This window comes from Sciurus carolinensis, chromosome 11, assembly GCF_902686445.1.
Source record: "Sciurus carolinensis chromosome 11, mSciCar1.2, whole genome shotgun sequence".
In the NCBI taxonomy this organism is placed as follows: Eukaryota; Metazoa; Chordata; class Mammalia; order Rodentia; family Sciuridae; genus Sciurus; species Sciurus carolinensis.
Window position 1 is genome coordinate 118,261,230 of NC_062223.1, and position 278,982 is coordinate 118,540,211.

Genomic DNA, 278,982 nt, shown 5'->3' on the forward strand with positions numbered 1-278,982 from the left:
AAGATATTGGAGAATGAAACCAGGGGCTACCACTGGGCCACTTTTTTTTTTTTTTTTTTTTTTTTTTTTTTTTTTAAACACAAGGTCTTGCTAAATTGCCCAGGCAGAACTCAAACTTGCTATCTTCCTGCCTTTGTCTTCCAAGTCACTGGAAGTAGCTGAAATTACAGGCTTGTACCACCATGCCTCACCTCTGGGAATTTTATTTTGTTTTGTTTTGTTATCAGGGATTGAACTCAGGGGCACTTAACCCCTGAGCCACATCCCCAGCCCTTTTTTGTATTTTATTTAGAGATAGGGTCTCACTAAGTTGCTGAGGGTCTCACTAAGTTGCTGAGGCTGGCTTTGAACTCATGATCCTCCTGCCTCAGCCTCCAGGCAGCTGGGATTACAGGTATGCACCACTGTGCCTGGCTACCTCTGGGAATTTTGAGTCGTTTTCAACATTTGTTCAGGAATGTGGGACAGTTTGGGGGAATTATGTCTTGTTTTGTCCTGAAACTTTTGAACTGTTGACTGATTAACTTGTCTTATCTCTCCTCTCGATCTTCCTACCTTTGTAGTGAAATTTAGGACATCTCACTTTTTCTGTTATCACACCAAGATCACAGAAGAATGGCTGAAGGAATTGTGTTTCAAAATTGAAAGCAAAGATCTTTTAGACTAGGGCAGGTGGTCAGGGATGGCAGGAGGGGGAGATAAGATAGAATGGGAAAGAATGTTGCTGGATTTCATTACTTCATTATGTATCACACATATTGAGTGGGAGCCTAGTATATTCTAGGCACTCTGTTGTGAGTGAGGTACAGGAAGGAACAGGAACTGTTTCTTCTAAGTAAAAAAGAGGGCTGGGGAGCTAGCTCAGTGTTAGAGATATACTTAATATGCTCAAGACTTGAGACTGAACCCCAGTGCACACACAAATTAGAAAAGCAACATGGTATGAAGAATCCCTACTTTACTTACCAAATGTGGGAGCCATTGAACTTTTCTTCCTTTCTACCTTTTAAGGTTTAACATACACACAATAAAGTGTAAAAAGTGTATGACTCTTAAGTGTAACTGCTCAGTGAGTTTTTTGTTGTTTTTCGGTGCGAGGCATGGAGCCCACGGCCTTGCGCATGCTGCAAGCACACTGAGCTACACTTCCAGCCCCTATTTTTTTAAAACATAGGTTAATACCCCTGTAATTACCACCCAGATCAAATTAACAGTCCTGTCGTTTTATTTTGGAAATTTTCAAACCCACAGAAAAATTGCAAAAATACTCTTCAAATTTCCAAAAATTTAATGTTTTGTCAAGTTTACCAAATCTCTCTATATGTATGTATGTATGTGTGTGTGTGTGTGTGTGTGTATACATATATGTATTTGTTGTTGAACTATATTACGCTCAATAAAATCTATTCATTAACATGTAGTCCATATTTAAATGTTTCTAATTTTCACAAAGATGCCTTTTTAGAACCTCTTTTTTTTTTTTGTACCAGGGATTGAGCCCAGGGATGCTTAACCACTGAGCCACATCCCCAGCCCTTTTTATTTTTCATTTTGAGACAGGGTCTCACTAAGTTGCTTAAGGCCTCTAAGTTGCTGAGGCTGGCCTCAAACTTTCAATCCTCCATGTCAGCCTCCAGAATCACTGGGATTACTGGCATGCACCACCATGTCTGGACCCTTTTAGAGCTTTTTTAAAATCCAGAATCTGTGCTTGCTTTGGCAGCACATATACTGAAATTGGAATGAGACAGAAAAGAGTAGCATTGCCTCTGTGCAAGGACGATATACAAATTTGTGAAGCATTCCATATTTTTCTGATGATGGTAAACTTTTAATAATCTGGATAACTTTGGCTGACTGGCACCATTTTGGCCATCAGTACTGCAGCTAAAATGGAAGAAGATGGCCCCAGTGTTCCTTGTCTGGAGATTGTTCCCCTATGAATTCCTGGGCTCTGTCTTCTAGTTTACATTTGCTTGAAATTATATTAAAACAGTTTAATGAAAAAATTAAAATTTTGGTTTCAAATCACAACAAATTAATTAAATAAATAAAATCCAGAATCTAACCAGGCACAGGTGCACATGTGTGTAATTCCAGTGACTTGGGAGGCTGAGGCAGGAGGATCTCAAATTTAAGGTCAGTTTCAGCAACTTAGCAAGACTTTGCCTCAAAGCTACTTGGATGTAGCTCAGTGATAAAGCACCCAGGGTTCAATCTCTAGTCCTAAAAAAATAAAAAGACCTGGGGCTATGGCTCTGTGGTAAAGCACTCCAGGTTCAATCCCTAGTACCAAATAAAAAGATAAATATAAAGATTAGTATTATTGTAGATTCATGCATTTTTAAATTCAATATATTATGCCTATCACTACCTATACTAATGTTCAAATTATCCCATATTTGACCATTAGGATTCCTGTGTATGTTTAGCTTTTAAGTGTTTTCCATTGTCAAAATTATACATTATCATATAGAGTAAATTTGGAAAAGACAAAAAAAATTAAGTACCAGATAGAGGTTGCCACTTAATATTGAGTATTGGTGTTTTTACCTTTTTTTTTGACTACATTTGTGTGCATATACATGTAGATATATTGCTTATGTGTATGTTAGAATATATATATTCTGTAATTTTTCCATTAAGTTGAAACTATCCATTTAAAACTTGTCAGCCTCCAAAGTTCAATCCCTGGTTACCCGCCCTCCAAAAAAAAATGCAGATTGTAGCTTGTTGAAGGGCTACTACATACAATTAGATTTTAAAGCTTCTAATGTTGAATGTTCCTAAATATTCAATGGTTTCTTTAAGTTCTTGTGTGGTAGCACAGCAAACTGGTAGGAATTAGTATCAGTAGTAGATTTGGGGTTTTTGAGGATGTTGCATTTTGTTTTCTTTTAATTTTATAATAAAATTTTTTAAGAATTGCAAAACTTAAAAAAAAAAAAAAAACTTGTCAGCCTCCTCCCTAAGAAAGGGCCGAGTATGAGCTAGGTATGGTGGCACACAAGCATAATCTGGAGGCTGAGGCAGGAGGATCACATATTCAAGGCCAACCTGGGAAACTTAGTGAGACTGTCTTAAAAAAGAAACCAAAACACAAACAAATGAGAAAGACACAAACAAGAACCAGCTACTGTTTGGTATAGAACAAATGCTCTGTAGTTACAGAACAAACATTCACACCATCTCCACAGTTTTTTTTTTTTTCTTCTTCTTTTGTAGTGCTGGGAATTGAACCTGGGGCCTCATGCTTGCTAGGCAAGTTCATACCACCAAGCTACACCCCCAGCCCTAAACACTTTTGTATTTTGATTTTTTTTTCCATTGTAGCATAAACCTTTTTTTTTTTTTTTTTTTTCCTTTTGGCAGTAGTGTGTATCAAACTCAGTGCCTTATGCATTTTAGGAAAGGACTTTACCAATAAACTACACCCCCTTCTGCTAGCACAGATTTATTTATTTTTTCTGTTACTGGGGATTGAACCCAGGGGTGCTCTTACCACTGAGCTATATCCCCAGCTTTCTAAGTTCTTATTTTGAGGCAGAGTCTGAGTTGGCCAGGCCGGCCTTGAATTTACGATCCTTCTTCTTCAGCCTCCCAAGTGGCTGGGATTACAGGTGTGTGCCATTGTGTCTGACCCTAATGTAAACATTTTTTAGAGTTAAGGACTTTGAGCTCAGGGGAGTGAAATACTCAAAATACTGTTTGCTAAGTGTTTGCTGTTGAGCAATAGACAGAAGGGGCAGAACCTGGGCACAGCTGTGGTTCCGATGTGAAGGGCTTAGAGTTCCATCTAGAGGGAGAGGAAGGGAGTGCACTGACCGGGGTAGGTCCTGCCTCCATCACTATTGAAGTAAGTAGCTGGGTGAGGGGGAAGGGATAGAGTTTCACCTCAGCTGGAACTCGAAAGTCTGGAGGTGGAGGTTCGCTGGCCACATGTGAGAGGGCAGAGACACTGCCATAGCTCTGAACACATGCCAGAAATACAGTTTAACAAGGCTTCAACTCATGCAGCATCAATTTAGGTACAATCCTCAACCTCCTTTCAGTTGCAAGTCATGCTGAGTTACTTTCCTTGTTTCCTCAAGTAAAATACGGACTATATGACATGAGTATGTTTGGCTGAGGGAATTAAATGAGAAAACATTCCAAACTACATTATGGTTAGGACTTAGAAGAAACTTAAATGTTAGTTTGCTCCTTTTTTTTTTTTTTTTTTGTACCAGAGTACCCAGAGGTACTTAACCACTAAGCCACATACCAAACCCTTTTTACTTTTTATTTTGAGGCAGGGGTCTCGTTAAGTTACTTAAAGCCTCCCTAAGTTGCTGAGGCTGGCTTTGAATTTGCAGTCCTCATGCCTTACAAGCTGCTGGGATTACAGGCATATGCCACCATACCCAGCTACTACTTTGCTCATTCTTTTTTCCCCCAGAAAGTTAAGGAAAAGAAATGATAGATGACATTCCAAAGAAGTAAGGTCAACTTTAAAAAAGGATAATAAAAGTTAGTGTATGAGCAAGCACCTGTTTGTAGTCTCCACTATTCCAGAAACTGAGGCAGGAGGATCACTTGAGCCCAGGAGTTGAAGACGAGCCTGGGCAACACAGTCAGATTTCACCAAAACAACAACAAAAAAAAGGAGCGAGCTAATATGAATAAATGTAGTTCATGTTGCATACCTGAAAAAAAAAAAGCTATCATTTTGGTACTTATTTTCTTAATAGAAAAGTTTTAATATTAACCTTCAGTAAAATAATGAAACTGGGAATTATACCAATAATATTTTAAAATATACCTACGTCTCAGCTACACTCTGCCATATATTGTAAAATAATTTTCACACTATAATAATCCCAAGTGGTGGCATTTATGTTTAAGAAAAAAGCACAAAGATAGCTTTTAGAAGAAAACATCTCAAACAAAAATATCTGAAGTTGTGTCACAATGTCGAGTTACCATATGCACTTTGCAAACATATACTCATTATTAACTCAAAGCCAGTTATTACTACAAGTAGATATAGTAAGAAAAATTTTCAGTGTAAAAATACATACCAATTTGTAATCAACTGATTTAAGACTATTTTAATAACAGTCAATTTGGGGCTGGGATCGTGGCTCAGTGGTAGAGTGCTTGCCTCGCACATGTGAGGGACTGAGTTTGATCCTCAGCACCACATAAAATGAATAAATAAAGTAAAGGTATTGTGTCCATCTACAAATAAAAGTTTTTTTTAAAAAATAAGAGTCATAATTTGAATCCCATAATATAAAACGGTCCTACAAAGACATTAAATTAATTTCAAATAGAAAGTTCTACAACAGTAACCAAATTTTCCTTTGGCTCCTATTCTCTAGTAATTGTTTTCTTTTGCTTAGCTTTTACAGTGTCATCAGGAGATACTGATTTGAAGTCAAATGGTGTTATTGCTACAAGAAGACTTTTTCTTTGTCCTTTACATCTTGAACTTGTCTATTATAAAGAAAAGTCATGTAAAGGTCAAGGATGCGACTCTGCAGCTTTTAAATGGATAATGAAGACACAGGTTTGAAACAAAAACTGAAGGTCTAAGGATATTTTCGTGGCAGGATGTCTTTGGGTATTACTTCTATAATTAAAAGGATCAAAGAAATTCTTTCTCCTGAGCAAAGAGCTCATTTCTGCACTCATGAGCAAGAGTATCAGTAAAATATCCTCAGACCAGGAAGCACTGGGCACCACGAAGAAATGCAGGTAACAGAAACGGCTCACATGGCTTGATTCCCTCTTGGTGAATGTATCAGTTAGAAATAGATTCAGCTGCCGGTGACAGGAAGCCAAATGACAGAGCCCTCCCTAGCAGAGATTTATTTTCCTCCCATGTCAACAAGTCCAGAGCGAGGCAGGAAAGGACTGGTGTAGCTGTTCCATTGCCATGGAGAACGCAAATGCCTTTTGTCTTTCGGTTTCATCACCACACATGAAGCACATGGCTTCTATGCTTCCATATTTGTCTCATGGTTCAAGATGGCCCCTGCAGCTCTGGCTATCACATCTAAGTTCCAGGTAGGAAGAAGTGAGATGGATACAGTAAAGAAAAAAAGCACAGCTGAGTCAGCCCCCTGTACGGAACTTCCCTGGAAGCCCCACCTACGGCTTCTGTTCTCTCTCACTGGTCATCCTTAGCTGCAAGGGAAGCTGAGAAATGCAGTGTCTTCAAGGAACACTTGTCCCCAAAAATGGAGGCATCCTATTCTAAAGGAGAAAGAAGGAAGGGGTGAAACTGAGTCGCAGCTTCAGCTACTGTGAGAGGAAAATGCATGTAAAACAGAAACTCAGGGGGCAACTGAGGCGGCCACCCATGGAGGCCTCTGGGCAGTCACTCGGCCTGAGTCCACCTGTCACATCCTCACTGAACGTTCTGAGAACCATCACCATCCCCTCGTCACAGGCAGGGAAACGAGGCCCAGCCAGACACATTCACTTGCCCAGATTACACAGCCAGGAGGTGGTGGGTTTGCACCCGGAACACAGATGGCCTCTTCCAGCATGTGTGTCTTACAAGTGGTGACGATGGCAGCTGCCGCGTGCCCTGCACCAGCACTGGTTTAGGCACATCATATAGATGAACTCACTCAGTCCTCACCGCCACCCAATGAGGCAGGTGCTGTAATTGTCCAGAGAGGTGGAGTGACCTACCTAAGGCTGCAGAGCAAGTCTGCAGGTTTCTTTGTGGGCGTTGGATCAATGGGTGCTCTTTACTTCCTTCTGGTGATCCTCCACATTCTCTGACCCTCCCACCACAACCCTGCGTTACTTGGGAACTTAAATAAAAAGACAACACCCCTGGAAAAAAAAAAAAAAAAACTGATGGTCTAATAGCAAAGGCCTTTTGCTGTCTCTCCTATAGATGTGGCTCTCCCACTTTTGTCCTTCAAATTCTGCATGGTATCTTGTTCCAGAACCACTAACAAAACCTTCTGTACATCACACTTGTTCTTCAGAATTGCTTCAATCAATATTTTACCTGGCACAGCATCTCTAAGTACCTCTCTCATGATCAAGGCATGAATAAAGACAAGCTTGATCAATTCCACTTGATAGATGGTTCAAAAGGGAATTGGAAGAATCTTTCAGGTCTTCATGATCATACTGTTCTATAGGCTCAACAACTGAAGTCTTGTCATGTCGTGAGTAAACGAAGTTCTTGATAAAATAATCATCCTCTACAGAGGATCATCATCTTTAAAATCTCCATAATAGTTATAACCTCAGACATTCCCCTGCCAGGCTATGGCCGCAAGTACGGTATTAGCCACACCTTCCAAAACACCCCACTCAGATATTGATAAGGTACGAACTGCAACCTGAAGACCACTTATGTGCCACCGTGGCTTCCACCAGGCCTCTGCACCTGATTTGGTACTTGTTGATAGAGTCAAAATGCCAATCTCTTCCAAGTTCATCTGGAGTCTTAGAATAATTCCAGTCAAAATCCCAACCTAGGGGCCTGGGGAGATAGTTCAATTGGTAGATGGCTTGCCTCGCAAGCACAAGGCCCTGGGTTCAATCCCCAGCACCGCAAAAAAAAAAAAAAAAAGAAAGAAATCCCAACCTAGGCAGGCTCAGTGGCACACTCCTGTAATCCCAGTGACTCAGGAGACTGAGGCAGAAGGATAGCAAGTTTGAGGCCAGCTTCAGCAACTTAGTGAGGTGCTAAGCAACTCAGCGAGACCCTGCCTCAAAATAAAAAATGTAAAGGACTGGGGATGTGGCTCAGGGGTTAAGTGCCCCTAGGTTCAATCCCCAGTACCAAAAAATAAATAAGAATTAAAAAACACCAGCCTAATTTCTTGGAAACTGAACTTTAAACATCATCTGGAGGAATAAAAATAAGCATCCAAGCAAGAAACTTGACCAAAATAAGAAAAGCATAAAGAAGAGAATTTCCACTATCAAACGTTAACAGTTCTGGGGCTGGGGTTGTAGCTCAGTGGTAGAGCACTTGCCTAGCATGTGTGAGGCACTGGGTTTAATTCTCAGCACCACATATAAAGAAATAAAGGTCCTTTGACAACTAAAAAAATATTTTAAAAAATTTTACAGTTCTAAGGTTTTATAATTATAACTGATTTGGAGCACAGGTAGGTATGTAAAAGGAACAAATGTACTAGAAACAGACCGTTACACACATCTGATGTTATGATAAAGTAGATATCCCAAATCGAACAGGTAAATGAATTCATTAATAAGTGGTATAAATTGTCTAGCTATTTAGAAAAAATTCAAGTTGGATCTCCACTGTGCATCCCACACAGAAAAAATCAGAGAAATTAAAGAGTACCATTTAGCCGAGTGTGGTAGTGCACTCCTGTAATCCCAGTGACCCAGGAGACTGAAGCAGGAGGATCACAAGTTCAAAGCCAGCCTCAGCAATTTAGCAAGGCTGTAAGTAACCCAGTGAGACCCTGTTTCAAAAAAATAAAAATAAAAAGGACTGTGGATGTGGCTCAGTGGTAAGCACTCATGGGTTCAATCCCTGGTACCAAGGGGGGGAAAAAAAGTACTATTTTAAAAAAATAAGTTATTGGGCTGGGAAGATAGCTCAGTCGGTAAAGTGCTTGCCTTGCAAGCACAAGGCCATGGGTTCGATTCCCAGCACCACCAAAAAAAAAAAAAATCATCCAAATGAGTCATGAGTCTCTGGATGAGAAGATACTTTCCAATCCTAAAAACAACTGAAGAGCTAAGCATGGTGGCACACGCTTACGATCCCAACTGGATGACTTGCTGAGGCAGGAGGATTGTGAGTTCAAGTCTAACCTAGGCGATTTAACACAAACTTCTCTCAAAATAAATAAGGGTTGGGCTGCAGCTCAGTGATAGAGCACTCCTGGGTGCAGTCCCCAGTACCACATAAAAGACAAAATAAATATACAACATCCACCAAAAGCCCTAAAGAAATCACTGGGGAATTAGGGATATAGCTCAATGGAAGAGTGCATGCTTAGTATGCGTGATGGTCTGGATTCGATCATCAATCCTGAAAAAAAAAAACTAAGAAAAATAAAAAATTGCCACCCAAGAAAAGAACATTAGCTTCAACCATTAAAAGAGAATAGTAATAGTGAGTGAAGATATTTTTGATAAGATGTAAATAGCATGGGCTGCTGGCTTCTAGTCCCAGCCCAAACCCTATGTCAGAAGAAGGGCAGGCTGGGGTTGTGACTCAGTGGTAGAACACTAGCCTAGCACAAGTGAGGCACTGAGTTCGAGCCTCAGCACCACATAAAAATAATTAAGTAAAATAAAGACATTTTTAAAAAAGGTAGGGCTGGAGTTGTGACTCAGTGGTAGAGTGCTTGTCTGGCATGTGTGAGGCCCTGGGTTCAATAACAGCACCACATATAAACAAATAAACAAAAGATACATTGACAATTAAAAAAAAAAGTAGAAGAGAGAGCTGGACCTGGACGTGGTGGTGCATATCTGTAGTCTTAGCTATTGAAGACAGACACAGAGGGACCAGTTAAGTCCAAGAATTTGAGACCAGCCTGGGCAATTTAGTAAGAGCTTGTCTTTAAAATAATTAAACAATAGGAGGAAAGATGGTGCACCTGTCATATTAACATCAAAACGTGGAGGCATTCCTGGAAAATGGGCAATAGGTTTCTGTTTGTGGGGTGGAGGGCAGTGGGGGACAGCCCAGAGTGACAGGGATGAGATAGGGTAGGCTAGGAGACCAGGTAGGAAAGAGTGTTTAGGTCTTCAGCCCTCTCTGCTCATGACCTTGGGCACTCCATTGTTTCCCCTTGTTGCCATTTAAGGACAGAAAACAGCAGCCACTGAATGTCAACAGGTAGGTGGCTTCTAAGCTTTCAACCAGGTACTGGCTGACTGGCTAGATCCTCGAATTTTTTCCACTAACACCTGAAAGGCAAACCTGACAGGAAAAGTGATTCTAAATGTGAAAGACAGCTCTCCAAGTGGGAGCTGGGATACCTTAGAGGATTTTAATATCAGAAGAATCTCTGCCTTAATCTCATATCCCTCATCCAAAAGCAAACCTAATTCACAAGGAACCCATATGCTAGGACCTGGGTTTTAGCCCTTCTTCACAGGTCCACCAGCCAAGGTGGAGAATATCCAGGGGGATATGACATCAAAGGGTAAAGTCTAGACATCTTGGGAAAGGAATCAATATGAAATTAAAATCAAATTGAACTGTTTATAATGGACAAGGTAGATTAGTGGGCCAAGAAGTTAAAATTCAACCAATTCATATTCTCAGGTAAAAGAAGATTCATAAAAATATGAGGAAAGTTATTAAGGACACTTTCTTTTCTTTCTTTTCTTTCTTTTTTTTTTTAATACCAGGGATTGAACCCAGGGATACTTTGCAAATGAGCTATATCCCCAGCTCTTTTTAATTTTTGTTTTGAGACAGGTCCTTGCTGGGGCTGGCCTCAAACTTGCAATCCTCTTGTGTCAGCCTCCCATGTCACTGGGATTACAGGCATATGCTATTCCGCCTAGCAAGGATAATTTTTAAGGAGGAAAATGGTCCTGAGATAGCTGGAGATGGTCTTCCTCCACTCTAACTGCCTACTATGAGAGCAAAAGTCTTTTTTTTTTTTTTGCGCAGTACTAGGGATTAAACCCAGGACCTCGTGCTTGCTAGGCAAGCACTCTACCAACTGAGCTATATCCCCAGCCCAAAAGTCATTTCTTTCTGAAGGAAGTTAACATGATCCAAAACCTCAAATTATTTCAACTTTTTACATATTGTGCTTGGCATTCAAAAATAAATAAACCAACATGGATTGAAGAAGACAAGAAGTAAGTGAACATCAAGGAAAAAGTACCAATTGAAGCATAACTAATGAGGGTCCAGAAAATGGAGCTATCATACACAATGTTAAATATGAATTATAACTAGGGTGGGGATGTAATTCAGTGGTAGAATACTTCCCTAAAATGCACAAAGCTCTAGGTTCCATCCTCAGCACTACAAAAAATAAAATGGCAAAAAATAAAATAGCAATTATGATTAAAATGCCCCCCAAAATCAAATGTCCAGCAGAGTAGAACTATAAAAGAGACTATCTTTGTCCATTCTCTGTTGCAGATAACTCAGTACTACAGACTGGCTAAGTTATAAAGAAAAGAAATTTATTTTGGCTTATGATTCTAAAAACCCAAGGTCAACGGACCACATGTGGATGAGTTTCTTCAATATAGGGAAAGACAGGCATGTGTATATCTTTTTGTCTTTCTCCTTTTTCTAAAGTCACCAGTATTCAAACATAGGACTCTACCCTGATGACTTTATCTAATCCCAATCAACTCCGAAGTCCCCACCTAATAGGTCATAATTATAATGACAGTAAAAGTAAATGGGTTACACACATCTATGATCATTGAATCCTTGACAAAGGTGCCAAAAACATACACTGGAAAAAATACAGGTTTTTTTATTGTTTAATTTTTTTTTTTTTGTACTGGGGATTGAACTCAGGCAATTTACCACTGAGCTATATCCCCAGTCCTCTTTTATTTTTACTCTTTATAGGATTGGGGATCAAAGCCAGGGCCTTGTGCATGCAAGGCAAGCACCCTACCAGCTGAGCTATATACCCAGCCCTAATTTTTATTTTGAGACAGGATCTCACTAAGGTGGCCTCACTAAGTTGCTGAGACTGGTTTCAAACTGTGATCCTCCTGTCTTAGCCTCCTGAGTAGTTGGGATTACAAGTATGTGCTTTTCACTGCTCCCAGTGAAAAAGACAGCTTTTTTAACAATTGGTGCTGGGACAACGAGTTATCCATATGTAGAAGAATGAAACTAGACCCTTATCTCTCACCCTGCGCAAAAATCAACTCAAAATGGATCAAAGGCCTAAAAATTAGACCGGAAATTATGCAACTCCTACAAGAAGACATAGGGTCAATACCCCAGTATATAGGCATAGGCAATGACTTTCTCAGCAGGATCCCTAAAGCTCAGAAATAATACCAAGAGTTAATAAATGGGATGACATTAGATTTAAAAGCTGCACAGCAAAGGAAACAGTTTGGAATGTGAAGACAGGACCTAGAGAATGGGGGAAAATCTTTGCTAGCTATTCTGACAGATGATTAATAATGAGAATATATAAAGCATTTGAAAAACTTTACATCAAAAAAATCAAATAACACAATTGACAAATGGGCAAGTAAATTAAGCAGATACTTATCAAAAGACGAAATACAAATAACCAACAAATATGTGAAAAAAGGTTCAACATCATTAGCAATTAGGGAAATGCAGATCAAAACTACACAGATTTCATCTCACACCAGTCAGAATGGCAGCCATGAAGAATACAAAAAAGGGCTGGGGATATAGCTTAGTTGGTAGAGTGCTTGCTTCGCATGCACAAGACCCTAGGTTCAAGACCCAGTGACACACATACACAAAAGAATACAAATAATATTAATTAGAACAAGTAAAAATATATATAAAAAATACAAATAATAAATGCTGGAGAGGATGTGGAGAAAAAGGAACAATTTTACACTGTTGGTGAGATTGTAAATTAGTATGACAACTATGGAAATCAATATGGAAGTTAGGCATGGAACCATCATAGGACTCTTACCACTCTTCAGTATTTATCCTGGAGAATTAAAGTCATCTTACTATGGTGATACATGCATACTCATATTTATAGCAACACAATTCACAATAGCCAAAGTATAAAACCAGCATAGGGGTCTGTCAACAGATGAATGAATAAAGAAAATGTGGTGTATATACACAATGGAGTTTTATTCAGCCATACAGAAAAATAAAATGGCATTTGCAGGAAAATGAACGGAGCTAGAGACCATTATGTTAAGCAAAATAAGTTAGACTCAGAAGGTTAATGGTTGTATGTTTTCTCTCATATGTGGAAGCAAGAGAGAAAAAGTAAAAGATGAGTGCTGATTTCCTGAAAATCGAAGGGAGATCAGTAGAGGAAAGGGACCAGAGAGTGGGAGGTGAGGAGGGAGTTCGGAAGTGCTGGGAAGTGATATTGGTCAAATTATGCTGTTATATTTTGTATTATGTGCATGTACAAATATGTAACAACAAATCTCATCAGTATATACTACTACAATGCACCAATAAAAATGTGGGGAAGATGAGGGAAAAAAAGCAAATGGGTTAAATTTACTTATGAAAAACAAGTTTCTCAGAATAATTAACAAAGGGGAAATGCAGTCTCTTGACATTCAAGAAGAAAACTGCTGCTAATACTATTAATCCAGAGAAAGACAATTTTTTCTAACAGAGTTAGTGTAGTATATTCTTGGTTATCAGGTTTCCTTTTATGGCTAAATATTGTATGCATATACTATATTTTGTTTATCAAGTGTTGATGGACACTAGGGTTCTTACCTTTTGACTCATGTGAATAATGCTGCTAATATTTATATGCCTCAAGGATCTGTGTTGAGTTCGTTTTCAGTTTTTTGGGGTATATATCAGAGTGGAATTTCAGGGTCCTATGATAATTCTGTAACTTTTTGAGGAACGCTTTTCCACAGCGACTTCCCATTTTACCTTCCCCCCCACCAGTATGTAAGAATTTTAATTTCTCTTACCAACATCAGTTTTCCATGCACAATCTTCCCCCAGGAACATCCCACACCAGTTAGTACGTCTGTTACACTCAATTAACCTACCTGGCAATCATTAATGCCCAGTTTGCAGTTTACGTTAGTGTTTTGTCTTAGTGGTGGACAGTCAATGAATTTTGACAAATATATGACATTACCCAGTGTTCCAGTATAATACAGAACTCTGGGTGACAAAAAAGTATAGGTTCATGTTGGAGCTAATGTAGCAGCACTTGGGGGCGGGGGGGAGGCCAAGACATAGAGGGTAAGAAATAGCTCTTTGCTATCAATCTAAAACTCTTCTAATACATATCTATATACATATGACATATGACTTCCAGGTTCAAAACTGGACCTGCTCAACCTTCAGAGAAAAAAACAATTCAGCAGGGTGTGGTGGCACACGTAATTTCAGCGACTTGGGAGGCAGAGGCAAGGAGGATCATGAGTTCAAAGCCAGCCTCAGCATCTTAGCAAGACCCTAAGCAACTTAGTGATACCCTGTCTCTGAATAAAATATAAAAAGGGCTGGGGACGTGGCTCAGTGGCTAAGCGCCCTGGGTTAAATCCAGTACCAAATAATTCAACTGCTTAGACATATGATTAAAAATAGTAAGAGCCATTTCCCTTTGGGTAAATGACTATCTCAACTAATGAACAACCAATTCAGCTGTGCTACAATTAATAAACCTAATCAGCACATTCTTGTGGCAGAGTAAAAAGAGCAAGGACTTACGGGTCAGAATTTCAAGTCCTTGATGAAGTCCTTAACAGATTGCTTGGACCAATTATTGAACCTCTATAACTGTAGTTTGTTTTTTTTTTCTTTTGTAAAATGGGGTTCCTATCTTCAAAATGGATGTTACAGGGCAGGTACAATGGTGTACACCTGTAGTCCCAGCTACTTGGGAAGTTGAGGCAGGCAGCTCACTTGTGCCCAGGAGTTTGGGGCCAACCTGGGCAGCATAGTGACCCCCTACCGTAAATAACCAAAAAAAAAAAAGGTTACATAAAAATAAAAATGGATGAAATATAGGGATCTAAAGAATGTTATGGTAAAAGCCAAATTTTGTTTCCATGAAAGAAAAATTAGATATACAAATTTCAGTTAAGTTCAAAGTGTTAATCTTTGGTGATAGTACTACAGGTAATTTTATTATACAAACTTCTATCTTAGTTTTCTGTACTAAACATGCATTATTTATGCTCAGGAAATAAACATTTTTAAAAAGCAAAGCACAAAAACTGTAGAAAAGAATATTTTATTGAAACAATTTCTCAATTAACAATGGAGCAAAGTACGATTTGATTCAAACCTGTCCAACCAGCCTCAACTGCTAATGAAAGAACTCAAACATACAGAAGAGGAAGGGATGGGGGTGGGGATGGGACCCTTAGGCCCCTCTCTGCCAATGTGGCAAAAAAAAAAAAAAAAAAAAAAAAGTGGAGAGGAAAAATAAAATGAGAGACAAAACGACTGACACAACCAGGTTTGCCCTTGACCTGGAGCTGGGGTGGCAGCCCTCACTCCTGCTACAGACAGAATACTGGAGGACAGGCTCCCTAAGCCTCAGCATAGTGGGGAAAGGGCCCCCATCCTAGCAGAGCAACGTGTACAAGGCAGGTCAGTCCTGTTCTTCCTTTACCCACAAAGCCCTCCTCAAAGACTGAGGTGGCATTTTTACATTCACACCATGTTCTCTCCATCCCCCAGGGTCTTGGGATAGGGGCTCACAGTAGAAAGCACATTTTGGTCAGCCCAGAGGGGCAGGGGTAGAGGGAAGGCTCTGTCTGGAAGAGGCAGAATAGTAGGAGAGATGGGGGCAGGTAGTCATAAGAACCTGTAGCACTAGGCTATTGGGAAGGTAAGGATTTTGAGTGCCTGCATGATGGTGGTATCCATGCCAGCTACTCCACATGGCTTTCCTGGGCCCAAGAGCTGGAAGGTAGGGGCTTCAGCACTTTTGTACATCTCACTCCCTGGAGAGCAGCTGATTTCCTTCTTACACACTCCCTGCCAACTCTGGCCACTAGGGACCAAACGTGCTGGTGGTAATACTTCAGATTTACTCCAGCCAATTCAGATGGAAGGCTTTGGGCAAGGGGCAGAGAACTGCCCAACTTGTACCACGAAGCCAAGGAAAAGAATGAAAAGAGGAGCCAGATGGGAACTGGGGGGAGGAGTTATGGGAAGAGAAGACCTTGGAAGAAGAGGAGCATAGATAGGCACTTGGAAACCAAACCTGGTGACCAAGGCTCTGTAGACACTGGCCCAAATGGGACATTGATTTCATGGTAGAAGGGGAAAGGAGGGAAAGATGCTCAGAGAGCACTGTCCCAGGACATCCTTCCCACTACACTCCTGACTGTTCTCTCACCTACCCACAGGCAAATAATTAAGACATAATAGTGATTTTTCCCAAATGCAGGGCCAAATGGGTAGGGAACCAGGGGTGGGGCTGGGGAATCAGAATTAAGTTCAGGTTTTAACCGCAGAGCTAACCCCAGAAGGAACTGGTGAGTGGCCCATCCTGCCCCTTCTCCACACTCCCATCCATGAGAGAGAAGGAATTTGAGCCCCTGAGGGCAGGACCAGCCCCTCCCCCCACCCCGATGTGTAATAAATAGAGGTGGTAGGAGAAGGGGCTGGAGATGAGTGGGGAGACTGAAAGTGGGGGTTATAGCTCATCGTTCTTCCAAGGCCTCTTCTGTCCCGCCGGCTGCTTCTGTTCAGAGTCTGCTGGGAGTTGGGAAGAGCAAGGAAAGGATGACAAGTGAAACTGAGGTAAGTGGGCCCCAATTCTTTGCAGGTATTTTCCCTCCAAGCTCACCATGCTACCCAGCATATCCCAGTTCCATCCTTACCTACTCCAGGACCTCCTAACTCCAGAGGCTCAGTGTCTTCTGGTTCAGATCCTGTGTTTTGGAAGGAATAGATTAGTGTCTACAGAAAAGAGGGAGAAGCTAATGGAGAGACTACAATTTCTGCAAAGAGCCAGTTAGGCCAGGTATGGTGTCGCACACCTGTAATCCCAGCAGCCTGGGAGGCTGAGGCAGGAGGATCATGAGATCTAAGTCAACCTCAGCAATTAGGGAGGCCCTAAGCAATTTATTGAGACCCTGTCTCTAAATAAAATACAAAAAAGGCTGGGGACGTGGCTCAGTGGTTAAGTGGCCCTGGGTTCAATCCCCAGTACCAAAACCAAAAACAACCAGTTAGTAAATATTTTAGAGTATGTAAGCCACATTTGATCTCTATGCCTTCTTTTTTTAAAAACAATACTTCAAGTATGAGTTTGTTGGGATGAACACAACTACTATGTAAAACTATAAAGCTTTAATAAAAATAAAGAAAACAAAATACTTCAAAAGAGTAAAGGCCATCCACAGTTCACAGGCTGTCCAGAAACAGGCTGTGCTTTTCATTTTCCCTACTTCTAGTCTAATGCAACATTCCCGTTCCCAACCATGGTTTTCCCAACTCACGAGTCTCTACTTTCTCAGGTTCTGAAATGGGCTTTGCATCCTCAGTGTGGCCTAGAGGAAAACCAGCAGTAAGACGTAGGGAGAGGAGGGCTTTTCCCTTCCCACCAGGACCTGGAGCCAGGTACCCTGCCCTCACCTGCTGGTGGGATTACTTTCTCCCCCTGGTCACTGGCACTGGCATTGAGGGGAGGCTCTGTTCGGGTGCCATTCTTGTCCCTGGGCCGGGGCCGGGGCTTAGCAAACTTGGCCTTATTGAGCAGATATTGCACCTCACGGTCTAGGGCCATCATCTTAGCCTCGATGTCTTTTGAGAGCAACACCGGCTTCTCTGTGGCAGGAAGCTTGGCTTGCTCGGCCATAGTTGCATTCTTCCAGGCCTGTGGGTGAGGTCAAAACAGGCTCAGAGCCACACATGGAGAGAGCAGGTGCTTCTGTCCCAGATGAAATCATAGCCCTACCCAGCCTCAGGCTCTTCCCACAGTCTGAAAGTCACTCTGCCACCAGTGGCCACCAGCCCCACACACCAGCTAAGTATCCAGTTATGTATTCACTCAGTGATTACCCAGGTCTCATTGATGACTTTCTCTAAAGTTGTCATCTCCACTTCAGTAAAGATCTGGTCCATTTCTGGGATGAGTCGGGCGCCCCTGGAGCCAGAGAAGAGAAAATCAGACCTGGGACATGGGGATTGGTGTGAGGGGAATATAAAGTGGATGGGAATAAGCCATGGCCATGGCAGAATTGAACCATCAAGAAAGGGCACAAGGGTCACTCACTTGAGAAACATGCTGGAATGGTTGAGGAGATTGTCGAGGGCAGAGAGCCGTTCAGGCCACTTCCTACGTTCTTCCACTCGGAAAAATAGCCCTTGGCACAACTTCCTCAGTTCGGCCAGCTTCTCCTTCAACATCTGAGGGAAATGGGATGGGTAGAGGGGATGACAGGAGAGCTCTAGAATCAGCCCTGGGTCCTTGTTTTGGTTGGTACTGGGGACTGAACCCAAGGACTCATGCATGTGGGGCAGGTGCACTATCACTGAGCCCCCCTTATTTGCCTAGGCGGACCCCAAACTCCTGGACTCAAATGATCCTCTTGCTTCAGCCTCCCAATTAGCTAGGACTTCAGGTGTGCACCACTGTGCCCAGCCTACATCCCCGCTTACAGCCTTGCACCCCAGCTCTTCTCATTCTCTCTGACCCTGGGAGAGGAAATTTCATCCTGCCCACCACTTCATGGGAGGCCCCTTACCACAGTGGTGGCCCCAAAGCCCTCATCCTCCAGCCAGGTAGATGCAGCACTGAGTTTCCCAGAGATCTCCTCACGCTGTTCCTCAGTGGACACTTCCTGGTACTCAGGCTGGTACAGCTTGTCCTAGCAAGGGACACAAATGCATTCATGCAGTGAGTCCAAGGGCAAGACTCAGAGACAGGTGCCTCCAATCTAATGCCAGGGGGAAGGGGATGCTGCCCTGGCCTGCCAACCTGGGTCTCAAAGATGAAAGCTTCCAAGCTGTTGGCCACTTTCTCCCTTTCCTGCTTCTCTAGGTCTCGGAGAGTCAAGTCCTCAAGTCTGTGGGTCAAAGAACCAGGGATGAGGGAGAGGTAGGTTAGAACTCAGACCCTGCCCAGTACACATTCCACACCCTGCCTCCCTTACACATGCACACGCAGTCTTTACTTACTTCTGCACTGAACGAGCCAGCTCATCCTCAGGCAAGTCAGGCAGGTCCAAAACTACCAACTCCACCCCGATCTCCTCTACCATCCTCTGCTTCCGGGCAGGCTTTTGCTTCTTCTCCTCAGGGGCTGGAGGGCCACCCTCAGGTCCTGCTTCCGCCTTCTCACTGGACTTCTGGGTGGGAAGAGTTGGGGATATCAGAAAAGGCCTCTGCCTTCTCCACAAGGTAAGGAATAAAGAGGAGTTTATCCACTCCCTTTGTTCCTGGGTCCACTGGCCTTCCGCAACCTGCAGTTCACCTGGGCTTCAGACTTGTCCCCACGTTCTTTTTCAGGAGGCTTTTCTCCCTCAGGGGTGTCCTCTTTAGGCTCAGGAGGTGGAGTCTGAGAGGTATCCTCCACTGGGGGCTCAGCTTCCTCCTTGAGCTCCGCCTGCTCCCCAGGCTCATCCTTGCTCCCCTCGGCAGGGCTCTCCTCTTCTTCCTGGGAAATAATCACAGGCACCTCACATTAAAATCACTAGAAGAGCCTGTGGACCAGGCCTGGTCAAGTCACAGCAGCTCCTCTGCTTTAAAAGGGATCATCACGGGCTGGGGAGATAGCTCAACTGGTAGAGTGCTTGCCTCGCAAGCACAAGGCCTTGAGTTCGATCCCCACAGGACACAGCTTGGGGGCAGACAGATGACAATCACAGGGAAAGAGTCTGGACTCTAGTCAGTAGCAGTCTAGATGGACAAAGGGAGAGCATCTGGGCATGAAAGAAATGAGTTTTGGGTTCTGGTACAGAGAATGGCTCCCAGTTCAGAAGAACAAGAGGAGGAAATGGTAAACTGGCACAGGCTGACAGGGAAGATGAGGTCCTCTGAATCCCACCCAGGTAGCTGGGATGTCCACCTGACTCCCTGCCTCTGCTGCTACTACCTGCCCCCACACTGCTCTCCAGGCTCCCCTTGGCTCCATCCTGATCTTACCTGGACAGCATCAGTTGCATTCTCTTTGGTGTCTGGTGTAGTACTACCCCCAAAGAGGCTAGAAATGGTGTTTCCAAGTTCTAGGGGAAAGGAAGCCCAAAAGATCAAAGGGGAACCACACAGTGACTTGATCCCTGACCCAAGGACAATGCCCTGTCCCCCTCCCCAAGCTGCACATGAATATGTTCCCATTTGTGCATGCACACACGCATATACAGACATGCTCATTCTTACTGGTAAGAGTAGATTCCTCCTCTGGGCTGTCCTCCACCAGGGTCTCAAACACAGACTCCACCTAAAGACGGGTTCAAAATAAATTCACATACCAAACCATATTTCTCCACAAACACCCTGCCATGATGGGTACCTGCTTATGCACGCTCTGGGCCTGGCAGCTGTGCTGACCTAGTCTCTCATCTACCTTTTCTAAGGACTCCTGGGTGGTTACCCTACCCCCTTTTGATTATGAGCTCTCTGAGGACAGGATCATAGTTCCCCTCAGAGCCTCCATGTCTCCATGGGTCATCATTTCCCAAAGTTATCTGCTAGAAGATATTAAGCCCAGAACTGATCTTCAAAAATAGGTTTCTTAGGCCAGGGTGTAGCTCAGTAGCAGAGCCCTTACCCAGTACATGCAAGGTTTACGGGCTGGGTTCCCATCATCACAAAAAAAAAAAAAAAAAAGTTTTTTAACCATGCTTTAATTCCCTCTAAGCAAGTTAAAATGTCCATAAGCATGTGTAGGTCATGAAAAAGGCCACAAAAGAGGGCGTCAGAGTTTGCTAGCCCTGAAGAGGTTAGTTTTTGTCTATAGCCAAGAGTGTCCTATTTATCCTGTAAACCCGCTTTTGGAAAGGCAGACAGAGCCAGGCCCCAGCCCTGCACACAGGGTCTCCTTTTGCTCTCACCCTATCTAGACTGAGCACACCACTCTCATCCAGGTTGAAGTGTGCCTTGATGCCCTTGGACTCGTAGTCAGGATACTTTTTGAAGCTCTCACCCACACCTTTTAGCTTCACTGTGGTCAGATTTTGGGAGCCAAATACCCTGGTTGAGAGGGAAAAAAAAAAAGAGTTTGAGGAGAGCCACCCATCTCACCTTCAATACCAGGTTACAGAGCCTCAGGGTCCGAGAGGTCATGGGCCCGACCCTAGGATGAGCCGAGGATGGAAGCACTCCTAGGAGAGGCTGCTTACAACCTCACCCTAACCCAACTACCTGCTTCCCACTTCAGCCTGCAGGACCCACATCCTCCTCCCCCAAATCCTCAGGTCATCTGGCAGCCACACCACCCTTCCCTGGAACTCCCATCCTGTCCCACCGCCCCTCACCGAAGATCCTCAGGCCCCAGGAAGCCCAGGTCACCGTAGTTGATGTGGAAGTTGAAATCATGGCTGTAGCGGTTAAAGGTGATGACTTTGCGTTGAGGGTAAGGCCCCATTCTAGAGAAGAGCACACGCTTATTGTGCTTCAGGCTGCGAACCCCGGGTTCATCCTCGACCTCCCTTGTGAACTCCACCTACACAGCAGGCAGAGAAGGCACGCTGGAGAACTAGAACAGGTTCTGGGGTGGGGATGGTGGGTCTCTCTCAAGGTAGGGAACAGAGGGGGTCTCTCAGTTGAACAACAACGGGACAGGCTAGTGTAGGCAAGTGAGACTGCACTTGGAGAGGCAAAGGGAACTCATCTCCTGATAAGAACGGTTCACTCACCAGGATGGGGTAGACCACTGCATCACGGACAACAAATGGCTTCACCTTGAAGGCTTTGCTCAGCGCAGCTGCCTGATACACAGCCCCCATGGCAGCAGCTTCATCTGCGTTGATGTTCTTGCCCAGCTCCTCCCTAAGAGAGTCCCAAGCTTCAGTGCCACCCACCCAGGAGCCTGGATTTCCTCTCCTCCTCCCTCTAGCTGCCCAGTCCTGCAGAAATGCCTGCCCCCACACTCACTTGCCCACAGCCTTCAGCAGCACCTCCTGAACCTTGGGAACTCGAGTGGCCCCACCCACCAGGATCACCTGTTCAATCTCATCCTACAGTGAGGAAAGAAGAGGAGGTGTGACTGTAAGTAGTTAATGCTCTTCTTTAGCACTGACCCTCCCCACTTGATATCCACCTGTCCTGCCCCACCTCCCCCTGCGTCCTCACCAAGCTCATTTCGGCACTCTGTAGGGCCTGCTGGACAGGTCCAGGCACCCGCTCAAACAAGTCTGCACATAGCTCCTCAAATTCCACTCGGGTCACTTTTGCCTTGAAATCCACATCGTCCATCAGGCCCTCGATCTAGGGGAGATGAGAGGGTTCTTGCCCAGGTCCTGCTATCTGGGTGGGCAGGGCAGAATCCATAGGAATAGGATTTTGGGAGAATGGCAGGACCCTCCATTCTCTGGGTGGGGCAAGTTTGTCCCCAGGCAGACCCAGGTGGGCACCTGGGCCATGTGGTCAGCGTTGGCACTCAGGACAGTTTTGAGTCGATTGGCCTCCCGCAGCAGCTTGGCCATGGCACGTGGGTTCTCCCGCACATCCGTGGCTCTCTGACCCTTGCGCTGTTCATTAAAGAGTCCAGCTAGGTGCTCACGTAGCCGGAGCTCCATCTCCAGGCCCCCCAGGGTACGGTCAAACCTATTAAGGAGCAGAGATGATGTGAGGAACACAATGTCTCTTCATTGGTTCAGGAGCCTGAATCTCAGCCTCGGGTGGTACCCTGTCCTTGTTTCAGGGACCCTATTCACCCTCAGTGGCTCAAGTGTGGACACATACTCCATCTTCAATTCTCCACAGCACACTTCACACCTTACAGTGGCAGTTCATCCACCCACTCATTCAACAGCATTCACTGAGCATCAACTATGTACTTGTTTCTGGAAGTACAAATGTGAGAGGAGGAACTGGGGGAGAAACATGGTCCCTGCTGTCAAGAAGTTTCTGATCTAGCATTTGAATGGCCGGCTAATATGAAATCATAATCACTCATGTGCTATAAAGGAGAAGCAGACAAGGCTAGTGGAACATGCATGAGGAGATCTGTGCTATTCCAGGATGTCAGCTGTCCTGAAGAACTGAATTTAACACTGCATATGTCCTGTAGCCTCATGAATTTTCTTAAGTTCAGGAACCTCCCTGTGTTTAGTATCCCCAAATTGTCCCCTTACTCTTTGGGACAGCTCCCCTACCATGACTGATGCTTTACCCAGGAGAGGATTCCTGACCTGAGGATCTTAAGTTCTCCCAGCTCCCACTTACCCTACCCCCCGGATCTGTAGCTGTGGTTGCATCCCAGCTTCCTTGGTTTTCACAGTCTGGTAGGTCACGATGGTGCACACCGTGCTGCCTGAGCCCATGTCATAGAACATGATATTCTATGGAAACAGCAAGGAAACTGTCATAAGAACCTTATCAAAAGCCAGGGGCATCCAAGAAGCTGCCCAACTCTCAAAAAAATCCTGAGTAGTGTCAGTGGTGACTGAGAGGAGGCTGCTGTATGGACCAACCATGCAAACAAGATGCAAAATGAGCCAAGTGGCTTCCATCCTCAAAGTCAGTCACCTTGCACATGGTCAAGAGGCCTCCCTGGCTCACCTGCGCAGTGGTGTTGATATCCTTCCGACGGAAGACACCATAGCTGAGGGCAGTGGCAGTGTTGTCATTAATCAGCTGCAGTACTTTAAGGCCAGCCATTTGGGCAGCTTGCAGCACAGCTCGACGCTCAGCCTGGTTGAAGAAGGCTGGCACAGTGATGACGGCATCCTTGATGGGCTGCTCTACAGAGGACAACAGAACAGGGTCCCAGCTGCTACATACCTTACATAAGGTGTGACATTTGGGGTCAGATAATTCTCTGATGTTGGAGGCTGTACTGTGCAGGCAGCATCTTCCACCCACTAGAGGCCCTTGTACCATATCCCTTATTTTGACAACCGAGTATGTCTTCAGACACTGACAAATGTTCCCTGGGAGGCAAAAGTGGCCCTGTTTGAGAATCAAAGTTTTAGATCCTAGGGAGCCCAACTCCTGCTGTCTCTACCTTGACACTCACCTGCAAAATCTTCAGCCAGGGAACGGGAGTAATTGAGAACCATGCCCAGAACCTCCTCAGGTGAGAACTGCAGCTGCCTAAGAGGAGGGTAGTTGGAGGAAAGGATAGTCAAACACTAAGGCATGACAATCAAGAATGATGCCATTATGGAGCCCAGTAGGGCTGCTGAGCCCGCCTTTTGCAACAGAACACTCACGGGCTGATCTGGAAGTACACAGTCTGCCTCTGTGGGTCAAAGCTTAGCTCATGCTCTGGAAAACGGGCCCGATACAGGGCAACATGGGGATTATCTGCCTGTTTCCCTAGAAGGTGCTGGAAGTATCGTAATGTAGCCTTTGGGTTCTTGATGGCCTGGGAGGAGGTAAAGAAGGAGCAAAGTGTTAGGTGCCCAGGCTTAGCATGGTTGCCTCTTATATCACAGAGATCAATAAGTAAACATTTGAGTCCATCATTCTGAGAAGGGGGCTGCTGACTCACCATGGCTGCTGCACTGTCTCCAAAGAATCTTTCATTTTCTTTTAGGGTCACAGTTACTGGGGTTTTCCTCCGAGATTCCCTGAGGAAAAGAGACATTAGGCCTTGGTACCTGATGCAGGGTGGGAACCCAGGAGTCTCACTACTCCACACTCATTCACTAACTCAGACCCTAAAGTCTATTGTGAGCACCATGAGGAACATACACCCACTTGGGAGCCCAGACTCCATTGCCCACCCTTGACAGTGGGGCTTCCCTCACTTGTTCAAGACAATCTCCATGGGCACTCCAGGTTTGACGATGGCCACCTTCATGGACTCGCTGCCCAGGTCCACAGACATCACTGCCAGCGTGTCTGACAGGAAAACAGTTTGTCAGTTAGCCCCCTTATTCCCACCTTCCTTTGGGCCTTCTAATAAAAGCATTCCACTTTCCATGGAGAAAGATAGCAAAAAACAAAGGAAAAAAAGACTGGGTCCAGCAACTGTAGAAACTTCTGACCAGGAGCCTCATGCTCCTTGCACCAACCATTTTTTCTGTTCATCCCTCGGCAGGGTACATACCACTCAATGCCAATAGGTCTGCCAAGAGGACCGCCATCAAGACCCAACAGGCTAGCCTCCTTGGCCTCTGCCTTCTGACTGTGGTTGCCATTATGCCCCTGGAGGAGGAAAAAAAACACTTGCAACTGGATGCCCTCAGCAGAACTGACATCCCAGAACAGAGCAGTCTAGAATCCCCTCCTTCTTGATGAGTTCCAACTGTTCTAATGATCCCAGAAGTGTCCACTGAATGGTCCAAAGAGCATAAATTTTGGCTCCACCACATCTCTAAACAGAGAAGGTAACAGGACAAGAGGAAGGAGATCAGGGCCTTAGGTCCACTGCACAAGCAGTCACTGGTGCACCACAGCGCTGTGCCTGCTGTCAGGCTCTCGGGGTGGGGCCAGGAATCCTTGCGCCCGGCTTAACTACCTCCTCACACCTGGAGCTCCCGGTGGTGGGGAAAACCAGGCTGGGCCAGGGCAGGAACTGAGAGGTGATGACGTTGGAGGTGGCTGGGATAGACGGGCCCGTCGAGTTGTCCTGCCCGCTCCTCTTTCCCATTCCACCCCACTGCCCACACAGACGCTGTGCCCGGAGCCCGGGTGGATGTCGAGTACCCGGTGTTCGCCTAAGTCTCACCTGACGAAGGCGGCCGCTCTTACTCCCTGAAACGCATCCCGGCCCACCCCTAGCGCGTGGGGGCGACCCAGGGCCCGAACTGCTGGGCCCAACGCACCTGCGGCCCTCACTCCCGCTACCGACCCGCCCCCGGAGGCAGCACGCTACCTCCCCTAAGAGCGGTGGCCGGGCCCCCTCTCCATCCCCACCCCAGCTACCTCTGGCTTCCGCTCCTGTGGCCCCGACTCTGGGACAAACGCAGCACGGACGTACCCACGAGGCCGGCTGCGCGCCCCCCGCCCGCGCCCTTCACAACTCCCCTCGGTTTGCAAACTGTTACATTAGCCACCAACCTCTCCGCGGCGTCTCGCGCACCAGCCGGCCCCGGACGCGGCGCGCGCTCATTGGCGCCGCCGCCTCCAGGCCCCGCCCCCACCGCCCCGGCGCGCGCCTCCATTGGGCCACGTCCTGGACCCGCCCCCGTCTCCGTCTCCCGTACTGCCCCTGAGGCGGCGGAGAGGCCAGTCCACCAGTGTGGGCGAAACTGCCGGCGTCCGCCACGGATTGGACCACGTCACGGGCCGGCGCGTTTCGCTCTCTCTTCCCCAACACCGGCCCCGAGGTGCCCACGGGACTTTCTCAGGCCTCGGAACTGGGTGCCTCACTGCGGGTACCCTGAAGTGACCTGAGTCTCGAGAGAATCGGGCGCACGATTCCTGTGGCACTCGGACCTCTTTTTCTGGTCACCTGGGGAACCCGGACCGAGCAGTGGGAATGCCTGGCCTCCCCTTCGCAGCCAGGAGGAAGAGGCGCTTGCTTGTGAGTTGGTACTGAACTGCCCTAGGCTTTGGCTAAACATCAGAGAATGGCTGCGCTTCAGGCTTAGTCATCCCAACCGTCCTCGCTTTCTTGAGGAAACTTAAGCCACAAAAAAGGATGTTCACTGATGGATCGAAGATAAGCAGTGTACTAGTGGCAGAGCTTGGCCTGGACTTTGAGCTCCATTTGTATGAGAATGAATATTCCAAACTGTAAAGCGCTACACACAAAAAGACACTTATCTGTGAGGCAATAATTGGTTAAGCGTAAATGCACTACCTTCTGTACATTTGTTTTCCATTAAATCTTGTGCACTTTCCCTTCTCTTTAATTTTTTTGTCACAGTATTAAAACTCACTCTCTTCTGCTATTTGGCACTTCTCAATCTTCTCTTGCTGCTTTAACCCAATAGAAAGGCTCAGTTCTTGGAGAGACCATTTGTCTTAAATTGACTGCCTGTGCTTCTTCCCCTAAGTTAATGCCTGGCTTCACTTTACAGAAGACTCTCTTGAAAGCCCTGGCTGTCACTGCCAGGACTTTGTCAAGCCCGAGATTGTTTAAGGAACTCATCTAGTCCTTTCTCTTCCTTTTTTCATGATGCTTAGGTGGGAAGAGTGATCAGATGTCTATTCTTAGAAAGGAAACCTACCAGCAGTACCGCAGAGAGGCCTGTTGTGCTTCCTTTTAGGATAGTTCAGTGTTAAGGTAGTAGGGAAACTGGTAGAAAAAAGAGAAGTTTGCTTAAAATCTTAGTACAATTTAATTACATAAACTACACACAAGTGTAATCTTGGAAAAAATTCATTCTAGATAAAGCTTAAATCCCTTTGACACCCCACAATCTCCTGTTCAGTACTCTGGAGGTAACTGCTGATAACAGTGTGGTACTTAATCTTCTAGGCCTTTTCCTCTGAATTTGGGGTTGGGGATGTAGATCAGTAGAGTGCTAACCTAGCACATGCAAGGCCTAGGGTTTGATCCTTTGCATCAGAAAAGAGAAAAACCTGAAACATGTAGTTATCTTCCTTAAACAATAAAACATTATGCAATTATATTGTTTGCAATTTTTTTAAACTAATAATGCCACGGAGTGACTGACTTCCATGTCAGTGTGTGATTCACCCCATTGTTTTTGCTGTAGAACATTCCATAGCATGGGGTTTAACTATAATGATGGACATATAAGTTGTCAATTCAGTCCCACAGAGAAGATTGCTTCTCAATAATTGACTTTACTTTTGGCCAACTATCTGGTATATTCTTTCCATTCATCTCAAACAGGGAGCATGCATTTTAACATTTATTGGGCCTCTGTAATATGCAGTCTCTGTGTAAGGTGCAGATAGATGGGTATGAGAAGTCACAATCTTCCAGGAAACAAACATGTTCATAGATTCATACACCTATTAAAAACCTATTGGATGACTGCATTTTGAGAGACTCAAGAGTCTTCCTTGTTCCTAGAAGAGTTCCCACTCCCAGAATACCCTTGCTGGGAGCAGTTTGGCTGCAGTTACAATTCTCAGCTTGAGTACTGTCCCCCTGGGAGGTGTAGCAGGTGCAAGTGCTCTGGGGAATCACCTATTTTGTTCTCTAACCAGTAAGAAGAATAGTATTTCACAAGAACAAGTTGTGGAACAATAGGAAATTTTTTATGTAAAACTGATTTAGATTGACCTTGGCAGGTGAACTCACTCATTTTGTTTCATTTTGTTTTGGTACTGGGGATTGAACCCAGGGGTGGTTCACCACTGAGCTATATCCCCAGCCTTTTCTTTTTAAATATATATATTTTATTTAGAGACAGGGCATCACTGAGTTGCTTAGGGCCTTGCTAAGTTGCTGAGATGCTTTGAACTCCTGATTCTCCTGCCTCAGCTTCCTGAACTTCTGGGATTACAGGCATGCCCCACCATGTCCAGCTCACTCATTCTTGACTGAATAAGTTGTTAATGATATTTGAGGGCTACATCCCTTCATAACACTGCAGAACCCAAGGAAAAGTTGCTGTCTTGCAGGACACTGGCAGAAAAATAAAATGAATAGTCAGTGAAGGCATATGTATGTTATAAACCACACAAATTACATCATGAGCTGAGGGCAGTGTTGATCAGGGAGGATATCTGCATTATAAGAATTTATTTTCATCTATCTACTAATTTATTTTTGTGGCCCTGTGAATTTAACCCAGGGCACTGTATAACTGAGCTATCCCCAGTCCATTTTATTTCTTATTTTAAGACAGGGTCTCCCTCAATTGCTATGCTGGCCTCAAACTTGGAATCCTCTTGCCTCAGCCTCCCAAGTAGCTGGGATTACAAATATGGGCCCTTGTGCCAGCACGTCAGGAGAATTTATTTATTTATTTAAAAATATTTTTTAGTTGTAGATGGACACAATAGCTTTTTATTTTATTTTATTTTTATTTGGTGCTGAGGATCCCACATGTGAGAAGCAAGAACTCTACCACTGAGCTACAGTCCCAGTCCCTAGGGTCACGAGAATTTAAACAAACAAAAATAGTTGCCATTCAATAAATCTATTCTAAGATTTATATCTAACAAATGCATACTATACATGTTTACCAACAAACTGTTAGTAACAGCTTTATTGGCAACAACTGAAAACTACCCAAAAACCATCAACAATTGGATGGATAAATTGTAGAGTCAAACGTGGCAATTTTATAGAACTGAGAATGAGACCATTACATAACAGAACTTAAATGAATTCCACAAACAAAATGGAATGAAAGGGTACATACTGCATGATTTTACTTACATAAAGTTGAAAAGCAGGCAAAACTAAGTTACAGTGATAGGGAAGGTAGCATTTCAAAGAAGGCATTAGGCATGCTTCGGTGGGACTTCAGTGGGCTGTAGCATGTGTCCTCAAAGACAATAGAATATTAATTTGTTTTTAAAGTCTTGGTATTATGAAAAAAAATTTTGTGCCTGGAGGTATTGTGAATTTGAATAGGACACAGGGACAGATGAGAGACACTGAATTAGGAACATCCCCCAGCTTACAATGGGGATTGTTGTGTAAAGAGGAGAAAATAAATGGGGTCTGGTGATAAACAACTGTAATCCCAGTTGCTCAGGAGGCTGAAGCAGGAGGATCACAAGTTTGAGGCCAGACTCATCAATTTAGGGAGACCCTGTCTTAAAATAAAAATAGATAAATAAATATGAAACCCTGGGGATGTACTTCAATGGTAAGAGCCCCTGTGTTCAATTCCCAGTACCAAAACCAACAACAAACAAACAAAACAATGTTTTCAGCCAGGTGAAGTGGCATAGGCTTGTAATCCTATGAGGAAGCTGAGGCAGGAATCTTGCAAGTTCAAGGCCAGTCTGGAAAATTTAGGGGGACACTGTCTCAAATTTAAAAGGGCTGAGGATGTAGTTCAGTGGTACAGCGCTTGCCTAACAGGCAATGAGGCCCTGGAGTGCTACAAAAATAAAAGAACAAGAAATATGTCCATTAGGTGCCACACGCTCTGACAGGGGTACACAAAAACAAGATACTGGCTATGGTTTGCAAAGTCTGTTTGGTAACAGACGCAAACTTCTATTTCTTCTTTTTCTACAGCTGAAAAACTGTTTTCCCATTTGTAACCTAAAATTATACTGTGAAGTCAAAACAATTCACTTATTCATAGCGGTTTACATTTCAAATACATGACATCTCTTAAAGCCTTCGGCGCAGGGGCATTTTATGGAGCAGGAAACTGACGTTCAAAAAAAAGTGAAAGGGCTGGAGGGCTGGTGCGGTGGCGGCACGCCGGTAATCCCTGCCACTGGAGAGGAAGAGGCAAGGAGGATCGCAAATTTGAAGCTAACCTCAGCAACGCAGCGAGAACCTCGTTAACAGCGAGATCCTGTCTCAAAAAAAAAAAAAAAAAAAAAAAAAAAAAAAAAAAGGGCTGGGGTGCAGCTGACCACGTTCATTCCCATGTACCAAAAGTGAAGGGTTCAGGTCTTAAGCATTTCCAGCCGCACAATCATAAGATCCTGCAAACTCGCAAACTGCGGAGCAACTGATGCACGTGCTAGTAAACAGCTCGCAGCCACGCCCGCTCTCCCAGCAGCCGGAGACAGTCCCCTAAACTCGAAGGTATCTGTGAACTGAAGCTGCCGGAAGCAGCTGGTCACATGACCAGATGGTACCGGTCACGTGACATGGTTTCCGGAGGCGGGGGCACTCGTCCAAGATGGCGGCTTACCTGCAGTGGCGGCGCTTCGTTTTTTTCGACAAGGAACTAGTGAAGGAGCCGCTGGGCAATGATGGGGCCGCTCCCGGAACCGCGCCTGCCTCTGGATCTACGGTTTCCAAGTTCCTTTGCCTCCCTCCTGGAATCACTGTCTGCGACTCAGGCCGAGGGAGCTTGGTCTTTGGAGATATCCTTCCTCTGGAACTCTCTTCCCGATCCGGATCCCCGAAGAGATCTAGCTGGGAGAGAATCTGTCAGTCTGAGTGGTTCGTGCTTGGTTCCACTTTCCTTTAGATGGCTGCCTAGAGCTCTTCTGAGGTCTGAGAGAAGAAGGAAGGAAGTCCATTTTCTGACTTGTCAATCGAGCAATACTGGGCAAGTCATTTAACCTCTCTGGGCTTCAATTTCATCTGTGAAAGGGGTGTGAATGTCAATTTGACGAGGTTAAGATCAGTCCCTCAAAATGGATGCAAGTTGCCTTTCAAAGATGAAAATGTAAGGTGTCATCTTCCCTGACTAATATTGTGGAGGCGGCGGTAAATGAGGCCAGAAGTTAGTTGCTTTGTTCTTGGAGTGACACGTGGGAAAACACTTGAAAATTTTAAAGGTGTATATTCATGTTAGTTGTCATATGGGTTCCCACCTAAATATAAGTGTAGACCTCTAGTGGATGCCTGAAGCTCTGAATAGTACCAAATCCCATACATACTGGTTTTTTTTCTACCCAGATGTTCAACTTATGATGGGTTTATCCTTAAGTTGTAAGTGTTTTAAGTAGAAAATGTGTATAATACACCTAACCTACAGATTATTATAGCTTACCCACACAGTACACTATAGAATATCCATTCATCCTTGTGATCCTGTAACTGACAGTATCATATTGATATCATTAGCCCAGGAAAGGATTAAATTCTAAGTACAGCTGGGCCTAGTGGCCCACACCTGTAATCCCAACAGCTCTGGAGGCTGAGGCAGGAGGATGGCCAATTCAAAGCCAGCCTTAGCAACTTAGCAAGACCCTGTCTCAAAATAAAAATAAAAAGGGCTGAGAATGTGATTCAGTAGTTATGCACCCCTGGGTTCAATCCCTGGTACCAAAAAAAAAAAAAAAAAAAAAAAAATCTAAGTACAGTTTTTTCTTCTGACTGCATATCATGTTCCATACCATTGTAAATGAAAGATCATTAATTTGGGATATATCTGTGCATACATACCTACGATAAAGTTTAATTTGTAAATTAGGCACAGTAAGAGATTAGCAACCATAACTAATAAGACATACTGTAAGAAAAGTTATATGAATGTGGTTTCTCAAAATACTTAATTTCTCATTGCACTATAATAACATTTTCAGACCACAGGTAACTAAAAGCACAGAATGCAAAACTACAAACAAGTAGTTTTCTGTATCTCTCCTTGGAAAGGAGGCTCCTTGACTACCCTGTACATATGGAAGGCCAAATATGGTTCTTGCCACGTTCCTTACAGCTTACAGGTTTCCAGGCCTACAAACTACGGGTGACACACCTGTACCAATTGAAGCAGCACAATATTCTAGCATCTGTTGGTGAGGATGAAGAGGGAATCAATCCTTTGGTGAGTCTCAGAATGGAAACAGGAAAGATCCAGGATTTTTTTTTTTTTTCCCTGCTGGAGGGAGACTAGCATTCACACTTCTGAGGTCTGTCCACAGGTCAAGATCTGGAACTTGGAGAAGAGAGATGGTGGCAATCCACTCTGCACTCGAATCTTCCCTGCGATCCCAGGAACAGAGCCAACTGTTGTGTCTTGTTTGACTGTCCATGAAAATCTCAACTTTATGGCCATCGGTAAGCAGAAAGAACACTCTCAGATTCTTCGTAGATTTTCTTCAGAGTTGTTTCCACAGCTCATGTTTATTGTTTCAGTGGGATCATTTCATACTGACCTGAGGCCTTTGAGATATTAAGATTGGGAGTGGGAAGGTGTTTAGTTTTATTTGAAAATGAGTCAGTGAGTACCAACATTCAGGTTAACCATTAGAAAAGCTGGGTATGAGAAATCTTGTTTTTGCGGTGCTGGGGATCGAACCCAGGGCCTTGTGTTTGCAAGGCAAGCACTCTACCGACTGAGCTATCTCCCCAGCCCGAGAAATCTTGTTTCTAATGAGCACCTCAAAAGATCATTTTCCCTGATCTTTTCAGCCTCACTGAAATGCTGTTTCCTGCTCTCCTACAGGATTCACAGATGGCAGTGTTACATTGAACAAAGGTGACATCACTCGGGACCGACACAGCAAGACCCAGATTTTGCACAAGGGCAACTATCCTGTTACTGGACTGGCCTTTCGCCAAGCAGGAAAGACCACTCACTTGTTTGTTGTAACAACAGAGAATGTTCAGGTATGACCAAAGCCACTATTCTCAGGGATAGACAACAGGGTTTCTCCATTACGCAGAGGGCTAGGGCAAGAAGAAGTTTGTTTTCATCATATAGCCTTGAATCATTTGCCTAGCTTAATATTTTAATTCTTCCCTTGGGAGACTTGGAAGAGCTAGACTTAGAAAAAGAACTCTGCTTTTAGTGAAAAGACATGATTCTTTTCCCCCTAACTTGTTAAGTGACATGTGGTAAGCAGCTTACCTCTCTGGTTCCTGGTGGCTCCTAATTTTAATGGTCTACTCTCCCAGAAGTACTCTTGATAAAACAGTAAAATATAACTGCATTTCTCTTACTTGCTGAATTCCTGTGCTATGTAGTGATAATATGTATGGAGGAAGACAATATGAAATATGATCTCTGCTTACATATTTATTTAATAGACAGGTGATAGCTAGGTATGCACCTGCAATCTCAGTGACTGAGACAGGAGGATCACAAGTTCAAGTCCAGCCTTCAAAATTTAGTGAGACCCTGGCTCAAAATAAAAATATAAGGGGCTGGGGTTCTGACTAAGTGGTAGAGCATTTGCCTAGCACGAGTGAGGCACTGGGTTCAATTCTCAGCACCACATATAAATAAATAAAAATAAAGGTCCATTGACAACTAAAAAAAAAAAAAAAATACTAAATAAATAAATAAAAAAGATGGGATGTAACTCAGTGGTAAAGTGCCCCTGGGTTCAATCCCCAGTATTAAAAAAAAAAAGCCTGGGGATGAAGTTCAGTGGTAGAGAGCCTTTGGGTTCAATCCCTAGTACCAGAAAAAAAACAAAAACAAAAACAAAAAAAGTGAGTGATAATGGAGAAGATAGGCAGCCAAGGCAAAGTCTTAGAATGCTAAGCTGAAAAGAAGTGAGAGAGTCATTGTAGAGATAGGAATACTCTTGTGAAAGCTTTTGTGCTCTTTTATTTTAAAAAATTTTAAATTTGTTCGAATTGATTATACATGAAAATGCATTTTGACACATTGTACATAAATGGAGCATAACTTCTCATTTCTCTGGCTGTACATGGTGCTGAGTCACACCAGTAGTGTAATCATATATGTATATAGGGTAATAATGTCTGTCTCATTCTTCTGTCCTTCACATCCCTACCACCCCACCCCTCTCTTCAATCCCCTCTATATAATCCAAAGTTCCTTCATTCTTCCCCACCCACCCCCCACTATGGATCAGCATCTGCTTATCAGAGAAAACATTCAGCCTTTGGTTTTGAGGGATCAGCTTATTTCACTTAGCATGATATTCTCTGGTTCCATCCATTTACCTGCCAATGCCATAATTTCATTCTTCTTTAAGGCTGAGTAATATTCCACTGTGTATATGTACCACATTTTCTTTATCCATTCATCTGTTGGAGGGCGTCTAGGTTGGTTCCATACTTTAGCTGTTGTGAATTGAGCTGCTGTAAACATTGATGTGGCTGCATCACTGTAGTATGCTGATTTTAAGTCCTTTGAGTATACACTGAGGAATGGGATAGCTGGGTCAAATGGTGGTTCCATTCCAAGTTTTCTTAGGAATCTCCATACTGCTTTCCATAGTGGTTTGGTGCTACCTCTTTAAATGGACATTGTTAACCCTTTCTTTCTTCTGACAGTCTTACATAGTTTCTGGAAAGGACTACCCTCGTGTGGAGTTGGACACCCATGGTTGTGGCCTGCGCTGCTCAGCCCTAAGTGACCCTTCTCAGGATCTGCAGTTCATTGTGGCCGGTGATGAATGTGTCTACCTTTATCAGCCTGATGAACGTGGGCCCTGCTTTGCCTTTGAGGGCCATAAGCTCATTGCTCATTGGTTTAGAGGCTACCTTGTCATTGTCTCCCGTGACCGGAAGGTTTCTCCCAAGTAAGGATGCCAGGGAGAAGGGAAAGGGAGAGGGCTGGACTTCTTCCCCAGAATTAGCTCGAGTTTAAAATCCTAATGCTGGGATCCTGCCAATCTCCTACTTTGGTTTTATGTAGATTGCACTTCCACCTAGATTATTACACATTTTTATTGAAAAACATGTTTTTTGCACAGACATTTGCTACATACCCCTGGTATACTAGAATGCTCCAGAGTTTGGACTTGATATTGGATTTTTTATCTTTTTGTCAATATAAGGGGTTGGATGGTGGAAAATTCAAAGTGTTGCAAAGTGCAGGATACCATTTTTGTTGTCGTTTTTCAGAGCTACCAAAAGGGGGAGGTGGGGTCTTCTGCATGATGTAAGTACTCTGTTAGATGTTGGTTTGTCTTCATTTAGAACCAAGCAATTTTACATATACCGTGCACTGGATGATTATTTGTTAAATGGGTAGGCATCTAAATGTCCTGAATTTTCTACTCTGTTGGCCTGAATTAATTATAAGTTCCTGCAGGGTAAGATCAGGATTATGCGTTCTCTTCCTGTAGCTACCTGCACAGTGCCTCATGTTATAGGATGAACTATTAGAAAAGCCAAAAGTGATTTATTCTGGGTAGAATGGGTAGCACCAAAGCTGTCACAGGAAAGGAAAACAAAGGGGAACTGACAGAGGTGGTGCAAATACTTGATTCTTTTTCTTTTCTATGCAGGTCAGAGTTTACCAGCAGGGACTCACAGAGCTCTGACAAGCAAATTCTCAATATCTATGACCTGTGCAACAAGTTCATAGCCTATAGTGCTGTCTTTGAGGATATAGTGGATGTGCTTGCTGAATGGGGCTCCCTGTACGTGCTGACGAGGGATGGGCGGGTCCACGCACTGCAAGAGAAGGACACACAGACCAAACTGGAGGCAAGGCCACCAGGTTCCCAAAGTTGACATAGGCACCTAGAAGCAGCTGCAAGGACAGGTTTCCTAAGTCACCTGGACCCAGGGTGATTCTTGCTTTGGGTCACAAATGTGCTCAGTTTCCTTAGGGTATTATTATAAGGTAGATGGCCTGCTAGGTGTGGTGGCACATGTCTGTAATCCCAGTGATTTAGTAATCTGAGGCAGGAAGATTACAAGTTTGAGGCCAGTCTCAGCAATTTAGCAAGACCCTAAGAAACTTAGTGAGACTATGTATCAAATTTTTTAAAAAAGCATTGGGAATATAGCTTAGAGCGCTCAGTTTCCATCCTCAGTATGGAAACAAACAAACAAACAAACAAAAAACCCAAAGGTAGATGGCCTGGGATGAGGCTTTGGAGGGAAGAGATGTTTGAGAGCCTAAGCTAAGATATTGGGAACTCTAGGGGTTCATTTTATTTGCAGAGATCCTTATGAGTTGAGGTGATGTTGGTCTTGAGAGAATCTGAAAAGTCTTGTTCCATCTAGGATCTAGACAGATTAGGACTCTATGATTGTCTGGCTATGTGTTGTGGGCACATTTTTGAGGTGTCTTCTTAGGACTGCTTCTACCAATTTTATAATCTCCTTTCCCTTCTAGATGCTATTTAAGAAGAACTTATTTGAGATGGCTATTAACCTGGCCAAAAGCCAACATCTGGACAGCGATGGACTAGCCCAGATCTTCATGCAGTATGGAGACCATCTCTATAGCAAGGGCAACCACGATGGGGCCGTCCAGCAATATATCCGGTCAGTCTGGTGGTGCCAAGGGAATAGCTGTAAATGCAGATTCAGGCAGCCAGATAGCTGAAATCTCTGCTCAGGGGAGGAGCTTGAACTCAACCAGGAACTTTGTTTTTTCTATACAAACTGTGATGCCTCAAATGAGAGGATAAGACATCTTATTGGAAATGGAATGTTTAGGGTTAAATATAATATGACCAATATGCAGCCTAGCTGATGCTTACCTCTCATTTTAAACTTTAGGTTGGCCTTTGTAAGTAACATTCATTTTGACCTGGTTCTTTAAAGAAAAAAAGTATTCGTCTCTTGCTTCCATACTTCTTCCCATGGTTCTAATTCTTGGAATTTCTGCCCTGATAAGTTTTGGAAAACTGTCTAGCCTCTTTCCCAAACACTCTAGAATTCCTGTTGTCAACCAAGTTTAAGTGCCAGTGCTCTGGAACCTCTTGCTACTCTTTGTGGTTTGCCATCTAGTAGTACTCAAATTACCTAGGACTTTGTTAGAAATGCAAAGTCTTAGAACTCACCCAAGACCTACTGAAACAATTTGCATTTTAAAAAGATTTGCAAGTGATCCCTGTGCATGTTTCTTTGAGAAGTAAACTGATGCAGATGATGATAATGCACATCTCTCTAGAACCATTGGAAAACTGGAGCCATCATATGTAATCCGCAAGTTTCTGGATGCTCAGCGCATCCATAACCTGACGGCCTATCTGCAGACCCTGCACCGACAATCCCTGGCCAATGCTGACCATACCACCCTGCTCCTGAACTGCTATACCAAGCTCAAGGACAGCTCAAAGTTGGAGGAGTTCATCAAGGTGCATGGTGATGTTGGGGGGATGATTCCTTGAGGGCCCCACTGAGCATGAAGTGCCTCTACCAGGGCTTGCCCTTCTTCAGCAGGACACAGGGTAAGGGCAGCCCTTACCTGGGAACCAGCACGTTCTAGTCTATAAATGGGGAAGAGCTATTTGTTGCTAGTTCTCACTCATCTCCCCTCGTTTTATGATGCTAGATATTTCCATGGTATCTAAGCCCAGGGAAGTGGCTTTAGGGAAGCCCTGTGTCACCAGAGGTGTTCCTCTAATGGTAGGGACAGAGGGAGGCCTATGGCCATTAGTCAAACTCTGAGATGCTGGTAAGCATATTTTCAAAGCATGGACTTCATCAATTAAGGAATGTGTCTTATCATAAGATGCCTATTTTCTCTCCCTTCTCTAGCCACCTTTGTGCAAATGATTTTGCCTTCTGTCTTCCTGGCAGACAAAAAGCGAGAGCGAAGTCCACTTTGATGTGGAGACAGCCATCAAGGTTCTCCGGCAGGCTGGCTACTACTCCCATGCCCTCTATCTGGCTGAGAACCATGCACATCATGAGTGGTACTTGAAGATCCAGCTAGAGGACATTAAGGTGGGTGAGACTCTTGACTCAGAGTCCTGTTCTTTTTGAGGACATCCTGGAATGATGAAACTGCTTCCTGGTGGGTGAGACAGTAATGGGCACTAGTCACCCTTTACCTCTCCACAGAATTACCAGGAAGCCCTTTGCTACATCGGCAAACTGCCTTTTGAGCAGGCAGAGAGCAACATGAAGCGCTATGGCAAAATCCTCATGCACCACATACCAGAGCAGACAACCCATTTGCTAAAGGGACTTTGTACTGACTATCGACCAAGCCTAGAAGGCCGAGGAGACAGGGATGCTCCAGGCTGCAGGGTAAGGCTTCAAAGAGAACAACTCTGGATAATAGGTATTATCTTAGGGGCCTCCTGGGTACCAAGCCCACTCACTCAGTCCCCTCTCTCCTCCCTCTATGCTAGGCCAACTCTGAGGAGTTCATCCCCATCTTTGCAAACAACCCACGAGAGCTGAAAGCCTTCCTAGAGCACATGAGTGAAGTGCAGCCAGACTCGCCCCAGGGCATCTATGACACACTCCTTGAGCTACGGCTGCAGAACTGGGCCCATGAGAAGGACCCACAGGTGAGGCTTGGCTAGATCTGCAAAGTTTCTGGAGAGAAGACAGTTCTCGGGCAGGGTGGGGTGGGAGCGGTGTATGTAGCTCAGTGGTAGAGCATTTGCCTAGTATGTATGAGGCCCTGGGTTCCCCCAGCACTGAAAAATAAAAACAAAGTTAGTTCTTTTTTTTTTTTTTTTTTTTGGTAACAGGGATTGAACCCAGGGGTGCTTAATTTAATTAATTAAATGTAATAATTGTATGTGAGTGTGTGTGTATCTTGCTGGGAATTGAATCCAGGGCCTTGTGCATATGTGGCAAGCACTCTACCAACTGAGCTGTATCCCCAGTCCTTAATTAATTTTTTATTTTGAGACAGAGTCTCACTCAGTTGCTTAGGGCCTCGCTAAATTGCTGAGGCTGGCTTAGAACTTGCGATCCTCCTGCCTCAGCCTCCTGAGTGGTTGGGATTACAGGCATGCAACACCATGCCCAGCCCAAGATAGTTCTTGCTGTCTCCATTCTTCCATCCTTGTGGCTGCCTTTTGTTGCTTTCCTTATGCCAGTAGTACCCAGCCTCTGGGGCTAACTGGTTTTTAGTGAAGAGGAAACTGTACTGAGGGAAGGAGATAGTCAACTAGCCTATCAAGAGACTTTTTGGTTTTTCCTTCATGCCCAGCAGCCCTGTCCTCCTTCTTCCCTAGATCAAAGAGAAGCTTCATGCAGAGGCGATCTCCCTGCTGAAAAGTGGCCGCTTCTGTGACGTCTTTGACAAGGCGCTGGTCCTGTGCCAGATGCATGACTTCCAGGATGGAGTCCTTTACCTCTATGAACAAGGGAAACTGTAAGAGTTTGGAGACTTCCAGGGAAAGGAAAATCCAGGTAATTTTTCAGGGACAGTCAGTGAGGTGTGCCCTTGCCCCTGCCCTAGGTTTCAGCAGATTATGCACTACCACATGCAGCATGAACAGTACCGGCAGGTGATCGCCGTGTGTGAGCGCCATGGGGAGCAGGACCCCTCCTTGTGGGAACAGGCCCTCAGCTACTTTGCCCGAAAGGAAGAGGACTGCAAGGAATATGTGGCTGCTGTGCTCAAGCATATTGAGAGCAAAAACCTCATGCCACCCCTTCTAGGTACTTGGGAATACTGGATGGGTGGGCAACAGGCAACTGACAGTCAGGGGTCCTGCAGCAAGAGCCCTTGAACTCTATCTAGAGGAGACTGCTTGGTTCATTGTCTTGTTTCCTCTTGGATCCCAATCTCAGTGGTGCAGACTTTGGCACACAATTCTACAGCCACCCTGTCTGTCATCAGAGACTACCTGGTCCAAAAACTGCAGAAACAGAGCCAGCAGATTGCACAGGATGAGCTGCGGGTGCGGCGGTACCGAGAGGAGACCACTCGAATCCGCCAGGAAATCCAGGAGCTCAAGGCAAGGTACCAGCATCTGGATATATGGAGGGGTACAGGGGGTAACTGTGTCCTCACAGGGCGTCACTATGTACTTTTTACAAACCAGAGGATTATATGGAGTACTTTTATCCTTTTTTTTTTTTTGGCATGAGGCTCAAACCCAGGGTCTTGTATGTTTCAGGCATATACCATATCTACCAGTAAGCTACACCCACAACCCCTTGAAGATCTATTTTAATGGAAATTCCAAAGAATGGTTTATTATTTAAATCATTATTTATTGGGCTTTGGAGTTTATTATCTTGAGGCAGGAATTCTTCATTCTGCTTATGCCTGTTTTACCTTTTCTTTCTTTCTTTCTTTCTTTTTTTGTGATGCTGTGGATTGAAACCATGGCCTTGTGCATGTGAGGCAAGCACTCTACCAACTGAGCTACATCCCCTGCCCTCTAGTTTACCTTTTCTAAACACTTCTAAGTTGTGGTTGGAAGCCATTAAGTAAAAATCTTGACTTTAGAAAATGCAGAAAGTGCTGGACATGGTGGCACATGCCTGTAATCCCAGCAGCTGGGGAGGCTGAGACAAGAGGATCATGAGTTCAAAGCCAGCCTCAGCAATTTAGCAAGGCTCTAAGAAACTCAGCAAGACCCTGTCTCTAAATAAAACATAAAAAAGGGGTGGGGATGTCACTCAGTGGTTAAGTGCCCCTGGGTTCAGTCCCTAGTACCAAATAAGTAAATAAATGAATGAATGAAAGAAAATGCAGAAAGCAGGTAATTTAGAATTACTTATGATAGGCATTATTCCCAAGTCGTCTTATCTGCCTTTAACAATGTAAAATATTTTTAGACAACAGTTTCTTCATTCCACAAATACTGAGTCCCTATTATGTCCTAAGCCCTGTTATGAACCTTGTCTGTGTTAGATAAGAAGACCTGCCTTTACAAAGCTCACATCATAGAGGGAGAAGTAAGCAGTAAGCATCTTAAATAGGCAACCTAGTATAGTGTGTTAAATAGTGGTAAATTCTAGGAGAAAATTAACATGGGGGGGCAGGAATATATGTTTCAAGGTATTTATTTATTTATTATTTGCAGTGCTGGGGACAACGCAGAACCTTGTGCATGCTGGGCATGCACTTTATCACTGAGCTACACCTCTAGCCCCACTACCGCTTTTTTTTTTTTTTTTTTTTTTTTTTTTTTTTTAAATGTAGTTAATGTTGCAAAGATACATCACAATTTTAGATCAGGTAGGTCAGAAGGGCCTTACTGAAAGGGTCACATCTGAGTATATACCTAAAAGGGAATTTAGTGGTAGTTTTGAAAACTCAAAGGAGGGAAAACTCCCTCTGGGTTACTAGCACTTGCTGAGCCTCACTCCAAGTCTAGGACAGTTGTTCTCATTTGACTCCCTTTAAGTGATAAGAAGAGCAGGCACGGCCTATAGTACCTTCATAAGGAACTCTCCTGATCCCACTCTAGGTGCCTGCTCTCTCCAGGGACTCTTGGTCCTTACTCTGTGCCACTCATTTCTGATATTCCCTTCCCCTTAGTCCAAAGATTTTCCAGAAGACCAAGTGCAGCATCTGTAACAGTGCCTTGGAGTTGCCCTCAGTCCACTTCCTGTGTGGCCATTCCTTCCATCAACACTGCTTTGAGAGTTACTCTGAAAGTGATGCCGACTGCCCCACCTGCCTCCCTGAAAACCGGAAGGTCATGGATATGATCCGGGCCCAGGAACAGAAACGAGATCTCCATGATCAGTTCCAGCACCAGGTGGGGATGAGTGGGCCAGGTGGGCCAGGGAACTCCTACCAGCACAGAATTTGCTTGTTTCCTTTTTTTCTCCTCAGGAAATGTGCACTTTAGTTCTGATTCTTACTTCTCTGTTCTTTCCCTGCAGCTCAAGTGCTCCAATGACAGCTTCTCTGTGATTGCTGACTACTTTGGCCGAGGCGTTTTCAATAAATTGACTCTGCTGACTGACCCTCCCACAGCCAGACTGACCCCCAGCCTGGAGGCAGGGCTACAGCGGGATCTGCTGATGCACTCCAAGAGGGGCACTTAAGTAGCTCATGGGAAAGCCTGTGACAATGGGGCACAGTGGACATGGGACTGAGGAAGGCTGTGTTTGCACAGAAGGCAGGCAGACGTGCCCACAGCTCCACTCTGATTTGATGCCATTGCCCTCATGATCTGAGGGGACTTTCTTTTCATGCCCCTTCTTTTGCCAGCCTGCTGTCCCTCCTGTTGACTAGCAGAATAGATTATTCCAGACTAGTGGGGGAGGAACCTCTGAGTGTGGACAATAGCTGCTTTATTCTCTGTTCAAGAGCACCAGGCTGTGCTTGGGTCCCTGCTCTGAGTCTATAAATAAAGAATATAATAATTTGAGAGTTGAACATCTTTTTCTGGGAACTTTCTGGATTCTTATCTGTGTATAACATACTTTCCTCTGTTCTAGAGTTCAGTTCCTTTCCTACAGACTTGGAATCAGGCTGACTCAACCTCATCCCAGCAGTCAATGGGGCCTGGGGCATCTAGCACAGGTTCAATTTACTGAAGAAGTTCTTCAAAAGGCATAATGAGCTGGGCACTATGGCACATGCCTCTAATCCCAGCAACTCAGGAGCTTGAGTCAGGATTGCAAGTTCAAGGCCCTAAGCAACTTAGGGAGACCCTGTCTCAAAATAAAAAGGGCTAGAGATGTAGCTTAATGGTAAATTGCCCCTGGGTTCAACCCCTAGTACTAAAAAAGAAAAAAAGGCCTAATGACCTAAGTTTCAAGGTACCCAAAAGAGCTCTATTTTTTTTTTTTTTTTTTTGAGGGGGTGGGTACTGGGGATTAAAGCCAAGGGCACTCAACCATTGAGGCACATTCTCAGCCCATTTTTTAAATTGTGATAGGGTTTAAGTTGCTTGGGGCCTAAGTTGCTGAGGCTGGCCTTGAAATTGGATCCTCCTGCCTTAGCCTCCCAAACTGCTGGGATTACAGGTGTGCCAGCCAAAACAGCTTGGTCTTTAGTCTTGCTGGTCTTCCTGCCTCATGTTTGGACAAAATATTCAGGCAGGAGGCAGATTCAGAGGGAGCCTTAGGTTCAGCCTACCTTCATAATACAGAGGCAGGTATTTTGCTGTACTCATACTAGATGATAAACGTGTTAGATGACAAATAGCTTCCCTCCTCCCCCACTAATGGTACCAGGGATTAAACCCTGTTGAAACATTTTCCCTTTTTGAAGTGGTCAGCCAAAGTTTATGTTCGTGGGTATTCCTTTGTAATTTGGGTTACACTTCCTGGCAGACAATTCTTCCTATGGGGTTGTTTAATTGAAGGAACATGGACATTGTGATTTAGGTAGTCTTTAAAAGTATTTGAGATGAGGTCTTGCTATGTTGCTCAAGCTGGTTTCAAACTCCCAGACTCCAGTAATCCTCCTGTCAGCCTCCTGAGTAATGGGGACTACTCTCAGAACCTCAAGTTTTTTCATCTGTACATTACCTTGAACAGCTATTATGACCTACAGAGCTGGCTGTACACTTCTTTGTAAGGTGGTTGGCTTAATTCGTAACTATTAGTAGTGTTAGTGGGAAAAACATTTTTTCTAGTAAGCCCTTTTCCCACCATCACTAATGTGGTGTTGGCACTCCCATGTCACAGTTCTTTGGGCATGACCTTTAATCTCTCTGAACCTGTGTGCTCATTTTAAACAACAGAACTGCTGCCTACTTCAGGGTTATAGCAAAGCTAAGTTTGACCACAGAAAAGGAAGTGTCACCTACGCTGCGCTAATTGCTTGTGCAATTGTGCTGGGAGAGGAAACTATAGAATTCTGAATGAGTAGCCCTTTCTGGAGTAGCCCTTTTATCTGTCAATGAGAAATGCAGCCCAGCGGGCATGGTAACTTGCTTAAGTACCCTGCACTTAGTCATAGCCGACATTTTAGGGTTAACAGATCCTCCCTGTCCTCTTGGGCATGGTTAACTCCGGCTTAATTGGCTACCCTTAGGGTGGCCTTAGGAAAGGACTACAAAGACAATTTATAGGTAAAACGGAAGATTCTCTTAGACCAGATATTCCTGGTTCAGAAAGAGGTGGTAGGCCTGGGTCCCAAAACGGAAAGCCCCTGCGGCAAAAGGGAACTCACGCTCCAGGTGAGCAGGCAGAACCGGGGCTGTGAGGTCGGCTCTGTGGCAATAATTCTAATTCCCCTCCAGAGGAAGGTACCTCCCCTTCGAGGGAGGGCGCCGGACGTGACGCTGAGCCTTTCGCGGTCCCGTAGTCAGGCCGTGGGACGAGCTCAGGCCCACGTGTCCTCAGTTACCGCCAGCTCGAGTCCCCGGCTTCCACGGACCTCAGGGGACTTTAGCAGCACCACCCGCCCTACTTCCTGAGCAGAGTCATGTCCGGCAACGGCAACGCGGCTGCTACGGCGGTGAGTCCTAAGCCGGTGACCGGCACAACTTGAGGCTTCCGGGAGAGCCATGCACCGATTGGCCCGAGGTCGCCATCCTCCGTCGTCTATTGGTTGGAATGGCTTTCCGTCATTTTTTTCTCTAGTTTTTTTAAAGGGCCAGTAGCTAGGTTAGCCTTAGGAAGGAAAGGGAAAATTAGTGAGGAGTGGGGGAGGGGTTAGGAGTGGAAGGACTGTCAGCCGTGGAACCCTCATCCTTGAGTGCTTATGAATGCATCTTCCGTCTAGGCCTCGTATACCTGGCCCTAGGGTTAGTAAACCAGCCCGGGTGAAGTTCATCTACAGCGTCCTTTCATAAGATAAGGCCAGTGCGGCCACCTTGGAAGACGTTCCACTTCTGATTCAGAGGAGAGCACATTCCCAAGTCTCCGAACTGCGCACAAACGTCTTGAAAGTGGAGCCTTTTCCCTTTCTCCTTTCTAGCAGTTATCCAGCCCTAGCCTACTTTTAAAATCCCCAACTGAGACCCACCACTGAATTACTACCGTGGGAGGTGGGGGCAACCCTGGATCTTCCCGTTCTTAGCCTGCTTGCCGACCCATGACTGATGCACAGGCAAACTACAGAGCCATGGAGGCTACTGCTCGCCTGAGATAAGACAGCTGAGGCAGCTGCTTATCTCCTCCTATTCAGCCTGCTGTTGAACAGTGGGTTTCTTTGCTAGTGCAGACATGCCAGAACACTGAGCTATAAGGAAAAGTTGATTCCAGCACTAGCTCTCTTTCCAATATTAGTTGTGTGACCCTAAGCAAATCATTTCATATCTCAGTGTAACATCCTCCGATAGGTGCCCACCCTATCTACCAATTCTACCTAGTAGAATTGTTATGAAGGCAACAATATGCAAAAGCAGTAGAGCTAACTGTTCAACCCATGCTTGTCCCTAACTTCTCACCTCGAGTAGTCCTCCCACTGTAGCCTCCCAAGTGTTGGGACTACCAGTGGGAATCACTGAAACCTGCTTGGTGTGGTTTGGTACTGGGGATTGAACTCAGGGATTCTTTATCACTAAGCAATATCCCCAGTCCTCTTTTATTATTTATTTTAAGACAGGGTATCATCAAGTAGCTGAGGTGCTGAGGCTGGCCTCAAACTTTCAGTGCTCCTGCCTCAACCTCCTGAGTCTGTGGCATTGCAGGCATACTCCACTCTGCCCAGCTGCAAATACATATTTTTTAATGGAATAATTTGACTTGAATATGTTTTGCAGATTCAGTGAACTTGAGGGATTGTTTGAACCTTGCAGTTCTGGGACCTTAGATTCCTGTGTCTGGGCTTCCTATGATGTATTATTTTAGAGTCCTGTTTCAAACTCAGACAAATTTGCAAGGGGCCTTCCAGAGCTGGTTTATTGAAGGAGTGATCACAGTGGAATAGACTTGAGTTCAAGAGCATCAAGCTCTTAACCTTCTTCAACAACAGAAGCACCAGATGCATGACTGCAAAAGAACTTCATGGAATAAAGATCCCAGAACAGGGAAAGTTGAAGTTTTTACAGTGACTCCTGTTTAGTGTAGAAAGAAAGAGGACCTCTGACTCAGACTGAAGAACCTAGTTCTAACTGCTAGGCACTGAACACCTTTATCCAAGGTGACTGACAGGAAGAAGTGTGTCCCATTGAATTTTTGGCTTGAGATCTAACACCCTAACATTTACTTGGTGAGACCAGAAAGGAGCACTCTGGGTGAATGAATGTTAGGCAGTTCAGCCTCACAGTCTTATAGGACATTGAGGCAGAAGTAACATCATCATTTCATAGATGAACAAACAGGCCTGGTGGAATAATACGCCCAATGTCACCAACCAAGAGGCTGAGCAGACTGTACATCAGATCAGTTGACTCAGTCCAATAGGTGCATTCCAGCCAGATTAAGGGACCCTTAGTGTGGCAACTTCCATGTAGTTCTCAGCATCTGGGTAGCACTGAAGCTTTCTGGAGTGCCTGCACTATGCTGGATAGTAAACCTGTACTCCAGTGATGTGTGACTCCAGCTGCCCTGCCCAGCCACCTGCAGACCCCACCCTCCCTGTGGCCAGGCCGATGGGCTTATCTCTTTACCCACATGGTTGTGTGCAGCACTCCCACTGAGAATTGCCTTGGCCAGGGTTGGCTTTGAGGCTCAGTGTCCTGGTTACTGCCACAGCAGTAGTATCAGATCCTACCATTGCATTCCTCTGGCCTGTTTCTCTGGATCCTTGAAGAGGGAAGAAGGTACTGAGGAAGGTCAAGGGACTAGTTTCGACTATTTCTCCACTCTGAGGCTCAGCTGGTCACACATAGGCCAGGGGCTGATTCTTTCTTCTGAGTTAGTGATTCTGGTTCTTGGGCAAGTTATTGAGGAACACAAGGATCAGAGGGGACTGTAACCCAGGGATTTTTTTATACAGGAAGAAAACGGCTCAAAGATGAGAGTAATTCGAGTGGGTACCCGTAAGAGCCAGGTAAGTGTGGACATCAGATGGAGGAGATTTGTCAGAAGAGTTCTGGTGCTCACAGGATGACAAATTGAGGGAGCCCAGAGGGTCAGTTCCCAGCATAGAGGAAATGGGGGTGACTGGGGGTTAAATCCTGTGGGGAACAGCAGATAGCTTTCTGTGGAAGGTTACACCCTGAGCTAGGGTGCAGAGGACTCGCAGGCGAGGCTCTTCTCTTTCCCAGGTGGGAATTCCATCTCCCTGACCTTATGAGGATCTGAGCTTGGGGCAGTGGCCAGGGAAGGGCAGGACTAATCCAAATCTCTGTCCTCAGCTGGCTCGCATACAGACAGACAGTGTGGTGGCAATGCTGAAAGCCTTATACCCTGGCCTGCAGTTTGAAATCAGTAAGTTTTCTGGAGAGGACTGGAAGTTAATGGGAAGCCAGTATTAATGGAGGGGAGAGTACAGGGTTCCTGGCTTTGCCTATGACCAAAGACTGGCCCTGCCTCCAAGAACCCTTCTTGGCTTCTCCCAGTTGGAGGCCTCTCCTCTGAACACCTCTAGCTCTGACTGCCTGGGCTAATCTGGTATTTAATATCTTCTGCCTTGGATCTTCTTATGAGCGTGTCTGTTCTTCCTGCTAGATGGTACATTCCCAGAAGGCCAGGACTGGAGCTTATGTGACTCTGTTCTACCATGAATTTTAGCACAGTGCTGGGCACAGTAGGGGCTCAATAAATGCTGATTAATGACATAATTGGTTGATTCTCTTCTCAGTTGCTATGTCCACCACAGGGGACAAGATTCTTGATACTGCGCTCTCTAAGGTAACACCTACTTCCCTCCAATTCCTATGCCCCTTTGTTCTTCCTTCCCCTAAAAGATTCACTCTGAGGCTCTTCCTTGCCTGGCAGATTGGAGAGAAGAGCCTGTTTACCAAGGAGCTGGAGTACGCGTTGGAGAAGAATGAGTAAGTGGAGACAGGAGAGCATGGCACAGTTTCTTGCCGGGATCCCAGTGTGCTACAGATCCAGATGTCAGTAAAGCTACTAGCTTAGGGCAGGTAAACTGGGGGGCTCATATGTGGGGTTCAGGCTTCAGACAGTGTTCTGGTTTGGAGCCATCTGGTTGCCTGGAGTGCAAGAGTGACTGGGAAAATGGGGTAGAAGGTAAGAGGGGAAGAGAACACATCTGAAGGTCCTGAGGCCGGGGAAAGACATGTTTCCTGAACTACCCTTGGCTTCACTAACTGAAGCAGAGGCAGGGGCCAGCGGCCTCAACCTTTCTCCTCCCCTGACCCCCAATCTCTCTAGAGTTGACCTGGTTGTTCACTCCCTGAAGGACCTGCCCACCATGCTGCCTCCTGGCTTCACCATTGGAGCCATCTGCAAGTAAGAGTCCTGGAAGCAAGGGGACCTGAGCAGGGAACAAACCTCATGGGAGACTTTACTTTTCCCTCTGGGACTTAGTCCTCTGCTTTGAGTGTAGTAGAAAACTCAGAATATGCCAGTTATTGTTGGTTACTGAGAGAGAATGGAAGTGACCCGAACTGAAATTACTCCCTCATTCCATGAACTTCCCTCCTCCCCTAGGCGGGAAAACCCCTGTGATGCTGTTGTCTTTCACCCAAAATTTGTTGGGAAGACCCTAGAAACCTTGCCAGAGAAGAGGTAAGTGGGGCCTGGATGAACATCCTGGTGGGAGGAGCAGGAAAGGAACAGTGGCTGTCTAGTGTTAAATTTCATTTTAAACACTCTCTCTGAGCAGCACTGTGGGGACCAGCTCTCTGCGGAGAGCAGCTCAGCTGCAGAGAAAGTTTCCACATCTGGAGTTCAAGAGTATTGTATCCTTTTAGAAGGAGGAGTCAATGACCAAGGAAGAAGATAAGACTTAGATGACCCTGGAAGTCCTGAGAGTGGAAGGGGCTTCCAGTGCAGATGGCCCATAGAGACAAAGGACTGTGTCTTTCCATCCACCCATTCACCCATCCTTCCATCTATCCATCCATCCATCTGTAATCCTTTAATGTTTTCTTAGCCCGAAGTATGTGCCTCACATTGGGGATAATGATGAATAAGATAAACCTTGTCCTTGCTTATGTTGAATGTAAAGTTTACATTTTAGTTAGGTTGATAGGCAGGCATTGATGATACAAAGTGATACTCAATAGTGGTTATTTCTGGGGGCATAGAAAGTGCTTCCTTTTTTACTTTATATATGCTACTATATTGTTTTTATTTTTACAATAACTGTGTACTGTTTTTTGTTTGTTTGTTGTTTTGTGTGGGGATTGAACCCAGGGGTGCTTAAGTGCTTACCCACTGAGCCATATCCCCAGCCCTTTTTATTTTTTATTTTGAGACAGGGTCTCACTAAGTTGCTGAGCCTCCCAAATTGTTGAGATTACAGGTGTACACCACCATGTCTGGTGAATATGTAGTTTTATAAAACTAATTTTTAAAATGGTGTAAGCTAAGTGCTCAATGGTAAAGTTGGGAATTCTCTGGAAGCATCTAGCTGGAACATCTAAACAGACACTTAGGGGTCATGGAAGATTTCTCAGGAGTCTTATAACCTTGGGCAAGTTATTTAACTTTTCTGTATCATTGTCTTCCTCTGTACAGTTGGGATAATGATAAAACCTACGGCACAGGGTTGTCATGAAAATGAAATGAGTTGACATGGGAATGTACTTTAGAACTGCATGGTGTTGTACATGGTAGCTTTTGTTATGAAGCTGAGAGCTATTGAATGGGTAGATAGAGAAGAAAATAGATTCCAAATAGCATGTGGCTCCTGTTAGTCCTTAGCATCTCTCCACAGCGGGGAAACCTCAACACCCGGCTTCGGAAGCTGGATGAGCAGCATGAGTTCAGTGCCATCATCCTGGCTGTAGCTGGCCTGCAGCGCATGGGCTGGCAGAACCGGGTGGGACAGGTAGGGGCTTCCAATTTCTCCTCCCCAGTTCATCTGCTTCTCCCTCCTTCCTCTACTTTTTTCTTCTTTTTGTACTAGAGATTTAACACAGGGGCACTTTACCACTAAGCTACATCCCCAGCCCTATTTATTTAAAGACAGGATCTCACTAAGTTGCTGAGACTGGCCTTGAACTTACACTCCTCCTGTCTCAGCCTCCTGAACTGCTGGGATTACAGGTGTGTGCCACACTGCCATGCCTGGCTGAACCTTCTTAACTACCTGACCTCTAATGCTGCAAACAGATTCCCAGAATGGAGAGATTGGAAAGCAAAGGCTAGACTCCTGCTTGTGCCTCCCCCAGCCTTTCTAGATGATAGGCAAAGTACATCTCACTGCTGGATGCTTTTGGTGTCCCCCCTATTTCCACCTGTTCTGCCTCCACAGATCCTGCATCCAGAGGAATGCATGTATGCTGTGGGCCAGGTAAGCTTGAGTGGGGAAGCCACTTGTTGATTTGCTCCCTTCCCTTTGTTCTCAACCAGGAAGCTGATCTTACAACTTTCAATATCTGCATTCCCCAAAATAAAATCTTCAGGGAGGGGCAGGCCTTGGGCTGCTTCTGGCCCAAAAGACCCTGGGGAACAGGTGGAAGGGTGGTTACCATCCTTAGCTCCATTAGTTGGGGGAAGATCAGGCCTGAGGTTCAAGGCTGTTTTTTTATCAGGGGGCCCTGGGTGTGGAAGTCCGAGCCAAGGACCAGGACATCTTGGATCTAGTGGGTGTATTACATGATCCTGAGACTCTGCTTCGCTGCATCGCTGAAAGGGCCTTCCTGAGGCACCTGGTAGGATCTGTGCTTGCCCTGGGGGAGGGGAGTGGGCAGCCAGGAATTGTTCTGTATGTAGTGATAACTCATTCTTGTTGAATGTTGTATATGTGGAGGATGCAGGTCTTGGCCCAGCAACCTTTTCAGTTGTGTCCTCTGTATCTCTGAGGGCTGTGGTCACAGGGTTAAGGACCCTTGGAATTCATAGGAAATTTTCATTGCAGGAAGGTGGCTGCAGTGTGCCAGTAGCGGTGCATACGGTGATGAAAGATGGGCAAGTAAGCAGTGGAAAATGGGCGGGAAGACAATGAAGGACTGTGGCATTTCTCCCTATGCATCCCAGGTTTCTAAGCAGTTCCCTCTCAGAATATGCTGAAACAACTATTTTCTTTCCCAGTTGTACTTGACTGGAGGAGTCTGGAGTCTAGACGGCTCAGATAGCATGCAAGAGACAATGCAGGCTACCATCCATGTCCCCGCCCAGGTAACAAGGATGGAGGGTGACGAGAGAGTAATAAGCAAGAGTGCGTGTAATCTTGACATTCCCACCAAATCTCACCTCCTTCTTTCATCCAGTATGAAGATGGCCCAGAGGATGACCCACAGTTGGTAGGCATCACTGCCCGGAACATTCCTCGAGGAGCCCAGCTGGCTGCTGAGAACTTAGGCATCAGCCTGGCCAACTTGTTGCTGAACAAAGGAGCCAAGAGCATCCTGGATGTTGCACGGCAGCTTAATGATGTCCACTAAATGGCCTGTGGGGCAAAAATGCTTGAGTTGCCACTTTCCAGTGCCTACATCTGGCCTTCAGTACCCATGATCAATGGGAGTGATTGCCCCAGATTTAACTGCAGGGTCTGAGACTTCCAGGGACTTGCCTCACCTTGGTTCCTTGACTGCTATGCCTTCCCTGTAAGTGGGGGCTTCATCTCTTTTTAGAGAAATCCAAGACAGTCTTTGAATGTAACCAACTGTACTTTAATAAATCAGCTCTGAAAATGGTTGTTTTGGTGGACCTATGGAAAATATATCACCTCTCCCGCTTTGTTGTACTGGGGATGTAACCCAGAGGCATTTTACCACTGAGCCACATCCCCTGCCCTTTTTTATTGACAGGGTCTCACTAAATTGCTTATTGCCTTGCTAAATAAGGCTGGTCTCAAACTTGTCATCCAGGCTCAGCCTCCTGTTGGGATTACAGGCATGAGTCACAATGCCTGGCAAAACCCTTAAACCTTACTTTGGAGTCTAGGACCAACGTTTTTGCCCAATGTTCTCCTGGAACATCTTTAAAATGTTTATGCCTTGATAATTATTATTTCAAACAAATCCACTGTCTCACAGGGAACACCAAGAAAGCAAGAGAATAGCTTTAAAATCCTATGGCTTAGGGCCTAGGGTGTAGTTCAGGGGTAGAGCACTTGCCTAGGACTATGGCCCAGCACTGCCAAAAAAAAAAAAAAAAAAAAAAAAAAAAAAACCCGGAAATCTACAGTTTGTCCCTACTCCAACAGTAGTCTATTTAACATTAGTCTCTGCTACCCCACTTCAGGAAAGCATACAAAGTTATCAGTCCTACAACTCTTATAAAATGAAAAGACACTTCATTTTTTAAAAAAATCCTTTAATAAACAAAATTAGACCATCTGAAACTCCCCAATACTTAAGGTTCTAGTCGTGGATGGGTTAGCTGCAAAATTCCAGTTCAGAAACCAAGAGAGATTCAGTCCAGAGATTAACTGACATGTGCTGGTATCTAGGTGCTTGGATTGCCGAGTTGAGTGGCTGGAAGGGGAAATGGGGTTGTTAGGCCCGACAGGCCCAGTTTTCAGTCTCTTTCAGCGCAAACAACTCTACTGCTATCTACACAACCAGCTCTAAGTCCAAACTGGAGGCCTTTGCCATCTCCCAAACTTCTTCCTAGGAGTCATCTCAGGAGGAAAGATCAGATTTGTCCTGGCCACACCACATAGGCCTATGAATGAAGATGGAGATGACTGAAAATTCTGGGACTTGGCATCAAGGGGGCACCAAACCAAAACAAGTGATCGATTCTCTCAAAGCCTGGAAATCAACAGTCAACGTCTGAAGTCCTGGCAAGAACTAAGCACCACGCTGAAGAACAGACACATCCAGGCTGCAGCAACTGAGGAACTCACCTTAAGGGCTACCGGCTTCTTGGCCTTGGCTGCCCACCTCAGCCCTACGTAAAAGCGGAAAGCCAAGTCTTCCAGAAGGTGCTGCGGCCTCACCGCAACCCACCAGCAATTCTGAGAATGGGGCGGCGGCTGAGTCACCCACACCAAGGCGGACAGGTGCTGCGCCTCCAGCCCCGTCCTCCGTGGCTGAAGGGCCCCGAGCCGGAGGAAGACGCCAGCCCGCCCCTCCTCCCAGTAGCCAGGACAAGGACCGAGGCCCTCTAGCGCCGCGGCAGGCCGTGCGGGCGCGGGGGAGGGGAGGGCGAGAGGCGGCGGGGACGCGAGGGGAGGGGGCCGGGCGCCGCGGTTCGCACGCCTAGCAGCCCTACGTGGCTCAGCTCTTTCCGTGAGGGCGGTGGTGGCCCTTAAAAGGGCCTTTGTGGTAGCATGGGGAGGGCTGGACAGCCGGTCGCAGCGCGGGCACCCCTCAGTACTCCTGAGAGGCCTGGGTGGCCTTCTTGCCACCCGCTGGCGCCTTCGGCCCCACGGTGGCGCTGGTCTTCTTGGGCAGCAACACGGCCTGGATGTTGGGCAGGACGCCCCCTTGAGCGATCGTCACGCCGCCCAGAAGCTTGTTGAGCTCCTCGTCGTTGCGGATGGCCAGCTGCAGGTGGCGAGGGATGATCCGCGTCTTCTTGTTATCGCGAGCCGCGTTGCCCGCCAGCTCCAGGATCTCAGCGGTGAGGTATTCGAGCACCGCCGCCAGGTAAACCGGCGCGCCGGCGCCCACCCGCTCGGCGTAGTGGCCCTTCCTCAACAGCCGATGTACTCGGCCCACAGGGAACTGGAGACCCGCGCGCGAAGAGCGCGACTTGGCCTTAGCGCGGGCCTTGCCGCCAGTCTTGCCGCGGCCGGACATAGTGCGCGAGGTAGAACAGTGAAGAACAGCGCCTCCGAAGACCTTTCAACCGCCGCCCGCCGCAGTCCAACTGCTGCCGCGCGCGCCGCAGAGCCGCCCTTATAAGCCCCTAGGGCACACCCCCGCGCCCTTCTGATTGGTTCTTTTCTCCAATACCCGCCTCCGGTTGGTTGCGCTTAACCCTTCCGTAACGTGCCCCAGCTGGGGAAGCGCGCCTGGCGATTGGCCGAATTTGAAAACCTTTTGCCCGGGGAAAAAGAAGAGGAAGAGCGGTAGCATACAGCCGGACTACCACCTTCGGCTGTAGCCAATCCGTGTAAAGCGCGGGAGGTTTAAACCCTACAGCCGGAGACCAGAACCGGAAGACAAAAAGGGTAGTATCTGAATCCACCTGGATGGCCTCTGATTTTTTTTTTTTTTTTTTTTTTTATAGACAGACACAATACCTTTATTTTTATGTGGTACTGAGGATCGAACCGAGTGCCTCACACATGCCAGGCAAATGCTCTTACCACTGAACCACAATCCTAGCCCTGGCCTATGATTTTTAAAGGAAAGGAGTCAACTCTACAAACTATCACTATCTCCCCATCTAGGTCTGTTCACTCCTCACTCCCTCCTCTTATCTGGCAAAGGAAATGTAAAAGGAAAGAAATAAGACCTCTTGAAAGTTCCATCCTATGCAAGAACACAGATCCAGTGACCCTCCATGTCACCTGAAATGTCAGTTCCAATATTTATTCAACATGTTCTGTTTGGGCTCAGTTCTGTTTACTGCTTGCCAGAAAGTGTCAGAGAGATAGGCATCCTCTTGGAAGAAGTACCCCCACCAACTCTCCCTATCTTTCCTAATCTACTCATAGAAGAAATATACCTACAAGGAACAACAAGAAAAAAAATCAACTCTTTATTGTCACCAGTGAGAACATCTGCCCCACCTTACTAATCAGAACACTTAATTTAAAGTCAAATGTCATCGTAGTGGCCCTTCCTCAGCAGCCCATAGACTTCGCCCACAAGGAACTGGACACTGACCAATATTCTATGTGGAAGCCCAGCATATTCCTTGAGTCAGGACTCTGAATGTTGAATTATAGGTATCTGAATAAAGCTGCTGCATCCCACCTTAGGAGACTGCAAAGATCAGATGAAAAGGGAAAGTGGCAAGATGAAGAAAGTCATAGGCAAAGTTCAATTAATATCATTGGAGGGCAAGAAAGGCCCAGAATGTCACTAGTAACCTGTGAAGGGAAATGCAACAAAATCTGGAGTATAGTGAAGAGTGGGAGAGTCCTGGGTCTAGAGGCAGTCTTGGACATGAGGTTGGCCCAGATTAGGACCCTGGAGTCCACACTACAGTAAAGATCAATCTTCAGGGAACTCAGACATCATAGAAGAGTCGGACAAGCTGGTATCGAATGGAAAATGTGACAGCACTGCCCAGGATCTGCAAGGAGAAATGGACTGGAATAAGAACCACGGAGAATAGGAGACAAAGAGGTGTAAATCCCATCCCCAACCTCACCTGCAGCAGTAGCAGGAGCAATGTGAGGTTTCTCTCATGTATGGGCCCAAAGATTTTAAGTAGCAAGTTGATGAGGGTCATGTTGTTACACTCGGTAAAGTCACCATCCTCATTCTCACTCTGGCGCACCGTCACTAGCCTAAGGCTCTCTGCTACCTGGAGGGACCAGAGGTGAAGAGAAGTTCAGCTTCCATGTTTCAGGAGTGGGGATCTACTTAATGCTGCCAACCTCCCCTTGGATCTGATGTAGGCCTAGGATCCCCATTTCCTGAGTTCAGAATGGTGGCCTGGGGCCTTACCTCCTTGTTACCTTGTTACCTTTAAAATAAAGGTGCCCAAGAAAGAGAGGCTCTTGGTCTTGAACTTGGAATAGCTCATCTCCAGTTTGCCTGTTTTGGTATTGAGTCTGCAAAGGGCAAGACAGATTCACGTGACTGGGCCTCTAGTCAAAGAACTCTCTCCTCCCAGTGGTTAATTACTAGGAAAAGCACTGAATGTGGAAGCAAACAACTTAAGATCTATTTCTGGCTCTGCTATGTGAACAGAACTGCAATGAGCATTAAATGAAATGATGTACGTAAATGTGCTTTATAAATTGTAAAGGCCACCTAAATGGAAAGAGTTAGCTCTGCTCTGGGGCCTACAGAGTAAATGTATAGGCTGGCTTTAGATATCCCAAATGAAAGGCAATGATGCCCCAACGTGGCTACCTGGGTATACGATGGCGAGGGCAGGGGATGATATGCAGGAGCTGAGGCAGTGAGTAGAGGAAGTTGAACACCTGTGGCATGAAGAAGAGTAGCATGGTCTTGCTGAAGTGTCCCAAGATGCCAACTACGGCAAAGGTCATGCCAGCAAAGTAACAGAAGGTGTCTCCCACAAACACTCGTGATGGGTACCTGTGTGAGAGAAAGCATCTGAGCCAGTGGCAAGAGACATTATCAATCCTCTCTCCCACATCACACCCTCTGGGCACTGAGCTCATCCTGACCCTATGAACCCATCTATTCCTGAGGGCTCCACAGCATACATCCCCAACTACTGTTCAGCAAAGAACAATTTCAGAATACTACCAGGCTCGGTTGTAGAGTACTTGACTGGCATGTGCCAAAGTAATGGGTTTCCTAGCACCACAAGGGAAAAAGTGGCAGAATGATACCACCTGAAGACCCAGAAAATACTCAGTGAAGGTATGCATAGATTTAACCTCTCCATTAAGAGCTAGGTTGTTATCAAGACCATCTTTGCCAGGTATTCAGATAGTTGTCTCTCTTATCCACCAGGCTACTTACCAGTTATGATAGAATAATCCCAAGGTGGTGAAAAAAAAGGGTATCATGAAGTAGAGGGAAAATACATGATCATCTCGATAATCACCTTTGGAAACAAAGAAAAAGAAAAAGTTAATACCCATACTCCCTGTGTGCCTTCATCCTATTTTTGTCTGTATTCAAGTTCTGTTCCCAGCTATATTATCTACCTTACCCAAGTCACTTTTAAGAATCCACTTACCCCCCTTTTATGTCCTTTAGGCAATTTCAAATATTCCACCATTTTTATGAAGACTTCAAAAACTGGTTAATGTCTTAAATTTGGTTTAGCCATTCTGACCTTGGTTGAATACCAGCTTTACTTCCTAGCTATGTGACCTTCCATGTCACATACGTTAACTTTCCTCATCTGTAAAATAGGACTAACAATAATACCTGTTACACGGAGTGGTTTCAAGATTTAAATGACATTTTTAAAAAGTATTTAACATTAATAAGCACTTGTTGATGTGCATCTGTCAAAGACCACCAGAAACACACTGATAGTCAAAGTTGGGTTTACTGACATAAAAAGGGTGACTATGGAGAGTACACACTCTGGGGAACCCTAGAATGTTTCTGGTAGGGTACTAGGAGGGGCTTTTTATAGGATTCATTTTGGACATTCTGGGGAGATGGAAGGAAAAAGTTGTGCTTTGGCCTGAATGCTGTCAGAAAGCAGGATTAATTCTATGATTAAGCATATATATGTGTGTGTGTATTTTTTTTTTTTTTTTTTTTTTTTTTTCAATTTAAGCAGCAGGAGGAGCCATTGTTACTGGTAAGAAGCCAGGGTCTCTCATGCTGAGAGGGGTTCTTGGTCATTTTTGTGGGTTTCTCAGTGTTCTCATGGTTTTGTCTGTGATCAGACATGATTGTGAGGGAAAAGTGGTTTTTGCTGTGTTCCTTCATGGTCAGAGAGTGATCCTGATGCTGGGGTCTGTGAAACTATTTCTGTACAACAGAAGAAGATATGGCCTTGCTATTTGTGCCACTCCAGCTATAAATGACAGAGCTGCTATTTTTCTTTCTCAAATCCAATAACTCTCAATTGTTATTTGCAAAGTAAATAGCTTTCCTTATCTTTTATAATTACTCACATATTGGTTTTTTTCCTCTTGAACTCCCCTAAGCCCATACATAAGACAACTCCCTAAACAGTCAGACTTCTCTCTCTCTCCCTATCCCCAATCCCACCTACCTTCCAGCTCCACCAGGTTGAAGACAATGATGGAAGCTGAGATAACTAGAGACTGGCCAGCCTCTAGGCCATTAATCCCTGCTAGGATATTGATGGCGTTGGTACAGAACACTGCGAGCAGCCCCATGTAGACATAGTAAAGGATCCCTGGGGGGAGACATGGTATGAAAAGAAGTTAATGCCACCTAGGGAGGGAGGATTTAAGGATTTTCTTTTGAGAAAAGAAGTGAAACACAGCACAGGATTAAGAGCACCAAAAGGGATCTGAATAAACACAGGGGCAGAACAGGAACACTTAGAGAATATGGAGCACTAGGAAGTGTGCTGTATTGGATATCTCACATGGGGGAGGGCGTGAAGTAGATGCCATAGGGGCAGTATTGTTAGTGCTACTCACCTAAGTCCAGATGCAGGCCAAGAATTGGTCGTAAGGGCTTGGGTACCACAATGGTTGTGTTGCCAAAGTTGGTGAAATAGACCATGAGTAGAGGTAGTGAGGCAGCTGTGGGCAGCAGCAGCTTATGGCGCCAGCGCAGATTGAGTACATCATCAGCAAAGCCCAAGAAAATCATGCAGCAGATGGCAAGAAGGGCACCTATCAGGGCCACAAACTGGGGGAGGCTCAGGCACGTTATAATTTAATACTACTCTCATTCCTCCTTCCAAGAATTCCCGTTTTTTCAGTTCGTTACTCAGCCCCCTTCCCCAAGTTCAAATAACCCCAACTCTTTCACCTCCCAGGTTCCAGCCAATGACCCCCACTAACTCACTTACTTCATGATGGGGGAATGCCTTACATTGCTCCTCCACAAAGCAATTCAGGAAAGGGAAAGGGATGAAGCAGAAGAGGATGATAAGGAAAACTGCACCACTGATCACTCCCTGGGACTCTGGGCTGTGGTCCAGCAGCAAGGTTCAGGAAGGGGGAAGAAAAGAGGGCGTGGTCACTCACTAGTGCAGACGTTACAGAAACCCATAAAAGTCTTCCCAGTTCTTTGGCGGGGTGGGGATGAAGAGGGCACCGATGCTGGAGTTCCGGATCCACCCAAGGGTCTCCCATCCATCCTTTCCCGATGCTAACCAGTTCTTTCCATCACCTCCCAGAGTCCCAGGGCTCCTGGGTTAGCTCTCGGTCGCGCGCATAGTCGAGCACCTCAAGGCCTCGCCCCTGCCTCCCCACCCCTGACCCCTTGCCCGGGACACCGTGTGCCGCCGCTCACATCTGCTGCCGAGTGGTTTTGTTGAGGTCTTGGCCACAAAGGCGCGCGGCGATAAAGTGGCCATGGAAGGCTGGGATGAGGGTAAGTGTAGCCACAAATCCCAACAACGAGCCGATCAAATTCACCAGCAGCGGCATGGGCAAGTCCGGAAAGGCCCACATGTTAACCCGCTAGGGGCTCCGCTCCGCCGCCTACTCAGCTAACTGGCAAGCTGGGCAGCAGCCCTGAGACCTCAGCATAAGGAATGGCCGCTCCCCAAGAGCAGAGTCTTCTCAGACCGGCCGGAGGAAAACCCAACAACTCTTGATTTGACCCGCCCTCGGGATCCCCAGAAGGCTCTATAAAGCAACCTCGGCTCTGCTCTGCTCCAACTGCATACACAGAGTTTCCGCCCGGATCTTGAATGCAAAAGAACTATCAACTCCGAAGGAAGCGGCGCCATTTTTAATACGGGCACTAGCGAGGGAACAGAAGTGTTAATTTAAACTACACTTGTTCGAGAGTAGAGTCATGACAAGAATAGTGGAAAAACAATTAAAGAAAGACAAGCAAGAGCGGATAGTCTCCTAACATTATATTAAAGATGTACACCCCAGAGCGGAAATGCCTCCTGCCCGGTTCCAAGATGAACGCCTCATTGTACCACGTGCTCGACACTACTCACACTCTCTCCACGTCAGGTTTAGCTCGGTCGCCCCCGCAGGTCACGTTTAAAGGGCCAGTACCCCGCGCTTAATCTGGGATGCCTTGGAGCCAGGAAGGTGGCTACTGGAAGCCAGGGGTGAGCAGGAAGGACGAGGGTGTGGAACCTCACCTACTTCTTGTAGGAAACCTGTTGTCAGCGTAGTCGGAAGTCAAGGTAAACACAATTTCCATAAACGCAGCTGCAATTTAGAAGGATGATGTAAGTTCTAAAGCGTAGACTTTTGAAAAGCCCCTCCCACTCTGTACTTTTCCCTCAACATCCCACCCACCTTCTGCCCCCACTGTAACAGTTCGTTGCCTGGCAACCCAGGGCGGCACCTCATCACTGAAGGAAATGGAGTGCCTTTAGGTCTTGAATTTAACTCGGGACTTGAACTTGCTCTTGGATCGCTACATTGTGCCAAGCTTCCAGAACAAGCAGACAGAGGATCAGACGTGGGAAAGAGCTAAGGAGGCAGGAGAACCAGACCCACACCTAGCTTCTTGTGAGCCTGCCCATCTCCCTCCTAGACAGGCTTCTTTCTCTATCTCGCTGTGCTTTTGTTTGACACCTGTTCCCCTGCAATTAACAGTTTATCTACATTTTCATTCCCTTACACACACCACAAGCAAATTGCTTACATTCTTCAGAGAAGAAATCACCACCTGGGAGTTAAGGAGATGACTAAAATAGTCTGGCACTTTGTCCATCCTTTCCAATATGGCATACTTTAATTGTCAGGATAGGATTGGCTCTTTTTAGGCCAAAGATAGTCTTTCCTTTCCCTCCATATCAGATATAAACTGCCCCTTCTACTTGAAGGGTGACTATAATTAACAACAACAAAATGTATAAAATACATAAATACATACACACATAAGCCCTCTAATTTACTGGATAGTATTCCATCAAATTTTGTTTTTCTGTGTTTCTGTGTGTGTGTGCAAGCAAATTCTCTGGAGGCAAGTGTTTTCCTTTTCACAGGGTGTCCCCGTGGGGCTAAGGACACAAGGATATGTGTGTGCAAGGCATCATCACGTGAGTCTGCATCTGGAAGATGAATAGATGGTAATCGGTGCATACGGAGGGTGCAACAAGTTGTGAAAGTGAGAAAGTGAGAGGGCCTTGAAGAAGAGTATTTCTCAAAAGATTTCAGTAAGTGGTAAGAGTGGAAAATCCTTTCTTTCAAATGAGGAAGGAGAGTGAAAGTGAGATGCCAGGAGCAGGTGGAAAGGAGGAGCTTGCAGGATCCCCAGAGAAGGCAGCACTCAGTTATCTTGTTGATCAGGAGCAGACTGAGACTCCCTGGAGTCTGAGATACAGTCTATATCTATTTATTATTATTATTATTATTATTATTATCTTTTTTTTTGGTGGTGCTGGGGATCAAACCCAGGGCCTTGTTCATGTGAGGCAAGTACTTTACCAACTGAGCTATCTCCCCAGCCGTTATTATTATTATTATTAGAAGGCCAATCCTCATAAATTTTCCTTCCCTCCTGGCTTAAGACCTAAAATTTCCTTACTCTTTCTTCTCCAGAGATCATCAGCCTATTCATCCCTTTGAATAAGTAAGAGAACTTATTCAAAGACAAGGCATTAGGGATTCATCATCCACATATACATATTACTATCAGAAAATGGTTACCTAGATATTTGTCATATAATTTGAATAATTTTGTTCCCATAATAGTAAATGCCCAATTAATTATCAGACTAATCAGAGAGAGAAACAAACACATGATTCACTTGAAAATTTGGGTCTTTTCTAGTAAAAGTTCAAAGCAGTAACCTGAATATTGAAAAACATTCATTAAGACTCAAAAATCATCTGAGTTGTTCCTAGTCTTGGGTTGAGCAGGCAATGTCTATGATGTACATTTCCTTCTGAGCAGCCCTGAGCACCTCCAAGTAAGCAAAGTCAATCCACTTCTTTCTTTCTTTCTTTTTTTTTTGGTATGAGGGATTGAACTCAGAGGCTTTACCATTGAGCAACCCCCCTAGTCCTTTTTATTCTGTTTTATTGTTACTGGGGATTGAACCAAGGGCTCAACCACTGAGCCACATTCTCAGCTCTTTTTTATATTTTATTTTGAGATAGGATCTCACTAAGTTGCTGAGGCTGGCTTCAAACTTTCCATCCTCCTGTCTCAGCCTCCAGAGTTGCTGGGATTATAGGCATGTACCACCATGCCCAGCCCCTTTTATTTATTGAGACAGGGTCCTACTAAGTTGCTGGGACTGACCTTGAACTTGTGATCCTCCTACCTCAGCTTCCCAAGTCACTGGGATTACAGATGTTCCCCACTGTGCCCACTCCAGTCCAGATTATTTCCAGACTAAGCCTGTCCTGAAAATATTTCACAGTACTTAAAAAGACCATGAGACTGCTCTTGATAGTCCAGGACTGTAACACTTGCAGGACCCTAATTGTAGCTCTGTCTAGGCAGCTGAATTGCTCCTTTTCCCCACCCCCAACAATCTGGGAATTGAATGCAGAAGTACTCTAACACCGACCTATATCCCTCATCCTTCTTATTTTTTTATTTTGAGACAGGGTCTCACAAAGTTGCCCAGACTCATCTTGAACTTGTGATCCTCCTGCCTTAGCCTTAAGAGGCATGATTACAGGCATGTGCCACTGTATCTGGCACTGAGTCTTTTTCCTTGTCTTTTTACTTCTCCCCTAGCAGAAGTCCTTAGCTGAAAGCAAGCCCTAAGATCTCCCATTCCACTCCAAAGATGGAAACAGTACAGAAATTCTTAGTGTTCACACATATATTAGAATATTTTCTGGTAAATTTCTTCAAATTACAAGCAATTTGCAAATCCATACTTATGTGCATAGGAAACTCTTAAGTAAAATAGGGAGTACAAAGTGGTATAAATGCAGTCGCTTCCCCTTAGGAGAACTTTGGCATATTTAAAGTACCTTGATTGAATATGAGGGAAGAGAGATGAGTAAGACATGGTCCTCACTCTTAGGCAATTTCCTGATGAACAGAAAAAACAAACATGTAAACAATCAATTAGAGTATAATGCAAAATGAAATGAGGTGGAAGGAAGATTGGAGGCCTAACTAAGAAGATTCATGTAAGACTGAATTCTGAGGCAGATCTGGCAGTGTAGGACCAAGGACCTAGTGGAGGAGTTGAGGAAATAAATCCAAGAACTCAGACAACTGAGATCCTTGGGAGATCCAAAAGTTCCTAAGGAAGGATTCTTGGTAGAATAAGCCCTGCATGCGGATGTTTCCTGCAAAATCTTTTCCTCTAACCCTGGCTGCTTTGCCCATGCACCACTTCCTCTTGGGTTCTGGCTCTGAACTTCTCCGCCCTTGATTTCACATCTTCTGCTCCCCTGATATTAGAAATGGAGACTCTAGGAATCCCCCTTGTTTTCAGAGTTTGGTGATATTGTGTGAGTAGGGCCATAGCAAGGTTACCTCATCACCCACCTCTCCCCATCACTCCTTACAGTGAAATTTAAGGATATCTCAGGCTACCCCTCTGCCTTCTCTGGCTCACATGACCCTGCTGCTGACCTGCCAGATCCTTCCTAGCCCTGCAACCCATGCTTCAGAAGGCATTGTTGACTCTTTTGTGCTTATTCCTTAGACAACCAAATGAATTTGGAAAATGTTTAACACCTCCCCTTCTGGAAGGCACTATGTGCCAGAGACCTTCCCATGTGTGTGAAGAGGCTCTTGGGGCATAGAAATGTCTTTGAATTCTTCTGTATGGTTTTCCTTCCCCATTCCCAGAAAGCAAAAATGAGCCCCAAACCTATAAGGATGGAATATACTCCCTAAATCTAGAAAAAAGGTAGATCCTGAGACCAGAAATTGGGCAATATACCTACAACACCATTTTGGGGGAAATTTGTTGGGATAGCACATATTTGGGTTTGGATTTTTTTTTTTTTTTTTTTTTTTGAGGCGGGGGATTGTTTTTGAAGCCCTCACCACTGTGTTGTCCTTGAACTCCTACTTGATCTCCAACTCCTGGGTTGAAATGCTGCTCCCACCTCAGCCTCCTGAGTAGCTAGGACTGTAAGTCTGCACTACGTGATGGGTGGGATATCCCCCACACATTTGGATGGCGCGGTCAACTGGCCAAATCTATTGATAGTCCAGTGCTACATTGCCACCTCCCTTCTCATTACCACCCTCTCTGCATGTGCTCCATAGGCAGGAGCTGTTACTATGGAAATATATTATTTTTAAGAACAGATGCATCCTAGGGCTCGGGAAATATCTCCAGAACAAACCCACACGAGTGAGGAGGTTAAATGGAGGTGTTCCTGGGTCCAAGCCCCAAGGGGAAGGGGGTTGATGGGTGATGGAGGGAATTCAAGGTTCCATGTTCTATTCTCAACCTTTACCAGGTTCAGGTTCCGCTTTCTGTCATATCAGCAGGACCCCCTGCCAGGCACTTCTGTCTCAGAAGGATGCCCTGCGCCTCTTACCCCGGGCCTAGCTTCAACCAGGGAATGGGAATCTAGAAGCGGCAGAGCCTGGGGGTGTTGGGAGAAGGGGGTAGTGATTTCCACAGGGGTCACCGCCTTCTTAACCCCACAGGCGCCCAACCTGAAGAAATCTAAGATGCGTTTGGAAAGACGGAGGCGGCGTCTCAGATAAGTGAAGTTACTCTTGCCTTGAGCTGGGGTGAAGGGGTGCATCCCGACTGCAGGATGGGGCGGGGCAGCCAAAGAACCCTCCTATTTTTCAAGTCAGGAACCCTGTTTGCTCGCTGCTTATCCTCCGCCCTACTCTACCTCGGAGCGCCAGGCTGGCCGGGCCCCTCCCCGCGCGGGGTGCGTCTCCTTTAAGGGCGGGTGGGGGCGGGGCGCCGGCGGTGTTGTCAGTGTCAGCTCTGCGCACGCAGACCTCCCGGAGCCGGTGCCGGTCCGCGAGCTCCATCGTCTCCGCAGATCAGTCCCCGCCCGGGTCCGGCGGGGCCCGCGCGGTAGGAGGAGTCGGGCGCTGGCCCGCTACTAGTCCAGGTCGGACCGCTGGACCAAGCGACGAGGGACCCGGGTCTCAGAGAGAGAGCTCCTGCGTCGCGACCCCTGAGGACCTCTTCTCGATCTCTGGCACCCACTAGTCCCAGGCACTCTGCTCAGGAGAGCCCCCGAGCCCGCGCGCCCAGCCCCGGGGGAGCTCGCTCCCGCCCCGAGGCCCGCCCGGGCCATGCTCCCCCGGGGCAGCGGCTGAGCCCAAGCCCGGACCGGGACCCGAGCCCGCGCAGAGCATGGCTCTGGGCTGGGGGCAGCAGGACGTGGGCTGGGCGGCCCTGCTTTTCCTCTTCGCTGCCTCGCTGCTCACAGTATTTGGCTGGCTCCTGCAATATGCCCGGGGTTTGTGGCTGGCGCGGGCCCGGAGGGGCCGGGGCCCGGGAACCGCCTTAGCCACGGAGTCCGGGGGTTCCCTGCGTGAGCTGGGCGTGTGGCGCTCGCTGCTGCGGCTGCGGGCGACTCGAGCCGGCGCCCCTGAGGAACCAGGAGTCCGGGGCCTCCTGGCGTCGCTGTTTGCCTTCAAGTCTTTCCGGGAGAACTGGCAGCGGGCTTGGGTGCGAGCGCTGAATGAGCAGGCCTGCAGGGACGGGGTGAGTTGGACGAAACCCCTATGAGGTCTCTTTAGCTTTCCCTTCCAGTAGAGGGACTGCTTATACTAGGAGGGCGAGATGGGGGTCGGGGATCAACTGGGGAACCCATGACTTCTCTTCCCTCCCAGATCAAATGGTGCAGGTGAGGCTGGGGATTGTAGAAATCCAGTTATGTCCCAAATCTATTTTTGTGGGCTAGGTACAAACCCAGGCACAAGTTACTGTTCTCATAGCAACGCTAATCCCTGTGCCTGAGGGCACTTCCGCCTAGCCTGAGTGCTGGTTGGGCAAGGGGAGACAGGTGCACCTGCAGAGGGAATTTGCCTGGTTCTCATACCACCACACCCAGTTAACATTTCATGCCCCAAATCCTTGATGTGGCCAGGCACATCCTCAGGGACCATGAATTACCTCCATGCTCATCAGTAATTTCACTGCTACAAACATCTTTTCCTCCATGCTGGTCTGCATTGTATTTGTTGATGGGGGGGTGGGATATGCAGGCAAAGAGCAGATTGGAAATCCTGTCCTTTCCAGTAAATGAACTTGGAGTTGCTCCTTGAGGGTCAGTCACTAACCAGCCCAGCCTACTTCCTCCTATTGCACCATGGGCATCTGGCCTCCCAGGAAGTGGGGCAGGAAGCATGATCATGAGACCAAGGTTAGGTGGAAGGCAGAGGTCTCCCTCTTCTGGGCCCTTTCCCATCCTGGCCCAACAACCTCTCCTTACCTTCACAGTCTATCAGTGACTTACTCAGAGGGTTCTCCATTTCCAGACACAAGTCTAGAGGTTTTACCCTACTAGCTCCCTAAATACCTGGAAACAGAAGTGGCCACAAGTTGCTTTGTTCCCTCTTCCCAACTGGTCAGCTGAAAGCCAGATGACAACTATCAGTTTATACCTTGAACCCGCCCCTCTTCACGCACTTTGTCCCTGGGTCAGAAGCAACTCCCTGGGACAGCTGACTCAGCTGGACATTGGCCTCCCTTGCAGGGGATGGGGAGATTGAGGTTTCAAGCATCCATTTTCCTGTCTCCCTTGGCCTGGTCTTTGAAGATGGGAGCTATCAGAGCAAAAAAGTTGGCTTTCCCTGGTTTGCCAGGCATGTGAGCCCTGCGGATTTGTTTCTTCCATCTCAAGACTCAAGAAAGAGTTGCCACCCGTTCTGTGCCTTCCCATCCAGCTCTCCACAACTGTGGATGAATTAGGGAATGACTCTTTCAAGACCTAAGCCAAGGAGCTTTCTGCTCACCAATACCATCCTGTTGTCTGCTTTGAGGAATTAGCCAGAACCCTGGACACTTGAGCCCTCTGAACTTGCTTTTCCCAGTACTTTTCTTTTCCCAGTACTTCTGGTGAAGTTTCCCAAGGCCATGCTGAGCTGTTCTTCATCTTGGAGAGTCTAGATAGAGTCATACCCTTGAGCTTTCTTATTGAAGGCCTGGCCTCATTTCTCCAGCTCTTATCTTATAATAAGTGACCCTACTGTTTTCACCCTTAACTCAGTTCTGTCCCTCTCTGCCCAGCTTTTATATAATATAGTTGATAATGAATACCTTATTTTTTCCCCCTGTGTACACTTTTCTTTGGATCTGTGGTGGGGGAGAGGAGGGAGGCTCCTGGTATTCCAGGAGGGATCCAGGATCTTCAGCTTAAGACTATCTAGTCTCAGGAGTGGTCTAGCTATGCAGTTCTCACCAGCCTCTAGAAGATGCAATCCCCTGGAGAGGTAGGTCTTGAGGGAAAATACCTCTTGTCCTAAAGCCCTGAGCCAAGGAGAGGCCAGAAGCCAGCCTGCAGCTGGAGAGTCCGCAGTGCCAGGGCCCAGCCAGCAACTAAGCAGGCCAGCCATGTGGGGGGTAGCTCCAGAGAACTGATCCTGTGCCTGCATTACTTCCTCAGAGCTCCATCCAAATTGCCTTTGAGGAGGTGCCCCAACTCTCACCCAGAACCAGCATTAGTCGTGTGACCTGCGTAGACCAATCAGAGCGCACCATGGTAAGGGATGGGCAGTGCCCTCTTTGGGGCCTTAGGTGGGCTGACCCCAAGGGTTCCCTTTAATCTTGAGGGTTCTTAACCTGGAGAGTCTGTGAATGCCTTAGCACTCGAAGAATTGATCTGAGCATTCCACTAAAGTTATGGGCAAAATGTTGTGTGTATATATCTGTATTTGTCTGGGGAAAGGAGTCTGGCTTTTGTCTGATTCATTTAGGTGCGTATGGTTCCAAAAAGGTGAAGCCCCAAAGAAAAGGGGAGGGGTCTGCTGAACCATCACAGGGCAGGGTACAGCAGGGTGAGCACACTGCTTCCATGTCTGACCCTGCCTCACCGGTCCTCAGGTGCTGCGCTGCCAGCTCTTTGCTGAGGAGGTGCGGTTCCCAGTCTCTGTGACCCAGCAGTCTCCGGCTGCTGTCTCCATGGAGACCTACCACGTCACTCTGACACTGCCACCAACACAGGTGGATAGAAATGTGGGCAACTGAGTTGGGTAGGATGGGCAGTTCAGTTGGCCCAGCATTTTCTGTTTGGTTCCTCTCTGGGGTGGAATTTGTGAAGGGAGGGTCCTGGAGAATTGGGAGTGGGGCAAGTCAACCCAATCCTTTTGACTCTGTTCCCAGTTGGAAGTCAACCTTGAGGAAATCCCTGGTGAAGGGCTGCTAGTGTCCTGGGCCTTCACTGATCGCCCAGATCTCAGCCTGATGGTGCTTCCCAAGCTGCAGGCCAGGGAGGTAAGTAGGCTGGCAGAGAAGAGGCAGTACAGGAAGGCAGGCAAAGCAGGAGCTCCACCTCTTCATTCTCCTTTCTGCAGAGAGGTGAGGAGCAACTAGAGCTCTCAACAATTGAGGAACTGATCAAGGATGCCATAGTCAGCACCCAGCCAGCCATGATGGTCAACCTCAGGGCTTGTTCTGCCCCAGGAGGCCTCGTGAGTAGAAACCCAAAAGCAAAAGGTTTCCGTGCACCCTATCCCCAGGACACTGTATCAGGATTATTACTCTTTCTACCTCCTTTTAGGTACCCAGTGAGAAGCCACCCATGATGCCCCAGGCCCAGCCGTCCATCAACAGACCTACCCGGTTATTCTTACGGCAGCTTCGAGCATCTCATCTGGGAAGTGAACTAAGAGGTGAGAGGTAGAAGCAGCTGGGGGACTGCCAAGGCCGCAGTCACAGGTACTCCCTTGCCATTCTTCCCTAGCTTCCCATCTTTGATCTGAGCATCTTCTAACTTCTCATTACTCACAGGCAATGAGGAACTGTGCTGTGTAGCTGAGCTTGACAACCCCATGCAACAGAAGTGGACCAAGCCTATGAGGGCTGGTCCTGAGGTGGAATGGACAGATGACTTGGCTCTGTAAGGAATGACCCTGCCCCGAACCCCTGCTCCCATAGACTGAAGATGAAACCCTTCCAGCCTAGCCCTAGCATGAATCAGCTCTGCTTTCAGTAGACTTTGGTGTGAGACTCGATCATATGCCAGGCCCTGGCCTAGGTCCTGGGATAAAGACATGACCAAGATACAGCCCCAACCCCTGGGTTAATCACAGAGGTATGCAGAGAAGATAGTACAAGCATGCCAATGATGTTTACACACATGCCATGGAAGTGTTTAGGTGGGGGATACTAATTCTTACAGTGGAATAAGGATCAGAGTAAGCTTCATGGAGGAGGTGGCATGGAGCAACAGAATGTGAAAGTATTCTTGGCAGAGGGAACAGCTTGAGCAAAAGGAAAAGGGTGGTGTGAGACTGTGAGTGACCAGCTAGACAGGGTAGAGTGGGGTGGGGGCATTTGAATGCCTGGCTGAGGAAAGCTTTCTCCACTCAGACCCTGCCCTGTTCTCTTGGGAAGAGGGAGGAATTGAAGGTCAGGATAATCTGAATAGAGCACCAGTACCCTTTCTAATTTATGTATATTTCTCTCTGCCTCTGGCCTGTGATGGACCCAAGAGTGGGTTCAGTGTACTAATCTTCCCTTTCCTGGGTGTATCTCCTCTTGGCCCACAGGGATCTGGGCCCCCAGAGCCGGGAGCTGACCCTCAAAGTGCTAAGGAGTGGCAGCTGTGGAGACAGTGAGTGTGGGGCAGAAGGGGCACCTCTGGGTGGGTGCTGAGTGGGGCCTGGTCATGGGTCCAGCTCACAGTGCCACCCCTGTCCCCAGCTGAGCTCCTGGGCCAGGCCACACTGCCTGTGGGCTCCCCCTCCAGACCACTGTCTCGAAGACAGGTGTGCCCACTCACCCCAGGGCCAGGGAAAGCCCTGGGCCCAGCAGCCACCATAGCAGCAGAGGTGAGAAGCTGATCCCTGGGGGGGAATGGGGGGACACAGGGGCTGGGCAGTCTCTGAGGCCCTGACCCCTTGCCCTCCCACCCCTTGGCAGCTGCAGTATGAGGAAGGCTCCCCTGGGAACCTGGGCACACCCACTCCCTCCACTCCACGCCCCAGCATCACACCTACCAAGAAGATTGAGCTGGATCGGACCATCATGCCTGATGGCACCATTGTCACCACTGTTACCACTGTCCAGTCCCGGCCCCGTGTAGATGGCAAATTAGGTAAAGAGGAGGAGCCTGGGAGCCCAGCTCTAGCCAGAGGCAATATACTATAAACCCCGTGGCAGAACAGGGAAAGGGGAAACCTGTTTCTTGGCATTCTGCTCCCATCCTGCCACTTCTTCCTCATGATCTCTCAAACTTTTCCTTACATCCCTCCATTTCTCTAGCTACTCCTCTCACTCTCAATCTTTCTGAATCTACCAGCCCCTCATACAGAACTCCTGCTCTTCTACCTGCTCACATCCCTTCTGTCTTTTCATGGGTCTCTTTCCTCTGACTCTGGCCTCAACTGACAAATTGTCCTTTGCTCCATTTTCAACCTTCCAACACCCTGGGGTCTTCCAACACACCCAGTAGCCTCTGTGGCATTTCTTTCCCAGTGGCCCTCCATCATACTTCTTTCATCTACAGGAGTCCCATGGCAGTTCCCCTACTCACATGAACCCCTGTACCTCCTCTGTACACTCTCCATATTTTTATGATAACCCCTCACACCCTTAAATGGGTCCCATGGCACTTTCCCACACTTTGGTTCCTGTGGTATCTTTTTGTCCCCATGACATCTTCTTAATCACTCTTGTGATTAATCATTCCTTAATCATCCTTGCCTCTGAGTCGACCAAAGTTGCATCTTGACAAAGATAGTAGGGGGGCCACTCCAAAGCACCTCTCAGCTCACTGACACTCCCCCGCCCACCAGACTCCCCCTCCCGCTCCCCGTCCAAGGTGGAGGTGACTGAGAAGACGACAACTGTACTGAGTGAGAGCAGCGGCCCCAGCAATGCCTCCCACAGCAGTAGCCGTGAGTGGGGAGTGGGCATGTGTGACTGTTGGGCACTGGTGCCCTATAGTCAAAAACCACTTTGGGTGGGCAGGAGGAGTTTCAGCCCAAGAAGATGCCAGGGAGAAGTCAGATTATCTATTCTCTGGGCCCCCAGCAGGGGAGAGCCACCTTTCCAATGGCTTGGACCCAGTAGCAGAGACAGCAATTCGCCAGCTGACTGAGCCCAGTGGGCGGGCAGCCAAGAAGACACCCACCAAGCGCAGCACTCTCATCATCTCTGGGGTTTCCAAGGTAACAGAGCTCTGGGGAAAGGAGCTGGGATAGGGAAAAAGCCCTAACGGGTCACTTCTGCACATTAAAACTCATCCCTTCTGCCAGGTGCCCATTGCTCAGGACGAGTTGGCACTATCCCTGGGCTACGCAGCCTCCCTGGAAGCCTCAATGCAGGATGATGCAGGCACCAGCGGAGGTCCCTCTTCACCTCCCTCTGACCCACCAGCCACATCCCCAGGACCCCTAGATGCCCTCTCTAGTCCCACGAGTGTCCAGGAAGCAGATGAGACAACTCGTTCAGACATTTCTGAGAGGCCATCGGTGGATGATGTTGAGTCAGAAACAGGGTCTACTGGTGCCCTGGAGACCCGCAGCCTCAAGGATCACAAAGGTGGGAAGATATTGGAAGGACATTCCCTGCTTTTATACCCAGTATTGTGACCTGGGTCCTACTAGACAGTTAGGGACATGAGAGTCTCAGCTGACTTGACTTCTTCCTTCCCTAAGGTGCAGCTAAGCTAAAGTAGAGAAGGGAAATTGGTGCTTCTGGTCCTGGCCTGGATCTGACAGGCTTAGGTGACAGGAAGGGATGCCAAATGATTTCCCTTTACCCCCATTTTTCTTTCTTCCTAGGTCTAAAGGCCTGTGTGCCTTCCTTCTTTTTTTCTAAAAAAATTTCATCCCCTGTGCGCTGAACCTACCCATCCCCCATAAGTATGAGACATTCTACCCTGGCCAACCTTAGGATTGTACCTCTGGTGGTAACACAGGCTGTGGACAGCTCTGGGAGACCTAACGTTAACGGATGAAGGGCTTACCCCGAAACAGTCATCTGCTGACCAATGAGCTTATGAATCATGAATCCATTTATGATTTAAGCCTGTATCACTTTTTGGGATCATGAGATTCCTAAGTCCAAAGCCTGCTCTGTAAGCACCTTCTTCATCCTCTTGGTCCTGAATTTACCTCATTGACATTTCCAGATGCGCCACGTCCTATGCACACCCTGGAATGCAGTAAATAAGTTAGTGTCAACCTACGTTTTCCTTCATGATTTGGGGGTTTTGGGGAACACCATCTACATGGCCTTTGTCTCTCCATAGGAAAGAGGCCCAATTCCAGGCTGTCCTCTCAGAGCAGCTGACCTGTGACATTCCTCTTTGGGCCAGAGTCAGAGGGGCACATGGAACCCTATGAGTTCACCATTTCTTCCTCAAGATGGATAAAGCACATTCTATTTTCCTAAGAATGTCTGACTTTAGGCCAGGGGACTGGTCCTGTTCCTCATCTTCTGTCTCTCCATCCTTGGTTCTTTCTCTGTCCCTCACCTCACCCCACTCCATGCCATTTTCTCTGCCTCAGCTACACATTCTTTTCCCACAGTGAGTTTCCTGCGCAGTGGCACTAAGCTCATCTTCCGCCGGAGGCCTCGACAGAAGGAAGCTGGTCTGAGCCAATCACACGATGACCTCTCCAACACGACAGCCACACCCAGTGTCCGAAAGAAGGCTGGCAGCTTTTCTCGCCGCCTTATCAAGCGTTTTTCCTTCAAATCCAAACCCAAGGCCAATGGCAACCCCAGCCCCCAGCTCTGAGGGCCCTCCTTACCTCCTGAGCTCGGAGAGGGCACGAGTTCTCTCAGCCCATTCCCCACATCCCCTTCTGTACCCCTTCCTGGATTCCCAGTGCCAGGGCCAGGAAAGGCCTTGGGTTCCAGGAAGCCCTGTCTAGCCTGGGCTTTGGGGCCAGTTGGAAGGGTACTTGCAATGGGAAGCATTCAAGAGGTGGGCATCCATTGCTGTGGACATAGAAGAAAGTTCATGGCTGGGAGTAAGAGATGGGCTCTGTCCTGGCATGTGTGGACATTCCTCAGAAGCCTTGGCCTCCTGCTGACACTGGCCCCCAAGAGGAGTCCCAGGGTGCTCAGTTCCTCAGCAGATCCTCCCTTATTTATTCTCTTTTCTATTTATATATGTGGTCTAGGACCCTCAGCAAACAGATGACAGAAGGCATCTCTCCCAGGTGACCCTTCTTTTCTGTACCAGGAGAGTAGGTAATTCCCAGTAAGGGTTCCCACACCTCCCTCAGGTCCCTACTCAGACCAGCACCAGTGTCTGCCTCTGAGGACATTGGCAGCTCATAGGAAGCCGGGCCAGTGCCCAGGATGGGGGGCAGGTACTCCCCACCTCCCTGTCTCCCCTGCTGCTCCTCATCCCTCCCTCCCCCTTTATTACCATTTTTGTACTTGATGCTTTCTCCCTGAGCAGTGACTCAGTTTGAAGGAGGGAGCCAGGAGCTTGGGGGGAAGCCTTCCCCAGAGAGATGGCTTGAGGGGCTTTAAAGACTGTGTGATGATGGAGCAAGAGCAGGGTGCACCTCTGTATGTTGGGGGATGATGATGTCCATTGCTGTGTGATGGCTTGGGATTTAATTTATTAAATTAAAGTTAAATTGGAGTTTATAAATTGGGCAATTGTTTGTCCTTTTAAAAGCTAATAGTGAAGCCATGGATTGATACCATGGGAGGATGAGAGATAGGGATCCAGTTAGTGAGATGGGACAGATGATCCTGCAGGGGAAAAGGTACATGTAGAGAGAAGATAGAAGAGGCAAGAGGCTCGGAAGGGTGACGTTGCAGCAAAAACATCAATCAGCTAGTCCAGCATCTTCATCCTCTCTTCTTCAGTAGGCTGCTCCCTCCAGGACATAATACAATTTAGAGCATGGACTCTACAATGAGACCACCTGGATTTGAGTCCCAGCTCCACTAGTTTACCCATGTGACAGGGCAAGTTATAAAATCTCTGGGTGCCTCATTTTAAAGTTTTCTTCTCTGTAAAATGGGGACTGTGATAATAGCAGCTACCATTCAGTTATGGGTGAGATGGAAATGAGTAAAGTGCTTAGAAGTTGGTTGCACATCGCCATTGCTGAGTAAGCATTAATTATTGCCTCAGAAGAAACCCAGGAGGGGGAAGTCTTTCAAGTGTTTCATCATAATAAAAACCCTTTTATTCCTAATTGTGCGCAAGTTTTAAGGAGCTATAGATATTAGCAAATTCTGTCCCTGGTTCCTGTCTTCTGGGATCTTATACAGACCTTAAACCAGGTAAGCTGCTATAGAATGCTGGGCAGAGCTCAGGACGAAGAGGCAGGAAAACTGAGTCTGCCACAAACACACTGAGTGACCTTGAACAGGCTACTTCTCCTTTCTGGACCTCAGCTTCCTCATCTCTAACATAAAGGTGGTCTGAATAATCACTCAGGTTACTTTTAGCCTTGACATTCTATGACTTACGTGCCCCACAGAGGGTTCAGGTCATGTGCCTTTGGGTAGACAGCATGGCATTGTTAATATTCCCCATGCTCCTGTCTATTCTAGTCACAGAATATGGGATATTTAGAACAGCAAATATTTGGATATTTGGTTAATTTTTATATAGTAAAAGGTTCAAATCTAGGTCATGAAAACTCAAGAGATTTTTCAAGCTGTTTCCCCTGACCTGATAAATGTGACTTATGGTAGTTACAGAGGAGCAGTTTGTTTACCAGTAAGACAGACAGGCAAACACAATGAACTTGTAATTTCATGGGAAATTTTTGTTGATGGAGGGCAGATTTCCACTGGACCTAGGATTGAATAGATGGTAACTAGAAATTGTACTCAGCTTGTAGTGCTGAGCTGCCCAGAGATCAATGCAATCACATATTGTTATAGTGAAGATAATCCTGATCTCATTTCAAATATAGGCATTTAAAAAATTAATGCAGGGCTGAGATGGAGCTCAATGGAGTACTTGCCTAGCACCACAAAAAAAAAAAAAAAAAAAAAAAAAAAAAGGAGCAAATGAAATAAGAAACAATTTCATCAACTTTATCCATTTCACACTTTCAAAAGAGATCCACAGCTTTTATTGAGAATGAATTACGCTTTAATTTTTTTGGTAAGAGCTTTTAAAGAACAAATCTCAGGATATGTCTGGATTATCCAGCCAAAATTGTGACTTGCTTTCAACAGAAGCAGATTGAGATCGAAGTAAACTATGCTAGATAGCAAGACACTGCCTTAAATTGTAGAAACATAGAGATGGAGCCCAGAGCAATACTGAAACTTCTACTCTGAAATCTATGTTGAAGTTCACACACCTCTATAACTGAACTTTTTCTTTCATGAAAATGCTAAAATAAAGCTAATAGCCATTTTCAGTGATGAAAATGGAATTAAAATGAAGTTGGCATCTCATGAAGTACTATTATAACTATACTTCTGAATGAATAACAGTATTTTGTTATTTTGAATTATATTTTAAAAAATTTTTTAATTGTCAATGAACCTTTATTTTTTATATGTGGTGCTGAGAATTGAACCCAGTGCCTCATACTCACATTCACAGGCAAGCACTGGAACACTGAGTTACAACCCCAGCCCCTAATTTTGAATTATATTTTTAATCCTATTTTTAAATAGGAATCAGGCACCAGATGCAGTGGCACTTGCCTCTAATCCTAGAAATTCAGGAGGCTGAGGCAGTAGGATCACAAGTTTGAAGTCAGCCTTGACAGCTTAGCTTGACCCTGTCTTAAGATAAAATTAAAAACAACAACAACAAAAACAGGACTGGGGATGCAGCTCAGTGTTAAAGTGCCCCTGGGTTCAACTCCCAATACCACAACTGGGTGGAGAATAAGCCACACACTCTTGCATTGTTTTTGTTGTTGTTGTTGTTTGATACTGGAGATTGAACTCAGGGTCACTCAACCACTTAGCCACATCCCCAGCCCTTTTTTCTTTTCTTTTTTTTTTTTTTTTTTTTTTTTTTTGTGGTGCTGGGGATTTGAACCTGGGGCCTTGTGCTTGTGAGGCAAGCACTCTACCAACTGAGCTATCTCCCCAGGCCCCCCCTTTTTTTCTTTTTTTGTATTTTATTTAGAGACAAGGTCTCACTAAGTTGCCTAGGGCCTGGATAAATTGCTGAGGCTGGCTTTGAACTTGAGGTCTTCCTGCCTCAGCCTCCCAAGCAATGGGATCACACATGTGCACCACCGCACCCGGCTTCACTCTTACATTGTTAAAAACAAAACACATGCACAAACAGTAATTTTTTTTTTTTTCTCTTTCAGTCCTAGGGAACAAACCCAGGACTTCCCATACACTAGGCAAGCATTCCACCACTGAGCTACACCCCCAATCATGATCTATTTTTAATGCATCTCTAAACTTATTTATATTGAACATTTTAATGTGTTTTCTGATTATATACATTAGGTTTATTTGTAGGTTAGAAGATATAGAAAATTATAAGGCAATAAAATATTAATCTAAATGAATGTTACTAAGGTACATGATTTGACATCTTGGATTCAGTAAATTACTAAATTTCAGCCACTGGACTAAGTGATTGGGTTATAAAGGTGAAGAAACAGATACAATCCCTGACCCCCATCGCTGACTAGACTTACTAGGATGGAGCCAAGTAAACAAGCAAACAATATAATGTGATGGAGCTGTACCGGGAAATACTGGAAAGGATTGTCAAGGAAAACTTTTGGGTTTTAAAAGAAGTATCTTCACTGAGACCAGAATGAGTAGTAATCAAAAAAATAAATGTGAGACGAAGAAGGGAAAGATTATTTCAGGGAGCAAAAACAGCAGGTACAAAGCAGGAGAAGTAATAGGCGACTAGATGTGGAGAAACTTAAAAAAAAAAAAAAATTAGGGCTCTGGAGCAAGAAATGAGGTGAAGGATATGACTTCAAAGGTTTCGTTTGGTTTAGGGGCTTTGCCCTTAAGGCAACAGAAAGGCTTTGACTTGTTTAAAGTAGCGTGGTGACTTCATCAGATCCGTTTTTTTGTAAAGACCATAGTGAGTGCGTGCTCCGTGGAGGACGCTTTGAAGCGAAGCAAGAGTGCACGAGAAATCTGGGCTGGACGTCGTTTATGGACTTAGGATGAAGGCTGCAAAGATAAACGGGGGTGTATGTAAGAGATCCTGGGTTTAAGAAGATTAAATCCGCAGAACTTGGCAATGTGAAGGGTAAAGGGAAAATAAGGATGACTACAAGGTTTCTGACCCGAAAAAGTGGATGGATGGCATTGTCGTTTACTGAGCCTGCAGACAAGCGAAGCCGAGATGTGGGGGAAAGAGAAGCGGGCACAAAAATAACAATATTTAAGACATAGGGCCATCAGTTTGTGCCGAGTGGGTGGCAGCGCTGGGCTGCTAGCCTACCGCACCTCCTTAGTGCTGCCCACGCGGCCAGCTAACTAAAGCAATAAACCAGAGGGAGACCCCACAGGGCGCCAAGCTCCAGCTATGCGCATGCCCATTGGTCCCGCGCGCCGAGTCTGCGCAATAGGGGAAATTCAGGCCCCGAGGCTCCCCGCTAACCCCCGACCCCACAGCTTGCTCACAGCCTGGACCCCGCAGCTCTGACCGACTCTATCCTCACCCGCATCCGGTAGCTCCCTACTCCCGCCGCGACGCCGAGCACCACCCACGTTTCCGCCCCTTCCGTGTTTTGGTGCGCACGGGTTCCGTCAGGGGCAGCGACTATTGGCTGCCAGTCTGTCCGAGAGCGGTGATTGGCTGCCGCTGGCCGTCGCTCAAGCGCCTTCCCGGTAGATGGTGTGAGGTGGAGCACTGGAGAGCCCTGGAGCCGACGCTGGGTAAGTTTCGGCTCGGTTCTCCGCGGGTTTGGTGGCTGGGTGCGCTGTGCTGGGGCAGCAGAAGGCTAGGCTCTTCCTGAGCCTCCTAGCTGAGGCTTCCTCTTGCACTTGGTCAAGCTGTTCTGCTCTGACCTGGATCCCTCACCCCGACTCGAACCTCCCTTTCTTTTCTGGGGGCTTTGCTGCCGCCAAGACTCGGTCGCCGCCACGCTTTAGGGGGAAGGATTCCGGGAAGCCCGCAGGGCCGCGAGCTAAAGGTTTGCCCTCCTGAGCGATCTCTCCGAATTGCGCCTGTCCTTCGAGGCTCGGCTCGGGCCTCACCGCTTAGGCGAGCCTTTCCTGTTTCGTCTGCCCACGGGGATTTCTGTCTGTCTTGATCACCCCCGTTGGGCGCTTTGTTTTGGTCGCTTTTTTCTTAGGGCTAAACTGTGAATCCTTAGGAGTTTAGGACCTCTTTTTCTTTATATCATTCAGGGTTCATTCAGTGTCTTGCTATACAGCATATGCCCTCTTCAAGGTTTTGCTGATTGCTTCTTACTGGAGAAGTGGTAGGAATCCCCTGGATTGTCTTTATTGACCTTTTACCATAATTTGTGCTTAGAACATCTCACCTTCAGAAACAAACATACTAATAGCTAACACATGTTAAGTTCTCGTGGTGTGTTAGGCTAAATGTTTTAAGATCCATTGTCTAATTTAGCTTTTTTTCTTTATTTCTTTTTTTTCTCTGGTGGGAAGGGCATACCGGGAATTGAACTCAGGAGCACTCAACCACTGAGCCACATCCCCAACCCTATTTTGTATTTTATTTAGAGACAGGGTCTCACTGAGTTGCTTAGTGCCGCCCCATTACTGAGGCTGGCTTTGACATCAGGATCCTTCTGTCTCAGCCTCCGGAGTCGCTAATTTAGTTTTGAATTCAGTGAGATGCGTATAATTTTTCCTGTGCTGCACGGAAAACTGAGGCTAAAGTAACTTGCCTAAGATCATGTAGTTAGTAAATGAGCTTTATAACCAAATCTGTTGAATCCAGTACCCATGACTGAAATATTAGTAAACTGTTTTACATTTAAAGAAAGAGGTTCAGAGAAGCTAAGTGATTTGCCCAAAATAAAGTAGTAATTTATAAGCTTCCTTAAACATGGCAAAAGTGGTTGCCTAACATGCTTAACTACGAGTTTGGTTCCCAGTTCTGCAAAACATTTCAAGAACTTCTAGTAGGTATGTGCTGGCCCTAAGGGTAAAACTGAATAGGGCACAGGCCAGGCTTTCTAGAAGTCTACAGCTTAATTGGAGAAAACTGACAAATAGCTATTTAATTAAACATATTCTGGCTATTGTGTCTACAGGTATGTTTGTGTGGAGAAAGACTAGGACAGGAGGGTTAAAACAGGCAGATGTAGGGGAAACATGGAGCCAAACCCTTTAGCTTTAAATTGTTTCATCACTCCCTAGTTTTGTGACCTTGGGGTAACTACTTACTCTATCTCAGCCTATTTCCTTATCTTAAAAATGGGGTAATAAGGGCTGGAGATGTAGCTTGGTGGTAGAGCATTTGCTTGGCATGTGCAAGACCTTGGTTTGATCCCCAGGATAGTAAAATAAAATAGAGGTAAAGTAAAATAGGGTAATAGGCCGGGTGTGGCGGTAGACGCCTGAAATCCCAGCCATTCCGGAGGCTGAAGCAGGAGGATTGCGAGTTCAAAGACAGTCTCAGCAATTTAGTGAGGCTCTAAGCAACTTAGTGAGACCCCTGTCTCAAAATTAAAAAATAAAAAAAGGGCTGGGGAGGCCTGGGGTTGTGGCTCAGTGGTAGAGCACTTGCCTAGTATGTGTGAGGCACTGGGTTTGATTCTCAGCACCACATATAAATAAATAAAGATCCATTAACAACTAAAAAACATATGGAAAAAAAGGGACTGGAGTTGTGGCTCAGTAGTTACATACCCCTGGTTTCAATCCATGACACACACAAAAAAGTTGGGGTAATAATAGTACCTATTTCAGTAAGGTTGTATTAATGAGGGATTGTTGTTGTTTGTTGAACCCAGGGCCTGGCACATATGAGGCAAGTGCTCTACCACTGAACTGCATTCTCAACCCTTCTTATTTTAACATAGGGTTTGCCCAGACTTGGCCAAACTTGAGATTTTCTTGCCTTAGCTTCTTCAGTAGCTGGGATTGCTGATGTGTACCACTTCTCTTGGCTTAATGAGTTTTTGTGCTTATAAAACACCTAGGAGGGCTGGGGAGATAGCTCAGCTGGTAGAGTGCTTGCCTCGCAAACACAAGGCCCTGAGTTCAATCCCCAGTACCGCAAAAAAAAAAAAAAAAAAAAAGAAAAAGAAACTTCCATAAAACACCTAGGATTGTTTTGCATATAGTAGATATTTAATAGGCAGAACAAATTCATTGAGACAGGAAGCTTGAACCTTGGTCCAGTGCTGGTCCAGTGCTCTCAACTAGTATACTAGTTGTTTCATTTGAATTCCTTGCCTGCAGATACTCTTGCACATCTCCCTAGTAGAAACAGAGACACAGAGAGAAAAATTAGAGGCAGAGGGACAGTGAAAGGAATTGAAGAGCTTTGCTTACGTTTCTTATTGTTCTAGATCTCTAGGTAGCTTGCCTCCCAGGTCTTGTTCACCAGTCTAAACCAGGTAGGTGTTTAGAATATTCGTGCTCAGCACTATACTTAGCATAGTGTACAGATATAGGCTGCTCAGAAGCAGCTTATTGCCCAGTTAGGTAAGCAGAAATAGAATACTTAAAAGGACCATGAGTGACTATGGGCAGCTTAAAAATAGGGTTGAGGTTTTATGGTGTTAACCCTTCCAGCCATAGAACAAAGAGGCAAGAATAATCACTGAAGGATGAGGTCATTTAGTAAGGCTTCCTGAAATGTGTTCATAAACCAGTATTTATTGAGCATATCTGGTGTGCAGAGCTCTGTGCTTACACTGGGAATGAGAAGTGAATAAATAATAGTCCCTTTCCTGAACAACTGTTAACTCTAGTGGAGGCAGATGTTCCATTGCTTTGGAACAAGTACTGGAATGAAGGTATTTACAGAGTGTTATGGACAGAAGAGATGGAATGTTCCAGATATACCTGGATGAAATGGGAAAGAGGTCACCAAGGAAGGGACGTTTAGTTTGAATGGTGAATAGAAGTTGCTTAGGCAGAGAGTTTTAGGAGCATGTAGTATATTCAGGGACAAAAATGTTTGAACCAGAGAGGAAGAGAGGAGGAATGGGTGGGTGAGGAAACCAGAGAAGCAGTATGGTATGTGGGAGAGAGCATGATCTTTGGATTGGAATTGAAGCACTCCTACACCAAATGAAGTGTGGAGAGAGTTCACAGGGCTAACATGACAATGTAGGCCTTCAATATGTGTTCCTTTCCTAGGCTGTTGAGGTAGTTAGGTCAGTGTGAGCAGAGTGGTAGGAGAGTAAGAAAGTTAGCAATTTTATGTTCTGGTTTCGGAAGGCTTTCCCTACTTTTCTTACTTCAACATTATAAAAGTAGTCAACATTTTCTCCTAATAGGGTTTCACTATTAGTCTCTGAGAAACCCAACAACCCTGTGTTCACCCCAGTGTCAAAAGTGACCAGATTCTTCTCTGAGGAGGAGAAAAGACTAAGTATGTTCAAAGTTTTCATCTGTCTCAGAGGAAGCAATGCCCTATTCCCTTTCAGGGTCTATCCTTGAGAATACAATCAGTGAGATGGCTGGGACTGTAGCTCAGTGGTAGAGCACTTGCCTAGCACTTGCGAAGCACTGGATTTAATCTTTAGTACCACATAAAAATAAATAAATAAAGATATTGTGTCCATCTACAACTAAAAATTTTTTTTTTTTAAAAGGTGATAGGGCTGGGGCTATAACTCTGGTAGAGCTTTTGCTTCGCATTTGTGAGGCACTGGGTTTGATTCTCAGCACCACATTAAAAAAATAAATGAATAAATAAAGATATTGTGTCCATCCACAACTAAAAAAATATATAGCTTAAAAAAAAAATCAGAGTTCCCAACAAGAAGGTGTAAAAGGTCAAGACCTTTTAGCATTCTTTCTACCACTGAACTATAGTCCTGGCCCTTTTTATTTTTATTATTATTAATTTTGGTACCAGGAATTGAACCAGCCTTCCTTAACCACTGAACCATATCCGCAGCCCTTTTTATTTTGAGAAGGGGTCTTTATAAGTTGCTTAGGGACTCTCTAAGTTGCTAAGGCTGGCTTTGAACCTGTGATCTTCCTGCCTCAGCCTCCTGAGCATGCACTACTGTGCCAGACTGTGCCCAGCTTTTTATTTCTATTTTGAGACAGAGTCTCACTAAGTTGCCCAGGCTGGCCTTGAACTTGTCATCCTACTACCTTAGCTTCCATAGTAGCTAGGGTTAATAGGCATGCACCACAGTGCCCAACTTTGTTTTCATCTTTCTTGAACACATATTTATTACATGCCTAAGCACACCCAACATTATATTTTTGGTTTTCTTTTCCTTCCCTCCTACTCTCCTTCCTTCCTTCTTTCTTTCCTTCCTTCCTGCTGGGGATTGAACCCAGGGCCTTTTGCATGCAAGGCAAGCACTCTGCCAACTGAGCTATATCCCCAGCAGCTTTTTCTTTTTCTTTCCTTTCCTTTCTTTCTTTCTTCCTTCCTTCCTTTCTTTCTCTCTTTCTTTTCTTTTTTTTTTTCAGTGCTTGGAATCAAACTCAGTCAATCCCAGGACCTCACACATGGCAGACAAGCACTCTACCAATAAGCCACATCTCCAGCCCCCTGGGGACTAGACACCTAAGGATGCAGTATAAATGAGACAGATATGGCTTCTTACATTCAAATGGAATTTTAATAGAGGGTGTGAAGGGAGTGGTGGAGTCAACCATTGGATAGGTTAGGCAAACAGATTATATGACACTTCAAAAGACTGGTAGGGGATTTATGAAATAATCCAGTAAGAAATAACTTCTGGGTTCATCCGAAGGCTATACTGAATAGAAAAAATATGAACTTTGGAGTCAGTCTGACCTGATCCTAACATACAAGTATTATGTGACCTTGGGCAAATCAGTTAACCTCTCCTGGCCTCAGGTCCTTATCTACAAATGAGATTAAAAACAGTGCTTACCTCACAGGGTAGTGTTGCCAATTAAATGTCATAATGCAAACAAAACGTTTAACATGGTACTTGACATATGGTAAATATGTCAGAACAAAAAGATTTGTCATCCCTGTTCTGGCCAAAGTCACATAACTAGTAGGTAGTTTACAGTGAAGCCTGGATTTGAGCTCTGGTCCTTCTCCAAAGTCATCTCTTTGAACCTAAGCATTGTTCTGCCTCCCATAGGAATAATTGTTTCTTGGCAGGTTGCTCTGAGGCTTCATGAGAAAATGTCTTTTAAAGTGTTTAGCTCAGTACCTGGCACACGCTCAACAGTGTTATTTAGTTTTTGTTCTCCCTTCCCATGAACACAGGGCAGCTTCCTGGGGTTTGAGGAACCGCTACTCCATCCTTAGTGAGAAAAGCACGTTTTCTTACAGGTCACTGGCAAAATCCTCACTGATTCTCAGCAGGCTGCCTCCCCAAATGTTTGCCCCCAGCAGCTCTTGGGTAGAATCTTTGCAGCTATGGATTTCTTTCTCTTCCTCTAGGGTGAAGGTCATGTCGCCTCCTGGGAAAGTTCCCCGGAAGGATAACCTGGGGCTCCAGTGTGAGTGGGGGTCCTGCTCCTTTGTGTGTTCAGCCATGGAGGAGTTCTGTGAGCACGTCACCCAGCACCTGCAGCAGCATCTGCATGGCTCTGGGGAGGAGGAGGGAGAGGAGGAAGAGGATGACCCGCTTGGTAAGGGAGCAGGACACAAAGGGGAAAGAGCTTAAAGGGCAGGTGGAAAGTCTGACTTTGCTTTCCCAGAGGGAGAAGGCTGCCTGGGAAAATGGTGGTTTATTTCCTTAACTGTGCTTTTTTGTTTATAAAAGCATTGTAAATTCATTGTATAAAAAACTCAAGTCAACAAGAATATAAGGAATAACTCTGCCATCCTTCCATAAGAGACAATTACCATTGTTGGTTTTGTTGTTGTCGTTGTTTTTGTGGTGCTGGGTATTGAACCCAGGGCATCATACATGCTAGGCAAATGCTCTACCTTTGAGCCACAGTCCCAGACCCAAGAGGCAGTTAGTGACAGTACTTTATTGAGCATTCTTTTTGACCTCCCTCTGTCTTTGTATACGTGTATTAAAAACAGATAAATGCACTTTTATATATTGATTGATTGGTTGTGTAGTACTGGGGATATAGCTCTACCACTGAGATATATCCTCAGTTCTTTTTTATTTTTTCTTTTGAGACAGGGTCTCACTAAGTTGCCCAGGCTGGGCTTGAACTTGTAATTCTCCTACCTCAACCTCCAGAGTCACTGAGGTTATAGTTGTATGACACTGTACCTGACTGCTTTTATATTTTTTTAAAAGAGCACATTGTGCAATCTATGGCAGGGTCTCCCCAAACACACTCTTTATTTAAACTACAAACACCATTTAGGTATACTTTATATATCAACCTTGTACACAAAAATTTAAAAATTCTTGAAACAATACTTATTAAATGATCTCTGAAATATTTCTCTTTTATTTAAAAAAAATGTGGTCCACAGTCCACTTAATTGACTTGACCCACTAATGGGTCACAGAACAGTTTGAAAGACTGTCATACAGAAAATGTGGAAACAGATGGGCAATGGTCTCTCAGCGCCCTGTAGGCCTGTAATCCCAGTGGCTCGGGAGGCTGAAGCAGGAAAATTGCGAGTTCAAAGGTACCCTCAGCAACTTAGTGAGGGCCTAAGCAACTCAGCAAGACCCTGTCTCTAAATAAAATATTAAAAAGAGCTGGGGATGTGGCTTAGGGATTAAGTGCCCCTTGGTTCATTCCCCAGTACCAAAAAAGAAAATGTGGAGAGAGCTCTCATCCCAAAATCTGTTCTCATTCAGGAGACTCTGAACTATAATTGGTAGTTTTAAAGTCAAATATATTTATACAAAAGAGAAATTAGGAGTTGATTATATTTTCTAAGTATCTACTTCTCAAAACAAGCAATTCCTAGAAAGCTGTGAAAATGTGGTGCTTAGAGGAGCAAGAGATGGGAAGTGGGTTGGAAGAGTTAATGATGCCTTCCTGGAGAAGGCAGATCTTCAGCAGAATAGGAGAAAAAGGAGGACGGAAAGTTTCCAAGGTTGAAAGGCTGCATCTTTTTCAGGAACTGGCAGAAACTCTGAGCAAAGGTCATGCATGCCAGCCAGACTTGCTGTCTGTGATTTTCTGTTGTAGCTCTTACAAACGGTTACTTCTACCTAGATCACATGTTTTCTTCACCTGTTTACAAATATTCATCCTTTAACTCTCAACATGAGTACAGTTCCCATGATACCTCTGTATACATAAAATTACTTCTGTTTAGTACTTTTATAATACCATGTCCCTCCCATAGCACTTATCACTAGTCACAGTTTAATATTTAGTTGTGATTATTTGATCAGTATTTTTATTCCCTGACTGAAAGCTATGAGGGCAAAGACTAGGACTCTTTACTTGTTATATTCCCCAGTGCCTACAACACAACAGTGGTCATTAAATACCAGTATTTGTTGAATGAACTCATGATAACTAGATCAGAGTCCTACTACGTGCCTTAGGTGGAAGGCAAACTGAGCCTTGGAAAGTATCAGACTCTTCCTTCTAAACCTCCTTCTGCAGAGGAAGAATTCTCCTGCCTGTGGCAGGAATGTGGCTTTTGCTCTCTGGACAGTTCTGCCGACCTCATCCGCCATGTCTACTTCCACTGCTACCACACCAAGCTGAAACAGTGGGGGCTGCAGGCCTTGCAAAACCAGACTGACCTCAGCCCCTGCATCCTGGACTTCCAGAGCCGGAACGTCATTCCTGACATCCCTGACCACTTCCTATGCCTATGGGAACATTGTGAGGTCAGCCTCAGTACCAGAAATAGGGGTGGAAGGAAGCTGGGGATCTTAACTGAAGACACTTTGCCTTGACTCTTTCTAGGGTGCCTTGTATTTCTGCTAGTATTTCTCCTCTAATTCTCTGTAGCTCCTTTCCTCAGTTTCCCATCCCTACCAAGTTAATTTGGGAGAGAGCTGAGAAGTCCCCCTTTGGACACATAGGGGTAAGAATCCCTCTACCCACCCTCCGTCCTCACCCCAAGTTGCCCTGGCACAGAGCTCCTTCGACAATCCCGAGTGGTTCTATCGGCATGTGGAAGCACACAGCCTGTGCTGTGAAAACCAAGCAGTCGGCAAGGACAACCATGTGGTGCTATGTGGCTGGAAAGGTAGGGCCACCTCTTTGCTCTGCCTCTCAAGAAACCTGGGGGTGCTGAGGTGCTAGAGGAGCCAGGGGTAGAACCAGTCTTGCAGATAAACTTGGCTGCTGAGACTGAAGAGCCTCAGGGGAGGCGAGGCTGCACCTGACCAGGCCTTCCTTCCTAGGCTGTACCTGCACCTTCAAGGACCGCTGCAAGCTCCGAGAACACCTCCGTAGCCACACCCAGGAGAAGGTGGTGGCCTGCCCCACCTGCGGGGGCATGTTTGCCAACAATACCAAGTTCTTAGATCACATCCGTCGACAGACCTCATTGGATCGTAAGCAGCCAGAGCGAAGAGGGTGGTTGCAGGCTGTCCTGCTTGGAGAGGGGTTGAGGGCATTTTCCCAGGGGAGGTGGCCACTGAAGAGATCTGCACCTTGACTCCCTTCCTATTTTGGGTTCAGGCACTTCCCACAGTCTATGCTTAGACATTGTTATACAGTCTAGGGAGTCCTCACAACAGCCCCATGAGGTAGGCTTCTTATCCCCCTTTTTGCAGATGAGGAAACTGAGGCTCAGAGAGGTTAAATCAGTTACCTGAGATCACACAGCTAGTAAGTGGTAAAACTGGACTTCCAACTCAGGTTCTTGACTCCAAGTCCCATCCATAGCTCCCTAAGCTCCCTTTTGTTCCTTGGGTGGCTCCTTTCTGCTGGGATGGTTCCCCTCACCTCTCTGTGCCTCTCCGCTGCTCCCCATAGTCCTCCTTTCTTCTGCCCACCCCACCCAGAGCAGCGCTTCCAGTGTTCTCACTGTTCCAAGAGATTTGCCACAGAGCGGCTGTTGAGGGATCACATGCGCAACCATGGTGAGTGGCCTACTGCCCCAGCCTCCCTGCCTGCTCTACAAGTTTCCATGAGTCCTCAAATCTCAGCCTCCTCTGTTTCTCTCAGTGAATCATTATAAGTGCCCTCTGTGTGACATGACCTGCCCACTGCCTTCCTCCCTCCGCAACCACATGCGCTTTCGCCACAGTGAAGACCGACCTTTTAAATGTGACTGTTGTGACTACAGGTAAGGGGAACCAGGGGCCAGAAAACAAAGAGCTCATGTTCCATGGTCTCCCACACCCTCCAACCCCTTCTGACCTCTCCTGGCAGCTGCAAGAATCTGATTGACCTCCGTAAACACCTGGACACCCATAGCAAGGAACCAGCCTACAGGTGTGATTTTGAGAATTGCAGCTTCAGTGCCCGGTCCCTCTGCTCGATCAAGTCCCATTACCGCAAAGTGCATGAAGTGAGTGGAGCTGGTGGTGGAAAGGGCTAGGAGCAGTGTGGGGGGACCTGGGGTGAAGAGCTAGCCTCACTTCTCCCTCCCTCCCCATCAGGGAGACTCAGAGCCAAGGTACAAATGTCACGTGTGTGACAAATGCTTCACACGGGGCAACAACCTCACCGTGCACCTCCGCAAGAAGCACCAGTTCAAGTGGCCCTCAGGGCACCCCCGTTTTCGGTATGTCTTTTAATCCCCACCCCAGATTCACATTTTTTTTTCCATACATTTTCAAGTTGAAAACCTTGAATTTGTTGGCTTATTGATATGTACTGTCTCTGATAGGCTAAATCCTGAGACTAGAGGTGGAGCAAAGATTATTTTTCTGATTTTTTTTTTTTTTTTTTTTTTTTAATTCAAGGCACAGTGCCAAACAGTAAATGGTAAATAAAGTCCTGCAGCCAGAACTAGAATTAGAGACCAAGGGTCTTGACCCTTAGCTCCATGACCTCATAAACACTTTGATGCTTCCGCCCTTCCACATAGTCAATCTCTCTCGGATTGGGTTTCTACATAGAATTTTCGATTTTGAGTAACGATTCTTCCCTTTTGCCTTTACTTCTACATAGTCCAATTTTTTGCCTTTTATCCTGTTACTTTGAATTCTAGGACTTCCATCCCTCATGTCTGTCTCTTAACTTGCCTTGTTCCGGCATTTCTGCATCCTCCTGCCTATGTTTGGTGCTTCTCTTTCATCAGGTACAAGGAACATGAAGATGGCTACATGCGGCTGCAGCTGGTTCGCTATGAGAGTGTAGAGCTGACACAGCAACTACTGCGCCAACCACAAGAGGGATCAGGCCTGGGAGCATCACTGAATGAGGGCAGCCTGCAGGGCATCATTCTAGAAACAGTGCTGGGGGAGCCAGGACTTAAGGAAGAGATGGAAGAGCAGGGTGGGGGCAGTGGGGGAACAGCTCTCTCAGCCTCTCAGGACACCCCCAGCCCTGTCATCCACGTGGTGAATCAGACCAATGCCCAAGGCCAGCGAGAGATTGTCTACTATGTACTGTCAGAAGCCCCAGGAGAGCCCCCCCCAACTCCTGAATCACCCTCGGTGGGCATCATGGAAAAGCTCCAAGGAATAGCCGAGGAGCCAGAGGTCCAGATGGTATGAATGCTTTAGAGCCTATCCATTCCTACCCTGGGCCTCAGGGTTGAGCCAGGCAGGTGGCAGTGTACCTAGTGGGCAGCCCTTGCCAGTGGATGCCTTTAAGAGTGGTGCTGAGAGCAGTGTGGTTCCATCTGGCCCAGGCTTGCATTATTCTGCAGACTGAGGACTTTGTTTTTTTGCCACACTGCATTTTATGGGGGATCCTGAGGAGTTTGGGTTCTTTGAGGGGATCCTGGATGTGTATGTTCTTAGAGCAGCTGTTATCAGGCTTAACCAAGCATGCTGGACCTTGATTAAAACCCTTCGTAAGGTCACATTCATTCTCATATTTAGGGGTCCTTAGGCCCAGGGATGGTGAGTGACTGGTCCCTACAAGGGCCCTGTACTCATCATCAGCTAAGACTCTGAGAACCATGCAGCCTTTTTCTTCTTAAAGGGTTCCTCCTACACCCCAGGGACATTAATGGTTATCCTCAGGGACAGGATTGGAGGCACTGAGTGTGACAGTTGCTTTTGATAATAAAAGAAACACTTGGGCTGTTACTCATTTCTTCTTCCTTAAGTTTGGTGGCAATTAACTTAGGTAATGAAGAGATACAGCTGCCAAAGAAGAGCTGAGTAATTTGGCTTCTTCCCCTTTTAGTGACTGGGTAGTTTGTTTTCTAGTCATGTGTTGTCCTCCTTTGGTGGAATTTGTCCATTCCTTCTTAGAGCACCTGTCAGCTCCATGGAGGCCCCCCCAGCACTTGACCATGAATGGGCAGTAGCAGTGCTATCAAATGGATAAGAATGGAGCTCACCCAGGAGGGTAGAGCAACTGACCAGGACTATACCCTCAGTCCTAATTCAAACCCTCTAGGGTAGGGTTCTTTACCTGTGGGACTGCTAATGAAGCTGGGAGGAGGGTGGATTGGGATGCCTCCCAGGGAATGCCACATATTCAAGGAGTCCAGGAACCAAGTTAGAAAATTGCATCTGACTGGGCATGGTGGTACATACCTTTAATCCCGGCAACTCAGGAGGCTGAGGCAGGAGGATCATAAGTTTGAGACCAGCCTCTGCAGCAAACCAAGACCCTGAGCAACTTAGTGAGAACCCCATCTCTTAAAAAAAAAGGGGGTTGGGGATATGACTGTGGTTAAGTAGCCCCAGTACCTTCAAAAAAAGGAAAGATAATGTGTCTCAATACATTTTGCTGGGGAAAAGATGTTTTTTATTAGATTCTCAGAGAGGTTGAAACCTTTCAAAGTAATAATCTCATATCCCTGTTCAGTCATTTCTCAGCACTCTGTTCCATTTTTGTGGTCTCTGCCAGTCTAGAGAGGTTAAGGAAATACTCTGAAGAGATTGTGGATGAATAGTAAGCCACCGAAAAAAGATTTCTGGGCCTGTTTTCTCTTTATTTAAAGGACCTAATCTGCTGGGTTCTGTGGTGCATGCCTCTAATCCCAGTGATTCAGGAGGCTAAGGCAGGAGGGTTGCAAGTTGGAAGCCAGTCTCAGCAACTTAGACCCTGATTCAAAAAATAAAAAGGGGGCTAAGGCTGTAGCTCAGTGGCAGAGCCCTTGCCTAGTATGTGTGAGGCACTGGGTTCTATCCTTAGCACCATATAAAATAAATAAATAAAATAAAGGCATGCTGTCCATCTACAACTACAAATTTTTTTTTTAATTAAAAAAAATAAAAAGGGCTGGGGATATAGCCTACTGGGAAAGTGCCCCTGGGTTCAATCCCTAGTACCAAGTAAACCAAGGACTTAATCTAATTCTCACCACAAAACTGTGCCTCTTACAGCCAGAATTAGGAATGAAGAATATTAATTCCATCATCCATTTACTGAATTTCCACTGTAGTCCAAGCACATGTGCTAAGGGTATAAAGATGAATAAAACCCAGGACCTCCCCTGGAGGAACTTGCAGTACAGAACTCAGGAAGCAGTAGGTAAGCAGAGATAGAAGCTGACATTTAGAAAGCTCAACATCAGTAGAAGGTAGGAATGTAATTCAGCGGTAGAGAGTGTGTGAGGCCCTGGTTTGATCCCCAGCACTACACACGAGTGCACACACAAACACTGGAATAGACAGTATTACTCAGGCACCAGATTAGGGATCAGGAAAGACTTTACCCAGAAAGAGACTTCCTCCTGACCAAGACCAAATTAAGACTTTAAAGACAGTCCTGAAAAGATTGTGGTGACATATTTTTTTTATTTTTAAATTTTTTATTTTTTTCATACATGTACATAGGGTAATAATGTCTCATTCTGCTGTCCTTTCCATCCCCACCATATAGTGACATATTTCATCTCTGTAATTTAAACAAAATATTAAACCATGAATTATATAATATCTGAAGATTAACCCTGTCCTACACTTTCTTAAAGGGTGTCAGGAGAGGGAGCAAAGGCAGGGAGCTCAGGAGATGGAAGTGGTGCCTATTTTCGTCTTAATTGGGGCAAGTCCACAATCTCAGAGAAGAGCACTGAAGTGCTAAGTACATATGAAAGAAGGGATTCTCCAACGTGAGATGAGAGGAATAAGTCATGGGGAATAAGTTATTTCAAATCTGTAACATGATGACAGTGAATATGGATACTTGATGAATGTTAAATGGATGAAGGAATTTTGCTCAAGATTGGGAACTGAATGAGGAACATACCCATTCGCTGCCTAGTAGCAGGAGTTAAGGCTGAGAGAGAAAGGGGGAGCTTGTGAACACTCCATGTTATGCTAAATAGCTTGGATTTCTTGGTTAGGAAAGGAGTATGGAGGACTGGCAGGTAAATAAAACTTGGAATGAGAATGTCACTGTGCCCATGGAGCTTGGGTTAAGTTCCCAAGGGGAAGGAACTGGGGTATTTTTGTAGATTGAGGAGAAGCCAATGAGATTTAGAAAATACAAGAGAAGGAATATTTGATAGAGTAAGGTGCTAGATTTTAAGTGAGAAAGAAACACAGAGGTAAAATATAATGGAAAAGAATGAAGATGCCCCCCTTGAAGAGAAGGAAAGAGAGAAGAATGGGAGTGAGCACAGATTTAGTGTGTAGGAGGTATGAGTGGAATGTCAACCTTGGTGGTCTCTTTTTTCTTGATAAAGTTATAAAGGGGTCATCTGTTGAATTAAGATTATAAGAAATGTCAAGTCTTAGAAATGCCATTAAAAGATGAGTGACTGGTATGGGATTTGGGAAGTTGAGCAGCAGGAGGATCACAAGATGGAGGTCAGCCTGGGCAACTTAGACCCTATCTCAAGATATAGAATAGACAAAGGGCCAGGGTTGTAGCTCAGTGGTAGCATGCTCCTGGGTTCAGTAGCACCAGGAAAAAAAAAAAAAAAAAGTATAGAAGTGGGCTGGGCATGGTAGCACATACCTGTAATCCCAGCTAGTCAGATGACTGAGGCAGGATCACAAGTTTGAGGTAAGCTTGTGCAACCTTAGCAAGATCATGTCTCAAAAATTTTAAAGGGGGCTGGGGATATGGCTCAGTTGGTAGAGTGCCTGCCTCGCAAGCACAAGGCCCTGGGTTCTAATCCCCAGCACCGCAAAAAAAAAAAAAATTTTAAAGGGCTAGGAGTATGGCTCAGCCCTAGAGCACTTGTCTAGCTTGTGTGAAACCCTGAGGTTCAATTCCCAGTACCAAAAAAAAAAAAAAAAGTAAGAAGGATAGAAGACCCAGCTAAGGTTGAAGACCAAGATCAGGCAGTGGCAACTTCAATACAACCATACCATTTCTTGGTAGCAGGTACCAACACCTTTGAAACAAAATGGAAGATACACTACAAGGTAGATCTGTAGCAGTGGCCAGGACATGAATTACGTGGTGCCAAGGAGCAGGGCAATTAGAGCAGCTGGAGAGGGGTCATTAGGTTCAAACTGGGCAGGGAGAGTGTCTGGGAGACTGAAAGGTAATAGTTAGCACCAAAGCATGGAAGGTTTGAAAAGGCTTCTAAAGCTTAGCAGGCAGAAAGGAAAGTTCATAGTCAGAAAGCAGACATTTTAAAATGGAGCTATTTAGGGGCCACATGATGTCCACAGGGAAGTAAGCTGCTGAGAGAGACAGGGGTCACTGGAGTAGAAGAGACCAAGGGAAATAAGGCTCTTTGAACATCTACTGGCAATGGTCTCTGTCTCATCTGCGCTGTTTTGGGGGAAGGGTAATAGACCATAGAGCAAAGCTAGAAAAACACCTGATTTGAGGCTGGTTCCACAAAAAAGGTAACAGAAGGGTGTGGAGGGAGTGCAGGTTCTTTTATTTCAATTTTAAATTTTTGTTTTTTGGTACTAGGGGTTGAACCCAGGTGTACTTTACCATTGAGCCACATCCCTAGCTCTTTCTATATTTTACTTTGAGACAGGGTCTCAAAGTTGCTGAGGCTGGCCTCAAACTCGTGACCCTCCTGCTTCAACTTCTGGAGTTACTGAGATTACAGGCATGTGCCTCCGTGCCCAGCTGCAATGAAGTTTTTTTGTTTGTTTTGTGGTGCTGGGGATTGAACCCAGGGCCTTGTGCATGCAAGGCAAGCACTCTACCGACTGAGCTATCTCCCCAGCCCGCTTTTTGTTTGTTTTGAGAAGGAATTTCACTATGTTGCTCAGGATGACCTGGAACTCCTGGGCTCAAGTGTCCTGTCTCAGCCTTCTAAGTAGCTGGAACTACAGGCATGTACCACTGCACCCTGCTAATAAAGATTGAAAAAGAAAAGGAACAGCAAAGCCTGTCTAGTCCCTAAGAGATCAGGAAAAAGAATCAGTGGTTCCCCCTCCACAGCCTCTACTGCCTGCCTAAAGTCCAGACCCTCTGGACTTTGCTGCCTGACCCTGGGACCGGCCTGGAAAAGGAGAGGACCGTCAGTCTCCTTTATCCAGCCCACCTTAGCTGTCCTGGACTGCACATCCCAAAATGACCAGTAGAGGGCCTTCCCACTGACAAATACTTCAAAATCTTTCTGTCTAGAGATGAAATTCACAGTGGGCAAGAGATAAAAGACCTAGAGTGGTGGAAGCAGAACTGGGCTAGTTCCCAATTCCCCAGTGGAAGTCCTTTCCAGATCCCGTAGGACTTTGTCACCCTCTTTTTTTCCCCCACAGGCCTTTAAATCTCCTTACTAACTGCTGCTCCCACAAATCCCTGCCCAGAGCAACCTGGGTCTATTAGATTAGCTCCTGGCTCTAAGCTAAGAATTTTCTCTTGCCTTGCTTCTCTTAAGCCAATTATCATCAATCCTTGCATGTCTGGATCCAGGGAACCTGCCCAGGAAGATGTTCTGCCTGGTGGTGGAGTCTGGTGTAAGAGTTGCAACCATCTTTGAGAAAAGGGATGATCAATCTAAGGGAATGAGAGGAGGTCTATTTAGGAAAATGGGGGAGGGTCCATCTGGGCATTAGGGAAAGTGGTGGGACACAGGATTTATTCTGGTGGTGGTAGGGTCTAGACTAAGGAAAGAAACTTCTTTTGGAACAATGTTTTTCATTGTGGTCCCTGGACTCGCAGCATCAGCAGCACTGAGGAACTTATGAGAGATGTAGATTCTCTAGCTCTACCTCAGATACTGAACCAGAAACTCTAGGAATGGAGCCCAGCACACTGTTTTAACAAGCCTTCCCTGGGGATTTGGATGTGCCTTAAAGTTTGACAACCACTGCTCTTGTGTCACAAGATCTGTCCTAGAATTAGAAGTACTTTCTCAGGAATCAAAAGAGGATATATGGTGGGAATGGGGAGTGTATCTAGAATGGGGAGAGTCTCTTTTAGTGGACTTTGGCAGGTTACAGAGGTTCTATCCTAGAATGGAAAGGGTCTGCTCAGGGGAATGGAGATAGATCTGCTTTATTAAAATGGCAAGGGGCTGGGAGTGTAGCTCAGTAATAGAGTGCTTGCTTAGCATGTTCTAGACCCTAAGTTTGAACCCCCAACACTGAAAAAATTTCATTTTAACCTGGTGCAGTGGCACAAGCCTGTAATCTCAGCAACCTGGGAAGCTGAGGAAGGAGGATTGCAAGTTTGAGACCAACCTCAACAATTTAGGAAGACCTTGTCTTAAAACACACACACATGCACACACACAAAAGACAGGGGATGTAGCTCAATGGTAAAGACCCTCTGGGTTCAATCCTCAGTACCAAATAAACAAAAAAATCCTTTAAAAAATAAAATGGGAGGTGATAATAAATAGGGAATAAGGAAGCTCAACATAGTGGATAAATCCATGGTTTAAAACTACTAAGACTTGGATTCAGATCCCTGGGTCCACTATACTACATATATGATCTCACAATTAACATTTCCAAGCTTCTGTCTCTTTATCTGAAACATGAGAATATGCTACTAACCTCATAAAAATTTTGTGAAGACTGGTCAGAACTTTTAGACAACAAATACTTATTGAGTGAATTTTCTTTTTCCCTTCATTCTTCTCCTCCTCCTTTTTTCCTCCCCCACCCCATACTGGAATTGAGCCAGGTGAGGTCTAAACTAAGAAAGCACTCTACTATTGAGTCATTCTCTCAGTCCTTGAGTACATTTTATTTTTATTTAAGTTTGACACCTATTGATAAATCATTTTTTAACCTTTGTTTTATTTATTTTTATGTGGTGCAGAGGATCGAACCCAGTGCCTCACATATGCTAGGCAAGGGCTCTACCACTGAGCCATAACCCCAGCCCGTGAGTGCACTTTCTATCTACAAGTTCCTGGAATACAGGAGAAAAAGAGTCAGACAGACCTAGCCCCTTCCTCAGCATGTTTCAGTGCTGAGTACCTAGCATATAGTAGGTATGCAATAAACAGTTTCTTTTCCAAAGAAGTGGAAGGTTCTTCTGGGAAAAGGAAATGATCCTGAACCATGATAAATGTGACCTGGCAAGTAAAGGTGTATGGTCCATTCTTTTTTTAGAGTTTTATTTTAGTTGTAGATGTACATAATACCTTTATTTGAGTTTATTCATTTTATGTGGTGCTGGGGATCAAACCCAGTGCCTCACATGTGCGAGGCAAGCGCTGTACCACTGAGTTGCAATCCTAGCCCCTTGTATGTTCCATTCTTGAGAATAAAAAACCCTTATCTAACCGACTCAGTGACTGTAATCCCAGTGACTTGGGAAGCTGAGACAGGAGGATGGCAAGTTTGAACCCAACGTGGGCAACTTAGCAAGACCCTGTCTCAAAATAATGTAAAAAGGGTTGGGAATGTAGGTCTGTGGTAGATTGTTACTGGGTTCAATCCCCAGTACCACCAAAATTAAAAAAAAAAAATTGCTAAACACTTAGGTACTTGAACTTCATTAGAACCTCTGGAGGCAGATATGCAGGGTTTAACTCTTGTTTGTTTATTTTTGTTACTAGAGATCAAATCCAGAGCCTCACGCCTGCCTAGAAAGTGCTCTACTACTGAGTCATATCCCCAGCAGATATGCAGTATTTGGGGAGGGGTCTGGGGATTGAAACTGTGGCATTCTACCACTGTAACATTCCCAGCTCTTTTCTTTTTTTTTAAATTTTGATACGAAGTCTTGCTAAGTTCCTGAGTCTAACCTCGGACTTAAAATCCTCCTGCCTCAGCCTACCATTACTCAGATGAGGCTCATAGAGGTGGAGAAATTTGTTTAAAAGAACAGAACTGGTGAGAGTGGCAGAGGAATAGAGGGCATGATTAAGGGATACCAGATGCAATTGGATAGGACAGATAGCTTCTAAAGCATGGAAGGGTAGCTGTGGTTGACAGTAACTAATCGTGTATTTCAAAATAGATAGTAGAATTTTGATTGTTTCCAATACAAATAAATGTGTAGGTGATACATATGCCAGTTACTCTCATAATTACACATTGTGTACATGTATGTGAATATCACACTGTACCCCATAAATATGACAAGTATGTGTCCACTAATTTTTTTTAAATGGGAAAAAAGTATATAGAACTAGTAAGAGATAGTACCAAGGTCACAAAGCATATCTTTGTGAGTTTTGTTTTTTTTTTTTTTTCTCTCTCTCTCTCTCTCTGTGTTGCTGGGGATTGAATCCAGAACCTTGTGTATGTGAGGCAAGCACTCTACCAACTGTGCTATATCCCCAGACCACAAAGCATATCTTTTGACTGCAGTTCAGGATGTGGAAGATCTGTCCACAAAATGGGGAGAGGGTGTCCTAGAGAATGGGGGAATTTGTTCCAGGAAAGAAAGGTCCTTTAGTGGGACACAGGCATATGGCAGGGGTTCTAATCCAAGAAATGGAAGGTTCACCTAGGACACTGGCTCTTAGCTTTGCCTGCCCAGCAGGATTACTGGGGGAGTTTCTAAAAATACTAATGTCTAGGTCCCACCCTTGGAGTCAGAATGACTTGGTCTGAATGGTATCTGGACAACTTTTGAAAGCTTCCCAAGAGATGCCAACTGTCAGCCAAGGCTGAAGACCACTGCTTTAGGGTATGGAGTGTAAATCCCACAGTGTGGAAAACTGACAGAAGACTTGGAAATGTTGGTCTCAGAAGATGGGGAATAGGAGACAGTACATTCCTCAGAAAGGATAGGAACTTTTCTGGGAATTAGAAAGTTACATGATAGGGAATGGGAGGGGTGGCATTAAGAGGTGGGGAGAGCTGGCAGCAATAGTGCACACCTGTAATCCCAGCAGCTCCAGAGGCTGAAGTAGGAGGAGGATCACGAGTTCAAAGCCAGTCTCAGCAAAAGTGAGGCGCTAAGCGACTCAGTGAGACCCTGTCTCTAAATAAAATACAAAATAGGGGATGTGGTTCAGTGGTCAAGTGCCCCTGAGTTCAATCCCTGGTACCTGCCCCCCCCCCAAAATGAGGAAGATGAGAAGTTTAGAAAATGAAGGGAGATTGTCCATTTGAGTATAAGCCTCTGAAAGGACCAGTTAACAGAGTGGGTAAAAGCAGCATCTTTGGGGTTCAAGCCTAGCTTTGCTACTGACTAGACATTCCCCTTGGACATATTGCTTAACTGCCTATGCTTTAGTTTCTTTAAAGAAGGTCTGTAAAACCTACCTCATAGAGTTATTATGAAGATTAAATGAGAAAATGCCTGGTGTGTCCACAGTAGTTGTTAAATAAATCCAATTGTTGGGAGATCGGGACTCCTATAGTACAGCATTGAAGGTTAACTTGGAGAATGCAGGGTCTATCTAGAAAACGGGAAGGTTGGTTCTAAGGAATAGTTGTGATATGAGGCAGTGGGTAGGGTAGTTAGGAAAAGAAAGACCCAAAACCCACATAAACTTCACAGTTACAGGGTGGGGCCTAGAGATGCCCTGTAGGGGCCGCTAGCCTACCAAGCTGCAGAGAAGCTGCTGTGGGGGAGCAGGGAAGTTTGACTGCTAGTAACCTCTCTAATGCTGCAGTCTGGAGAAGCCTCAGTGGTGGAAGCAACGCCAGCAGCCTCCCTCCCATCCGTCTCTGCTGTGTGACAGGTGGGAACTTAAAAGCTCAGGTCACGTGTCTTGGCTGGCTAACCTACTTACCCCTTGAAGACACAGGCTGGGGCAGGCAGGGGCTAAGAGGAATTGCCTGAGAAATGAGCAATGGGCAAAGCTGTGACCAAGGGAGAGGGCGCTCCAAGAGTGTTCTGGGGACAGAGGACTGCAAGCTTCTAGGGTGAGGGAGATAATGTACATGTGCATGAGAAGATGTCCCAGGCATTGTCTGTGAGCCCTGTGCCTGTCCTGGCACACAGATGTCTTCAGGATCAGCCATGTGCTTGGTTTGGAGGCCTGAATGGGGCTGGCAGAATAAAGATTTCTACAGTCAGAGCAGGCCGAGTCTGGGTACCAGTTTAATATTGGAGCTGCCTGCATCCTCTCCTCGTCCAATCTTAACTAGTGTCCTCACCCTTAGGGAGGGAAAGTATGAATGGGGTTGGAGGAAGGATATCCCAATGTCCCAAGACTCCGCTTCTTTGAAACACTTTGTGCTTGGTTTGGTAGTGGGAAGGGCTTGAGCTTAAGAGCTAGAACCAAGGGAATTGATAGCGATGGGTTCCATGTGCGTAGACTGACAGCTTCACAATCCCTTAAGAGTGATGGAATGTGTATCCCACTCCCCTCCACTACCATTGCCTGGACTATATTCCAGAGACCTGTCCCCACTGAATCTTCGCCCCCATGTCGATCCTTCGCCGCCAACCCCCAGTCCTGGGTCCACAAACGCCTCCTCCGGCCTCCGCGCCGCGGGCACTGCACTCGCCTTCGCCATCCTCGCCCCCCGCGGGCTGTGGAAAGGCACGGGCCCTTTAAGAGCGGCGGGACCGGCGAGCAGTAGCTTGGAGGAGAACGCAGTCGCCCGGCGGGTTTGGGAGGACACCAGCGCCGGAGACCAGGCTCAGGGAACCGGCTGGGCGCAGCCAAGCGAAGTCGGGGCGCGACCCCAGCCGCCCTTCCCCACAACCTTGTCATCTCCTCTGACCCGGGTCTGGGCCCTCCCTTGCCTCTCGTCCCGCCCCGGCCCCGCCCCGGCCCGGGCCACCGGGACCCGGAGCTGGGGCGCGGGTGCCGCAGCCCGAGGCAGGTAAGGAGAGCCCGGAGTCTCCATCTCCGGCCCGTGGCCGCGCCAAGCATCTCCGCCCGGCCCTGGTGCCGGGGCGCGTCAAGGTGACTGAGCATGCAGGAGTTTGGGCGGGGGTCTCGCCCGCCACAGGGTGCTTAATTAGCGGTGGGGTGCGCCTGTCTTTGGGGACAGTCTGGGACGCCGGGGGGTGCCGGCGGGAGGGGCTGGGGGAGGCTTATCGCCAGGCTTGGGGAGGGGGACGCAGCAGGAGGCGCAGAGTCGCCTCCTCTCCGCTTCTGCCTGTTCCACCCAGTGCGCACCCTGCTACCCTGACCTCCTAGTGGGCAGCCTCCGCCGGCGGCCTCCCCCCTGCCCCCAACCATCCAGTCCCCGGGGGGCTGCTGGCCTGCGGGGTAAGGAGATTAGAGGCGCCGCGGGGAGGGAGGAGCAGCTCAGGGCTTGGAGGGGCCGGGCTAGGGCCAGGCGGGGGCTGGGGCCATCCCAGACCTAGAAGAGGTTGGGACTGAGCATCGCTGAGTGGGGAGTGTGGGGCGGAGGGGAGGCAGATGACCGCTGGAAGAGAGGGGTGCTAACAGTTGGGGATCTGTCCTGGGAAGCAGGTGAGGGGAGTGGGGGCTGGGCAGCATTAGACAACAAGGGAGCTTTGAACTGGGGTTGAGGGGTCTGCCCTAAACAGAACAGGCCCTCTCTCTGCAGGCCGGTCGGCGGGCGGTGTGATGGCGGAGAAGGCATTGGAGGCCGGGGGCTGTGGACTAGGGCCAGGGGCTGTGGCCATGGCTGTGGCACTGGAGGATGGGGCGGAGCCCCCTGTGCTGACCACGCATCTGAAGAAGGTGGAGAACCACATCACAGAAGCCCAGCGCTTCTCCCACCTACCCAAGCGCTCGGCGGTGGACATCGAGTTTGTGGAGCTGTCCTATTCCGTGCGGGAGGGGCCCTGCTGGCGAAAAAGGGGTAGGGAGCAGCCTGGTGGGGAGCTGTGGGCCCTTGAGGAAGTGCCTCTCAAGGAGTAAGGAGGCCTGGATAGCCCCTGTTCTGCAAGTTTCTCAAGTTGGGTGCCAGCGGGCCCTGTAGGAACGCTAAAATCTGTGTCCCAGCCCCTCCCTCCCTCACCATGCACACAGTTGGGATACCAGGATCCCTGCTCCTCACATCTGTGAGCACTTGTGGGCACCAAGTTCAATTAGTTATTGAAGCTTTCTCTTCCAAATAGGCCCTGTGTCCTCTGATCCTTGAGAGGTCCTTGATGAGTTTTCCTTTATTTGTTTATTCTGGGGATTCCTTTCTGTGAGGGATGGTATGAGAAGGGTGTCTGCAGAAGTCCTCAATTTTTAACAATCCCCTTGCACCTATTTTTTTTAAAGATGTTCTTATTCCTGTCATCTTACTTCATTCTTGCCACAGTCCTCCCAAGCGGGAAGGGTGGAGGTTTGTCAGGAGAGGTGTCATCCTCATGATATTAATAAGGAAACTGAGGTTCAAGGAAATTGAGTCACTTAACCAATATTGATTTCCACAGTTAGTAGTGGCAGAGCTGAACCAGAAGCCCAGTACAGGAGTTCTACCTCCTTCCCCTTCCGTCCCCTCAGGACCGGTTTCCCAACCCTGTCCATCCCCTGCATCCCTACTCTGAGTATCTTGAGCTGGGAAGGGGAAGGTTGGGTTTGTTTCCCAGAGCTGGGTGTGGGCCCGGGGTGGAGCTGGGGTATTGTTCTCTGAGATTTAAGAACTGGGTTTAGGGTGCTTCAGAGCATGAGCTGTCTCTGCACTCTCCACCCTTGCTTCCATGGGTGACCAAAAGGCTACAGGGCATGAGTGGATGGAAACTGAGGCATCTGGGCTCCCTGCCCAGTGCCTGATCCCTGAGCAGTCTCTTTGTGTCCTAAGATCAGCTCTGGGCAAAACGATGAGGTACTTGTTATTTCCTTAGTCCTCTCATTGCTTCATAACTTTAAGCAGAATGAAATAGAAAGGTGGCTAGATGGGCCTGTTCTTGGCTTGCTCTACTCACCAGCCACATGTTGGGTCCCTGACCAGAGCTTCTCTCCTTTTGACCTTGCCAACCTCATTTCTGCTCCACTGTCCACCCCTTCCCTTTGTCCCTTTTTCTGCCCTCTCCTGTCCTCTCTGACTTCTCTTTTCTCTTGACTCCCTCTTCCTTTCTGTAGAGGACAGAAAGCAAGTAGGGGTAGGCAGAGGGGGAAAGAAAGAGGAAGGGGTGTGGAGGGGGGCCGATTTCTGTCTCTCCTAGCTAAGGCTTATCACTGGTCTCCCCTAACTGTATATGGCATTTCTTATTTTTCAAAACACTTTCCTAGTAATTATTATTAATGATTCACTTAATATTCATAATGACCCTATTAAGTCCTTGGGAGGAGATATTACTATCCTTCTTTTACAGATAGGAATAGGAGGCCCTAGAGATTAAGTGACTTGACAAAATTGCAGAGTTATTGACCAGGACTAGAACACTGATGTCTCTCCAGCTCGAAGGCCTGGCAGGCCCCTTGCAAACTGAGCAGCTGTAGTACAGCCAGAGTCTAGACACCTGCATTCCCAACCACTTGGAAGCTGTGTGACCTTGGGCAGGGAGCTTACCTTCTCTTGGCCTCACTTTCCCCATCTGTAGATAGGGTTGATAACACTACCCACTGCACAGGCTTGTTGGGGAGCTCTGCTGAGTCGGTATCTGTGAGAGCCAAGTAAGTACAGGATGATATTTATTCTGGGCCTCTGTGGTAGAACAGCACCTGGCTGTGATCGAATGAGGGAAGGTTCATCATCATCAGTTTCTTCCCTTTCACAAGAAATCACTTCCTGTGAGTGACTGAAAAGCTTATGCTAGTGTGTGCTACACACCCAACACTTTTCTTGTTTCTTTCCCTTTCCTTCCTTCCTTCCTTCCTTCCTTCCTTCTTTTGGTTGTTGTTATTGGGGATTGAACCCAGGGATGCTTTGCCACTGAGCTGCCTTCCCAGCTCTTTTTATTTTTTATTTTGAGACAGGATCTCACTAAGCTGCTTAGAGTCTCACTAGGTTGCTGAGGCTGGCCTCAAACTTGTGATCCTCCAGCCTTAGCCTCCTGAGTTGCTGGGATTACAGGTACACACCCCTATGTCTGGCTCACCCAACATCTTTCTGATTGACGGTGAGGATGACTGAGGCAGAGGGTTGAAACACATGACTTTCTTACCCAGTAAAGAATTTGCAGTGTGACCTTAGGTGAGTCACTGATGTGCCTGGTCCCAATTGCCTCATCCATGTTGTTGAAAGAGCCTCTGTGGTACTGAGCACCATCCAACCAATTGGTGTGGTCAGGCCCATGCAGTGGGCAGGAGCTTATCTCCCTTCTAACAGGATGTGCCCAGAGGGACAGCTGGACCCCGTGCACAGTGCTGGATGTAGTAATGATGAATTAAATAAGGTATTCATTCACTGTCTCTTTTATAGAGGTAGAGTGAGGAGGGAATTAGGCTATGTAGGGTTGGCAGAGGGTATTTTGAGGCAAGTGCTAGGTGAGGGATGAGGGATTGGTATCTCCTCCTCATCAAGGCAGGTCTGCAAGGTCCTCCATATTGGCTTTATCTTTCTACTCCCCTCTCACCAGGTAACTCCATGCAGTCTCTGCCCTCTATTCTCTGGAATGAATACGTATATATATTTTGTTGTTGTTGTTGTTGTTGTTGTTGTGTTTTGCTTTTCCTAGTGCCTGGACAGTCTCTGCCTTTTGAAATTTTGCTCATCCTTAACTTAAATGCCACCTCTTCCAAGAAGCCACTCCTGCTTTCCCCCTTCTTCTCTACCCTTATCACAATTCCATTTTCTGTAATGTTGTGGCACATTATTTGTACTTCTTTTATAATCCTTACTTTACTTTTCCCTAGATTGTACACGAGTTCTTGTCCATCTCTTACTTAGACTCCAACCGTCTTGAGTGCAAAAACTGTCCTTCCTTATTTGGGGGGGAGGTAGAGAGCTTGGTATATAGCAGATCTCAATAAGCATTTGCAAAATGAAATTAATGATACAATGTCACTGTGTGTGTGGTATTAGGGAATTGGACCCAAGGCCTCGCACATCCTAGGCAAGCACTCTACCACTGAGCTACATTCTCCCCAGCCTTTTTTATTTTTATTTTTGAGACAGAGTCTTGCTGAGGTGACCAGGCAGCCTGCAAATTTAAAATCCTCCTGCTTGAGTCTCCCCAGTTGCTGGGATTACAGTTGTGCACTGCCATGCCCAGCACAATGTCACTTTAAAAAGGCACTCTGTGCCAATCACTGTGTCATATGCTTTACAAAATCATTTAATTGAATCTTTCCAACAACCCTATGAGATAGGCACTATCATCCTCATTTTACAGATGAGGGACCTGGAGCTCAGAGAGGTTAACAACTTGCCTGGGGTCACACAGCTGGTAAGTGTAGCGCCAGAATTTGAACCTAGATCTGCCTATCTCCTTACTGGTGCTCTTTATGCATATGCTACTTCCCAATGAGTAAATGTAAGGTGGGATTTTACTGGGCCATGTTAGGGCTGGAGAGATGAGCTTGGAGGAGAGAGAGAACACAAAGCAGTTTTTCGAAAATGAGGTAAAAGTTCTGAGAATACATACTTACAGAAGGAACACTTATTGAGTGTCTACTACATGCCAAACAGACAGTTAAGGTTACAAAATGAGTAAGACACAGACCCTGCCCCTAAGGAGCTTACTGACTAAGAGATAGGGGAGGGGGGCTGGGGAGATAGCTCAGTTGGTAAAGTGCTTGCCTTGCAAGCACAAGGCCCTGGGTTCGATCCCCAGCACCACAAAAAAAAAAAAAAAAAAAAAAAAAAAAAAAAAAGAGATAGGGGAGGGGGGCAAGTGATAATCACATCAGGTGACAAGTATGCTGGTATACCGGAAGTGCTGTGGGAACCCAGAGAACAGCCAGCCAGCTCAGACTGGATTGGTATGAAAACCTTCCCAGAGGCCATGAGACAGGGAAGAGGAGCAGGGTCTTCTAGGCTTTGATTGCCCCTCTGCAGGTGTCTGTGAGATGCATTGTTATCCCCATAGCCTTCAGAAGGTTTTTGCCTCTGGGACTTTGACATTAGTGTACATTATTTCTGAAGCGGAAGGATGAGGCTTGGGTCACTGTTGGAGTTCTGGGGGGCTCTCTTCTGCCTTAACCCTATCATACTGAGCAGGAACTACCTATTTCACTGATAGCCACAGGGGTGCCTCCGTTCACTGCAGCCCTGACCAAAAATTCCTCCTTTCCTCACTGCAGGTTATAAGACCCTTCTAAAGTGCCTATCTGGTAAATTCTGCCGCCGGGAGCTGATTGGCATCATGGGCCCCTCAGGAGCTGGCAAGTCCACATTCATGAACATCTTGGCAGGATACAGGTGAGGACAAAGATGGGGAAGGATGGGGACAGAACTCAGGAAGAAGAGTCCCTTGGGGAGCACAGAAGGTATTCTGAAGTGCCTTTGGCCCTTGTCCTCAACCGATGTCCCTGCAGAGAATCTGGAATGAAGGGGCAGATCCTGGTCAATGGGAGGCCGAGGGAACTAAGGACCTTCCGCAAGATGTCCTGCTACATCATGCAAGATGACATGCTGCTGCCACACCTCACAGTGTTGGAAGCCATGATGGTGAGGGCTGGATGGCCACCCCCTCTTCCTAGTATCCCCTTTCATCTGCTGTCTGCATCCTCCTCAGCTGAGGGGTCAAGGCAGGACCCTCTCCCACACATACACTTCTTTTCTACCCTTTGGATCCCAGGTCTCTGCCAACCTGAAGCTGAGTGAGAAGCAAGAGGTGAAGAAGGAACTGGTGAGTGGGACAGGGGAGGAGGCCTAGGGACAGCTGTCCTCTATGGGGCTAATGAATTCTAGGGCCCTGAGTCAGGGGTGGAAGTGTGGCAGACAAGTGGGGACAATGGGCTTAAGGGAGATTCTTCATGAAATCAGGGTGGTGCCTGGGGAAAACAAGACTCTGAAGCTGACCTGGGCTGGGTGGGGGTGGGTCCAGGTGACAGAGATCCTGACGGCACTGGGCCTGATGTCCTGCTCCCACACGAGGACAGCCCTGCTCTCTGGCGGGCAGAGGAAGCGTCTGGCCATCGCCCTGGAGCTGGTCAACAACCCGCCTGTCATGTTCTTTGATGAGCCCACCAGGTAGTTCTTCCCCACCTCCCACCTGGACTTCCCCCACCTCTCAGCCTAAGCCAGGACCCAAGGCTGCATCTTCTATGTGGCTGGAGACCACAGCCCCTGTTTGCAGTCTCCTGGGGCCAAGATAAGGGCTGACTCCTCATCTCTATCCTTGCCAATCCTGTTGCAGCAAGCAGCTCCATCCTTCGCCCAGGCAGAGATCTGAATGTCCCCCTTGATTGATGCCTCTTTCTCCTCTCCCCCACAGCCATTAGTCACCAAGTCCCGTTGTTTCCACCTCCTTTTGGTAGCTCTCAAATTCGCTCTGCCCATTCCTGGTGCCAATGTTTGAGTTCAGGACATCATCAACAGACTGTCATCTCCTTATCTCCAGTCTCTCCCAGGCGATCCTTCCTCCAGCCTGCAGCCAGAGTAGACTTTCTGAAAGACAAGTCTGGCCTGACTCCTCCCCTCCCCTTCAAAACATGCAATGAGTCCCATTTACCCTCAGAATAAAGACAGGCGGCTTACCCAGTCCTGCTCCAAACCTAATTCTCCAGCCTCCTGTCTTGTATTTTATGCTCTAATAACACTGAGTTGCTTGTAACTCTCGTCAAACCACGTGCTTCATGCCTCTAAGCTTTGCCCATGCTGTGCCTTCTGCTAGAATGCCCTTCACTGCTACTCCTTCTCTTCCACCTTCACCAGCTTAGCTCTCACTTCTTCCAGACTCATTCAGGAATCTTCTCTGACTTCCCTCCAACTCCCTGCTACTGCATGGTTGATCCCCACCCCTCACCTGTCTCTTTCCCCTGTTGCTACAGCACTTTCCACATTCCCTAAAATCATCCATGAGCTTGTCTTTCTCTCCCTCCAGACCAGCGTTGTATTTATGCATCATCATAATCATACAATAGGTGCATACCACAGACACTCAACATAAGTTTATTAAACTGAAGGGTACTCTGGGCTTCTGGGGGTACCTCCAGGCTATGTGCCTGAGTCATGTAGGTTGGATGGGATATGCCGGTAGACAGAGGGGCCCTTTCCTGCCAGTTCTATCCCCTTCACAGCAGCTTCCCCACCCTGAACACTCCCTCTGCTTGGCCCCACCCACCTCACCAGGCCCCCTGGTGGCCTCTCTCTGCACAGCGGTCTGGACAGTGCTTCTTGTTTCCAAGTGGTATCCCTCATGAAGTCCTTGGCCCATGGGGGCCGTACCATCATCTGCACCATCCACCAGCCCAGTGCCAAGCTCTTTGAGATGTTTGACAAGGTGAGTGTCTCTGGGCATCCATGAAGATTGGCCTGAGAAGGAGGGATGAAAGGGGGTCAGTGGAGGTGGTGGCAGGGCCCCTGCCGGGACCACTGGTTGTGTTCCCTTCACCCTTCTTTTCTGCCTCAGCTCTACATCCTGAGCCAGGGTCAGTGCATCTTCAAGGGCGTGGTCACCAACCTGATCCCCTATCTGAAGGGGCTTGGCTTGCATTGCCCCACCTACCACAACCCGGCTGACTTCAGTGAGTGGGGACAATGCGGGGGTTAGCATGCTGTGCTGGACCAAACCTGGGGGCTTTAGGGTCATGGGTTTGGGCCTCCTGGGGACAGAGATCTCACGTCACCTGCTTTACCCACACACCCAAGAGGGGCTGACCTGCCCTTGGGAAGCAAGGGTAGATCTTATCTGAGCGCTCTACTCTGTGTCCCCAGTTATTGAGGTTGCCTCTGGAGAGTATGGAGACCTGAACCCCATGCTGTTCAGGGCCGTACAGAATGGACTTTGTGCCATGGTTGAGAAGAAGAGCAGCCCCGAGAAGAACGAGGTCCATGCCCCCTGCCCCACTTGCCCTCCGGTAAGTAGGGTGGAGAGGACAAAGAGGGCAGAGCGGGGAGGAGAGGTGGGACCATGGGTGACGCTCTGCCACAGAGGCTGTCCCCCAGAGGCACTGGGTACCAGGGGGAACCCAGGAGTTGGAATGGACCTACTATTCACGGCTTGTGTGACCTTGGGCACTTTGACCTCGTTGAGCTTCAGTTTCTCATCCACTTACTCATTCAGCAAACTCTCTGAGCATCTGTCTTGTGCTGTCCTCAGTGCCAGCACAGGGCCCTCCTGGTAATCAAAACCAACACAGTCACTGGCCTCATGGGCCAGTGTGGCTTTCTGTCATCTCTAACTTGGATGGGATGATACCTCACAGGGAGGCTGGAAGGACCCCACAGATACCATGTAAAGCTCTTAGCACAGCCCAGGTATTTGTCCAATGCCAGATCTCTTCCTTAGATGAGATGCCCTCACCATTGAAAAACAGTGGCTTGGTTATTGTTGTCATTTTTATATTATTAAATATTATTGTGAAATTGGTGGCCTAAAGGAATTAGCATTTAGGGTTAATGTTAATGGATTAGAGAAGCAGCAGAACTACCTTGGTGAGCCACCACAGGTGGCCTTTCCATCTCCTCTCCTCCAAGTTTTTATCCCCTCCTTGCCTCTCTCACAGTCTCTCTCTGAGCCCCGCATCCAGGTGCATGACTCAGTGGTGGAGGGTTCTCCTTCTGTAGCCTGAGCCCCCTGCCCTGGGAAGGGCTCAGGGGGTTCCCGTGCACTGAGCAGGGTGGGCAGTGGGTGGGTGGGTAGGCTGGCTCACCTGGTCCCATTTCCTCTCCCCAGGAAGCAGATCCTATTGAAAGTCACACCTTTGCCACCAGCACTCTCACCCAGTTCTGCATCCTCTTCAGGAGGACCTTCTTGTCTATCCTCAGGGACACGGTGAGGCATCAAGTTGGGGGACAGGAAGCATAGGTCTGGCCTTTGGGGCTATAGGACAGCAGCAGCTGGAATGGGAACTAGGGGGCCTGCCCACAAGCCTCCAGTGCACCTCTGGTTCTGTGTCTCCCCCCCCCCCCCAGGCAATTCCAATTTCCTACCGTAGTGTGGCCTGCCCTGTGGCCCACCTATCCCCAGCCTGGGACACATCCCTCTCCTTGCGATGACTCCTCCCACAGGTCCTGACCCACTTGCGTTTTGTGTCCCACGTGGTGATTGGTGTGCTTATTGGTCTCCTCTACCTGCACATTGGTGATGATGCCAGCAAGGTCTTCAACAACACAGGCTGCCTCTTCTTCTCCATGCTGTTCCTCATGTTCGCTGCCCTCATGCCAACCGTGCTTACCTGTGAGCTGAGTTGCCTAGGGTGTGGAGTGTGGGTATTGGGGCAAAAGGCAAAGGGGCCAGTGGGTCAGTCAGTGGTGCTGATCTGCCTGTGCCTGCAGTCCCCTTAGAGATGGCGGTCTTCATGAGGGAGCACCTCAACTATTGGTACAGCCTCAAAGCATATTACCTGGCCAAGACCATGGCTGATGTGCCCTTTCAGGTGAGCCTCTTCTTCCCATCTGCCTACTGTCTCTGAGTTCTCTTGCCCCCTCCTTCCTTGCTTGCTGGGTCCCTTAACCTTGTGGCCTCCCACCCTTTCTCCTCCTTCTATTCACTTAGCAAATAGCTGGTGCCTACCTGCTGTGCACCAGGCTCTATACCAGCCACTAAAAAGATACAGCAAGACTCGACTGATAGAATTTTCATCCTGTGTAACTATGTTTTAGTGAGAACAACTGGCAACCAACAGAAAATGATGAAAATAATAACCCTGCAAATGACTCTAAACCTTCTTAAGGGCAGGGAGTGTATCTAAGTGGTGAGCACTTTCTTAGCATGTATGAGGCCTGGGTTCAATTCCAAGCTCTGCAAAAACAAAGCAAAACAAATCTTACTAGAGACAGTAGAGGCTAGGGTGGGCTCTGGACCCTTACTGCTACTTGCAAGATATTGGGCAAGTCACCATTGCTTCAGTGTCCCCATCTATAAAATGAAATGACAATACCTACCTGGGGATTGTTTGAGAATGAAATGACTAAATGCATACAAGTTCTTAGAATAGCACTTGGCACATATTAAGTGCCCAAGAAATGTTAACTAATTTTGTTGTTGCCACTACCACCTGGTTCCAACCACATTTGAAAAATAAAAACAAAAATAACTGCTCCTTCCTCAGAGTGGATGCTGCACTGTGCCAGGGGCCAGGGAGAAGAATACAGACTGGATATTGGCTTCTGGATGGGCACCTTTATGCAGGGAACAACCTGTACAACTATACATAGTGGACTCAGTCCCTGCTTCTAGGAATTCTCTCTCTAATTTTTTTTTTAAAGCAATCTAAGAAATTCACATTTGCAGTTTGCAATTCAAAACTCTAAAGGATTTCCAAATCACACTAAAAAAATTCGGGGGCTGGGGAGATAGCTCAGTTGGTAAAGTGCTTGCCTTACAAGCACAGGGCCCTGGGTTCAATTCCCAGCACCGCAAAAAAAAAAAAAAAAAATTCGGGCTGGGGATGTAGCTCAGTTGGTAGAGTGCTTGCCTCGCAAGCACAAGACCCTGGGGTTCAATCCTCAGCACTGCAAAAAAAAATTCTTTTGGGGGACTGGGAAGGTAGCTCAGTGGTAGAACATTTGCCTAGCATGCATGAAGCCCTGGGTTCCATCTCCAGCACTGGAAAAAGTTATTGTTTCCATTTGAAGTTTACAACATGATTTTATGGGACACATAATAGCAAAATGAGGCAAATCAACATATCTCTCATCTCATAGTTAGCAGCTAGAATGTATTCATTTAATAAAAAATCCTGATACAATGTAATTTTATTCAGTCTCCAGTTGTATATTAGATCTCTGGTCTTGTTGATCCTACGTGTCTGCTTCTTTGTATCCACAGAGTTGATAGACTCCAGGGGGAACAAAACTCTCTCCAAGGGAGAAGTTAATTCATTAATAATGTAAGGAACAAGCTGGTGCAGAGAAGAAGGATTTTAGGCACTCAGAGGAGGGAGAAATCACCATTCCAGAACCAGTTAAAGAGGCCTAACCAAAGAGGTGGTTTAGGAAGATGGGTGAGGTTCATATGATCATATGAGGTTCATATGAGAAAAGGGACATGAGTCCATCTGGGGGACAGCATGGATAAGAATGGAGGCAAGGTAGGCATGGGGCACTGTGGGAAAAGGTATTCTAGGGGCTCATTGCCAGGTGGAATGGAGGGTCTTGGCCACCATGCCCCTGGCTCCAAGTCCCCTTCCCAGCTCTGTGCCTGCTCCCTAGGTGGTGTGCCCGGTGGTGTACTGCAGCATTGTGTACTGGATGACAGGCCAGCCAGCTGAGACCAGCCGCTTCTTGCTCTTCTCAGCCTTGGCCACTGCCACTGCCTTAGTGGCCCAGTCTTTGGGACTGTTGATTGGAGCTGCCTCCAACTCCTTACAGGTGGGAAGGTTGGCATGTGGGGACTCTCAAGTGGGCATGGGGTATCATATGAGAAATCAAGGACTGGCAAAAGGAGTGGGATGGACACTTGGGAAACTGGACCACCCTAGTCCTGGTTGCCCCTGTGATGGCCTGGCTCCCTTGCCTCCCCCCTCCAGGTGGCCACCTTTGTGGGCCCAGTTACTGCCATCCCTGTCCTCTTGTTCTCTGGTTTCTTCGTCAGCTTCAAGACCATCCCCACTTACCTGCAGTGGAGCTCCTACCTCTCCTATGTCAGGTCGGTGTCTCTTTCCCCCTGCCTCCGTCTGCCCCTTCCCTCTATGTAGAAGGGCCTGCCCAGCACTTACTAGGCTGTACTGTCTGGTGCCCACCCCACCACCTTTTGGGTGGGGGCACCCTAGCTGGCCCCCAGAGATGAGAGCATTGCCTTTGGGGCCTGGTGATTTGCCGTGAGAGCAGGGTTCTTGTGCTGCGTCCTGCTCTGATGCCCCCGCTTGCCTAGGTACGGCTTTGAGGGTGTGATCCTCACCATCTATGGCATGGAGCGAGGAGACCTGACATGCTTAGAGGAGCGCTGTCCCTTCCGGGAACCGCAGAGCATCCTTCGAGCGCTGGATGTGGAGGATGCCAAGCTTTACATGGACTTCCTGGTCTTGGGCATCTTCTTCCTGGCCCTGCGGCTGCTGGCATACCTTGTGCTCCGTTACCGGGTCAAATCCGAGAGATAGAGTCTTACACCTGGTCTGTGCCCAGCCCTGCAACAGAGAGCCCCCAGCCCTTTGGGACTGTTTTAACCTTGTAGACTCGGGCACTGGTTGCTGGTGCAGCCACCTCCCCTTCCTCAGCTGCTCTACAGGCTGGCTGGAGGACTGTGCTCCCAGCCTTGCCCCTGGGGGTGGGGGCTCCAGCCCACCCCACCACACCCAGGAGTCTTCCCAAGTCGATGCGGTTTGTAGCTTCCTCCCTACTCTCACCAACACCTGCATGCAAAGACCGGGAGGCTGTCCTCCTTTCTGCCCACAGCACCCTCTTCTGTTGTCTGTCTGGGAGCCCGGGAAAGCCTGGAGCTCCCACTTAACAACTGACCAAAGTGGCTCCCTCTGGGGGGGTCCCCACCACAGTGTTTGTAAACCAGGCTGCTGTAAGGTTAGAGTTCCAGGGCTAGGCCCTGTGGGGGGTGGGAGTTCCCCTGGGAGTCCCATTATGAACATTGGGTTGGAGTAGGGAGGGACTCTGGAAGTCTCTTTCTCCTCCCACCCCAGACCCTGGCTTATGTGGACAATCTGCTCTGACAGAAGCTGGGTTTTCTGTCTGGGTCACCACTCCTAATCCTGGAGATTGGAGAGGTCATGGGCTATCTCATCCCCCCTCCCTATAGCTTTGGTTGGGGCAGGGCCTGGCAGCACCTTTGCAATAACGTCTGTGTTTCTTTCCCACCTGTCACTGGAACTGGAGAATGCACTTTATTCTGGGGGGTGAACAGGCGAAGACCCAACCCTCCTTTCTTGCTGCTGCTGACACACACGGTTCCACATGCTCCCTCCCCTCTCCAGAGTTACAGGCACATAAACAGGCAATCTCAGCCCCACACATGCGTCACCCCCTGTGGCTCAGAGGAAGAGTGGTGGTGGTGGGGTGTGTGGGGAGGGCAGTGCCAGCCTCCTTCCTGGGGATCGCACTTTGGAGACTCTAAGGACAAGGCTGATTCTGCCCAGGGTGACTCCAGAATCTGTAGGAATCTATCCTCCAGTCTTCTCTCCCTCCAAGCCAGAGGTGGCACATGACACTAGCCTCCTGGAGTTGAGGACCCAATAAGCACAAGCATGGGAATTACATTGGCTTGGCCCCCACCATCCCACAACCCTCCTTTTGCACTCCAGGCAGGCATTCCACTGTCTTACCCTTTCCCTGGCCACTTGCTGCTCATTCAAACTCTGTCTGTGTCTCTCCACCTCCTTCTCATCAGCAGGTGGCCCCTGGGTATCAGAACACTGTGCCCTGGGCACCAAGGTGGCAGACATACCTCCAGCATGTCTGGCTTTCCTGGTGGGTCTAGGCTCATTCTACTTCCGGTTGCCCCTTCCCACCTTATTCCTATATGCAGACCTCTCTATCTTCCCTCACCCTGCCACAGATTCTTCTCATTACACAGAGATGCCAGTTGTATTTGTGGGATTTCACCCATTATTAATAAAACCTATATTTATACAGTATGCAGTGTGTGAATGTGTGTGGGTCTGGCATCTAGTAGCACGGACTGTCAGAGGGTCTTCAAAGCACTTGGTAAGATGTCTACCAGGTGTGGGGGGACTGTGGCAGGGGATGGTAAGTGCTGGGTTATGTCAAGCTAGTGAATGTATATCTTTTGAAATATTTGCATCATGCTTTCCATCTTACCGATGTTTCATGTTCCTTATTTCAAGGGAGGCCCATGCCAACCCAGTACTATCTATCCTTCATGACAATCCACTTTGTAGATGAGAGAACTGAAACTTGGGTTAAGTTACTTGCCAAGGGCCTGCAGGTAGTAGAGGTGGAACTAGGCCTAGAGACCAGATCCTCTGTCTCCAGACTCACTCTTGGCATTGGTCAAACTCCTTGTTCATAGTGGATTTGCATGCCAAATGTGGGTACCCTGTGTCTGTTGCATGGGTGTGTTCTTGTCCTAGGGATACATGACTCTCTTCAGAACTCACTGAGCTCCAGTTGTGCTTACAGGGGAAGGGATGTGGAACCTCATCCCAATGTGGGAATGGCAGAGATCTCACTGGGCTTAATTCAGCTTCACCTTTTCTTCCTACTCGGTGACCCTTACCAAGACTGAACCATTAGCCACCAGGACTTCAGACCAGAGGTTTGAAGTAGGTAAGATCTATAGGGCCTCGAGTGCTGGTGGCAGGATGACCTAAGAAGCAGCACATTTTCTCTCCCTCTTCTCTCCTTGCCTGAAGCCTGAGGTTTGAAAGAAAGCACTGGCATCAGTCCTGCCAGCTACCTGGCACCCTAGTTGTGCCACATGTAGAGTAAGTGCTCTGGGCTGGATTATGGTCTAATATGCTCAACTAGAGATGGACTCACTCTATTTCCATTTTTTTTTTTTTTTTTTTTTGCAGTACTGGGGATTGAACCCAGGAGTATTCTACTTTTGAGGTATATTTCCAGCCATCCATTTTCTATGTTTTATTTTTGAGGCAGGTTCTTGTGAAGATACCCAAGCTGGCCTTGAACTTGTGATCCTCCTGCCTCAGCCTCCCAGGTGGCTGGGATTACAGGTGTGCACCACGGTGCCCAGTTTAACTATTTCTTATGGTGGTTTGGGGCAAGAGTGGGAAATGGGAATATATCCTGTGTCCTGGAATTCTCATTAGATTTTTGGGATATTCTGGAGACTCCTTTTATCCCTGGAGTGATGGCAGTAGATGGCTCCTTACAAGTCAAAAGGCATCGAGTTTCAATGTCAGGTATTCATCTTAGCTGGGAACAGTGGTACACACTGGTAATCCCAGCAACTCTGGGGCTGAGGCAGAAGGATTGCAAGTTCAGGACCAGGCTTCAGGCTTACCAAGATTCTGTCTCAAAATTAAAATTAAAAAGTTCTGGGATAACATCAATGTTCATAGCTGCTCAGTTCACAATAGCCAGATTGTGGAACCAACCTAGATGTCCTTCAATTGATGAATGGATAAAGAAACTGTGGTACATATATACAATAGAATATTACTCAGCCATAAAGAATGATAAAATTATGGCATTTGCAGGCAAATGGATGAAATTGGAGAATATCATACTAAGTGAGATAAGCCAATCTCAAAAAACTAAAGGATGAATGGTATCGCTAATAAGTGGATGATGACACATAATGGGGGGGTGGGAGGGGTTAGTGTTAGGGTTAGAGTTAGGGTTATGGAGGGGGGCAAGAATGGAGGAAGGAAGGACTGTATAGAGGGAAAAGAGGGGTGGGAGGGGTGGGGGGAAGGGAAAAAATAACAGAATGAATCAAACAACATTACCCTATGTAAATTTATGATTACACAAATGGTATGCCTTTACGCCATGTACAAACAGAGAAACAACATGTATCCCATTTGTTTACAATAAAAAAATAAAATAAAATCAAATATCAAAAAAAAAAAAGTTCTGGGATATAGCTCAGTGGTAAAGTGTTAAAGTGTCCCTGAGTTCTATCCCCAGTACAGCAAAATAAATAAACAAATAAAATAACCCTTACTGTGTGTGTGTGTGTGTGTGTGTGTGTGTGTGTGTGTGTGTTTGCTGGGGATTGAACCCAGGCCCTTGTGCATGTGAGGCAAGCACTCTACCAACTGAGCTATATCCCTAGCCCCTACTCTTTCTCTTTTAAAAGGCAAATTTAACCCTGAAAGGGTTAAAAATTCATATATTCACACATTTATAATTCCTTCAGGAACTAAAGAAGGCAAATAACCATTCTGGACCCTGCAAGGGTCATTCAGGCCCCGAGAACTTTTGTTGAATGGTGTATATATTTGCAAAGAGAGCTCTTTGGATTTCCACAGCAACCCCACGAGGTGTCTAGGATGAGCATTATCATCTACTCTTTTATAGAAATGAAACTGGAGATGAAGAGAAACGACTTGAGCAAGCTCTCAGAACCCTGTGCTCTTTCCACTGTGACCCATCTGCTATGCTTCCCACTAGTTCTAGTAGCCTGCTAAGTTGGGGAATAAATATACCCTGCCCATGTAGGTAGGTTTACAAATGGGCCTTCTTTCCCTAAATGCCTACCTTCCAGGACTCAGAGATCATGTTCTTTAACACAACCACCTTCTCTGTGTCAGGGTGCTGGAGGGCAGAGTTGATCAAGGCAGTTAGTTCTCCATGCTGTGGTTCTTAGAGCAGCTGGCACTCCATCCTGAGGCCAGACAACAAAAGACATGCCCACAGCATGACTCATGGTATTTCTGTCTACAAGGGGCCAAATTATATGTTATTAATAAAACCTACATGACTGTCATACCCTTGGGGGAGGGGAACAGCTTGCTCTGAGCTACATCCAGTAACTGCATCTAGGTGACAGTCTGCCTCACATGACTAGGTAAGTGGAATGGTACTAGAGGAGTCTTCCAGGAAAATGTCACCCCTGGGACAACATTCATAGGGCTGTTCTACTTCCCCTTTCCCCAACCCTTTCAACTCCCCTTGAAGAACTTCTCTTAAAGTTCAAGTATGCTATTTCCCCCCACAGTCTGGAATGCTGGTCCCTTTCCCAACTTGGTTTTTACATGCAGTTCAAATGTCACCTCCTGTGCCAGAAGTAGTAACTTCCTCTTTCACACTTTCCTGATGCTTTGCCTCTGCCTCTGAAGTACATCATTTGTGAACATACCTGTCTGGTCCCTGCATGCCTTCTTCTGATTGGCAGCCCAGGATCTAGTGCTGGGCCAGGTGGGTAAGGGTGAAGTGCTCAGTTCGCTGTTTGATGAGTGGACAGACATCTACTTGAAATCTTAACATTGTCTTCAGTTGTTCTAGGGGGTAAACCACAAAGCCCTCTTCTCATCCCTGCCCTGGGGAGCCTTTCTCAAGTTCCTTGTTGCACATATCTGTTCTGTGCATATTGCACGCCTATGTTTGCATCTGGAGGTGTGCCTTGGCTGGGGGTGATGGGTGGTTCCTCCTCTGGGCTACGTGAGTCCTGGGTGTTCCTCCTGTGACAGCACAGGGATAAGGGATAAGGGTTTAGAGGACCCGGAAGTCCCAGAGCTAAAACCATGACTGGATGTCAGACAGGATTTGCAGGTTGGGGTGGGAACTGTCCACCAGCCACCATTCTTTCTCCTTCCTAACCAAAATGACCAGAGGTCACACACAGAGGTCTGGGACCTGAAGTGGGCCAGGTACAAAAGGGAGGACCCAAGACGGGCTGGGTTCTCTGCCTGGAGGTAGGTTGAGAAGGTACAGGGGGAAGGATGCCCTAGGGATGAGGTTCTCAGAAAGGCCCAGGGGTGAAGTAAGAGGATCCAGGACCCACATCGTCCTGTTTCCTGTGCTTTCCAGCTAGGTCAATCTGTGCAAGTCATTTCACCCTTCTGAACTTCAGGGTCTTCGTCTGTAAGATGGGCGAATCAACAAGCCCAGCCCGGGAGGTGGTTAGTGAGGACAGGACTGGCGCTTGGGACCTGCAGGGGGCAGGACAGCTGCAGGGCCCGCGGGGATTGAGAGCCGTGCCCACGGAGGGGGCGGGGTCAAGCTGGGTGGGGCAGAAGTCCCCGCCCCGCGCGGCTCTCAAGGGCCCCCTCCTCCAGAACCCCGCGGCCCCAGCGCCTAGGCTCGCCTGCTCAGGTCCTGGCTCTGGGGCTGCTGCCAGGGCCGGCCCGGCTCCGCGCAGGCGGGCGGAGGCGGGCAGGAAGCGCCGCGCCGCGCCGCATCCAGCGAGCCAGGGACTCTGGGAGCCAGCGGGAGACGCCGGCGTCCGCCCCGCCGGGCTGCGGCGACCGGGCGCGGGTAAAGGCCTAGTTGGCTCGAGCGCCCCTCCGACCCCGGCTGAGCGGCTGCCCTTGGCCAGGGCACAGGCGGGCGGGGAGCCGGGACCGGCAAGTGCCACTGGGAGTTCGCGGCCGGAAACAAGTAGGACGGAGTTGGGTCGCCGAATGGGGGCATGTGACCTTTTTCCCCCCTCAGTCCCCGAAGCCACCTGAAACTAGGAGCTGGTTGTGACCCAGTCTGGTGGGGGACCTCTGGACTTACGGGAATACGGTCCCTGTTCTTTTCCTGCTGCACCCCCTCCTTTTCTTACTGTCCTACAGACTTGGATGATCATCAGAGAATTGCCTCCCCTCATCCCTCCTCGTGCCCCATGTTGCCTCAGTGGCCCTGGATCTAATGCTCACCCAGAACTTTCCCAGGTTTCCAGGACTCCCTTAACCCTTCCCCAGTCCCTGGAACTCCTGTTTGAGCCCAGTCAACACCCCAGCCAGCTCCTGTGCTGGTTGGCTCTGCTAAGAACCAGCACCCAATGCAGCTCCCGAGTGTACCCTCCTCCTAAATCCTGATCTTAGGGAAGGAGACTGGGCTGCATGTAAGGGCTCAGGAAGGACTTCTCAGGAGTGAGAATCTTTGAGCAGAATCTTAAGATTGGGTGGAATTCTGCCTGGGCCATGGCACATGGCCATAATCTAATAACTTAATAACTTTGTTGAGGTAGAAGGATTCAAGGCAGGATGTTCCAGGCCAGCCTGGGCAATTTTATTTTGACCCTATCTCAAAATAAAAAATAAAAAGGGCTGGAGAAGGTAATTTGGTGGTAGAGCTCCCCCTGGGAAAAACAACAAACAAACAAACAAAAAACCTGAGGTGGGGGAGAAAATTGAATGAGATTCTGATAAAGGAGAAAAGCGATTCCAAGCTGAGAAAAATGTATGAACAAAGTTAGAAAAGTGAGAGCAAGAATCACGTGAACCTGGAGAAGGAGGTGCCTGCTGGGGGCAAGCTTAGAGTGATAGCTTGTGTGGGCCAGGCGTTTGTACTTTTAAATAACCTAGACTTTAGGGAGGTGATTAGTGCCTGGAATGAGGGGTTGGAATGGGTGAGACTGAAGGTAGAGAGGCCAAGAGGAGATGGGGGGTCCAGTAGATCCTGGGAGGTCCCAGTTAACTCTGGGATGAAGCACTAGAGAACTGGAGGACAAAGCAGTGGGCAGGGGTTGCTGGAACTGTTCCCACTGCCTGGAAGGGGCTTAGGAGGATTTTGGGGAAAAAAAAAAAACAAAAGATCAGGTTTCCAGTGTAAACCCAGCGTTTGGGAAGATCTGTAGCCAAGCACTCAAAGGAGAGGGGGATGATGGTTCAGTTTTGCCTGGGTGAAGTTGAAGCAGCAGCAGCAGCAGCAGCATATCCTTTTGGATATGCCAAGTAGGAAGTTCATTCACTCTCTCATTTATTATTTATGCCAGCCTCAAAGACAGCTTACATAAAAGTCACAGGGAAGATAAAATGATAAAACCATTAAAACTCGGCTAAAAGGACCTGATGGCTAGGGAACAATAGCAGAAGGGAGTTATCTTTACTGGGAAATCTAGGCCCAGAAAAGCTACTGAAAGTGAACATAGGACCCCTGGGTAAGCTTGCAGGCAGTTGAGGGGGTGGGGGAACGCAGATTATTGGGGGCTGGAACTCAGGACAAAGGTGTTTGTGAAGCCTCAGGGAAGAGACAAGAGGTGGTAGGAGATAAAATGGAATCACTCTGGTGGGATTTTTCAGGGGGAGAGCTGAAGCTGGGTTTCTATAGTGCTGACATCTGAGGAAAGGCTGAGCCTCTTTCTAGGAGGTGGTCCCTCCTTAACTGGCATGGGGCAGGGGTATGTAGGGAGTATAGGAGGACAGCGGTGCGGTGGCAATTCATTCACACTATTCTTCTTGCAGGGGAACTGGATAGAAGGTGGTGGTAAGTCTCCCAGGTTCTGAACTTCTCTCTCAGGATGAGGTGGAGATACCGTTTGCCCAGGGCCTCTTGGTGCTCTGGTCTGGGAAGAACATCCCGGCCACCGGGTGAGCAGGAAGCTGGGGTTTGTGTTTCTGCCTCTCTCTTCCTCTTCAGGGTCTTGATGGTGCCTCTAAGAGAGCTGGAATCCAGACACCAAGTGATCTATTTCCAGCTCTGAGATTCTCTAGCTGTTGACCTTGGGCATGTCACCTTACTTCCCTGAACTTCCTTTTTCCCTATCCTAAAGTAAAGGAGCTGCACTAGATGATTTTCCAGGGCTTCTTATAGCTGCATAAATCCAGGAATATTTATCTGATTTCCTTTTGTGTTCAGCAGATATTTGCTGTGCTGGCCATGTGCCAGATCCTGGGTTAAGTTTTAGGTACATAATTGTGACAAAGACAGATGTAATTCCTGCTTTCGTGGGGTGGGGGGCAATGTATGTTAATCAAAAAGTCACATAATGAAATGTAAGATCGCATAAAAACTTCTAAAAGGGGGCAGTATGTGCTACTTTAAGAGCAAATAAGGGGGGATTTGGTATAGACATGGGGTCTGTGTATTGGTGGGGAAATGTGGATGGGATCTATAGGTGCTGTTTCTTCTTTCTCTCTGTAGATGAGCGTATCCCCTTCCTGACCCACTGGAGTTGGTCCCTTAAACGGGAGCCTCCCCTTGAACCTCTTAGGTGAGGCCTGGGTGTCATGCCTTAGAATGCATCTGGGTATGCCCTGGAGACTGGGAAGGGCTGGGACATGGTGCTAGCTTGATCTGCTGGGAGAGGGGTTTGGACTTCTGGGGGTGGGGAGGGTACAGAAGTTGGCTTAGGTCATCTAGGTAGAAGTCCTAGTGGAGGGGGTAGGAGACCTGTGGGTAGTGGCTGGTTCAGGTGGTGGCCAGCCTGAATTCTAGGCAGGCCGTCAATAGTAAGGGCTGGAGGGCCAGGGCCATGCCCTCGGTCCCTTTGAGGGTTGTGAGTTAGACTAGGCTCTCGAATTGGATGTCCAGATTCTCAGGAAACTGGAAGTCCTGCAGTGCCGACTGGTCTGGACTCAGAGCCTGTGCAGGGACTGAGCTCTGTATCTGACCCCAGTCCATCCCCTCTTCTCACTCCTAGAGCCTTTACACGCCACCATGGAAGCTCAGCAGACAGTGCTTCCCCATCAGGGAGGCATGGACAGGTGTTCCGGAGCATCTCTGCAGCTGGTAAAGGATTGTCTGGGATCCTGCTGGGGAAAGGGGGACAAAGGAAGAGGGGATTAGAAGGAGAAGCAGGATGAGGAGCCACTGCCATCCAGTAGTGGTCTCTCTGTCTGTGTATCCCTTCCTGCAACACTCACACAGTGCACACGCACCATGTATGATGCACTTGGAGAGACACACTCTCCCTACCTCATCTGATTTTGGGTCTAGCAGCCGGTTAGGACCATGCACAGATAACCCTGAAGCCAGGCTCGCATTATGTGTCTGGAGGCTCCCCACTTTCAGTCATAGGTATTCCAAACTTTCCAGACAATCTGCATTTTCTGGTGCAATCTGATACACCTAGCAGAATTCTGGTCCCAGCATCTCTGTGTTCTGTATCTTGACTCCCAGCTTGACCTACCACCATCCTGACTGGCCCTAAGCACCACCATCTCCAGTCCCTTTCCCTGACCCATGTGCCTTGTCTTCCCATCCAGAAGCTATCCAGCGGCACCGCCGGAATCTGGCTGAATGGTTCATCCGGCTGCCCAGAGAGGAACGCCAGTTTGGTCCAACCTTTGCACTAGACACAGTCCATGTTGACCCTGTAATTCGTGAGAGTACCCCCGATGAGCTGCTTCGCCCATCTGCGGGGCTGGCCCAGGAGCATCAGCCACCTCCAGCTGGGCTACCTACACTGGCCCTGTCTCAGCTCTTTGACCCGGATGCCTGTGGACGCAGGGTGCAGACGGTAGTGCTATATGGGACAGTGGGTACAGGCAAGAGCACGTTGGTGCGCAAGATGGTCCTGGACTGGTGTTATGGGCGGCTACCAGCTTTTGAGCTACTCATCCCCTTCTCCTGTGAAGACCTGTCATCCCTGGGACCCACCCCCACCTCTTTGTGCCAACTTGTGACCCAGCGCTATACTCCACTGAAGGAGGTTCTGCCCCTGATGACTACTGCTGGATCCCGCCTTCTGTTTGTGCTCCATGGCTTGGAGCGTCTCAATCTTGACTTCCGATTGGCAGGCACAGGGCTTTGTAGTGACCCTGAGGAACCAGGGGCACCAGCTGCCATCATGGTCAACCTGCTGCGCAAATACATGCTGCCTGAGGTGGGTGGTCCCTTACCACATCCTTCCATGGCTGTCCCTTAGTCTACCCCCTAAGGAGTTTTGTCTTAGGTCCATATGTTTGTTGAGTAGGATAGGCACTGGGTTAGTTCAAGTCCACTTCCCTGTTCTGTGACCCCAAGCAAGTCACTGACTTCCCTGAGCTTTTGTTTTCTTCTGTCCTTGAATTGCACTGATCTAATAAGATGCTGCATATAGTGTGCGGGACCATAGTAGATACTCAATAATTGGTATAGTTATTTGTAGTCATTGTCCCCTTCATCCTTGAACACTCAGCCTTCAGGGGTTTGAGGCCATCAAGGCCCTAAGGTCTTCCTGTCTGTCTTTCCTTTCTTTTTGTTACTGGGGATTGAACCCATGGACTCTTTACCACAGAGCAACATCCACAGTTCTTTTTTCCCTAAGTTGCTGAGGCTAGTCTTGAACTGTGATCCTCCTGCCTCAGTCTCCTGAGTCTCTGATTACAAGCATGAACCTCTGCTCTGGACTCCTCAGGTCTTTCTTAACTCTCATTCATGCCCTTCCCAGGCCAGCATTCTGGTGACCACCCGTCCCTCTGCCATTGGCCGCATCCCCAGCAAGTATGTGGGCAGATATGGAGAGATCTGTGGCTTCTCTGATACCAACTTGCAAAAGCTCTATTTCCAGCTCCGCCTCAACCAGCCGGATTGTGGACATGGTGCGGGTGTCTCAGCCACACCAGCTCAGCGGGACAACCTGGTGCAGATGCTCTCCCGAAACCTGGAAGGGCACCACCAGATTGCCGCTGCCTGCTTCCTGCCCTCCTATTGCTGGCTTGTCTGTGCCACCTTGCATTTCCTGCATGCCCCCACACCTGCTGGCCAGACCCTCACAAGCATCTATACCAGCTTCCTGCGCCTCAATTTCAGTGGGGAAACGCTGGACAGCACTGACCCCTCCAATTTGTCCCTGATGGCCTATGCTGCCCGAACTATGGGCAAGTTGGCCTACGAAGGGGTGTCCTCCCGCAAGACCTACTTCTCTGAAGAGGATGTCCGTGGCTGCCTGGAGGCTGGCATCAAGACCGAGGAGGAGTTTCAGCTGCTGCATGTCTTCCGTCGGGATGCCCTAAGGTTTTTTCTGGCCCCATGTGTGGAGCCAGGACACTTGGGCACCTTCGTGTTCACTGTGCCTGCCATGCAAGAATACCTGGCTGCTCTCTATATCGTACTGGGTTTGCACAAGACAACCCTGCAGCGGGTGAGCAAGGAAGTGGCTGAGGTCGTGGGCCGTGTGGGAGAGGATGTCAGCCTGGTACTGGGCATTGTGGCCAAGCTGCTGCCTCTGCGAATTCTGCCTCTGCTCTTCAACTTGCTCAAGGTAACAGCCCCTGAGCCCCAACCCTTTCTCCTTCCGTGCCTGTGATCCTGTGTGCCTTCCGGCTTCACCCCTCCTCCTCTCCTCTTGCACAGGTGTGACTTCTCTTCTGGGCTCTGGTTCAGCTCTGGGTAGTTTGTCTTATAGGGGGATTGGGGCCTAAGGAAAAAAGAAGACAGACTGGGAAGGCTTGGGGGCTGTGGTGGGGGTGGAATTTGAGGGCATAGGGACCTAATAACAATCCCACAGGATTCCTAACGACAGTTTCCCTTTTGCACTTCTCCTCCTAGTCTTTGTTGTTGGGAGGCAAGGGTCACTACAGTTCAGGGTCTGTCCTCTGCTTTGCAGACCCAGAAATTCGATTGTATCTCTTTCCCCAGAGGTGATTAGGCTCTGGAGCGATGACTCATCCTAACCAAATGACAGAGACAGGTTTATAAAGCAGATGCCGTTTTATTCATTTATTCTGGAAGGATGAATGGCATCTGTAATTGGTTTAGGATAGTCCATCTGGGTGTAGGTCCACTCCAGAAACCAAGTGTCAGGTCTGGGGGCTGTGCTAGGAACAGGGCAGAGACAGGAAGTTCCTGAGGGATGGAGGAGCTACTCTGCTGAGGTCTGCCATGCGCTTCATCAGGGTTCTTGCTTTTGTTTTTCATGTCAACCTTGGAAATGAAATACTATTATGATCCCTTTTTTAAATGAGGAAACTGAGGCTCAGAGAGGAGAAGGAATTTGTCCCAGGTCACCCAGTAAGCAGAACAACTAGGATATGAGCTCAGGGTTTTGTGATTCTGAGTCTTCTGCTCTTTCTGTTTAACTGTCCTGATGGTATTAGGAATATTTCTATCAGGCCATGGTCCTTTGCTGCGGAATCTGGGTCTTTTAGGACATGCTGGTAACTGGTCTTGAGAAGGCAGAGCCCTGGTTAGAACATCAGTGTGTTTTCCTTTATTATTATTATTATTATTATTATTATTATTATTATTTACTGAGGATTCAATCTCCAGAGGTGCTTAACCACTAAGCCACATCCCAGCCCTTTTTTATACTTTATTTTGAGACAGGGTCTTGCTAAGTTGCTTAGGGCCTCATTAAGTTGCTGAGGCTGACTTTGAACTTGTGATCCTCCTGTCTCAGCCTCCTGAGCCACTGGGATTGCAGGCATGTGCCACCATGCCCAGCAAGTTTTCCATTTTATAGGCAACAAAGCATAAGGGTAAAAATAGGGATCCATGAACCCACTGACCTGGCTGGAAGTCCCAGGCTCTGCCATTTACTAGCTAGGTAACCTTGGTCATGTTATTTAACCTCTCTGTGCCTCAGATTCTCCATCTGTTAAATGGGGATAATAATAGAATTTAAATCATTGACCTACCATGAGGATCAAATGAATGGGTACTCAGGGTCTGGCACATAATAAATGCTAGTCAATTGTTTAACATAAAACACTCTTACAGCTTACCCCAGACCACAGCATTGCCTCACAGGGGAGGATATAGGCACTGCTGAGACCACCCCACCCCTTTGAAGCTGTCCTTGCTTTATCTGGATTTCAGGGAGAGGCTGTGGTCTCTCAATGGAATCAAGAACTCCCCAATTATCTTGAAAACCTACTGTACACCCAAGTCTTCTCAGAGGGAATATTGCCCTAGTAGAGGACTGCTCTGTTTCTTTATGATCCTATTTCTTATGTGTGTTTGTTTTTCTGTGCTGGGGATCTAACTCAGGTCTTGCACATGATAGGCAAACCCTCCCAGACATCTTCACAATCTCATTGACTCAGCATCACAGGGTGACATTTTCTGATCTTGTCCCCAGATTAGTATTTGGAAAAGGGGTACTATCACCTCCATTGTAGGAACCTCACATATAAAAAATGAAAAAATCCTGACATGAGAGGAAATGCTATCAAGCAGTCTCACAGTTCAGAGGAATAGACCCTCCCTTTTACCTTTCAGAACCCCTGCAAAGGGGTTAGGGGTGTGGTTCAGTGGTTTGCCTAGCAGGTGCAAGGTCCTGGGTTCAATCCCCAGCACCCAAAATAAAACAAAAAACTCAGAACCATTGCAGGGATGGGAGGTGACATCTCAAACTTCCCAGGCACTCATCTCCTTGCCAAGTATTTGAGAACCTGCCATGTTCCAGGGACTGTGTTCGATTGTGAGAAAAATCAATTAACAAAACTTCAGGTTTCTGCCTTTTCTGATCTTACAATTTGAACACAGAAAGTCAGCATAACTGTATAATGAAAAATTATGATAAAGGTCTAGAAAGAAAAGTTTCAGATGTTATGAAAGTGTGTGATGGGGGATTGGATTGGAGGGTCAGGAAAGCCTCACTGTGGAAGAAGATTCACTCTGATCCCTGTAGGGATTAACTGAGAGAAGAGTTGGGAAACACCCCAGAAGAGGCTGCATCATGGAGCCTCTGATGGAGGGGAACGCTTGGCACTGTCAAGAAGATGAGAAAAGCTGACAGGGTGGGGCATAGTGAGTAGAAGTGGGAGACTTGTGATGGCACCGTGGTTGTCAGGGCCTCGAAATAGTAGGAGATACATCAGTTGTAATTGCTGTGATAATGAGGATGTTGAAGAAGGTAATGTACTTATAACACCTAGCTCAATCTCAAAATAAGGGCACAATATAGTTGGCCTTCTGCATACATTGATTCCACATTCATGGACTTGGGTAACTACAGGTTGGAATTATTTGGAGCTAGGCATAATGTATTCCCAGTTATGGGAGGCTGAGGCAGGAGGATCACAAGCTCAAGGCCAGCCTGGGCAAATTAGTAAGGTCCTAAGCAAGTTAACAAGACCCTGTCTCAAAATAAAAAAGGACTGGGGATGTGGCTCAGTGGTTAAGCACCACTGGGTTCAATCCCTGGTACCAAAAAAAAAAAAAATTGCATTTTAGCCAGGCAGTGCTGCATGCCTGTAATCACAGCAACTCAGGAGGCTAAGACAGGAAGATTGGACGTTCAAGGCCAGCCCAGTCAACTTAGTGAGACCCTATCTCAAAGTAAAAAATAAAAAGAGTGGGGGTATAGTTCAGCGCCCTCAGTTCAATCCTCAGTAACACAGATACACAATGCATCTATATTGAACACATACAAACTTTTTTCCAATACTATTTACATAGTATAGTTACACTGTAACAATGATTTATATAGCCTTTACATTAGGTATCATTAGTAATCTAGAGATGATTTAAAGTATGCAGGAGGATGTGTGTAGGCTATATACAAATACTGTGTCATTTTATATAAGGAACTGAACCTCCATGGGTCTTTGGTATACATGAGGGGTCCTGGAATCCATCCCCTCTGGATACTGAGGGGCAACTGTGTATGCTCGTTCCTTTTCACCATTTGAAAATGTGTGGGTGCTTGAAAAAAATTAAAAAGTTCCTAATGTCTGGAGTGTGTGAGACAAATGTTTGAGAGATGACCCTGGAAAAATCAGCCTAGGGCCAGATTATGAAATGTTTCATGTTCCACACTAAATGCCTGGAGTTTGCCATACAGGCAGTGGGGAGCCGTGGAGAGTACTCTAGCAGGGAGGTGGTGTGATCAGGCAAATTGTGCTGGGAGTTCAGGGAGATCAGGAGGCTAAAGCAGTCCAGGCATACCTTAAGCTGAGTCTTGAAGACTGAACAAACAGATGGGAGGCCACAGCAGCCATCCCCTGCTTCTTTTCCAGGTGGTTCCAAGAGTCTTTGGGCGCATGGTAGGTAAGAGCCGGGAGGCGGTGGCGCAGGCCATGGTGCTAGAGATGTTCCGAGAGGAGGACTACTACAATGATGATGTTCTAGACCAGATGGGTGCCAGTATCCTGGGTGTGGAGGGCCCCCGGCGCCACCCAGATGAGCCCCCCGAGGACGAAGTCTTTGAGCTCTTCCCCATGTTCATGGGGGGACTTCTCTCTGCCCACAACCGTGCTGTGTTGGCTCAGCTCGGCTGCCCCATCAAGAACCTGGATGCCTTGGAGAATGCCCAGGCCATCAAGAAGAAGCTGGGCAAACTGGGCCGGCAGGTGCTGCCCCCATCAGAGCTTCTTGACCACCTCTTCTTCCACTATGAGTTCCAGAACCAGCGCTTCTCTGCTGAGGTGCTCAGCTCCCTGCGCCAGCTCAACTTGGCAGGTGTGCGCATGACACCTCTCAAGTGCACAGTGGTGGCAGCTGTACTGGGCAGTGGCAGACATGCCTTGGATGAGGTGAACTTGGCTTCCTGCCAGCTGGATCCTGCTGGGCTGCGCACACTCATGCCTGTCTTCCTACGTGCTCGGAAGCTGGGGTAAGGACTGATCCTCATGCGTAGGCATGAAGAGAGGATTGGAGCTGAAGAGGGGAGGAGAAACTGCCAGGGAAACAGGTACTGAGGTTCTGAGGAAGGACCAGAGAGTCTGAAAGTGTGCTCTCTGTTGCTATAACAAAATACTTGAGGCTGGGTACTTTATAAAGAAAAGAGATTTACTTATAATTTTGGAGACTAAAATCTAAGATCAGGCACCTGCTTTGGTTCAGCCTCTGATGAGGGCCCCTTTGACCCTTGCAATATGTCAAAGGAGCTGAAAAGGAAACAGCTGTATGCAAAGGAGACCAAGAATATGGAGTGGCTTTGCTTTACAGCAACCCACTCACATAAGAACTGACTCTCTCTATGAGCCCAGCATTCATCCCCTCCAGGAGAAGCACCCCAATTACCTAATTACCTCACACCAGGCCTCATCTCTCAAAGGTTATACTCCCCGCAACACCTCATATTGAGGACCAAGCCTCCATCTCATGAACCTTTGGGGGACAAACCACCCAGACCACAGCAGGGTAGGATGGTGAAGTCTGATGTGGGAGGTGATAGGAACAACAAAAGAAGGGAGGGCAGGTATGGATGGCAAGAGGCAGGCTGGTGAGGAAGGGGCACAGTAGATAGAAACATTCCATCTGAACTCCCTCCTTGGCCTCTCACGTCCCCTCTGGCCACCTTCTGCTCCAGATTGCAGCTCAACAACCTGGGCCCTGAGGCCTGCAGGGACCTCCGAGACCTGCTACTGCATGACCAGTGCCAAATTACCACCCTGAGGTGAGTGTCCCAGAAGGGGGCTGGAAGGAGGTTCTGGCTAGTGTGTGGCCAACTCAGGTCAAGGGCGAGCTCCCTGTCCTACAGCTTACCTGGCACAGGCCCACCCATGCTGTAGTAAAGGGGGTGGGAGTTGAGGCCATTACCTGTCCCTCCACCCCCAGTCAGGTCCATTATAAGCCACAGGACAGGGGTAAGGATGCTGCGAGTAGTAGGTGCTAAGAAAGCCTCTCAGGTGGCTAATGTTAGCTTGGGGAACAGGGAGGCTGCTGTAATACCTAGGCTGGTTGCCTGGTAACAGAGCCATTGATTCCCTCCCAGAATTTTCCCTGCAGCCTGACAAAGCCATTTGTAATGCTGGGCAGTTTCTCTAGATGGTCTCAAAATGTTGGGCAGTTTACTAGGATCCCAGATGTCTGGGTTTCCAGTTTCTGGATGGAGTAAGAGGAGGTGAATGAGGGAAGAGAAAGGAAGGAGGGACAGAAGGATGGGCGGACTAGAGGGGAAGGAAGAACAGGAGCTGGGAAGGGGATGGGAAAGGGCTGAATAAGGGAAATAGTGTGAAGAAGAGGGAGGGGATGGGGAAGAAGAGAGTCATGGAGAAAAGGAGATGGAAAGGACAGAAGAGAAGAAAGGAGGAGCCAGCCTTCCCCCACTCTCCCTTCTCTGCAGGGACTGCTCCTGTGTTTATCTGTCTCCTTCTCCTAGGCCTGCACTTCTCTGTCCAGTCTTGTCTCCAGCCCAGGCTGTGCCCCTGTAAGACTCAAAGCCCTGAAGCCCAGCACAGGGCATTTGCAATGGGTCCTTATAACATTAGGTTGCTTGTGACCCTAGGTTGTCCAACAATCCACTGGCTGCGGCGGGTGTCAGCCTGCTGATGGAGGGGCTGGCAGGAAATACTTCACTGACACACCTGTCCCTGCTGCACACGGGCCTTGGGGATGAGGGGCTGAAGCTGCTGGCTGCCCAACTGGACCGCAACCAGCAGCTGCAGGAGCTCAATGTGGCCTACAATGGTGCTGGTGACACAGCAGCCCTGGCCCTGGCCAAGGCTGCCCGGGAGCATCCTTCGTTGGAGCTACTTCAGTGAGTCCTGTTGGTGGTCCCATGGGCCCCTAGCTCCTTGGTTTCCTCTGTCCACTGTGCTCTTCCTACCTCAGAGAGTACGCTGGGCCTGGTGTCTATCCTCTCTTCCTGGATTCTCACTGATTCTCATCAATCCAGTTCTGAGCTGGTTCACCTCCTCTGATTGACTTTTACCCTGCCCCAATTCCCTAGCACCATTTCTCTTAAGGGTCTGTTATCCTGGGTCCTACTGAATTCTCATGTCAGTCCCTGTCTCCCATTGGCCACCACCCTTCTTCTTTGGTTTACTGCAGACCGTACCCCATCACATCTGGTGGTAGGAGAGGAGCTGTGGGGCTCCTGACTGTCTTCATGGGCCCTCCTTCCCAGATCCCTGATGAATGTCTACCCTTCTCTTTCCTGACAGCCTCTACTTCAATGAACTCAGCTCAGAGGGCCGCCAGGTCCTGCGGGACCTGGGAGGCACTGCTGAAGGCAGGGCCCGGGTTGTGGCATCGCTGACAGAGGGGACAGCAGTGTCGGAGTACTGGTCAGTGATTCTCAGTGAAGTCCAGCGGAATCTAAACAGCTGGGATCGGGCCCGGGTTCAGCGCCACCTTGAGCTTCTGCTGTGTGACCTTGAGGATAGCCGAGGCGCCACCCTTAATCCTTGGCGCAAGGCTCAGCTGCTGCGAGTGGAGGGTGAGGTCAGGGCCCTCCTGGAGCAGCTGGGAGGCCCTGGAAGCTGAGACAGTGGCAGTTGAAACCCAGCTATGGGACCACTGGCTTCAAAACTTCCTCTGTGACCTCCCAGCTTGCACTACTCCTTCTAGAATGATCCCTTCTGCGCTGGTGTCAAAGCAATGGGCACAGCTGTGTAGGATGGGGGCATGTCCAACTAAGTCTGGAATTCCAGGGTCAAATATGGTCAATCAATACTGTGGTCTTGAAGATGGAGTGTGTATCCTTTCTCTTTGGCTAGAAGGACTAAGGATGACCAGGCATTTGGGTGACCAGATTGCCCCGAGGACCACCACCAACTTTGGTTCCCCCTCTGCTCTGGGAGCCTTTGGTTGTACCACCAAGGGTCACACTTCTTACATCTGCCATGCTGGTGGTGTTGCCATCCAGGAGGTATGCTGGAGGGCCTCTCTTCCTGCCTTTGCTCAGCTGTGGATGCTGAGGATGCCCTCACATTGGTGCTTTCCCTCACATTCATGCTCCCTATCACACTGGTACCCATGGCTTGGTGGTCCATAGGGCCAGGTGTACCCAACTTGTTGCTATTAAAAAGCCCCATGTCTCCCACCTACTGTGGCTTCCTCTTTCTTACCTGATGCTCCCAAGAAAGGGCACTGTTCTTGGCCATTCTGGGTAAACTAGTAACCATTTTGTACAGGCTGCCTAACAACCCACTGCTGGCAGCAGGCGTCTCCTTGTTGATGGAGGGCTATCGGGAAATGCCTCACTGACAACCCTGTCCTTGCCGCGCTGGGCCCTTGGGCATGAGGGGCTGGAGCTGCTGGACTGCAACCAGTAGCTCCAGGAGCTGAACATGGCCTACCTGGAGCTGGTGACACGATTCTAGGTTCAGAGGCAGCAGTGGCTGGAGGAACCTACATATAAGATATCGGGATGGATGTTGGCCATGCTAGGCCACAGAACTGCTGTCACCCCTTTCACACTTACCCCTCTCCCAGGCATGGGATTACAGTGGCCAGCAATCTGTCTTTCTCTGTGCAGAGAGGCAACTGGGTCAGCTGTAGGATCTCTGGAGAAAGTTGAAGCCCAGAGACTCAAGAGGCTGAGTCAGAAGGATCGGAAGTTCTAGGCCAGCCTCAGCAACTTAGGCAAGACACTGTCTCAAAAAAAAACTAAAAGGACTGGGGATGTAGCACCACTGGGTTCAATCCCCAGTACCAAAAGAAAAAAAAGAAAAGAAAAGAAAGTTAAAGACAGGAATGGGGACAAAAGAAACACAAACACGTCACAGAGGATAAGAGTCTCATCTCCGTTAACCATTACCCCATTGCTTCCATAACAGCGTCTTCAAGGAGGCGGGACTTGGGAGGGGGCAGGTGGGAGGGTCAACTGGTTATAATGGACCTTGTCCCTACTCTTGAGCACTGGTTGCTGATCCAACTATGGAGGCAGCTGCAGGTAGGAGGCTGGGAGATATACCTAGAGGGGACTCTGGGGCAGTCAGAGGGCTGATTTGGAGGCTCTGGGACTGGGGCATACTTGAAGTTGGGGCTTGGAGCCCTGAGGCAAACAGACGGAAGTTAGGGAGAAAAAGGTGAGTTGATAATGTTTGTCTTCCTGGTCCACACCCTGTACTGATATGCTCAGATTTGTGTATCACAGACTTGGGGGCAGTGAAAAGGAGAGGGACACACACCCTGTGTATGACTTTAGTAAGAAAGGAAGACTTTGGGAGCAGAGTGGAGGGCACAAGTCCTGAGTTTTGGGGTTCCCCTAAGTCCTTTCAGTTTATGAGGGTGGAAAAGGCATCTGGGGGCAGGAATGTGCCACTCCTCTTACCCACTTCTTTGTCCAGTAGATCTTCAGGACACAGCCTCACTAACTCTGTAAGTGGCGTGAGGGACGGGCAAGGGGAGGGATGAATTGAAGGTGGAGAAGCTCCTCAGCTGCCATTAGTTCCTGAAATAGAGCCTTGGACCCAAGTCTAGCTGCTAGCTTCTCCTACCCACTTCCCCTGCCTCCTTGCAGGAAGTTCAAATTTAACCCAAAGCTGGGCATTGACAATCCTGTCCTCTCCCTGGCTGAAGACCATGACTGCTCTGGTAACCCCCTTACCCCTGGGCAACCATTGCCTTTCCCTGGAGATACTGCAGCTCCATCTCCTTGGTAACCACTCTGCCTCCCTCTAATATCAGTAACTGTGGAGAGGAGGGGGTCAGTGCTTCCTCTGTCCCAGCCATTCTGCCCACTGGGTGTTCAACCACAGTATTCCACCTCTCACTGGGTGAGGCAGGGGCTGCCAGGCAACTGATCTGCACTTGGACTGTGCTCCCCTTCCCTTCCCTCTTTTCTGCTGCCCACCTCCCTTTCCAGATCCCTGGAACCTGAAGCGGCCTCGCTTCTGTCTGCTGAGCAAAGAGGAGGGCAGGAGTTTTGGTTTCCATTTGCAGCAGCAGCTGGACAGGCCTGGGCATGTGGTGTGCAGGGTGGAGCCAGGCTCCTCAGCCCAGCGCCAGGGTCTCCGGGAAGGAGACCTGATCTTGGCAGTGAACAATGATGTCGTGGAACATGAGGACTATGTGGTGGTGAGGCTGGGCTGGGACTCCCAGTGGTACAGGAGAGCATTCCACAGCATCTCAGGGAGGAAAGCCAGTCAGTCACCTCCTGCGGCACTATGGCAACAGGGCCATAAATCTCCCCACACCCCAGGATTTAGGGGTGCCCAGGTAGGAAGGGTTGGGTGGAGGCATCTAGAGAGCTAGTTCTTCAGTGAATAATGCAGATTCCTGGGAGGCCCTCGGTGCTGGCAAGAGGAGCTGTCCCCTTTACCCTGACTTGCCCTCTGTTCAGGTGGTGCGCCACATCCGGGCCAGTGGTCCCCGGGTGCTTCTGACAGTCATGGCGAGGCATGTTCATGAAGTGGCCCGAGTTCAGCAAGGGAACGATGGCCACCTCTGTCCTGTCTTAGGCTCAGGGGTCCGGCCCCGGCTGTGCCACATAGTAAAAGATGAAGGTGGCTTTGGCTTCAGTGTCACCCATGGTGAGCTTAGAGGCTAGGAGTGGGTGGTCAGGTGGGGAATATCAGTTCTTTTTCTTGCCAGGTAGCAGTCTGGAACTTGCTGTGTTTTTGTTTTTGTTTTTTTCTTCCAGGAGCTCAAGGTCCTTTCTGGCTGATGCTAAGTGCAGGAGGAGCAGCTGAGCGGGCAGGAGTGCCCCCTGGGGCTCGGCTGCTTGAAGTGAATGGGGTCAGTGTGGAGAAGTTCACTCACAACCAACTCAGCAGGAAGGTATGGCTGCCCACTTCGCTTCCCTCACCCCCCAGTCACTGGCTGGGGACATCACAGGAAGCAGACTTCTCCCCATGGACCCAACCTCCCAATCTGATAGTCTGCATTTGTTACCATCCCTCCCTAGGCCCTCCCTTTAGTGCCTCATTCCTGTGCCTTGGGAAGGTACCCACCTTATTCCTCCCTACCCAGATGGGTAATGCAGACACCCTGCTGGGTCCCCACAGCTTTGGCAGAGTGGAGAGCAGGTGACTCTGCTGGTGGCAGGGCCAGAAGTGGAGGAACAGTGTCGCCAGCTGGGAATGCCCCTAGCTGCACCCTTGGCAGAGGGCTGGGCACTGCCTGCCAAGCCCCGCTGTCTGCACCTAGAGAAAGGGCCCCAAGGCTTCGGGTTCCTGCTGCGGGAGGAGAAGGACCTCGAGGGTCGCCTTGGTGAGCACGAGCCTGGGGGTGGGTGGGGAAGATGCACCTTAGAGTAGGCACACAAGTGCATTTGCACACCTCTCAGTGCACATGTGAGGGGTTCCAGTTCTGGGTCTCTTCCTCCTGTGCACCTGTGGGGTTAGTCCCTTAGTTTGTACATGGTGACTTGGGATAGCATTGGGGGTGAGTTGGGGAGAAACAGTGAGAATGTCTATGTTCCAGGACAGTTCATGTGGGAGGTGGACCCTGGACTACCAGCTGAGAAGGCCGGGATGCAGGCTGGGGACCGGTTGGTGGCCGTGGCTGGGGAGAGTGTGGAGGGGCTGGGCCATGAGGAGACAGTGTCCAGGATCCGGGCGCAGGGCTCTTGTGTTTCCCTCATTGTCGTCGACCGTGAAGCTGACCGCTTCTTCAGCATGGTGCGGGCTGAGGGATGGGGCTAGGGAGTGGGCAGGAATGGAACAGGGCTCAGGTGCAACAGGTTTGCTCTGTCGGTTGGTCTAGGTTCGCCTGTCCCCACTCCTCTTCTTAGAGGGCACAGAGGCTGCTGCCTCCCCCCAAGACACCAGCTTGGCTTTTCTGGTTGAGACCAAGGACCTACCAGTTGAAGATATAGCCATATCTCCTGGCCCTGTTGACTCCTGCAAGTGCTTGCTGTACCCCGGGCCTGGTGGTGGCTATGGCTTCCGACTCAGCTATGTGGCCAGTGGGCCTTGTCTCTTCATCTCTCAGGTGACTGATGTCCCACGGACCTTGGATCCTTTCTATTATTTATCTCCTGAATAGCCTTCCTCTATTTCCCTCCCAGAGCCTTAGAACACACAGCAAACTTATCCATGGTGTTCCATGTTCCATCTGCCCCTTACACCAACAGGTGACCCCAGGGGGTTCAGCTGCCCGGGCAGGACTGAAAACGGGAGATGTGGTTCTGGAGGTGAACGGGTATCCTGTGGGTGCAGACAGCCTGCAAAGGCTTCAGCAGCTGGCTGAGGCTGAGCCACCCCTCTGCCTGAAGCTGGCAGCCAGGTCTCAGCAGAGCTTGGAAGCCTGGATGCCTCCAGGGATTGGAAAGGTGAGGAAAAAGAGACATATGGAGGTGTGAACAGCCAGAGAAGGGCATAGAGGAGCCAGAGAGAAGTGTGAATTGGGAGGACTGCTGGGTGACAGTGCGGGGTTTGCAGATGGGGACTTGGGGTCATGGGAAGTGAGGAAGGACCCATGAAAAAAGTTCCATAGCTGGGCATTCCAGGGCAGATTGTGGGGAGGGTTAAGGAACTCTTCTGGTCTCAGAATGACCTTCTCCCTCCTCTATCTGTGTAGGACTGGACTCTGGCCTCAGATCTGCTATAGGACACTTCTGCTTGCCACAGTTCTGCCACGTGGTTCTCCTAACTTTACTCTACAGCCTGTGGTGATGGGAGCAGAGATGTTTTCTCTAATCCAAAACTGGGAGCTGGAGAACTAGGACACCGTCAATCATAAGAATGGCCAGGGACTCCTCCCTTCCCGTGGCCTACCTCCCAGCAAACGATATGGTCAGAGACCTTGGGAAGGCCCATGAAGGAGCCTGGGACAGCAAAGGATGCCATGTGGAAGCTTTGGAGAGATGCGTCCCAAGGATGAAGTTCTGCCTGAGAAGGGGATGCTGTGGGGCTAGACGTGGGGATAGATTGAAGCCATCTGGAACTTGCCCTAGGTCTGACTCCAGTGTAATACAGTACAAGAGTTTGGAGACCAGCTATCCCCTCGGTGGATGCCTTAGGACTGTGGGGACTGGTATCTGGTTACTAATGTATTTTATTATAGAAATGTACTTTCTATGTATCTGGCTACCTGTGTTTGTGTTGATGGGGACAAAAGGAGGTGATTTAACGGGACCATAAGGGCCCCAAACTCAAGTGGTGAAACCCAGATTCTGTAGGAGTGGGGTTGAGACTTCGTCAAATTTCTCTTCTAGCTCTTAGTCTTCAGGGTGCAGAGATGTTCCCATGGGATCCCCATCCCATTACTCCTCTCTGCCGAAGACCACAGCCTACTGCTCTATTGGGTTCAACATCAAAACACTTTATTGCTGGGTCTCAGAGAGTAGAGGTTGGCAGCCTCAAAGATCTAGAGGGTTGAGGCCAAATTGGCGCAGCTGCTCCTCGTGCCTGGTGTGGAGTCTCAGCACGGCCCCATCCCAGCGAGGCTTAACAGCTCTCAGTTTGGCCAAGAGCTGGTCCAGGCTGCCCTGCAGACATCAAGCTTTCAGCTCCCAGGAAGAGAGGGTGGGGATAAGGGTTGCCCCAGGTTGGTTTGTAAACTTTCCTTGCTTACAAGGATTTCTTAAAAGTTCTTATTTTGCACTGGTAGGCACAACAGCTGTATCCACTCTGTCCGACTTCAGGCTGCAGCAGTGTTCCCTTGGGGACACTTCTCCTTTCCCCCAGGGTTGTCAATCATCACACTAGCTGTGGGGTGTGGGGATGGAGGGGTGCTGGGTACTAGAGCAGCTGGGCTCTGGAGGGAAGTGCTTACATGGAAGATTTCCTCGTACTTGGCCTCCACATCTGCCAAACGGGCCCTAAGCTGAGTCAGGGTCTGGTCCCGTTCTCTGAGGGCTTGCTCAGCCTCTTCCCTTGCAGCCTTAGCCTCCTTCTGGCACATCTCTGGGGAGCAGGAGAGAAGGATGAGGGGACAGAATGGTGATACTCCATCCCTGAACAGTCTCTAAAGGTACTAAGGAGGTCACCTTGAGTGGGATTATTCCAGACTCCCAAATTCATCAACTTTCCTATAGTCCCAGTAAAGAACTGAAGATCCAGTGAGGTATAACAGAGAGTAGAGGACTTGAAACAGGAGATGGGTCCAAAGTCCGTTCACTACTTACTCTTTGTGTAATATAGGACATGTCTCTTTCTGAGTCTCAGTTTCTTTTTTTCAGACCTCATGTATGTTGTGACCCTTAAATGTGAAATGGAAGGCAAAGTGCCTAGTATACAGAAGGTGCTCTATAAATGTTGGTGAATTTGAAATTGAAATAAAGCAAATATTGGGGAAGGAACCTAGGGTCTAAACAGCTCTTGGGTATCTATAGTTAAACTGAAGATGAAAATATTTTAGGATTAAAAAAAAAAAAAAAAAAAACTTTGAGGTTGCTGGGGATGTAGCTAAGGGGTAGAATACTTGCCTGGCAAGTGCAAGGCCCTGGATTCCATCCCCAGCACCACACACACACACACACACATGCACACACACACAAAAAAAAAAAAAAGAAGAAAGAAAGAAAAGAAAAGAAAACTTGAGGCTAAAATTGTGAAAGATCTTGTGTGCTCTGCTGAGATATTTCAACTTTGTCCTGTAAGCAAGGGGAAAGGAAAGTAAAGGCTTCCTGTTTTTTTATATTTTTGTTTATTTGGAGCATAAGCTTTCATTTATTTAGTAAGTGGTTTTTTAAGACCTACCAGGTGCTAGGCCTTGAAGATACAGAAGTAAATAACTAACATTTTTATTAGTTTTATTGTAAAAGTTAGCTAAACTTAGGGAAAGTGTTGTGCTCAGTAGAGACAATGCAGTGGAGAAGAATAAGAATGGAATTTGGAGACACCAAGCAAAAGGGGAAGTCAGGCAGGAGACCTTCTCTCTGTTTGTCTGCATTTCTTTCTTTCTCTCTCTCTCTCTCTCTCTCTCTCTCTCTCTTCTTCCTTTCTCTCATTCTCTTTCTCGCCTACCTTCTCCTTCTTCTGATTGAACCCAGTGCCTCTCACATGCTAGGCAAGTATTTTACCACTGAGCTATATCCTGAGCCTGAGACCTACCCTTTCTTTACTTATATCTGCTCAGTATTTTTGTTTTTTGTTTTTAGTACTATGGATTGAGTCCAGAGGCACTTTATTACTGAGCTACATATCCAGTCCTTTTTATTTTTTATTTTTTTTGCAGTACCAGGAATCGAACTCAAGGCCTTGTGCTTGCGAGGCAAGCACTCTACCAGCTGAGCTATCTCCCCAGCCCCCTTTTTATTTTTTGAGATAGGGTTTTACTAAGTTGCTGAGGTTGGCCTTGTATTTGTGACCCTCCTGCCTCAGCCTCTGGAGAAGCTGGGATTAGTCGGTGCCATTGCTGGGCTTCTTTACTTACAACTTAGAATTTCGTGCCATCCTGAACCCTTTGCTCAGAGGAGAGTCCACAGAAAGGCATCTAAATTCAAATTCAACTGACAGACTGCAGCCTTCTAGAGATGGACCCTGTTAGACTATCCCGTCATGCTGAACCTTGTCAGTGACCCTTGGAGAAAAAGAACTGGAGAGAACCTACCTAGCTGCTCCTGAAGACCCCTTACTTCTTCTTCTAGGTGCTTGCTTCGGGTCTCCAACTCCTCCTGTATGGCCTGGCGCTGGCGGCTCATCTCTGAAGTGGGAGCAGTGGGTGGCCAAGAACCCAGGGAGGCATGGAGACATGGAGAAAGGAAATGAAGTTGTAGATGGGGAAGACTTTGCTTGGTCCAGAGAGACAGGAACATAAGGACCTTCTTAGTTTTTCTTGGGATGATGCTGAGAAGGTGGGAGACCCTGAAAATCTGGGGAGGGATAGAAAACCAGACCCCTGCCTGGTGCTGTAGTGCATACTTGTAATTCCAGCTACTTAGGAAGCTGAGGCAGGAGGATCACAAGTTTGAGACCAGCTTGGGCAATTTAGTGTAACTCTGTCTCCAAATAAAAAATTGAAAGGGCTAGGGATATAGTTGAGATTAAAACAAAAAATAAGAAGATGAAGAAAAAAAGGAAACCAGACTCCCTTCCCCCATACCAATTTAGGATGAGGAACATATTCTTTCTTTCCATTCATTCTCATGGAATAATTGAGATAATGGCTGTGACTGCATTTTATACCCCATAAGGCAACACATGGCATTCGGCCTGGAGTGCCAGGATTCTTCCTTTGGTTCCTTTAGGCCCCTGCCTGTGTAGGAAGACTGACTGTCAGAAGTCCTCCTCATTTCCCTTCCTTCCTCTGACCCTTTTGGTTGTCCTCTTTCAGGCCCCTGTCTTCTGCTCACCTGCTCAACCCATCACACACCTGCATAGATGGCCTTCTCTTCACTTCGGGCCTCTTTGAGTTCTGCCTCCAACCCTTGCAACCTCTGCTTTAGCAACTCTTCAGAAGCCTTGGCTCTGCGGGCCTCATCCCTCCGCAGAGCTGTGAACAGCAGTAAAGCTACCTTTAGGAATGGCTGTGACACAGTCAGTCCCCATGGGCTGGATAAGCTCTTCCCACCTCTGAAGGGTGTGCAGCCCCTTATTCTCTCTGTTTGTTTCCCTAGAATCTCACAGGCTCTTTGTTACTAAGAAACAAAAAACTCTCTCTATATTCTGGCCATGAAAAAATAGCTTCCCTGGGATGTTGGCACAGCTCAGTGGTAGAGCCCTTGCCTAGCATGCATGAGGCCCTGGGTTTGATCCAGGTCAGGGGATTTGGGGAGAAGCATCCCTCAGCCTTCAGTGCCCACCCCTCCCTCACAGTCCTTTTTCATTAGGAGCTGGTTAGAATTTGGCTTAGCCCTACACCATAGCTCCATCCCTCCAATTCCCCAAGGACACAGAAATGCCACTTATGTTTCCCCAGAGCCTTCGCCCTTCTCACCCAAGTGGTCCAGAAGCAGTTCCTTCTCCAGCACCATCAGCCTGTGCTTGGCCTCGGCCTCCACATCTGCCCTGGCAAGTTGGCAGAGCGTTAGCTTATCACGATCTCAGTCCCATCTCCGACCTCACTCCACCCCTTGAATTTCTCCTGCATGAGATCAGAGGACCACCCAATGAGGGGTCCCTCCCTGACAGGACATGTAGAAGCAGGGGCCCCACCTGCATCCACTGTGACTTACCAGCACTCGAGTTCTTTTTCTTCTTCTGTGCTCCAGCTTTCCTTCCTTTTTCTTTGGTCTTAGGTGGCATGTCCTGGCTGTCCTGAGAGAGGGAGGATTTTGTGTGTAGGTCTGGACACTGGAATGCTTTCCTGACCCTTAGACTGAACCAGGAGACTTGGGAGAGTCAGAATTCTCCTTTCAAATCTGTCTTATGCTTTCCGGAAGCTTCGTTTCTTGGTTTCCTGGGAAACTTAGACAGGGCTGGAGTCTGTGGGAAGGGCTGCTCTATGTAGAGAAGTCATTCCTCCCAAGCCTCTTTTAGAGAAAATAAATCTCTGTACCTGGTTTCCTCCCTTTTCCCCTCATCCTCACCCCACCTTTTCCTACCTATAGGATGCTCTCTTGCCTGTGAGGGGGTCTCCCTGTGGAGTGACTCACCTACAGGGAAGGGCAGAGAGAGAGAAGCCCAAACAGAAAGGGCCTGAGGAGGAGTCTGTGTCTTGGAAACCAATCAAGGCTGGCAAACTTGTTTCAGAGGCAGGACTGAGAACTGGAAGGTTGGGTTTCTGGAGGATGCATGTTGTCCAGGTAACTGGAAAACACGGAGTTCAAAGGAAGGTATAATGAGCTGTCAGCTCACAAAGCTTAAAATACAAAGGTACTGGAAGGTCACTTCTCCCTTTCCCAAAATCCTAAGAATATTTTGAAGTGAAAGGGCTTTGGAGCTGATTAGCTATGATGTACTTTCAGGTGGGCACTGCCTGCAATATGGAGAGTAAGGAATTACAGATGTACACAGTGTTGTGCTGATACAGAGGAAAAGGATTGACCATCTTGGCAGTTTCATCTCAAGGTCCCACTGGCAAAAAGATACTAAACTTACAAATGAAGATTCCCCTCAGAACGCATTTTACAGAGTATGAAGGAAATAAATGCAGGAGTAGGTAGTTAAGAGTTTTTCCACTTCAGGGAAGTGAGAACGGAGGAGAAGTGGATCCATGGACTCCAGGGTACTGACCCAGAGGGATGCAAATGTCAAGGAAAGGGCACGGGTTAGAAACAAGAGACATGAGTTCTAGTCCCCTCTTTGGCTGTATGAACTTGGGCAAGCTACTTAAATTTTCTCAGCCTCCTCAAATCTTTGATTTTGTAACTCCTGAAAGTCCTGGATTTCTCCTGGGTATTAACAAGACCATTTCTCTCACAGTACTTAATCTATGCTTTTACTTCCCCTATTCCTATATGTGGATGCTCTGCACGCTGCTGTTGAGAAACTACCTCTTGAGGCTCCTTGCCACGGAGAGTTGGTTGGGGCTCCCTCTAGTGGACACACTTGGCCGCCCGAGTTTCCTCTATTTTTGCTTTTAAATTTATTGGACAATGTTCGGGTGATTTTGGGGAATGCTTCCTAGATTCCTGCCACAGTCACAAGTGGTTGGAAAGATAAATTTGGGGCAGAGAGTATGAAGGGTGGCTTGCTCTTGGCAAGAAGCCCCCTCCCTCCCTCCAGCCCTGAGGGTGTCTGGAACCTTACTGTCTGTCAGTCACCTGGATCTCTGGGCAACATACTGTCTAGAACAAAAACAGCAGGAATTTTAGGGCTTTTCTCCTTGTGGATCAGGGGACCTGCAAACTCTTTTTATAGGTACTTGTCTCCATTCCTGTTCCCTTCAACATTTTTGGTCAATTGCCTATAGTCAGAAGTAGATTTTCAGAAATGGACACGAGATCTGGGAATGAAAAGTCTTGGCTCTGGGGAGTAGGCAGATGCAGGCAGAGGCCAATGCATATGTATTTGACCCCTTCTGGCTGCAGGGTACTTCTCTGATCTTTGGGACACTTTATAGAGCAAAGGGAAGAGCCAGGCTTGTCTTTGCAAAGCTTACAGCTCCTATAACTCACGGCCAGTTAACCTTGTACATATTTCTCAAAATTTGAAAGTACTTTTCTTCTAATTTTGCAGCATTTCTTCACTTACTCTCCCTCCAGAATTCCCTCCCTCTGTTACGGAATACAGTTGAGGTTTTCAGTCCTTCTTCCTAGGAGGCTGATTGGGAACTTCTTCCACAGAATGGTTGTCTTTGTTTATGCTGATGCATAGAACGACATATTGAGGATAAAATTACAGAATATAAGCAACATATCATGCCTCAGAAGAGCATTTACTTTACAAGTATGTTCAGTCAACTGACTTTCAGGTGCAGAATGAGGATGTGGTTTGGGATGAAGGTGAAGTGGAAAGAAAAGTGCCACATGCCACGTGATGTGATACAACATGAAACGGCTCTAGCAAAACCCAGAATGGAAATGACATTATGTTTAGCAATCCAACCCTATCTCTAGTACATTTTCAAAAACAAGCAAAATACAGTAAAAAGGAAAAAAAAAAGTCATGCAGCAATAAAAAGGAAAAAGTCAATAAAAATTGGGAGAAAAAGGTCAATCTGTCTTTTTGCATTAACTTCAGTTTAGAAGGGACAAAAGGAAAGATCATTCCAGCAGAAGTATCTTCCTTTGAATAAAATCCCACACATCTGGGAGTTTTGAAGAGATATAGAGGACAGAAGGATCACCCTTTCTCCTTTATCCAAATGTGAAAGATAGGCCATTTGTATATAAAAAAAATAGGACCTGCTCCAGCACAAACCAAATGCACATTTTATAATTTCCTGTTATGCAGACCTCACTGAAGAGAACAGAAATTGAACACCTGAAGCCAAACCAGAGAGGAGTACCGTATACCTAGACGTGCACATGCACAGTTCCATGGGTTAAAATTTTACCTGTACTCCGCTAAATCAAAAATTTAACTATGAAAAATACCCTGGTGCACCTACACTGTGTTAAGTTCTGTGAAAGACCCAAAGTTGACAAGATAGTATAGCATAAATTAACATGTGGTATAAGAAATAAATGGATATGGACATTTAGAAGAGTGAAGGATTATTTCTAGCAGGAGGATAATATTGGAGCTGAGTTTTGAAGAATGAATTGGATTTTAGAAGTACACTTCAGACAGAGGAAATGCTCTGAGTAATGGTGATGAAAAAAGAATTGTGGTATTTTGTGACTTGATGAGTCACCCAGCATAGGAAATATGTATCAGGGAGTAGTATAAAACTGTGAGGTAGTTGTTTGTTTATTTATTTATTTTCCCATTCTGGGGCTTGAACTAGGGTACTCTATCACTGAGCTATATTCCCAGCCCTTTTTATTTTTTATTTTTGAGGGTCTTGCTAAATTTTTGAGGTTGACCTTGAACTTATCCTCCTGCCTCAGCCTCCCCAGAAGCTGGGATTACAGGCATTGCCACTGTGCTCAGTGCAAAAACTGTGGTTTACTTTTTTTTTTTTTTTTTTTTTTTGCAGTACTGGGGTCCAAACACAGGGCCTCACCATGGTAAGCAAGTACTCTATCATTAAGTTACATTTCCAGCTCTGCAAGGGAGTTTGGTTTGGGGTTGGAACATGGCTGTTAAGTTTTATTCCAGAGGCAGTGGAGAGTGTTTCGTTTTTGTCGTTGTGGGGGTGTGATGCTCTCTTAACTATACTACAGGTAGTATACGGTAGCAGGATGGGACTGAAGGCAGGAGGGAAACCAATGAGAACACTTTCAGTATTCCAGGGGAAAGAAAAGGAGGGACTGCCATTAAGGTGATGGCTCTAGGGATGTAAAGTTTTGACATTTACGATTTTGCCTACAGTCTCCTCTAACTTTTTGTAGGTAGGAATTGGTAAAAGGACATTCTATTGGTAGGAAATAATGTAGGCTCCCAAATCAGTCAGATAAAAGCAACTGACTTGCAAACTCAGGATGACTGGCTGAATGATCCTTGAGTTCAGAGATATTTTGCTGTCTCGCAGGAGTACTTGATGAACTTAATTTCCAAATCAGCTAAGGACTTTTTGTGGAAAGAGATAGGAGGGAGATATAAGGCAGACTTAAGTACTTATTTACACACCTGGGACTGCAAACTCACAAAGTTGAAGCTCAGAATTAGCAAATTAGGGCAGGGCACTTCCTTCTTTGAAAAGGAAGTTTCTATTTTCGTAGTTCTTCCAACGGAACTTTTAGATTAGAGAAGTGGGAGTGACTGGGAACTACATTTCTGTTCCCTAGACCAAGCAAGAACCGCTCTGGCCAGCATTTGCAGAGGTTTCACGATCCTGTGGGCGGCGTCTCGATTCCGTGGGCGGCGTCTCGTGCTGGTGGTGCAGACCAGCGCCGGGTGCAATGAGTTGAGCAGGAGAATCTCAAGTACATATTCAATTCCCAGAAAAGGACAACCCTCCAGAAGCAGAAAGGGAACGTGCTTTGTTTTAAGAGGTCAAATGCATGGAAGAAAAGCTCCTGGCTTGAGTGTCCTACGCTTTTAAGCCTTTCTGGGGCCTAATCAGGCTGGAACAATCTGCAACATTCATATTTCTGTGCTCAACCACGTCTTAATGAAGAATCTAAAATGCCAGGGGATGGAGAAATAACTTTCCTCTCTCCTTCCAATTCACACGATATGAAGCAAATAACCCTAAGTTTAATGTCCACATCTATCAGGCGTGAAGGAAGGACTTGTAAAGATTTCTTCCACCGTTACCTGCTACCTGTCGACGACCCTCTCCTGAAGCACCAACCTCCAACCCACCAAGAACATGGAGGTCTCGGCTTGCGCCTAGTGCGCAGGCTCCACGTTGGAGCCTACCCCCTTCTTTTTCGCGCGTCTCCAGCAGAGGGCGCAGGCACTGAATCTCGCTGGCCCCGCCCCTTTCCCGCCCTCGGGAATAGGGGCGGGGGAGGCGAGCGCGGAAACTTGGCGGCTGCTTTCCGGGAGCTGTGGGCACGTGGGCGCTGGCGAGGGGTGGGGAGGGCGGGGGTTTCTCCTCCGTCCGGACACTGCCGCCCGCTTCCCCAGCTCAGCAGTAGGTCAGCAGTCAGTCGCCGGCGCGCGCCCCCGCGCTCCGCCCGCCGGGCTCGCGCTCGCCGAAGGGGCGCGCCCTGCACCCCGCGGCACCGCCCACTCCCCTCCCCGCGGCCGCTCCTCCCTCAGCTCCGAGAGCCGGCGGCGGCTGCGGCGGCCAGAGAGGCCCCTCCTTCACGCCCTCCTTTCCCTCGCTCGCAGCCGAGCGGAGCCGGCCGACCGGCTGGGGCCCCGACCCTCCCCGGCCATGGCCGGCAACGTGAAAAAGAGCTCTGGCGCCGGAGGCGGCGGCGGCTCCGGGGGCTCGGGCTCGGGCGGCCTGATCGGCTCATGAAGGACGCCTTCCAGCCGCACCACCACCACCACCACCTCAGCCCCCACCCGCCGGGGACCGTGGACAAGAAGATGGTGGAGAAGTGCTGGAAGCTCATGGACAAGGTGAAGGGCCTGCCGAGGACCCGCGGGAGCTGGGTGGGCGTGGGCGGAGGGCCTCGGCCAGCGCTGGGACCGACGGAGGAAGCTGGGGGAGGGTCTGGAGGCCAGGAGCTGGGGTGACCGGTCGGCTGCGGGGGGGCCGGGGGCCGGGGCGGGGGAGGAGGCCGGGACGGTGGGTCGGTTGGGGGAAGGGCTGCCGTGGGAGTTGGGGACGCTGAGGTGTTGGGGGATCGAGACAAAGATGGGGTGGGGGCTGGGGTGAGGGTTGACTGGGAAGCCACCGGGGCGGAAGTGCAGTGGGGGTGCGGAGTTTGGGGCTCTGTGCGGGGTGTAGGGATGTGGGTCACGGAATTGGCCCTGGGAGACCGGCGGGAGGGGGGTAAGGAAGCGTTTGATTGACCGGCTGGTTCTCCTGGCTGTATGAGGAGTCGACATCTGACTAGGGAATTGGGTTTATGGGCTCTGATTGGGGGACCTGGGGTCAGGACAACTCCACCGGCTAACTGTGCTCTTGATGAGCGTAAGGTTTTCTCCCCCCCCCCCCCCCATTAGGATGTAATACCAAGATAAAAGAAAGAGGGAGGTTTAAATGGGGCAAGGAGGGAACTTTGCTCCACAACAAGCGCTAGCTCAAGTTTTTTGTTACCCTCTGAAGCATTGGGATGTGATCTGTTGCCGGTGCTGAGATATGCACTGATTAAACCACAAGTTCTGGTTAGAATCATTATCTTCTGGAAGGTGGAATGACCGAACATGCCAAGCAGCAGATTTTGACTTTTTCATAACTTCCTCCCTCCACTCACCGCTTTTAGCTGGGCTTTACTTTTTCTTGTAAGGGCCTAACTCCTTTTTATTGCAGGACCTGACTTTGAGTTTGTTCCATGAGTTTCTTTGATTAGCAAGTGCAAAAAAAAAAAAAAAAAAGAAAAAAGAAAAAAATTAAAATAAAGACGTTATATTTAATCATTTAAGTGTGTCATGTGGGAGAATTTTACTTCCTTATAGTTGTGTCTGTATAATTAAATATAGTAAGTAGTAGTCCCATGTACTTAAAAAGGGTATAAGCAGTATGATGTTCTGTTAGAATTCAATAATATTCCTTGATATTTATCATTCATTAATAACATTTTGGCAAAATTTATACTTCAGATTAAAAGTGATTAGGAGAATCTGGCATATGAGAGAATGCTGTTATTTCCTCTAGGGTTAAATTGGTTTTCTTTGGTTCCTCTGCGAGCCTAGGTTCCTCTTCTGAAAGTTTTTCATGAGTTGTTTTGGACTAAAACAGCTAATAAAATGATTATGAAGTACTTGGCAAATGTAAATGTTCTATATAAATGCTTAACAAGTCCTGTGTGAGAATTAACACTCATGTAGTGCATACAAGTAGTTTCTGAGTCATTTTTTCAGGGGTGATTTTTCTCATGGTTAAATAATTGGTATTGCAAGAAGCCCCAGGTTCCATCCCCAGCACCATACAGGGAGAGACAAATTGGTATTATAATTAATGACAAATATTTGTCGATTATATTGGTGGCGCAGTGCTAATTTTATTATTAGAAATTATAATAAAACCATTACAGAAAGGTAGGTATGTAAAGGAAACTTTGAATATATTGACATCTTTTTAAAAACGATTGACTGTATTCGAAGTTAGTAAGTTTGCATTCGGAAAAGTTTGCATTCGGAAGTTAGTAAGTTTGTATTCGGAGTTAGTAAGTTTGCATTTTGGGGATTTACTGTTAAAGACTAAAAGGTTCCTCTGAGCCAGAGGAGACTGAGGCAGGAGTTCAAAGCCAGCCTCAGCAACTTAGCCAGGCACTTAGCAACTCAGTGAGACCCTGTCTCTAAATAAAATACAAAAATGGACTGGGGATGTGACCCAATGGTTGAGCGCCCCTGAATTCAATCCCTGGTACCAAAAAAAAAAAAAAAAAAGTCCCTCTGAGAGAAAAATTATTTGCATTACTAATCAGTTTCTTGTGTAGGCCATGTGGATGAAAATGTATCAGAATTATGCTGATTTATGACTTCTTAGAAATGATGAACTTTTAATTAAACTTTTGTGTTTTAGTAAATAAAGGGTAAGTTATAGGTAGTGCTGTTCTACATGGTGATCCAAATAAAGTCCTCCCTATGTCTTACTTCTTCTCTTTATTCGTATTTAATTTTGAGTTCTGCAGGATGTTTTAATTGTTTGGATGGCATAAAGAGGAACTCAAAAATTTGAGTTAAAATGCTTTTAGGTAGGTATAGGTAGTTTCAAGGACAGTATGCTTCTAACTTTTCCATTTTAGTCTAGAAAAGGGGTATTTTATTCTTGTACTGCTTGTCTTGGAAGATGACTTCCATACTGTCATACATGTTGTGCTGAAATGAAAATTTAGTGTTTTCTGATGTTTTAGTCCTGTAGGTTCATACTGTTTTCTAGATTTTCTGAATACTTCTGGAAGGTTACTGGATTGTACCATCTCTGATGTTTTAAGCATAGGGGGTTCTCTTTTTTTATTTTGTATTGTTGTCTTTAATTGGTCATTATACCTCCTTGACTTCATGTGGTAGTATACAAGTAGTAAGAATGTACTGTCATATCCACAGATATGTCCCCCATGTTTATTGAATTTAGTCCTAAGTCATAGTTTTATATCTGATTGATACTTGGGGTTGATTTAGCACTGGAAATTGTTAGTTTCTCCACCATTGGATGTGTGCTGTTGAAGTTGGTGTAAATTCTGGTTTCTGGTCACTCTAAACCCAGTTTACTGATTTACTAATCCATTGTAGATTAGTTGGGAAAAATGATTATGCTAGAATGTTAAAATGTTTGTTATTAAACAAAAGACGGAGACTTTAAGTTTTTCTGTTTTTAAGTTTTTTTTTCCATCCCCAGGATATTGTAATAAATATTTGTGTAAATATGTCTATGTGAAGAAAATGGCTAGTAAATAAAGAGACAAAGGAAAATCACGCACATTGCCTTAAATGTAATTTAAAAGTATAAAGATGTTTAGTGAGAGATGTAAAATTCCATTGTGAAGTTTAGCAGGGATTGACAAACTTTTTCTGTAAAGGGAGGGATAGTAAATATTTTAGGTTTTGCCAGCCACATACTTAATACCATATTCTTTGTTGTTACAACTTTTTAAACATGAAAGAGCCATTATTAGCTTGCTGATGTACTGGGGGAATAAAAGGCTTCAGATCATTTGTCCACCCTTGAAACTGAGCTGATGGTATTTTAGGCCCGTACTGTATTTTATGGTGCTGGGGATTAAACTCAGGGTCTTACCATGCTGGGCAGTATATCAGCTTGTATACCCTCAGTCCTGTATTTATTTGAAATTAGCTGACATTAAAACATTAAGGTGTTGATTATTTTTCAATAGGGTATAATTTATTAGAAAAATTCTTTCTTTTTTCTTTTTTTTTTTTGGTATGGGGGAATTGAACCCCAACCAAGCGTATATTTTGAGGCAGGGTCTTATGAAATTGGTTAAGGACTTGCTAAATTGCTGAGGCTGGCCTCAAACTTGTAATTCTCCTGCCTCAGCCTCCCTAGTCACTGGAATTACAGGCATATGCCATCACACCTATCTCAAATTCTTTCCTTTAAAGCATGTGTTTATTTGTATTAATTTTAGTACTGGGGTTGAACCCAGGGGTGCTTTACCACTGAGCTACATCTCTGGTCCTTTTATTTTGAGACAGGGCCTTAATAAATTGTTGAGGCAGGCCTTGAACTTGAGATCTTCCTACCTCAGTATCCCAAGGATTATAGGCTTGTGCCACTGTGCGTGGTAAAACATTATTGTGTTTAAAAAAAAGTATTTTTAGGTCTGGGGATATAGCTCAGTTGGTAGAGTGCTTGCCTTGCAAGCACAAGGCCCTGAGTTCAATCCCCAGCACCGCAAAAAAAAAAAAAAAAAAAAAAAAAAAAGAAGTATTTTTAGCTGGCCATGGTGGCATGGAGGCCCAGAACTCTGGGAGACTGAGACAGGAGGATGACTGGAGCCCAGGAGTTCAAAACCTGTGTGGGAGACCCCCTTTTATTGTTTGAGTGTTAGTTTTTCTTTTGGTACTGGGGTTGAACCCAGAGTGCTTTACCACTGAGTTCCATTCCCAGCTTTTTAAAAGTTTTTATTTTGAGACGGTGTCTTGTTAACTTGCTTAGGGCCTTGCTAAATTGCAGAGATTGGCTTTGAACATACAGTCCTCCTGCTTCAGCCTCCTGTGTCTTTGACTACAGGCATGTACCACCATGGCCATCTTGTTTGAGTTTAAAAATATATGCTGAAAAGATTATTTTATATAGTGGCACATGCTTGTAATCCCAGTGACCTGAGACAGGAAGAGGAAGGCTACAGCAGGAGGCTTGAAAATATAAGGCAAACTGGGCATGGTGACACACTTCTGTAATCCCAGCAATTTAGGAGGCTGAGTCAGGAGAATTCCAAGTTTGAGGCCAGCCTCAGCAACTTTGAGACCCTGTCTCAAAATAAAAAACAAGGGGTACTGGGGATATAGGTCAGTGGTAAAGCACCCCTGTGTTCAATCGCCAGTATCAAAAACAAAAAACAAAACCAACAACGGAAGTTTTCTCTTATTTGCAGAAAGTAGAGCAAAGTAGGGGGGAAAAATGAGGCAGGGTGGATCCCTTGAAATAGAGGAAAGCCAGCAGCAGGGTGTGGTGGTGGTGGTACATGTCTGTAATCCAACGATTTGGGAGACTTGAGGGAGACTGAGGCAGGAGGATAACAAATTCAAAACCAGCAATTAGCAAGACCTTAAGCAATTTAGGGAGACCCTGTCTCAAAATAAAAAATAAAAAAAGACTGGGGATGTGGCTCATTGATTAAGCACCACTGGATTCAATCTCTGGTACCCTAACCCAAACAAACCAAAAAAAAAAAAAAAAAAGAAAGAAAGAAAAGAAAAAGAAAATAGGGAAATTCACTAGAGTAGAGGAACAAGATTGAGGGAGGTGGGACGAAATGGGGAATGAAATTGACATATAGTACTTATATGAACATACCACAGTGAATTCTACCTTTATGTGTATCAGTAAAGCACCAATTAAAAAAATACAAATAAATAAAAGGAAGACCTGTGAAATAGAGGAAGGGGAATAGTGGGAGGGAGGGAGGAAGGGAAAGAGGAAGCACTGGGGACTGAAATGGAGCAAATTCTATTTCATGCATGTATGATTATGTTAAAATGAACCCCACTATTATGTATAACTATAATACACTAATAAAAACAAAAAATTAAAAGGCAGCAGCTTGGGCAACTTAGTGAGAGACCCTATCTTGAAATAAAAAGGTCCTGTGATGTAGCTTTGTGGTAGAGCATCCCTGGGTTCAATCCCCCATACTGCAGCAAAAACAAACAAAATGATCTCCTACCTTATCTACTGCTTACCCTACCTGTGCCCTGTCCCCCCAAAAAACTTAGGTAAATTCCTGTACTTTGGAAGTAAGAGATACTTAGTTTTGTTTGTTTTTTTACTGCGGATTGAACCCAGGGGTGCTTTACCACTGAGCTACATGCCCTGCCATTTTTTATTTTGACGCAGGTTCTCGCTAAGTTGCTTAGGACCTTACTAATTTGCCCAGGCTGGCCTTGAGCCTGCAATCCTCCTGCCTCAGCCTCCCAAGTTGCAAGGATTACAGGCTTGTGCCACCTTGCCTGACACAGTTGAATTTATGAATAAATATTTCACCTGACTTTTTTTTTTTAAATACTGAGTTTATTGTTATTATTATTTGTGTGTGTGTGTGTGTGTTGCTGAGGATTGAACCCAGGGCCTTGTGCTTGTAAGGCAAGCACTTTACCAACTGAGCTTATATCCCCCAGCCCCTTCACCTGACTTCTTGCTCGCTCTTTCCTCCCTCTCTTTTTATATTTCTTTATTCCTGTTTGCATGCACACTGAGTCCCACACAGGGTATAAGGTATGTGTTCTTACATTCCAGGAGTTTGCATTATAAGTGGTATATGTGATAAATGACTACGGGAGAAGCATGTCCAAAGTGAGATGCCATCTTTTAAGTTTACATATGGAGACACATTTCTTCTCTGTTTATCTTAACCTCTGAAGCTTGTAAACTCCTGAGGGCAGCATCTGTAACTGACTTATCTCCTGCAGTATCCAGTTAAGGGGGTTACACAATAGAAGGTACTTTTGGGGGATGGGTACCAGGAATTGAACTCAGGGGCACTAGACCACTGTGCCACATTCCCAGCCCTATTTTGTATTTTCCTTAGAGACAGGGTCTCACTGAGTTGCTTAGTACGTCGCTTTTTTGCTGAGGCTGACTTTGAACTCATGATCCTCCTACTTTAGCCGAGATGCTGGGATTACACCGTGTCTGGCTTAGATGGTATTTTTAAAGTATTTGTTAAATTGTTTTGTATGCCCCAGTGGAATTAACTGAAAGGAAAAGATGGGTGAGAATTTATTTTAATCACATTAATTTTTTTTTTTTTATTGCAGTAGCCAGTTATGGATGTCATCCTTGTTTTATAGATGAAGATACTTGGGTTCAGAGAGAGTTAATAGTGGAGCCTAAATTCAAGATTACCCACTTTCCAAGGCTTAGTAAATTCTTCCATCTATTTCCTTCTCACATATTCAACAAAACCTCCCTCAATCACAAAAACCACTATAGTCATGTACTGCATAACAACTATTTCAGTCAGCCACAAACCACACATACCTTGCTGGTCCCATAAGACAGTAATGGAGCCAAAAAATTTCCTGTCACCTGGTGAAATAACAGAGCAATACATTACTCCCCTGCTTGTGGTGATTCTGGTGTAAGATACTAGTGCATGCCAGTTGTACAAAAGTATACCAAATAAAATTCCTATAGTACATGATACCATATGATAATAAATGACTATATTACTAGCTTATGTATTTACTATGCTTTTTATTTTAGAGTGTACTCCTTTAATCTACTTATTAAATATTTCACTATAAAACAGTATGTCCTGTTAGCCTTGCATCTTGGGTTTATTGTGTCTCTATTGTATCAAGAGACCACAATGAGTGACTGACCTACACCATGTCATCTAGGTCTGTGTAAGTATGCTCTTATATTCATACAATGGTGATATCTCTTCAAAATGCATTTCTCAGAGGGTAGCCCTGTTAAGAGATCTATGATTGCATTTAGACGGTGACCTCAGCAGATAGAGAACAGCAGTTCTCATCCCCCCCATTCATTCAAGCAAAGTGAACATTCTCTTAAATGATATGTCAAGATAATGTTTAACTAGTACCATTTCATGTAATAACTACTACCAAATGTATGTGTGTATGTATTACATATGTATTATATGCATGGACCCAGGACCTTGCACATGCCAGGCAAGCACTCTACCAGTGAGTATGTCCCCAGCCCCAACTGTTGCTTGCTTTTAAGTTAAGGATTAGTGTTTTCAAATTATGTGTACTGATTACTTTGGGTGATAAACATAGAAACTTGTACATATAATTTTCCCATTATAGTTAATTTAGTTATCTGTGGTGGCATTTATTACTTTTTAATGTCAGTTTAGCAGTACATCTGTCTCTCCTCCACTAGAGCTGTTCAAGACCAAGGCATTGTCTTAACGTAGTCCTTCATTTTTTGTCTGATTGGGAGAATCAATCAGGAATTTGTTTTTGAGGGCGGAATTAAGGTAGCATTTACTTTATCTTATAAAGGTAGTATAACAGTCATCATAAAACATGAGTGTGTTGTTTTGTGTCTATTAAGAACTCCCCCAAAGGATATAAAATTCTTTATAATTTCTTACTGAGTGTGAAATATAAGTCAGTTCATGTGATTAGTGACTTTTTCTTTTTTTTTTGGTACTGGAATTGAACTCTGGGGTGCTTTACCATTGAGCTAGATTCCCAGCCCTTTTTATTTTTATTTTCAGAGTAGTGTTAGGTCAGGAAAGAACATAATTTGCTTTGTTCATTTGTGACTTTTGTTTTTGGTGACTTTGATTATAGGAAAACCCATTTTTAGTATGTTGTTACCTAGTAGTATACTTATAGAGAGCTTATGATAAATCACGACCAGTTTGTTTCCTCAGCAGAGTTCATGTTATATCCAAATATATAATAACATACTCTGAAAAATCATTTCCCTAATGATTAATCTAGAGCATTAAAAGAATAATGACTAATTATTAGTTTGAAAACTGAACCTAAATTTCACATCACATTTTCCAATGAAGTTGCTAATTCTGATCTGTATTAGGTTTGTTTGGAGAAGGGGATTATGACAAGCAAGTCATTGTGAAATGTTTTCATGATTAGCACATTTTGTGCTGGAAGGAAATAGGTGGGAGTAGTCAACCAGGAGCACTGGAAGCCAGCCTCAACTCTGTCCCCACAATGTTCTTCCTGTAGCAGTTTCCAAAAGGAGGGGAAAGGGGTGCTAATGATGACATTGGCAGTGCATATCCACTGGGGAGATATGGTGCCACTACCATGACCTAGCCATCAGAAGAAATCAGTAGTGATTCTTAGTCTCTCTCTGCACTTTGGAATGGGCAGTGAGTCGTGCTTAGCATATCTTGCTGCCTGAGTACCTTCTCACAGCCACTGTTGACTGCTTATTGCTTTCCCCTCTGACTTGGATCTGCCATGAAAGAATGCTTAAAATGATGCCAGTTCATTGGTGCTTCCATTGAGTGGAATGGGTTCCTGATTCTTGACTACTCTTGGTTTAGATTTATTTGGATAGCAGTATGTAGCTGTAGCACTCTTTGAGAAAAACAAAAGGTATTTATGAATTGTAAAATCTATAGAACAGAATGTAAAAGTCCCCATTTACTGTCATATCCTCAAGTGACTACCCTTTTCAGACATATCCAGTATCTACGGTTGAGTGTGCATTCCTCCAGCCAGCCCTTACATCTTTTCTTAAGTGACTCTGAGAAATTTTGATGGACAGCATCATCTTTGACAGTGATTTATTAACTTTAGTAAGTAGTTGACCTTTTAGCATTTGCTCCCTAAGACTGACAAACAAGTATTAATAATTCATTATATTGTACCTGAGTTTACAATTTCACATCTGTTAATATATCAGGAGTTTTAGTGTATCTTATAAAGTTCATATAGATTAAGTTTCCAAGTTGCTCAGCTTATACTTTTTTTTTTCAGTTTATACTTTTTAATGTGGATCTTGAACCGGTGTTCTAACTGTATCAAGTGATATTTTTGTAAAACTAGTGATCTCAGACTGTGATGTGAATTCAGATCATCTGGGGATTTTACAAGAATGGAGAATCCGAGTAGGTCTGGGGTGGAGCCTGAAATTCTGCATTCCTTACTGGCTCCCAGGAGACATGAGTGCAGCTGGTCAAGGGACCATAGTTGATATACTAAGGCTCCATACTGCAGTTGGCTTTTATTTTAGAAAAACTTGGCAGATTTTTTTTTTTTAAAGGAAACAGCAGTAAAATATCTTATTTATGTTTAAGATTTTAAAGACCAAGAGGTAGGAGGTTGGGAGGGAGGAAGGAAATGATAGGAAATGATATTGGCCAAGTTATATTGTGTGCATATACAAATATGTAATAATAAATCCCATCATTATGTATAACTAATGCATCAATAAAAAATGTGGAAAATATTTTAAAGCCAATATTCTTAAATTATGAAATTAATACATATGTAAACATTTTTAAGCAGAAGTGGGATTTTTTAAAACAAGGGTTCTGGAATTCTTTAAAAATTTGCTATATTATAGCAAATTAATATGGAAACATGTATGTAGGTCTCCCTGAAAAAATTTTTAAAAAAACTAGAATTTTATGATGTGGATATATGTAGATTTATTTAATAAATTAATATTGATGATTTTCTAGGTTATTTCCAAATTTTAATATTAAAAGCAGTAGAGTAGTACATAGTTTCTTTTTTTTTTTTGTATTGGTGATTGAACCCAGGGGCACTTTACCACTGAGCCACATTCCTAGCCCATTTTTATTTTGTATTTTGTGATGGGGTCTCACTAAGTTGCTGAGGACCTTGCTGAGTTGCTAAAGCTGGTCTTGAACTTGAGATCCTCCTGCCTCAACCTTTTCAGTTGCTGGGATTACAGGTGTGGACCATCATGCCTGGCAGAATACAGATTCTTATGAATTTCCTTTTCTCTTTCAGAATGGGGAATTGAACCCAGGGCCTTGCACACTAAGTCCTTTTTTATTTACTTTGAGATACTTTTACTAAATTGCAGAGGTTGACCTAGAACTTGTGATTCTCTAACCTCAGCTTCCTGAGTAGATGGGATTATAGGTGCATGCCACCATGCCAACTCTTAAGTATTTCTTTAGAAAATCCCTAGAAATGCAATTGCTGGGTTACAGGAATCGTACATTAAAATTTTAAAAATCTATAGTTTGACTAGGCACAGTGATGCACACCTGTAATCCTAGCATCTCTGAAGACTGAGAAGGAGGCTTGCAGGTTTGAGGCTCAGCATTCTAGAGAGTCCTGACTCAAATTTGAAAAGTAAAAATGACTGGGGATGTAGCTCAGTGGTAAATGCCCTGGGTTCAATTCTTTTACCAAAAAAAAAAAAAAAAAACAAAAAAAAAAATTCCATGTTTTGCCACAGTGCCCTCCAAAATAAATCTGCTTCCACCATCATTCCTTGTCTGGCTTATTGATTTAAGTAGAGTAGTTGGTTTGTTTAGTTCCTTTAGGTGAAAATTACGTTGGCACCTTTCCACCATCACAGGTTGGTTTTGTTTTGGTTTTTGGTATTGGGGATTTAACCCAGGGACCCTCTACCACTGAGCTATGTCTCCAGTCCTTTGCATTTCTATTTGAGACAGGTTCTCCTTAAGTTGCTGAGGCTGACCTCCAATTTGTAATCCTCTTGCCTTAGCTTTCTGAGTTGCTGGGATTACTGGCATTGACCTAGTTCACGTTCACATTTTTATTGAACACAAACTACATGCCAGGTGTTGGGGTCTTAAAGGTGATCCAGGGCTCACACTTAACAGTCTGTGTGATACAGCTGAAGTGTGTAAACAGCTCTGGGGACCCTCTGTGGGAATCATGGGGCCAAACCATTACTTAATCCCTGAGGAGATACGAAAGAGGATTGGGGAATGGAGAGGGACTTTACACCAAGTTGGCATGTATACTATGCCCTGATCCACATTTGTGTTGAAATCGGTGTGTGGTATCCAAAAACAATGCAAAATCATTTAATCTCTAGTTCATGTTAAGTATTTGATTTGAAGTTGTACTGATAACTCTTGGAAAAAAAATATTTTTTCCTTTTAAAATAGAATCATATAAAAACCACATAGTTAAGCTGTCAGAACATATCAGCTATTTAATTTCATACATCATATTGAATGTATTTTTCTTTTCAGTTGATGTGATAAATGAAGGCAATGAGATTGATAATGAGTTATAAATGGCATGGTGTTTTTAATAAATGCTCTTGGGTAGTATTTGAGAAATATTATGTAGTAATTACTATTCAAGAACCTGAATGGGATTTTGATAAATCAGTAATGGAGAATAATAGAGGTGTAAGGCTTTTTTCCTAGGGCCATTATCTAGTGATAATGTTTCTTTTTTTAAAAAAAAGCTAGTTTCTGATTTATCTTTGAAAAATAATCATGAGTTGTTGTTTAAAGGCTTTATATTTGTACTTGTAAGACTGTTGAACATCTTCAAGTTTTTGAGATGATGGAATTTCTAAAATTTGAAGCTTTAAAAGACATTAAGAGGGATGGGGTTGTAACTCAGTGGCAGAGTGCTTGCCTAGCATGTGTGAGGCACTGGGTTTGAATCTTAGCACCGAATATAAATAAAGGTCCATTGACAACTAAAAAATTTTTTTATAAAAGACATGAGAAATAAATTGATCTCTTTAATTTACAGGTACAGAAATTTAGATCCAGGAGGCAAATAACAAATCTAAGGTCATATAGTTGTAAATGCTGATCACCAGACTAGATCCCAGGGCTCTGAACTATTATCCTTTGCCCTATCCTCTTGAGCAAGGTTGATTCTTTTGAAATGGTAACAAATTTTTACATGTTTTATATATAGCTCCACATCATGAATAAACATATATTTTAAATTTTATTTCTTTGGTCTTACTAGAGATTGAACCCAAAGCCATTCTACCACTGAACCACAACCCCCAGACCTTTTTCTTTAACTTTGAAACAGAGTCTTACTTAGTTGCCCAGGCTGGCCTCCAGCTTGCAGTCCTCCTGCATCAACCTCTGGAATCACTGGGATTACAGGAATGCGCTCCCATATCCAGCTTGCTTCTTATTTTTGTAGCATATTACTTTAGGCATTTTTAGACATGTGGAAAACTTTGAGATGATGAATTCTTCCATGGATAAGTTGGGGTCTACAGAGATAAAAGTACTTATTTAAGGAAAAAAAAACTCACCTCATTCATGAATTATTACAAGTGCATATTCAGTCTCAGAATATTTATTGAGGTAACGCTGTGTATCATATGGTTCTTGGAGGTGGCATGCACTAGTGAAGACAACAAATAAAAGTTCTCAACCTTAAAAGGAGTCTTATAAGCATATAGTTCTGTGTAATTAGAAATAATTCCTTAGTATTAAAAAAAATGAAATAACAGTAACAATAAAAATAAAATAGGACTGGGTTGTGGCTCTGTGGTAGAGCGTTCGCTTACCATGCCCGAGGCCCTGGGTTTAGTCCTCAGCACCACATAAAAATAAATAAAGGTATTGTGTACACCTTAAATAAATAAAAAAAAATAAATGAAACAGATAATCCAATCAATAAATGGGCAAAGGAACTGAACAGGCACTTCACAGGAGTACGACACAGGAGAAGAAATACAATCGGTCAACAAATATTCGAAAAAATGTTCAAGGTCTCTAGCAATTAGAGAAATGCAAATTGAAACGACACAGATTCCATCTCACTCCAGTTAGAATGGCAATTATTTTTTTTAAATTTATTTTTATTGTAAACAAATGGGATACATGTTGTTTCTGTTTGTACATGGAGTAACAGCATACCATTTGCGTAATCATACATTTACATAGGGTAATGATGTTTGATTCATAGAATGGCAATTATTAAGAATACAAGTAACAGGGCTGGTGGTGTGGCTCAGTGGTGGAGCACTTACCTAGCATGTGCAAAGCCCTGGGTTCCATCCCCTCAAATCCATCAGCTTCAGTGAATCCACCTAATTTGAGTCCTGATTGAAACAAATCAGTAATAATGGAAAAAGAAAGAAAGAAAGAAAAAAATAATACAAGTAACAATAAATGTTGGTGAGGACGTAGGGAAGAAAATACACTGCTGGTGGGACTGCAATTTGGTGCAACTACTCTGAAAAGCAGTGTGGAGATTCCTCAAAATCTTGGAATAGAACCACACTTTGACCTAGTTATCACAGTCTTAGGTTTATACCCAAAGGACTTAAAATCAGCATAGTATAGTGACACAGCCACATCATTTTTTTAAAAAAATATGACATATCTCTATTTAAGTGGGAGTTTATTATGAAATAAAATTCCAGAGTAGCTGTCCGGATCCTGGGTTTTAACATTGATTTGACTAACTTAGCAATGTGACCACAGGCAAGTCACTGAGCACAATGAATCAGTTATTTGAAGGTAGCCATTTTACGTTTGTATTTTGACATCATGCAGAAGATAACTAGACCTGTATTTCCCCAGAGTCACCACTTCCTTCACATTTCTTTTTCCCTGGCTGTTGTGACTGCATCCAAGCGCTGTCTTTCTAAGCACTGCAGAATTATTAAGAGACTTGGGAAACTTCACTTGCTGTGATTCCTAGGCCAGCATAAACATTTTAAAAAACAATGAAGGGTCCATGTTCTTGCTGAGAACTTCAGCGTCCCTAACTAGCCCTGCATTTCCCAGTCAATGCAATGATACGTCAGAGACTAGTGTTTTAAAGGAGACTGAAAACGAGCCCGCAAAGAAAAGCTGCCATGGTTTACTGGAGAGTATAGCTCCGGTCACCAGTGTGAAACCCTTTTCCATCTCTGCCAGTTCAGAAGCCAGGGCGGACATTGTCCGACCAGTCTAGCCCTCTTTCCTTAACTGCCCCTTCTCTGCCATTCCTGTGTCCCGCTCCTCACAGAAGCAAAGACTCGGGACTGGGAAGACAGTGTAGGTCCGGTCAGCGCCGCTCATCCCCCGGAACTGCAGCCCAGGCCCCGCGCTGGGATCCTAACCCCTTCCACATCAGTGTTTCTAGAAGCTTAGTTCACAATAGCTATTGACCTAGCACCTAGGTGCCCTTCAGTAGATGAATGGATAAAGAAAATGTGGTACATATACATAATAGAGTATTATTCAGCCATAAAGAAGAATGACTTTATGACATTTGCCAGCATATGGACCTGGAGACTACTATGCCAAGTGAAGTAAGCCAGAACCAAGAACCAAACGTTGTTTTCTCTGATATGTGGAAGCTAACCCACAATAATTGGGAGGGTAAGGGGAAGAATAGAAGTGCAGTCGATTAGACAATAGGGAATGGAGGGAAGAGAGAGGTGATAAGTAAAGCAAAGACAGTGGAATGAATCTGACATAATTTTCCCATATACATATATGAAAATAAAGTGAATCTCACCACCATGTGTATCCATAAGAATGGAACTCTAGAATAAAATATATTCCATGCTTGTGTAATTATATTGAAATGGATTCTGCTGTCATGTATAACTAAAAAGAACAATAAATTTTAAAAAGTCATCACTGTACCTGAAAATGGGTAAACAAGCCAAGCAATAACAAAAAGGGCATATTTTTAAACTGAAGATAGTTAAGATAACATTATTGTCCCCTATGTTGTTCGGTGATGACCAGCACATATTTATTAAACATCTTTATGGACAAGGGAGTTGTGAAACACTTGTGATGCTTGGTTAAATAAAATGGAATAATTGTCCTTGAACTCACACATTCCACATGCATACACATATAATTAGAGGGTCTGTGCACTGTAATGCTGATGAAGGAGCTGGGCACAGAAAGTAAAGTGTCTACAGAACTTTTTCCTATGAACATCAAGTTTAGACATGTGATGTTTGTAAAGCTGCATTATACCTTTTGTTTATTTTGGCATATAGTGATTATGTACTATATAATTTGTGTAAAAATATTCTGCTTTTAAAACAATTTAGGTGTAGACACTTGCATATGTCCTTTTGCTTTTTTAAAATTTGACACTTTTAAAGCAGTTTTATTTCTCTTCATTATGATCATAACAGTTCAGTTTTTTTTCTATTGACCATTGAGCCTTGGCAGAAGCAAAGGGAGGGGTGAGGCCAGTGAGAGGCTATTATGAATGTAGTATGTGGCATCTGTACAAGGATACTCTTGGTTTCCCAGAGCTAAGCACGTTTCTTTTTGACATTGTTCTGAGTGATGCTGTAAATACACAGGCAGAAGTAAACAAAAGGCAGCCGTTTTCGCTACTATGGAACTTGGAAAATGAAATAAAGTTGACCAAATGGAGGCCAAACTAAGCAAGAAAATATTTTGTTTTAGAAATTTTTTGGTAGATGTTTGTTAAGCTCAGAGTACACATTTGTGCTTTAGAGGTTAACTGACTGCCAATTTAAAATTCACTAGGTCAGAAAGGCAAGTCATTTTTGCTTTTGATGTTTGTTAACTATTCACTTGAATTACACAGGTCCTTTTTTTGCAAACTTTATACAGGTCCTGTTTTTGCACAGGTCCTGTTCTTTATACAGGTCCTGTTTTTGCAAACTTTTTTTTTTTTTTTTTTTTTTTGTTAAGAAGGGTTCAGCTTCCCAACCATGTTTTTCAACCATTTTTTTTTTAAGTTGTTGATGGACCTTTATTTTATTTATTTATTTTTATGTGGTGCTGAAGATTGAACCCAGTGACTCACATGCCAGGCAAGCACTCTGTCACTCAGAGCTACAACCCCAGCCCCTGCAACCTTATGTTAAAGGTTATAATTTACATTTTTTTCCCCAGAGTACATTCATATGAAGAGTAGGCATACCTCTTTTCCTTCCTTCCTTTCTTTCTTTTTTTTTTTTTCTTTCTTTCAGTGGGGGATTGAATCTAGGGCCTTGTAAGCACTCTTATTCACTGAGGTACAACTCCAGCCCTCCACCTTTTTTTTTTTTTTTTTTTTCTTTTTTTCTTTTTTTGGGGGGGGGGGATAATGTGGATTGAACTCAGGGACACTTCACTTTTTTTTTTTTTTTTTTTTTTGCGGTGCTGGGAATCGAACCCAGGGCCCTGTGCTTGCAAAGCAAGCACTTTACCAACTGAGCTATCTCCCCAGCCAGACACTTCACATTTTGAGACAAGGTCTCACTAAGTTACTTAGGGCCTTGCTAAGTTGCTTAGGCTGGCCTTGAACTTGGAATCCTTCTTTATCAGCTTCCCAAGTCACTAGGATTACAGGTGTGCACCACCGGCCCAGTTCCAGCCCTTTTTTAAAGTTTTATTTTGAGACTGAGTCTCACCAAGTTGCCCAGACCAGCCTTGAATTTGAAATCCTTTTGCCTTAACCTTTTGAGTAGCTGTTAAGATGTGTGCCCGCTGCACCCAGCTTATAGCTTTTTATGGTCTGTGTTAGTGTTCCAGAGTTCAAGGCTTGGCAGTGTTAGTGGAGTGCTGATTCCCGGGTCATGCAATGACTCATCTTAAAAAGATCTTGAGAAAAGTGGACAATTTATCTTCAAACCGATCTTTTCAAGGTCAATTCTAAGGAAGCACAATTAACATTTGTGGAAGGCACATGGTGTTATTTTCAAAATGCATTTGAATCAAGTGTTTTAGGGACATTTGTGGAGTAAGGGCTGGAATTTTTTCAATTTGTTGTCATTAAACACTGATTGCATATCGTAGGCCTTTCATTGTGTAACACCAGAGCAATTTTAGTGTAGTATTTTGGCGGTGTCGTTGAAGGAGGAAATGTAGTATACCTCTTTCCCAGAGATGTTAGACACATTTATATATAATTATAACTAAATTATCTGCATATAATTTAGTTGTAGAAGGATGCAACACTTTTATTATTTATTTATTTTATGTTGTGCTGAGGATTGAACCCAGTGCCTCACACGTGCTAGGCAAGTGCTCTACCACTGAGCCACAACCCCAGCCCATCTTAGACACATTTTAACTACATATTATGATGTTAACTGCATATTATTAGACTGTATTTTAACTTCAACTCTGGTGTTAATACATTAGGGAGAATATGGATTGGTATGTGTACCTCTGAATATAAATACAATTTTTTTTTTTTTTTTTTTTAAATACTGGGGATTTAACCCAGGGGTGTTCTGCCACTGAGCTATATCCATAACCCTTTTTATTTTTTTATTTTGAGACAGGGTATTATGAAGTTGTCCAGGCTAGGCTCCCAACTTGAGAGCCTCCTCCTTAGCTTCCTCAGACACTGGGATTACAGGTGTGTGCCACTGTGTCTAGCTAAGTGTAAATCTTTTTATTAGGAGCTGTACTTCATTTGGCCTTTGAAGGGGTGGATATCCTAGCTTTTGCAGGTTGTTGGTCACCTTTCTTGTGTTGCCTGTTCCTTGTTTGCCAGAGACTGTGTAGAGCCATATGCTGAGGCAGTGATCCAGAATGGTAGGAATAATGTTATCAACTTTTGGGAGTTGACAGAAAAGCTGATGTGAAGTCTATCATTCTACCTTATCTCTCTCTTCTTTTTTTAATGTACAGTTAATAAACTCCTGAATACATACAAACCCAGAAAACAAACTTTTCCTAATTTTGAAGACATTGTTCACGGCACAGTACCCTACATCAAGAGGTGCAAAAGAGATGGGTATTGCCATATTACTTGTAATGGCTATTCACAGGTGCAGTTCCACTATTGATCGGCACAGGAGTTGTGTTTTGCTTCTGACCTGGTCCAGTTCACCACTCCTTAGGCAACCAAGCAATCCCCACTCCCAGGAGATCACCATATTGCTGCCAAAGTTAGTGTGGACATCCCTTCTGCATCTGTATAGCACCCGATAGCTTAGTATTCTAGGCTCAAGTGGTCCTCCTGAATAGCTGGAACTACAGGTACACACTCTGCTCCTGGCTACTATTTTCTTTCTACCAGCCCTTTCAGATGAACCTGGTCAAGTTGTATGAAAATGGGGAGGGGAACTAACATTTATGGGGTCTACCTTATTGGAAAATTTACAGACTTTTCATAAACATTTTGTTATGAGGTAGGCATTCTTTCAGATAAAAGAACAGGCTTGGGTTAAGAAGTTTACTGAAGGTTAATGACTAAAATTTTGATGACGCTGTTTGATGCAGTTTTTTGGTTTGTTTGTTTGTTTTTGGTTTTGTACCAGGGATTGAACCAAGGGGTGCTTAACTATTGAACCCCATCCCCAGGTTGTTCTAAATGTTTTAAAAATTTTGGATAGGGTATTGCTAAGTTGCTGAGGCTAGCTTCAAATTTAGGATCCTTCTGTCTCAGGCTCCTGAGTCGCTGGAATTATGTGTGCACCAACGCACTGGCTGTTTGATGCAGTCGTGTCAGAATATTAAACTTTATTTAGTCTTTTAAAATTTTAATTGAAAACTTAAATTTCAGACTTTATCATAATGTCTTCTTGGAAATTCCCTGCCTGTTTCACAATCTTTTTGTTGTTGTTGTTGGGGGATGTTACTGGAGATTGAACCTACGGGCAATTTACCACTGAGCTACTTGCTAAGTTGCTAAGGGTTTTACTAAATTGTGAAGACTGACTTTGGACTTGTGATCTTTCTCTTTCAGGCTCTTGAATTGCTGGGATTATAGGGGTATGCCTCTGAGCCCAGCCCAAATCTCTCTTAATTGACTCTTTCACCTTAAATGGCTGCTTACCAGCTCAAACATATTCAAACCTTTTCCACTTGCGGACTATTGGAATAGTTGTTTCCTGTGTTGGGGCTACTCTTCTGCTGCTTCAGTGTAGCTATGTCTTTCCTGGAATTTCTTCTCAGCCTTATTGTTACTTCAGAGTTTTCCGTTTACTATTTTAAAATAGTCACCCAACACTTTTTGTTTCATTACTGTAATGCCAGCTGAGAACTTGATATTTTTCTTGTTGATTTCCTTTTATTGCCTGATGCCCCTCAAATTTGGGCCTCGTTTTTTCGTGTCTGTGTCCTAGCACAATATATATTTGTTAAATGGGTGTGTTAAGAAAAATCAAAACCATCAGGTACACCTTTTAATTTACTGATCTCCATATCTATCAATTATCTCTGTCTAAACCTCACTCCCTTTTTTTTAATTCTTTTTAGATATACATGATAGTAGAGTGTAAATTTGACATACACACATGGGTATAACTGCCCTTTCGTGTGGTTGTACATGATGTGGAGTTACACTGGTCATGTATTCATATATGAACATAGAATTATGTCCAATTCATTCTACTGTCTTTTCCTATTCCCATCCCCCCTTCCTTTCTTTCATTCTCTTGTCTGATTCATTGAACTTCTATCCGCCCCCTCACCCTATTATGTGTTAGCATCCACATATCACAACATTTGGCCTTTAGTTTTTTGGAACTGACGTACTTCACTTAGCATGATAGTCTCCAGTTCCACCCATTTACCAGCAAATGCCATAATTACACCCTTCTTTATGGCTGAGTAATATTCCATTGTGTATATGTACCACATTTTCTTCATCTGTCCATCTGTTGAAGGGTACCTAGGTTAGTTCCATAACTTAGCTATTGTGAATTGAGCTGTTATTAACATTGATGTGGCCACATCACTATATATAGTATGCTGATTTTAAGTCCTTTGGGAATATACCAAGGAGTGAGATAATTGGGTCAAATGGTGGTTCCAAGGGGATCCAAGATGGTGGACTAGAGGGGGGCTACATTGCTTGTTTTTCCCTAATTTAGGATTCAAGCAGAGGAAATACTGTTTCTTTTGAAGCAGTCATCTCTGCCCATGGATCCCCTGCCGTTTACCCTCCTACCCTACCCTCTCTGTCCCCCTTGATAGCTCGCAGTCTGCTAGCATATCGCCTGCCTTTTGAGTGCACATCACTTGCATATCGCCTGCCTTTTGAGTGCAAATGGTCATCCACCATTTGCCCATTTGCCCACCTCTTGCCTGCCCATTACCTGCGTATCACCCACTGCCCTACAGCCTCTCCCTGATCATCTGCTGTTAGCCTGCAGACCGCCAGCAAATCACCTGCTGCCTACTGTTGCCTGGAAGTCCATAGTCACAGTACCTGCAGGTTTGGTTACATGTTTCTGCCACCATCTTGGGACACCAACCAGGGCCTGCAGGTTTGCCACTGCCACCACTACCATCTCAGGTCATGGCCACCTCCGTCTGGGAACAGAGTCCAGAGCCTGGAGATGTATTGGGGTAACTGCAGGTCTGGTTGTACCTGAGGTCTTTTCTGCTTGGTGTGGTAGTGGCTGCCGTCTGGCTGCCTCTTTCAGGGTCGCTCCTTTGAGCACATCCCTAGTGATCTCTCTGCAAGCTGAAAGGGCATTGAGATCTTGGGCCTGCAAGATACAGGACTGGGGAAGCTTAAGCCTGGGTCTCATAGATTGCAACTGGGTTTGTGTGGGCCAGTCTGGTCTGGCAAGCCTGTGGAAAGCCAGAGACTAGGAGCAGTTAGTTCCCTGGGGGGAGCACAGGCTGAAGAAACTGGAGAAAACTGAGCTCTCCCCAGCTCATTGAGTCCTGAAGTATTCAGGGATGGAAGGTGCTGGCTACTATGGGTGGGAGAACTGGAAGAGAGTGTGAGGGCACCTTACTATTGGCTCACCCACCCAATTGGTCCGGCACCCAGGGAACTGGAACTAACATCAAACTTCAGACAACCCCACCTATCGGTGGAGAAGGGAAGCTGAGAAAATTTTTAAAAACCAGTGGAGGCAATCATTCAATTGTCCATTGAGACTTTCCTTTTTTTTTTTTTTTCCTGCCCTCTTGCACACCTCTAACGTCTTTGAATCCCATATTTTTTCATGCATCAATTTATTGAGAATGGAATATTTGAATAGTATATGGTAGTTTTGTTGTATATTCTTACATTTTTACCTTTTTTAAAAATCCATATATATTTTTTTCTCTCACCTACCTGTCTCCCTGGATTCTCTTTCTCTCATACTAACAGTCAACCTCTTTAATTCCTCCCTCACTCTTAGTATAAATTTTTACCTCTACTCTCCTTTCTCCCTCATAAACATTACATCTTACACTACTTCTGTTCCCTCATTGTCCATCATTTGAAATGGTAAACCCTTTTAGCAAACTTACTGTTTATATTATAGACAATAATTGATCTCTTCCTTTCTGTTTATTGTGACAAAACTGTAAACACCTTAGTAGGAACGGTTTGATTTAAGGTGGTATATTGTTTGCATGGGGCTGTTAATATTGGTCTTCCCTTAAAGGTGAGTACTGGAATCCTTCAGGGACACTATAAAACTACAGGGTAGAATCTGGACTGCCTCAGATCCATACTGCTAGATGAGAAGACACATAAACAACATGAAAAAATAAGGGAACAGAGTGCCTCAAACAAACCAAGATGTTCCAACAATAGAATGCATAGACAGTACAGTTGAAGAATGTCAGAGAAGGGGTTTAGAAAATACATAGATTCCTTTTCAAAATACAGAATGATATCAAAGAGAAATATAGGAAGTGAAAAAATCACTTCAGTAAAGAGGCAGAGATTATAAATCAAGCAGAAATCCTTGAAATGAAGGAAACAATAAACCAAATTAAAAATTCAGTGGAAGGTATCAATAACAGACTAGACCATTTGAAAACAGAACGTCAGACAATGAAGAAAAAATATATACTCTTGAAATAAAGTCAACTACACAGAGAAGATGGTAAGAACCATGAATAGAACTTCCAAGAAATATGAGATAATGTAAAAAGACCAAATTTAAGATTTATCAGAATAGATGAAGGCGTGGTGATACAAACCAAAGGAATGCGTAGTCTTTTCAATGACATATCAGAAAACTTACCAAATATAAGAATGACTAGACAATCAACTCCAAGAGGCTTACAGGACCCCAAATGTACAAAATTACAGCAGACCTACACCAACGCACGTTATAATGAGAATGACTACCATATTTAAGGTTGGAATTTTAAAAGCTGTGAGAGACAAAAATCAAATTACATATAGGGGGAAACCAATTTGGATCTCAGAACACAGACCCTCAATGCCAGGAGGTTCTGGAATACATATATCAAGTTCTGAAAGAAAATGGATACCAACTGAGAATTTTATATCCAGCAAAATTAAGCTTCAGATTCTATTAAAAACAAAAGTTAAAAGAATTCACAAGTAGAAAGCCTGCTCTACAGAACATTCTTAGCAAAATATTTCATGAGGAGGAAATGAAAAAGAACAATGAAAACCAGCAAAGGCAGGGCACTACACTAAAGGAAAGTTCAGTCAAAGGAGAAACTAAATCAAGTTAAAACCCAAAAATAAACCAAAATGGGCATACAAATCGGATTATCTCAAGAATAACCCTGAATGTTAATGGCCTAAACTCATCAATCAAAAGACATTTACTGGCACATTGGATTTAAAAAGAAAGACCCAACAATATGTTGTCTTCAAGAGACTCACCTCCTAGGAAAAGACACCCACAGACTGAAGTGAAAGACTGGGGTAAAAACACCACTCACATGGACTGCGTAAACAAACCGGGGTTTCCATCCTCATATCAGACAAAGTAGACTTCAAACAAAGTTAGTCAGAAGGGATAAAGAAGGACATTTCTTACTGCTTAAAGGAATCATACTCCAACAAGCCATAACAATCATAAATATATATTCCCCAAACAATGGAGCATCTATGTACATCAGACAAACCCTTCTCAATTTCAGGAATCAAATAGACCACAACACAGTAATACTGGGTGACTTTAACACACCTCTGTCACCACTGGATAGATCTTCCAAACAAAAATTAAAGAAAACTATAGACTTACTAATACAATCAATGATTTAGACTTAACGGGCATATGTAGAGTATTTCATCCATCATTGAGCAAATACACTATCTTCTCAGCAGCACATGGATCCTTCTCTAAAATAGACCATATGTTATGCCACAAAAGTAACTCTCAGCAAATACTTAAAAACAGAAATACTACCCTGCATTCTATCAAATCATAGTGGAATGAAACTAGAAATCAACAATAAATAAAGAGTAGAAGCTACTCCAACACCTGGAGACTAAATAGCATGCTATTGATTGATGAATAAAGAATGATATCAAATGAATTAAAGAAGAAATCAGGAAGGAAATAAAAAAAGTACTTAACAGAGGTAAATGAGAACACCAATACAACATACCAAATCTCTCAGACACCATGAAGGTAGTGCTAAGAGTTTCAATGAACTTTTGTTCATTGCGTTGAACTCATACATTAAAGAATAAAAAAATCAACAAATAAATGACCTAACATTACATCTCAAAGCTCTAGAAAAGAACTAATCACACCAAAAGCAGTATAAGACAGGAAATAAATAAATAAAATCAGAGCTGAAATCAATGAAATTGAAACAAAATAATTTTTAAAAATTGACAAAACAAAAGTTGGTTCTTTGAAAAAATAAAAATTGTTAAACTCAGCTACACTAACAGAGAGGAGAGAAAACTCAAATTACTAAAATGATGAAAAAGGAAATATCATGACAGACACTACTGAAATACAGAAGATAATCAGAAACTATTTTGAAAGTATATATTCAAACCAAACAAAAAACTCAAAGACATTAACAAATTTCTAGAGACATACGATCTATCCAAACTGAAGCAGGAAGACATATACAATTCAATAGATCAATTTCAAGCAGTAAAATGGAGGATGCCATCAGAAGCCTACCAACCAAGAAAACCTAGGACCAGACGGATTCTCAGCCAAGTTCTACAAGACCTTCAAAGAAGAATTAACACCAATACTCCTCAAATTATTCCATGAAATAGAAAAGAAAGGAACCCTTCCAAACTCATTCTTTGAGGCTATTATTAGCCTGATACCAAAAGCGAACAAAGACACATCAAGGAAAGAAAACTTCAGACCAATATCCCTGATGAACGTAGACAAAAAAATTCTGAATAAAATCCTGGCAAATTGCATACAAAAACATAAAAAAGATACTGCACTACAATCAAGTGGGGTTCATCCCAGGGATGCAAGGTTGGTTCAACATACGGTAATCAATAAATGTAATACATTACATCAGTAGACTTAAGGATAATATGATTATCTCATTAGTGCAGAAAAGCATTTGACAATATACAGTACTCCTTCATGTTCAAAACACTAGAAAAACTAGGGATAGTTGGAACATATCTCAACATTGTAAAAGCTATCTATGCTAAACCCAAGACCAACACCATTTTAAATGTAGGAAAATTGAAAGCATTCCCTCTAAAAACTGAACAAGACAGGGATGCCCTCTTTCACCACTTCTCTTCAACAGAAGTTCTAGCCAGAGCAGTCAGACAGATGAAAGAAATTAAAGGGATATACGAATAGGCAAAGAACTCAATCTCTCACTATTTGCCAATGACATGATTCTATATTTAGGAGATCTAAAAAAATTCCACCAGAAAACTTATAGAATTCATAAATGAATTCAGTAAAGAAGCAGGATATAAAATTAATACCCACAAATCAAATGCATTTCTATACATAAGTGATGAATCCACTGCAAGAGAAATTAGGAAAACTATCCCATTCACAACAGCCAAAAAAAAAAACAAAAAACAAAAAAACTTGGGAATCAGTCTAATAAAAGAGATGAAAGACTGTACAATGAAAACTACAGAACACTAAAGAAAGAAATTGAAGAAGACCTTAGAAGATGGAAAGATCTCTCATGCTCTTAAATAGGCAGAATTAATATTGTCAAAATAGCCATACTACCAAACGCACTATACAGATTCAGTGTAGTTCCTATTAAAATCCCAATGACATTCTTCATAGAAATAGAAAAAGCCGTCATTAAATCCATTTGGAAAGTAAGAGATGCAGAATAGCCAGGGCAATCCTTAACAAGAAGAGTAAAGCAGGAGGCACTGTGCTACCAGACCTTAAACTATACTACAGAGCAATAGTAACAAAAACAGCATGGTACTGGCACCAAAATAGACATGTAGGTCAAGAGTAAAAAATAGAAGACACAGAGACAAACCACATAAATATGGTTACCTCATAGTAGACAAAGGTGCCAAAAATATACATTGGAGAAAAGATAGCCTATTCAACGAAATGGTGCTGTGAAAACTGGAAATACATATGTAACAAAATGAAATTAAAGCTTTATCTCTCACCCTGCACAAAAATCAACTCAGAGTGGATCAAAGACTTAGGCACTGGAACAAAAACCCTGTACCTAATAGAAGGAAAAAGTAGGCTCAGATCTTCATCATGTCGGCGTAGGACCTGACTTCCCTAACAAGACTCCTAAAGCACAAGAAGTAAAATTAAGAATCAATAAATGGGATTGGATTCAAATTAAAAAGCTTTTTTCTCAGCAAAGAAAACAATAAATAATGTGAGAGAGAGCCTGCAGAATGGTAAAAAATCTTTACCACACGCACCTCAGATATAGCAATAATCTCCAGGATATATTAAGAATGCAAAAAACTTAACACCAAAAAACCAAATAACCCAATCAAAAAATGGGCTAAGGAGCTAGACAGACACTTCAGAGAAGAAGAAATACAATGATCAACAAACATGTGAAAAAAATGTTCATCATCTCTTGCAATTAGAGGAATGCAAATCAAAACTATGCTAAGATTTCATCTCATTCCAATCAGAATGGCAATTATCAAGAATACAAGCAATAATAAGTATTGGCAATTATGTGGGGAAAAAGATACACTCATATGTTGTTGGTGGGACTGCAGATTGGTGCAACCACTGTGGAAAGCAGTGTGGAGATTCCTCAGAAAGCAACTTTTTAAAAAATGTTATTTTGTGGTGCTGGTGATTAACCTGGGAGTTCTTCACTATTGAGCTCATCCGTAAGAACTTTTTAAAAACATTTTATTTGGGACAGGTTCTAAGTTGCCCAGCCTGTCCTCAATTTGCGATCTTCCTGCCTTAACCTCCTGAATCTGAATAGGCGTGTGCCACCACACTGGCTCAAAAGCAACTTTTTAAAAAAATTATTTTTAGAATATATTTTATTTTAAATTAACACAATAATTGTTAATATTATAAAATATAGACATATTTATGGGGTACAGCGTAGCATTTCATGTGTTATAAAATATAGCGATCAGATCAGGGAAATGGCCATATCTATCATCTCAAACATATATGATTTATTTTTGGGGGGAACATTGAAAATCCTCTTTTTAATTTAATTATTAGTGTATATTTTACTAATTAATGGGTTTCATTGTGAGATTTTTTTTTTTTTTTTCCAGTTCTGACAGTTGAATCTAGTGGAGTTCTGCCTCTGAGCTATATTCTGAGTCCTTTTCATTTTATTTTGAGACAGCTGTCTCTCACTAAGTTGCTGAGGCTGGCCTTGATCTTGTGACCCTCCTCCCTTAGCCTCTTGAGTAGCTGGGATTATAGGCATGTGCTCCTGCCCTGGGCCATTGTGAGATTTTCATATATTTCTTTTTTTGTGGTTCTGGGAATTGATCCCAGGTCCTCGTGTATGTTTAGGTACTAGGCAGGTGCTCTACCACTGAGTTATATGACACCCTATTTGTTTTTTAAGGTAAAATGAGGATAATGTGAGATGTCTATATCCATCAATATTAGGTTAGGTCATTTTGAATCAAATATACTGACAGCTAGAAAAGCAGTGAGAAATTTCAAGGTCAGGTTCTAAAAGATGAATGTAACTGTGAGGGGTAAGTCTCCTATTTGAGGCTGTCTTTCCCTTAAGTCATTGCTACTGCTGAAAGTGACAGCAGAGAAAATGAATAGACTTTGAAAATATTCATGTCAAGAGGACAGAACATTGGAATTAGGACCTGCTAAGATGGAGGGCCCAGGGAAACATTCTAGGACTTGTTTGGTCCCAGAAGGCCTAAATCCTAAGAGTAAGGAAGAAATAGAGGTGGACTAGTTTATATAGGTAAATCAGCCCAGCGTTTACTCTTCTCTATTCTGAATTGAATTTAAACGATCTGGGATTCCTACTGTCTCTAGCCTAGCTTTGCATTAGAAGCAAAAGTAGATCCTTTCTTAATAACAACCACCATAGCCTCGAATGTCTCTAATTTTTGTATATAATGTCCAATATTCAATAAAAATAACTAGTCATATGAAAAGACAAGATCCAGCAGAAAACCATGAGGAAAATTTGACAATAGAGACATAATCGACAATGGAAACAAAAAGGGATGGGGATGTGGCTCAGTGGTAGTGCCACTGATTTCAGTAGGCAGTACTGTACACATGCATGCGTGTACATACCAGAACAGAACAAAACAAAATATAGGTATAATTATATATTATCTAATACATTAATCTTATATATGATTATATACAATTATATATTATCTAATACATACACATATATGGTATATATGAATATACACACATATACTTAAAGTCTAAATATATAATTTTGACAGACTTCATAAAAATGAAGTGGAAATTCTAGAACTGAAAAAAAAATGATTGAGTGGATGAATAGACTTTGCAGCATAGATATAGTTGAAGAGAATTGTTGAAGTTAGAAGGTTAAGTCAGGAAAAAATATTGATACTGAGGCATTGTGAGAAGGGTAGAGGATACTGAAAAGTATAAGGAGAACAGGGAATATTGTGAAAAGTTCTTAGGTATATGTAATTAAAATTTTGGAAGAGGAGAAAAAGAATGGGGCCCAAAACAATATTTGATGAGAATTTAGCTATGATTTTCTAAAACTGATTAAAGTCATCAAACCACAAATTAAAATCTGTGGTACCAAGCAGGAAAAATACCAAGAAAATCTACCTGGGCACATCATAGTAATACTGTGCAAAACAGTCAATGAAATCTTAAAGGTGGTAAGAGAATAAGACATTTTGCCTTCAATGAGCACCACTAAGATTGACAGCCTGACTTTTCAACAGTAACAATAGCATCCAGAAATAATAGCATTTAAGTGGTGACACAATCACCAGTCTTTACCAGTGAAAATATCCCTTAAAAATAGACAGAAAATAAAACTGTGTTCAGAGAGAAACAAAAATAGGAAATATGTAACCAGAAAACCTACCCCCTTACAGATATACTAAAGGATGTTTAGGCTGGAGAAAGATGATTGCAGATGGATGAAAGTGTTGGAAAGGACCTGTTCGGTGGGTAAATGAGTGAATTTTGACTGTATAAAATAATAGTAATAATAATGTGAACTTTAAAAAAAAATTGAAGTATATCATAGTAATAGCACTTAATTTGAAAAGGAAGTAAATGGTGTTAAATGTGTTCCAGTGCCCTTATATTGTCTGAGGAGTGGTAAAAGTGCTCACTTATGTAAGAATTTATAAGCGAGAGATACATGTGGATTAAAACTAACTATATTCTGTGTATAGTCACACATTAAATCTGGAAATACAGGAAAGTTGAAAGTAGAAAATGGAAGAAGGTGTATCATAGTAAACACCTGAGAAAACTGGTGTAACTGTGTAAGATAAAATAGACTTTAAGGTAGGAATGTTATTAGAGATAAAGAGGAATATTTAGTTGGTAAAATAACTTTATAATTGAATTATTTTGAAAAATGAATGCGAAAATCAGCTAATTTATTAATCCTTACATGTTACCATGACTTTAAAGGATTTGTTTTGTTAGGCTATCAATTCTGGGGTATTGCACACAGGACCTCCCGCATGTGAGGCAGGCGCTCTTCCATGGAGTTATGTCCTACCCTTTTTAAATTTTATTTTGAGGCACAGTCTTTCTTAGTTGCCTAGGCTGGCCTCTTAACTAGTCATCCTGCTTCAACCTTCAAGTAACCGTAGTTACGGGTGTATGCCACTGTACCTGGCATGATTTGTGCTGTGTTATAAAAATATCTTACTCTTCAGATATAAAATTCAACTAATAATTTTTTTTTCCTAAAAGCTTTAAAGTTTTTTCTTCTTTGTAATCTTTTAATTCATCTGAATTTGTTTTATGTAATGCAAAACACACCTAATTTTATTTTATTTTCCATATGAATAACCAATTCTTACTAGTTTGTCTCTTGAATTCTTTTTTTTTTTTTTTTTTTACTTGAATTCTTGATTTGTAATGTCACTTGACATTTGTGCCTGGGTCTCTATCAGGGTTGTCTTTCTGTTCCATTTGACCATTTGCCTTTGGCAAACATCACACTAATTTTAATTATAGGCTATAATAAGTCTTGATAGCACATTATGATTTTTCAGTCTATTTTTTTCAGATGGGCTTTAGGATCGCCTTCAGTTTGTTTCTTTTTTTTTTTTTTTCCCAACCCTAAGTTTCATGGAAAAGGTTGTTGAAATTTTGATAGGAAGTACATTGAATTTATACATTAATTTGGAGATAATTGCCATTTTATAAAATATGAAGTCATTTTACCTATAAATAAGATTTATTTGTCTTTTAATCTTCCTCAGTAAAGTTTGAATTTTTCTTCATGAAAGTTTTTTTTTCCTCCCCTGGTACTGGCAATTGAACCCAGAGGCACTTTTACCCCTGAGCCACATTCCTAGTCCTTTTTTATTTATTTATTTTTTTAACTTTTAATTTTGAGACAGGGTCTTGCTAAGTTGCTTAGGGCCTCACTAAGTTGCTGAGGCTGGCCTGGAACTTGTGATCCTCCTGCCTCAACCTCCTGTGTTGGCGGGAATTAGAGGTGTGTGTCACCAAGCTAGCATTCATAAAAGTCTTATGTATCTTTTGTTGGGTGTATTCTGAGAATAAATTTAAATTTTAAATGACAGGGGCTGGGTTGTGGCTCAGTGGTATAGCACTTACCTAGCATGTATGAGGCACTGGGTTCAATTCTAACACCACATATAAATAAATGAATAAAATAAGGTATATCAGCATCTAAAAAATCATTTTAATGACAAAGTTATACTTAAAATTATTTATATAATATTTAGGAATGTTGATTTTGGTGTGTATCTGAAAGTAAACTTACTATACTTTTATCATTTCTAATGTTTTGTCATTTATCTTTGATTTTCTTCAGGATAAATTGTTATCCATAAATAAAATTTATTTTTTCTTTAATTATAATCTTACCACCCTTATATTTATACCTAAATAAATAGCTCAGATAGATGTCTTTTGAAAGTAATACAGTCATACATATGCAGATATTGTATGTATTTTCTTCCTGGTTTCTTTATTTTTTTGTGGTGGTACCGGGGATTGAACTCAGGGGCACTCGACCACTGACCTATATCCCCAACCCTATTTTTGTACTTTATTTAGAGACGGGGTTCTCTCTGAGTTGCTTAGCATCTCACTTTTGCTGAGGCTGACTTTGAACTCGTGATCCTCTTGTTTCAGTCTCCCAAGACAGTGGCATCACAGGTGTGTGCCACTGTACCTGGGTCTTCCTGGTTTCTTTAGATCAACTTGGAAGGAGAAGTATCTGTGTTATAGTTAGCACCTGCATATTTTATACTGTAATGGATATTCCACGGTTTATGTACCCCATTGTTGATGTGTGTTTGGGTAGTTTCCTGTTTTTATGATACTGCTGTCTGCATGATCCTGGGTATTCTTTTATACATTTGCACACAGGAATCTGTAGGTTCATAAGACAGTATATTGCTGAACTGTTTTTCAAGCTGATTTTATCAATTTAGATTTCCACTGACAGTATTTGAATGTTCCTTTTGCCCCATATCCTTGCCAATGGTTGATGTTGCCAATTTGGTGTTCATGTAACTGTGATCTTGGACTTGTCATTTTCCTGATTGTTTAATGAGGTTAACCACTGTTTCATGTGAATGTTTATTGATTATTTGAATATCATCTTTTGTGATGGTCCCGTTCAAGTCTTTTGTCCATTTTTGTGTTAGATTATTTGTCTCAGTGATTTGTAGGTGTTTTTTTATGTATTTCGCATACATATGTCTGGGTACTTAATGTGGATATATTCTGCACATATCTTTTGATTCCATGTCTTATGTTTTTACTCTTTGTGATATCTTGATAAAAAGAAGTTAAATTATTTTTTTGTGTTTTAAAATTTTTGCCCTTTAAAGTAGTAGGCTATAATATTTCCCTTTATGATTAGTGGGTTTTTAAAAAAAATTTTTTAGTTGTAGAGGGGCACAGTACCTTTATTTTGTTTACTCTTGGGGTGCTGAGGATGGAACCCAGTGCCTCACACGTGCTAGGCAAGCACACTTACCACTGAGCTGCAACCCCAGCCCCCTAGTTAGTGCTTTTTATGGTCCTGTTTTAAAAGTTTTAAAATGAAGTGATGCACATAATTTTCTTGTATTAGCTGCTAAATGTTTCTAGATTTGCCTTTCACATTTAGGCCTCTAACATGTGGAATGTATGTACATATATATATGTATGTATGTTATAGGATGAGAGTTTGGTTTTTGTTTTTTCCCATACAGATACTCAGTTGTTCTAGTACTGTTTTTTGGGGGGTGGGGTGGGGTGGGGTGGGGAATAACATTTATTAGTCATAAATGTGCTCGTGTAGACTTATTTCTGGACTTTTCTGTTCTGGTAGTATCTGACACAGAAAAATCCATGTAAACAAAGCACAAACAAGAAGGTGGGAATAAATTTCAAATTATCAGTCATTATCACAGATATAAAATGGACTAAACCTACCAGTTTAGAAACAGATTTTACATTGGATTTTTAAAAACCCAGCTTTAAAAGAGACCCACTTAAAACCTGAGAACTCAGAAAAGTTGAAAGCAAAAGATGGGAAAAAGAATTACCAGGTAAATTCTTTCTCTTATTTGGAAGGAACAGGTGTCTCAATTCAACTCTGTACATTGTTGGGTTGAAGACCTCTCTGCTTCTGTCCCCTAGTGTTTATTAAAACTGAAGCCCTACCAGGTGTGGTGGCACATACCTGTAATCCCAGTGGCTAGGGAGACTGAGGCAGGAGGATCACAAGTTCAAAACCAGCCCTAGCATCTTAGCAAGGTCCTAAGCAACTTGGTGGGACCCTGTCTCTAAATAAAATATAAAAGGGTCTGGGGATGTGCCTCAGTGGTTAAGTACCTCTGGGTTCAGTTCCTGGTACTCCCCCCTAAATAATGGTAACAATAAATAAATAAAATAAAACTCAAGCCCCAGTATCACAGAAATTTACCCCTGAGGACAACCTTTTTTCCCCCCTACTTCTGGAAATTTTCTTTATTGTGGGATCAGCCATGTACTTAAAGGTAATTTGCCATGTTTTATTTTATCTATCATGTTTCAAGTATTTGTAGCTGCATTTTTCTCCTGTTTACTTCCAATTGTTTATTCTGCTGTGCATTGTCTACACCATTTTGTTGCTTTATTTAAACTCCCGTTGCTGAGGATCAACTCAAGTTCTTGTGTCTGAGAGTTTGAAAAACCTTCTGAGTGTACCACTAGAAATGTAGTGATTGCCTGTGGGTGGTAGATTATGGATTATTTCTTATTGTCCTTAGGATCCTTCAAGTAATAGTCCTTCTTTTCCATTTGTTGCAGGTGGTGCGGTTGTGTCAGAACCCAAAGCTGGCGCTAAAGAATAGCCCACCTTATATCTTAGACCTGCTGCCAGATACCTACCAACATCTCCGTACTATATTATCAAGATATGAGGGGAAGATGGAGACACTTGGAGAAAATGAATATTTTAGGGTGTTCATGGAGAATTTGATGAAGAAAACTAAGCAGACCATAAGCCTCTTCAAGGAGGGGAAAGAAAGAATGTATGAGGAGAATTCTCAGCCTAGGTAATGGAGAAATACTACACAAATATTATTTCAGGTTTGTGACTGCCTGAATGGATAACACATAGAAGTAGTCAAGTTTGTTTAATTTTACATTAACTGGAATGGAAGATGACATTAGATTTAAAGGTGTGCTTTATGTAAAGGTTCTCTTGGAGGACATTGCACCATCCTTAGGTCTGGTAGACTTATTTTCCTCTGAAAAATCATTGACTTAAAGTCATGAAAATGGTTGTAGACAGTAGACCTTTGTAGATCCTGAAGACCATGAAAGTTAATTGTGTGTAGATGTCATTGTGTCCACTTTTGTTTAGTTGGAAATAAATTTTAACTCATCTAGAACAAGTAACAAAATATAAATTCCACTAGGATTTTTCAGTGAGTAATTTACTCTTGAGGGACTCTAATTGGGAGGAATAATAATTTTTAAAGGCATTAAGTTATTATGCATGACTCTAGCAGTAATGTACTAAGTGGTATCTGTGTAGTCTATTATGCCTTTGTCTCTGTTGGCTTTGATTCTGGTAATTCTAGTCCCATTTAATGTTTTTTTCCACATCATTACTCATATTACCTTTACTTCAACTAATTACTCAGGTTTAGTTCAAATATCAGTCTTTTCTTCCTGAAAGGATTTCTGGTGACAAAATTCAGTCTGTAGGAATCTTTATAACTTCCAGTTTACTTGCAAATGAACTTTACTCTTATTAAATATAAAGGGCTGGGGATGTAACTCATTGTCTAGCATGTGTGAGGCCCTGGGCTTGTTTGGGAGGGTGGGGGAAGAAAAAACTGGAAGAAAGAAATCTTGACTATATGGACCTCTCAGCTAACTAGTCATTTCATATTGCAGATTTCTTTTATTTCTTTTATAGGACTGGGTACTGAAGTATTTGAGAGTGCTTCTCTGCCCTCCCTGCCCCCTGTGCTAGGGATAAAACCCAGGACCTGGCACATGCTAGGCAAGCACTGAACTATATACTCAGCCCTTTTTATTTTATTTTAAGACAGAATTCCACTAAGTTGCCCAGGATGGCTTCATACTGGTGATCCTCCTGCCTTAGCCTCATGAGTGGCTGGGATTACTGATGTGTGCCTACAAGCCTAGGAAGAGTTTTTTTTTTTTTTTTTTTGCGGTGCTGGGGATCGAACCCAGGACCTTGTGCTTGTGAGGCGAGCACTCTACCAACTGAGCTATCTCCCCAGCCCCTTAGGAAGAGTTATTTAAAAAATAATCTCGGGCTGGGGAGATAGCTCAGCTGGTAGAGTGCTTGCCTTGCAAGCTTAAGGCCCTGAGTTCGATCCCCAGTACCGCAAAAAAAAAAAAAAAAAAAATAATCTCAATAATAAGCAAATCTTCATTAACCAACAAAACTTTAAAAATTTACCAGCTACTGTGAACTGTATTGTGTCTAATTCTAGGAAGTGAAAGAGTTAAGCATTCAAATATGATGTTAATGTAACATCTAAATATGGCATAATATAAAATATAATATGATTCAATAGAGATACATACAGGATGCTACAAGAACACAGTTTTGCCTGGTGGCATTAGAGAAAGTAGCATAAAGGAAGTGTTATTTGAACTATATTTTGAATGATTTTGTAGGAATTTTCTATGCAGCAAAGTCAAGAGAAGACCTTTAACATCATAGTATAAAAATATAGCTGTAGTTTAAAGAACATGAGAAGTCTGGTTTGGCTAGCATTGTGGTAGCCAGTAATGGAAATACAGTTGGAATCCTACTGGACTTATATACTTTCTCTCCTGTAGTTGATAGATTGTCATAAAAAGTTGGTGTGTATATTGAGGGGAAGGATTACTGGGGATTGAACCCAGGGTTGCCCTACCACTAAACTATATCTCCATACCTTTTTATTTATTTTTTAATTTAGAGACAGGGTCTCTCTAAGTTGGCTAGATCGCCCTCCATCTTGCAGTCCTGCCTCAACCTGCCTACTTGCTGGGATTACAGGCATGCACCACTGTACCCAACCCTTTTTATTTTTTATTTAGAAACATGGTCTTGCTAAGTTGCTGAGTTGCCTTGAACTTGTGATTTTTTTCTGCTTCAGCCTTTCAAGTCATGGAATTATAGGAGTGCCTCACTAAGCCTTGCTTACTAAGCCTGGCCTTTTTTTTTTTCCTCCTGGTAAGGGAAAATTTATGAGCTTTAGTTAGTGTCTGATATTTTTGGTCTGTTTTGGCTTCTTAGAAGCTTTTCTGTTTTTTTTTTTTTTTTTTAATGTACATATAATTCACATAATGTAAAATTCACTCTCAAAAGTTTACAGTCCAATTGAAGTATACAATTCAGTGGTTTTTAGTTTATTCAGTCATGCAAACATTACCACTCTTAATTCCAGATTATTTTAATCACCACAAAAAGAAATCAATACTCATTAGCAGTCACTCCTTACTCTCTCCACCTCCCCTATAGCCTAGTCGCTAATATCTACTTTCTCAGTGGATTTGCCTGTTCTGGACATATCATAGAAATAGAATCATATAACATATGACCTTTTGTGTCTGCCTTCTTTTAGTATGTTTTCACAGTTCATTCATATTTATAGTGTACGTGAGTACTTTGTTTCTTTTTATAGCTAAATGATTTTTCAGTGTATGGTTATATACATTTTGATTATGGATATTGGGCTCGTTTCCATTTTGGGGCTATTAAGAATAATGCAGCAGGGTACAGTGGCACATACCTGTAATCTCAGTGATTCTGGAGACTTGAGTCAGGAGGATCAGAGGGTTGAGGTGAGCCTCTCGGCAGCTTATTGAGAACTTATCTCCAAAACTAAAAAAAAAGCTGGGATGTAACTCAGTGGTAAAATGCCCCTAGTTTTGATCCCTAGGACTGGGGGGAAAAATAAAAAGAATGCTGCTATTAACATGTGCATATTTTACATGGGTATTTATGTTTTCACTTTGGTCTATAACTAGGAAAGGAATTGCTAAATCATACGGTAATTCTCTGTTTAACATTGTGTGTGTCTGTGTCTTAACTCTTTGAGGAACTTCCAAACTGCTTGGACAGGTGACCGCAGCATTTTGCCCTTCCCTAGCAATTTATCAGGATTCTAATTTCTCACCAACACTTGTTGTAGTCCTCTTTATTTATAACCTGTCCTAGTAAGTGTGAAGTGGTATCTCAAGGTTTTGAAATGTGTTTTTCCTCTTGAATAATATGAGTATGAGCATTGTTTCATGTGCCTATTAGATATCTTCTTTGGAGAACTGTCTGATCAAAAGTTGTGCCCATATTGGGTTGTTTGTCTTTTTATTGTTGAATTGTAAGTTTTTTTGCATGTTCTGGATACTAGACTACTATCATATATCATATACCATATATATAAAATTTGTAAAACTACTCTGATTCTGTGGGTCTTTTCACTTTTTTCAAGAGTGTTTTGAAGCACAAAAGATTTTAATTTTCAAAGTCTAATTTTTTTTTTTTAAATGTTTTTTAGTTGTTGATGTACACAATATTTTTATTTACTTATTTATCTTTATGTGGTGCTGAGGATCGAACCCAGTGCCTCACATGTGCAAGGCAAGCACTCTACCACTGAGCCACAACCCCAGCCCCTCAAAGTCTAATTTTAAGTCTAATCCCCATCCTTTTTTCATTTTGAGACAGGGTCTCACTAAGTTTCTTAGGACCTTGCCAAGTTGCTGAGGCTGGCCTTGAACTTGTGATCATCCTGCCTCAGCCTTCTGAGTTGCAGGGATACAAGCATGCCATCCCCATTCCTGGCTTGAAGTCTAATATTTTTTCTTTGATTGTTTGCACTTTTAAGAAACATTTGCTTAATTTAATATCATGAGGGTTATACCTTTTTTTTTTTTTTAATTCCAGGAGTTTTATAATTTTTAGCTCTTATATTTAAGTCTGATCTATTTTGAATTAATTTTTTTTGTACATGATACCCAGCAGAGCTCCAACTTATTTTTCATATAGATATCTCATTGGCTTGTACCATTTGTTGAAAAGTGTCCTTCCTTCATTGAATGACTTTCTTATCCTTTCAGAGTAAATTAACCATATATGTAAGGGTTTATTTCTGATTCATTAATCTACATATCTATTCTGATACCTGTACCACACCATTTTGATGACTCTAACTTTGTAGTAAAGTTTTGAAATCAGGAAGTGTGAGTCCTTCAAATGTGCTCTTCGTTTTCAAGATTGTTTTGCCTCTTCTGGGTCCCTTCAGTTTCTGTATGAATTTAGGATCAGCTTGTCAATTTCTGCAAAAAGGGCAGCTGGAATTTCGACAGATACTGCACTGAATCTGTAGATCAGTTTGGGGAGTAATGCCATCTAAATACTACGTCTTGGGACGGGGAGGTAGCTCAGCTCGTAGAGTGCTTGCCTTGCCAGCACAAGGCCCTGAGTTCGATCCCCAGTACTGCAAAATACTACGTCTTCCAGTTCATCAACACTGGAAATCTTTCCATTGACTTATATCCTCTTTCCTGTCTTTGGTAATGTTTTGCAGTTTTCAGTGTGCATGGCTTTTACCTCCATGGTTAAATTCGTGGCTGATTCTCTTTCTGGATTGTTCACTGTTTGCATATAGAAATATAATTGATCCTGTATTCTGAAACTTTGCTGAACTCATTTATTGGTTCTAGTAGTTTTTTTAATGCATTCCTTAGGTTTTCTTGAATACCAGATCATCTCATGTGCAAATAGCAATAGGGTTTAGCTTCTTTCTTTTCTGTCTGGATATCTTTTATTTTATTTTTTCCTGCCTAATTACCCTGGAGAACAGAACCTATGTTGAATAGAAGTGGCAAGAATAGGCATCTTTGTCTTCTTCCTGGCATTAAGAGAAAAAACTTTAATCTTTAACCATTGAGTATGATGTTAACTATGGAATTTTTGTAGGTGCATTTTTCAGGTTGAAGAAATTTCCTTCTGTTTTTTGCATATTAGAGGAGCCGGGCATACCAGTAATCCCAGGGACTAGGGATGCTGAGGCAGGAGGATCACAAGTTTGAGACCAGTCTCAGCAATTGGGAAGCCATTGAAGTATTTTAAGAAAGGAAAAGGACATGATCCAATTTTTATTTTACAGTAATGATAATATTGACTGCTATCTGGAAAATGGATAAGTTTTATAGCCCTGGCAGTGATGGAAGTAGAAGCATAGGTTATATATAGGTTTAGTGCTGTAGTCCAGATATGAGATAGTTTAGATTAAGGAGGAGGAAGTTGAAAAAAGAAAAATGGATAGATTGGAAATAGATTAGAGCTAGAATCTGTCAGAATTGCTGGGGATTGGATAAGAGGAGGGTGGTAAAAGATGACAGGGAAGAATCAAGGATGACTTCTATTCTAGTTTTGTTAACTCTGTTGATGGTTTAACATTTATCAGAATGGAGAATTCAGGATATAGATGTGGGAACAAACAAAAGTTCCATTTGAACATGTTTACATTTGAGAGGTTTTGTTTGCTGATTCGTTTTGTTTTGTTTTGTTTTGTGGTACTAGGGATTGAACCCAGGGCCCTTTACCACTAAACTACATCCCCAGCCCTTTTTACTTTTTGAGACAAGTTCTCTCTAAGTTGCTTAGGACCTTGCTGAGTTTCTGAGGCTGGCCTTGAACTTGTGATCCTCCTACTTCAGCTTACTTACCTAGTTGCTATGTTTACAGGCGTGCACCACCATGCCTGACTTTAAGTTTGAGATATTCTTATGAGCCATCTAAGGAGATATGGTTGTGTGACTAGAATTGGGTTGTGTGACTAGCTTTTGGAGTACAGTGCAGGTGGGTTGTGTGACTAGAATTTGGAGTACAGAGGGAGTAGATCTAGAATAGAGGCAGAAATTTGGTTCAGTAGAATATTTAAAGCCATGAGAGTAGACAGGATCATCTGTGAGATCATCTGGGAGGAGGCAAGACGAGTCAACAGTGGAGACACAAAAGGAAGCACTACTGAGGGCGAGGAATAAAACCAGGAGAGAACCAATAAAGACACACACACACACACACACAAAAATAGAACACCCTCTGAAGTAGGTATTTGTCATAGGAAATGAATAATTCTCAGAGAATACAAAAGACTTGTGTGAATATGAAAATAACAATTCAGTTTGCTAGGCATAAAATAATTTTCTTTGATTTAAAAAATAGAAAATTTATTTATAATTAGTGTTTCAAAAGAGGATGCAGGGAAATGAGTACTTTCATACCTAGTTGTTGTAGGAGTGAGATCGGCTCAACCTTTATGGGATATAGTTTAAATCAAAACATTTAGAATTTTGCTTAGTAGGTTCACTTTTGGGAATTTATCAAATAAATTTATCAGTGATTTGGGTTTAAAATATCATTATGGAGACATTCATCAAGATGCTGCCACAGGAAAAAATTAGAAACCTTTATGTACAGCATCAGAAGATCGATCATATAAATAACAGAAGCTATGGTATGCTGTAGACATTAAACATTTTTGTTGATGAAAAATGATATGGCAAACAACATAGTTAAATAAGTAGGCTATGAAACTGTGTGTTTAATAAAATCCCTTTTAATTTATAAGGTCCCATTTTTGTAAAAGTATTTTAAAATACAGCAGCTATCTGTTTTAGTCAGCTTTTTCCCTGCTGTGATAAAAGATCTAACCAGAACAATTTTAAAAAGAGGAAAAGTTTATTTGAGGGCTCATGGTTTCAGAGGTCTTAGTCCATAGAAGGTGGGCTCCATTCCTCAGAGCTCCAGGTGAGGCAGAAGAGCATGGCAGAGGGAAGCAGCTCACATCATCAGGAAACAGAGAGAGAGAGAGACTCTATCTACTCTCCAGATACAAATATATACCCAAAGCAACACTTCAATTCCAATCTCCTCCAGCCATACCATGCCACTTCAGTTACCATTTAGTTAATCCCTATCAGGGGATTAAATCACTGATTGGGTTAAGACTCATAACCGAATCATTTCTCCTCTAAACCTTCTTGCACTGTCTCACACGAGAGCTTTGGGGGAACACCTCATATCTAAACCATAACACTATCTAAAAAGGAATAATACCAAAATATCATCTATAGTTTCTATATATTAGGATTAGAAGTACATGATTTTAGTTTTCCTTGTGTTTATGTTTTTTAAATTATCTACAATAAGGGATTTGGGGATATAGCTCAGTGGTGTAGCACATCCCTAACAGGTCATGGGTTCTATCCCCAGCACTGCCAAAATACAAATAAATAAGTAAATAATGTCTTGCAGTGAATATGTAATTGACCAAATTCTTATTCTATTTGCTACCAGAAATTGAACCCAGGGACACTTAACCACTGAGCTATATCCCCTGCCCTTTTTATTTTTTGAGACAGGGTTTTACTGAGTTGCCTGGGGCCTTGCTAAGTTGCTGAGGCTGGCTTTGAACTTGTGATTCTCCTACTTCAGCCTCCTGAGTCACTGGGATTACAGGTGAGCGCCACCGTGCCAGGCCGTCAGATTCTTTTTTGAAGATGAAAATAAATGGTATTTCTTAGGTAATAGCAAGGATAAGCCTTCACAAGGATAATCCTGAAAAAATTCCTATTTATTGTTATGACTTATTTGTTAGATTTAGGTGAACTCGGTGAACCTAGCCAGAAACAGGGCTGAGTCTGTATCTTGAGAAGCTGGAATAGTTGGTCAGAATGAACATGATAGAATTTATGAAGGTGAAAAAGTAATATTTAGTTCTATACTTTTAGAAGATGGTAGTGCATATAGAACAGTAGATCATATATTAACTATAGTCTTAATTGTTTTAAACAAGGTCCTCTGTTTTTTAAGAAAATCTCATTAGGGATAGGAAATAGATTTGTGTTGCAAGGACTGTTTTTTTTTTTTGTTGTTGTTGTTGTTTTGTTTTGTTTGTTTTTGAGATAGTGTCTCATGAAATTGCCAAGATTGTTTTCAAATTTGGCAATCCTGCCTAAGCTTTCCGAGTTGTGATTACACATATGTTTTACCACACCTGACTACTGTGGATATCTATCTGCATACCTGGAACTTTTGTTTAATAATACAGATTTAAAGCATTTTGGTTTCAAAGTCCTCTTATGTTCTAAAAATCATTAAGAACCTCAGATTTTGATATTAAACTGAGAGATTTAAATGTTTAAATTAACACTTATATAACAGCAGCAAGCCACTGCATGTTAACATAAAACCTTTTTTTTTTTTTTTTTTGAGTGGTGCTGGGGATTAAACCCAGGGCCTTGTTGTGCTCATGAGGCAAGCATTCTACTAACTGAACTGTATCCCCAACCCCAACATAAAACCTCTTCAAATAAAACTTATTTTTTAAAAAAAGGGTGGTGAAGATAGACGCACTATAAATGGTGTGTCTCCTTCCAAAATTCATGTCTTTTTTTTTTTTTTGATAGCAGAGATTGAACCCAAAGGCATTTAACCACTAAACCACATCCCAGCTCTTTTAAAAATTTTTTTTTTTTTTTTTTTTTTTTTGGGGTGCTGGGGATCGAACCCAGGGCCCTGTGCTTACGAGGCAAGCACTCTACCGACTGAGCTATCTCCCCAGCCCCCTCTTTTTAATTTTTTATTTTCAAATATGTTTGTTTGGTTTTTTTTTTTGGGGGGGGAGGGGTACTGAGGAATGAACTTAGGATCATTCCACCATTGAGCCCCATCTCCAGCCCTATTTTGTATTTTGTTTAGAGACAGACTCTGAGTTGCTTAGTGCCTTGCTTTTGCTGAGGCTGACTTTGAACTCTCAATCCTCCTGCCTCTTAAATTTTATTTATTTAATTTTGGTACCAGGGATTGAACCCAGGGGCACTTAACCTTTGAGGGCACATCCCCAGCTCTTTTTAATATTTTATTAGAGACAGGGTTCGCTGAGTTGCTTGGGGCCTTGCTAAATTGCTAAGGCTGACTTTGAACTAACGATTCTCCTGCCTCAGCCTCCTGAGCCTCTGGGATTACAGACATGCCTGACCCAAAATTCCTACCTTGAAACCTAACGTGATGCTTTTAAAAGATGGGGCATTTTCATGATTGGGTCATGAAGGTAACATATGAATGTGCCCCTATGAAAGAGATGGCAGAGAAATCCCTGATTCTTCCTCTAAGGGTATTACTGTAGGACTATGTCCCCAGCTCCCCTCCCCAACAACCTTTTAAAAAAATTATTTTGAGGCAGGAACTGGCTAAGTTTCCCAGGCTGACCACTGAGCCTAGCAAGTATGTTTCTTAAAAGGTTTATTGCAGTGTGAAATCTGAAAACACTTCAGTGAACTTCAATGAGCATTTTGTTACTTTCAAATCCATTGGTTTATCTAACTGTACTTAGAGTCTAATTCTATGTTATGATTTTGTAACATGTAGGCATCACTTGGAAAATACTGGTCATTAGGGTAGATTTTCCATTGTTGCTGTATTATTTTGCAATATCAAAACAGTTAACATTCATTAGTTAAGTCTTATTAGAAATCAGGCTCAATGGAGAGTGCCTATAATCCCAGCTACTTGGGTAGCCAATTGAAAGTTCCAGCCCAGCAAGGGCAAATAGTGAGACCCTGTCTCAAAGGGGAAAAAAAAGAAAAAACTTATCAGAAAAGTTATTGGGAAACTGTTGTTGAGCACAATGGTGGTTGTTAGAAGTGTCAAAAACTTGAATTTAAGCTTGAATTTTATCATTGCCAACAAAACCTCTCAGTTGTTTTTCTTGAAGCCGCAGGGTACTTCCTTCATGTTTGGAGAAAACCATAGTTTGACAATAAGTCTTTTTTTTTCCCAAGTAAAAATGGTATTCTGTGTCATATGTGAAAATCCACAGTTAAGGTAACCCTTTATGATGTAAGAGTGAAAACTTTTCCTTACTATCAGGAACCAGGCAAAGAAGCTCACTTTTGCCACTTCTTTTCAACTTACTAATGACAGTTCTAGTAGCCAGAGCTGTTAAGCAAGAAATAGAACTAAAAGGTATCCAGACAGGAAAAGAAGATATTAAACTCTATTGCTATTTGCACATGAGATGTATTCAAGAAAACCTAAGGAATGCATTAAAAAATTACTAGAACCAATAAATGAGTCAGCAAAATTTCAGAATACAGGATCAATTATATTTCTATATGCAGTGAATAATCCAGAAGAGAATCAGCCACGAATTTAACCATGGAGGGTAAAAGCCGTGCACACTGAAAACTGCAAAACATTACAAAGACAGGAAAGAGGATATGTCAATGGAAAGATTTCCAGTGTTGATGAACTGGAAGACGTAGTATTTAGATGGCATTACTCCCCAAACTGATATACAGATTCAGTGCAGTATCTGTCGAAATTCCAGCTGCCCTTTTTGCAGAAAATTGACAAGCTGATCCTAAATTCATACAGAAACTGAAGGGACCCAGAAGAGGCAAAACAATCTTGAAAATGAAGAGCACATTTGAAGGACTCACACTTCCTGATTTCAAAACTTTACTACAAAGCTAGAGTCATCAAAATGGTGTGGTACAGGTATCATAATAGCTATGTAGATTAATGAATCAGAACCAGAATTGAGAATTCAGAAATAGGCTTCTAAATTTATGACCAATTTATTTTTTAAAATTAACTAATTTTTACAGGACTGGAATCAACTCAGGGGTTCATGTGTACTGGGCAAGGACTTTACCACAGAATACACTAGCTCATCAGTTTACTTTTTTTAAAAAATTTGTTTCTAGTTGCAAATGGACACAATACCTTTATTTTATTTATTTATGTGGTGCTGAGGATCAAACTCAATGAATGCCTCACGCATGGAAGGCAAGTGCTCTACCACTGGGCTACATCAGTTTACTTTTGACGAGAATAACAATGCATTCATTGAAAAAAAGGTAGTGTTTTTTGTTTTTTTTTTTTCCTCGGTACTGGGGATCGAACTCAGGGCCTTGTGCTTGCAAGGCAAGCACCTCTACCAGTTGAGCTATCTCCCCAGCCAAGGATAGTCTTTTGATAGTGCTCACACTAAGGGATATCAACATGGAAAAGAATGAAGTTGAACCTTCCCTTCTGCCTTTTACAAAAACTATCTCAGTAGATCAAAGGACCTAAATTTAAGACCTAAAATTTACAAATTTTAGGTAAAAAATAAGTGAAAATCTCTTGTGACCTTGAATTAAGCAATGAGTTTTAAGTGTGACAACAGAAGTATATGTTGTAAAAGAAAAAATAGGTGGTGGAATGAGACAGACATCATTACCCTATGTACATGTATGATTATATGAATGGTGTGAATGTACATCGTGCACAACCATAGAAATGAAAAGTTGTACATCATTTGTGTACAATGAATCAAAATGCAGTCTGTAAAAATTTTTTAAAAAGGTAGAAGGCAGAACAATAGGGTAAGGAAGAGGGATAGGGGAAGGAAGGTTGGGAGGGTAAGGGGTGTTAGTAGAGACTGAAATTGATCAAATGTTCACATGTACCAGTATACCACAATGAAACTTACCATTCTGCATTAATATGTACCAATAAAAATTCATTAAAAGAGAAAAAAATAAAAATAGGTACATTGAACTCCATCAAAATTAAAAACTCTGCATAAAGTGTGAAAAGATAGCACCCAGAATGTGAAAAAGTATTTTAAAATTATATTTCTGCAGGGATTAATATCCAGAATATATAAAGAATGCCTATATATAGCTCAGCAATATAACAAACCAATGAAAAAATGCTGATGGCATTTAAGTAGACATAGCTTCACAATATTCCCGTAAAAAGATACTCTGCTTATCATTAAGGAGATACAGATCAAAACCACAATGCTTTATTGTTTCATACTCATTAGTATGGATATTATCCCAAAAGTATTAAGTTTTGGTAAACTATAGAGACACTGGGACCTTCATGCTTTGCCAATGGGAATGTAAAATGGTGCATCCACTATGAAACTATGGGCAGTTTGGAATTTCCTCAGAAAATTTCTTTCTTTCTTTTTTTTTTTTTTTTTTCCAGTACTGAAAATGGAACCAAGGAGGGACTCATTAAATTGTGGAGACTGGTCTTGAACTTATGATCCTCCTGTCTCAGTCTCTTGAATTGCTGGGTTTACAGGTGTATGCCACTACACCTGGCTTTTACTTGTACATATTCTTATGTACAGGTAGCATTTTGTTTTCAGTGTAAGTCAGTGTTAAGAATACAGAACTGACGACGTGTAGTTTGGTATTATTATCTTGATTCAAGCTCAGATACCAGCAGTCTTAACCACCATGGCATGCATACCATTGGTGTAAATGTCCATACAGTGGAAAAGAAATTGTGTGATGTTTTAGTGCTAATACAGAAGTAAAAATTTTAACATTGTGGACTTCCAGAATGAAGTCCAGAACTGTGTATCATATTTTAAAAGTACTGTATTGATGTGCACATTTTTATAATGCTATAGCCATATTTTAGGAAATTAAAAAATAAACACAAGGGAAAAGAACCTAATACTACTATCATTTGTGGGTAGTTCCTTCTAGTCTCTTAGAGAATAACCTTTATGTGATGTTATACTATTCTGTATTCATAATTCTGGAGAATCATAGGCTAATCTTGTCTTTTTTGTGGTTGGACTATTGTGCATTTCAAAGGAATGGAGTATCAAGGCTGATACATAGATTTAGTAAGTGTGCCAAGTTCTGTGGTGGAAGCTGGTTAGGTTGCTGTGTTAAAAGGTTCAGTAACAATCCTAGGGTAGATTAGAAATGTTTTCTTGTGGGCCTGTGAAGACTGATGAGAGGATTATCATTTGTAATCTGTACTTTCTTTATCTGAGGTGTAGAATTTTCATCACATGTGGAAAAGATTTTACCTTATTATTTCTCCAAAAATTTCTTTGTTCTTTCTCTACTTTAAGAGACTCCATTTACACGTGTATTTTGCCTCTTGATGTCCCACTAGCCACCGCTACTATGTTTATTTTTTTTTTCCAGCGTTTTATTTTGGGTAGTTTCTACTACTCCTAGTTATTGTTACTTTCAATATTTAATTTGCTGGTAATCCCTTCCATTGACATTTTTATCTTTACAAGTTGGATTTTAATTTTTTTATATCTTCCATGTATTTAACATCTGCAAGTGTTTCTCTACCTTTGTACAAGGAATATAGTTAGAATAACTGTTTTGTTATCTTTGCTAATTGTCATCTTTGTTGCTCATGGATTTTGTTCTTTTGATTTATTTCTATCCTGAGTCATATTTTCCTGCTTTATTGTGTGCTTGGTAATTTTTTTATTGGATGTCAGACACTGTTAATTTTACCTTGTTGGGTGCTGGATACTTTTGTATTTTTTTTTTTTTAATCTGTTACAACAGATTTTATTGGTTGTATTGAGGATTAATACACAGACATTCTTTTTTTTTTTTTTTTTTTTTTTGGGTGCTGGGGATTGAACCCGGGGCCTTGTGCTTATAAGGCAAGCATTCTACCGATTGAGCTATCTCCCCAACCCCCCACAGACATTCTTAATGCATTTATTAAAAACATAAAAAGCCTTATACTATGATTCTTTTTCACTTTTTCCCAGTGACTTTCCAGCTTCAAATCTTGAAGCAAATTTTCCTTAGGAGGATCAATTAGGCTGGTGGAGGGGCCTGTAATTCCAGCAACTCAGGAGACTGAAGCAGAAGAATGGCAAGTTCAAGGCCAGCCTGAACAACTTAGTGAGACTCTGTCTCTAATGAAATATAAAAACGGGCTGGGGATGTGGCTTAGTGGTTAATGGTTAAGCAGCCATTGGTTCAGTCCCTAGTACCAAAAAAAAAAAAAAAAAAAAAAAATGGAATATCAAGTACCGGTATCTTCAAGTGTTGCTGAGCTGTTGCTTAGGTCCCACCAATTCACAACTTGGTTATATACACCACAAACACAAATTTTCTTTCACAGCACATTAAAAAAAAATATGAAATTTTGGGAAAACTGGACTTTCACAGCCAAGATGTTATAGAGTAACACATGATTCTAGCAGGGCAATGAATCCAGGAGTGGTCTTCTTTAGGACATATTCTACTAAAAAACAACACAGGCATAGAGTAATTTAAAATATTCAAGACATTAAATATAGAACTATGACTTCAAACTGCCATTTAATATGCTTTGTTTCGTGGGATATAAAACTACCCACACCATGGAATGTTAAGCTGATACCTAAGACAGTCCAAACCTTCCATAATGCATATCCTACTATTTTCTGGTTGTACCCCAAAATAAACAACCAGCAGGTGATCTCCTTCTAAACAGATCATTTATACTAAGACAATGGGATAAGGTAGGATTCCCTCTTTTTAAAAAAATGCTTTTGGAGCTACAAAAAGACTTGGATTTACAAAATGGTAGATAAAAACATTCCTCTGTATTGTACAAGAAGGAAGACAGGGACCTCTGTTAAGACATGTTAGATTAATCAGACTTGACTTCTTTCTCTTCTGCTTCACCAGAGACTGGAATCTTCTCATCTTTAGTTTCTTGTTAGCTACCCTCAGCCTGTTTTCCTTTGCTCCCCTTTTCCCTTTGTTTGCACTTTTTTGTCCGAAGTGTTATCTTTTCCCACCATCTTCTTAGTCTTGCTGTCCCCTTTTGCAGAAGCAGATTTAGCCAACAACCTCACATGGCTTCTCCTTTGCCGCTCCGGTGAAGCTGACCTTCCCTCTTGGCCATGCTGCACTGTTTGGCCACTGCTGCTCCTCTGGCTACCTGAGCTCTTCTTTTATATTCTTGCAACATTCTTGAACTGTGTTCTGGGACAGAGCTAGTTACTTAGAATACTTTGATCCTTTTAAATCTTAAGGCAGGACCAGAACAGCCTTTAATCTAGGGCGAATTTTCCCCGTGTTCACTGAATTATAAGATTTTCACTTTTTTGGTCCTGTCTGAGAACTAGGGATTATTAATATTCTGTTTGGTTGATTCTTCCCTGAGCTCAAGTATTTCTCTGTGCTGATCAGTGCTTACTTGATGGCTTAGAAGGTCCCTTCTTTAGAACTCTAGTGGTGGCTCTTTGTATGCAGTTCCCTCCTCTGGTATTCTGCACTGTAAATGCCATCTGCCTTGGCTTCCGCAGACTGCAGTTCTGTCTCATCCATCCAGATTGGGTTGCCTGGGTTCCCATCATAGTGCCGAGACCTGGAAACTCTTTAGGCAGTAAGGTTAGACCAGTCATAGGGTTTACCTCACCTGTTTTCCTTCTTCAGCAATCACTGCCTCTGCTGCCTGATGTCCAGAGTCTAAAAACCATGGTTTCATATATTTTGTTCAATATTTTTAGTTTTCAGGCAGGGTGAATCCATTCTCCGTAGGTTCATCTTGGATGAAAACAGAAGTTCAGTCTAAAATTTAACTTAAGGCATTTCCAAATTCAGGTGAACTGAATATTTATTACATTCTTACTATGTGCATGATATATTCAAAACTCAGTCTAGCTGAGTGTGGTTGGACATACCGGTAATCCCAGCCCCTCTGGAGTCTGAGGCAGGAAATTGCAAGTTTGAGGCCAGCCTGGGCAATTTAGCTAGACCCTGTCTCAAAATTAAGAGGACTTGTCTAGCATGGGTGAGGACCTTGTTTTAATCCTCAATACCAGTGGGAAAAAAAAATCCCATACTCAATCTAGTCTTCACACTCTTAACTCACTGCACATGCTAGTTGAACGCTTTTGTAAGTCAGGCAATGCTATTTATTGTTGAGCAAAATAACATGACCTTTGCCTGTATATAACGACAATATTTTTCACTTTACAGATGTGGAAACTGAGGCTGAGTTAGAATTTCCCCATATCCATATAGCCAGAGCCTTTTGTTTTTAAAGCTGATCTCCAAAATGTGTATTACCAATTCTGTTTCCTTTGTTTGAATGTCATGGACTGTATTTTATTTCCTATTATAGAAATCATCCTTGAGAGGTCATACTTCAAGCATCACATCAAATGTTAAACTGCACAATGTAAGAGAAGTTAAAACATGTTTTAATAGGTGTGTATTTTGGATACAAAACAGTAGTGTGACTTACACAGGATCATGTATTCACATAACAAGAAAATTCTACTCAAAATATTTCTAGTTAAGACATAGACTTGATTATGCAGATTAAAAAATGGAATGTAAAGACACTGTCCTACACCTACTCTGGAAGATTCAGTGATAACTTTTATAAAAGCAGAGCATTATAGAGAAGTAGGCAGTGAATATCAAGTAGAATGTGCAAAAGCTTTTTCTAATCACTTTGTTCTAAGAGTGCCAACCAAGATTTGGTCTAAATCCATAAGGCTTGTGAGGTCTACAACTGCATTTAAATGAGAACATCTTAAAGAATAAGCTCCAAAGCTGGCTACAAGAATGGAAGACTTTTTCTTGCAAGCCTGTTGTATACAAAGCCAGCAAATGCCTGCTAGAGATACCTAGTAGTATGAAAATGTTAGCAGCATGGAGAACTTCAGTCCTGACAACTAATTTTTTTTGCTTTGATTTGCTGTGTATCAGATTTGAAACTTCTTCAGCAAACTTAAATTCAGTGTCTTAAATTTGTTAAAGAAATGAAATAAAAAGCTTTCTTTAGCATTTTTCTTTCTTCTCTTTAAACCTTCTCCTTACTCCTTTACATGCAAAACACTCATCCAGCTTAGTGTCTAATAAAATGTATAGAGATGGTTGAAATTCATGTTCTAGTGATTAGATTTAATGTTTCTTAACTAGTATTTCTGTTTTTGTGGTGCTTTTCTCCACTTAATTATTAAGGTATTTTATTTTCTCTGTAAAGTTGGGCTAGATAATAGTGATCTTTTTTCTCTTCTGCTACTATAACTTGATTAAAAAGTCACTTGGGAAAGGAAAATCTTCCCTTATTGTTTCTAATAGTGACCTAACTTTGGTGCATATTTCTTTAGACCTATATATGACTAAAATATTACTATTTTGTTTTTTTATCACAGTATCAGAGTTTTATAGATTATATCCTTGCAGAACCTAAATGGTTAAGGTACTCCTTCAAAGCACAGTTTCCTCAATTATTTTTTACTCAGTGGCACACTTACAGTGTCCGAAAATATGTGGTATTGAGGAGTTAGGCAAAGGCACTGTAGAATTAGGTCAAGTCCATGACTGTGGAGTTGGTTTGCCGGGATTTGATTTCATTGCCATTTATTATCTATACAACCTTAAACAAGGTACTTCTTTTAAACTCAGATTTCTCATTTTAAATGTTCTCATCGTTTGATAATTCACAATGTAAATATATATCAAACCATCAAGTGTGATAACACATGCCTATGATCCCAACTAATTGGTAGGCTGAGGAAGAAGGATCACAAGTTCAAGGATAACCTGGGTAACTTAGCAAGACCCTGTCTCAAAATAAAAATAGAAAGGGCTAGGGATGTAGCTGAGTGTTAGAGTGCCCCCAAAACCAAATGTACCATAGGATTGTTGTGCTATAGTAAATGTTAATATTTTTTAATTATTTTAGTTTTTATGAGGTAACTGGGGATGAAACCCACAACTTTGTACATGCTAGGTACATATACACTGAGCTACACCCTTAGCTCTAAGATTTTGTTTTTGTTTTTTCAGTCCTGAGTATTGAACCCATGGCCTTGCACATCCTAAGCAAGTGCTCTGCCACTGAGCTTTTACATTCCAAGCCCTTCCCCATAAATTAATATTTAGAGAACCCTTAATATAATCCTTGTTTTACAGAAAACAGGACATAGATATTTGATTTAAAGAAAATCTAGAAGAGTGTTCTCATTGTTGAAAGTTATGGAAAAGCTGGATGTAGTAGCACATGCCTGAAATCCAATCAACTCTGGAGACCGAGGCAAGATCGCATGTTTAAGGCCAGCCTCAGCAGTTTATCAAGGCTCTAAGCAGCTTAGTGAGACCCTTTCTCAACATAAAAACAAAAGGGCTGGGGATGTTGCTCAGTGGTGAAGTGTCCCTGGGTTCATTCTCAGGACCAAAAAAAAAAAAAAAAATGGAAAGGAGAAAAGTATTAAAAGAAAGAAATTATATGCACTGAATTATACACTTAAAATGGTGTAAGTAGTAAATTTTGTTTTATATATTTAACTACATTTTTTGAAAAGAAATGTCATAATTTTTTTTTGCATGACTAGAGATGAAACCCAGGACCTAGTGCGTGTTAGGCAAGTGCTGTACTACTGAGCTACATCCCCAGCCCCTTTAATTTACTTTATTATTATTTTTTAACTTAAAAAATTATAATTGTAGATGGACAGCATACCTTTATTTGTTTATTTTTATGATTAGGATGGAACCCAGTGCATCGTACATGCTAGGCAGGTGCTCTGCCACTGAGCTACAGCCCCAGCCCCCATTAATTTACTTTTTAATCTTATTTTAGGACTACTGGGGATTAAACCCAGGGCTTCGAGCATGTTAGGCAAGTGCTGTACCACTAATTTACATCACCAACTCTTTTCCTTTTCTTAAGGTTGTTGCATGGTGGCTTTAATATGCAAATTCATATGTTTTCCTGGTGAGAAGTATGATAGATACCACTGAATGGATATTAGAATCCCTAGAAATTGAGAATATATGAAGTGCTCAAGTCTGTGTAAAAGATAATGAAGAACAAAGGTTGATTTCAGAGATAGTGTTAATTTCTGCTTACATCAGAATAACAAAAAAGAGTTTTCTTATAATTATAACTCATTTGGGACAATGATATTGGTAGTTCCAGATACTTCTCACATGGATTTGTCCTGCCTTTATAGTAGAAGCCTGCAGTAGTCTTCCCTGTGCTTCTGATTCCATCCCACCTACCTGGCTCTCCTCCCAAATAGGCAAACTCCTGTTTTAGTTTATCTTGTACAAGGAAATAGCAGATCAACCATTTTATCCCTAACAGTGCCAACAATCTTACACATGATTCACAAATTTGTTTCCCTACCCGTGACCTCTTTCTCAAGCTGCCTGCTTGTCATTGCCTGCTAATAGTTTTCAAACACCTCACAATCATCATCATGTCTGAACACACAGTGTCTCTCCTCTTTATTAGTAAACAAGCTCCCTCTGGGGTGTTCCCTTATTCAGTTAGTGTAATGTAGTGGTGATGAGCATGAGTTACTTGTGATTGATTGTGGCTTGAACTTCTCTTTGTCTAGGTTTCTCATCCATAAAATGGGGACAGTGAGTGCAATGTATCTTATAGGTCATAAGAAAAAAATTGAATAATAAAATATGTAAAGTACTGGTACCTGGTAAGCTCTTAAAAAGACTTTAGCTGGGGATATAGCTCAGCGTAGAGGCATTTGGCTACCTAGGGAGACTCTGGCTATAAATAAATAAATCAGTCAATAAATTTTTTAAACCCAGAATAAACAACTAACCATTAGAATTGTTACCAAACCCCACTTCCCATCCCTCATACAGACATACTCATATGTAAAAGTGTGCACAGGAACAAAGATTAGCATGCATGAGGCCCTGACTTATTCTCCAGAACCCAGAAGAAAAAAAAAGTATTAGCATTTCATGTTATTGATAATACCCTCCCTTTAATTGTGCAGGCTCAAGAGTTTCAGGTTCATCTCTCTTCCACTCTACACTATTGATTTTACTTCTTACATTGTTTCTCAAATTTGTCTTATTTTACTGTCCTTGTTTCTAGGACAGTTCAGTTCACTTTTCTTTGGCAATTCTATCCTAATTGCTCTCTCCACTTTTGTAATTTTCCCTCTAATTCATCTTGTTATAGTCTTAAAACAGATGAGAGGTCACTCTCCAGTTCAAATCCTTAATGACTCCCCACTGTATTTGTGCAGTCGTTTCAGTTTCATATGCTACTGTGATTCTACCCATATCAGTCTTTTAACCAGTTCCTGGACTTTGGTACTGAGCCTTTGCTCTGCCTGGAATCTCTTTCCTAAAGTGTCTATTTAAATTCCATCCATTCTTTCAAGTCCAAGAAACCTAAATATCAGTTATATATTTAGTCTATTGGCACATTGCTATGTGTCGAAGAAATGGCAGTGGTGAAGATTTCTCTGGCTTTGATCCCCCAAACAGATCCAGAAAAGATACGAAATAATTACTTAATACTTTCCCAAGTTTTTGGTTTATTATTATGTTTTATTAATACCTTCTCTGTATTTGTTAGGAAAACTGTTTAAATGAAATTCATGGGTTGAGGACAGTGGTAGAGTACTTGGCCCTGGGTGTTCAAGTCTGATGTTTATATAGTTAGGAGTTAAATAATTAATGATTAACTATATAGACTATCTACATATTTGATCACTTTCTATTAGAGCTGTCTCCTTCTCTGTATAATTTGTTTTGTCTTTGTATTTATTTTTAAATTCAAGCCATGAGCCTTCTGAAAGGTGCTCAGTGGCATTTGTCATTTGTTAGGGGTGGGTTTGAAAGTAGTTATGTATTTCTTTAAGGAACTAGTACAAAGAAGTAGTAGCCAGTACTCTGGGTTAATATGCTTTTAACTGTGAACAAATTCCACAAATGTATGTGATATTACTTAGTAGTTCTTTAGAATTTGGGTTAAGTAAATTCAAAAGGTATGTTGAAATATTGAGCAGCTTTTATATTTTTGAACTAGGAAACACCGTAGTATCATGGGTTGATGTAGCAAGTTAACAGTTGCTAAAAGTTCACAATTATTCTTGAGCTATTTTTGTTTTTTTCTAACCACACCAAAAAACCAAGTATTAACTTAAAATATGCCTCACAAGTATGTGCTTTATTAAGACTTTTATCACATTGATCATTTAAAAATATAAGTGTAAGTGATCTGTTTAAAGTGAGGAATCTTTATGTGAAATTCTCCCAGCAATGACTTGCCAGTGGAGCAGCATGACAAACATTGATCGAGTGGTTGAGGCAAACATTCAGTGATAACATGGAGATGTTGTCATGATATGATGTGATGAAGGACACTTCACCTTTGTGGTGTTTTTCAGAAACTTATAAACCCAGTCAGAACATGAAAAAAAAGTAAGTCTAACACATTGAGGGACATTCTATAAAACATAGGACCTGTCTTGCACAAAATACTTCTTAGTATCATGAGAACAAGGAAAGATTCTTAGAAACTATCACAGACCATAAGGAGTTGAGTAAATGTAATGTGGTATCCATGATAGGCCCTGGAATAGATAAGGACATAAAGGGAAATAAGGACATAAAGGGAAAGTGAAATCCGAATAAAGTCTGGGATTTTATTCTAATTTTTTTTTTCCTCAGTGGTACTGGGGATTGGACTCAGGAGTGTTCTACCACTGAGCTATATCCCCACTCCTTTTTATTTTATTTTGAGCAGGGTCTTTCTAAATTGCCCAGGCTGTCTCAGCCTCCCTAGTGGCTTCTTTTACAGGAGTATACTACCATGCCAGGCTGTAATGTTGATTTCTTAACTTTTTAGGTTTTGGTGCTGGAGATTGGTCTTGCTCATAAATGTGCTGTGCCACTGAGCTACACATTACCTCAGTTTCTCAGTTTTCACAAGTGTACTGCAGTAATACATGGGTAGTATTCAAGGAAGGAAACCAATTCAGTTCTATAAATTTGTTTATTTTTTGATGTTTTAGTTGTAGACGGACACAATACCTTTATTTTATTTTATTTTATTTTATTTATTTTTATGTGGTGCTGAGGATTGAACCCAGTGCCCCACATGTGCCAGGCAAGTGCTGTACCACTGAGTCACAACCCCAGCCTTTATAAATTTATTGAATTTCTGTTATATGCAAGGCAATGTGCTCCCAGCCTCAGGATATAAAGTACATATGAAGACACTTTCCTTGTCTCTGCCCTTAAGGATATGTCATCCAAATAGGGAGAATATGACAAATGATATGAAACAGAACATGACAAAGCCTGTGAAAAATATGAACAAGATACTATGGGGGTTCAGAAACTGAGAATATACAGTTCAACGTAGACATGTGAGTTGTCCCTTTTCTTCCCCCAAGGAGCTATCATTTGAGAACTTTGAAGAATGGGCAGGGTTTAATTACCATATTCTTTAGAAAGGAAATACCTGTCATGTGAAAGAGCCCAGGCTCTTCAGTATGACCAGCTCTATCACTTGTTAACTCTGTGACCTTGGGCAAGTTATTTAATGCTACTAAGTCTTTTTTTTCCTCATTTGTAAGATTGGATTAGTAATTCCTGCTTCAAAGCATTCTTTTGAGAACCGAACATAGGTAATGTTAGTTTAGTAAAGTGTCTGATGCATTATAAATTCTTGAAGTTAGTTACCTGTATGATAGGGAAGGAAGCATATCCCTAAAGGCATGGGACTTGGAAAACCTAGAGTGTTTGAAGGAGACACTGAGTAGTAGTGTTTAGAAAGGTGAATTTTATAAATGCTTTTATGGACTGAGCAACTTGAACTCGTGTGAGAGGAGTAAGGAGTTTGTGTGTTTTAAGATTGATTTGGTGTAGGTGAGGTGAGGTGGCACAGGCCTGTAACCCCATTGGCTTCGGGTGCGGGGCCACTGAGGCAGGAGGATCACAGGTTCAAAGCCAGCTTCAGCAACTTAGCAAGACCCTGTTTCAAAATAAAAAGGGCTGGGGATGTGGCTCAGTGGTTGAGTTCAAAAAAAAGAAGAAGAAGAAAAAATCAGGACCATGAGTATAGTATTAAATACACTTAATTTGTTTTTAGTAAAAAAAGGCTTTTGATATTTTTAGATTTATTGGCTGAAAACACCTTTCCTAGGTGATAGTTTTTGTTTTTCTTTTGACAGTTTTAGTAGATAAGAGTTAAATAGCACTTCATTGACTTCCTGTGAAGCTTTATTGAAAGAAGTTCCGTTGTATCTATTTTTAAAACTGGTTACTATGAGGAGAGGATTTTGCTACTGAGTTATAAATGTCATCTCAGTATATATTCTCAGTCAGCATTCTTTGGAGGACATTAGTATTTGTATATAAGGTTTTTAGAGTTTAACAAAAAGATCAGCAGTTACCATTGAAATGGTCCCAGTGAAATGAAGTACTTAAAATTAAAAGCATTGATCACAACCCAGGCGAGGTGACGCACAGCCCATGATCCCAGCAGCTCAGGAAGTTGAGGCAGGAGGATCATTTCAAAGCCAGCCTCAGCAAAAGCAAGGTGCTAAGCAACTCAGAGACCCTGTCTATATAAAGTACAAAATAGGGCTGGGGATGTAGTTCAGTGGTTGAGTGCCCTGCATTCCCAGGACCCGGTCCCCCCCCCCCAAAAAAAAACAATGATCACTTTACCCTTCAGCAGTGCAGTTAATTTACCATCACCTAAATGTGTTTTGAAAGGAATGGGTTACATTGTAACCTTATTTTTGGAATATTTTACAACCCTAAAAATGGTTTAATATTTTGCAATTTGTAATTAATATTAAAACTGACAGCATTTTGGAAATTTTCCCCTTGGAAAAAAAAAAGAACCACAGTCCTCAAATATTGTTAAAATAGATTTATGTCTAAATTATTGGGTTTCCCCTAATGTTTTGTTATGAAAATTTTTAGTTACACAGAAAAGTTGAAAGAATTTTACAATCACTATATTACTAATCTACAGTTAACTAAATTACTGCTTATAAAAGGAAAGTTCTTTTTAAAAATCAGACTTCTTTGAATCTTTGAATCATTTTCATGTGAGTCTAATTTGAAATGGTTGAGGCAGTTCTTAATGTTTCCATGATATTTCTTCAGAAACTGTAAACTCTTTAAGTAAACTACTTACTGCATTCTGGGATTTAGCCAATCACTAGTGTACATAATAGTATTTTAGTGTAACAGATTAGATTCATTTTTCAGGCCTCAGGTAGGGTTCATGCAATTAACTGTTCATTTAAATTCTGCATGACATAAATTCAGTTAAATCCTGGACAGGCAATGCTTGACTATAGAAGGCTAACACTGGCTTTCACTCTGTGTCTTTTGCTTTCAATCCTCTTATGAAATTAAATCCAATTTCAGATTTCTTTCCCAGTTTCAAATCAATGGTATGGCGTATCATGGTTCAAAGAAAAAGAACTTTCCTTTTAAGTGTTAAATAATAAACACATTTTAAATAGAAGGCATTAATTTATCTTATATACGTTCTTTTTTCCATTTCCCCTTTCTGTGCAAAACACTTTATAGTCAAGAGTTACTTGACAGTTTTTTCAATATTTTATACAGTAGTGGGTGCACTGGTTGAAACCATTGAGGAATTTTCTGTTTCTTTCTTTATTCATACATAGGCTATTTTTCAGCTTCTGTCTTGCTTTAAATGGTGAGTATGGTTCCTGTCAAATTGTATTAATATTTTTACTTTTTAAGCTAAAACGGGAGCTATTATTATCCATTTATTATATTATTATCCATTTGTTTTTTAGTGTACTTGTGTAGTGGCAACATATAAATCTTAACTCCTTATTTGCTAAAATTATACACAGAAAATGTGTGATGTTACTTTGGGCCTGCTGTACAAAAGTGTGTTAGTGGGACTGGAACTGTAGCTCAGTGGTAGACTGCTTGCCTCGCATGTATGATGCACTGGATTCAATCCTCAGCACCACATAAAATAAATAAATAAAGATATTATGTCCATCTACAAGTAAAAAATATTTTTTAAAAAAGTACGTTGGTGGGCTGGGGATACAGCTAAGTTGGTAGAATGCTTGCCTTGCAGCATAAGGCCCTGGGTTCAATCCCCAGCACCGCAAAAAAAAAAAAAAGTACGTTGGTGTTAAGGGTAGGATTTGTGGTAGGAGGAAAAAAAACTGTCACCAGTCTTTTTTAAAAAAATACTTTAGTTGTAGATGGACACGATACCTTTATTTATTTACTTACTTAATGCAATGCTGAGGATCTAACCCAGTGCTTCATGTGTTTGAGGCAAGCACTCCACTATTGAGCTATACCCAACTCCAAACTGTCACCAATCTTGACCTTTAAAAAAATTGATATTGCATGCAGAATCAGCAGTTGATTTGGGGGAAATTGTGAGAGTAGAAAAGACAGGTTGTAGAATAGAAGTTGCAGTTGCTTAGATGTGGATGTTTCAAATTAAAAAATGCAGAATGCTCTCTTTTCTCAAATGTTCTATACAGAAAAATATGTGCTACTTGCTACTGTTGGAAAGAACAGTTCTGTCTTCCAGACATTTATAAAGAATTGAACAGTTGTGCTCCTTTGTGGATCTTTATAACTATAAAGAATTGTCAGAACATGTCATATGAACTGAAGTAACTGCTGACAGAATCTTAAAGTGTTGCTTACCTCATAACAAGGTCAAATGTCCATCATGCCTCATTGGTCTGTTTACTTGTTAACACAGATTTTGGTGATTAGATTCTGCCCTGTGCACTGTAGATGCTGAACCATAAGCCTAAGGTCTTAAGATGTTACTGAACAGAATTTCAACGCAGTTACAAAATGGTCTGACCCATGGACTTTAATAGATTCATTATTTCCTTTTAAGAAGTGTGGTGCTTATAGTGCCTGTCTCTGGTGGGTTTAAGAAATGTATGCTGGCTTTATTTGGGGGTGGGGGATGCATCCTAGAGTAGGAAATGTCTTAAATTGATTTTCACTAACTATTTCAGTCAGCACTTTGAACTGCTTTTAGGTACCTGGTGCCATTATATCCTTGTGATCAATAGCTTTCCCTTTTTTGTGGCTTACTTCACAGATTTAAAGCTTTCTGTCCATTATTATTTTGGTACATATATTTGTCTCTGATCCAGAATAATACTAGATGCCTGTTAGATTTTTCAGTGGAAAGTTACTTGAAGAGAAAAGATACAATGAGGCCCGGTTATTCCAAGATTTACTTCCTGTCTTTACTTCAGATTCAGCTTAAGCATCAACACTCTGAGACCTCTAAGACCTCCCTCCCTGAATAGCAACCTTGTTCTGCTCTCTTCTCAACTGTTTTATTCCTCAGAGCACTCTTCTTCTACCCCCAATACTCTAATGATAGCATGAATGCCATGAAACTGAGGTTTTGTTTTGTTCATTACTTTATTCATCCCCGGAGCCTGTCACATAGTAGACATCAGATGTTTTCTGAAGGTATAACAAAGGTTAGAATTTGTGCCAGCATCCAGAAATGGATGTACTGCTTGTAAACACAGATAACTGTAGCATGAGTTGGGTTTAGATGACATAAGAGATATGGAGAGAAATGGCTGTGGTAGAGTTTAATCATGTCTACTGGCTTCTTAAGAAATGACGTTTAAACTGGATCTTATTTCAGACTAGGGAAACAGATGAGACGTGAGAAAGCAAAGAAGGGTGATAGGTATAGAAGTGAAATATTCTGTGGGCTAAAACATATTAGTGAAGAGTGAAGAAATTAGTTAGGAAGTTAGGATAGATTCACGTTAGTGGAAAATCTTAAAATCCAAGCCGAGTTTGGACTTTATCGCATTGACACTGTGGAAATTATTTTTTGTCCCTCAAGAGGCGGTTCGTGTGGTAAGATTTGATAACATAGGAAGCGACTGAAGACTGAAATTTAAATTATGGCAGGTGGAGGTAGCAAGGAATTTGTATTAGGATAATAACATAATTCAAAGGTAGGATTAACAGCATATTGACAAATATAGAGAACAAATATTGACAGATATAGAGAACAAAGGAAATACAAGAAGCCAAGCAACTCATGAGATTTTTGAATTTGTGGGAAGAAAGACATGCTGTCATTAAATATAGAAAATAGGGAACATAAAGGTCGAGCAGATTTGAGAAGGAAGATTAGTTTAATTCTGAGCATGTTGTGTGATGCTGGCATTCTGGTGGAGAAGTATGGTAGGCAGCTGAAAAAATTTACCAGGGCCCAAGATTTGAGAATTATTTGCAAAGTAGTTTTTGAGACTGCAGGGAAGAAAAGAAAGTACATAGAGAAATAATGGATAATAGCAGAGAGCAAATTCTTGGAAAATACCTCTTAGATGGGAAGAAAAACTAAAGAAAGCTAGAAAGGACAATATTGGAAAAACCAAGGAAAGATAGTTCCATGAAGAAGTAAGATTCAAACCTGTTTTCTTCAGTTTTCTATAACCTAAAAGCATGATGTATAGTTGTCCCTTGATTTTAAGGGGGTTGGTTCCAGTATCCCTTCTGATAGCAAAATCTGCAGATACTGAAGTCCCTTACATAAAATGGCTTAGTATTTGCATATAACCTATGTACATCTTCCTGCATGCTTTATAAAGATCATTTCTGGATTATTCATAATATCTAAAACAGTATAAATGTAACATAAATAGTTGTACTGTATCATTTAGGGAATAATGACAAAAAGCCTATGTTCAGTAGACACAATTTCCAGCCACCCAACCTTGTTTCTTTCCTTCCTTCCTTCATTTCCCCCAAAACAGTGAAATAATTTTATTTTAGTAAGAATGTTCTATTTTTTTATGTTGACTACTTTCCCCACCACTATAAAATATCTTCATGGGTAAAATGCAATCCATTTATTAAGACATACTCTTCTTAGGCAATTTTAACTTCTTCCTCTATTGTAACACCACTTGATATTTATCACTTGTATTCGTCAAACACTTTTCTTCAGGATAATTCGCATCATTGCCTCCATCTGTTTCTACTTCTTTGTTCTTTCCAGTGAGAAGATCCAGTGTATCTCCTACTTTCACTATTGGGCTTTTCTTCCATTATTTTCCTTGTTCAGTCTGAACTCACCTTTGAATGCATCTTCTGCAATGTTTCTCCCAGTATTAAGGTCTGTCCTCAAGATAACATTGTACTGAAAAGACTACAACTTTTTTCCAGGTCTTTGTAGTCTTTAACACTAGGGTCATCCTTAAACTCCTCTTCTTGTCACTCCTCTTGTCGTGGTCACCCTCTTCAGAGTCTTTTTCACTCTTCTACTTTTTGCAGCCTTTTTAGTGGATATTTTAGAGCTTTACTTCTTTTGAGTCTTATGGAAAATGGAAAAATACATTCTGGAAACATTAAAAGCCCTGGGAATCTCAGAAAATATTAAGGAAACATGTTTTATAATTTGATGCATTTAATTTTGTACTAGAAAAAGATAAATATTGATTCTAGGAAGCAGAGTGTGAGGAATGTGTCCCTTGACATATATCTCATAGTCCAGTTCAGGTGTCTGGCTTTCTTAAAACACTGGTGAACATGTGACACTATCACAACCACAGTGCATATGACCAGTGCATCAGGGTTGCTTGTCCCTCTCCAGGGCCTTGCTGACTGAACAGATGAGTTTTCTTTTTAATGTTTTGATCCTCGGTTGGATCCAGGTGTATGGAGGACTAACTATGAATGCTACATCGCATACATTATTCTGTTATACTATTTAGCATTGTTCTTTACTCATCATAGGTTCTCAGTTTCACATATCTTAAGGAATCATGAACTTCTGTGGGTCACCCCACCCCACCCCACCCCACCCCACTCCACTCCATCCCACTCCACCCCACTCCACCCCACTCCATCCCACTCCATCCCACTCCATCCCACTCCATCCCACTCCATCCCACTCCATCCCACTTCATCCCTCTCCATACTGGAGATTATAGCTAGTGGAGCTCTGCAAACTGAGCTACATATCTAGCTTTTTTTTTTTCTTTTCTTTTTTCTTTAGGCAGAATTTCACTAAGTTGCTCAGGTTGGCATCGAACTTGAGTTCCTCTTGCTTTAGCCTTCCGAGTTTCCAGGATTAAAGATGCACACCACCATATCAGCTTCCTTCCCTATCTTTAAGGATTAACATTTGGCAGAATGTTGTATAGATATCTGAAAATCCAGATCCCCTGATTATGCAGTTTAGTGTCCTGTTGCAGAATTCATAGTAAATTCATTGAGAGTAGTTTATGCTTTGCAAGTTTTCTATCAAGTTATTTGTTTCATATACCATTTGTGATGCGTTCTGTTTGTTTGTTTGTTTTTTTAAAGCCATGCTAGGTGTACAACATGGGCTTCACTCTTACTAGGCGAGCTACACCTCCAGCTCTATGGTATAATCTTGATCTTGTCGATATTTTTGTTTTCTCTTTGGTTAATGATAGAATCCTGACAGTAATCAAAAGGGCTCAAGGTGTGAGAAGGAAAAAATTAAAGGGGTCTAGGAATTGGATACATGCATGTATTTTGATCTTATACTTGAATTATTTTTAGAATATCTTCAAATAATATTACTTTTACCAGCTTGGTGGGCGCCTTTGGGAATAAAATAGAATCCTAGAAAGGAAATAACCTGCTGGGTGCAGTGGCACACACCTGTAATCCAGTAACTCAGGAGCCTGAAACAGAAGAATCACAAGTTCTAGGCCAGCCTCAGCAACTTAGGGAAGCCCTTAGTAACTTGGTGAGACCCTGTCTCAAAATAAAAAAGGACTGGGATGTGACTCAGTGGTAAAGTATCACTTATTTCAATCACCAGTACAAAAAAGGGGAATAGCTTGCTACTATTCCCCTTAAAAAATATAAATAATACTTGGAAAAACCAAGGAAAGATAGTTCCATGAAAAAGTAAGATTCCAAAAAAAATTCTTAAGGTGATTTATTGAAAAATTGATCAGAAAGATCTTAGCAAAATTTTACAAAGGAATCAGGGTCTGTTAATTGTCTGCTGCATTTTGTCCGGGAAAGATTCAAAGATGGCACTAATGGTGACCCTCTACTGTAACATTTAAAAAAAAAAAATCTGTTATTATCGAAGAGGATTTTTAGAGCATCAATAACTGATCATGACTTGATTTGAAATTTTATAGTAAGTCCACGTATGTGACAAGAATAAAGTTTTGGACGCATAAATACAAATTATTGAGACAAGGGAAAATAAGCAAGAATAATGGATAGCTGGTTTGCCATGTAAGAGTACATAAGGCTTCTATATCAGTTCTGTATGACAGCAGCATTAAAGATAGCAAAGTGCTGGGCTTGGTGGCACATGCCTGTAATTTCAGCCACTCGGGAGGCTGAGGCAGGAAGATTGAGAGTTCAAACCCAGCCTTGGCTGTAAGCAACTCAGCGAGACCCTGTTGCTAATAAAATATATAAACGGGCTGGGGATGTGGCTCAGTGGTTAAGCACCCTTGGGTTCAATCTCTGGTACAAAAAAAAAGCAAAGATAAACTGGTCATCGTACACATCTAAAAGTAAAAACATCATCTGTTAAATTGGTGCTGTGCAACATCTTTTTTTTTTTTGCAGTACTGGGGATCGAACTCGGGGCCTTGTGCTTGCAAGGCAAGCATTCTACCAACTGAGCTATCTCCCCAGCCAGCAACATCTTTGTAATTGCATCAAATAGGGGTTAGGACAAAATTAACCAATTATTCACAACACTGGTAGCATATGCATTTATGTTAAAATTTTTGTGTGGTTTGGATACTAGCATTTCATTTGGGGAGATAGGAGGAGGTATAGTGCTCTTCCATTATATTTGCATCATTTTTTTAAGCATTAAAAAAAAAAAGAAAACACTTTATCTTACTTATTTTTTATGTGGTGCCGAGGATCAAACCCAGTGCCTCATATGAGTTAGGCAAGCAGCCTACCACTGATCCACAACCCCAGCCCCTATATTTGCATCTTTCACCTGATACTAAAGCAAAACATTTTCTGAAACCTTTTGTTCAACAAGGATATCACTGAGTATTTAAGATTAGCAATAATAGCACATTCCATCTTTCTTCTATAGTTCTGTATATCTTTAAATAATATTGACCAGAAAGTATATTTGAAAAGTTTCTTTTTAAATTCATTTTGTTTGTTTTCTGTAGTACTAGAGATCAAACCCAGGGCCTTAACACATGCTAAGGAAGTACTCTACCACTGAGTTACACCCCCAGCCCTTTTTTATTTTAATATTCATGTTAATTAGACCTCTTATATGATGAATTCAGTGCATTTAAAATAAAAATAACTTACGTGTTTAATTATTGTACTTCTGATCATTTATAGGCGAAACCTAACCAAACTGTCCCTAATCTTCAGCCACATGCTGGCAGAACTAAAAGGCATCTTTCCAAGTGGACTCTTTCAAGGAGACACATTTCGGATTACTAAAGCAGATGCTGCAGAATTCTGGAGAAAAGCTTTTGGGGAAAAGTAAGTCTCAAAATGATGAATTTGAATTATGAAAAACTGAAACTTATGAAGTTTTTGTGTACTGTTTTAACAAAATATTTAAAATGTGAAAGAACTTTGAGAAAAGTAAATTTGTGTATTTACTTCCTACTTTTGGTCACTATTATTTGCCCTAATCATTTTTTTTTTAAGAAATAAAACTTTTATTTGAAGCCCATGCTTTATGATTGATTAGTCTTCTTTTTCTCTCCAGATCTGTTCAGCTATTAGTGAACATTTACATTTCAGATTATTTTCTGTTGTAAACAATGCTTCAGTGAGTGTTATCTTAGTTGTCTTCAACTAAGATACCAGTTTACATTCCTATAAGTACTTTGTAAGAGTTCTAGGACTGGAGGTATATAGCTCAGTGGTAGAATGCTTGCCTAGCATGTGTAAGGTCCTAAGTTTGATTCCTGGCACTAGTGAAAACAAAAATAGAAATCATTTATACATAAATACAGACTAGTTCATAATTTTAAAGACCTAATTGGGGGAGTTGAAGGTGTAGCTAAGTGGTAGGATACATGTATATATGAGCTGCTGGGTTCCATCCCCAATCTTCTACCTACTGCCCCATAAAAAGCCTAGTTGAAGAGGATGGGTAGAAATGTTACTTTATTCTTTGACTCAGTAACTGCATTGAAAAAGACATTAAGACAGCCTAGGGTCTCTTATTTTCAGACAGGTGAATATATAAACTTTGCAAAGGCAATGAAACTATTTAAAGATCCTGAGAAGAGAAATACATAATATTTCATTAGCCTTATCTGGGGTTTTATCACTCTTAGGTTAAATAATTTCTTCATCTCTATTAGAACTCTGTTCTTTCAGTAGCCTATTTCCCCTATGTATGTACCTTGATAGTGTAGATTCCTTAAAGAACCACAGAATGTTTTACATGATTTTAAAAAGTTTGTTTCGGCTGGGTGTAGTGGCGCACACCTGTAATCCCAGCGGCTCAGGAGACTGAGGTAGGAGGATCTTGAGTTCAAAGCCAGCCTCAGCAAAAGTGAGATGCTGAGCAACTCAGTGAGACCCTGTCTCTAAATAAAATACAAAGTAGGGCTGGGGATGTGGCTCAGTGGTCGAGGGCCCCTGAGTTCAATCCCTGGTACCCCTCACCCCATGCCAATAAAAAAAAAAAAAAAAGTTAGTTTAGCCAGGTACAGTGGCACTGGCCTATAATCCCAGCAACTCCATGAGACTGAGGCAGGAGGATTGTAGTTCAAGGCCAGCCTCAAGAATTTAGCAAGTTCCTTAGTAACAGTGGAGCCCCTGTCTCAAACTAAAATATAAAGAGGGCTGGGGATGTTACTCAGTGGTTAAGGGCCCCTTGAGTTCAATCTCTAGTACAAAAAAAAAAAAATAAAAAAAAAATTAGTTTCAGTACAAACTTTTTAAATAGTATAAATCTGGCCAGAGATTACATTTATTATATTAAAAGGATAATCTCATTTCTCTTCTTATATTTCTCTAATAGAACAGATGTGCCAATAAAGATGAGGAAAGGGGATTAATTTGTGCCATTCTGCAAAGAATAGTGGGAAAAAACTTCTTCATTACTAATTTACTCATTAGAAAGTTAAATATTTCTTACTCCTTTTCTACTCTCAATCCAAAATATAACTCAAAGAATTGATACTGAGAGCTTAATGGGCTTGCCTTCTTTTCCTTGTTTGTAGTGGTGTCTGGAATTATCTGTTATCTCACTTTGTGTTCACCCCACCCCCACCCCAGGACAATAGTCCCTTGGAAGAGCTTTCGACAGGCCCTACATGAAGTTCATCCCATCAGTTCTGGGCTGGAGGCCATGGCTCTGAAATCCACTATTGATCTGACCTGCAATGATTATATTTCAGTTTTTGAATTTGACATCTTTACCCGACTCTTTCAGGTAAGATGCTAAAACATACACTAATCTTGCTACTGCCTCTTTTCTGAAGATAAACTTTTAAAAATAAACAATAAAATTTGGGGCTTGTCTATTACAGTGTTTTAATTCATTTAGGAACTATAAGCAAATAAATTAAAACCACCCTGTATTACACACACACACACACACACACACACACACACTAATTAATATATAGCCTACTTTTTTCCCTCATATCTATCTATCTTATTGAATATTCTTCTTTTGTATCACTTTAATGGTTATAGAAGTAGCAGAACATGGAGATAATATATATATTTTTAGTTCTCTGTTATTGGACATTTGTGTTAAATTTCCAACTTTTCTCCTACTGTTTTCAAATTCTTTACTGTTATTGTCAGAGCTTCACAAAGAACTCATTTCTTTCTCCTAAAATATTTTCTCTCCAGTGTGTGTATGTCAACTTGCATAAGCATTTATCTGGAACTTACTAATTGAACATGAAGGCCCTATTTTCCTGATTTTTGTTTATTTCTTGGTTAACCTTACTACTGGTAGTTAGAGCTGCTTTACAATTTCTTGAATTTCATTTTGTATAGTTAAGTTTTTCACTATAAGCATATATTCTTTTCTTCTTAGCTTTTCAAGGTTTTAATGTCCTAAACATTTGTCTTCTTCCAAAGTGACAGAATAATTGAGACTTTGTGATGATGAATTAAGAATTTATAGTTGAGAATTGAAGTTGTTGTTCTATATTCTGAGGATAGTTGTATGTCTGAATAGCCTGTGATTGATCTCTTGTTTCTTTAGCCCTGGTCCTCTTTGCTCAGGAATTGGAACAGCCTTGCTGTAACTCATCCTGGTTACATGGCTTTCCTGACGTATGATGAAGTGAAAGCTCGGCTCCAGAAATTCATTCACAAACCTGGCAGGTCAGTGTCATGAAGCAAAGAGGTTTATTCTCTTCAATTTTTTTCTCTTATGACTTCTAGAATAGAAGAAACATCTTGTTTTAGTTTACCAGTGGCCAAGATTCTGCAGTACGATTCACGTCTGTTTATCAGAGGAATTGACTTGCTTAAATCCTGTTATTTGATCAGTGCTTTCAAGCCATTTTAGAATGGAGTATAGGACCAGGCACCATGGTACATGCCTGTAAACTCAGCAATTTAGTGAGATCCTGTCTCAGACTAAATCATGAAAAGGACTGAAGATGTAGCACAATGGTAAAGTGCCCCAATTCCATCCCCAGTACAAAAAGAATGGGGTTTAGGTGGTCTTTTTTCTGGCCTGGAGTCATTGCTGTTTGTTTTTTGTAAATGTTTTTTTGGAGCTAAGGATTGAACTCAAGGCCTCAGGTATGCACATACCCTCCCATTAAGCTATACCTCTAGCCCCCTGAAGACACACACACACACTCTCTCTCTCTCTCTCTCAGCAACACTGGGTTTTGGGATGGAGTGGGGGAGGTTTGACTCTTTACCACTGAGCTATATCCCCAACCCTTTTTAAAATATTTTTGAGACAGGGTCTCAATTAGTGACCCAGGCTGACCTTGAACTTGTGATCCTCCTCTCAGTCTCCAAAGTAGCTGGGATTATAGGGATGTGCCACTGTACCTGGCTTAGAGAGTTGTTGTCTCCTCCCCCCGCCCCCCAGTACTGGGTATTGAACCTAGGGGATGCTCTACCACTGAGCTACATTCCCAGCCCTTATTTTATTTTTTATTTTGAGACAATGTCTCACCAAGTTGTGAAGTCTGACATCATACCTGCAGTCCTGTCTCAGCCTCCTGAGTAGCTGGGATTATAGGTATGCACCATCACGCCCTACTGCAAAGTTATTCTTGATGTCCTTTTGATTTATGTCTCTTATCTTGCATTCCACCTTAATACCAGATTATATATTAAAACTTCTATTAATTTCTCTTCTCAGTTACATCTTCCGGCTGAGCTGTACTCGTCTGGGTCAGTGGGCTATTGGTTATGTTACTGCTGATGGGAATATTCTCCAAACAATTCCTCACAATAAACCTCTCTTCCAAGCACTGATTGATGGATTCAGGGAAGGCTTGTGAGTACTCACTACTTACTATCTCCTGGAGTCTAGGAACTTAGGGACTGTAATTTTATTATAAATGACTTATTCCATGTTTTTTCCTAAGATTTAGATTCAGGAAACATTAACAAGTTATATTGATTTGTCTTTCAAATTCTGTAGACCTTTTTTATTTATTTATTTTTTTAAGTATTTTTAGTTGTAGATGGACCCAATACTTTATTTTTATGTGGTGCTGAGGATTGAACCCAGTGCTTCACACGTGCTAGGCAAGCACTCCACCACTGAGCTACGACCCCAGTCCGACTTTTGTTTTTATTTGATAGGAATTCCATAAAGTGAAATTCTTTCTCTATTGCTTCAGTTATTACCATAAGTAAATTTATCTTTCTCCTTTTCCAGATATTAACTTCCTTTGAAATCTGCATTAGATTTGAAAATACACAATTAGCAGGAAATTTTACCATTTACTTGACTAGCCAAAATTAAAGCGACTAGATATTTCTAATGAGAGTAGGCAAGATTCAGTGGCCTACATCTGTCTTCATCTTAATTTCATTTTGACTCAGCAGCTTTTCTTCAGGCTTTTGACTTTTGGTAATGTATGTTAGTAAGTTCTTACTTATTCCAGAATAGCTATACCTTTGGGAATTCAAAGTACTTATCATTAAGTTCTAAAAATACTAATTCTTGACCATGTATCAGAAAACTACTTTGTGTGTTTATAGTGATTACAAAATTCCATTTTCCTTTATGCATCACCTTCTACAGTTGCATTGAGCAGCCCTAAATGTCAGTGCAGTTTGATTCTAGAAGCTCCCTGATTGATGATCTCAAATGCCTTAATTTGCTGCTTCTTTCATTCCTTTTAAATACATGTCTCAATTTTTTCAACCTGTACACAAAGATGTTTCAGGTCTTTAAAAAATGCAATTTAAAAATGTATATCTTGTGGCTACCCATTGATTAAAACAGGGGTAGGAAAACTGTGACCTGTGGACCAACTGTTTTGGTACAGTCTGCAAACCAAGGTAGTTATTTCTTTTTTAAAAATATGCTAGATATCATTTGTGTATATTAACAAGCACTGATAAAATGACTTCAGTAAAACCACAAGGCTGGTTATTCTTTTTGCAGCTATTTGTTTCCTGATGGACGAAATCAGAATCCTGACCTGACAGGCTTATGTGAACCAACTCCCCAAGATCATATCAAAGTGACCCAGGTGAGTTGTGTTTTGCATTATGACCATATCACTGGAGCCAAGCTTTTGGATACACTTTCCAGGCAATATGAGTTATTAGAACATTTTAATTTTAAAATATTCACTGGATTAGTGAATTTATGTGATTTCTTGTTCTAATCATACAGCCTAAAATGGGACCCAAGATTAGATGTTTCGGGTTTAGTAAGAGAACACTGACAATAGTTGTGACATTTTTATTTGAACAAAATTTGTATAAAAAGTAACAGTCTTTAATTTTTTGTTTAGCATTTATAGTTACTGTCATTCCATCAACAAATAATTTAATTTTTTTAATCAAAGGAACAATATGAATTATACTGTGAGATGGGCTCTACATTCCAACTGTGTAAAATATGTGCTGAAAATGATAAAGATGTAAAGATTGAGCCCTGTGGACACCTCATGTGCACGTCCTGTCTTACATCCTGGCAGGTATAGATCCAAACCATGTATTATATCCTTTATAGATATAAGGGTAGGCTTGGTATGTGGGCTGGGTTTAAATTTTAAATCTATCATTTTTCCTTCGTTCTTTCCTCCCTCCCTTCCTCCCACCCCCCTTCCTTCCTGTGCTGAGAATTAAACTCAGGACTTTGCAAATACTAAGCATGCACTCTACGCTAGCTATACCCTCAGCCATTTGATTTCATTTTTTTGTCTAGGAAATAAATTTACTAGTAGACAAATATATTAAATACTTTAGATGCATTCATTACTATTTTTTGCTTTCTCTTCAGGAATCAGAAGGTCAGGGCTGTCCATTCTGCCGATGTGAAATCAAAGGTACTGAACCCATTGTGGTAGATCCATTTGATCCTAGAGGAAGTGGCAGCCTGTTGAGGCAAGGAGCAGAAGGAGCTCCCTCCCCAAATTATGATGATGATGATGATGAACGAGCTGATGATTCTCTCTTCATGATGAAGGAATTGGCAGGTGCCAAGGTAGGACTATAGTTTCAAAAATTGGCAAATAGCATTATGAACTATTTCTATAACCAAGGAACACTTTATGACATCCAGACTACAAAGGGTACTTATAGCTGATATTTATTGAGCTTTTGCTCTAGGATACTGTATTAAGCACTTTACTTATTTTAATTTATAATCTTTACAACAACCCTCCGAGACTGTTATTATCCTTATTTAACAATGAACCAGTTGAGTCATAGAGAGATTAAGGAATTTGCAAAGGATCATACAGCTAGTTATTTGACCTAGGATTTGCAGCCAGCCAGTCTGGCTTTAAGGCCCACATTCTTAATACGTGTATCCTAGTAACTGGGTTTTAACTTATGTATCTTGATGGAGAAAATGAGAGGGAAATAAAGAACTAGACCCTATTTTATATGCTACTGTGACTAGTACATGTTTTTATTTTTTGTTTTTTTCCTCTATAAAGGAGTTTTGTCATTTGAAGTTAGGTATTAGGTTGGGGAAGAAAAAAAAGAGACAGTTAGCCAGATGGGTGGTAGGAAGTGCTGTACCTTGTAGAAGCTAAACAACCTGGAAAGGCTGTAGTAAAGACAGGAAAAAATGAAGGTAAAGAATGATGTGATCAAATCCTTTTAACCTCAGAGAGTAGGGTACAACAAGGATTTACTCATTAAATCTTACTAACGCAGACTTTGAAGATTTTAGTAAATAAATCTTTAGTAAATAAAATGATATGCTTTAGAGTCTATAATTTAGAATGCTATGTACTCAAGGGATGCATTTCCTTGATATAAAAAGAAACTTTCTTTTATATCAACACCTGACTGCCTGGCATAAACATATTGAAAGAATAAATTTTATCTCCCTTTATTTCAGTCTCTCACCATCCTCTATTCTCCCTGCTACAAGGTCATTGATCTACAACACAGATCTGGCCACTTCATTCCTTGACCTCACATTCTTCAGTGACTTCTCATTTCTTAGTGAGTGAAGTGTGTTCTCCTTTCTAAGCACCTGACCTTGATAATTTTTTTCCACTTTATGCTTTCTGGTCCAGGAAGGTGAACCCACTTAGACTTTCTCCCTGCTTTGTCTTGGCAATTTCTGTGCAATTTAGCTCAGTCTTCTCTCTTTTCAGACCACACCCTCCCTTTCCTCTTCTAGTTCACACCTGTTTACACATAGGTAATCTAGGCCTGGCCATAGAATTTATCACTGTGTAATATTTTCTTTAAAAGTATTTTCTGCTAGTCATAGTGGCACACACCTGTAATCTCAGCAACTCCGGAGGCTGAGATAGGAGGATCGAGAGTTCAAAGCCAGCAACGTCAAGGCACTAAGCCACTCAGTGTGACCCTGTCTCTAAATAAAATACAGAAAAATAGGGCTGAGGATGTTGCTCAATGGTTGAGTGCCCCGAGTTCAGTCACCAGTACCTCCCACCCCCAAAATGTGTTTTCCATTGTAAATTCTCAGAAGTGAAGAGCCAGGGCTTTTTCTTTGTTTTTTATTTTTTTGTGGTCCTGGGAATTGAACCTCTGCCATGGAGTCATGCCTCCGACCCTTTATTTTATTTATTTATTTATTTATTTATTTATTTATTTATTTATTTATTTTTGTGGTACTGGGGATCGAACTCAGGGCCTTGTGCTTGTGAGGCAAGCACTCTACTAGCTGAGCTATCTCCCCAGCCCCCTTTTTATTTTTTATTATGAGACTTGGTCTCACTAAAGTTGTCAAGGTAGCTTCCAACTTGGGATCCTCCAACTTCAGCCCCCCAGGTCACTGGGATTACAAATGTGTGCCACCATGCCTTGCATGGTATCTTATTTGTAATTAACTACTTGAGAGTTGAACACATGGTAATTACTTTGAAATCACATCAAGCAGAATTTGATAAATTTATCAATAGTAGATCAATAATGAGTAATAGGAAATCTGGTCTTTTGAGTGATACATTCTTGATATTTTGAAGGTGACAGTAGTCTTGGCCCATCATAAGACACTGTCAGCATTTAAAGAGATTCATTTGACCTCTCATGCAGTTTTATATTTTTTCATAGAATACTGTCTGTTTATTTATTAAAAGTTTACTGGCAGCTAGGGGAGATGGAGCATGCCTGTAATCCCCGTGGCTCAGGAGACTAAGGAAGGAGGATGGAGAGTTCAAATCTAGCCTCAGCATTTTAGCAAAACCCTGTCTCAAAATCAGAACTAATGTGGGCTGGAGATGTGGCTCAGTGGTTAAGTGCCCCAGGATTCAATCCCTAGTACCAAAAAATAAAGAGGTGTATTTGTATATGTGTTTATTTGAAATTAAAATGCCCTTTTTTCTTCATGGAATTATTATAGGCAGGTAATAACACTCATTGTGAGAAACAGACATTCCCACTTGTAATTGAGATAGGTACAGGTTAGTTCCATCTTTTTTTTTTTTTTTTGGTACCAGGGATTAAACTCGGGCACTTGACTACTGAGCCACATCCCAACCCTATTTTGTATTTTATTTAGAGACAGGGTGTCACTGAGTTGCTTAGCACCTTGCCATTGCTGAGGCTGACTTTGAACTCTCCATCCTCCTGCCTCAGCCTCCTGAGCTGCTGGGATTACAGGTGTGCGCTACTGCGCCTGGTAGTTCCATCTTTTTGATTGACAGTTTGATATCTGTTAAAATTTAATATTTGACTTGAGCTGATCGTGGTGGTACACACCTGTAATTCCAGTGACTCAGGAGGTTGAGGCAGAAAGATCCCAAGTTCAAGGCCAGCCTCAGCAATTTAGTGAGACACTGTCTCAAAAAAATAAAAGGGGCTGGGGATGTAGCTCAGTGGTTTGAATTAGCAAATCTAACTAAGAATTTATCCTAACAAATTACAAGGTATACAAGAATATAGATGTAGTTATCTTTATATTCATGTATCCATTAGTGTTCTCTGGCTGCAATAATAAACTACCACAAATTTTGCAACTTAAAACAACACAAATTTACTATTTTATAGTTCAACACATGTCTCATCTGGTAAAATCCAGGTTATGGACAGCCTGCATTCCTCTCAGAAGGGTCCAAGGGAGAATCTGTTTCTTAACTCTTATGTGCCTGAGTTTAGTATCTTGCAGTTGTGAGATTAAGAGCCTATGTTCCTTGGTGGTTTTCAGCTAATGGTCATTGCCATATTCTAGGGTCCAGCCACATTCTTTAGCTTTGGGACTCTTTTCTTCCTTTTTCAGTCCTTTCGAGGACTGCTTTTAATAATGATTTGTGGGCTTAGCTTGGATCCACCTGAAATGGGAGAGATTTCTCCCATATTGAGATTCAAATCCTTAATCAAATCAAGAAAGTTTCTTTTGTCAAGTTAAAGTTATATATTCACAGGTTCTGAGGATTAAGGGAATTATTGTTCTGCTGACCATATAATCCAATGCTCTGAAGAATGAGTTCCATTTACTTAAATGGAAAGCAGTTTAATATGCATTAATTTTAAAAAGCACCTATAGGCTGGTGATAGCACTTACCTAGCATGTGAAAAGCCTTGAGTTCCATCCCCAGCACTGCAAAATAAACCTTAAAAAAAAAAAAAAGAAGGGGGGCAACTATGTTTACCAGGTGTAATATGATCTCATTTCTCTAGAACAGTTTTTTAGTTATAAATTTTTTTTAATATACTGTTTTAGTCTGCTTTTTTGTTGCTGTGACCAAAAGACCTGACAAGAACAATTGGAGAAGGAAAAGTTTATTTGGGGGGCTCATGGTTTCAGAGACCTTAGTCCGTAGATGGCTTACTCCAATTCCTCAGGGCCCGAGGCAAGGCAGAACATCATGGTGTGGTGGAGGAAAGCGGCTCAAGACATTGCACCAGGAAGCAGAGAGAAAGCAAGCATGCTCCACTCTTCAGGAACAAAATACATACCCCAAAGGCATGTACCTAATAACCACCTCCTCCAGCCATACCCTACCTGCCTGTAGTTATACCACCCAGTTAATCCCTATCAGGGGATCAATGCATTGTTAGGTTAAGACCCACATAACCCAATCGTTTTACCTCTATGTTTTCTTACATTGTCTCACACATGAGCTTTTCCGGCACACCTAATATCTAAACTTTAATATATACATAGGGGAAAAAATTGGATGACTACATATCAAATTATTATTTCTTAGAATGGAAGTTCGAAGGACTATAATTTTATGGAATCAGTATTTGAATTTTTTTACAATTAGCTCATGTTACTTTTGCAATGTGTTATTGTCTAGATAAGTAACTTAATGTGAAGTGCTAAATGGAACCAGAAGGCTCAGACAAGGCTCTTAGGAGGAGAAACTTTATTTGGGAACAGAATATAGATGCAGGTGAAACACTGTTCAACACAGAGAGATAGTAAACTTTGTTCAAAATTATTAGGTGTATAATCTTTAAGTATATAACCTTTTTGTCGAAGAAAGAAAATGAACACTTTTCTCCTAGCTTTAGAAAAAACAGCTTCATGTGTGTATTGTCATTTGACTATTCCATAATTTAGTCTCTTCTTAAGGGACATATTGATTCTAGGCTCATACGTACTGATGTATTTTGCAAGTCTGTAGAGTAAATTTCTAAAACTGGAACTACTAGATAAAGAATGTATAGAGCAGGATGCACTGGTGCACACCTCTAATCCCAGCTGCTCCTGAGGCAGGAGAATCACAAGTTTGAGGCTAGCCTCGACAGCTTTGCAAGAATCTCTCTCAAAAATAAAAAAAGGAGCTCAGAACTACAACACTCATGGGTTTAATCTCCAGGATCGACCCACCTCCCAAACAAACCCAAGTACATATATTTTAAGTTGATGATGGAAAAGGGATGTAATCAGGGGAGGGGCACATAGGTATTTCACAAAATCAATGGTATTTATTTCTTAGATAAATGGTAGGTATGTAGGTATTTTTATTATTTTTTGTACCTTATGGTTTATTATATACTTTATGCATAAAATCTTTAAATGAAAATAATTAGCTTTTTGGATAGCTTTTAAAATTTGTCCCAATTTATTGTCCGAAAGTCACTCCTAAAGGTGTATGAAATATGAAAGTGCTTGTTTCTCGACATCCTGATATTTTCTTGAAATTGTGTGTGTGGAGGAGGTGGTACTGGGGTTTCGTTCCACTGAGTTACATCCCCAGCTTTTTTTTTATTTTGAGACATGGTCTTGCTGTGTTGGTGATGGTCTCACTAATTTGCTAAGACTGACTTCAAACTTAAGACCCTCCTGCCTCAACCTCCTGAGTCACTGTGATTACAGACAAGTGCCACTATGCCCAGCTTCTATCTTCTCATTTCTGAACCATATGCCTGTACAGCTTTCTCTTGATTGTTATCTGTTCACCTCAGATTTCTATCTCTCATTATCTCCTCTCTCCTTTCTACTCCATAGCCATAGACTGTAGTTTGTTAGAATAGGTTATTCTAACCGTTTTGCCTAATTCAGTATTTAATGTGTAAATAATTTTGCTCCCTACTGTGCCAATTAGTGTGCTATACAGTGATTACTTTTGCTTTGTTATACAACCTTCTGCTTTTCCTGGAATAATTCATTTTTATTTCCCTACTTTTCATTTTGTACCTGTCACTACCAAGGCATACCATGCTTTCAAGCATCCCCTCAATAGACTGGTCTGTGATGTAAATTCTAGTAGTGTTCTGTATGTAGTAGATAGTATAGTATAGTACAGTATACTGACACCTAGTAATATCTCTGTTCCCAGGGCCTCACACATGCTAGACAAATACTCTCCCACTGAGTGCTGTACCCTTAGCCCTATCCTTTTCTTTTTATATGGGTCCGAGTTTTTAATCCTGAAAAAGATTGTTTCTTTCTCCAGAGATTAAGTGGTAGAAAATTGTAAGTTTTTTAATATTGTAAGCTAGGAAGTTTTCTGTAGCACTGTCTTTCTAGATGCGGTTACTTGTAGTTTTGCCATCTACGTGGTATTTCTGTGATTGAGAGTGCCCTCTTATGGTGATACAAAAATAGTTCTGGACATGTTAGAATCTCAGGAAATTTCTGAGTTTTTAAGAGAGGTTTGTGTGATCCTAAGCCTACGTCTGGCCCATTGGTCATTTTATTTCATATTCACATAATATTTACCATCTTGGTTCCCTGAACAAGAGTAAACTGTTGAATTTCAATGGTCCTAGGTGGAACGGCCTCCTTCTCCATTCTCCATGGCCCCACAAGCTTCCCTTCCCCCAGTGCCACCACGACTTGACCTTCTGCAACAGCGAGTATCTGTTCCTTCAAGTACTTCTGGTCTGGGAACTACTTCTAAGGTAAAGCATTATCTATTTCTATAGGTTTCTGTTTTTTGGTTGTGCATTAGTGCACTTTGATTGATTTGCTTCCTCCTTGCTTCCACAGACTGTTTCTGGCTCCCTTCACAAGGACAAACCATTGCCAATACCTCCCACACTTAGAGATCTTCCCCCACCACCCCCTCCTGACAGGCCATATTCTGTTGGAGCAGAGGCCCGGCCTCAGAGACGCCCCCTTCCTTGTACACCAGGCGATTGTCCATCCAGAGACAAACTGCCTCCTGTTCCCTCTAGTCGCGTTGGAGACTCCTGGCTGCCCCGGCCAATCCCCAAAGTGCCAGTAGCTACTCCGAGTGCTAGTGACCCCTGGACAGGAAGAGAATTAACCAACCGGCACTCACTTCCATTTTCATTGCCTTCACAAATGGAGGCCAGAGCAGATGTGCCCAGGCTTGGAAGCACATTCAGTTTGGATACTTCCATGGTGAGTCCTAGTTTTAAAATTATTTATCTTATTAATGAATGTCAGGGAGCGACATTTTATAGATCTAAGTTTTTTGATAGGTTTTGTACAGAATAACAGTGGTAATATAACATATAATCCTTGTCTTCACAAATGTATATGTTCACCACTGAGCCACATCCCCAACCCTTTTATTTTTTATTTTAAGACAGGGTCTTGCTAGGTTGCTTACAGCCTCGCTAAGTTGTTGAGGCTGGCTTTGAACTTATAATCCTCCTGCCTAAGCCTCCTGAGCTGCTGGGATTGCAGGCATGTGCCACCACTCCCAGCTTTTTACATGAAAAAGAATAAGCAAAATTGATTACATGCCTAAGTCATGGGAGTGTGAGGATCTGGTCTGGGTATAGTTTTAAGACAGATCAGAAGCATGATAACAGAAATGCTTTAAGTATATTGTGGTATGATACATAGAGCAGAAAGTGTGTATCAATCACAGCAGGGGAAAGGGCTCAAAGGGAGCAATAACACCATATTATAGGACCTTAAGTACTCCCTTCCAAAATAATTTGAATTTATTTCATAGGAAATGAGAACATTTGAAGGTTTTAAATTAGTGCAATGCTGTGACCAAAATGATGGATTAAAGAGAATAATCTAATAGTAGTTTGCAAGATAGATTAGAAAATAGATTGAAAAAAGACAGGTTAATGATCCTTTGTCTCAACATGCAATAAGGGGTTCAGAGCTGAGGGATAGGAGAGGAGGAATATTTGTAATTTATTGATTCATTTGTGCACCCAGGAAAAAAATCTTGCTTTCACAGAGTTTGTTTTCTGTTGGGAGAAAGATAAAATAAACAAGTGAGTAAAATATATAGTATGTTTGCAATGATGAGTGCCATGGAAAAGAACAGTTCGAAGAAGACTATGGAGAGAGTTGAGTGGAGGTAGGTGGTACAGGAAGGGATGGGGCACAGAACTAAGCAGTAGGAAGATAATTCTCAGGGAAGACCATTCCAGGATGAAGGGAAAAGAAGTGAGTTTGAGAGGGGATGTTTATAAAAAAAAAAAGGGGGATATAGTATAGCTGGTGCCAAGCAAACAAGTGGAATTGTCCTTGTTTCTGAACAGAAGTGGGCAGCCAGAATAGGTGGAGCTTTTAGAGAGCATGAAATAGACTTAAAGCAGAAAACCAGCAGTATGTGGAAAAACCAAGAAGTCACATGCACATATACTCAAAAGGTTTTGGAACTGGTTACGAGGGTTATATTGAATTTGAGATGGACCTTTGATGGAAACATTAACAACTAGGTTGTTGGTAATCTGAAGAGACAAAATGGGAAGGATGGAGTTGAGAAATGTCTTGGACCTCAGATGAATCTTTCTTTCTTTCTTTTTTTAAGTGCTCAATGGACTTTTATTTTATTTATTTATATGTGGTGCTGGGAATTGAAACCAGTGCCTCACATATGCTAGGCAAGTGTTCTACCACTGAGCCACAACCCCAGCCCCAGATGAATATTTCTTGGTTGCAAGGAAAGAGGGGTGGTAATGCTTAAGTGGTACCTGAGTACCTAACCGTCTAATTAGAGTGGATAGTTGTGACTCTCTGGTGGTATCAATACTGAATGACCATTTGAGTTCATATATCCATTATTTAAGCTAGAAATAATATTTCTGTAGATAGCAAATTTTCTTGAATCTTTGTAGAATTTCAACCCATTTCTCTGAGTCTCTTGAAATCTTTTTCCCACTCCCTTAAATTTGAAAGTTCTTCAGAGCCTGACAGCAATGATGCTTTTGTCAGAGTTGATAACCTGTAGGCATGACATTAATAGTGAGATCCATGTCCGTATTAATATTCTTGTGATTTTGAAAAGTTTTATAAGAGGAAATACTTAGCCATCTTAAAGAAGTTCTTTTCAAACACTTTTCTCTACTTTCCAGAGTATGAATAGCAGCCCATTAGCAGGTCCAGAGTGTGAACACCCCAAAATCAAACCTTCCTCATCTGCCAACGCCATTTATTCTCTGGCTGCCAGGTAAGTTTATTAAAGCTATATTTCATTCACTGGAGTTAGTACTTTTAAACTGTTGGTTTATAGGAAACCCAGAAAAGCATAGAGGAAAATAAAAATTGATCTGTGTTTGTACAGTGTAAAAGTGATCATGTCTTATGTTTTGAAATTTGTCTTTCCATTCTCTTTTCTGTGTACTTGTTTATGGACCATTCTTGCTGGGCTTGTCACATGATCTTTTGAAGGAAGCAATTTTGGTTTTGTTTATTTTTTTCTTAAAAAAATTTTTGTTGGGTCTGGGGAGATAGCTCCGTTGGTAGAGTGCTTGCCTTGTAAGCACAAGGCCCTGGGTTCGATCCCCAGCACCCAAAAAAAAAAAATTTTTTTTTTTTTGTTTCTGTTTCATTGTTTTCTACCTCCCCCCCCCACCCCCCCCCCCGCCCCTACTGGGCATTGAGCTTAGGACTTCACACACTGAGCTATATCCCCAGTCCTTTGTGTTTTTTATTTTGGGACAAGATCTCACTAAGGTTCCCAGGCTGCCCTTGAGGTTGTGATCTTTCTACCTTAACCACCTCCCAAGTAGTTGGGATTACAGGCATACATGTACTACCATGCCCCACCTCTTTTTTTTCTTTTAAGATATGGTTTCAATATTTTGTCCAGGCTGGACTTGAACTCATGGACTCAAATGATCCTCTTGCCTCAGCCTCTCCAGTAGCTACAGGCTACAGAACTATAGGCTTTTGCCACTGTTCCAGGCTTTTATCTTATTCTTCCAACTTTCTTCAGACTTAATTTACTTTTTCTAGCATCATTAAATGGATACTATATTATTCTGCTTGAGCTGCCAGACAAAACACCACAGACTGGGTGCTTTAAATAGTGTAAGTTTATTTACTCTTAGTTCTAGAGGTTGGAAATCTGGGATCAGGGAACCAGGTCAGCATGATCAGTTTCTGGTGAGGGTCATCTTCCTAGCTTGCAGACGGCTGCCATCTTTTTTCACTGTGTCCTTATATGGCCTTCTTCAGTGTATGTATACAGAGGAAAAGAACAAGCTCTTTGGGGTCTCTACTTCCTCTTCCTGTCACATCAGGGACCCACCCTTAGGACATCATCCAACCTTACCTCCTTAGAGGCTCCATGTTCAAATGTAACCACACTGGGTATTAGGGCTTCAACATGTGGATTTTGGGGAGGACACAAATATACAGCTTATAACAATTGTTTACCTGCATTCCACAAATTTTGATGTCATTTTCATTATCATTTTTTAATTGCCAGTGGACCTTTATTATTTTATTTATTTATGTGTGGTGCTGAGAATCAAAACCAGTACACAGGTGCTCTACCACTGAGCTACAACCCCAACCCCCATTTTCATTAAGTTCAAAATATATGCTTTTTCTGTTGTTAATACTTTGATTCATGAGTTATTTATGTGTTACCTGATTTTTAAATATTTAAAAAGATTTTCTATTCTGCTTTCTGGCTTCATTCCAGTGTGGTTAGAGACCATCTTCTTTATTGACTAGTTTATGGTATGATCCAATAATTTGTGTCACCTTTGTCTTACAAGATTGTGTATTCTGCAGTTGGGTATAGCATTCCATACATGTTAGTCAGGTTACCATCAAATCTTTTATCACTCAGATTTTTTAAAACCTACCTGTTCTATCGGATAACTAAAATGAGTATGTTGAATTCTCCCCTGTAATTGTGAATTTCTCTTCGTTCCTTTAATTCTGTCCTTTTGTATTACATGTGTATTTAGTCTGTGTAATAATAGAAATTTAAAATTATTTATAGTAAATGGTAACCATTTATATTATCCTTAAATCTATTGTTACTATATAGTTCTACTTCTTGCTTGCTTTGCTTTGTCTTAATGAAAATGGCTACATCAGCTATCTTTAGTTAGTGTTTCTGTGACCTTTCTCTACTTTTCTACTTTCTGACCTTTAAGGTATGTTTCCCCACAAGCATTGTATTTTGGGTTTTGTTCTGTTTTTTTTTCCCTTAAAATTCAGTCTGGCATTTTTGGTCTTGAGGTAATCAGAATATTTGTTCTTATTCTTCTCCCCATTTTTCTATTCTTTTCTTGGTTCCTTTTTTCCTCCTATTTCTTTTGTATTAAAGCTTTTTTTTTTCCTTAACCATATCAGCCCTTTTATTATTCTTTCAATAGTTATTCTAGAGAGCTGGGCATGGTGGCACACACCTATAATCCCAGCAACTTGTAAGGCTGAAGCAGGGAAATCAACATGTTTGAGGCCAGCCTGAGCAATTTATCCAGACCCTGTCTCACAATGAAATGAAAAGAGCTAACCACTGAGCAGTGGTTAAGCATCCCTTGAGTCAGTCCTTGATGTGGGGGAGCAGGGGGAGAGTTACCTTGGAGATTCCAACATGTACTCTTTTGGAGGGGAGGAACAGGGTGGTGAGGGGTGGGGAAATCGAACTCAGGGGCACTGGACCACTGAGCCACATCCTCAGCCTTATTTTGTATTATATTTAGAGACAGGGTCTCACTGAGTTGCTTAGCGCCTTGCTTTTGCTGAGGCTCTCTTTGAACTTGAGATCCTCCTGCCTCAACCTCACAAGATGCAGGGATTACAAGTGTGTGCCACCACACCCAGCTCCAACATGTACTCTTGACTTGTTAGATCATGCTTTAAATTAGTGGCTCCTGATACTTCTGGACATTTAAATTTCTCAGTGCTCCTTTTGTTCCTGATATTGTCTGGACTCTTTCTATCTCCCTAAAAAACTTCCTTGTGTGTGTGTGCTTATATGTGAAATTGTGTGTTTAGTGCTCTTCTATCCGTTGGTTTAGATTTTGTTTGACTAAAAATATCTTCATTTCACTTTTTCCCCACACTGTGCTGAGGATTAAATCCAGGGGTGCTGTACCACTGTGCTATATATCCCTAGCCCCTTTTATGCCCCCCCCCCCGGCCCCAGGGCTGAGTACTGAACTCAGGACCTTGCTAGTGCTAGGCAAGCGTTCTGCCACTGAGTTAAATCCCCATTACCTTATATTTTATTTTGAGACAACATCTTCCTGAGTGTTTGAGGCTGGCCTCAAACCTGTAGACTCCTGAATAAGCTGTTTTTGGCACATGCCACCACACCCAACTTTACCTTTTTTTTTGGTGGAACTGGGGGTTGAACCCAGTGGGGTGCTTTATCACTAAGGTACATTCAAACTTTTTAAAAAAATATTATGACAGTGTTTCACTATGTTGCTGAGGCTGGCCTTACCTTGCAGTCCTCCTGTCTCAGCCTTCTGAGTAGCTGAGATTATAGGCCTATACCAGCACACCTGTCTCTCAGCCAGTATTCTTACAACAGATTGAACTTTGCAGTCTCTCTTCGTCCGGGACTTTTCTTTTTAATTTCCTTTTTTTTTTTTTTTTTTGCAGTGCTGGGGATTGAACCCAGGGCCTTGTGCTTGCAAGGCAAGCACTCTACCAACTGAGCTATATCCCCAGCCCTCTTTTTAATTTCCTGAACATCATCAGACTATTTCACTGTCTCTTACAGCTCATAATAGGCTTGGGTATTTTTCATTCTCTTTTCTCTTTACATTAATCTGAATGGTTTTTACTACATTTCAGTTCCTGAAGTTTCTTTTGCTGTTTCTAATCTGCTCTAAATACAACCATTATATTTTTATTTTTAGATATTGTGTGTTTAAATTCTAGTGTTTCCATGTGATTTTTAAAATTTATTGATTCCAGTTTTCTAATAAAATTGTTTATTGTCCTGTTTCTTGAGCATATGAATTATAATTATTGTAAAGGCTGTATTTGATAATTCCAGCTCTGTCTCTTCAACTTAGCAAGACTACAACAATAACTGCTTGACTCCTCTGTTGTTTGTGACTGCCCACTTGGTTTCTCAGAATCTAGCCCCATGCATAAAAAGTTTAGGGATTAGCAACAGCTCTAGAGAATTACAGGCAGAATTTTAGGCCTACTCCTTTCGAATATGAGGCTTACTTCTGTGTATTCTTCTTGAATCTTGATCTCTGAAGTTCTGGCTTCCTGTTTGTTCTCCAGTACTTTCTTTTAAAGTATATATTACCCAAATGCTTTGTGACAAGAAAGTACATTTTATACTTTTATGGACTTCATCAAAGAGATGGGGTGGGGAGAGTGTTGGGGTAGAACCCAGGGTGTTTTGCGTGCTAGGCAAGCACTCTACCACTGAGCTCTACACCCCTAGCCCTAAAGTACTCTTGGATTGCTCTTTTAATAAGACCTCTCTATTTTGTTAATTAAAGAAAATTTAGAAAATGTAGATAAGCAACACTGAAGGAGTAAGTTATCCATTATCTTACTATCTAGAGTCAGATAGTAATTATTCATAATTCGATATATGTTCATTGCCATTTTTATGTGTATGAAATCATCATTGATGCTATTTTTTCACTAGACATATTTGAACATTTTTGCATGTCATTACATATTCTTCTACTACATTGATTTTCAAATTCTTTCAGATTATGTCAAGCAGTATAACTGACTCTAGGGAGAACCCTGATTTGTAAGATAAGGATAGGTCTATGGTAGTGGAACCAGAAGTGGGCTGTAGGCTCTTAGGTCCTGAGTAGAACCTCTAAAGGCCCTAAGAGACACCATTGGCACCAGTTCTCTTACTTTCTGTGTTGGTCAAAGTCTGTTTATTCAGTACACTATTATTTGATATGTAGGTTGTTACTTTTTTCTTTTTTTCCAGTTTTATAAGTAATGCTGTCATGAGTATTCTTGATTGCTTCCCAAGGGAAATTCTTAGAAGTGGAATTTCTGAGACCCAAGATATGCACGTGATGAAATGCTTATGTTGAGTAATACTCCAGAAAAGTTGTACCAACTTATTTCTACAGCTATATAAGAAAGTACCCATTTATTTCCTTGCACTTTCATGGACACTTGATCTTTTCCCCTGTTAAAAATTACAGAGCCAGGCGTGGTGGTGCATGCCTGTAATCCCAGTGGCTCAGGAGGCTCAGGTCAGGAGCATCACAAGTTCAAAGCCAGCCTTCCTCACAACTTATTGAGGCCTTAAGCAATTGCATGAGACCCTGTGTTAAAATCAGGAAGAAAGCGGGGGAGGGGGAGGGGGAAGTGGCTTAGTGGTTAAGTGCCCCTGGGTTCGATACCTGGTACCATCAAAAAAAAAGGGAAAAAAATTACAAACAGAATAAAAGTGAAAGACTTGTAGACTGAACACCCATATACCCACCACCCGGATTCAAATTTCAGTACTTTATTGTTGTTACTTTATCACATGCTATCTGTATTTCATCCATTGTGCTCTCTGTCTTGGTTGGTTGTATGTTTCAAAGCAAATTGTAGATACTAATACACTTCTGCCTAAGTCTTCAGCATGCATTGCATAAGTCTTAAGAGGATATTTGCTGAATTTTTTACAAGCTATATATACATAAGGGAAATTTTTCAATGATAAAGGGATAGATGGGCTGGGGTTGTGGCTCAGTGGTTAGAGCACTAGCCTAGCATGCATGAGGCATTGGGTTCAATTCTCAGCACCACATAAAAAAAAAAAAAAAAGAAGGGATAGGAAAAAACTGTACATGAGATTTAATCAGGAAAATTAAACAATAAATAAAGAAGGACAAATAAATGTAAGAGGTGATCTTTGTAGAGAATTTAGAATATGCTAAGAAAAGGTATGAAGAAAAAGAGGATAAACACTGATAAATTCATACTCCATGAGGCATTTGTGTGTGTGCATGTTTGTTTCTTTCTTTATTTCCTTTTTTTTGTGGGGGAGGGTACTGGAAATTGGGGCACTTAACCACTGAGCCATGTCCCCAGCCCTTTTTCATATTATATTTAGAGACATGGTCTCACTGAATTGCTTAGGGCTCAGCCCCCTGAGTCGCTGGAATTACAGACGGGTGCCACCACACCCAGCAGTGTGTGTTTCTTACACAATTGGTTGGTGTTTTGTCTTAAATCTCCTTTCATAGGGTAGGGTGGCAATTTTGTTTCAAAAGCTTCATGTATGGGGGTAAGCACAAGATCTCTGAAATCAGAAACCTGGGGTCTAGTCCCAAAATTAATGGTAACTGCCAAGTTACTTTTTCTTCTTTTTATTTTAGATTTTTTTTTTTTAATGTCAGATATTGAAGAGAAAAGGTATTTATACTCTAAGTAATATGTAAGAAAGATTTGGACCAGTTATGTGTTCTTTGAAACCATTTGTAGACTTTAGAATTGGAATTTGGTATACATTCCTAAGATATGAAAAAATGATGCCTACCATTTCTTATTTCATACCCAGTGAAAGAAAAACTAAAGTAGTAGCTTTCAAACTGAGATACTATAATGGAACTTACTTGGAGGTTGGAACTAACTAGAATCAGGTACCTGACTCAGACTAAATCAGATGTGTTCAGGGTGTTACGGTCATAGACTCGGGTATCTATCTCAGTGTAACCCATCTCAAATGTAAGAGTCATACCTTTGGTCATTTGAACATAGAGTTTTTAGTGTGGTTTTTGCTAATTTCCTGTCTTTACCAGTAGAAACAATAGTTCCCTAGGTGGCATAATTTGTTCTGTCAAATTTGAGTTGTGTCTGTTTTGGAAATGTTTTTTTCATATTTGAAACTTTTCCAGCTGTTGATTCTTTTTCTTTGTTTCTTTTCTTTTTCTTTTTCTTTTTTAAAAAATTCATCTTCCAGGCCTCTTCCTGTGCCAAAACTGCCACCTGGGGATCAGGGTGAGAATGAGGAGGACACAGAATATATGACTCCCTCCTCTAGGCCTGTAGGGCTTCAAAAGCCAGAAGCAAAACGGCCTTTGGAGGCATCCCAGAGTTCACGGTAAGTTCACAACAACCCGTACCTTTATGTGGATAATTCAGTTGATATCCTTCACCTGCTAAACTTGTTACTTGTACACACTGTTAGAGAGCCAGAGTTAACAGCAGAAAGATAAATCTAGTCCCTAATGTTAAGTCTCCTGTAGCAATAAGCAATTCCACTTATGTTTTCTTAGTGTCACAGTAACCTCCAAAACATGCATATCTGTAACTTGTAATAAGAGTTTATCTTAAAACATTTACTAGTTATATTCATACAAAGAGAATATGTTGTCTTGAGAGGATCAGGGTCTGATCCTAAGGTAGTCTCAATAAGTTTGCAGGTAACAGTTGTTTATAAAGATCATTTTGCCTCTTCCTTCGGTTCAGATTATGTGATTGTGACCAGCAAATTGATAGCTGTACCTATGAAGCAATGTATAATATTCAGTCCCAGGCGCCACCCGTCACCGAGAACAGCACCCTTGGTGAGTTGCTTCTCTGCTACTCAAAAATCAGTAATATGGGACTGAGGTTGTGGCTCAGTAGTAGAGTGCTTGCCTAGCATGTATGAGGCACTAGGTTTGATTCTCGGCACCACATATAAATAAATGAATAAAATAAAGGTCTGTCAACATCTTAAAAAAAAAAATCAGTGATGTGCCAGAGGAACAAGCCTATAATATTTAGCTGAAGAGATAGCTTGGCCTACAGAGAAATCGGTAATCTCATTTGGCAAAACATCTTTGATTCATGGGTGAGACAGCCCCTTTCTCTTTTTCATTTCCTTTCCACACAACTAGTTCCTTTTGTGCTTTTTCATTCTCCCAAAGCCTGGAGACATTTGTATTATATGGCCTAGACCTACAGTGTTGGCAGATCTCCTTTATTCCCATTGCATTGATGAAATTTTTTTGTGGGTGGGTGGTGAGTGCTCAATTTCCATGTTAACTAGCTTACCAATTTGAAAGTTCAAATAAGCCTACACACATAGGACCCTTTGGCTGATCTCCTTGGGTGATATGCAGATGGAATTACTATAAAATGGTACTTGAGTCTTTGGCATCAGTCTTTGGTTACTAATCTTACAAGAGTGACCTCTGACAGATTCAACAACAGAGCTACAGGATTGGTACACATTTTATTTTTTGTTTTATCTCCATCAATAGGGTCTCACTTGGTGTTCATCCTACAGTAATAATTGTAAAATGAAGTAAATGGGCGTGTGTGTATGAACGAATAGATGCTTCTAGATTAAAATGTTTTAGAAGTTGAGTTATGTCAGCAGAAGATAACTTTATGAACTTTTATTCAGGTGAAGGGAATTTGGCTGCAGCCCACACCAACACTGGCCCTGAGGAATCAGAAAATGAGGATGATGGATATGATGTCCCTAAGCCACCTGTACCAGCTGTGCTAGCCCGCCGAACTCTGTCAGACATCTCTAATGCCAGCTCCTCCTTTGGCTGGTTGTCTCTGGATGGTGATCCCTCAACAAGTGAGTCTCCAGGCTGCCTTGAGCCTGTCCTAAATTGCTGTCTAGCTCCTAATTTATACCCAAAGCAGTTGATGTCCTCTGGTGGCAGTAAGTCAGTAGGTGGTAGTAGTAGACTAAATAAATGCTGTGTGTAAATGGAAGAAAAGCTGGCTCTAGAACTCAGATTAGGAAATGAAACTAGTCAGGCTCTTCAGGTTTTTGCCAGACTTAGAAATGAGGTTGTCCTTAAACCATGGCTCCTCCCATGCTGGGAGTAGGTAGAGTTTCTAGCGCTTCCGAGTAGGCCTGTGACAGTAGTAATTGAGCTTGATGGTTCAGACCACACATTCCTTTTTCCTGGGCTCTGTCCCACTGGAAAGGAGGCATGCTGCCCTGGAAAACACACAGAATGGGCCAGGAGCCAGCCCAAATGGGCCTTGACTGTTGAGGGCTATTCTTCTTGCACCTGTGGCAGTAGCCAGAGTTGCTGTCACTTTGGAAATTGAAAAGAGCTTTCAGGACAGCTGGTGAAAAAAGATCTACAGCATCCAGTTGCCTAAACAGGTGGTGATCACCACTCAACCTGGGGTAAGGCATCTTTCCTGCAACTTAGATTAATTTCTGTTTTTTCATTTGTAGATGGAGTTTAATAATCTGCTCTGGTCCATTCAGAATTTAAAAAAAAAAATCCAGATGATTATGTATGTGAAAACATTGCTAAGTATAAATCATGATGCAGATGTTATATGCTCATAGCAACAGTTATTGTGATAGAACAGGTGCATGGTATATTTGGAAGGTGGCTCCTACTATGATAAGGAGATGGCTAGATCCAAAAGCCCTTGAACCTCTAAAACCCAGCCTAGCGACGGGAGAGTACATGTCCCTAATTAATAGGAGGTCAATAATATCTTGGTATTAGCACATTGATGTTACTGTTATTGCTGCCATTAAATGGGAATTTCCCCCAGATTTGCAAATATTTTCTTTCCTATTTCTTCTAGACTTCACTGAGGGTTCCCAAGTTCCTGAGCGGCCCCCTAAACCATTCCCTCGGAGAATCAACTCTGAACGAAAAGCAGGTAGCTGTCAGCAAGTTGGCAGTGCTACCGCCACACCTTCTGCTGCCCCCTCTCCTCAGCTTTCCAGTGAGATCGAGAACCTCATGAATCAGGGTTACTCCTATCAGGACATTCAGAAAGCTTTGGTCATTGCCCACAACAACATTGAAATGGCCAAAAACATCCTTCGAGAATTTGTTTCTATTTCTTCCCCTGCCCATGTGGCCACCTAGCACATCCCTCCCTGCAGCGGCTTCAGAGGACCCACAAGCCAGGCTCTTACTTGAGGAGCACATAGGAGGGCAGAGGCTCCTTTGGGGACTTCACAGTGAGGTCCTGCCCTCTCTGTGGGTATCACACCTGTGGTTCCAAGATTTCAAAGCAGTGGAATGAAAATGGAGCAGCTAGTGTGTTTTATTATTATACTGGTCTTGAGAGTGCATTTGAAGGTGTCCTTCAGTCCCCACTAGGGGAGAGTGTGGATTTTTATTACATGGTAGCCTACCTGGGGAACAGTTGAGAAAGTAGTAGAACAGGTATTGTGCTATAAACCCTAATGGAGGACATAGACTTTCCTGGGTTAAGGATGTGACTGTGTGTTTGTGTGTCTGTCTGTCTGTGGTTATCTGTGTCCTGTGATTATGATGATCCTGCTGTGTGTGTTAATTCCAGGTGGGGAATTAGCACAAGAGGTTCAGGAAGGAATCTTTTAAAGACTTCTATCTACTGTGGTATTACCCCCAATTCTAGTGTGTATTACAACTTCAACACTCCACTTTGGCTTAGATTATCATGTGCATAGCTCGAGTCTTATATTTTTAAAATACCTTTCCTCTGTTCTTTCCCCTATCAACTTCTTCCTCCTCCTCCTCCTTGGTTTTGTGTCATTGTCAGTGGGCTTGCTATGGCCAGCCTTACTGAGGCCAAGCAGCTTTTATAGGATGTTCTTTATTATGTGTGATGTTGTTGGTTTGTTTGGTAGAGATAGCTGGGAGAGAGAGTATTGTTGCTATGTTGTTATAGTTTTGTTTGATACTAGGAGCTAACACTGGTCACTCCAAAGCACTGTTTCTATAGGAACATTGAATTTGTTAAAATAAGATGTTTGAATTATCCTAATTACATAATGACTGATTTGAGATAGAGGCCTTCAAATACATTCCATGTCCTCCCCAGAAAATAGTCTGGGGGAGTCTGTTGCCTTGGTGCCAGGTGTGTGTCCTGGTGTAGGTCATGAGTCTTTCTATTTAATGGGAGGGGAAAAACATTTGTTTCCAGGATTAACTTTCTGGCCCTAATACCATGAGGCTTTTAGAAAGCTTCATTCATATGCTATTTAGATGCACAAAATAGTAAGTTTTTCTTCCCAACGCATTAATTTCAGCTTATCTGAGTATTTCCCTTTGAGCATGAGCCAGGTTAGATTTTCAAAAATGGTTTTATCTTTGCCCTTTAAGGAGTGCGGATACCACCTATGGTAGCACAGTGTTTTGCTGATAATCAGCATCTTTCCTACTTTGGTGCTGCCCAGTGACTTGGTTTTCTCTTGTGCCTAGGGCTAGGGAATGGAATGTCTCTTTCCTCCCTTCCCTTTTCTTTCCCCGTAAGTGTGTTCTTCATAGTAATTAGACATCATTTATTACAATAAATGACTACTCAAAGACAGTATGGGGAAAAGCTGGCTGTTTATGTAGTTGCAAGTTCATAAAGAAGCTTAGGTGTCCAGTTGGGAGCCCTGCTCTTCATTTCCTGTGGATACTACTCTGTGGCCCCTTGAGTTCAGTTAGTTCTCTGTCCTGAGTTTTTGCTGACTTCCCTAATGGTTGTATCCTTCCTCCTGCCATAAGCAAGGCTTCTCTTAGATAAATTACCTTCCTTGAGATCTAAATTTTGCTTTTATCTTTAGGTTTAGACAAATGACTCTCCTTAAATCTGCTTTCTTTACAGTCTTGGTTTAGAACTGAAACCTTTTCTAACTCATCTCTTGATCTTTTGTTTTTATCCTCTTGCCCCTGAACTATTTATATTCGTGGAGCAGAGCATAGAGTTTGCTCTAGTACAGGACCTATATTGATTTGCATAACCCACCAGCAGGTGCAGGAGGCCCTGCTCTCGGGTAGAGGGAAGCAGAGAAAGTGGGCACTGAGTGGCAAACATTAGCCTACCATCCTTTTCTAAAAGCTGGCAACATTCATTATGCATTTTGTTTCAATATTGAATGCCTAGACAAAGAACTAGAAGAAATGACAACAGTTTCCAGGCCTATCCATGCTGTAATTTTTCTTTTTCTACAGATACTGCCTATAGTCAAGATCTAACAAGAAAACCAAATTGCATCTCTTGCCTGTTCATTGTATCCACATCTTCTGTGGACGTTATTGCCCGCCCATACTGGCTGGGTTAAGGGCCATTTCATACTTGATTTTCCTGGCACCTATGTGGCTCTTCAAGTCAACCCTGAAAAGAGTGTCCCAGTTGCATGTAGAGCACATGCATTGTTGACTGGTTTGGGTATGAGTTGTAGTTTGTCAGGTGTGCATCTGCAGGCACTCAAGGCTTTGAACCATTTCATGAGGGCCTATTCTTTGGGTTCTAAGGACATACTTGGGCTTGTGCCTCAAATTTGCCAGACAAGCTTCAGGAAGGTTTTCACATGACTCTTGTCTTGAAGATAGTAGTAAAACTTGAATTTCTTACATTTTCCTTTGACTGAGGCACCATTAACCCATTTCTTTATCCTCCATTCATATTGCAATTTTTAATTCTTTGGCACTTGCTCTGAATTGAACTAAAATTGCCCTTTCATGAATGGGCTTTTGAGTTTTGCCATTTGGGGCAAGCTTATCCCTTTCCCCCTCCTAATTACATAGGGTCAATATAGTCAAGAAAACCACTTTAATGTTTTCCTTTTTCTCAAATTAATTGGACCATTTTATTCGGCCCAATTTCCTGTTTTCCCTGTATTTTCCTGAATTGCTTTACATAGCCTGCCTTATTGCTGGGTCTTCCAGCTACTGTGACTGGACTTTTCCAGCTGCCTCTTCCATATTCCTTCTACTAAAATGAAAGGTTCTTAGAGTGGAAAAGACCTGTGAACTCTATAATATACCTCCCTTTAGTTAAATAATAGACTCATCTCAGCATGTATCTGTTAATATTTATTTAAATAGTGATCTCTACCTGTGGATGACTATATTCCTGTACTAGGCCTCCCTCCCTCCCTCCACAACCCCGCCCTATATATTCAGCCATTCTTTTGTTCGCTTTCTCTTTGTAGACAGACTCTCATTGCCAGGGCCCAAGATGTGGGATACTGCTATTAGTATTATTAGCCATTCTGTGGATTAAAAAAAAAAAAAAATGGGAGTGGGAGGTTGCTATTCTTCATACCTAAAATATTTACTTCCTTTATAGGAAAGTAAAATGTGTTTTATGGTCCCAAGAGCCTGCTTGCAAATTAATTTTTGTAACACAGCTTTCTTTTCGAACAAGGGATCAGCTATATATTCCCTTTAAAACATCATTAAAAAGATCTAGTCTTTTTTGTAGGTGATCAGTGGTGATGTTAGTGCAGAATATTCTCCTACCTCATGTCATGAAACTCAGAAGGTTACTGACCTTATACTTTGCTTTTGCTATTGGCCTTTTTGACTCTGGAATGACCATTGTCCATTGAATAATGGTATTCTAACCATTGCCCTGATTATAGCGGTTCAGTTGTTCACTTAGCAAATATTTGGGTGATTAGCATGTACCAGGAATGTCAGCTATATGTTATTGCCTTCTCCACGTAGTAGTTTACTGATGTTGGGGAATTGTACTTGGGCTGTCTAGCACTTGAATTAGACCCTAAAATATCTTCTCTGAATAAGATTGTACAATTTTATTCACAGCTTTTGTGCAGACTTAACTTTTCTTAAAGAGCTGCCCTAGCTAAAATCAATCTAAGACTTTCCCCTTAATCCCTGTTGTCTTCCTATAACTTTGATAATGTTGGGGAGATTCCTTGGTCTAATTCTCATGTATACCCACCTTTGTTGTATCTTTGGCTTAAGAGGTATGTTGGCTTAGAGTTGCATAATAGGGCATTAAATGTTTAAGCAAAGGCTCTGCCCACAGCCCCCTTTCAATCTAGTGCCTTCTTTGATCTCTTTACTGAGCTGCTTGTATCCCTAATCCTCATTCTTGGAAAGCTTTCCTTTTTACCCTTCTGTTACCTTTTACCATCCCTTACTATTTGGGATTTGTTTTCCTATCCTTCAACAGCCTTTGCAGCTGATTCCATGTCATTGAAGGAGTGGAGGTAGGAGGCATCCGTCTCTGGATCCAGATTTTCAGTGGGTTGTCAGGTGTTCCAAGAGCTGGTCAATAGTACAGACTGGACTCAGTGCTCTGTATTAGTTTATCCCTCCAAAGCAGGGAGCTCAGAGATGCCAGAGCTTAGTACCAACATGTCATCATTCTCCTAAACCCTAAAACACTTCATTCAACCAGAAGTATTCTAACTCCAACTAAAGCATTACTGTTACCACTTTGATCTCAGTCTACATTAGCAATCTTTCTTTAGGAAATGCACCTAGCCACTTAATGTATAAAGGAAGGCAGATAGTGGAACCAGGTCCAGATGGTATTTTTAACTCTCCTGGTTATGGATCCTTTGGATACAAGAAATATTCAAGGTAAAGAAAGGAGGGAGTCAGTGATAAGGATGCAGGATCTTTTCATGGAACCCAGGATAGGAAGTACGGTTGGTTCTTACATGGTGCTGGGACTGTGAAACAGCACTTAGTCCTTCCTGCTTCACAGCCTGTTTGCATGTGTGGCCTCCAAGTAGGCACCCCAGACCTCAAGTCCACATGGCTTTCCAGCTCTAGGGGTCACCATGAACAGATTCCCAGGTCCTCTTAATTCATATTCTTAAGAAAGGATACACTCAGCCCAGCACATGGATCCGGTGTCCATCCCTGACCATTTGGCCTTCCAGGAGAAACAGGGAGGTGTGACAAATGGCAGCAGCCCCCGAGTGCTTCTGCTGGGAGCTGGGGACTTCTACTCCAGTGGTAAAGCTGCTGTTGTCCTGCTTTTTTGAGAGTGAGAAAGCAGACATCAGAATGTGTCTGGGTCATTGTCCTTGAATCCTTAGAATCTGCTCACTGTCTTTGTTTCTTTTTTATTTCTTAATTTTCTTCTCCTGATGAGTCTTGGCAACCAGGATTTCTTTCCTCCCTCTTGAGGGCATGCTAGTCTGTTCCTAGGTGGCATTTCTTAACCTCCCTTCAACCTCAGGTCTTTAACCTTCTTTCATGTCATTGAGAGCAGATCACGATTCCACTTAGCCACTGCCCTTGAGTTTGTTGACTGTTCAGGTTTTAGTGTTGGTATCTATCCATCTGGTGAGCTCCTGGCTGTACTACATCCCTCTCCTCGTCCTCTTTGTTGTCCTGTGTGAGGGAGCTCTACAGTGTTGTTCCTAGGCACCTCAGAAACTGCTTTGCTGGAGCCAGTAAGAATGGGTGAGAGTTGGGACGTTACCAGGGTATAGAGATGCCAGTGTAGTATAGAGCTTTTACTGCAAGCTTCTTAGATAGGATACCTGTATCTTCCCTGTCCAGTTGCTTTTCTTTATATTAAAGCTTTTTTTTTTTTTTTTTTTTTTTTTTTTTTTAACTATGCTTCTGCTTGCCTGGATCTGTGGATATTATTTTTCCCATCCTGAGCCTGTTTTGCATTTTGCAAGGCATTTTATACTGCCTTGCTTATAACTTTTTTAAAATACAAGTCATTTGATATACACAGAGGTAACCTAATAATCCAAAGACATACATCAAGGCACATGGAAGGGTAGGTCAACCAGACTTTGCATTTGATAGTCTAGTCTAGGCCCCTAAATTAAGGATCAGAGGGACAGTAGTGCCGTGTGCCTTCACAGTGTCCCAGGAAATCTGGGTTGGTTCCAAAGGGAAGAACCAGTATTCCTTGGTTCCAGAAAGTAGTACAAGAGTAAGAGATGGAGAAATAGGGCAAGGAGAGCAGATCCTGCACATTCATTCAGCCTCAGATGGAAAGCACCAGGCGGAAGGGCCAGCTGTTGACTAACAGACTAACAGCTGTTTGGAGATCTTGCCGCCCCTTTCCCTAGTAGTGTTTGAGAAAAATGTGGCTGACCACTCCCTGTGTTTTACAGAGTCAAGGCTGAAAGCCAGTCTCAGATCTCCTGATCTGGCAGTTGAACAAATCAGCAGAGTTCTGATCACCTGGCCCTATATTCCTGATTCAGTCCCAAAAGAGAATGTGAGAGGCAACCCTCCACATTGCCTCACACAGGTTTTCTTCTGCCCTGAACCGGATGGAAGGCCAGAGAAGAGGATTGCTCAACACTGCTGCAAGCAGCTCCTCAGGCCTTGCACCGCCTCCCTGCACAGGCCCTGAAGTGGGAATGCTGGATGCCTGTGTCACTTCCTCCTCCCTGCCTACCTCTGACCCCATGGTGGGTGAGGGTAGCCATGCTTATGGCTGTCTTGAAACTGAAGAGGCAGAGAACTACTTGAGTCTGTAGACCATGTGTTCTCTCCCATGGCCTCTCTTTCCTGTCCTGTTGTTGGGGCGAGCGAGCCTTCAGTGCAATGCCTGTGAGAGTAGATGCCTCCTGACCTTCCCTGCTCAGTACTGTTTTAGTGTCTTGGCCTTGAATGACAAGCCCCACTTCCTGCTGAAACATGTGGCAGGGCATGGCAGCTATGAGGTAGCTCCTCCATCTGCTTTCTGGCTGTGGTTACTTGGGATTTTTAACCTTATATATCTTTTTCCTTTATTCAAAACAAAACAATTTTTAGCACACTGAAAAAAAAAAAATGCCAAACGTTTTGTGCCTTTCTAAGGCAGCACTGTATCCAAGGCTGCATTTTAGGACTTAATATGGAAATACCAGAGTCTGAGCTCCTCTACCTTGAGTATCCTTAGCCCTAGAGTCTAGGGAACAGGAAGAGTCTCTCTGTGGCTGGAGATGTGGCACACAGATACAGTATGCCAGTGGTCCCTTTGCCGTCATGAGGCTTTGTTGGAAGTGAACAGCATTGTACCCTGGGATCATTTGGTTGGTTCCAATCAGCAGCTTAGTTATCAGATTGAATGCTTTGTCTCCTGCAAGAGACAAAATGTTCCACAATTTCCAGATATACTCTGGACCCTTCCAAGTGCCCCAACCCCCTGATCATATCAATGACCCTGTTGCATGGAGAAGAGTAGGGTGGACTCTCCTGAGAAGGGGAAGCGGTTCATTTGTTGGCTTTTCTTTTTGCTGGATCCTGAGCCAGCCTAGACCTCCTGCTTCTTCCTCAGACTTGACTTTCCTTTCATTTGAAGTCTTTAAACTTAAAAGCATTAAGTAGCTAGTGCCCTCTACAGGGTCTGCTTTTCCCCAGGGAAGGGCAGCAAGAAATATGTACCCAGAAACCTGTCGGTATTATTATCGTAATAGGTTTCGGTGGGGGAAAGTTTTTATATAGAGTGACATTTTAATTATTTTTCCCTTTCCTCAGTTCTTCCTTGCCTTTAACTAATAAAGAATTGGGAGATAGAAACATTTCTTTATAAAGTCCTCCTTATTCAAGATTTTGAAATTCTTGACCTGGGTGGGGCTGGAGAGAACTTGATGTTTTCTCCAGAATGAAGAGTCCCAATTTGTATATCAGTGTTAAGAAAACAAAACAGACACTTAGGTAAGATTTTCGTGGACTATTTTAAAATGTGTCATTAATATAAAAAATTATATTAGCAGTATTTAATCATCCTCACCTGTAAAGAACAAGAAAAAACAGAAGGTAAATATTCTTACAGAGAATAGCAGAGCTTTAAGATTCATTTTCATTTTAAGTCCATTTTGTTTTGCCAATGTATTAATGTTTAGAGGTCTGTTATACTAATGTTATTTATTAATTTTTTTTCATTTCCAGACACAGTTAACTAAAGAGCTTTTTCAAGCACCCATGTCTGTAAAAAAAAGTATTTTTAAATAAAGTTTCTTTTGTTGTAGCAGACTTGAGTTCTTGCTCATTTGGGAGGCATCACATGACCAGACACAGAGGTGAGTTCTGCTGCCTTGAGGGCAGCACCCAGTGTCAGACAGTGCCTGGCCAGCAGCCTGCCAGGCCCCACATGCTGCTGGGAGGCAGCGGGCTATCCTCTCTGTGGCAGAGCTGAAACCGTTTACTTAAGAAACAGAAGGAATCCTGGTCCCCACTGGTAGCTGCAAAGGGTTCTGTGTTCTTTTTGGTGCAGGTGGGAAAGCCTAGGTTCTTGTGATAACCATGATGAATAAAAAGCACTGCAAGACTTCTGGGACAGTTAAGCTTTATTTTTCTTACACACTTACACACACACACACACACACACACACACACACACACACACACAAAAGGAAACAATTTACAGATTTACAGACACCAAAACCACATGAGCGAGCACATGGACGTGCACGCATGCACACATGCGCAAACAAACACACACGCACGCGCACACACCCCAAAGCTCTATCCAGGCCCCTGGTTTTTCATCCCTAAGTACCATTCTCCCATTTGGGCCCTTGTAGGGTCTAGGCCCATTAGCTCAGTTTATAGAAATTTGGTGCTTGTAGAACTATAGCCTTAATCCCCATAAAGGACTGTTCACCTCATCTCTCTCGCCCCATCTCCCATCTCTCATTTTCACATGATCCCTTGAGAGGGCACTGGGAGCCATATAAATGTAGGAGCTCAGGCTCAATCATCCAGGTTCCTCCCTGAGAGGACACATCCTTGAAGAAATAATACCAGTTCCCGATTTGTGCCCGAAGATAAAATGTCACAAGAGACTCAGAAGAGGCAGGCAGGAAGTAGCAGCGACTCTGCCACTGCTCCTGGATACTGTGGGGTACTCTCCAGAGCAAACATAAGTGACATTCTGTGACAGTGAACAGGCACCTGGGTCTTGGTGCTTTCTCATGTCAGGGGTACAAAGCCAGCCTGGTGGCAGGTGGGGTGCAGAAAACCAGCTCAAAGAGGAGCTGGTAGAAGACAGGTGTTTATAGCCATCGCATGTTTATGGAGAAAACATGTTCTGCAAGAAACTCCAATCCACTTGTGGGAAACTAAGGCCTCTTCTGAACATTGCATAAATGGAGATAGAGGTGGACTGGTCCCTAAAAGGGGGCCTCCAGGGCCAATTGAGGTCCTTCTCGGGACAGCTCTGGTCAGCCCATTAGCCCTCTAGAATGAGTCTGCAAGTGCGCTGGAGCAAGGGTCTTCTCTGTAGTTCCTTTGGGGGCTTTGGTTGGGGAGAGGAGTGAGCAGGGAGGTGGAAACTGTCCAGGCAAGGAGAGAGCTGAATGTGATTCCATGGCTAATGCCTCAGATCGATGTATTTCTCTCCCTAAAAATGGGGAGAAGGGAGGGATACATGGAGATAGTTAGCAGGGTTCAAGGTGAGAACACTAAGAGGAGGGAGGGACTGAAGCGGAAGCTGATGAACTTGATGCAGCAGCATGAAGGGAAGAAGCAGGGGTGGGTGTGGGGGGCAAGGGAAGGACAGACAGCCTGATTCTGCCTCTGCACTGGGGAAATGGAGGCCACACTTCACGGCTCCTGGCTGGAGTCACAGGCTTTGTTCAGGAAAGGTGATGGTGATGGGACAGGGGCTTTGCCCTCAGTCTTTCTGCAGGGTCTCTCCACCACCTGCCTCACCCTGCCATCTCTAAGTAGTGTTTAGTAGGCAAGATGGGCCTGCTCCCTATCTCCAACCAAGAAGGATGAACGGCAGGAAGAGTTAGTGTTCGGGAACGAGCACCATTAGCCCCTGGCACCCCCAATCCCTGAAGACGTATCAGGCACTGGTCATAGGAACTGCCTCCTACCTGGTCTCCTGGAGCCCTCTTGTCACCGCTGCTGCCCTGTAGGAGGCCCATCTCTTCTGGGAGCTTATCTGACTTAACTTCAACTACAAATTCGCTCTTACGAGACGGGGGCAGCGTGCTGGGAGGAGGGAGGCGAGAGGTTGGCAACTTGGGGGCAAAAGAAGGGGCGGGCCTGTCAGGAAGGACTGGAAGGATGGTGGACTCTTTGGGGACTCTGGGGTCAGCTCAGAAAGGAAGCAGGCAATGAAAGAAAGTGTGGTGGGTGGAAGCTGATGGTGGACAGGAAAGCAGGGCATACCCAACCCAGGGTCCCACTCTTGCTCCTAAGGGGCAAGTGGGCCCTGGGGCAGACAGCATGTCCCTGAGGAGGAGGCAGGCAGGGCAGCAGGAGAGGGCAAGGGTAGCAGGGGCTCAGTTGTGCTTACATCTCTTGTTTGCCTGACCGCCCACACAGCAGCTTGCCCTTCTTGTAGAGGAAATAGAGGACAGCACCCAGCACAGCTAGGACCAGGATGCACACAATCACAGCCACGATGACCACACCCTTGCTTTCCTGCTCTGGCAGCTTTTTCTCTGTCACATAAAGCCACTCTTAGTCACTCCTGGCCCCAGGCTGTCACATTGCCATTGCTGCCCCCCAAGCCCAGAGCTGACAGAAGATGGGCTGCTACTCACCTGTCTGAACATTGCTCCCCACTGTGGGGACAGGGCAGAAAGGGTGCCCTGGCACAGCCCTGTTCTCTTGCCAGGCCTGGCTTACCTGTGGAGGTGCTGTTGGCCCTGGCATGAGGACTGACAGTAGAGGTGCTGAGGCCAGCGGTTTTGCTGGAGTCTGGTGTGAGGGTAGTTAAACTGACTGGGAGGCAGAGGGAGGGGGTTAGGAGAAGCTCACGTTAGTGCCCATGCCTGGGCATGCCCCTGCCATCCTCTGCAGGGATGTGGCCCCTCACCCAGTTCCAGGATGATGATGGTGCTGTTTCTGCCCAGGGAGTTGGAGGCTGTGCATTCTGCGCCCCTCTCCAACAGCTCTGGGGTCACAAGGACATTCAGAGTGCTCAGTACCCTGTGTGGATCCTGGTATTGTTCGCTTGCCTGTGAAGGAGGAGGCAGTTTAGTGGGTGGAGAGGATCTCCGGTCATAGCTGCAAAGCCTGGGCAGGGATTAATGAGCACAGAGGAAGAGGCCCCAGGTCTGCTTACAGTGCCGTTGACATTCCAGGAGATGGTGGGCCGAGGATGTCCTGATGCTTCACAAGACAGATTGAGCATTGTATTCTCTTTCACCCACACCTTCCTCTCCTTTGATGCCATCCATGGGGGACCTTGGGGAGGTAGGAAAGGGTGTGGCAGCAAACTCAGCAAGCCTGCCTCCCCCTCCCCACAAGAGCTCCAGAGCAGCAGTGGCCTTCTGGCATCAAAGAGCTCAACACCACCCGACTTGGAGTGATCTGGTCTCTGCCCAAAGGGCCTCACCAAAAATGGCCACGTTGACTAGCTGTGTTCGGTTCAGGCCGGGTACAGTGGGCACAGATGCCATGCAGCGATAGCCTCCTCCTATCTCCCGTTTCAGGTGTTCTAAATGAAGCACAGGCCCCTTTTCCAGCACCTGGCCTGTCTGGGGTGAGAGGTGTGTCAGAGGGTCCCAAGCTGTTGTGGCCCACAGCCCCAGATCCACGTGGGTACCTTTTCTCTCAGCCACTGGAACTCAAGGGCCTGGTTACTCTCTGCCTTGCAGGTCAGTGTAAGGCTACTGCCTTCTTGGCCCTCGGGATCTGCAGGACTCACTTGAACATCAGATACATCTGGGGGCACAGCAATAGTGTCAGCCTGGGCAGGGCAGGGCAGGGCCAGTTCCCTGTTGCCCCAGCTCAGTCCCCCTGTTCTGGTCCCCCAGACCCTCACAGTTCACCAGCAGCTCCTGGGGTTCACTCAACAGTGGTATCATGGCTTCTAAGTCCAGGCCCTGGCATTCGTAGAGCCCACTGTGCTGCTTCTGGGCAGGCTCCAGCACCAGGAGACCATTGTCAGTGGATCTCTCTTCCTCCATCTCCCTGGTGCTAGGATTCTGGGAGAGGAGGAAGCAGTGAGTGGAGCGCCACTGGTGCATCTCAGCTTGCACCTGGGTGGCACCCAGCATGGAGCCCTCGAACCTGCTTGTTGATGTTGAAGTGAGGTGGGGGATTGCCATCAGCCAAACATCTGATTTCCACACGGTCCCCTTCCTTCAGCATTCCCGTCGGCTCCACTTCCAACCACACTTTTTCTGCAGGGTCTGCATAGGCAAAGGGGGTTGTTCTCAGCCCAAGAGGTGGCCCTGGGCTGGAAGGGAAGGGGCTGGCAGGAATTTCCACCAGGCCCCCTCCAGTGAGCCAATGGACAGGTCAGTACTCACAGAAAACGGGGACAGTGACTTCCCTAGATTCCTTCATGTGGTTCCCACTGGGCAACCGGTAGCTGAGCTCACAGTAAAATTGGGCATCTTTGTCTTCCTTAACCAGTCGTACTTTCAGAACACTCTTCAAAGTGTACAAGCCACTTGACTCGACGATCTGCGAGGACTGAATGTGGATGCCTGGGCAGGGAGGAAGGGGAGCAAGGCCTGGCCTTAGCCCCACCCTATAGTTCCCACCATGATGGCAGCAGAGCATCTAAAGACCCCTGCCAGCTGGGCATGGTGGCACACACCTGTAATCCCAGCTACTCAGGAGGCTGAGACAGGAGGATCAGCAGTTTGAGGCCAGGCTCAGCAACTTAGTAAGACACCGTCTCAAAATAAATAAAAGGGGCGGGGTCAAATGCAACCCGGCAACCCCTCAACCCAGCACTTTTACTGTTCAGCATCTACCCTAGAAAAACATTTACGCAGCAGCACATGTACAAAGGTGTATGCCAGTGATGCTGCAGCAATATAAATGAGGCGACTGGGGGTGCAGCCAAGTGGTAGAGCATGCACGTAGCATACATAAAACGCCCTGCCTTTGTCCCCAGGGACAAAACCAAAATAAATTGTCCAAGGTGATAAGAAAAATGAGACGCACTAGACGCATCAAGCACCAACAGCAGAGTCTAAAACTGGGCAGCAGACACAACAGGTACCTCTATACAGACTGAACTACAAAGATTACACAAAAGAAACTGTAGCAATGCACACCACACTTCACCACCCAGGCCAGGGGTTGTCAACCTCACAATGCTTCAGGCTAGAGGTGGCCTTTGTGGTGGGGCATGTGTAGCAGCGTCCCTGGGCTCTACTCACTAGAAGCCAATAGCACCCCCTATACTTTTGATAAACCAAAAACACCACCAGACACTGCCAAATATCCCCTAGGTGGGATGCAAAAGTCAACCCTGGTCAGGGACCATTGATTTAAATAATAAAATGCCTGCATGCTTCTACAGATATATGTGTATATGAGTAAATACCCAGAAATAGACCTGAAAGATCTGACAGCAGAGGTTACTTCTGGTAGTAAGTTAGAGGGAACTTCTAACTTTTCTTTTTAATTAATGTTTGTGTTTGTTCTAATTAGTTGTACATGACGGTAGAACTCATTTATACATTTTGATAGATCATAAGTAAATGGAGTATAATTTCCCATTTTTCTGATTGTACATATTGTAGGATCACATCAGTCATGCAGTCATATATGTACATGAGGTAATAGTAACTCTATTCTTCCCTATCCCCGCCCCCATTGTCAATTTGCATCTGCATGTCAGAGAAAACATTTGGCCTTGGTTTGTTCAGTTTGGCTTATTTCGCTTAGCATGATATTCTCCAACTCCATCCATTTGCCAGCAAATGCCATAATTTCATTCTTCTTTAAAGCTGAATAATATTCCATCGTGTATATATATATGGTATATATATATAAAACATATTCTTTAACCAGTTATCTGTTGAAGGGTACCTAGGTTGGTTCCATAGTTTAGCCATTGAGAGGTGAGTTGCTTGGGACTGGGGCTATAGCTGTGGGAGAGCACTTGCCTACCACTAGCAGGTACAAGGCCCTAAGTTCAACCTCAGCATGGGGTGGGAGTAGGGGAAATTCCTATGAAAATATTTCCAAACATCACTTGTTTATTTATTTTTTTACTTTTCCAGTTCTGGAGATTGAAACCAGGGGCACTTTACCACTAAGCTATACTCCCAGCCCTTTTTACTTTTTTTTTTTTTTTGGGTGCTGGGGATCGAACCCAGGGCCTTATGCTTACAAGGCAAGCACTCTACCGACTGAGCTATCTCCCCAGCCCCTAATTTCTATTTTTGAGTCAGGGTCTTCCTAAGTTGCCCAAGCTGACCTCAAACCAGTGATCCTTCTGCCTCAGCCTCCTAAATCATCCTTTTTCTTTTTCTTTTTTTTTTAAAGTAAAAGCTAAAACAAAATGGGAGTTAGTCCCTGTGTGGTACCACAGGCAAGAAGGAATACTCACGATTCTTCTCCTCCATCAAGGGCAGACCATTCTTGTACCAGATGACTTGAGGAATGGGGTACCCATTCCTCCCCACACAGGTGGCGACCTAAGGAGGACAGGGTATGAGTCTCCCTGCCTGACACCCCACCTAGGCCCACCCTAGCTCCTGCTTGCCCTTGGTCATCCCAGCATATCTCACCTCCTCAGGCTCTTCACTGTTCACAGAGATGCCCAGGACATTGGCCTGGATGGTTGGCTCCTCTGGAGCTTCTACAAGGGGCGGGAAATCAGCAGGAGAATGGGAATCAACTTCCCATGATCCACACTGAGGAGAAGGCAGGAAGGGAGGGGCACTCACTGTAGACACGGAGCTGGATGCGGTGCTCCTGGGATCGAGGGCGCTTGCTCTGGCACAGGAAGATGCGTTCATCATGGGGGGCCACCTGAGTCAGAGCCAGAACCCCTGGGCCCTGGAGGCTGAGCCGGTGCTGGTACTCCCCAGGTTCACTCTGGCCCTGGCCCTGGCGCACTCGGAAGATGAGTGTGGGCTTCTCCTTGTAGACCTGAGAGAATGGCACAGAGAGGTAAGGGTCCCGGGTGTACATAGGCGGCAAAGCTTCCCACCATCCCACTGCCCTTGGGAACTCAGGAACTCACAGAAAACCAGTCCACATGGCTGAGGTTGCCCGGGAAGTGTGAGGGGCCACACCTCAGAAGGGCCGTGTTGCCCACTTCCACCTCCACCAGCTCTGGTGTGGGCTGCTCTGCCTCTCCAGGGACACCTGGAGTGAAGAAGGGGTGCACCCCAGCAGCTGTGTCAGCTCCAGCTGCTCTCTACCCCTTCACATGGCTCCCTGCAGCTGTTCTCCTGCCACTCAGGAGGGTCTGAAGAAGGCCCTGTCTATTCCTAACCCTCAACCTTACACCGCCTTGCCCCTCACCCGGAGTCAGCCCTCTCCTGCTACAGGGGGATCCTTAGAGCAGAGACTGAATATGGGGCACATCCCAGATGAGGATGGCACAGGGAAGAGGGGCAACACAGATAGGCTCTGGGCTAAAAGGAAGGTCCCTTTCCTCCCAGGTCCCCTCCCCTGCTCTCTGGGTGAGCTCAGAGAATGGGAATGCAAGGCATGTGCCAGGCTGGGGCACACAGGCCCCTTTGTGTCCCCATCCCCACGGAAGACGTCACTACTCTACCCTCTGACACTCCTCCCCAGTCTCCTCCCTAAACCCCCAAGAAGACCTAATGAGCCCATCTGGCCACACTCTCCAGTCTCATGCTCCCTAAGCAGTATGGCAATGAACATTCCACACACACTCAGGTGATCCCATCCTGGCAATCTGGTGAGTATGGAGGGTCAGAGTCCCCCAGGGGTCAGGGCAAGGGTCAGGAGTGGGCAGGAGTGACGTTAGTGGCATTAGTGGTGCCAGCGTGCTGTCAATCATGTGAGAAGGTTATATCACTTGACACCATCTGGCCAGACCCTGGGATGCCTGCCTTGAGCTGGCTCCCAGGCAGGGAGGGCAGGCGGAATGGTCTTCAACCCAGAGCAGAAGCCTCCAATTCTTGATTCTCTTTCCCCAGAGCTAGAAGAGCAGGGCAGGGTGCTGAGGGACCGACTGCAGTTATGGAGCCTAATTTAGCCCTTTCCCCAGAAATAAGGTCAGCCTAGGAGGCAGTAGACTGGAATACTCCAGGGACGGGGCTGGCACTGGGCATGAGGCCAACCAAGTGGGTAATGCCCAGTCCAATCCTTCCCAGGCGGATCGCGGCTGGGATCAGGATAAGGAGCCAAGAGTAACACGCGACACCGCTGCGGGCCATACAAGGGCAGCAAGGACCCCGGGAAGGCCCAGCTACTAGGCGGATCCAGAGAAAAGATCCCAGGTGCCTGGGCACTTTTCTTATCAGAATGTTGTCCCCAAACTAAATCTACTGAAGCTTCTACCCTAGAATTCCTCCATCCCTTGTCTCTACCATCTATGCCGGTCACCGAGGAGTCGCGAAGCGACCCACACCGCCCATAGCCCCTGCCAACGCCCAGCCCGGCGGGAGTCGCCGTTCCCTCCTCTTGCTCACCTCCAGCCTGGCGCGAGGCCCAGGCGGGAGGGGGAGGGGTCGGCGCACCCCTCCAGCTAGGAAAGCTGCCTTTTCCAGCAACAGGCGGGCGCCGTATTCAGGGGTTGGGGATGCGCGCTGGTTGCGCCTCCCGTCCCGGTTACAACTGCGGGTCCCCAGAGTGGGCACCTGCGGAAAAACTCTCTCCGAGAGCCTCCAAGAGGCTCGGCTCCACCCCTTCTCCCTTGCGGCAGCAGCCTCCACCCGGTCTCCCCAGTTCGGCTCCCGGATACTCTAGAATCCAGACTGCAAACTGGATGCAAAGAAGAGTTGCACGCGCGCAAGGCGCCCGGGAGCCCGGCAGCCTGGCACCCGGGCAGGGGGAGCGCCCACTGGGGATCAAATCTCCGGCGCCACCGCGCTTTCAGCTCTACTCTCCCAAACGCTCCCCTGAAGACCCTCGGCCCGGGCGCTGCGGGGTGCGGGCCCCCAGCCAACTCACTCACCCGTGGCGCGGCGACAGCAGCAGCAGGCGACGAGCAAGAAGGCGCAGATGAGTCCGGGTAGCTCCATGCTTCCCGGCCGGAGGGCAAGAGCCAAGTGAGGAGCTTGCGACTGCCGGGGCTGACGTCAGGGGGGCGGGGGAGGGGGCCCAAGCGCCCGCCCGCCCCGCCCCGCGCAGCCCCCGGCCCCCGCCCCCGTGCGCAGCAGCCCTAGGGGGCGGGCCCCGGCGCGCCGGCCGCGAAACTGCGCTCCAGAGCGCGGCCGGAGGTAGGCCGTAGCCCGCCTGCCAGACCCCAGCTTGAGAAGACCACGGGGGCAGTGACAGGTGTCTTGGGATCGGACAGACTGACCGAGGAAGCAGTGAGGAGAAGCTGGTCCGGATGCCCAGAATGGACCAGGTCGCAACAGCGGTGTTCCCCCCACGCCGTGTAGACCCTACCGGTGTAGCACTGGGGGACCTCCTGGCCGAGGAATAGCGGATCAGGTCCTTCGCGTCCCCGCTGGGGGCCTCCCATTCAGGCTCCTCTGCTCCTCCTCAGAGAAATTGGGCCAGCTTTGGACACCTCCCAGAATGATTGCTCCACTGCGCGGCTGCTGCCGGCCTGGCACTGCCCCCAGCCTGGCAGTCCTGGCAGCTTTGGGGGAAGAACCGTTCGCCAGGTTCCACAGACCCAGAGGTACCTGCAGGGGGGAGTGGAGAATGTGCCTTCTGGTCTGTCCCTTCAAACCCAAACTTCTGCAAATCCGTGTGTGACTAGAGAAGGGGACTGAACTCGGTGGCCAGAGGTGTTCATGCTTGTCCAACCCCAGGCCGTGAGAATTTTATTCCTGCCTCTTTTCTCATTAAACTGGACCTGGGACTCAGTTTCCTCCCACCTGAATAAGGGAAAGAGAGGGAAGAGTTAAAGGATGCAGGATCCAGCCCAGCACGGGTGATGGGTGACTGTAATCCCAACCACTAAGGAAGCTGAGGCAGGAGGATAACACGTTTGAGATCGGCCTGGGCAATTTAGCGGGGCCCTGTCTTAAAACAAAAAATAAAAAGGGCTGGGGATCCAACCCTGTGGTACAGCACCCCTGGATCCAATCCCCAGTACTACTGCAATTAAAAAAAAAAAAAGATGCAGAGTCCAGCTTGACCCCTAGAAACCTCTTGCTTTTCCCCATGGTTGAAAGGACCCCTGCAGCAGTGCTTTACTGACCCCCCAAATCCCCCCCACCCCACTGACTGTGGTTCAGCACCTGGAGGAGGGGCACAAGGAGGAGGAATCAGATCTGGTTGCAGGCAGCCCTGCCTGAGCTGGGTCAATCACACAGCAAGGTGTGGGGAGCCCTACAGCTACCCTTCTCCCCAAACCACAACTTCTCCCTGGGTCTACTGGCCTCTTGAACTAAGACTCCAGCACTCTGGCCTCCAGTAAGGATCCATATATATTGGGACTTCTTTACCAGGGAGGGTCAAATAGGGACCTAGATCTGGGGGTGAAGGTCTGTCTCCCACCAGGCAGTCTTTCTGCTGGCTGGGGGAGGAGCAGGGTGAGGCAGCAAACACTGCCGCTGGAGATGGCCAGGTGACTTGAGAGAATGCTCTGGGTGGCGTTTTGATGACGCAGAGATGACTGGCAAACCACATCAGCCTTGTCTTTCAGAGCCTTGCTGACCCCTCCTCCCTGTCCATTAGTCTCCAGCCAGAGGCCATACCAAGCCAGCCAGGCCAGGGGCCTGGAGCATAGGCAGGAAAGAGCAAGAGGAGGACCCTGGCTCCCCTGACCCCCAGACTAAATGTATGGACTCTGGCCTAGGGCCCAGAGCAGAAAGGAACAGATGAACATTTTTGTCTGCAGGGCAGGAGTGGGAATGACTGAAGGTTGCTGTTTGCCCTGGCAGGCCAGGAGCTGGGCATGGACTGGCTTCCCTGCCCCCTCCCCTTCACTTAACACCATTAACTAATCATTCTCCTCTCTGGCAGCCTGAAAACACAGCCAGCTAACCACCAAGGACAGTCAGTTCTGAATTCTTCTTCCGCCCTTAGGAGACAGAAGGGGGGGTGTTGGAGTGGGGGTTGGAGGAGTCATCTCTGCAGTGAAAGAGAAATGAGATTAGAGCCCAGGGTGACACCCCTCCCCTGCATGGCCCCAGCCAACAAACACATGTCCTAGGAAAAGTCCACTAAGGAATGGGTGGGAGAGGTCAAGGGATAGACAATATAAGGATGGTTCCACAAGAGGGTCACTTTGGGATTCCAGACCACAGAGGGGTCAGGACCTTGGAGAGGATTCAGAGGGGAATGGAAACAGGAAGGACAGGAGCAAAGTCAAGAGTGCAGGGCAGGTGGACAGCATCACTCCCAGCTCCTCTAAGGCAGAGGATACAGCTTTGGCAGCAGCAGAACTTCCAGCAAGTGAGGACTGAGACCCAGCACACAGGGAGATGGAGGAGAAGGCAGAAAGGGGCAGAGATGGGCTTTCCAGCCAGCAGAGACTCATGTACTCAAAGAAAAGCCTTGCCCAGGAGTAGGTCAAGGGTAGAAGAATAGGTCCCCCTGGCAGGGGGTGTGTGTTGAGGGTGAGAGTCATAATTCTTTGCCTCACTTCTCTCCAGGAAGTGGGGTTAGGACTGCTGCTTTTCTCCACCCCCATGGTAGACTGAGGCTCCTGAGATGAGGGGACCCTCCTGTGCAGAATGCCTTTGTGTGTCTTTCTAGTATAGTCTGATAACAAAAGGTGGAGAAACTCAAGCTGGGTGACCAGGGTGACCTCCTGGGCAAGTGGGACTTTGCATTCATTGTAAGAAGTGGGCAAGAGTAGAGTTGGAGGCAAAGAGTCAAAGTCACTCCACCACCACCTTAAAGTCACTCCACCACCACCTTGCCAGGGTGGGATTGGCCCCAGGCGTTCTCTCCCACCTAACTCTTGCATAGTGGTGCGGTGGTTTCCCACCCACCATCTGGTCCAGGGGCCTTTACCAGAAGGATATGACAAGGGCGGGTTGGACTGAGGAAGGAAGCTGATAAAGACGTGTTTGCAGCTTCCATAAGAAGGAGATGGGGGTGGAAGGGGTGGTTAGCAATCTTGGCAACAATGGAGGTTGGGGAACCCCCTAGCCTGGCCTGGGTCTTGGAGGGGATGCAGGAGACTTTCCGGGGGGAGGGGTCTGATTGAGACGAGATTGTGCTGAGAGAGTGAAAAACAGGGTGGGGGGGCAGTAGCGGGTGGGGGGGCATTAGCGGCTGAGGACATCATTGGGCCAGGAAACCGGATACTGGGGGGCTGGGTGGAAAATGTGGGGGAAGAGATTGAATAGGGGGAAGCAGCCCCGCTCCCTCCGGACGCAGTCTCACTCATGTCCTTCGCACCTGACTCAGGGCAGGGGGAAGGAGGTGCAGTCTGGATGGAGATGCACCCCAGCAGCACCACTGGAGAGGGTGGCTTTCTGGGGGGATGGGAGGGGTTATTTTTAAACTTGGAAAAACCGTGAGTTCATCTCCACCCTGGAGGCGGCAAAGGCCCCATTGTGTAGGGGTCCAGAGAAGGAGGCGAGAGCGGGGGAGTGGCACAAAGGCGAGGATTATGTAGGAGCAGGCAAGGGGAGCACGGGGTGGGGGAGGGGCATCGTCGTCACAGCTGGCCTACTGAACTCTGGGGTCGGGCCGGGCTGGGACTTGGGCTTAGACCAGTGGGGAGGCGAATTCCACCCTCACGAAGCCCCCGTTGGGAAGTTGGGGGTCTCTGACATCCGGTGGTTCATCCTGGGGAGGGGGCTGACGGTGGGATTCCCACTGCCTGGCTTTCCCAGGGACTGCAGGGTCTGTTCCCAGGCTCCCAGCATTCCGGGGACTCCCCTGGGAGCTACTGGCCTCTCCTCTCAGCCCCTTCACTGCCCGGGGCGTGGCGGGGGGGTAGGAAAAAGAGGATGTGGATGCAACATCTTCCTGGGGACTAGGAACCCTTAAGCCATACGGAGGGGCAGTAGTGGGTGGGTCGGGTATATCGAGGCGGTCACAGCCCTGCCATCCTAGCTCCCTGCGCTGTGAACCCTTAGACCAAGGCTGGGCCCCTTGTCACCTCTGACGTTAGGGCCTTCTCCGTAGGCCAGGCCACCTGCTCGACCTCAGCCCCCAACACCCAGGACCTCCTCCGGGGGATCCAGCCCAGGCCGGAGGGCGCCGGCACTAGGTTTCTCAGAGCGCCCCAGGAACCCTGCTCTGGAGGTCCTGCCCGGCGGCGGCCTGGGGGCGGGGCATCCGGCCGCGCACCAACCCAAACATTACCATAAATGCTCACGCCGCCGCCTCTGGCCGCGCGGGGCCTGGCGCGGGGGGTGGGGACCCCGGGGCCCTCCTGGAGCCCTTCATCCGGTCTTCTGGACCATCCCGGTGCGGCCAGCAGCGGTGATTCAGTCTGTCCTGTCACCCCTTGTGCAAACTAGGGTGGGCGCGGGAGAGGCCAGGGAGAGAACTAAGGCTGCACCGGGAATCTCCGACTGCCATCCGGATGGGCAGTGGGCTGTGATCCCAGGTCAGACTCTCCGAGCAGATTTTAGCATCCGCGCAGGGTTAAGGGTTAAGGGCAACTCAGTCGCCTTCTGGCTCTGCGGGACCCACTCCCGTCGGGGGTGATTGCGTGGGACTCAGTTCTCTAACCTCTGAACCCTAGATCCCCTTTAACTTCCTTGTCCCCGGCCTGGACTTGAAGAGTGAGGGATGGCGGGGGCGGGCCAGGATGCTGGGAGTTTACACCTCACCCCCTCTGGGAAGCTCACATCCGCTGCTCCCCAAAATACCACCACCCAGGGAGAGGAATGTCCCCAGAGGGCTGTTTAAGTTTGACTTTGAGTTGTCTCTGAGAAAAGGCCAGCTGATCTACAGTTGGGGAGGTTGTGGGAAACCTGGGAGTGCCATATTCTGAGTCCCTGGTCCTTTCCTCTCTAAAGAACACTTGTGCATTTCTTTTGACCTTGGCTTTGAGTAAACCAGGAGATGCCCTGGAGAATGGATCTGGAATCCCCTCTGTAGCTGCCCAGGCTCTGGACTGCTCTCTCCCTGGACCTGGCACCCCAATGGCTGGGGCCCCCTAGGGAATATGAAAAGTGGAGAGGACACAGGATGTGGAGGCAAACTAGGTCAGACAGTGGCTGTACTCTGCTAGCACCTTCCCTTCACATACCTGTCACACTGGAAACTGCTCCATCAAACACGAAAGAACTGGTGGTTTTGAGATAACTTTGCTACCAACTTAATGTAAGTAACCTCACTCTGACTGTTCAGAGGGGACACAGCAGTGCTATGAAAAAGGAAAGAAACTATGCATATCTCAGGGTTTGTCTCATCTTTGCATCATGCTTTACAGCTTAGACCTTGCACTTAGGGTCATTTTCATGACCAGTGCTTTATCTTTTTTTTTTTTTTTTTTTTTTGTTGTTGATCGACCTTTACTTTATTGATTTATTTGTATGTGGTGCTAAGTATTGGACCCAGTGCCTCACACATGCTAGGCAAGCGCTCAGCCACTGAGCCGCAACCCCAGCCCTCACCAGTGCTTTATCTTGATATTTATAACAAAAAAAATGAGGAAATGGGAAGCACAAAGAGTTACGCAACCTAGCTGGTTGTGATGGTGCACACCTGTAATCCCAGCGGCTCAGGAGGTTGAGGCAAGAGGATTGCAAATTCCAGGTCAGCCTCAGCAATTTAGCAATGCCCTAAGCAACTTAATGAGACCCTGACTCAATAAAAAATAAAAGGGGGTTGGGGGTGTAGCTCAGTGGTTAAGTGCACCTGGGTTCATTCCCCCCCAGTACCAAAAAAATAAAAAATAAAAATAAAAAAAAATAAAAATTACTTGACCTAAACCTACATGGACAGTGAGTGATGGAATTACATTTTAAAAGTCATAGTTGAGCTGGGGTGTAGCTACAAAGCTCTGGGTTCAATCCTAGCACTTAAAAAGTCATAAAATGCACATAACAGAGAGTTTACAATTTTAAGCATTTTTAAGTGTACAATTCAGTAGTATTAAGTGCATTCACAGTGTTATCCAACCATCTCCACTATCTAGTTCCAGAATTTTTTTTTTTTTTGGTGCTGGGTGTGGTGGAACCCAGGACCTTGAGCACACTAAGCATGTACTCTACCACTGAGTGACACCCCAGCCCCAGAACTTTTTCATCACCCCAAGGAACTGAAATTCGAAGGAAGATTTATCTAATCCGAAACCTGTGCACTATGTCTGTAATTTTCATAGCTTAAGGAAGAGCTGGATACTGTGGTGTAAACAGGAAGTGCAACAAGGATTCAGAAAAGGGAGTGTTAATGTAGACTTTGGGCTCCACTGACTAGGAAAATCTTTCTGGAAATGTGGAGGTTTCAATGAAAGGTCAGGTTCAGAGAGGGAAAGAGTAAGGACTTGTCATTCTGGGCAGGGAAAATGGTACAAGTAAAGAAAGAGGGATGGGAACAAAGAAAGGGACACTTTCAGTGATGACTGCAGAATTTCTGTACAGGTGGAGTTTCAGAGAGGCATCAGCCTTCAGAAGATGAGGGTTGGCAGGAGGCTCAGTGACTTGTCTTGAAATGAAGCCCTCTACTTTCATTTCCATCATGTTTATTTGGAGGCCCCACCAAAATCTACGCACCTTACTCAGGGAAGAGTGACAAACTAGAAATTCAACAGGACATGTCACCAGCAAGAATCCACAAATTACTGATAGCTTGTAGTCCTATCACCTGTTTATAGATGTTGCTTGCTTGTGAGGTTTAAAGACTGATGCCTGTTATGCATGGTGATTGAGGCAGGAGTTTCTCAAGTTCAAAGCCAGCCTCAGCAAAGTAGTGAGACCCTCTCTCAAAATAATAAATAGAAAGGACTTGGGGATGTAGCTCAGTGGTAAAGTGCCGCAGGTTCAACCCCCAGTACCAAAAAAAAAAAAAAAAAAAAAAAAAAAAGAAGAAGAAGAAGAAGAAGACTGATTCCTCTGGTTCTTGTAACCATATGCTTCCAATTGTCATCCACATGACCACCGAGTTTTCACTTTCTGAAAGGACCTCTAGGTGGGCTCCATACGGTTCTGGCATTGGGATGACACCCTGCATGACCTTGGACTCATTACAATGATAAAAAACATGCCCAGTGGTGCCATGACAGATCCTTCTGTGCCCAAATTTAGGGTAGAAGAGAGGTGGCATGCTGATTTCTGGAAACCTCTCTTGCAAAAAGCCCTAATGATACTAATGACAGCATTCATAACACACGCCCCATCGCCCGGCCCTAGTACACACCCAAACCCCAGCCCTGTGCAGGGAGAATGTGCTTTTAGGGCATGAACTCCTTTTCTCCATTCATTCATTGGCCATTGAATAAAATGTCCTGCCTGCTCCCGGGACTGTTTGGTTATTTATATGCAGTACTGAGTAGGAAAAAGACTACAGATTCTAGAAAAGAGGGTGCGTGTGTGTGAGAGCTTGGGCAGACAAGGCAGGGTTCAGACATGGGGAAGAACTTGGATTTTAGGATAGGTTAGGCAGTGCGGGGGGGAGGCTCACTGGTAAAGCACTCGCCTAGCAGGTGAAAGGCCTTGTGTTCAATCCGCAGCACTGCCAAGAAGAAAAAGAAGAAGAAAAGAAGTTAGGCAACAGGGAGCTCTGCAGGTTCTTAAGCAATGACAACATGAAATGATAAAATTGGGATTTAAGTTTACAGTGGTTTCTCAATTTCTTCCTGGCCTCGGAGCGCCCCCTGGTGCCCCTAGTTTTTTTTTTTTTATTTAAAAAAATTATTGGTGCATTATAATTACACATACTAGTGAGATTTGTTGTTGCATGTTCATACATGCACATGATACAATAATATAATTTGGTCAGGATCATTCTCCAGTATTTCCCCTCTTCCTCCCCTCCTCCCATCCTTTGGTCCCTTTCCTATACTGGTCTCCTTTTGATTTTTCATGAGACACCCTGTCCCTGCATAACTTTCTTTTCCTTTTTCCTAGCTTCCACATATGAGAGAGAACATATGACTCTTGACCTACTGAGTTTGGCTTATTTCACTTAACATGATAGTCTCGAGTTCCATCCATTTTCCTGCCAATGACATAATTTCATTTTTTTGTGTGTTTGGAAACTCCATGGATATTTTCTTTATCCATTCATTCATTGACGGACACCTAGGCTGAGTACACATGTATCTCTATAGTGTGATGACTTCTGTTCTTTAGGATAAATACTAAGGAATGCTAAAGCTGGGTTATATGTGATTCCATGCATAGTCTTTTGAGGAACGTCCATACTGATTTCCATAGTGGTTGCACTAATTTACAATCCCACCAACAGCATGAGAATCTTCCTTCTCTCCTCACCACATCCTCTCTGGCATTTATTGCTTGTATTCTTGATAATGGCATCCCTAGTTTGCATTGTTCCCTCATCATATGGAATAGGTGCAAAGATAGGGAGCTGATTGCATTGAAAAGCTGGACTCTTGGGGCTTATTCCACTTTATCCTGAGAAAAGATAGCATGTAGCAAAACTAGAGGTAACTTGTGGACACAGACCTTTGAGGGTGAAGGAAGAGGGCACTGTAGGATTCCCTTCTTTCTGTGCCATAACTATGTGTCTGTTGTGCTTTGGAAACTTTCACAGTAGTCACATAAGCTGGGGACTGAAGATAGATGATATTAGAAAGGTCCCTGAGTTTAAGAAACAGGCACTCTCATAAGGAGGACAGGTAGGTACTATGTTATAATACAAAGCACCAAGTACCAAAATGCAAATATGTACATAGAACAGTTACTTGGAGCCAGGTTCAATGGTGCACTCCTGTAATTCCAGAGACAGGGAGGCTGAGGCAGGAGGATGGCAAGTTCAAGGCCAGCCTCAGCAACTTAGTGAGACCCTGTTTCAAAGTGAAAAATAAAAAGGACTGGGGTAAAGCACTTCTGAGTTCAATCCCTAGTATAACAACAACAACAACAAAAAGGGCTGGGGATGTAGCCCAGTGCTAAAATGTACCTGGGTTCAATCCTCAGTTGAATGCAAACCCCAGTTACTTGGAGTTGGGGGTGTAGCTCCTGGAAGAGTTGCTTTTGTTTTTTGGTGCTGAGAATTGAACCCAGGGGTACTTATCATTGAACTACATCCCCAGCCCTTTTAATTTAGAGACAAGGTCTTGCTACGTTGTGGAGGCTGGCCTTGAATTTGCAATCCTCCTGCCTCAGCCTTCTGAGTATCTGGGATTACATGCATGAACCGCCATTGGGGGCTTCACCTAGCTTCATTTTAAGGGATGAATTATAGGTAACTATTTGAACGGGTGTGGGGTGTGCTGTTTAGAGTGTTGGCAAAGCCTGCTCTGTGCAGGAGACTATTAGCAGTTAGTTTGAGTCCTGCAAGGGAGGAAAGAGGTTAGTGAGATTTACAAACCATAATTTTTTTTTTTTTTTTTCAGTTCTGGGAGTTGAAACTAGGGGTGTTCTACCACTGAGCTACATCCCCAGCCCTTTTTGTTTATTTATTTTTTAAATTTGAGGCAGGGGATAGGCAAATTACTGAGGCTGGCCTTGAACTCATCTTTCTTTGGCCTCAGCCTTCCCAGTTGCTTGGATTACAGGCATCTGCCACAACCCTGGAAAATCATGATGAATTATTAACAGCAATAGAGTGTGTATGAATGGTTTTAAGCAAAGGAGCAATCAGAAGCCAGTTTAAATCCATTAGAGCTCAGGCTCCAGAGGAACAGAAATAAAGGTCCTCTTTCAACGATTTCATTTCCCTTCTAAGTCCCAAAGGATCAATCCCTTCTCGGGAGGCCATCTTCTACACACAGGGTATGGCTTTATTTCAACCTTATGTCACCCGCATGTGACTGAGTTCCTTTTGGCGACTTCTCCTTCTTCCCACATCCAGCTTCAAGTGGGACACAACATTTCTCTATGGTTTCTAAAAATTACCCTTGCATCAACTCCAGCTATGGAGTACTATGCAGCTGTTAAAAGAACAAGGACAATGTCTGCACTGGAGATGATTGTCAGGAAGTTGTTTTGTTTTTTGCAGTTCTGGGGATTAACCCCAGGGTCTCCTAAATGTGAGGCAAGTGCTCTCCCACAGAGCTACCGTCCCAGTCCTTTTTAAAATAAAACATTTTTTTCCCATCAGTACTGGGGACTAAATCCAGGAGTACTCTACAACTGAACTACATCCCCAGTCTTGTATTTTTTATTTTGAGATAGGTTTTCTCTAAGTTTCCAAGACTGACTTCAAACTTCAGATCCTCCCACCTTAGCTTCTAGAGTTACAGGTGTGCACACACCTGTGTGCACCATGCTGGGCCAGGAGATATTTTTCCATGAAAAAGCTAGATATAGAATGCTATATATATACACACATATGTAGAATGCTACCTTTGTGCAAGAAATGGACATTTCTCTGGACCTGGTGGTATGCATTTTTAACCCCAGCTACTCAGGTGGCTGAGGCAGAAAAATTCTGAGTTTGAGTCCAGCTTGGGTAATTTATCAAGGCCCTGTTTCAAAATAAAAAAGGGCTGGAGGGCTGGGGAGATAGCTCAGTCGGTAGAGTGCTTGCATTGCAAGCACAAGGCCCTGGGTTCGATCCCCAGCACCACAAAAAAAAAAAAAAAAAAAAAAAAAAAAAAAAAAAAAGGGCTGGAGATGTAGCTCAGTTTACCTAGCACGCATGAAGCCCAGTAGTGGCAGGGGAGGGGAGAAGGTGAAAAGTGGCCAAAGTCTTTACCAGACAACTTAGCAAAGAAGATATATAGATGGCAAATAAGTCTATGAAAAGACGCTCCAGTCAGGTGTGGCCTGAGGTGGGAGAATCGAGCCTAGGAGTTCTAGGCCCGCCTGGGCAACAGAGCAAGACTCTGTCTCTAAAATTAATTAACTAATTAATTAATTAAAAGATGCTCTACATCATATGCTACCAGGGAAATGTAAATGTAAATTAAACCAATATGAGATGCACTACGTGCCTATGAGAATGGCCAGAGTGCACAGGAGAAGAAAGAACCATGGGAACTTTTTTTTTTTTTTTTAAATACCCTGGGATCGAACTCAGGGTCGCTTAACCACTGAGCCACATCCCCAGCCCATTTAAAAAAAAATATGTATATACTTTATTTAGAGACAGGGTCTTGCGAGTTGCCTAGGGCCTTGCTAATCGCTGAGTCTGGGCTTTAACTCTCAATCCTCCTGCCTCGGCCTCCCCAGCTGCTGGGATCACAGGTGTGGCACACAGGAGCTCCTGCAAGGCTAGTGACTGACAGGTGGTTTCTTACAGAATCAGACACCTAGCTTCCTTCAACACTTGTGCTCCTTGGGTGCTTACCCAAATGAGTTGAAAACGTGTGTCCACACAGGACCCCTCCCAGTGGCATGTGTCCTCCAGGCTCTGCCACTGTGTGCTGGTCACACTTCAGGCCGTCCTGCCCTACCTGCTGGACAAGGCCCTGCTGCCTCTGAAGCGGGAGTTGCAGGCCGATGGTGAGAGTGTGTAGCCCTCCCAGGGTAGCTTGGTGCCCAGTGGGCAGGACAGGGCCACAACCCTGGGTTCCTTGCCACGTAGCTATCCTAGCTGAGTACAGAGGAGGATATTTCAGCTGGGGGCCTTTATCCTGGAGCAGGGCCCCACCTGCCTCATTGACTCCGGATTGCCTGATTTTACATCCACAGCACCTTCTGCCACCTGGCCAAGAGGTTTGCAGGGATCACTTATGTAAGTAGCAGAGCCACGGGGGACAATCTGGCCACCCCCCAACCATCTGCCTATGTTGATGATGTAATCACAGTTAAGTGTGTTTTGAAACTGGAACAAGACCCTCTACTTGGAAAATGACAAAAATATAACAAACAAACAAACAAAACAAAACAAAAACATGTCCACACAAATGCATGTGGATGATTAGAGCAACGTTATTCTCAACTGTCCAAATTTGGAAGCAACCAAGATGTGTTGTCCTTCAATAGGTGAATGTGTAAATAAGCTGGTTCATTCACACGATGGAGTATTATTCCTCAGGGAAAAAGAGCTCCCAAGCTCACCAAAAAATGTGGAGAAATTTAAATCCAAATTGTTGAGTAAAAAAAGCCAATCTGAAAAGGCTACATACTGTATGATTCCCACTCTATGACATTCTACAAAAGGCAAAACTACAAAGACAATAGGAAGATCAGTGGTTGCTGAGTCTGGGGAGAGAATGGGACAAACAGGCAGGGCACAGAGCAGTTTTAGGACAGTGGACCTTTCTGTGTGATATTGTAATGGCGGGTGCACGTCATTATGCATTTGTCAAAACCTACGGAACGTACAAACAAAATGTGAGTCCTAATGTAAGCTGTGGACTTCAGTTAATAATAATGCATCAGTATTGATTGCCACTTCATTTTAAAAACAGTAAAATGACCAAACTTACTTAGTTTTTAAATGTTACACTTTTTTTTTTTTTTTTTTTGGCAGGGGCGTATCAGGGATTGAATCCAGGCGTGCTTAACCACTGAACCACATCCCCAGTCCTTTTTGTATTTTATCTTGAGACAGGGTCTCCCTGAGTTGCTTAGGTTGAGGCTGGCTTTGAACTCTGGATCCTCCTGCCTCACCCTCCCAAGCTGCTGGGATTACAGGTATGTACCACCACCGCCTGGCTTACTTTAGTTTCTTGACCAAGTTAAATCTACTTGTTTTAGCAGCCATAGCCAGCATTCCTGTGATGTATCCAACGGGGTTGTAAAGTCAAATTTGATATGGATTTTTTTCCCAAGATTTTGAGCTGATCCTAAATATTGCACTATAATCTTTTTATTAATCCAAAGAATGCTATCAGTATCAGCACAGTTAGGCTGGGTTTCCTAACAAGTTCAACTGTGTGCTATCCAGGCCACATGGCCCAAAAACTGATTCTGATTTGTTCATCTTTTTATTTATTTGTTTGTTTATAGTTCTGGGGATTGAATTCAGGGACTCAAGTGTTTTAGGCAAGTGCTATACCATTGAACTACACCCCCAGCACTTTTTAAATTTTATTTCATGAAAGGGTCTTGCTAAGTTGCCAAGGCTGGGCTCAAACTTGTGATCATCCTGCTCAGTCTTCTAAGTAGCTTCCTGAGCAGCTGGGATTACAGGGGGTGCCATCTTGTCTGACCACCTCTATCTTTTTTTTTTTTTTTTTTTTCAGGGTGGAGGACCGAATTCAGGGCCTTGCGTGTGCTAGACAAGTGCTCTGCCACTGAGCTAAATTCCCAACCCCCACCTTTATCTTTATTAACCATGTCAGTGCCATTACCACAGACTTTCCCTTGATAATATTTTAAAGCAATGCCTAAAATTGATAGTAGCCTCCCCCGCAATCCTTCCTTTGAATCAAATGGGTAAAAACAGTTAAATACATATGCCTGTTTCATCTAGACCTACATAGTTATGAATTTTAAAATAAACAGGAGTTAATATTACAAAATGTTCCTCAGCTACTATTAAAAACACTGTATTAATTTTTGAGTACTTCTGGAGACACAAATTGAGATAGTAAGAACAACAGTGAGAAAGATTTGACCGGTTACTAATTTATCTCTCTTTTTCCCTCTTTTTTTTTTTGTCCTGGGGATTGAGCCCAGAAGTGTTTTACCACTAAGCAACATCCCCAGCCCTTTTTATTTTTTATTTTCATACAGAGTCTCTCCCCCGATTCTGGGAACTGAACCCAGGGAAACTCTATCTCTGAGCTACATCCCCAGCTCTTTTTATATTTATAATTTTTTTTTCATAATATGGTTAATTTTATTAAAGGGCCCATCTTGCACACACACATATTCACCCCTATGTATCAACATACTTGGCCATGTGACCTCACAGATTTCTTCTTGTACATGTTCCCATCCCTCAACTTTTGGATAGGCATGAAATTGGCTTAGGTCAATGGAATGTTACTGGGAAAAATATGGAATGCTTCACGAATTTGCATGTCATCCTTGCTCAGGGGCCATGCGAATCTTCTCTGTATCATTCCAATTTTAGTATATGTGCAGCTGAACTGAGTACTGTATTTTTAAATTTTGTGACAGGGTCTTGCTAAGTTGATGATGCTGGCCTCGGTGGCCTTGAACTTGTCATCCTCCTTCCTGAGTCTCCTGAGTTGCTCAGATTACAGATGTGTGCCCCACACCAGACAGTTTTATCCATTTTCTTATCTAATTTCTTCTACTTTCCTTAAATATTCCTGGCACAACCCACAGACCTTTGTGGTATTTGGAATCAGTGACCTAGCGTTTCTAGGACATGGCTTCTTAGACGTGTGGAAGTGCTTCTCTGGGCCTGAACCATGTTATTACCAGAGATGATGTTGAAGGTCATAGGCTCTTCTGTGCCAGTGCCTACTACTGGATCCTGACCAATAGAGGAAGACATGAGGCATGTGTTCTACGTTTGTTTGTTTTTTTTTTTGGACTGGGGATTAAACCCAGAGGTGCTCTACCACTGAACCAAATCCCCACCCCCCTTTTTATTTTTTATTTTGAGACAGGGTCTCACTAGGTCACTGAGGGTGTCATTAAATTCCTGAGGTTGGCCTTGAACTTGTGATCCTCCTGCCTCAGCCTCCTGAGCCACTGGGATTCTAGGTGTGCACCACTATTTCCAGCAGCCTTGTGTTCTTTTATGAAGACATTTTTGGTACATTTGTGATCTGTGGGGTCCTCTAAAACTTGGGTGTCACTGGGAGGAATCAGGATGGAAGGGACTAGGATGAAAGCAATCCTGTGAACATACCTTTATATATAGTTTTTTTTTAAAGAATATATTTTTAGTGGTAGAAGGACACACTACCTTTATTTTATTTATTTATTTATTTATTTTTAGGTGATACTGAGGATCAAACCCAGTGTCTCACACATGCTAGGCAAGTGCTCTATCACTGGGCCACAACCCCAGCCCATATATACAGTTTTGACTTTGGGACCCTGAAAATGATCTGAATAATTTAAAAACAAAATTAAATTTAAAAGTAATCCAACTCTACAGCCAACCTGTAATATAGATTTTTCCTGAATGCTTGAAGGGAAGATGAAGGAGCATACACATAACAGCACAAAACTCCTGAATTAGACATTCTTTCCTGGTTTTACCCAATCTCTTAACCTTCATCTCTTTAGAACCTCCAAAAATCTCTTCTCAGTTGGGCAGGGTGGTGCACGCCTAAAACCTCAGCAACTTGGGAGGCTGAGGCAGGAAGATGAAAAGTTCAAGACCAGCCCGGGCAACCTCACAATAAAATTAAAAAGACTGGGGTCCTCTAGATTTAATTCCTCATATCGCAGGGATGGTGTGGTGTGGGATCCCTTCTTTAGCCCCAATTGGAATCTTTCACCAACCAAAACAAGAGCCTTGGAGCTAAGACAGCAGATACCCACTTCTACTGAATAGGTCCCTAGAGGGCCTTGGTTCACCCCACTGCATCTTCCCTTACAAAATCCTGCAAGGATAGCACTTCTAGGCATTCAGTTTTCTTAAAATCTGGTTTATGATTCCTGGATCTGACACTGGCAAGCAATTTGAACTTCCTCCCTGAGTCAGTTTCAGTCATTGTCATTGCCCCCAGCTGGGTTTCCTGAAGGGCAAGAGCTGTGGCCCATTAGGGGTGGTTTTAGCTTAATTAGTCTCAGATCACTCAAAAGGGAGGTTTTGGCCTCCCTTTTCAAACTAATGAAAATACACTCTTACAAGATCCTGCCAATTCTGAGAATAACTTTACATGTCTCTTTTTTTTTGTACCAGGGATTGAACCCAGGGTCACTTAACCACTGAACCACATCCCCAGCCCTTTCAAATATATTATTAGAGAAAGGGTCTTGCTGAGTTGCTTGGGGCCTAACCAAGTTGCTGAGGCTGGGTTTGAACTTTCGATCCTCCTGCCTCAGCCTCCTGAGTTGCTGGGATTACAGCCATGTGCCACTGTGCCCTGCTCTTTACATGCTTCTTAGTATGGAAAACTGGATGATTAATTGGTCAAGTTTGATTTTTGGACAAATGGAGTGCAATTGCTGAAACCAGAGTTTTGAGACGAGACTAGATTCCCTGCTTCTCCAGTTTTCTTCTGTGTTCTTGTCTTGCAAATTTGAAAAAATAAAATCCCAATAATGGAAAGGAAGAGTAAACAGAACAGAATTGATTGAAGTGAGAAGAGATGGAACTCTGGAGATGTGGGAGGGGGCTAGATAGCAGGAAAACCCATTTTGGTATGCCAGTTTAGGGGCTTAGATGGTTTGGGTTATGAGCATTGATCAAAATCTATGTTAAATAGGCAATGAAAAAATATTGACTGGGGGCAGGGATATAGTTCAGTTGGTAGAGTGCTTGTCTTGTAAGCACTAAGGCCCTGGGTTCAATCCCCAGTACCATAAACACACACACACACACACACAAAAGTATTGGCTGTGTCCTTTAGCCTGAGTTTTAATCTTTCCTGCAACTCCCATCTGGGTTCACTCTCATCTTTCACTTTCCTGCCTCTCTGGGACCAAGGATTTGGCTGGAGTGTTCCCTCAGATGAGTCTCATGGTCTTTTACATTTGAAATAAGTCTTGATGGTGCCCATTTCTACCAGTTAGCCTCTTGTGGTGGTCTCTGCCTCTGAATAAGACCTTAACTGGGACCCGTTATCTATTCTTATTCAGCACCAGTACAGTAGGATATCAAGGAGTGTGTCCAAGAAACAATTGGAACCTGAACTTTGCAGAACATGTCCAGGCTGAAGGCACAGATTTAGAAATGATGTGTAGAGGAGAGAAAGGCTATGATGAAAACCAAGGCCAAGGGTAGAGGAAGTGGTCAGTCCTGTCAACTGCTGCAGGATATTTGATTAAGAGCAAAACAGTGTTCCTGGGACAAGTAAGATCCCTGAAGAAGCTGGGCATGGTGGAGCATGCCTCTGAGGAACTGAGGAAGCAGAGGCAGGAGGATAATGAGTTTAAAGCCAGCCTCAGCAAATTAGTGAGGCCCTAAGCAACTCAGTGAGATCCTGTCTCAATATAAAATATAAAAAAGAGCTGGGATGTGGCTCAGTGGTTAAGCGCTCCTGGGTTCAATTTCTGGTACAAAACAAACAAACAAACAAACAAACACAACCCTGAAGAGGAGGATAGGAGTTGTGGGATCAAGTAGCTCAAAAGGGAGGTGCTCATATTCCCCAAGATCTGAAATTGGGGAAAGTGCATATTACACAATAAAAACTTCACCAGTCACAAGAATCACCACAATAAATCAAGAAGATGCAGGGAATAAAATGAATTTTTATATAATTTTCCTTTGTTTAGATTAACATTTTGTGCTCAAGAATTTGGGCTGGGGGTAAAAATACACTATTTAGTAAATCAAATAACAAAAATTGGGGAGCTAGAGTCTGATGTTTAGAGGAGAGGAGAAATCATTAGAGAAAGAGAAAGAGAAGTGCCAGAGAATATCTTGAATTGGTGCCTAACCACAGTGTGTGTGTGTGTGTGTGTGTGTGTGTGTGTGTGTGTATGTGTATGGAGGTTGGCAAATGGAGCTTTAGAGAATTCAGTCCTTGCTCTGTACCATAGTGTAACCTCTACTGTGTCCCCAGTGCCTTAGTAAAGGTTTGCTTTGTATCAGTGGTGCTTTGGGGAATGAAGGACTCTGAAGGACTCTGGCAGCATTCAGGGTAGGGTGGAAGAGGAACACTTTCAGGAATCCAAGTCAGAGAGGAGATGAAGAATTCAATACAAGTAGGCAATTAAAGTAAAGGTGACCAGGGGAAGGATAAGTTACCAAAGTGTCCTTGGAGTTAGTGGAAAACACCAGGATTCCCGATATATTTGGGATGGGGTTTCAAATATATTTCGAGTATGTATTTCTGCATTAAAGGGTCACTTCCTAAGGAATCCTGTAGCTTCTCAGATATTCAACAACAGTGTTCAAGTAAACAAAATAGGGTCAGGGGTAGGAAGCTTCGCTATTTCCGGTCTGTGGCCTCTTTTCTCAATGACAAGGTAATCTCCAGAGGACACTGGAAAACCTGATGAGAAAGTTCGTAATAGAAATCTGGGAATCTCTTTAACAATGTTTCCTTTTCTGAACTGCTTGAGAGCTGGAGGGTGTCTTAAAGGTTTTTTGTATCCCCAGAGCACTGCAGGGCTCAATAAATGATGGTATAAATGAATGAATAAGACGACGAGGCAGCGGATCTGAGCAGGATGCGGAGACGATGCTTTCCCAGAGGAGATGACCTACGACCCGAGCCTGAAGAGCTCCCTCGCCATCACTGGGGAAAACAGCAACCAAAGTCCGGCTCTTTTAGGGGGCGGGGCTGGAAGGGCGTATTTCGACACTTTCCTTCAGTGAACCAATCATCACCTCAAAGGGGCGGGGATGCTAGTAGGTCTCCGCCTGTCCTTTTGGAACGTAAATCTGTTTGGGCGCCCTTCAAACGGACCAATGAACGCTCGACGTTCCCGGCTGTGACCCTCACCGATTGGCAGGAGTTCGTCCTCCTCCCTCCTGGTCACGCCTCTTGCCCAACCCCTTCGCACACAAGATGGCCGCGCCCAGCGAAGTAGAGGCCGCGCTCGGGGTTTGCTGAAGCCGGTTCCCTCTCCCACTACCCCTTTGGGCGCCAAGCGCCACGAGCGGGAGGACGGGGGCCGGGCGGGGACAGGGGCACCTGCGTAGCTGGACCGCGAGCCCGCGCCCAGCCTGCGCCGCCCCCACCCGGCCCCGGCCCGGCCCGATCCCATCCCATCGGTTCCCGGTCTCCTCCGGGTCTGACCCCCTGCCCGGCGGTGGTACGCCACCCCAGGCCGCCAAAGCCGAGGTCTCTCCTCCAGACCGTGCTCGCCTTCACTTCAGAGATGTTTGGCTTCTTCCCTTCCAGCCAGCCCGCCTTCAAAACCCGGACTCTTGGAGCGGCATCTGGCCCCCTTTCCCTTTATTAAGACTCCACTTCTCTCTGACCCACTTTCCCCTTAGATCTTGGTTCCCCCTGAGTTGGAGACTGCTCACTTCCTTTACAAATTAATTCCTGGTCTCCCAAAATATTGACAACCTTGACAACGCCCTCAACTGAGGAGCCAGCCTATCTTTTGGACTAACCTCAATATCCCTATCATGGAGGCTGTGTACCTGGTAGTGAATGGGGTGGGCCTGGTGCTGGACGTGCTGACCTTGGTGTTGGATCTCAACTTCCTGCTGGTGTCCTCCCTCCTGGCTTCCCTGGCCTGGCTCCTGGCCTTCATCTACAACCTGCCGCACACGGTACTGACTAGTCTTCTGCACTTGGGCCGTGGTGTCCTGCTTTCACTGCTGGCCTTGATGGAAGCCTTGGTCCGGTTCACCTTTGGGGGCTTGCAGGCCTTGTGTACCCTGCTGTATAGCTGCTGCTCTGGCCTTGAGAGCCTAAAGCTCCTGGGACACCTGGCATCTCATGGGGCACTACGGAGCCGGGAAATACTGCACAGGGGTATCCTCAATGTGGTCTCCAATGGCCATTCTTTGCTGCGCCAGGCCTGTGACATCTGTACTATTGCTATGAGCCTGGTGGCCTATGTGATCAACAGCCTGGTCAACATCTGCCTTATTGGCACTCAGAACCTCTTCTCCCTGGTGCTGGCCCTGTGGGATGCAGTTATGGGCCCTCTGTGGAGGATGACAGATGTGGTGGCTGCCTTCCTAGCCCACATTTCCAGCAGTGCTGTGGCCATGGCCATCCTTCTTTGGACCCCCTGCCAACTAGTATTGGAACTGCTGGCCTCAGCTGCCCGACTGCTGGCCAGCTTTGTACTTGTCAATCTCACTGGCCTGGTGTTGCTGGCTTGTGTGCTGGCAGTGACAGTGACTGTGTTACACCCAGACCTCACCCTGAGACTGGCCACCCGAGCACTCAGTCACCTTCATGCCCGGCCATCCTACCATCGGCTGCGAGAGGACATTGTGAGGCTGTCTCACCTGGCCCTGGGCTTGGAGGCCTGGCGCCAAGTGTGGAGCCGCAGCCTACAACTGGCGAGCTGGCCATACCGGGGAGGGGCACCAGGGGCCCCTCAGGGTGGCCCTAGGAGGGTATTCCTAGCCAGGACCCAGGGACAGGACACTCTTCCTGAAGCAGGGCCCAGATCAGAGGCAGAAGAGGAGGAGGTCAGGACCATCAGAGTGACACCTGCCTGGGGCCGGGAAAGGCTCAATGAGGAGGACTCTACAGCTGGGCAAGACCCATGGAAGTTGCTAAAGGAGCAAGAGGAGCGGAAGAAGTGCGTCATCTGCCAGGACCAGAGCAAGACTGTGTTGCTTCTGCCCTGCAGGCACCTGTGCCTGTGCCAGGCCTGCACTGAAATCCTGATGCGCCACCCCGTCTACCACCGCAACTGCCCGCTCTGTCGCCGGGGTATCCTGCAGACCCTCAATGTCTACCTCTGAAGACTCTCCCAGCCTGTCTACCCTCCACGCTCCACACAGGCACCTGCTCTAGGACATATTAACACCTCACTGCTGGGTCTTGGCCTGAAATCCCCTCTGCCCCCATGGTTGTCCTGTCAAGCCTCAAGCCATACATCCAGAACATGGAGATGGGACACTCTGGAAGACTTTGATCTGGGCGGGGGCAGGGCAACATAGCTTCTCTGTACCCATTGGGTCCCTTTGATGCTGAGGGTGGTGAGTATGTCACTATGCAAAGGTCCTGAGACTGTGTGCTATGGGTTCTCCTCCAACCTGCCCAGGGCCCACCCACATACCAGCCTCTGGGGCTACCTGTCTCTGCTTCTGGTTTTCCTGTTGGGGATTTGTAGGCACTTCCCCTGCCTCCTTCCCACTTTTTCCCCAGCTTCTGCAGTCACAACATGTCAGTGTTATTTGGGTATTTTGGCAACTCAAGGGCCTTGGAATGATCTTGAACCTCTGTGTTCAGCCAGAGCCCCTATGCCCTGATAGGTTTGGGGTGGAATCTCTCAGGTGCCCTTAGAGCTACTTCTGCCTGTCATGATCTTAAGAGGCTCCCTCCCAACCTGATCCAAAAACTGGGATCAGTTTACCTCTGGGAGGGATGTGCATCTGCACCTGATCTTGGGACCATGTGCCCTCAGGCACCCCAGCTCCACAGGGAGCCTCAGGAGGGATAACCAGATTTCTATTCATTCCCCTTTTATTCCCATATCACAGAAAAATGGCATTCCTCTTTGTCTCTCCCTGACATTAGGGAGGGCAGACTGTGCACATTTCACTAGGGTCCAAACAGAAGGGGCCAGGGCCTAGGGGCATGCAGGTCCCCGAGGGGTCTGTCTGCCCAGTTTCCAATGAATAAAGTTCTCTTGACAGCTCTGACCGTGTCTGTGTGCATCCCTGCAAGAGTGAACAGTTGGTCAAGGTGACAGAAACTACAGAAGGATCTTTCAGTCCCGTTAGAGTCAGAAACGTGTGCTGTCTGGTGGATCAGGCCTTAAACTGGGGCCTGGAGAAGAGGGGAAATAGGGTAGGAGGTCTGTGCCAGGTGTGGTTGGGTTAACTCTCACCCCATTCAATTTGTCCTTTCACACACATGGTTCTGGAAAAGCCTTCCCTGTTTGCCAGAAATAAGTCTTGGTAGAGCTGAATGTGAACTTCTTATCCTTTGAGTTAACATTCTCAGCTTTCCCTCTGGTGCCAGTCTTCCCAGGAGGAGCCTTGGGGTCTTGCTTCCTGGAGTACAGTGTATCCTTTGATGTCTGGAGGAACTGGTGCTTGTCTCTGTGTCTCTTGGCACAGAGCCTGGCACTGTGATGGGCTGGAGGATGGCTGCAGGGCCTCCTGGTGGAGAGCAGGAAGCTGAAGCTCAGGAGGCCTGTGGCCTATCTCTGACTCCAGTGTGGCCCAATGCCCATGATCATAGCTGCCCTCACATGACCAGCAAGAGAGAAGGGGCACTCCCCCATAATTGTATGTTCCCTCTAAGAGCATAATGCCTGGGACTGTCTTCTGGAAGGGGGAGGAGTTAGGTGGGTCCTGAAGAAACTGGGTTGAAGCCCCTCCGCCTTCTAGGTTGATAGGCTGAGCAGACTGGGGCTGGCAAGCGATTTGTTAGTCATTAGATTGGGGGTGGGTCCCAGGCTGGGCTGCCAGGTTAGAGGAGGGGAGCTTCCAAGGGGCTTTGTGTCCAGCCTCAGACTTGGTGGCTCGGCCCACCCAGGCTGTGCCCAGCACAGTGGGGGAGAGTTCCCCACCTCCTCAGAGGTGGGAGGCTGGGTTTGTCTCTTTTCCCTCCCTCCAACTCTGGAGAGGGAGCTAAGCAAGCAGAGGCTTGGCTCCTTCCAGTCTGTTTAATGTGGGAATAAACATTTTATGAGGGAAGATAAACTTCCTGAGATGGAAGTAAAGCACCCCCATTTCCTTCACCCTCATCAGGAATTCCTTTGGCAGACCTTAATACCCTTCCTCTTCTTAACCATCACAGAAGTCCTGGGCTCAAGCTACCAATTCTTGCTGCATTCTGAAGCTGGGGCGCCCCCTTATGGTTATTTAAGAAATCACTTATCTTAAGGCATTCAAGGACATTCCTCACCTAGCATGGTGACAGAGAGCAATCTTTTCAGTAATCTAGGGACCAGGCAAGCAGCCAGAATAGCCATAAATGAAAATCCTAGCCTTTTGTTGGATCATGGCAGGGGTATGTGTGGTGAGGCAGTCCCATCTGATTTGGCATCTCTGAGTTAGAAAAGGTACCCCTTTCTCTGGGTTTCCAGAGCCCCACAGCAGAAGGGTACCCTCTCCCACATATGCCCCAGATGCTCCTTCTCACAACTTCTGCAATCCATTTCTGTGGAGCAGCCTCTCATTACTCTGGGCCTGCTTCCTGCATTTCCTACTCCATCCCACCTAAGAACCTCCATGGAGCACAGCTCACCACGATCCTTAGAGACAGGGTTATCTCCACCACTAAAGAAAGACTGAAGCCAGTAGGAGGGTTTCTTAGGTTTATTGGGTGATCTCTGAGAAAAGGGTTGGTCCCTGAAGCAGGAGGGATGGAGGAGGATCCAGAGAAGCAGAGGACCAGGAAAAAAGCACCCCACCTTGGTGTCCTGGGCCAGAGCAACCAGGGGACCCACACTTGCTAGTGCAGTACACTCCTTTAGTGTTGGGCAGAAATCCAGCCACTGCCCCGTGCTGGGGCCCCAGACCTCAGACAGCCTGAGTCTCTGTTCCTCAACAGCAACAGGACGGAGAGGCCCCTACTGCACTTCCCTCGTATTCACAATATTCCGGGGGGGCCAGCCCTCCCGAATGTGCGGCTATCAGTGTCACACCCTTCTCTTATAGAAGCAAGAGAGCGGGAGCTCACTTTCCAGTGGACACTAAGCAAAGACTGGAGAGCTGTGCCAGTCGGAGTAGACAAGAAATCCAGAGAAGGTGCTGTCTGTCTTGATGCTGGCATAGATGCCAATGTAATCACCCACGCCCACCTGCACCCACACCTGGTCCTCTGGCTCCAGCCTCACCATGGCACCCCCAGAGAGCGAGGCTGGCTTGGGCCACCCTCCGAAAAACTGGAAGAAAGAAGCGATGGACTCGCCGTTCTTGACCAGATCGAACTGCAGGCTGGCCCGGTAGACGGTGGCGTGGACCGCGAAGTAGTAGACCCCAGGCACTTGGCAAGTGAATTTGCCGGTAGTAGCGTCGTAATGTCCCTGCTCATTCACCAGCACGCGGTCGAAGGGTAGGGGCGCATCGGCCGGCGGAGGCACCCTGCTCTCAGAGCGCTTAGCGCTAAAGGCGGAGCGCGGAGGCACCGAGCACTCGCCTGCAGGCCCGGTTGCCCCCATGGGTCCCGCCTCTCCTCGCGGCCCGGGCTCCCCACGCGGCCCCGGCAGTCCTGCGGGGAAGGAGAGGGGTTAGAATGGTGGCTGTAGCGGTGGGATCAGCCCGCAGCAGGGTGCAGGAGGGCGACTTCAAGAACTCCCACCCTCGCTCAGCCTGAGCCTCTAAAAAGTCGCTTCCTTGACTAGAGCCTCCCTCCGCCCCAGTTTCTCTGCCCCGGCTTCCGGCAGGGGTTGGGGTAGATCCGAGCGGCTGAGCTATGAGGGTTTCAGGAGTTCTGGCTCCTGCCTGCTGAGCCTCAGCTCCCACTCCACCCGGTTCCACCCCGCACTCCACCGACGCAGACTGCAGTGGCGGGCCATTAGCGCCCCCTAGCGGGAGCCCCGAACCCTGCAGAACCCGAGGCCACCGCACAGCCACAGTCGCTCCCACGTTCCGTATGGACCGCAGCAAAGGTGCTTCCTTACCCGGCCTCCCGCCCTCGCCTTTCTCGCCCGGAGTCCCGGGCACGCCGTCGCGGCCATCTCGGCCGTCGCGGCCAGGCAGGCCCTGGCTGCCATGGTGACCCGGCGTGCCTGGAAGGCCCGGGTGACCCGGGCACAAGCTGGGGATCTTGTTATCTTCCAGTGGGGGCGAGCCGGACGCCAGCCTCAGGAGCAACAGGGCGAGGAGAGGCCTCATGGTGCCCGCACCGGGAGCCCGAGCGCCTGTGTCCTCTCGTCGTCTGTAGGTCGGGCAGGACTGGAGTTGGAACCCAGAATTCTGGGACCCGCCTCGCTCTCCACCCTTGCGCAGCCCAATCGGTCCCCACCCCACTGCCATGCCCCTGAGACTGAACGGCCGCGCTGGAGGATGGAAAAGAGGCGCCCCAGATCTCAGAAGCCAGAGAACGCAGGCGAGAGGGAGAGGAGAGGCCGGCCCTCCCTGCCTGCCGCCCTCCCTCCCTCCCACCCCGTCGGCGCCCAGACTTTCCCACAGTCTCCTCCCTCACCCCTTTCCCCCTCCTCTGTCAGACTCACCCCCTCCCGGCTCCCCCAGCTGCTGGCGCTCTCAATGACCTCCTTTGGGGCACTCGCCACTCTGGACCCTCCTGTTGACTTTGCTCCCGCCCTGCACTTCACCCCAACCAGGTACCCCCTTGTCCTCGTCGTTCCCCTGGTCCTGGTCCGCTCCCTGTCGGTTCTGCTCTGCTCCTCCCAGACTCCAAGAGGAAACCAGCTGTTCAAGGGCCAAGAACTCCCGGCCGGGAAATAGCAGGGAAATAACTCGTGGTGTCGCCCGGCGGCCGGCCAAAGTTTGGGAGGAGAAAGGAGGGGGAAGGAGAATTTGAGCAGGGCTCGGAGAAGCGATCTGTAGGAGACAGATGATGAGGGCTCTGGTTCCCAGAAGCGGGAAGGAGAGATGGTGCAATGATAAGAGACCAAGGACAAGACTCTAGACCATGGAGAACTGGACCAGCAGAGGGTGGAGAGTTCCAGAGACAGAGAGCCAGCAGGAACAGGGCCTGTTGAATCTATAGGCACTCAATGTAGTTTTGTTGACTAAATGAAAAGAACAAAGGACAAGTGACAGAGATGGAAGGGAGAAAGCAGAAGAGAGGAAATCTTGAATGGAAAACCATCTAGACTGTCCAATGGCACAGTGTGAAGTGGGGTCAGCAGCCTTTGGCAAGTAAAGGAAGGAGAGTGAGGGTGGGAAGGCTCCATTACCCAGGGATTGAGGACTTAGCCTCTCTTCCTCCCTAGGAGGACCCAGAGAGAATGGACAGAGCCCTATGCAAAGGCTCTTCCTTTGTCCTCTGCCTGCCTGCCTGTATAGGCAAAGGCGTGTGGGCAGGCAGAGGCAGGGCCGAGGCATCGTGAGGGTCAGGGCTGTGCACAGGCTTCCAGACCAGCTGCCTCAGGCAGTCTGTTGCAGTTGAAGGGCCAGGGGGTGCCCAGTAGCGCCAGGCCAGATTGGCACTGTCGCTCTGCCTCCTGGCAGACAGAGCGGCAAGGGGGAAGGACGCTGCCCAGCAGGGTGCAGTGGGGCACAAGCAGCCCACAAAGGAGCCTCCGGAAATTCTGGTAGCAGGGAAGGCTTGTTAGGCTCTGTGGAAAGAAGAGAGCGGCCCTCAGGTGCTCAGTTCCCCTAGGTTCCCTCCCCTTCATGTGGCCTCCCTCCTTGTCTCTGTCCAGAGCACCTTGTAGCCTCTGAGGACGTCTACCACCTCCTCCTGGGTGGCCATGCCCACCCAGACGTTAGGGAAGGCCGTGGTGTTGTAACTCAGGCCGATGCACATCTCCACCTGGACAGGCTCACAGGCCAGCTCTGCAGGGATGGGAGGAAGGGTCGCTGTGGGGCAAGTCACTTCATTGCTCTGGGTCCTTACATGGGTCAGATGGAGATTGTTGTGAAAATCCAAGGAGTTAACAAAGAGAGATGCTTTACACACATCAGGGATCCTTGTTCTCAAGAGCCATCTCCAAGCATCGTTTGCCAATGCTGGGCGTCAGGAGACCCCTCTTTGATCTCAGGGAACGTGGGGTGCCCATATTTGCAGGAATGATTTGTGCATCTGTAATAAACTCACCCACTCTGTGTAAAATCTCATCCTCATCTTTGAAGTGGGTTGTGGAGAAGGACTCTGTGTGACAAGGTGACTGATTCTTAAGCCCCAACCATTGATTCCCAGATTCCTGTGTCCCTTTGGCATGACACTAAGTACCACTGCCCCCATCAGCTGAGAGTCTCTCCAGGACTCTGTGAAGTAACCCCACAGTCAGGAGAGTAAGACCCAGTTGGTCCCCCATCTCCAGTCAGGGAGGGGAGCAAGGAATATGGAAGGTGCTGGCAAGTTTGCTATGAGCCGGGCACCCTGCCGGCTCAGGCCTGAGGCCCTGCTCAGGGTGCAGGGCAGGCTTCTTACCTGGGGGCGGGAACAAGGGACTGCTGCAATTCTTGTCATTGTTGCCATCTACACAATCTCTCCACAAGTCACACATCCACCGCAGATCCCTACACCCTCCATCCTGGCAGGAGACCTCTCTGGGTCCACAGGGGTCTGTAGGCACAGGGGGCATGGCCATACCCTAGAGCTGTCCCCCAGGTGCCCTGACCAGGTCCAGAGCCCTCCTCTGTTGCCTGGAGGTGTCTCTACTTCCCACACCCACTTGCCCAGGGGCACCTACTCTCGGTGGCATTGAAGGCCTGGTAGGTAGCTGAGAAGCCCCCGCTGCTGATGCTATGATCTGTCCGAAAGAGCACAGTCAGTTCATGATGTGAGGAGACGAGATGTGGGGGTGACTCTGCCCCACAGAACCTGCCCGGAACAGAGAATTGTCTTGAGTATGCGACCCCAGGTCAACTGCTGGATCTCTTAGCTGGGGCTTTGGGACTTGCCAGGGGTGATTGGAAACAGTCGCTGCTCTCAGGACTTAGGGTCTGGTGAGGAGGACATACATAGTCAGTAGACATCATATTAAACTCCTTGAGCTTCGGTCACTTCAAGATGGGAAAAATTCAGGAGGGTTTGTGGGGGAAGTGGGAATGGCCCCCAAGGGCCGTTGGAATGGGGGTGGAGAGGGTTTTGCTAAAGGACTTCCTGGGGTGGGGCAATTGCAGAGTGAGGGCTTTGAGGTGAGCATGCAGGAGCCATTTTAGGGTGGTGATGGAGATCTCTGTCCTGGTGGAGTGGCAGAAGAAAACAAAGTGGGGGAATAAATTGGGCCCATGTGTAGGGAGCCTGGTTGCCAGCCATGGAGGATGGTTAGCCGCTCGGCTCCCCTGCCTGTACCTGCCCAGGAGGCTGAGGGCTCCCGAGCCGCTGGTCTCATACACCTCCACGTAGTCAAACTTGCACTCGTCCTGTGCCTCCAGGCTGAAGTTCCAGAACTGAAGTTCTACACCATGTCCAGCAGGCACGGAGATGTGCCAGGTGCAGAGCTGGGGGAGAGTGCGGATGGAGAAGTTCATGGGAACTTCTGTCCCACTCTGGGCCTACAGGACGAGCTCCAGAAGGTGCTTGCTAGCCCGGTGCCAGCTTGTGCTGTGGTGGCCTCTGCCCACCCAGCTTCCATCAGTGCTGGCTCTTAAGAGAGGAAGGACCTTTAACGTGTCTAGTCTCAGCAACAGATGAGTTTACCCAGCATGGGAATATCTGGGTACACGGTAGCTACTTAATAATGTTCCCTTCCGGTCTGCTTGATTTCTGACCTTCCCAAGTCCCAGGCAGTGTCTCCCATGCTGTTCCCAGTAACACTAACCTGAGTGCCCCCAGTTCCCCGGGGCACCACACTTACCTGTTGGTGAGGGTGCTGCTGTAGGTGATTGGGAGTAGAGAATGTGCCCTGCAGCCCGGTCAGGTTCCCCCCACACCCTGTAGAGGCAGAGGGGCTCATGAGTTGCCAGGGCTTGTGCCTCCATCCAACAGGCCCTGCAGTGACTGCAGAGCGAGTTTGGACCAGCCTGCAGGCAAGCAGGTTCCGGGTCCGAATGACCCGGCAGGGAATGTTGGCAGCTACGAATACAGGCTTAGGGCTGGGCCAGGGTTGGGGAGTCCAGCTTGAACCTGGGACAGTTACCTAAAGACAGTACTGCCCTGCACCTGGTGGGTCCATACCCAAGAGCTTGGCACTACAGTTAGTCTCGTCACTGCCATCAGCACAGTTGGCAAAGCCGTCGCATACTGAGTCAGGTAGCAGGCAGATGAGCTGGTCACAGTGGAACTCGTCATGGGCACAGCTCCCTGGTGGAGGGCATCTAGGGTCAGAAATCTCCAGAGTCTCCAGATCTGGGAGTGACTGGAGTCAAGGCATGGGTGACAGGCAGCTAGGGACATGGTGGGGATGTCACTCACCATGCCCAGGGGCCACAGCTTGGTACCAGGCCTGGAAACCAGATCCTTCCACACTGCTGTCAGAAACGAAGGCCACCTGGAGGCGGCTGGTGTTGGTGTTGAGTGTGGGGGGAGGCACCTTCCCACATACCCTGCAAGAAGCCACGTCGGGGGTGGTGGAGGCCCACCGGGCTCAGGGTGAGCCAGAGTGGAGCTTGCCTGAGTGTGTGCTCCTATTTCCTCAACCCTAGGACGGGCTCAATAAGATGAAAAGGCTCTTTTAATTTTCCAGGAGACTCTTGGTTTTCCTGCACAAACGTCCTAATAGCACTTACTCAAGGGAAAGATAGAGCTCCATTTCATAGATAAGGAAACTGAGGTCGAAGAGGTTACACAGCAAGGCGGTGGCAGAGCGGGACCCAGTGGTCAAGTCTCACCATTTCCTCTTGGCCCTGCCCTCCCCTGCAACTTCCTGGTTTTGCCCTCCTCCTTCTATCCTCTGGGGCGGGCTCTCCTGGGGAAAGAGGGACTCACCTGAGGAGGGGACCTTCAGGCTCAGGAGAGATTTCCAAGCGATCAAAAAGACAGGAGGCCACACCCTCCACGCTGAGGGCTTCAATCTTGAGCTGTATTGTATGGTCAGTGGCCACCTGGATATGCCACATGCAGTGGGCATTGGGTGGGTAAGGGTCTGGATAGTTGGGGCTGCTGAAGAAGCCCCTTGGACCAGGAAGGAGGCCCCCACAGGCTGCAGGAATGGAGGTTAGAGTTCAGAGTTCATAACCAGAGATCCTTTATTCCCCATGTGGTTCTTCCTGGCTTCCCCTCCAAGCTGCCATCTTGGACTTTCTCTAGAGAGCTGCCCCTAGTACTCACTGGCCTCGTGTGTGGGCCTCATATCTGCCTCTTGCTGCCTCGTGGTAGCTGGGGAGGTGGTGGTGGTGCTAGTGGTTGGGGTGGTGCCAGTAGTGGTGAGGCCTCGGGCAGGCAGGGGGCTCTTGGTGGCCCCAGGTGGGGGTGCAGCCTGCAACTCTATAGGAGAAGAATGAAGCAGCAGCGCTCAGAGGTGCCGGATCATAGGGGGTGGGTAGAGTGCCCCACAGAGTCTCCGTCTAAAGCCCTTCTACCAAGCAGGCCCCAGGTACTTACGGGACAGGATGATGGCTACCAGCAGTCCAAGTAGCAGGAGCAGCAGACTGGCAAGTAGGAAGATGCAGAGCCAGGAGAAGTGGCAGTCTGGCTGCAGCCCTCTGAGACGCCGGCCTGTGGGCAGCAGGGTGGGGTTTGAAAGACCCTGCCCTTG

The 278,982-nt window shown here is 44.6% G+C and overlaps 16 protein-coding genes and 3 non-coding genes across 50 annotated transcripts in view; 10 read left to right on the plus strand and 9 right to left on the minus strand.

Annotated features, from left to right (window-relative positions):
• Positions 1-1,707: 1,707 nt before the first annotated feature.
• LOC124960884 (U6 spliceosomal RNA) lies at positions 1,708-1,814 on the plus strand. The gene has a single exon (XR_007104201.1). It is a non-coding gene; the product is annotated as a U6 spliceosomal RNA (small nuclear RNA).
• A 13,058-nt stretch (positions 1,815-14,872) lies between these two features.
• On the minus strand, positions 14,873-25,823 carry Hyou1 (hypoxia up-regulated 1). Of its 4 annotated transcripts, none has more exons than XM_047519102.1 (26): positions 25,790-25,823; positions 24,837-24,934; positions 24,535-24,628; positions 24,276-24,354; positions 23,995-24,149; positions 23,799-23,875; positions 23,342-23,523; positions 23,006-23,121; positions 22,192-22,384; positions 21,911-22,045; positions 21,713-21,795; positions 21,475-21,607; positions 21,094-21,281; positions 20,671-20,809; positions 19,997-20,057; positions 19,763-19,842; positions 19,092-19,274; positions 18,797-18,966; positions 18,597-18,684; positions 18,364-18,486; positions 17,892-18,025; positions 17,678-17,762; positions 17,252-17,492; positions 17,116-17,166; positions 16,495-16,545; positions 14,873-16,369 (listed from the first exon to the last, which is right to left on the minus strand). In XM_047519102.1, exons 2-26 carry the CDS (start codon positions 24,925-24,927, stop codon positions 16,308-16,310), a joined length of 2,994 nt encoding a protein of 997 aa, XP_047375058.1. In that variant the 5' UTR covers positions 24,928-24,934; positions 25,790-25,823; the 3' UTR covers positions 14,873-16,307. The 4 variants fall into 4 exon arrangements, with proteins under 4 accessions (XP_047375058.1, XP_047375060.1, XP_047375057.1 ...); XM_047519104.1 differs by lacking the exon at positions 25,790-25,823 and adding an exon at positions 25,655-25,784 and having other exon boundaries at positions 14,873-16,366; XM_047519101.1 differs by lacking the exon at positions 25,790-25,823 and adding an exon at positions 25,655-25,784.
• A 4,611-nt stretch (positions 25,824-30,434) lies between these two features.
• Positions 30,435-42,211, plus strand: Vps11 (VPS11 core subunit of CORVET and HOPS complexes). Its single transcript, XM_047519078.1, has 16 exons — positions 30,435-30,658; positions 31,922-32,070; positions 32,168-32,303; positions 32,692-32,855; positions 34,497-34,744; positions 35,456-35,657; positions 36,295-36,446; positions 37,078-37,264; positions 37,710-37,856; positions 37,974-38,162; positions 38,267-38,428; positions 39,107-39,246; positions 39,334-39,536; positions 39,669-39,840; positions 41,371-41,593; positions 41,721-42,211. Exons 1-16 carry the CDS (start codon positions 30,472-30,474, stop codon positions 41,883-41,885), a joined length of 2,826 nt encoding a protein of 941 aa, XP_047375034.1. The 5' UTR covers positions 30,435-30,471; the 3' UTR covers positions 41,886-42,211.
• A 1,848-nt stretch (positions 42,212-44,059) lies between these two features.
• Hmbs (hydroxymethylbilane synthase) lies at positions 44,060-51,449 on the plus strand. Its single transcript, XM_047516968.1, has 14 exons — positions 44,060-44,253; positions 46,681-46,734; positions 47,042-47,114; positions 47,488-47,537; positions 47,625-47,680; positions 48,024-48,101; positions 48,303-48,380; positions 48,478-48,553; positions 49,534-49,647; positions 50,074-50,112; positions 50,354-50,473; positions 50,680-50,733; positions 50,853-50,939; positions 51,032-51,449. The coding sequence occupies exons 1-14, from the start codon at positions 44,221-44,223 to the stop codon at positions 51,203-51,205; spliced, it is 1,086 nt and encodes a 361-aa protein (XP_047372924.1). The 5' UTR covers positions 44,060-44,220; the 3' UTR covers positions 51,206-51,449.
• Positions 51,450-52,068: 619 nt separating this feature from the next.
• LOC124958840 (histone H2AX) lies at positions 52,069-53,602 on the minus strand. The gene has a single exon (XM_047517359.1). The coding sequence runs from the start codon at positions 53,510-53,512 to the stop codon at positions 53,081-53,083; it is 432 nt and encodes a 143-aa protein (XP_047373315.1). The 5' UTR covers positions 53,513-53,602; the 3' UTR covers positions 52,069-53,080.
• A 795-nt stretch (positions 53,603-54,397) lies between these two features.
• Positions 54,398-62,423, minus strand: Dpagt1 (dolichyl-phosphate N-acetylglucosaminephosphotransferase 1). Of its 7 annotated transcripts, none has more exons than XM_047517123.1 (10): positions 62,386-62,423; positions 59,583-59,652; positions 58,323-58,443; positions 57,946-58,159; positions 57,549-57,695; positions 56,330-56,414; positions 55,748-55,936; positions 55,356-55,443; positions 55,038-55,193; positions 54,398-54,959 (listed from the first exon to the last, which is right to left on the minus strand). In XM_047517123.1, exons 2-10 carry the CDS (start codon positions 59,642-59,644, stop codon positions 54,894-54,896), a joined length of 1,128 nt encoding a protein of 375 aa, XP_047373079.1. In that variant the 5' UTR covers positions 59,645-59,652; positions 62,386-62,423; the 3' UTR covers positions 54,398-54,893. The 7 variants fall into 7 exon arrangements, with proteins under 7 accessions (XP_047373079.1, XP_047373080.1, XP_047373078.1 ...); XM_047517124.1 differs by lacking the exon at positions 62,386-62,423 and adding an exon at positions 59,743-59,850; XM_047517122.1 differs by lacking the exons at positions 59,583-59,652; positions 62,386-62,423 and adding exons at positions 59,119-59,224; positions 59,340-59,363.
• Positions 59,486-73,644, plus strand: C2cd2l (C2CD2 like). 9 transcript variants are annotated; one of them, XM_047517113.1, is made up of 17 exons: positions 59,486-59,627; positions 60,438-60,615; positions 63,392-63,505; positions 64,034-65,060; positions 66,964-67,059; positions 67,401-67,520; positions 67,680-67,790; positions 67,871-67,987; positions 68,077-68,188; positions 68,307-68,415; positions 69,068-69,132; positions 69,222-69,349; positions 69,441-69,615; positions 70,316-70,417; positions 70,554-70,690; positions 70,778-71,063; positions 72,056-73,644. In XM_047517113.1, exons 4-17 carry the CDS (start codon positions 64,707-64,709, stop codon positions 72,265-72,267), a joined length of 2,124 nt encoding a protein of 707 aa, XP_047373069.1. In that variant the 5' UTR covers positions 59,486-59,627; positions 60,438-60,615; positions 63,392-63,505; positions 64,034-64,706; the 3' UTR covers positions 72,268-73,644. The 9 variants fall into 9 exon arrangements, with proteins under 9 accessions (XP_047373069.1, XP_047373072.1, XP_047373070.1 ...); XM_047517116.1 differs by lacking the exon at positions 63,392-63,505 and having other exon boundaries at positions 60,438-60,608; positions 64,034-64,269; positions 64,387-65,060; XM_047517114.1 differs by lacking the exon at positions 63,392-63,505.
• A 3,646-nt stretch (positions 73,645-77,290) lies between these two features.
• Hinfp (histone H4 transcription factor) lies at positions 77,291-88,657 on the plus strand. Of its 3 annotated transcripts, none has more exons than XM_047517084.1 (10): positions 77,291-77,339; positions 82,999-83,189; positions 85,098-85,327; positions 85,581-85,692; positions 85,850-86,002; positions 86,456-86,533; positions 86,619-86,739; positions 86,826-86,964; positions 87,056-87,180; positions 87,700-88,657. In XM_047517084.1, the coding sequence occupies exons 2-10, from the start codon at positions 83,009-83,011 to the stop codon at positions 88,115-88,117; spliced, it is 1,557 nt and encodes a 518-aa protein (XP_047373040.1). In that variant the 5' UTR covers positions 77,291-77,339; positions 82,999-83,008; the 3' UTR covers positions 88,118-88,657. The 3 variants fall into 3 exon arrangements, with proteins under 3 accessions (XP_047373040.1, XP_047373041.1, XP_047373042.1); XM_047517085.1 differs by lacking the exon at positions 77,291-77,339 and adding an exon at positions 77,451-77,596; XM_047517086.1 differs by lacking the exons at positions 77,291-77,339; positions 82,999-83,189; positions 85,098-85,327; positions 85,581-85,692; positions 85,850-86,002 and adding an exon at positions 86,225-86,279.
• Positions 88,658-98,236: 9,579 nt separating this feature from the next.
• Abcg4 (ATP binding cassette subfamily G member 4) lies at positions 98,237-112,595 on the plus strand. Of its 3 annotated transcripts, none has more exons than XM_047517062.1 (15): positions 98,237-98,718; positions 99,332-99,589; positions 103,909-104,026; positions 104,143-104,275; positions 104,406-104,456; positions 104,655-104,800; positions 105,929-106,052; positions 106,182-106,296; positions 106,487-106,629; positions 107,448-107,546; positions 107,783-107,951; positions 108,050-108,150; positions 109,928-110,086; positions 110,245-110,363; positions 110,589-112,595. In XM_047517062.1, the coding sequence occupies exons 2-15, from the start codon at positions 99,352-99,354 to the stop codon at positions 110,812-110,814; spliced, it is 1,941 nt and encodes a 646-aa protein (XP_047373018.1). In that variant the 5' UTR covers positions 98,237-98,718; positions 99,332-99,351; the 3' UTR covers positions 110,815-112,595. The 3 variants fall into 3 exon arrangements, with proteins under 3 accessions (XP_047373018.1, XP_047373017.1, XP_047373019.1); XM_047517061.1 differs by having other exon boundaries at positions 98,237-98,635; XM_047517063.1 differs by lacking the exon at positions 98,237-98,718 and adding an exon at positions 98,919-99,027.
• Positions 112,596-115,897: 3,302 nt separating this feature from the next.
• Positions 115,898-131,947, plus strand: Nlrx1 (NLR family member X1). Of its 3 annotated transcripts, none has more exons than XM_047516959.1 (10): positions 115,898-116,007; positions 118,486-118,611; positions 119,165-119,234; positions 119,664-119,752; positions 120,229-120,848; positions 121,395-122,207; positions 125,908-126,503; positions 127,203-127,289; positions 128,121-128,372; positions 128,779-131,947. In XM_047516959.1, the coding sequence occupies exons 2-10, from the start codon at positions 118,542-118,544 to the stop codon at positions 129,098-129,100; spliced, it is 2,919 nt and encodes a 972-aa protein (XP_047372915.1). In that variant the 5' UTR covers positions 115,898-116,007; positions 118,486-118,541; the 3' UTR covers positions 129,101-131,947. The 3 variants fall into 3 exon arrangements, with proteins under 3 accessions (XP_047372915.1, XP_047372913.1, XP_047372914.1); XM_047516957.1 differs by lacking the exon at positions 115,898-116,007 and adding an exon at positions 116,366-116,692; XM_047516958.1 differs by lacking the exon at positions 115,898-116,007 and adding an exon at positions 116,366-116,569.
• On the plus strand, positions 130,496-135,786 carry Nherf4 (NHERF family PDZ scaffold protein 4). Its single transcript, XM_047516960.1, has 11 exons — positions 130,496-130,511; positions 130,912-130,939; positions 131,082-131,155; positions 131,427-131,638; positions 131,904-132,093; positions 132,204-132,340; positions 132,568-132,772; positions 132,986-133,182; positions 133,268-133,495; positions 133,638-133,835; positions 134,084-135,786. The coding sequence occupies exons 1-11, from the start codon at positions 130,496-130,498 to the stop codon at positions 134,111-134,113; spliced, it is 1,515 nt and encodes a 504-aa protein (XP_047372916.1). The 3' UTR covers positions 134,114-135,786.
• Positions 134,807-139,115, minus strand: Ccdc153 (coiled-coil domain containing 153). Of its 4 annotated transcripts, none has more exons than XM_047516961.1 (7): positions 139,044-139,115; positions 138,624-138,705; positions 138,386-138,451; positions 137,822-137,941; positions 137,060-137,152; positions 135,281-135,411; positions 134,807-134,993 (listed from the first exon to the last, which is right to left on the minus strand). In XM_047516961.1, the coding sequence occupies exons 2-7, from the start codon at positions 138,691-138,693 to the stop codon at positions 134,865-134,867; spliced, it is 609 nt and encodes a 202-aa protein (XP_047372917.1). In that variant the 5' UTR covers positions 138,694-138,705; positions 139,044-139,115; the 3' UTR covers positions 134,807-134,864. The 4 variants fall into 4 exon arrangements, with proteins under 4 accessions (XP_047372917.1, XP_047372918.1, XP_047372919.1 ...); XM_047516962.1 differs by lacking the exon at positions 139,044-139,115 and adding an exon at positions 138,993-139,041; XM_047516963.1 differs by lacking the exon at positions 139,044-139,115 and having other exon boundaries at positions 138,386-138,456; positions 138,624-138,976.
• Positions 139,116-143,644: 4,529 nt separating this feature from the next.
• Cbl (Cbl proto-oncogene) lies at positions 143,645-235,621 on the plus strand. Its single transcript, XM_047517578.1, is given in 17 exon segments — positions 143,645-143,843; positions 143,846-143,955; positions 176,648-176,895; positions 207,788-207,934; positions 209,693-209,849; positions 210,639-210,760; positions 211,764-211,901; positions 213,024-213,111; positions 213,433-213,564; positions 213,870-214,073; positions 220,238-220,369; positions 220,458-220,835; positions 222,761-222,855; positions 229,552-229,692; positions 230,061-230,158; positions 230,986-231,168; positions 232,152-235,621. Coding segments are annotated over 17 exon segments (2,742 nt in total). The 5' UTR covers positions 143,645-143,764; the 3' UTR covers positions 232,442-235,621.
• On the minus strand, positions 185,371-185,444 carry Trnat-cgu (transfer RNA threonine (anticodon CGU)). Its single transcript has one exon. It is a non-coding gene; the product is annotated as a tRNA-Thr (tRNA).
• Positions 235,622-240,540: 4,919 nt separating the features above from the next.
• On the minus strand, positions 240,541-249,664 carry Mcam (melanoma cell adhesion molecule). 4 transcript variants are annotated; one of them, XM_047516684.1, is made up of 18 exons: positions 249,423-249,663; positions 249,075-249,142; positions 248,008-248,096; positions 247,167-247,291; positions 246,868-247,072; positions 246,709-246,779; positions 246,528-246,615; positions 244,486-244,665; positions 244,244-244,365; positions 243,996-244,158; positions 243,777-243,895; positions 243,567-243,708; positions 243,294-243,415; positions 243,045-243,186; positions 242,855-242,950; positions 242,520-242,667; positions 242,095-242,212; positions 240,541-241,613 (listed from the first exon to the last, which is right to left on the minus strand). In XM_047516684.1, exons 1-18 carry the CDS (start codon positions 249,585-249,587, stop codon positions 241,584-241,586), a joined length of 2,193 nt encoding a protein of 730 aa, XP_047372640.1. In that variant the 5' UTR covers positions 249,588-249,663; the 3' UTR covers positions 240,541-241,583. The 4 variants fall into 4 exon arrangements, with proteins under 4 accessions (XP_047372640.1, XP_047372642.1, XP_047372643.1 ...); XM_047516686.1 differs by lacking the exon at positions 242,095-242,212 and having other exon boundaries at positions 249,423-249,664; XM_047516687.1 differs by lacking the exon at positions 248,008-248,096 and having other exon boundaries at positions 249,423-249,440.
• Positions 249,665-263,006: 13,342 nt separating this feature from the next.
• LOC124960876 (U6 spliceosomal RNA) lies at positions 263,007-263,113 on the minus strand. The gene has a single exon (XR_007104193.1). It is a non-coding gene; the product is annotated as a U6 spliceosomal RNA (small nuclear RNA).
• Positions 263,114-267,377: 4,264 nt separating this feature from the next.
• On the plus strand, positions 267,378-270,388 carry Rnf26 (ring finger protein 26). The gene has a single exon (XM_047516689.1). It carries the CDS (start codon positions 268,193-268,195, stop codon positions 269,492-269,494), a length of 1,302 nt encoding a protein of 433 aa, XP_047372645.1. The 5' UTR covers positions 267,378-268,192; the 3' UTR covers positions 269,495-270,388.
• Positions 270,389-272,008: 1,620 nt separating this feature from the next.
• On the minus strand, positions 272,009-274,476 carry C1qtnf5 (C1q and TNF related 5). Of its 3 annotated transcripts, none has more exons than XM_047517149.1 (3): positions 273,998-274,476; positions 273,331-273,587; positions 272,009-272,918 (listed from the first exon to the last, which is right to left on the minus strand). In XM_047517149.1, the coding sequence occupies exons 2-3, from the start codon at positions 273,542-273,544 to the stop codon at positions 272,401-272,403; spliced, it is 732 nt and encodes a 243-aa protein (XP_047373105.1). In that variant the 5' UTR covers positions 273,545-273,587; positions 273,998-274,476; the 3' UTR covers positions 272,009-272,400. The 3 variants fall into 3 exon arrangements, with proteins under 3 accessions (XP_047373105.1, XP_047373104.1, XP_047373103.1); XM_047517148.1 differs by having other exon boundaries at positions 273,883-274,034; XM_047517147.1 differs by lacking the exon at positions 273,998-274,476 and having other exon boundaries at positions 273,331-273,772.
• Positions 274,477-274,673: 197 nt separating this feature from the next.
• Positions 274,674-278,982, minus strand: part of Mfrp (membrane frizzled-related protein) — a 4,793-nt gene continuing 484 nt past the window's right edge. The window contains exons 3-13 of the mRNA XM_047517146.1: positions 278,829-278,942; positions 278,556-278,711; positions 278,214-278,427; positions 277,701-277,831; positions 277,464-277,589; positions 277,144-277,220; positions 276,639-276,787; positions 276,034-276,164; positions 275,772-275,906; positions 275,046-275,173; positions 274,674-274,953 (exon numbers count right to left, since the gene is read on the minus strand). Coding sequence (XP_047373102.1) covers positions 274,729-274,953; positions 275,046-275,173; positions 275,772-275,906; positions 276,034-276,164; positions 276,639-276,787; positions 277,144-277,220; positions 277,464-277,589; positions 277,701-277,831; positions 278,214-278,427; positions 278,556-278,711; positions 278,829-278,942 — 1,586 coding nt within the window. The 3' untranslated portion in view covers positions 274,674-274,728. The remainder of the gene's footprint in view (positions 274,954-275,045; positions 275,174-275,771; positions 275,907-276,033; positions 276,165-276,638; positions 276,788-277,143; positions 277,221-277,463; positions 277,590-277,700; positions 277,832-278,213; positions 278,428-278,555; positions 278,712-278,828; positions 278,943-278,982) is intronic.

Excerpts from the sequence above, each read along its gene's own strand:
- Hyou1 (XM_047519102.1), bottom strand. The coding sequence starts at position 24,927 with ATGGCAACCACAGTCAGAAGGCAGAGGCCAAGGAGGCTAGCCTGTTGG. Across the intron at positions 21,796-21,910 it reads AGAGTGCCGAAATGAGCTTG|GATGAGATTGAACAGGTGAT; the intron begins GTGAGGACGCAG and ends TCCTCACTGTAG. Across the intron at positions 21,608-21,712 it reads CTGCTGAAGGCTGTGGGCAA|GGAGGAGCTGGGCAAGAACA; the intron begins GTGAGTGTGGGG and ends GGACTCTCTTAG.
- Vps11 (XM_047519078.1), top strand. The coding sequence starts at position 30,472 with ATGGCGGCTTACCTGCAGTGGCGGCGCTTCGTTTTTTTCGACAAGGAA. Across the intron at positions 30,659-31,921 it reads AGGGAGCTTGGTCTTTGGAG|ATATGGAAGGCCAAATATGG; the intron begins ATATCCTTCCTC and ends ACTACCCTGTAC. Across the intron at positions 38,429-39,106 it reads CCCATGAGAAGGACCCACAG|ATCAAAGAGAAGCTTCATGC; the intron begins GTGAGGCTTGGC and ends CTTCTTCCCTAG.
- Hmbs (XM_047516968.1), top strand. The coding sequence starts at position 44,221 with ATGTCCGGCAACGGCAACGCGGCTGCTACGGCG. Across the intron at positions 44,254-46,680 it reads GCAACGCGGCTGCTACGGCG|GAAGAAAACGGCTCAAAGAT; the intron begins GTGAGTCCTAAG and ends TTTTTTATACAG. Across the intron at positions 50,474-50,679 it reads GGGCCTTCCTGAGGCACCTG|GAAGGTGGCTGCAGTGTGCC; the intron begins GTAGGATCTGTG and ends TTTTCATTGCAG.
- LOC124958840 (XM_047517359.1), bottom strand. The coding sequence starts at position 53,512 with ATGTCCGGCCGCGGCAAGACTGGCGGCAAGGCCCGCGCTAAGGCCAAG.
- Dpagt1 (XM_047517121.1), bottom strand. The coding sequence starts at position 58,929 with ATGTGGGCCTTTCCGGACTTGCCCATGCCGCTGCTGGTGAATTTGATC. Across the intron at positions 57,696-57,945 it reads TGGCCTGCATCTGGACTTAG|GGATCCTTTACTATGTCTAC; the intron begins GTGAGTAGCACT and ends GTCTCCCCCCAG. Across the intron at positions 54,960-55,037 it reads TGCTCCTGCTACTGCTGCAG|ATCCTGGGCAGTGCTGTCAC; the intron begins GTGAGGTTGGGG and ends TTCTCCTTGCAG.
- C2cd2l (XM_047517113.1), top strand. The coding sequence starts at position 64,707 with ATGGCTCTGGGCTGGGGGCAGCAGGACGTGGGCTGGGCGGCCCTGCTT. Across the intron at positions 67,060-67,400 it reads ACCAATCAGAGCGCACCATG|GTGCTGCGCTGCCAGCTCTT; the intron begins GTAAGGGATGGG and ends ACCGGTCCTCAG. Across the intron at positions 68,416-69,067 it reads TGGACAGATGACTTGGCTCT|GGATCTGGGCCCCCAGAGCC; the intron begins GTAAGGAATGAC and ends CTTGGCCCACAG.
- Hinfp (XM_047517084.1), top strand. The coding sequence starts at position 83,009 with ATGTCGCCTCCTGGGAAAGTTCCCCGGAAGGATAACCTGGGGCTCCAG. Across the intron at positions 86,534-86,618 it reads GGATCACATGCGCAACCATG|TGAATCATTATAAGTGCCCT; the intron begins GTGAGTGGCCTA and ends TGTTTCTCTCAG. Across the intron at positions 86,740-86,825 it reads TGTGACTGTTGTGACTACAG|CTGCAAGAATCTGATTGACC; the intron begins GTAAGGGGAACC and ends CTCTCCTGGCAG.
- Abcg4 (XM_047517062.1), top strand. The coding sequence starts at position 99,352 with ATGGCGGAGAAGGCATTGGAGGCCGGGGGCTGTGGACTAGGGCCAGGG. Across the intron at positions 104,027-104,142 it reads AACATCTTGGCAGGATACAG|AGAATCTGGAATGAAGGGGC; the intron begins GTGAGGACAAAG and ends ATGTCCCTGCAG. Across the intron at positions 107,952-108,049 it reads CATGCCAACCGTGCTTACCT|TCCCCTTAGAGATGGCGGTC; the intron begins GTGAGCTGAGTT and ends CTGTGCCTGCAG.
- Nlrx1 (XM_047516959.1), top strand. The coding sequence starts at position 118,542 with ATGAGGTGGAGATACCGTTTGCCCAGGGCCTCTTGGTGCTCTGGTCTG. Across the intron at positions 127,290-128,120 it reads TGCCAAATTACCACCCTGAG|GTTGTCCAACAATCCACTGG; the intron begins GTGAGTGTCCCA and ends TTGTGACCCTAG. Across the intron at positions 128,373-128,778 it reads CCTTCGTTGGAGCTACTTCA|CCTCTACTTCAATGAACTCA; the intron begins GTGAGTCCTGTT and ends CTTTCCTGACAG.
- Nherf4 (XM_047516960.1), top strand. Across the intron at positions 132,094-132,203 it reads TGGCTTCAGTGTCACCCATG|GAGCTCAAGGTCCTTTCTGG; the intron begins GTGAGCTTAGAG and ends TTTTTCTTCCAG. Across the intron at positions 133,496-133,637 it reads CTTGTCTCTTCATCTCTCAG|GTGACCCCAGGGGGTTCAGC; the intron begins GTGACTGATGTC and ends TTACACCAACAG.
- Ccdc153 (XM_047516961.1), bottom strand. The coding sequence starts at position 138,693 with ATGCCACCTAAGACCAAAGAAAAAGGAAGGAAAGCTGGAGCACAGAAG. Across the intron at positions 137,942-138,385 it reads ACTGCTTCTGGACCACTTGG|CTCTGCGGAGGGATGAGGCC; the intron begins GTGAGAAGGGCG and ends TGCTGTTCACAG. Across the intron at positions 135,412-137,059 it reads GGGTCTTCAGGAGCAGCTAG|AGATGTGCCAGAAGGAGGCT; the intron begins GTAGGTTCTCTC and ends CCTGCTCCCCAG.
- Mcam (XM_047516684.1), bottom strand. The coding sequence starts at position 249,587 with ATGGGAGGCCCCCAGCGGGGACGCGAAGGACCTGATCCGCTATTCCTC. Across the intron at positions 244,159-244,243 it reads ACTTCAACATCAACAAGCAG|AATCCTAGCACCAGGGAGAT; the intron begins GTTCGAGGGCTC and ends CTCCTCTCCCAG. Across the intron at positions 243,187-243,293 it reads CCTGGAATGTCAACGGCACT|GCAAGCGAACAATACCAGGA; the intron begins GTAAGCAGACCT and ends CCTCCTTCACAG.
- Rnf26 (XM_047516689.1), top strand. The coding sequence starts at position 268,193 with ATGGAGGCTGTGTACCTGGTAGTGAATGGGGTGGGCCTGGTGCTGGAC.
- C1qtnf5 (XM_047517147.1), bottom strand. The coding sequence starts at position 273,685 with ATGGCAGTGGGGTGGGGACCGATTGGGCTGCGCAAGGGTGGAGAGCGA. Across the intron at positions 272,919-273,330 it reads AGGCGAGGGCGGGAGGCCGG|GACTGCCGGGGCCGCGTGGG; the intron begins GTAAGGAAGCAC and ends CCTTCCCCGCAG.